The 249,069-nt window shown below is 43.0% G+C and overlaps 5 protein-coding genes across 9 annotated transcripts; 2 read left to right on the top strand and 3 right to left on the bottom strand.

Annotated features, from left to right (window-relative positions):
* Positions 1 to 6,151: 6,151 nt before the first annotated feature.
* On the bottom strand, positions 6,152 to 24,625 carry LOC120061093 (transmembrane protein 269-like). Of its 3 annotated transcripts, none has more exons than XM_039010628.1 (7): positions 24,440 to 24,625; positions 21,484 to 21,544; positions 18,684 to 18,831; positions 14,969 to 15,066; positions 12,348 to 12,491; positions 11,986 to 12,186; positions 6,152 to 6,538 (listed from the first exon to the last, which is right to left on the bottom strand). In XM_039010628.1, exons 2-7 carry the CDS (start codon positions 21,506 to 21,508, stop codon positions 6,429 to 6,431), a joined length of 726 nt encoding a protein of 241 aa, XP_038866556.1. In that variant the 5' UTR covers positions 21,509 to 21,544; positions 24,440 to 24,625; the 3' UTR covers positions 6,152 to 6,428. The 3 variants fall into 3 exon arrangements, with proteins under 3 accessions (XP_038866556.1, XP_038866558.1, XP_038866557.1); XM_039010630.1 differs by having other exon boundaries at positions 19,180 to 21,544; positions 24,440 to 24,623; XM_039010629.1 differs by having other exon boundaries at positions 18,684 to 20,491; positions 24,440 to 24,623.
* Positions 24,626 to 34,848: 10,223 nt separating this feature from the next.
* LOC120061201 (basement membrane-specific heparan sulfate proteoglycan core protein-like) lies at positions 34,849 to 147,207 on the bottom strand. The gene is made up of 80 exons (XM_039010823.1): positions 147,190 to 147,207; positions 146,506 to 146,638; positions 144,076 to 144,141; positions 125,812 to 125,921; positions 124,433 to 124,491; positions 123,728 to 123,900; positions 123,245 to 123,277; positions 122,245 to 122,370; positions 121,808 to 122,011; positions 121,424 to 121,543; positions 121,150 to 121,281; positions 120,476 to 120,620; positions 118,951 to 119,102; positions 117,904 to 118,044; positions 112,978 to 113,141; positions 112,306 to 112,485; positions 111,468 to 111,664; positions 111,064 to 111,211; positions 110,640 to 110,767; positions 109,260 to 109,346; positions 109,077 to 109,141; positions 108,689 to 108,750; positions 108,254 to 108,394; positions 107,562 to 107,735; positions 106,453 to 106,626; positions 105,972 to 106,090; positions 105,686 to 105,797; positions 105,315 to 105,428; positions 104,967 to 105,094; positions 103,425 to 103,511; positions 101,285 to 102,394; positions 97,145 to 97,215; positions 96,932 to 96,999; positions 96,598 to 96,738; positions 96,118 to 96,309; positions 92,315 to 92,407; positions 92,048 to 92,137; positions 91,673 to 91,903; positions 91,353 to 91,466; positions 90,972 to 91,099; positions 90,631 to 90,717; positions 90,337 to 90,395; positions 89,961 to 90,128; positions 88,786 to 88,896; positions 88,455 to 88,555; positions 82,402 to 82,586; positions 80,547 to 80,553; positions 76,687 to 76,801; positions 75,813 to 76,019; positions 67,189 to 67,337; positions 64,720 to 64,855; positions 64,381 to 64,479; positions 63,360 to 63,503; positions 61,760 to 61,894; positions 61,397 to 61,578; positions 60,906 to 61,101; positions 60,457 to 60,636; positions 58,334 to 58,594; positions 57,988 to 58,150; positions 57,032 to 57,129; positions 56,199 to 56,465; positions 55,948 to 56,060; positions 55,677 to 55,824; positions 53,762 to 53,878; positions 52,425 to 52,509; positions 52,078 to 52,222; positions 51,788 to 51,890; positions 51,475 to 51,584; positions 51,188 to 51,395; positions 50,800 to 51,021; positions 49,882 to 50,126; positions 49,445 to 49,616; positions 45,897 to 46,019; positions 43,423 to 43,479; positions 42,317 to 42,392; positions 42,085 to 42,169; positions 39,292 to 39,362; positions 39,003 to 39,086; positions 37,568 to 37,671; positions 34,849 to 37,348 (listed from the first exon to the last, which is right to left on the bottom strand). Exons 1-80 carry the CDS (start codon positions 147,205 to 147,207, stop codon positions 37,176 to 37,178), a joined length of 11,421 nt encoding a protein of 3,806 aa, XP_038866751.1. The 3' UTR covers positions 34,849 to 37,175.
* Positions 147,208 to 194,433: 47,226 nt separating this feature from the next.
* Positions 194,434 to 200,279, bottom strand: LOC120060666 (caspase-9-like). 3 transcript variants are annotated; one of them, XM_039010057.1, is made up of 11 exons: positions 200,198 to 200,279; positions 198,566 to 198,731; positions 198,171 to 198,375; positions 197,941 to 198,066; positions 197,795 to 197,856; positions 197,349 to 197,525; positions 197,162 to 197,251; positions 196,920 to 197,067; positions 195,304 to 195,495; positions 195,070 to 195,179; positions 194,434 to 194,918 (listed from the first exon to the last, which is right to left on the bottom strand). In XM_039010057.1, the coding sequence occupies exons 2-11, from the start codon at positions 198,695 to 198,697 to the stop codon at positions 194,793 to 194,795; spliced, it is 1,368 nt and encodes a 455-aa protein (XP_038865985.1). In that variant the 5' UTR covers positions 198,698 to 198,731; positions 200,198 to 200,279; the 3' UTR covers positions 194,434 to 194,792. The 3 variants fall into 3 exon arrangements, with proteins under 3 accessions (XP_038865985.1, XP_038865986.1, XP_038865987.1); XM_039010058.1 differs by having other exon boundaries at positions 198,566 to 198,793; positions 200,198 to 200,244; XM_039010059.1 differs by lacking the exon at positions 197,941 to 198,066.
* A 98-nt stretch (positions 200,280 to 200,377) lies between these two features.
* Positions 200,378 to 206,743, top strand: LOC120061092 (dnaJ homolog subfamily C member 16-like). Its single transcript, XM_039010627.1, has 15 exons — positions 200,378 to 200,517; positions 200,830 to 201,018; positions 201,149 to 201,215; positions 201,340 to 201,664; positions 201,881 to 202,065; positions 202,157 to 202,261; positions 202,627 to 202,785; positions 203,073 to 203,203; positions 203,329 to 203,512; positions 203,782 to 203,964; positions 204,177 to 204,253; positions 204,351 to 204,431; positions 204,508 to 204,597; positions 204,769 to 204,939; positions 205,147 to 206,743. Exons 2-15 carry the CDS (start codon positions 200,840 to 200,842, stop codon positions 205,595 to 205,597), a joined length of 2,388 nt encoding a protein of 795 aa, XP_038866555.1. The 5' UTR covers positions 200,378 to 200,517; positions 200,830 to 200,839; the 3' UTR covers positions 205,598 to 206,743.
* Positions 206,744 to 226,419: 19,676 nt separating this feature from the next.
* LOC120061185 (trypsin-like) lies at positions 226,420 to 235,710 on the top strand. Its single transcript, XM_039010790.1, has 5 exons — positions 226,420 to 226,435; positions 228,390 to 228,549; positions 231,947 to 232,088; positions 234,995 to 235,261; positions 235,540 to 235,710. Exons 1-5 carry the CDS (start codon positions 226,420 to 226,422, stop codon positions 235,708 to 235,710), a joined length of 756 nt encoding a protein of 251 aa, XP_038866718.1.
* The last annotated feature ends 13,359 nt before the right edge of the window (positions 235,711 to 249,069 follow it).

Raw genomic sequence — 249,069 nt, 5'->3', positions numbered from 1 at the left:
ACGCGCTATGCACTCCAGCACTCGGTGGCATCTTATGACGGTGCCACGTTGAAAGTCTATGCATAGTCACATTAATTACTCAACCTACATGTATATATTACCTTAATACCGGTGCCCCCGCACATTGACTCTGTATCGGTACCCATTGTATATAGTCTAGCTATTGTTATTTACTACTGCTCTTTAATTATTTGTTATTCTTATCTCTAACTTTTTGGGGGTATTTTCTTAACTGCATTGTTGGTTAAGGGCTTGTAAGTAAGCATTTCACTGTAAGGTCTACACCTGTTGTATTTGGCTCATGTGATAAATCAAATTTGATTTGATTTGAGCTCTTCAGTAAGGCCAGGAGAATGAATGGCTGTGTGTTCGATTGTATAGCCCTGTCAGCAATGGATGTGGCTGAAATAGCCAAATCCACTAATTTGAAGGGGTGTCCACATACGTTTGTATATATAGTGTAGAAGGGCATAGTACAGAACATTATAAGATCAACCTCAAGAAACAACTTTTTAAGTTGAAATTAAAATGCATGCTGTCACAAATGCTTAGCACTCTACTGCATTGCATCCAGCAGGTCAGAGTGTGTCCCCATTAGCCCAGTTGGTCCATGGGAGATCCCAGAAGACTGTTCTCTGGGGGGGCTGGAGTTCTAGCAGACGGGCCACTATGGACCCATCTGCAGAAGCACACTCTGGAGAGGACATATCTACTGCTGTGGTGGTCAAGACACTCAGGGGTATGCGCTTGTACTGTACAGCGCTATCAGAGGCTGTGTGTGCGTGGAAAATAGTTGCATCTGTTTGGAGAGTTTGCCCCAAGAAAGTTTGAGGTATGGAATAGCTTTGTGAGTACCTCGCAGGTAAAAACAATCCATTTTGGAATTGTCCTCTTAGAGGGAATTTCTCATCCCACTGCATTAAATAGAAAAACAAGTTAAGTGGATATCCAATCTCTTACGTGCAGTATACTGTGTCTCCTTTCAAGTGGCTTAAATCAGCCTGAGGCAAAAGAGTTTGTGGACGGGATCCTTTTCCATGGGACAGTGTGTAAACACCTCCACCTGGCCCAGATGCTGTGGTGCCAGTACCAGCCACTACCCATGTACCTGGTTCTGTAGTCCTGGCAACCTCCCGCATTACCTATGGACCTTGAGGAATTGCCGGGACTTCAAGTTCAACTTAGCTGTAACAAATACATTGGATATCGTACTCAGCAGTGCTCTTACTAATCAACTATGTTGAATATTTCTATTCCCAATATTATGTAAATTCATTATTACATTTTTCAGATATATTTAATTAAAAGGTTCACAGAGAAATAATTGGTCAATTTCATTTCAGACATTTGATTCCGGTCATGCACTGACTTAAATAAGATGAAATGCATTTCCCTGCTCTCCAGAGGGATTCGGAGTCCTTGGATCCACTCCAGCACTTTTCAGAGAGATCAGTGTTTTCGGTGGCAAAGAAGATGGCAGCAGGCCAAAATGACAACTGATGTCCCTCTCAAATGGCAGGTTCCAGAGAGGATGATGAAGCATCCAATCAGACAGAAGTGATGTGTGAGCGTTGGGACTTAATCTGTGTTTGGGAATCTGCCCCCGTAGCCTAGAATATACATAGATGCTTATTTTATTAATGTTCTGGCAAAATATTTCTACATGCCTTTGTTGCTTTTTGTAATATCAACATGCTTGATAGCTGTTTTTCTCTCACCCTCAGATGGTATTTTGGAATCTATATGTCTATATGAATTGATCACATTGGGTAACTGTTACTTTGCACATATCTGATTTAAGTCATTTTGCAAATGTACTTCACCAATAAGTTAACAAAATTTAGGGTGACCAGTTTTAGAGGAGAACCCCTGTAAACCTGTCCATCCCTGGCCAAAAACAGTGTATAACAATAAACAGTGTATAATATTCTCATTAAACGAAAATAATGTATATTCAATCACTCCACAGCCGAGTAAAGCCTGTTATTAGCTGTGTAACGCCTCCATGTTGTGGCCACCTATTTAATATCATTGGGCTCTCTCATTCTGTGCTATTCAGATCTCTCAGGTATGACCTGATGAAGTTCTGCTGGATGTGGAGCTTCAAAGACCGGCCTGTGTTCTCAGCCATAAAGCTTCTGGAGTCCTACACATACCTGGCTGACACTAGACATCTACATCCCAGAGGGCATAGACATCTTTGACTACACCAAGAGGGCAGGTGTGCTCCTCTAAATATCTAGCCTAAAGCATCACATTCATGAAGAGGCTAAAAGCAAGCAGGGGCAGACTGGCAAATGCCAGATGGCTGGTCCATTTTTAGCTCAGTGAGCCTGTTAACTTTTTTTTGTTCAAAATTATCATTATCTAGCAATTAGCTAGAAATTGGCCAGTGAGGGGGGCCTCGAAAATAAATGGCCTGGTGTGTTAAACGCCAGGGCCTAATTTCTGGTCCCAGTCTGCCCCTGAAAGCAAGGATTTGGTCCTTTACAAAGCATGGCTGTAGTTGATTCTAGGTTCATGTGTACTGTACTGTGGTATCAACATCCAGAGAGAGATTTTATTAAACAGAGATGAAATGTTATAAATGATTTAACATAAGGGTGTGTAAGTATTGTATGGCGAATGCAACCTATAGCCTTATTGTAAGATTGCACAAATGTTGTAGAACCACACTGGGGATTTTTGGATGAGTGAGACTTTCAGCACAAAATGGATGTCAGGAAGAAAAATCTTCTACTAATGTTATTGTCACGTCACAATCCCTCCCCTCACATGTTTGGTCCATCAGTAGGGAATTATTTTTGAAATTGTACAGATATAATAAGCGTTCTTGATGTCATGAAACCAGGCAAGTCATTATAAATCACCACTTTTTATTGTCAAAGGTACAGAATAAAAAATACAGATCTTCATAAGACGTTTACTGGTTTATAATTGGGTGAGTATCACTCTTGTGCATTGAACTGTAGTAATGAGGCATGTATTGTGGTCATACAGTTGAAGTCACTGATCATGCTACGTACAATTGGCCTTTAAGTGTACTTCACTCCCTCTACGCTGTTGATTTTGTTCATAAAATTGCTTGTCATTGACCATGATGTTAACAAACCAGCAGTTTGGACCACGTGGAGGTGACATTTATAGTTGTACTGTAGAGTTGCTGTTGTCAGTCTCAAGACATTTCAAAACAAACTCGTCACATTGTCTCCATCACTCACACACATCTAAAATCCTAAAGAGAGGCACAAACCGCCATTTTCATAACACACCCAGTCATGCGGAAATGGAATAAGTCCTTGCTCGACCGACTGGATCAAGAACAGGAATATCTAGATAACATTTGTCATGACTCACGCTTAAAAGTAACCGCAAAACTTTTTCACACTACTGAGCTGAGCCGAACCAAGCCGAGATGAGCTGTGCAGGACTAGTGACACATAAACCATAGTTACTGGAACAGTGCTGGAAAGGACAGCAGGAATGAAAATGATCCAAGCCAGCACAGTTCGGGCCGGCACTAGTGTTATGAAAAAAAAAAAAAAAAAAAAAAAAATACATTCATCAATATACCTTGGGTAAAAAGCAATTTTTTTGGTACTACTGAAAGTGCAAAGCCTCCTAAAACAGAAGCAGAGGTGCACAAATACCAAATAAAAAGCTACGTTCACAGGAGATTAAATGGAACCACTCGTGTAAATCAAATGGAAAGATGTCAAACTCTTACTTAGAATAAAATCTGCTCATGTGTTTTGAGTTAAACACGAGAACCAGTTATCTTATATGAATGCTCAATATTGTATTCACCATGGCTAGCCCATGACATATTTTTAAAATAGTACTGTAATTCTAGTGATTCAAATATCTGGTGGGAACGTAAGCACTAATACATTTTGCCTCCAATGAAATGAAACTAGATCCCTCGTCGCAATGGTAGGAGGATCATTTCCCCCCAAATTTAGATTAAAGAATGCAGTTTGATGCTCAAAAACAAACTTGGTTTTTGAAGTTAAAATAAAAAGCAATATTTAACAATCCCATATGCACACACAATGTATTATGTACAATCACTGTGGTAGAGTTAAGTAGAACAGAAGATATGAACCAGAGTCTGTCTACCATCATTTAAAAAACAAACTGGGTGGTTTGAGCTCTAAATGCTGAAAGCCATGGTATATCAGACCTTATACAACAGGTGGGTCTAATACTGGACGCTGATTGTTTAAAACCGCATTCCAGCCTGTGTCTATTCCACAAGTTACCACCTGCTAAATCTGACATTAAAATGCCTATTTACTCTGTTCCAGTGGTGTTAAGTACTTAAGTAGTACTTTAAAGTATTTTTACTTAAGTTGTTTTTTGGGGGCATCTGTACTTTACTATTGGACAACTTTTACTTTACTGCATTTCTAAATAAAATAAATGTATGGAGTGAAAAGTCCATTTCCCTGACACTCAAAAGTACTCATTATATTTTGAATGCTTAGCAGGACTGGAAAATGGTCAAATTCACACACTTATCAAGAGAACATCCCTACTGCCTCTGATCTGGCAGACACACTAAACACATATGTTTCGTTTGTAAATTATGTCTGAGTGTTAGAGTGTGCACCTGGCTATCCGTAAAATAAAAATAAATGTATGAGCAATTTGATATGATTTATACTTTAGATACTCAAGTATATTTAAACACAAATACTTTTACTCAGGTAGTATTTTACTTGGTGCTCTTTCACTTGAGTCATTTTCTACGAAAGGTATCTTTACTTTTACTCAAGTATGAAAATTGGGTACTTTTTCCACCACTGACTGCTCTGTTCCATCTGACTGCGCAATCCACCGTCTCATCAGCCCAGACAGGGAAGTTAAAAACTTGATCTCCACTACAAAAAGCATCTAGACATTCTCACATTTCTTTTAGACTAACATTTAGTTTTCAACAGCGGAGATTTGTATAAACCTTGCTGTCTGTCTCCGAAATTTGCAACATTGTTTCAATATTCAAATTAGATCTCCAGCTGTCCCATAGTAATGAACGTGTCGGGATGAGACAGGCAGTCAGCTTTTCTCAGCCAGTCGAAATGAATTAGAATAATTTTTATGGATATATGAAGAAATATCAATAGAAAACAGGTCAAACGAAACAAAGTGCAGCTAGTTTGCAGTCTTTCCAGATCGAGTTTGAAGTGATTGTGTTAGCTGTGTTGTTGGCTAGCTCATCGGAGCACATTTTCTATGCCAGGTGAAATCGTTCATCATTAGCTCATTGTTTTGTATGCAACCAAATGAAGCTAGTTTGTTGTTATTCTGGCTGCACTGTTTGACGTGACTAAGTTAGCCGTAGTTGGCTAGCAAGAAAGGGATAAGAACGTTGCCAGCCAGTATGCCAATCAAACATTTAGAACGAACGACTGGGTCGCGTCTCTGGCAACCGAACCGATAGAACGAACGACCAGCCGGCTTGGGTAGCAACACTAGATTTGTGTCAGGACTATATCTTGTGGAAGGGTTAAATGGTATGAATACATTCATCAAAATATATTTTATGAAAATCTGTAAATCATTATTTGAATATGTTGGTAACCCGTTGTATAAAATTGATAATGCCGTCGAAGCTGGTGTTTGGAGGATATATTGGCATGGTTTGCCGGCCCCACGACTTCGTCTCGGGTCTAACGCCCATGCCAATATATCCTCCAAACACCGGCTTCTCGGGCATTATCACTTAAGTATTCCACGGGTATGACAAAATTACTTTTTACTCTTCTAATTACATTGGTAACCAGTTTATAATAGCAATAAGGCACCTTGCGGGTTTGTGGTATATGGCCAATATACCATGGCTAATGGCTGTATCCAGGCACTCTGTGTTGCATCGTGCATAAGAACAGATCTTAGCAATGGTATATTGGCCATATACCACACCTCCTCTGGCCTTATTGCTTGATTATACAATGGACTTCTTTTGTATCTGCAATATGATGAAAATAAAATATTTTGAATTAAATATGTATTACAAATTGGGAGCATGCAATAAGTTTGAATCTACCATGTTTACAGTAAGTCTCAAATGACTATTAATTACTGAAAATACTTCATAATAGTTGGAGTAATCTCAAGCACAATTATGCACACAGTACACACAAGACAGTACAGTACAATTCTGCCATTGTATTGTAAAAACATAACTAGACATTCAAACACTGTATTAATCAAAAACAAAATGGCTAAGGTACATTACATTATCCATCAAGTGGTCATGATGAAAAAGGCAGTTAAATCTTACAAAAACATTAAAACGTCCTCTTACGTCCTTTTTCGATCCGCTGTGGATAGCTAGCAGCAGCAGTCTGGGAGCTTTAGTTAACCCCGCCGGACGGCCTGTTGACAAGCCATGTGTGAGTTTGGAGCAAGGCCTTTAACTCCTACTACACTTTGCAACTCCAAAGAGATGTTGGGAACAAAATGTAGGAGACAGACCACAACAGGTAGTACACACATGCCGGAGAGAAAGAGGAACAGAACACCATGACAACTCCTGCAAAACAAAACAGGAAAAACAAATGAGATGAGTAGTCTACCTAATGAATAGCCTACCTTTTCTCATGGCTGGATTATTGTGATCTGAAACAATTTTAGAAAGCTTTAATTTCGATTTAAATGGAAATGCCACCACTTTTCAACATCATATTCATTATCTCCAGCACCAAACCAGTGTCTACATATGTGAAAGCAGAGTTTCTACAGCATTGAGCTGTGGTTAAAAAGATAGTCCTAAAAAAATGCTCCTTTGCAACTTCACAGAACAGAAGGATTACATTTTTAAATACAAATAAATAACGGGATTTTTAAAACCTGCAACGAGTGTCTAGCCAGAGGGAAGGTATTTTCTTGCTCCCCAAGTCATAGTGGGTTAGAGTTATAGCGTTTGAAAATCAGTGCTTTAAAAACTTTTGATGTCATTGGGTAGTCCTTTTTTTACTTATTTTTCCCCCCACATATGTAGACATTGGTATTGTGCAGAAGATGTTGAAAATGGGTGGAATTTCCCTTTAAGTAAGAACTTATTCTGAATGGAGGATTCGTATTACTGCTTACATGTTTAAAGTACCTGCGGCCTCATTTATCAAAGGTGCGTGAGCATAAAAAGCCAACTTTGCTTACGCAAGTTTACCCAAAAAGGTTGGTATTTAGAAATGTTGAACTCGATGTGAAAGTGTGCAAATCTTTGTATTGCAAGCAAATCTAGATATTTTTGGGGAGATGGAAGTGTTTGCACAGGAATTATAATAATGGTAGGCTAATAAAAACATTAAAAATTACGCCTAATGACAAAATGGATGCATTTGCCGTTGATAAGAAGATCGTATAGCAGCATGTCGCCTAATACATTTATTTGACTTTTATTATGCCTATATAGGCCTAAATCACAATCATATTGCAGGCCATGTTGCTCCTTTTCTGACATAACTGGTCTATTCCCTCTAAACAATATTACGTTACCATTTATCCATCGCTCATTCAATAGCCAACCATGCTCGAAAGTAAATAGACCAGTAACCTACGTAAGTATGTGTAGTTAGTATTGCTGTGCAATAGGAACTCAACATAATAGCGTATACCAAGGCAGGATATAGAAACACAATCATGTATTGACAAACAAAATATTGAACAAGAATATTTTGCATAGACGTGTGGGCGGGCGGTAGGCAGCATTTACTTTTAAATTCTTCAATTGACAAATCAATCTTGCAGAACGCACGGACAGTATTTGGCACTCGCTGTAGGTGGCATGCATTTTTTATGGTGAAAAAGTTACTGCAAAAGATTAAAACATTCTACCCACATCTCTACAGAAATGTGATCTAATTTGCTATTACGATTTCTTTAAGAAACAGACATCGCCAAGTACCAACATCTCCAAATCATACAGCAAATGAGGGCGTTTTTGTTTCCATAAAAAGGTGAATGGAGGGTGTTTTGCAGGCGGGGTTGTAACGCTCGTTCACGAGCACAAATATAGTATGGCTCTGATTTATCAATGAAGTCATGCGTATATATTACACGCGACACTTTGATAAATCCCAATCATTTGTGGTGCACGCAAATCCTAGAATCTCCACAAATGTCATAATTTAGTAAGAAATGTACGCACGGTTGATGAGGCCCCTGGGGCCTCATTTATAACCATTGTGTAAATTTCATACTAAATATCTGCGTGTGCCATTTCTGAAAAGAATATGCATGTCAACAAATAGATTTATAAACTTGGTGCAAGCCATAAAATGCATTTTTCCTGTGTTTACCTGTCGTAAAACTGTGCATACGTGGACGAGCATCAAACTCCGCCCAGAAAACACCCTCCACCTTTTATGGTGTATCATTTGATACTATTGGAATTATGTCACAACAGTTTGTAAATGAACAATAGCATATTTGATCACTTTGCTGTAGAGGTGTGGGCAGAATATTTTGCAGTAACTTTTTAAAATTAAACATGCATGCTGCCTATAGAGATGGGCAGTATTTCTGTTACATGTATTTGAAATACGTATTTTAATTACTTCTGAGTATTTTGTATTACACTGGGCTGCCTATACCAAATGCCTGTCCGCACATTCTGTTTGATTTATTGTATATTTGGAAACAATTTAGAAGTAGTAGTTATGTTAGAAATAGACTACAATGGCAAATTCACATAGAGAAACATAACCTATTTACATAGGCCCAATTAAATGAGAGATGCGCATAGTCATTTGTTTTATGGCTACTTCAGAAATATGAACCCATCATTGCTAGAAAAGGTGAGGAATTTATTCTGCAATGGTCATGAAAATTAAATAATAGTAAATGGATTCCTAAATCAAATTATTTTGAGATTTAAAAAAAAATATTTTTGCTCTTCTCACTAACTGCAAATGACTGCATCTTGTGATTATGAATAAGCGTCATAATATCCCCCATTTGCAAAAAAAATACTTAGTTCTACTTGCAGTACAATACTACAACCACTAGAAGATATGCGTACACATGGTCTAAAGACATTCTCACATCAAGGTCACTTTTTAGAAGTGGGAAAACTGGCGCACGCACATTTTGGGGTATATATTTTTTTATATACTCACGTTTATAAATGAGGCCCCTGGTATCAACGTTCCAATAGATTTCACAGGACCAAACATCCATTTTTTGAAGAATTGTTTAAACATCTCTAAAATGTGCTATATTAACTATCCCAGAAAAGTTTTTTTGTTTTACAGAGTGGCTGTGTGGACTAAATTCTCTGGATGCCACTTCCCAATAGGTAAACAACCGGACCGTCTGCACATGTGCGGGATTCTCTACTTTGCACAGATTATTTGTTTTTATGTAGCCATTGCTCCCTCTGCTCCGCTTCCCTTCCTCCTGTTCTCACTCACCCACACATGATTGGATGTCTTTGTCTGGTGTAGAAACTTCACCAAATTGTTGTAACCATAAACAATCATTGTCTGTTGTAACTATAAACAACAATTTAATTTACCGCCCACACACATTGTGCAGCAGACTGATCACTTGAATTGACTGCCTGTTGTTATTAACCAGGTTTCCAACAAACCTTTTTATGCAAATAAAGTGCATGTCGATAAAAAAAACATGACAGGACTGATGGAAAGAAAAAACGTTTTGGTAAACTTTCCAATTGTCGATAAAACAAAATAGGCTAGACAAGGTGGGATCTTACTGTGTCGGTAAAATTAATTATGCTGAAATAACTTCCCAGAACCCGAGGTAGTAGGAACATATCGCCACAGCTTCTAAACATCACCGTTCATGCTAATAGCTAGCCAGCGTAATGTGCTAGCCATCCTGTAACGTGATGTACACTGTACAAATAGAAAAAGTAAAGATGCCATCAGAGGCAGAATGATGTACAGTATGTCGTTGTGCAGAACACTATCCCAGTAAAAAGTAAAAACACAATATTTTTTTATACCAATGGCACTGACGCAGAACGCTATGACTACTATAGAGAACTGGAGGAGATTGTTGGACCCATCTCTGTGGGAGCTGGCTTGCCACTGGCAGTTTTTGAAGTGTCAAACTCTTCTTACAAAACCAGCTGTGACATGGCAGGAATAGGCAGTGTATTTCCATATTGCACAAGCTAACCGAGTTCTGATTCAGAGGGTTCTCTTTGTTGCACACAAAAACAATACTGGCTCCTGGATGCAGCACACTTAGGCGAAGGTTCTAAGGGTTGCGCTAGATGGTGATGGGCAGAGATCTTCCGCTCCTGCCATAGGCTTCCAGTCAAGTCTCTTTCTGAGGCGCTCTGAAAGCAGACAATTCATCAGAGGCTGGCGGGCGAGATGGCGTCTGTGGGAGCACAGACAGCTCCATTGAGGCCATCTCCATTTTGAAGTAGTCCATTTTCTTTTTCTAATACTTCTATGAGTTGGTAAACAAACTGAAAGGGTGCATATGGCCACCTGGAAATGTGTTGGCGATTTACTGCCACCTCAAGTTATGGAATGTTTGCTCACAAGTATAATTCACTGTCTGATCTCTCCTGATGACCTGAATGGAATTATGTGATCCTTCCTTAACCCATAGGAAGTCCCACCCAATTGACTACTTTAAGAGGGTGGAAGCCCTCAATGGCAATGTTCATGCAAAAATGTGTTATGTCCATGTAATGTTCTCTATTGAATTGCCTGATGTCACGGCCTAGCGTCAACATCCTTGCCGGACACAACGTAGTAGCTAGCTAACGAGAAGGAGGTCACAGAGGTTATTTTTAATCAGTGCATTTCGCAAGTGGCTAGTTTGCATCCTCTGCCTTCACTAAAACCACTGCAAAGGTTTTGCCTGACAACTTTTCTCAAATCGCGACATTATGAGATGTCTTTCTACAAGCTACAAAAAGTGTTTGATTTTTCAGGCTTGGCCCTCCTACCCAAACTCAGGATTTGTTGGAAGAGTTGTCGGTCTGAAGAAAAACCTCCCCAGAATTTTTGTTGTTGTTGAAATGTCCAAGAGAATCCAACATGTGCTGTTGCTCTAGGTCTGGGATTTCCGAGACTACTAGCTAACAGGGAAGAACTAGAACCTACAACGCAAACATGGCTGCTAGCCTCCCATGCAGGCTACTTTCTGTCCCAACACCAAAAACGGAATAATATAAAATACAAATGTTTTTATCAAACTAAAACTGAATAAAAACTAGTAAATCAAGTCGGAAAATTATCAAACTTAAATGAATACATTTAAAAAACAAAAAACAGATGTTTCCATCAAAAATCTAATATAGAAACAGAAAACTATAATAACCTTGGAATGGAGAACAGTGCTCATTTAATAAAGTTAGATCAAAGCTGAATCAATATCTGCAAGATCACATAATGATTCATTAGTATTCTACATAACTGAATATAATAGCATAGTAAGACAAAAACGACAAAAGAAACGTGAAGAGGGAAGGTGAGCAGAAGCTACGTAAAAACACAAACTAAAGGTAAAGTAACAAAGTGCAGAACGTGATACAGTTGTTCTGGGGAAGAGGCTTCCAGGGGTTGGCAGGACAGGGCCGGTGATTTGAACGTGCAGCCTCAGCTTTTTGGTTTTTACTTGAATTCTAATTTTCAAGAGCTAATTCAATACCTCTCTACTACCTATTCTACTGGTGCAGTTTGTTAACCCTGGTCCTGGGGACCCAAAGGGGTGAACCATTCGGTTTTTGCCCGTAGCACTACACTAGCCTCGTATAACCAGCCTGATCCTGCGAGTTTATATAAATGATCCGTGCAGCAAATTATTTATGCATGCTTGCGAGATCAGGCTGGTTGTACGAGGCTAGCACTACACATATGATTCCACTAATTAACTCATCATCAACCCTTTGATTAATTGAATCAGTTGTGTAGTGCTAGGGCAAAAACTAAATAGTGCACTCCTTTGTGTCCCCTGGACCAAAATAAAGAAACACCGCATCTAGTGTATTACCTCCAGCGTAGACCACCTTCTTCCAGGCCTGTGACTCCAGGACCCTGTCGTGAGGGTAGAAGCCCTGGTTGACCATGAAGAGGATCATGGCCACAGCAGTGACACGCAGGATCACCATGTTACCTCCGGTCAGTAGGGAGAGACAGGCCAGGATGGCAGAAGAGTAGATACATGGCAGGCCACGGTACATGAAGGGGATGCCTGGAGATGAAAAACCACAGAAAGAGAAACAAGACCTAAATGAAGACTGAATCTGACATTATTCAGTCTTTATTCAGCCTAGACTGTACTTTGAATGATAAATACATGAAGACTGAAATTGATCATGCCATCATTTCACGTTTTCTTTCTGCGTCACTTACCGCTGGAGAAGAAGCAGAGGCGGACAAACACAGACAGGACATAGCACATGCACAGGATGTTGTCCATTAAGGCATGTGTCCTCAGGAGCAATGATGTTGCAATCCCAAAGGTTGTGAAATCTGCAAAATCATCCAGTTTAGCACCTGAACCAGAGAGAAAGACAGGAAGTGACTAGTTATACATTTGTCTCATGACTTGTCTCACATGACAGATTAATGTCTACATGCTACTGCTGTGAGGTTAGTTCACTGCTAACATAAGACAAAACAAGTTAATCTAATCTTGTTTATGTCTACTTCTCCCTTTCCTGTGTGCGCGTTTGTGTAAAAAGGGTCCATCTGTAGTGGAAATGTCGGTGTCAGCATATAAGACCTGCCACTTTCCTTTGTAAACAACATTCCCAAATGCCACAGTCTGTTTGTCCCCCCAGAGCAGGGAGCATGTTGTCACCGAGCGACGAGCAGGAGGTGATTCTGACCCCAGCTCCAATGAACGAGATGGAATTTCACAGCACAGGGGTCCACAATTTCAGCAATTTCAGATATGTTGAGGGCCCAAAGCATTGGGATAAAACAGACAATTGGAGCATGAGCCCCCCGAATCAGACTGCTTAGTCGGAAAGGGAAAGTTCAATTGACACAAAAACGGGGGCACAACAACACCCACCTGCAAAGTCATGCAGAAAAACACTGATGGAACACAAAGCCCCTGAAATATCCGGGTGACGATGCATTGTTGTGCACCTGCTGGGAGCTATTTCAGGCAGCCGTGGGATCCATAGCAGTGTAGACGTGACTATCTGCACACAGGAGGTCGTTATGTATAAAGCCACCTATGTGCCTTTTTATTACGTCATATCCCATTGTGATCACTTGAGAATATGCTATGTCGTATACAATAGGAGTTTGCTTAACTTTTTTATTGAATCATTAGCTAGGCTATTTCCTAATAATACGCAACAGTCTACGGCAGACAGAATTCAACAAAGACATGGAACCAGTGCAATGCAGAGAAGATAATTTACTGAACTACATACAGAGATAGAAGCCGATCAGCACAGCTAAACGACAGCAAGTACACTTACTGCAACGAGATTCGTTTTTTTCTTTGGTTTGCTGTCACTTAAGTTCCCTTTGGATTCGCCCTTACATTCAAGAATGTTTTTAATGGCGTCTTTGTAACCAAACTTTGGACCAAACTTGTTGCAGTATGCAACCTACTGTCCCATAGGAGAACCCTTTTTGGTTCCAGGTAAAAAACTATTTGGGGTTCCATGTAGAACCCTCTGATTAAACCCAACAGTTTAACATGGAACCAAAAGGGTTCTTCTAAGGGTTCTCCTATGGGGACTGGATAGCACCTTTTTTGTTTATGCTGATTGGGTTCTACCTCTAAAATATGCATATACAGTGCATTTGGAAAGTATTCAGACCCCTTGACATTTGTTACGTTACAGCCTTATTCAAAGTAAACCTTAGTCCCAGTCTGAGGTCCTGAGTGCTCTGGAGCGAAGATCTCTGTACTTTGCAACGTTCATCTTTCCCTCAATCCTGACTAGTCTCCCAGTCTCTGCCGCTGAAAAACATCCCCTCAGCATGATGCTGCCGCCGCCATGCTTCACCGTAGGGATGGTGCCAGGTTTCCTCCAGACGTGACGCTTGGCATTCAGGCCAAATAGTTCAATCTCCACAGAGGAACTCTGGAGCTCTGTCAGAGTGACCATCGGGTTTCTTGGTCACATCCCTGACTAAGGCCCTTCTCCCCCGATTGCTAAGTTTGGCAGGGCAGCCAGTTCTAGGAAGAATCTTGGTGGTTCCAAACTTCTTCCATTTAAGAATGAGGAAGGCCACTGTGTTCTTGGGGACCTTCAATGCTGCAGAATTTTTTTGGTACCCTTCCCCAGATCTGTGCCTCGACACAATCCTGTCTCGGAGCTCTACGGACAATTCCTTTGAGCTCATGGCTTGGTTTTTGCTCTGACATGCACTTTCAACTGTGGGACATTATATAGACAGGTGTGTGCCTTTCCAAATTATGTCCATTCAATAGAATTTACCACAGGTGGACTCAAATCAAGTTGTAGAAACATCTCAAGGATGATCAATAGAAACAGGATGCACCTGAGCTCAATTTGGAGTCTCAGAAATGGTCTAAATACTTGTAAGGTTTGTTTTTATTTTTTAATAAATTTGCAAAAATGTTTAAAAACCTGTTTTTGCTTTATGGGGTATTGTGTGCATATTGATGAGGGACAAATGTATTCAATTCATTTTAGAATAAGGCTGTAACTTAACAAAATGTGGGGGCAAAAAAATCAAGGGGTCTGAATACTTTCCAAATGCACTGTAGGTCAGTAAATGATCTTCAGAATTATGCATGGCTCCTTTTATTTGTCTTTTAAGGTCGTAACCGTTGCCCATTATGCCATTTGATCCATCAGCTATAATGACCAGCGCCAGTAGTAGATGGCTGGGTTGTGTGCATCACTAGCCTGATCCTGTTTGTGGTGTCTTACCCTCTCATAGTCCTTGTCATAACTACATGTTTCAGGCTAGTGAATCATCAGTGTCTCAGTTGAAGTTTAGCCCCGGCTAGAGGTAATGGACACCACTCCACTCACCTAGTGGAGAGCATGCATCCAGTCGCCTGGCAACTGCCCCATCTGCCAAATCCAGCAGGTAGCCAATCAGGACCAGCCAGCAGGCTGCATGTTGGTGGCTGCAAAAGGAGGGTCAAATGTTGGGTTGCAGTTTTACAATATAGAAATGACAATACGAAGACATTACATGATACAAATGTAAATACACAGTAACCTATGGATTACTTGTTTATTACCACTGTACTTAAGGCAAAGTCACACCAAGGGCTGCTTTTTATTTTTGGATTAACTTGTGGCTTTTACAGAGTAAGAAAAACACACAAATATCATACAAGAAAACAAGGCAAAAAAACTATAAACGCAGGGGAATAAAGAGCATAACTTAGATACAAAACAAGATTAACAGACAAAACAATTTTTTAAAAACTACATTTTTGACAGCATCACTTTTGATTTAAACAACACTTTCTATACATGTTTGTCCATGGAAGAAGTGGTCATTAAGTGACTTTTCCCCCTGAATGCTAAAACACAGGAGATAAAGGTGCTCAAAGTTGACCCATTTTGCATACCACCAATACCATGACACATCCATGTCTTCATCACTGGAAAAGATAAATGTTTGAGTTTCATATAATTTCAAAGCTTACAGTGGTCAAACTATTTTATTATTTATTTCTCACATTTTTTTGCTAATTTATGTTAGACATTTTTTTTCTTTCTATTACAATATAAAAACATCCAGATTTTTTTTATTTTTTTATTTTTTTAAGTTTGACAACCTTGTTTGTAAGCTATTAAATTATATCTCAGTGTATATTTTCAATTTCCTACAATGACCAAATATGTATTGAAGGTTTTGTTCAAGTCAAACGGGGTGCTGTCAAATTCAAATGGATTTATGCAGATCATAGACATACAAGCACCAGACTACACAATAACAGAGGTCAAGTATGTAAAAAGAGTAAAAAAAGCCAACAAAGTGCATTCGGAAAGTATTCAGGCCCCTTGACTTTTCCCACATTTTGTTACGTTACATCCTTATTCTAAAATGGATAAAATATTTTTTGCACCTCGTAAATCTACACACAATACCCCATAATGACAAAGCGAAAACAGGTTTTAGAATTTGCTAATTTATTTAAAAAAAAAATAGAAATACCTTACTTAACTATTCAGACCCTTAGCTATGAGACTCGATATTCAGATCAGGTGCATTCCATTTCCATTGATCATCCTTGAGGTGTTTCTACAACTTGATTAGAGTCCACCTGTGGTAAATTCAATTGTTTGGACATGATTTGGAAAGACACACACCTGTCTATATAATGTCCCACAGTTGAAAGTGCATGTCAGAGCAAAAACCAAGCCATGAGCTCAAAGGAATTGTCCGTAGAGCTCCGAGACAGGATTGTGTCGAGGCACAGATCTGGGGAAGGGTACCAAAACATTTCTGCAGCATTGAAGGTCCCCAAGAACACAGTGGCCTCCATTATTCTTAAATGGAAGAAGTTTGGAACCACCAATACTCTCCCTAGTGCTGGCCGCCCTGCCAAACTTAGCAATCGGGGGAGAAGGGCCTTAGTCAGGGAGGTGACCAAGAACCCGATGGTCACTCTGACAGAGCTCCAGAGTTCCTCTGTGGAGATTGAACTATTTGGCCTGAATGCCAAGCGTCACGTCTGGAGGAAACCTGGCACCATCCCTACGGTGAAGCATGGCGGCGGCAGCATCATGCTGTGGGGATGTTTTTCAGCGGCAGGGACTGGGAGACTAGTCAGAATCGAGGGAAAGATGACCGTTGCAAAGTACAGAGATCTTCGCTCCAGAGCACTCAAGACCTGGCTGCCTGGCCAAACTAAGCAATCGGGGGAGAAGGGCCTTGGTCAGGGAGGTGACCAAGAACCCAATGGTCACTCTGACAGAGCCCCAGAGTTCCTCTTTGGAGATGGGAGAACCTTCCAGAAGGATAACCATATCTGCAGCACTGCACCAATCAGGCCTTTATGGTAGGTAGAGTGTCCAGGCAGAAGCCATTCCTTGGTAAAAGTCCCATGACAGCCCGCTTGGAGTTCGCCAAAAGGTACCTAAAGGACTCTCAGACCATGAGAAACAAGATTCTCTGGTCTGATGAAACCAAGATTGAACTAGTCGGTCTGAATGCCAAGCGTCACGTCTGGAGGAAACCTGGCACTATCGCTACGGTGAAGCATTGCGGTGGCAGCATCATGCTGTGGGGATGTTTTTCAGCGGCAGGGACTGAGAGACTAGTCAGGATCGAGGGAAAGATGAACGAAGCAAAGTACAGAGAGATCTTCACTCCAGAGTGCTCATGACCCCAGACTGGGGCAAAGGTTTACCTTCCAACAGGACAACGACCCTAAGCACACTTCGGTACAAGTCTCTGAATGTTCTTGAGTAGCCCAGCCAGAGCCCGGAATTGAAGCCGATTGAACATCTCGAGAGACCTGAAAATAGCTGTGCAGCAACACTCCCCATCCAACCTAACAGGGCTTGAGAGGATCTGCAGAGAAGAACGTGAAAAACTCCCCAAATACAGCTGTGCCAAGCTTGTAGAGTCATACCCAAAAAGACTCGAGACTTATCGCTGCCAAAGGTGCTTCAACAAAGTAGTGAGTAAAGGGTCTGAATACTTATGTAAATGTGATCGTTTTTTATTTGTAATACTTAAGCAACATTTTCAAAAAAAATGTTTTTGCTTTGTCATTATGGGGTATTGTGTGTAGATTGAGGGGAAAATGTATTTAATCCATTTTAGAATAAGGCTCTAACGTAACAACATTTTGAAACAGTCAAGGGGCTTGAATACTTCCCGAATGCACTGTAGAGTAGGAGAACTTTCAAGTAACGGAATTGCACCAGGCCAGGCAGTCCTGAAATTAAATGTGGGCTTTGTTTTGGCCAAGTTAGTTCAAAAAAGGGTCCCACATCTTAAAGAATTGTTAAGGCTTATTTTTCAATGCTGTAGAGAAAGCCTCATTGGGAATTCATTCAATGATCCTTTGTTCCCATTGACTTCTTGAGGGAGCCTTATTAGATGGCCACAGCAGAAGAATACATTTGTAGTTAAGTGTTAAATCCTCATCTCTTGTTCCCAGTATACAATACTTTTCACCCAGCTGGAGAGAGCATTCAAATAAACTTTATCAATCTCCTGTAGAACCTCTGACCACATTTTTCTATGGAAGGCCAATTCCAGAAACAATGAATGAAAACCTTCCGTACCCTGAAACTATTACAAAGACTAGACCAATTAGGGTTAATTCTATACCTAGACACAGGAGTGACATGCAGTCGACGTAGGATCTTAAAATTGCCTTTAGGGCAGCTTTGTTGACAGAAAATGTCGTAAACGGTATCTTCTACCTACTGACGGCTTTTCATGCCATATACACTTCAGAAACAGTATATTATTTAACACCACCAATGCTTTAAGGGTGGTGTTTGATGTGTGCTGCATGTTTTAGAGCCGACGGTCAGACGACCTGACCTTGATAAGCTGCTTGTGTTCATCCGTCTTCCCTCAACAGCTCAGCCTTTTTTTTTTTGGCAGGACATGCGCTTGTGTCAACCGTCAACAGGACATTCAAAAAAGAAAAGCCTCACAGATATAACAAAGATGTATGCTATAATAACATAACACTGCCACTGTCTATGCTAGCTATAGTATGGTTTTGTCAAAGAAAATCAGATACTGTATGCTGTGTTCACTCACCCGTTCAGGCTGCAGAGAATAGAGGCCATGCCCATGAGCATGTTGGCCATAGACAGAGCATTGGCTGCATTTTTGCGTACAAACTCCTTGAGCTGGACACCCGTGGCCTGCTCGCTTAGAAATAGCTTATTGGTGCGCTGGAAGAAACCTGAGAACAGTGAGGACAGTGATTGCTATTAGCTGGTGGTCTATGTTAGATTCACTTAGCTGCTCTTAAGAGGATTGTAGCTAAAACACTACAGATATGATAGTACCATATCATATCTGATGGCCATATCTAAACTGCTGTACAGTATGTAAATCCTGTTTAAACGGATATGTCAAACAAACCAAACACGCAAAAGATAATCATTCCTTTAACCAACATTTTCTTTGCAAATTATCAGCTTTAACGTGTTTGGCTTGCTACTTGTGGCCCCTCAATACCAGGACAGAATCAGAAGCTGTACCAAGATATGAAAAAAGATGAATGCAAATGAAAGGGAAAAAGTCAAACCTCATGCACCCAACCTACTGTACAGCATCCAACCTACAGTAGTACTAGTAACCAGCAGATTTCAAGTATAGGCGAGAACCTAAATAAAATTCACAAGTGGTTTAGGTTGTGCTTCAAAAAAAATATATAGTTGTTACACAGTATTAAATAATGTATTTGTTATCAAAGAATGAACATTTGCAAAGAAACTTCATTTTTTATATACAAATTGTACATTATTTACAAACCTATGCAAGATTGATTCATGTAGCTAATAAAAAGTAGTAGCACTTACCAAGAAGTATGTAAGTTTATTGGAGACCCACCATTCGATAGACTAATCCACTTTTCAGAATAGGGGCTGGCACAGTATGTACAGTAACCATCATTTGGTAGTGTTAATATTCTCATAGTCATTGCCACACGGAATACTTATTCAGCAAATATATAGTGCATGTATAGCTGAGACAGGCTGGTGGGGAGAGAGTAAGTGACTGTCCACACATGGTACTATACTATAGTAAGGGACTGTCCACAAATAGTATAAGAGATAATGAGTCTACTGGGCTGTTGATTAATTAGGCTAGTTGACTGGCAAAACAGTGACCTGGAACAATGACAAAGGACATGACAGCAATGTTCACATGGATGGGTAGCTTTTAAAAAGGGTCAATAGCAGTTTGCTTGTTCTGGTTTTTTTTCATAGCTTGTATTTTGTGGAAATTTCATAGTAATTACATAATTTCCTTATACATTTGTTATGTGAAAGCCAAGTATTGTTATATCAAAGTTCCTATCAGTGTAATACAGTGTAATTCCACCATTACGGTTATTAAAGTAATCGAAGAGTGTAAGGGCAATTTAATTTGACTTTCATTGAATTAATGATGCCAGAATCTTGAAGCATTAAAAGGCATCATAGATAGGTTATCTTACTTAAAAAGCTGGAAGGTCCAGTGACGCTAGATACTTCACTATGGCCAGGGTTGTTTTTTGTCCTTGCAATGCTGAGGGTTTTCAAAGAAGGCAAACAAAGGGATCTTTGTTCTTGAGTGTCTGTGGCTTCGCTATGGAGTTTGGATTTCACACAGAAGTTAATAAGCCGAGGTGATAAAAGTAGCCAAGAGAGTATTCTCTGCCGACAAAGACCCATATACCTCTACATAAAATAAACATATAAAAAGTTACCATAGAAACCCTTTTTAAAACTAAAATAGTCTAACAAACTAACGTCTGTACGTGAAAAAGGGTTAAAGTCATGTTCCTACTATTCTGTTTTGCACACAGAACTTCGTGTGATTCCAAAGCCAGTCGAGTTCAAGAGACTCTTCATCTGAAAGAAAACAGTGTATGAGACATAGCACAAGCCAACAACAACTTTTAAGAAGTTCACTTGACAAGCATGCTTCTCATTTCTGATTTACATTTTACATTACTTGGCTTTCGACAACCTAACCAGAAAACCCCAAATAGTACACTATGGCGAATCAATAAGCAGATACATTTACAGTATCTGCCACTAATCTTTGTCTGTTTGCCTAGAATGTCAACAAATATTTAAAAAAATATTGAAATATTGACCCAGTTAGCGACTCTTCCGGAAAAATAAAAAAATGTGCCAGCTTGTGTTTCATAACTCAATGGAAAGGATTCGCCAGGTCTGATTCCTAATCCGGCCAGTCAATACTGTCTCACCACTGATAAATTCCACCAAGTATCAAGCCAGAGCCAGATACATTCACACTTTTAAGTTTATATATTTCTGGGCTTATATTCACAGTGTCTCAGAGTAGAAGTGCTGATCTAGGATCAGTTTAGCCTTTTAGATCATAAGCAATAAGACAGGGGGGACCTACTCTGAGACGCTCTGTGAATACAGGCCCAGGATGTCTACCTATTAAGACGAGGGGGGGCAAATTTCACAACTGGGAAATTATGGAATATGTACATTTAAAAAAACGTCATGCTCCCACTAACTGAGAAATAATTTTCTATTACAAAAATGATGAAAAATCATTTCAAAAACAAGATATTATCGTAGCATTATATTCTACCTAATCACATACAACCTGCATTAACATTTGATTATAGATTTAATTCTGATGAGTAACTATGTATCATCCACTCTATAATTTAATAGTTGACAACTTGCTATATAACTCTAAGCTAGTATAAGTACAAGAAAAAAAACGGATCTAAGTTGTGAAAAAAATAAACCGACACCGGTTTTGCATGATTCTTACCAGGCCTCGGCTCTAGTGTTGACAGAGAATCACAACCATGTCATGCACATTTGTCCAGGGGCATCCAGCAATAAGCACTTACCAGAGGATGGAGTCAGCAGAATCATGATTCTCTCTGCGTCAGTCTGCCCACAGCACAGCAGCTGGAAAACAGTCTACATTTAGAGAATGTTACCCAGAAACAGATTAAACCTAGTTCTGGACTGAAAAGCATACTTCACGAAAAGCTTAAAATAGAATTTTCAGTCCACAACTAGACTTGTATCCAGGTAACTGGCCCATCCACTTGCCTTTTGCATGAGTTGGATTGATATTAAAAGTTGTTCTATTGGCAGGGCATGATGAAGAGCAGTTGGGCAAATTGAGAATGCTCTGAGGTTGCCCCATTGGGCAGGATACATTTTTTAAACTGCAAGAATTCCAGTAGCCTAAAACTATTTCTGGTTCCGGCCCATTGTTTAATTGAAAGATGGACAATCAGTATATTCAAATAATGTCACCTCAAAACATAACACTCAATTGTTATTTTTCTTTAATAGCATAATAGCAAATCATCATGCGTTTCAAACCAATATTATACTGCCTTATTCCTTGACTCAACATACAAGTTAGGTTACATACTGAAGGAAGGCCATCATCCAGTATATACTGTGTCCAGGAATGCCTTACTGACTGAACGTCAATGACTTTATTTTCATTAGGCCATCTATCAGTCTTAATGTCATTATCAACTTCATAACAAGTAACATAAAAATGACTGCTACAATAGCTAATGGCACACATAAATCATGTCTTATTTAGAGCTTGAGGTTTTAAACCATGTCTATTTGTCAATTATGGTATGCTACAAAACAATTAGGACTACTGGTTTAATCCTCTGCAGTTGATAATTGACCGAGCAATCTTCTAATCATTCTCGGAATGGACTCCGATAGGCATAAATGAACACTGTATGCCTGCAGTACCTCAATCACCCATCAATATCTTGGAAGTCATGTAGCACACTATAACAGCATTATCTAGTCTAGTCAAATACACTCGTATATAAGATTGAAAATGACAAAGGAACATCTATTTCAAAAGCAATAATTCTAGTTCATTAACTACATGATAAATGTACTACAAAATCCTACACACTTAAAAGTACTGGATTATTTAGCTACAATGCCATGGATTACAAGGCAGTCAGTGCTGCTCACCTATGCTATTGGTTGACCCTATTGGTTGAGCCAGTGGGTGTGCGCCATAGAGATGGATAGAGGTCTCATCTTTGTCTCAATGCATTATGGTGTCTGACAGCCTCAATGTCGCTGCCCATGCCATCTCCATTTGTGGCTGTGGATCCAACTTTTTCAGGATATTTAATTTTAGTTGAGTTTTGGCCACGTGAGAGAAATGTGGTGGTGTATTTGTCTTACAGTAGCCTAACTTTATACTATGCTATTATATTTTGTGTAAAATGAAAATGTTGTGGTTGAAGTGTTTCCATGACCCATTTAGGCAAATTGCGCATTAATAAAATTGGCAACAGCTTGTATGCCCTCCCAACCTATCTGTTTCATGTCTCAGATAGCCCACATGGATAGAATGCAATAATTTACAAATTTTTGACATTCTAATAATACTCATGTGTCAATGTATCGCCAGTCCGTGCCATGGTGAAACTTGCCAGCCAACCAGAAAAGCAAGGTGAAGCAATGCACACATTGTTGAAAGTCAGGACAATCCTTGTCCTGCAAATAAACTTTATTTTTATAGTTGAAAAATGTAGTTTGCAAGCAGAAGACATTTAGAATTAAATGTCGAGTGGAGCTTTCTTGTGACATCACGTGCCTCTTGTAACTTCTAAATTATTCGGCAACCCTCATGTATTAGAAAAACAGTTTCCATCATTTGTCGCAATAAAAAAATGTTCACAAAATAAATCCACTCGAACGGATAAAAATATTTATCTTTAGAAAATGTATCCTACTGTCGCGGGAGACCCATGGGGCGGCGCACAATTGGACCAGCGTAGTCCGGGTTAGGGGAGGGTTTGGCCGGCAGGAATGTCCTTCTCCCATCACGCACTAGCGACTCCTGTGGCAGACCGGTCGCAGTGCACGCTGACACGGTCGCCAGGTGCACAGTGTTTCTGCCGGCTGGCTTCCGGGTTAAGTGGGCATTGTGTCAAGAAGCGAAGGTTGAGAGCCGTGGTTGGGTTGTGTTTCGGAGGACGCACGGCTCTCGACCTTCGCCTCTCCTGAGTCCGTACGGGAGTTGCAGGGATGAGACAAGACTAACTACCAATTGGATACCATGAAATTGGGGAGAAAACGGGATAAAACAATGTTTATAAAAATAATTTATCCTATATCCATTACAATTATTTTTTTGGGCAACATTGCTTTTGTCTAATAATCATGAGTAGATGTAAACCTGTCTACTGGCTGATAGCTCCCAACCCATAAAATTGCTGAAGCCCTCAATGGCAATGTCCATGCTAAAATGTGTTATATTCAAGTTGAGACCTCTACCTATCTCTATTGTGTGCGCCCACTACGCAGTTTCTTCAGTACAATAGCCACGCGCAACTACATAAATTCCTTACTAACCTTACAAAAAAGATTGCAGTCAGAGTGCAGTATGGTGCAAATACTGCGTCCTACATACGTTTTTTTTTTTTTACTGCAGTAATTTTGCAGTATAACTGCAATTACTGCGTCCAAAATATCACCGTCGACTGCAGTTACTGCACATTTACTACAGTTTCAAAACTAAAATCTTTTTCGTAAGGGTTGCCCCTAAAATGTGTAAACTCGGGCGTTAAACGCATCATTCTCACAGTATAATAATTTGCTAAATACAAAAACAAAATGGTTGCTGCAATTTATTTTATACAAAGTGCGTCACACATTTAGGGGACAAAATCTACAATCCATTGCCTTTCTAAATAGAATTGACTGAAATGCTTATAATAATTATATATATAAGTCAACAATAGATTTTCTGCGCACTAAGTAAACTGATTTGAGGATAGTTTAAACTGTCTGACTTACCTGGAAGGACCTAAAGATGATGCTGAAATAGTGCAAATGATTGACACGGCTTCAATGGAACTAAGCAATCGTATTAAATGAATCTCTTCTGTAATAATTACTTCTTCATGTGTACAAAGTGGTTGTTTATTGCATCCCAATAACGTTTCAGTGGTTCACCTGTAAAAAGCATCTCAGTCTGCTTCTCTGCGCGCCTGCTTTTAAAGTCCAACAGAAGAATCCGCTAGAATATTCCACCGGATGTGACGCACAAGAAACAGTCTATCGTTTGTCTGGCTACTGTACTGTACAAAATTATATTACGAGAATATCATAATTTCACTGATGAATGTAGGTATAACACAAGTGTAGTTGGTCATCTATTTTGTAAATGAACATTAACATATGTGACGCACTCTATCATAATCAGTCGGAAGTCGCTATGGCTAATTTCCATATGGTGGTTGTCAACATTTTGATTTTTCGCTGTTTGTTTGGTTTCATCTGGTTTTAACAAAACAATGTCTTTGCTTTCATAATCTGTATGTCTTAATGTCTAATTCAGAGTATAAATATATATATATTTTATCTTATTAAGGCAGAATGTAACATAGCAACGGACCACTTTTCCCATCGGTTCGGTGGACGCTAGTTTGCGCAGTGTTGCCATTTTAGCGACTCCGTCGCTATATTTAGCAAGTATTTAGACCCCTCTAGCGACACATTTTCAAAAAAGCGACTAGCGACAAATCTAGCGACTTTTTCTGGTGTTAATGGAGACTTTTGGAGACTCTGACGTGAAAGCACGTATCGTTCTTACTCGCATTTTAAATAAGGAGATGTGCATAAAGATAAGCATCCTGTGTTTATGGATCCTTTTCCCTTAATGTATTTTTCAGGTCAGCCAGACCAATCTTTTCAAAGACATTCTCTAGTTCAGTAAAATAAGGAGTCTATTGCTTCACTACTTGTTTAGTTTTCACTTCTTGTTACCTGGTAAATAACCAACAGCCATTGATAACCACAAGGAGAATAAGGTGAGGAAACAGTCCATGTCAGCCAGGCCCATCTTTTAATGAAAAAACATTTATTTAAATCTCTAGTTGAGTAAAATAATTTATGTTCTGATGAGAAGATAATCCAGAAAATTACAGTAAACACCGCCACACTCAGACAGATAACCGCAATGTTCTATTCTCAGTCTCCAATATAATCGCATAGTTTACATCTCCGTGTAAAAAGGCGTCCCATGGTCTACCTCGTCAACGAGCTCAATGTATTGCAAACACTGGTGGTAAGAAGATGATCCCAATAATTGAGGTATCCTAGTAAACGATGCATCCCTCTGGTATATTCTATTGCGAACTGTCTCGGACTCCTGATTGTTTCACTGTTATCTACTACAATATATTTTACTTATAAAGTCAAAGACGAAATTAATTGCAAACCACTGGTCTCAAATATATTAGCATACCTAGGCTACACAGGACCCATTGTAAAATGAGAGGCTCTTCCTCATTTTAAAACGTGCTCAAGTCCAACATGCCTTAGCTCTGCCGACTGGGGCGTGGTTTACGGAGCGCTCTCTGAAATATGCCTTCGTATCGGCGTATTCCACCGGATCGAGTTATCTCACCATAGCGGCACTATCGTATCTGCACTATCAACACCTACACCGAAATCGCTATTTGTTGTGAATCAAGTTGCAATGGGCTATTTTAATGGGATGATTTTCCTTTGTGCCCAATCAAAAATACTGTAGCATATCATCGGCGGTAAAACAAACACTTTTACCTCCGGCTACACTGTCTCTCGCTCTTCAGATCTGTCAAAACCCCATCATATAATGTTAGTCAGTCACACATTGTCCCTACTTTACTGCTTACACTTTCGATAGCTTAGCTTTCTACTGCATCAATGGATTCCCATGAGAGATAAATAGTAACGTTGTGCTAGGAGCTGGTCTTCTTCGGTGGGATTTATTGGCGGTTGGTATCCAACGTTATGGTGCATTACCGCAACCTACTGTACTGGAGTGTGGGCCAGAGACGGATAAACTAAATCCTACCTGCCTGCCCCGTAATAATAACATTTGAGACTATATCTAATGACGTTCTACTCAATATACTCTTTAAAATAATTTTCTGTATCCCCTTCTCCCTCATACTAGATCTCAGACTCTCGTTTTCTCTGATACTGCCCACACTTAGCAATACATGCTCCACGATCAATAATCACACCTTCCTGTTGGATTCTTTCCTATCACATTTAAGGTCTACACTGCACATGAATCAGAGCAAATAACTACTCTGTCTGGCTTGACTTCCTCCACCCACTGCTTCTAAGCAGAGCACTGGGTCCATAGGTCCCCTACCCTTCCTGAACCCACTCTGATGTGGCGATACTAGCCCCCTGCTCTCCAGGAAGTAAGTTAGACTCTCCGTAATCATACGTTCCATAATCTTACATACATGTGATAAAACTATTGGCCGATAGCTTGTTGGCCTCGTTGGGTCCTTCCCTGGCTTCCGGATTGGTACCACTACGGCCTACTTCCAACTGCCTGGTAGTTTCCCCTCCTCTCACACTCTGTTGTACAACACCAATACCTTATCCAGTGCCTCATCACTAAGATGGGCCAACATAACATAGCACACCTCATCTTTCCCAGGTGAAGTTAACCCAGCCTTACCTATTGCTCTTTTCACCTCTGCCATGGTAAATGGTGCATTCAACGCATTATTTACATCCTCCCTTCCATCCAGCACTCCAGGATGCTCCCCTCTCATTCTCTCTCTTCCTCTGCCCTTCCTCTGACAAATTTGCCGAGATATGTACTTGGGGGCCTCCCGGGTGGTGCAGTGGTCTAAGGCACTGCATCGCAGTGCTAGCTGTAACACCAGAGATTCTGGGTTCCAGCCCAGGCTCTGTCGCAGCCGGTCGCGACCGGGAGGCCCATGGGGCGGTGCACAATTGGCCCAGCCTCGTCCAGGTTAGGGAGGGTTTGGGCGGCAGGGATATCCTTGTCTCATCGCGCACTAGCGACTCCTGTGGCGGGCGCAGTGCACGCTGACCAGGTTGCTAGGTGTATGGTGTTTCCTCCGACACATTGGTGCGGCTGGCTTCCGGGTTGGATGTGCATTGTGTCAAGAAGCAGTGCGGTTGTGTTTCGGAGGATGCATGGCTCACGACCTTTGTCTCTCCCGAGTACGTACGGGAGTTGCAGCGATGAGACAAGACAGTAACTACTATCAATTGGATACTTCGAAATTGGGTAAAAAAAAACTATGTACTTGGACAAACACTTTGGCCATTATCTCTGCCTTCTCATCTGTTACAGCCACATCTTTCCCACTCGTCAACACTGGAAAATCCCACTCCCTTCTGACCCCACTCATCCCCTACACTTCTCCCACTGGTGTCGCCCTTCCAATGGTGTCACAGAACCGACGCCAACATTACCTCTTTTCCTGGTGGATAGTTCTCCTCACCGGGGCCTGGGCCTGCTTATACTGAATCAGATGTTGGAAGTTATGCGTCCTTGTCAGTACTCTAAATGCCCTGTTCCTGCTCCTCACCATTTCCCCAGACTCCTCCGTCCACCATGGAACTGCTTTCCTCCTCTATGAACTCTTAGGTATAGCCTCAGTAGCTGCCCCCACTAACGCTGTTCTCACCCAGTTATTCATACTATCCACATCCCCTCTCATATCCACCCGAGCCATTTCCTGCTTTGCCCTTCCAAAAGCCCACCTTTCTACTCCATCCATTGATACCTTCTCCTCCCTCCGGCCTACTGTGCATACTATGGGGTAATGATCACTCCTTACTGTCGACTCCTCCCATACCTCCCACTCACAGATTCCTGCCATCGCACTAGATACCAGAGTGAGGTCCAAGGCAGATTCTTTCCCTGTGGCTACATCAATCCTGGTCCCTCGGCCATCATTCAGGCACACCAGATCTTTCATTTGTAGTTCACTACCACTATCACCCCTGCTCTCAACCACACCTCCACCACCACATATTCCTGTTCAATACCTTTGCCTAGCATCATGTAGGGAAGTCCTTGCTTTATGAAGGTGGCACATCCCCCCCACACATTTCTGTCCCTGCGAACCACTACATATCCCTATATGATAAATTCCACAGTCGGTTTGAGCCATGTTTCCTGCGCACAAATCACATCAGGCTTAGCTAGCATATCTACACTGAACTGCTTGAACTCCTGCCCATTAGCCAACAGGCTTCGACCATTCCACTGTAGTACTACCACCATAACTAAGATCCAGTAATACATGACTCCACCCTCGGCTGATTGAGGTAATCTCAAACCTCTTCCCATGTCAACCCTGTCATACTCAGACGTCTCCCAGCAGCTTTCACTATTAGCTGAATCCTCTCTGTTTTAGACTCTACTTTAGCTGTGCTATTGATAGCCCTTGCTATGAACGTCACCAGCTTTCTCTTATCTATGCATACCATATCGCCTACCACCTGCCCCGTAATCCCCGGTTAAGATGCTCCTAACCCTCTCTCCCTTGAACCTGTAACTCCCTGGACCTGGACCACCCTCACTGCCTCAGCATGACACCCTTCTCTCCACTCTCACTTGTTGCACCTCCACTGTCTGCTTCATAGCCTCACACCCACTATATGCCACACTATGAACACCCCCACAGCTGCAGCACTTTGGTTGTACACCATCCCCACACTTCCCATTCGCATGCTCCTCTCCACATCTTACACCTCTCTTTTTCTCTTTACAGGCTGTTGCCACATGCCCAAACCTCTGGCAGTTATAACATCTTAAAGGCTTCGGTACATAAGTCCTCACATAATAACTCATATATCCTATGGTTACTTTATTTGTCAGTACACGGTCCTTGAAGTGTAACAGGACAGACAGGCTATCTACCCTAACTCCACCCCTTGTTGCTTCCAATCTTTGAACATCCACTAGAACACCTCTCAAATTGTTGCTTATCTCTTTACTGCTGACACTCACAGGCCCTCCTGTTATCACCCCTTTAATCCACTGCTTCCCTGCTTGATCAGTCCAGCTGCTCCACACCACCGTACACTTAACTATTTGCTTCACTCTGAGAGCTTTTCCCCTCTTTGCCATGTCTTTACAGAACACCAACAAGCTCCCATCTCTTAACACTTTAGCATTGACAACTTCCCCAATCAACTCTTTTATCACAGCAGTCAACCTTATCGGACTCATCGCCCCAACTTCCCCTTCCTCCCTAAACTTCAGAATCATTTTATGCTGCTCCTCACCTCCATGCTCCCCTCGCGACTTATCTTGCCCTTCCTCTGCACTTTCTACCTCCAGCGTTGGAAAGTATGTTGCTCTTCTCAAACTTCATTTTCTGCCTCCTCTCTGCCTCCATAGACCTCTTGCTCCCCTTCAAATCTCTACTCCCTTTCTCTCCAGCTATCGTTGTCTCACCTACTCCCTCCTTTATTTGTACCACAATGCTCCATACTCGCTTCACTTTCGACCTCCATCACTATCTCCTATCATCTCTGACCTAATCACAGCACATCTGTTCCGAACTGCCGCCACACCAAGTAAAGTTAGCTTGTTTGTTTATAGCCACAGCTTTCAGCCTCTCCCTCACTTCTCTCCAAGCTCAGGGTCAGATCCTTCAAGTCGTAGGAGCTGGTTCAGACGATCGGTCAACTTATTGGCGACTACTTTTTGACACCTGCAAGCATGGCGCTTGCAACGTCAGGGTTGTGGGTTTGATTCCCACAGGGAATCAGTATGAAAAATGTCTGCACTCACTACTGTATATCGCTCTGGACAAGAGCGTCTGTCAAAAGTAAATGATGAGGCTCAAGTAGGCTGACTAGCAAATTAAAGCAGAGTGTGAGTGAATGTGTGGCATGTGAGAGGGAAGTGGGGGACATGTAGCCCATGCAACCTAGCTAGTAACCCGTAAATTAAAAAAACAAGAAAATCGTTCTGTCTGGTTTGCTTAATATAAGGAACTTGAAATTATTTATACTTTTACTTTCAATACTTAAGTATATTTTAGTGAGTACATTTACTTTTGATACTTAAGTACATTTAAATCCAAATAATTGTAGACTTTTACTCAAGTCTTATTTTACTGGGTGACTTTCACTTTTAAGGTATCTTTATTTTTACTGAAGTATGACAACTGGGTACTTTTTCCACCACTGTGTGTATGTGCACATGTATGCATGTACACATGCGCCAAAAACAAATGCACACCACATGTAGTCCTCGCACATATCATGGCTTGAACATGTGCAGTGTGAGTGTTTCTGTCATATGTAGTGTACAAAACATTAAGAACACCTTCCTAATATTGAGTTGCATTGCATTCAACCTGTGAATGGCACACACACAATCCATTCCTCAATTGTGTCAAGGCTTAAAAATCCTTCTTTAACCTGTCTTTCCCTTCATCTACACTGATTGAAGTGGATTTATTAACAAGTGACATCAGTAAGGGATCATAGCTTTCACCTGTATTCACCTGGTCAGTCTATGCCATGGAAAGAGCAGTTCTTAATGTTTTGTACACTCAGTGTATATTTCCACACTTCGAGGTTGGAATATTGTGAAAATTATGATAATGCCCTTTTAGTGTAAAAGCTGTTTGAAAAGACAGCCTGAAATGTCGACCTGTTTTGGTGGGATGGAGTTAGTTAATGGACCAATAAGAGAGTTTGAAACCTCTCTGCCAATAACAGCACATTTTCAGTTTCCCCCTCCCCACTCAGACCAATTCCAGACAGTCCTAGGAAAATATTTGCTTGAGAAAGTGCTCTTTGCTAAGAAGCTATTTATTTTTGAAAATTTTAATTGATCACAATAAGATACTTAACTGTTAGCCAGAAATGATTTGATATTGAGATAAATGGCTATATTGGACCTTTAATGCATGTCTGTGGGTGTGACTGTATCTGTACAGGTTTGCTACAAAATAGACTCTAACTTTCTTTTGAATTGTAGCTGCACATTGTGCAACAAATAGAACATTAACTGTAAGTGAATATACTCAGGTGTGAATAGAGTGGGTACAGATTAAGACACAATAGTACCAGTAAAAATATATATTGGATACTGGCCAATACTGACTATTAACATCTGAAATCAGGTCATAGGGATACAATACTCCTCAGTGTAGTTTATTATCGTGTTGGGTATCGAGTGAAGATTGACGATGTCATAAAATACTAGATGCAAAAGATATGGTACCTGCTATTACCGGTAAAGTTTCCAATCAGTCCTATGAATAAACATTATTGAAAGACACGGTCGATCAACACCAGTGACTCGGTGTATACTTAAGAGTTTTTGATTGCAGTTAAATTATATTTATTACTCACAATACGACTGCCCAGTTACTACACAGATTCCAAGGTTGATGAATGGTAAAAAGTAAAATAGTCCCAAAGAAACTTTTTATTTTGTTGTTGTCTATATGGCGTCTTCCTATTCCTATCAGGCGGCACACCTGTCCTAACTGTTGTTCCTGACGCCATCTTTACTAATATGCCACTCTACAGGCAAACCCACAATAGGCCACTAGGTGTCAAAACAATAAGGGAGTTTCAATTACCATAATGTCTATACAATTTCAATACATTTCGATTAAAATAACAAATCAATCAAATATCTTTAAATACATTTTTGTTCCACATCCAAAATGGCTCTAACACTACTATTTGACTTAATGCAAGAACTTCTATTCTGTATGAAATATTTTTACATGTTTGTCTTTGGCTTCTGTTTCATGGGAAACCTATATTTGTTGGGATAATTCCCCATCCATGCTTGCAATGTAACATTAATGTAATGCAGGTGAGCAAAGCAGAAAATAAATTAAATAAAATAGCATTTTCAAATGCTATCATTGTGACTTATTACAGTATATAAACATTTAGCCTGCCTTGTCTAATCTGATACTCATCATATACATTAAGAGATTATGCCTTTGATGATATCCATGTCAGAAACCTGATTTTGGTGTAACTTCCATGGGAAACATTGGACTTTGTCAATAGGCCTGGTAATAGAGAAATCATCCTCACTTTCTCAGGTCTCTCCTGTGTAAAGGGCTGACCAATACAGATGAAAAGCAAATAAAAAGGCAATTTAATTGTTTATAAATTTTTTATTTAACCAGGCAAGTCAGTTAAGAACAAATTCTTATTTATAATGACGGCCTACTCCGGCCAAAACCGGACGACGCTGGGCCAATTGTGCGCCACCCTATGGGACTCCCAATCACAGCCAGATGTGATACAGCCTGGATCTAAGGGTAACGATCGTATAATTTCCAGAATGTCCTAGGACTGGAGCACACGATAACTATAAGTGAATTATTAAAGAGGAATATATGGGAAATAAACAACCGCAAATACTGTATGGCTGCAACTGTCTACAGCTTCAAAATAAGTATATAACAACAATAATATGACTGAGAAAAAAATACAACTACTTAAAAAAAACGACTGGCAAAAGAACACAACTAGGTAAAACAATTATATGACTGGCAAAAGAATACAACTCACAAGATTATAAATAGCACATGAATGTTGTTTTAATAAAGAAACACTTGGGAAGGGGGAGAGTCCTTCCTTCCAACACTGGAAATGGTACAGTCAGAAACACGAGCATTATCACCCAATGGACAATAACATTGTGTAGTACACTTCCATTCACTAGAATGTTGTGACACTCTTCTTCAACATTTGCCTTTAATCTAAAAATGAAACAGACAATGTTAACCATTTCAAAAATGGTTAAATAATATCTTCAATGATGAAAGCGCCCATATTTACTTCATAAATAATCAGTACATCATTCATACCCAGGTATATTTTATGATTAAGACCACACATATAGGGCTTTCAATGTATTCATGATTTGTGATTTGTATGACAGTTTCTCATCTGTGTTTATTCTGTGTTTTGGCCACAACTCCGGCTATTAACACACTAACAGTCCCAATGAGTAATGGTACCTCATTCAAAGAGTGTAACATACAATAGCTGAGCCTGATCCTCAATTTCGTAATCTAATCTGATAGCCCATTCCAGAGCCATACTGTATATACAGTTAAAGTCAGAAGTTTACATACACCTTAGCCAAATACATTTAAACTCAGTTTTTCACAATTCCTGACATTTAATCCTAGTAAAATTTCCCTGTCTTAAGTCAGTTAGGATCACCACTTTATTTTAAGAATGTGAAATGTCAGAATAATACTAGAGAATGATTCATTTCAGCTTTTATTTCTTTCATCACATTCCCAGTGGGTAGAATACATACACTGTACATACACTCAATTAGTATTTGGTAGCATTGCCTTTAAATTGTTTTAGGGTAGCCTTCAAATGTTTTGGGTAGCCTTCGACAAGCTTCCCACAATAAATTGGGTGAATTTTGGCCCATTCCTCCTGACAGAGCTCGTGTAAATGAGTCAGGTTTGAAGGCCTCCTTGCTCGCACACGCTTTTTCAGTTCTGCCCACAAATGTTCTATATGATTGAGGTCAGGGCTTTGTGACGGCCACTCCAATACCTTGACTTTGTTGTCCTTAAGCTGTTTTGCCACAACTTTGGAAGTATGCTTGGGGTCATTGTCCATTTGGAAGACTCATTTGCGACCAAGCTTAAACTTCCTGACTGATGTCTTGAGATGTTGCTTCAATATATCCACATAAATTTTCTTCATGATGCCATCTATTTTGTGAAGTGCAAAGCACCCCCACAACATGATGCTACCACCCCCGTGCTTCACGGTTGGGATGGTGTTCTTCGGCTTGCAAGCTTCCCCCTTTTTCCTCCAAACACAAGAATGGTCATTATGGCCAAAAAGTTCTATTTTTGTTTCATCAGAGGACATTTCTCCAAAAAGTGCGATCTTTGTCCCCATGTGCAGTTGCAAACCGTAGTCTGGCTTTTTTATGGCGGTTTTGGAGCAGTGGCTTCTTCCTTGCTGAGCGGCCTTTCAGGTTATGTCGATATAGGACTCGTTTTACTGTGGATATAGATAATTTTGTAACCGCTTCCTCCAGCATCCTCACAAGGTTGATTTTTTTCTGAGGTCTTGGCTGATTTATTTAGATTTTCCTATGATGTCAAGCAAAGAGGCACTGAGTTTGAAGGTAGGCCTTGAAATACAGCCACAGGTACACCTCCAATTGACTCAAATTATGTGAATTAGCCTATCAGAAGCTTCTAAAGCCATGACATCATTTTCTGGAATTTTCCAAGCTGTTTAAAGGCACAGTCAACTCAGTGTATGTAAACTTCTGACCCACTGGAATTGTGATACAGTGAATTATAAGTGAAATAATCTATCTGTAAACAATTGTTGGAAAAATGTATTGTGTCACGCACAAAGTAGATGTCCTAACTGACTTGGCAAAACTATAGTTAGTTAACAAGAAATTTGCGGAGTGGTTGAAAAACTAGTTTTAATGACTCCAACCTAAGTGTATGTAAACTTCCGACTTCAACTGTAGATGTAGAGATACACAAAGTACACATCCATTTAGCTCTAGAACAAACCAGTTGACAACCCCTTCTCAGGCTGATGTTACTGTTGGTTACCACAGTTGTTGCACAGACACTCCACTGAGACTGTATGGACTGAGGGGTCATGGTGGGAACGCCAGTGGGGCAAGACACTCATGGAGGAAAGGTATTAAAACCAAACATGAAGGGAACAGGGGGATGTGGGGAGGCAATACACAATAACCCAAGAAAATTATGCCAAGCTTTTCTGATTGCTCTACAACAGCAGAATCAAGCCTGAAATGAAGATAAAACATTTTAAAAGAAAGAAACAAATATAAATAAAAATGAAGCAACTTTAAGTTAACTGATGGTGCTCATTTTCAGAATATTAATCAACATAATCTTAAGATTACAAAAAGTGAAAAGTTTGTGAACCTCGTGATGTGAATTTTGATGCCATATTTGTCATGAGGTAAACCAGTGTGGGCGAGCATGCTCATTGGAGCTACATAGGTCACAGCTAGCGAGCACCCCACCAGGGAGGTTTCAACTGCTTTCTCCTAAAGTAATCTACTCTGACTGCTGTGTGTCTGTTAGTCTCCCTCCAATATGTCTACCCCAATAAAAATTATTTTGGCATGAATGTGCTTCCATACAGTGTTAGGTACAACAGCTAAAAAAATGATGCAGCTGTTAAGAGTTCAATATCAGACTTGTTAGTTCTATAAGACCGTAACTAAGGCTAGTTGCTACTGAACCTGAAACTGACTGAGGAACATCTTGAGGCAGTTCTGCGGTGACCCTCCTGAGGATTTAGATGGCGAGACTCACATTTAGTACACACACATACAGTAACAGTACACAGTTCACACACGCTTTCAGTACACATATACAGTTCATACACAAACATCTTATAGGGGTTTAAAGAGAGGGTGGGGGTTGAGAGGCAACACATACTGAACTTTTAAGTACACATGTAGCCACTCACACACACCCAGACTAAACTGATATTTTACCTGACTGGCAGATAGTTGCCACATGACTGACTGCAGAAGTAAAATGACAAAATGTCTTAGAATTCTCAGAACCACTCATAATAAAAAAACGTCAAAATACAAATCGCCATTCATTCTTTAAAACACCTTGATGTCTTTTGAGATCTACTCAATCAAATAGGACGTTGGAGGAGACACTTAAACGATGAAGATTTCAGCTAATACTAAAATAAACCTCAGATCTCATGCATATCTGGAGAACAACACAACCTCCCCAACCTCAGGAGAGGTGAAAGAAAATAGGCACGTGTAGCATGTGTTTTCCACTGATATTCTTTCAAATGTAGAAATGATGAAACAGATGTACTACATTATTATAAGGAGACAGACAAATAACCACTAGTGGGCTGTATTTCCATGTCTAAATTAATAGCACCAAGTAAAAAAAAAAAAAAAAGGTTTTACAGACACAAAAAAAGGCAACCATGCTAGGTGTGGGAAGGCAAGTGATTTCAGAAACAGATCAGAAACGATTTGGCAGAATAGAAAAGCACCAGTACTGTCTGTTTTTAAATCCTGTCTTCCCTGAGATGTGTCTTGATGCTGCTTTGTGCCGTGACCTCCGTGACCCCTTTCCCAATAGTGTAACAAGTCTGTAAGCATGCTCACCGCTAAATTTCCCCTACAGAAGTGAAGAAAGAAGGCTTTAATGTCTGCAAGTATTAACAAAACTAGGCCCTATAAAAAAGCCCTGGACACACAGTATTAGAACCCAAAATCAACTCTAGGACAAAGAGCAGTTATGGTTAGTTCGCATGTTGCCCCCACAAATATATAATATATATTTATATGTATATAAATAAAAATTCAGTGCTGTAAAAACATCTCCAACTCCATAGGATCTGATCCCTTGTAGAAGGCCTATGGCATTTTACTCTTTCTCATGACTAAAAGCTACTGCTGGGAGTATGAAAACTGTACTGGATCTCCTGTGTCCTTCATTGAGAATACAACACTAAGGAAGTGAAGACTTGTTAGTATTTGTTCACTTTTTTTTGGTTCAATGCACAGAGAGCAAAATATAATTTTGTTGTGTAGCTTTGTTTTGGGTAGCAGCAAAGCACCATGTTTTTTTTCAAACTGACTGTATGTATGTATGTGGGTAAATCTCTCTGTGAGTCTGATTGTATCTTGTCTCCATAGTCTCTGGGTGTGTGTGTGTGTGTGTGGGTGGGGGCTGCTATAGGTCTATGAGGAGCAACGCCCAACGTTGATGCCATTCTCTGCGGCGGCCTGCAGCTCGATGGGTCTGGCTGGCTGATCTCCCGGCCGGGCGTTCATCAGAGACAGGTTCCTCACACAGCCTGTGAGCCCCGAGGAGAACTTCCCTCCCGTCATCGCAGATATATCTGGGGCTCCCCCTGTAACAGACACATGAGCACACACACACACACAGCCTCAGTGCATGTCCTTAGAGAAGACATAATATCACCTCTTTTAGTCAGTCATTTCCCTATAGATTTTGGACACTGTACTTTTGTTCACATTCCCAACAGGATATTTAAGGTACTGTATTTCTCTACTCTTTGGAGACTTTGAAATATAATACTTGAGATTTTACCAACAGGAGGGAGACGTACCCAGGTATACGTTGCCTTTGGTGTTCACCATGATGCTTTTGCCTTGTGATTGTCCTCGTTGAATGGCTGCTCCGTCTATCTGAATATATCCCTGTTTACCAGTTCTGATCACACACACAGAAGAAAACTTCCCTTACTCGTATGATCAAAACACTTTGTCACAAAGCACATTGAGAAAATACACCCCTACCAAAAATCTATTAAAAATAGATCCATCAATGACATTAGAAATACATTTTTAAAGACACTGTGGAACAAGAGGTGAAAAATGAAAGGTAAAAAAAAGACATATTTGCAGGCAAAAATACTTGATTTTGCTGAAGCAATTCAGATTTTGCATGGCAACATTTGTCATGAAAATGTGCTGACGAGGGAAAACGTTTGTTGACGTCTGGCTTGATTGAACCATATTATGCGGTAAATGTGTGGTGATTGGTTGAAATTGTGAGTGTAACAGTATAACTTTAGTACGTCCCCTCGCCCCGACCTCGGGCGCGAACCAGGGACACTCTGCACACATCAACAACGGTCGCCCACGAAGCATCGTTACCCATCGCTCCAGAACAACGGTCGCCCACGAAGCATCGTTACCCATCGCTCCACAAAGGCCGCGGCCCTTGCAGAGCAAGGGGCAACTCTACTTCTAGGTTTCAGAGCAAGTGACGTAACTGATTGAAACGCTATTAGCGCGTACCCGCTAACTAGCTAGCCATTTCACATCTGTTACACTCACCCCCCTTTCAACCTCCTCCTTTTCCGCAGCAACCAGTGATCCGGGTCAACAGCATCAATGTAACAGTATAACTTTATACCGTCCCCTCGCCCCGACACGGGCGCGAACCAGGGACCTTCTGCACACATCAACAACGGTCGCCCACGAAGCATCGTTACCCATCGCTCCACAAAGGCCGTGGCCCTTGCAGAGCAAGGGGCAACTCTACTTCTAGGTTTCAGAGCAAGTGACGTAACTGATTGAAACGCTATTAGCGCGTACCCGCTAACTAGCGGCCCCGTGTGGCTCAGTTGGTAGAGCATGGCGCTTGCAACGCCAGGGTTGTGGGTTCGTTTCCCACGGGGGGCCAGTACAAAAAAAAAAGTATGAATGTATGTACTTGTAAGTCGCTCTGGATAAGAGCGTCTGCTAAATGACTTAAATGTAAATGTAAATGTAGCTAGCCATTTCACATCCGTTACACGAGCCCTCTTTTTTTCTACTGTGGGGATTGCTCAGATTAATTTGACAATATTGCGATGATTTCACTGTTTTAAGCGGAAATAGTGCGGTGATTGGTGAAATATGCAAGCAATCGTATAATATTCAGAGAATTGTTGATTTATCCCAAAATATTGCGATCGCAGAATGGCGGAATCCCGGAGGTACTGATAATAGGAGGTGTAACAGAACATGAGTAGAAGGTCACGTATGGTACATTACCTCACAGCAGTGACCTTGTGCCATCTGCCATCATTGATGGGCTCTCTGGACTGTATCTGAGACTCTCCACTGCCCAGCTGGTAGCTGTGGACAGACAGGGAACATGCAACAGTAGCATTACTACTACAGTAGGACTACATACAGGAGACTGAGAAGCTATGTGCTTATTTAGGACTGGTGCCAACAACACTTTACCAATCAGTTATATACGAACCGTAAGCATGGCATATTCCTTAGGAAACCACAATAATCAAAAAGAAAAACAGTCATGACAATGATGCTTTCTTACCTGAAAACTAAGTGTCCATTTTGCAGACCAAGACTTATAAAGTCCTTGCCCTTGCCTTGATCTCCAAGTTCCTGGAAATAAAGTTGTTTAGGTGACACATTAAAGGGAAGTTATGACAGTATAATGATATATTAAAACCATAATGATTTTTTTTTTATTTACTGAGTCAACAGATTCTCTGTTATTAAGACTTGTGGAGTTGCCTGTATTGTATAAGATACATACAAATACACTGCTCAAAAAAATAAAGGGAACACTAAAATAACACATCCTAGATCTGAATGAATGAAATATTCCTATTAAATACTTTTTTCTTTACATAGTTGAATGTGCTGACAACAAAATCACACATCAAATTTATCAACCCATGGAGGTCTGGATTTGGAGTCACACTCAAAATTAAAGTGGAAAACCACACTACAGGCTGATCCAACTTTGATGTAATGTCCTTAAAACAAGTCAAAATGAGGCTCAGTAGTGTGTGTGGCCTCCACGTGCCTGTATGACCTCCCTACAACGCCTGGGCATGCTCCTGATGAGGTGGCGGATGGTCTCCTGAGGGATCTCCTCCCAGACCTGGACTAAAGCATCCGCCAACTCCTGGACAGTCTGTGGTGCAACGTGGCGTTGGTGGATGGAGCGAGACATGATGTCCCCGATGTGCTCAATTGGATTCAGGTCTGGGGAACGGGCGGGCCAGTCCATAGCATCAATGCCCTCCTCTTGCAGGAACTGCTGACACACTCCAGCCACATGAGGTCTAGCATTGTCTTGCATTAGGAGGAACCCAGGGCCAACCGCACCAGCATATGGTCTCACAAGGGGTCTGAGGATCTCATCTCGGTACATAATGGCAGTCAGGCTACCTCTGGCGAGCACATGGAGGGCTGTGCGGCCCCCCAAAAAAATGCCACCCCACACCATGACTGACCCACCGCCAAACCGGTCATGCTGGAGGATGTTGCAGGCAGCAGAACGTTCTCCACGGCGTCTCCAGACTCTGTCACGTCTGTCACATGTGCTCATGTGCTCAGTGTGAACCTGCTTTCATCTGTGAAGAGCACAGGGCGCCAGTGGCAAATTTGCCAATCTTGGTGTTCTCTGGCAAATGCCAAACGTCCTGCACGGTGTTGGGCTGTAAGCACAACCCCCACCTGTGGTCGTCGGGCCCTCATACCACCCTCATGGAGTCTGTTTCTGACCGTTTGAGCAGACACATGCACATTTGTGGCCTGCTGGAGGTCATTTTGCAGGGCTCTGGCAGTGCTCCTCCTTGCACAAAGGCGGAGGTAGCGGTCCTGCTGCTGGGTTGTTGCCCTCCTACGGCCTCCTCCACGTCTCCTGATGTACTGGCCTGTCTCCTGGTAGCGCCTCCATGCTCTGGACACTACGCTGACAGACACAGAAAACCTTCTTGCCACAGCTTGCATTGATGTGCCATCCTGGATGAGCTGCACTACCTGAATCACTTGTGTGGGTTGTAGACTCCGTCTCATGCTACCACTAGAGTGAAAGCACCGCCAGCATTCAAAAGTGACCAAAACATCAGCCAGGAAGCATAGGAACTGAGAAGTGGTCTGTGGTCACCACCTGCAGAACCACTCCTTTATTGGGGGTGTCTTGCTAATTGCCTATAATTTCCACCTGTTGTCTATTCCATTTGCACAACAGCATGTGAAATTTATTGTCAATCAGTGTTGCTTCCTAAGTGGACAGTTTGATTTCACAGAAGTGCGATTGACTTGGAGTTACATTGTGTTGTTTAAGTGTTCCCTTTATTTTTTTGAGCAGTGTATATTTTTTATACCCATTCAAACTTTGATCACAAACCTGAATCAAGCTCCTTTTGGTAGTACAGTACAAACTAAGTTACATGCAACATAACAATATGCATTGAAGCTGCCACAGCCATGGTGCATATGATAGTACATTGTTAAAGATTGATTGAATTGATAACTAAAAGTAGTAGGCTGCTCCAGCCAGAGACAAGAGCCAAGTAGCCTTATCCAGATTGTTGTACATTTCAAAACATGTAGTCCATAGTAGTGTAAGACTGTCAAATTCTCTCACAATCTGTATACATGAAGTACATCACAGGAGGCTGCTGAGTGGGAGGACGGCTCATAATAATGGCTGGAATTAAGTGAATGATCTCAAACACACGGAAACCTTGTGTTTGATTATCATGCCATTTATTCCATTCCAGACATTACTTTGAGCCCGTCCTCCCCAATTAAGGTGCCACCAACCTCCTGTGAAGTACATATCCTGAAATATACCATATTTACCAGGTGTTTTGGTGAGGTGGATACCTTTTTACTAGCATGCATCTTGCGGAAATGGCTAGTGCCATTAAAGGGCTCCTGGGGAAGATGGGAGTGGGGTCGGGTGAGAGAGGCCAAGCGTCAACCAGGCGACATGCAGTGCAGCCAAACAAAACAGTGCTGTCAAACCATGCCTGGACCTGGAACTGTGACATGGCTCGCTCAGAGCCAACATGCCAAACCGACAGCCAGTCTGTAAGTTGCATCAATCTCAATGAAATGAGTAAGGAGTGAGCAGTGAGAGCCAACATTATTAATAACCAAACCGAAAAGAGCAGTTGAATGTCAGCGAACCTATTTGAGTCTTAGAAAAGCTATATATACACATCCAATGCATTATCATTAATGTGAGTGTAAAAGGTTGGTCATTTTGTGAAGGTGGGTTATTGGTAAATATGTGATTAGATAGTAAGGATGATAAGGAGTGCTGCGTAGTGGGGTGGGGTACGGTGGCAAGGTTAGGACATACCACTCCCTGCCACAGGATCAGGCCCTCTTTGGAGGAGGTGTTGACCTTGAGCTCCATCTCGATGGTCTCTGGAGCGTCAGGGCCACTGCAACACACACACACACACAGAGCGAGATTTTAAACTACAAAGACCACGTCAATGCCTCACTACAATAGTGACAATTTTAGAGAAGGAAACTGATACAGCTTAAATAAAGTTGCTTCCTTCCCCACTTGGGAAACTCTGTCTCACCTTCTGGGGAAGATAGTCTTGGGAAGAGCAAGGTAACCGTTGTCATAGAATTGAGCTGCATACTCAATGGGGGCATCTATAAAAACAGAGTTGAAAACACAACATAGGTGGCAGCAGGCTGAATAGAACCATCCAACTGACTCAGTTAGAAACTACAGTAGTTACACAAGAGTGAAGAAAGACATGGAAAGAGGGGAAAAGACAAAGAGCATCTTCTTATTGTTTGACTTTAGGAACAATATCTGAAATAGCTCTATTTTGACATGTATTCCTTGCAGTACTGTATTTTAGACCAATGTTGCAGATTGAAGATTCTGTATTGACAGACACACTGTACAAAACTCCAGTCAGATGACATTCTCCATAGTACATGTCATTCCTTACACACACACACACACGAGTCAAAAGATACAGGCATCTCAGTGCAGTGGGGACCAAGACGATGGAATACTCCATGTTATCATCTTCAGGCGTTTCAACACACCCCTCAATACTTTCATCCAAATAAGTGGTTAGTAACTGACAACAAACATCCTTGTTCCAATATGTAGAAAATGCATTTCACAGTCTGTTTCCACCGACAGCAGTAGTGGAGTTGTTTCTGTTGTTTTGGACAGGCAGTTCAGAAGACGGAACAGAGGTTCGTGTTGCAGTGAGTGGTTGGTTATTATGTCATAGACTCGACAGGACGCGTGTTTAGGAGAGGAAAAAAGGGGAATTCTACATTTAAAACCTATAAAGGTATCTCAAACAAGACAAAGAAAAAGTGTCACTGGGCCAAAAGCTGCTGAGACACAACTGCAAGATGACGTAATATCCATCTGCATGCTACAGTACACTTAACCTTTAACATGGAATTCCCCTCTCCCAACATGTCACAGATAGGACCCCCAGCCACCAGTTGAGTACAGTACAGACATGTGTAGTGTTGGTTTGGTAGTACAGTACACGTGTTGTGTAAGTGACTTGTTTCTCTGATTTGCTGAGTGTGTTAGGCTGGCGGCGGGGGCCCACTGGGGCTCTTGAGGGCCCTCAGGTTGGTCGGTGGGGCCCCTGACGGTTAGTCACGGTTATGTCAGGCAGAACTGAAGGGAGGGATACTGTACCATTCCCCCCGCTACCCTCCAAATTCCACAGGGCCTCGGCGAAGCTGGAGACCTGGCCTGTGTGTGTGGGATATAACCATGAGAGGCCTGGGGTAAGACACATGTGGCTCAGACACCCAACACTTCAGAGCTCGGCTGGATCCTATAGACTAACTGTCTGATGTTATGGTATGGAGGTTCGAGTGTGGAGAATCATCTTCATATGGGACCATTCCTTAGACGAGGGGTCTGGTTGAGGTCTAGCTAATGCAACGTCCTATGGGACAGAGATAGTTACCAGTAGACATACAGTGCCTTGCAAAAGTATTCATCCCCCTTGGTGTTTCCTATTCTGTTGCATTACAACCTGTAATTTAAATAGATTTTTATTTGGATTTCATATAATGGACATACGCAAAACACTCCAAATTGGTGAAGTGAAAAAAATAACTTGTTTCCAAAATGTCTAAAGAATAAAAAACGGAAAAGAGGTGTGCATTCACCCCTTTTGCTATGAAGCCCCTAAATAAGATCTGGTGCAACCAATTACCTTCAGAAGTCACGTAATTAGTTAAATAAAGTCCACCTATGTGCAGTCTAATTGTCACATGATCTCAGTATATATACACACACACACACACACACACACACACACACACACACACACACACACACACACACACCTGTTCTGAAAGGCCCCAGAGCCTGCAACACCACTAAGCAAGGGGCACCACCAAGAAAGCGGCACCATGAAAACCAAGGAGCTCTCCAAATAGGTCAGGAACAAAGTTGGAGTACAGAGCAGGGTTAGGTTATATTAAAAAAAAATCTGAAACTTTGAACATCCCACGGAGCACCATTAAATCCATTATTTAAAAATTGAAAGAATATGGCACCACAACAAAACTGCCAAGAGAGGGCCGCCCACCAAAACACAGACCAGGCAAGGAGGGCATTAATCAGAGAGGCAACAAAGAGACCAAAGATAACCCTGAAGGAGCTGCAAAGCTCCACAGCGGAGATTGGAGTATCTGTCCACTTTAAGCCGTACACTCCACAGAGCTGGGCTTTACGGAAGAGCGGCCAGAAAAAAAACATTGCTTAAAGAAAAAAATCATCAAACACATTTAGTGTTCACCAAAAGGCATGTGGGAGAATCCCCAAACATATGGAAGAAGGTATTCTGGTCAGATGAGACAAAAATTTAGCTTTTTGGCCATCAAGGAAAACGCTATGTCTGGCGCAAACCCAACACCTCTCATCACCTTGAGAACACCATCCCCACAGTGAAGCATGGTGGTGGCAGCATCATGCTGTGGGGATGTTTTTCCATCGGCAGGGACTGGGAAACTGGTCAGAATTGAAGGAATGATGGATGTCGCTAAATACAGGGAAATTCTTGAGGGAAACCTGTTTCAGTCTTCCAGAGATTTGAGACTGGGACGGAGGTTCATCTTCCAGCAGGACAATGACCCTAAGTATACTGCTAATGCAACACTCAAGTGGTTTAAGGGGAAACATTTAAATGCCTTGGAATGGCCTAGTCAAAGCCCAGACTTCAATCCAATTGAGAATCTGTGGTATGACTTAAAGATTGCTGTACACCAGCAAAACCCATTAAACTTGAAGGAGCTAGAGTAGTTTTGCCTTGAAGAATGGGAAAAAATCCCAGTGGCTAGATGTAGAGACATACCCCAAGCGAGGTGCAGCTGTAATTGCTGCAAAAGGTGGCTCTACAAAGTATTCACCTTGGGGGGAGGGGTTATCCGTTTTGCATCATTTTGCATCTTCAAAGTGGTAGGCATGTTGTGTAAATCAAATAATACAAATCCCCCCCCCCCCCCAAACAATGTATTTTAATTCCAGGTTGTAAGGCAACAAAATGCCAAGGGTGGTGAATACTTTCACAAGCCACTGTAACAATCTCGCTCAACATGATAAGGGTGTATTCTAAAGCTAACATGTGGTGCTGTGAAGAGATTTGATGGTATCTCCAGAGATTTCTTTATCTCCTAGCTAATAAAGACACAGCACTGCAAACAAAATCATCATTCACAATTATACCATTCATCAGCTTTTATGGTAAAAGGGCAATTCTTGGAATTAATTGGTAGAAAACTAAAATACAATATATTAAAGTGTTTTAATAAGGTTGATAATAATTCATTATCCAGATACTTTATCCAGAATTATTCCATTTGTTCTGCTGGTCTCACTCATTCTCTATGATAACAAAGTTACATCTCAAAGGACTAAAAGATCATATAATAGATGTCATTTAGCAGACGCTTTTATCCAAAGCGACTTACAGTCATGCGTACATTTTTTATGTATGGGTGGTCCTGGGAATTGAACCCACTATGCTGACGTTGCCACTGCCAGCGCCATACTCTACCAACTGAGCTTCAAAGACCAAGACCCCTACAGAGGACCAAGATATAGTGGAATGGTTGTGTTGTGTCCAGTGTATAGGAAAATAAGAGAGCAGTACGTACTCTGTCCACAGATGGGGCCATTGAAGCCTAAGGGACACACACAGTGGCCATTCACACAGCTGCCTCCATTCTGGCACTGGTCACTGCTCTGGCAGGTATCCCTCACCACCTCACAGCGCTCACCTGGAGAGGACACAGGGTCAGGGGTTAGAAGGGTCAAAGTGGCATCAGGAGGACAGATACACCTTATTTGCTAAATAGTTAACCAATAGCTTCCCGGACTGACCCATCTTTGCACAAACTCATCACATACGCTGCTGCTACTCTTTATTATATATCCTGTTGCCTAGTCACTTTATCCCTACCTATATGTACAGTACCAGTCAAAAGTTTGGACACCTACTCATTACAGGGTTTCTTTATTTTTACTATTTTCTACATTGTAGAAGAGTGAAGATTTAAAACTAAACTCAGCAAAAAAAGAAACGTCCCCTTTTCAGGACCCCGTCTTTCAAAGATAATTCGTAAAAATCCAAATAACTTCACAGATCTTCATTGTAAAGGGTTTAAACACTGTTTCCCATGCTTTTTCAATGAACCATAAACAATTAATGAACATGCACCTGTGGAACGGCTGTTAAGACACTAACAGCTTACAGACGATAGGCAATTAAGGTCACAGTTATGAAAACTTAGGACACTAAAGAGCCTGTTCTACTGACTCTGAAAAACACCAAAAGAAAGGGTCCCTGCTCATCTGCGTGAACGTGCCTTAGGCATGCTGCAAGGAGGCATGAGAACTGCAGATGTAGCCAGGGCAATAAATTGCAATGTCCGTACTGTGAGACGCCTAAGACAGCGCTACAGGGAGACAGAACGGACAGCTGATCATCCTCGCAGTGGCAGACCACGTGTAACATCACCTGCACAGGATCGGTACATCCGAACATCACACCTGCGGGACAGGTACAGGATGGCAACAACAACTGCCCGAGTTACACCAGGAACGCACAATCCCTCCATCAGTGCTCCGACTGTCCGCAATAGGCTGAGAGAGGCTGGACTGAGGGCTTGTAGGCCTGTTGTAAGGCAGGTCCTCACCAGACATCACCAGCAACAACATCGCCTATGGGCACAAATCCACCGTCGCTGGACCAGACAGGACTGGCAAAAAGTGCTCTTCAATGACGAGTCGTGGTTTTGTCTCACCAGGGGTGATGGTCAGATACGCGTTTATCATAGAAGGAATGAGCATTACACCGAGGCCTGTACTCTGGAGCGGGATTGATTTGTAGATGAAGGGTCTGTCATGGTCTGGGGCGGTGTGTCACAGCATCATCGGACTGAGCTTGTCGTCATTGCAGGCAATGTCAACGCTGTGCCTTACAGGGAAGACATCCTCCTCCCTCATGTGGTACCCTTCCTGCAGGCTCATCCTGACATGACCCTCCAGCATGACAATGCCACCGGCCATACTGCTCATTCTGTGTGTGATTTCCTGCAAGACAGGAATGTCAGTGTTCTGCCATGGCCAGCGAAGAGTCCGGTTCTCAATCCCATTGAGCATGCATGGGACCTGTTGGATCAGAGGGTGAAGGCTAGGGCCATTCAACCCCGAGAAATGTCCGGGAACTTGCAGGTGCCTTGGTGGAAGAGTGGGGTAACATCTCACAGCAAGAACTGGCAAATCTGGTGCAGTCCATGAGGAGGAGATGCACTGAAGTACTTAATGCAACTGGTGGCCACATCAGATACTGACTGTTACTTTTGATTTTGACCCCCCCTTTGTTCAGGGACACATTATTCCATTTCTATTAGTCACATGTCTGTGGAACTTGTTCAGTTTATGTCAGTTGTTGAATCTTATGTTCATACAAATATTTACACATGTTAAGTTTGCTGAAAATATAAGCAGTTGACAGTGAGAGGACGTTTCTTTTTTTGCTGAGTTTATGAAATAGCACATATGGAATCATGTAGTAACCACAAAAGTGTTAAACAAATAAAAATATATATTATATTTGAGATTCTTCAAAGTAGACACCCTTTTCCTTGATTTGACTGGTACTGTATATACAAAAGTATGTGGACACCCCTTGAAATTAGTGGAGATTTATTTTGCTGACAGGTGTATTAAATCGAACACACAGACATGCAATCTCCATAGACAAACATTGGCAGTAGAATAGCCCGTACTGAAAAGCTCAGTGACTTTCAATTTGGCACTGTCATAGGATGCCACCTTTCCAAGTCATTCTGTCAAATTTCTGCCCTGCTGGAGCTACCCGGTCAACTGTAAGTGCTGTTATCGTCAAGCGGAAACATCTAGGAGCAACATCGGCTCAGCCGCGAAGTGGTAGAACACACAAGCTCACAGAAGGGGAATGCTGAGTGCTGAAGAGTGTAAAAATCACCTTTCCTCGTGGCAACATTCACTGCCGAGTTCCAAACTGCCTCTGGAAGCAACGTCAGCACACAAACTGTTCGCCGGGAGCTTCTTGAATTGGGGTTCCATGGTCGAGCAGCCACACACAAGCCTAAGATCACCATGTACAATGCCAAGCTTTGGCTGGAGTGGTGTAAAGCTCACTAACATTGGACTCTGGAGCAGTGGAAACGCGTTCCCTGGAGTGCTGAATCACGTTTCACCATCTGGCAATTCGATGGACAATCTGAGTTTGGCGGATGCCAGGAGAATGCTACCTGCCCCAATGCATAGTGCCAACTGTAAAGTTTGGTGGAGGAGGTATAATGGCCTGGGGCTGGCTGTTTTTCATGGTTCAAGCTAGGCCCCTTAGTTCCAGTGAAGGGAAATCTTAACGCAACAGCATACAGACATTCTAGACAATTCCAACTTTGTGGCAACAGTTTGGGGAAGGCCATTTCCTGTTTCAGCATGACAATGCCCCTGTGCACAAAGCGAGGTCCATACAGAAATGATTTGTCGAGGTTGGCGTGGAAGAACTTGACTGGCCTGCACAGAGCCCTGACATCAACCCCATCTAACATCTTTGGGATGAATTGGAATGCCGACTGCGAGCCAGGCCTAATCGCCCAACATCAGTGTCCGACCTCACTACTGCTCTTGTGGCTGAATGAAAGCAAGTCCCTGCAGCAATGTTTCAACATCTAGTGGAAATCCTTCCCATAAAAGTGTAGGCTGTTATAGCAGCAAAGGGTGGACCAACTCCATATTAATGCACATAATTTTGGAATGAGACGCACAACAAGCAGGTGTCCACATACTTTTGGTCTTGTAGTGTATCTACCTTAATTACCTCATATTCCTTCATATCAACTAGGTACTGGTACCCCGTGTATATAACCAAGTTATCGCTGTATTTATTTCTTGTGTTATTATTCTATTATATATATAATTTTTTATGTATCTCTGCATTGTTTGGAGGGCCCGTAAGTAGGCATTTTACTGCTAGTCTACCCATGTTGTTTACAAAGCATGTGACAAATACAATTGATTTGGTAAATATTATTATCAGAATAGGATAGGGTTATTGAATACCAATTCTTAAATCAATGTATGGCATATAGCTCGATCCAAACTGAAATCCCATAGATTGTACGTCATTTAACATTTACAATGGACTCACCCTCGAAGCCATCCTTGCAGAGACACTGGTATTCATACTCAGCACTGTGCATGCATCTCGCCCCGTTCAGACAGGGGTTGCGGTCACAGGGACTGTTGTCCTTACACTGGACGATGGCCATGCTCTCTGTGAAGCTGTAGGACAGGTCCACCTTCTTACCATTGATGGACACCTGGACAAGGGACAAGGGACAATACATGGTAGAGGTTAAAGGTCATGTCAAGTCAAATTGTCAGGGAAAATACATTTTGTTTTCCCCCTCTATTGTACACGGATATTCTGTGACTGTTCTGTGACTGGATATCCGACGTGACATTGGAGGCACTAAGGTGATTATAAACATGACATTAGCGATTATGAATGGTAATAAAGGGAATCATGAATCGCCATGTGTCTCTCTCACTGTGTGTGTGTGTGTGTTGAGGTGTTGAGCTCACCTCTCCTACGCATCCATTAAACATGTCACTGATGTTAAGGGCCTTGGGTACGATCTCAATATTGGGGACTCCTCCCAGGTACATGGGGGTGTGGATGTTCAGGCCCTGGGCCTTGCCTGGCGACGACCTCCTGACCTCCCGGCCACCGTCAACCGTCAGAGAGCCATCCTTGTCGAGGCGCCCGGCTTCCACGCGGTGCCACTGGCCAAGGGTGACCGGCTCAGGACTGCGCAGTACGGCTTGGCCTGGAAACAAAGACAGTAGTAGCATGGTTTCCACCATGTCTGAGCGCGTCAGTGCTTTCTAGTGCCTTGATAGTTTCCTTTCCACTGTTTTGTGGGTGCCTGAGAGCTGCTTACTGTGAAAACTAGGCCAATGAAACAGCGGAGATACTTAAACCAGAGACAACAGATTCCCTGATCATATCGGTCAACAGAGTTTCAGTGTTTGGAGCCTCGATCTATAAGTTAAGATTCAAGAATCTATGGCACAGCCATAAAAAGCTGTTAGCTTGAAAACGAAAAGATAACAGTCGGAGAGGATACACCAGGATGAGTAGCTATCACAGTACACACGTAACATAGCAGTATTCTATATATATATACATTTTATTATAAACTGGGTAGTTCCAGTCCTGAATGCTGATTGGCTGGAAGCATTGGTATATCAGACCGTATACCATGGGTATGACAGAACATTTATTTTTACTGCTCTACTTACGTTGGTAGCCAGTTGATAATAGCAATAAGGCAACTAGGGGGTTTGTGGTATATTGCCAATATACCACAGCTAAGGGCTGTATCCAGGCACTCTTCGTTGCGTCGTGCATAAGAACAATCCTTAGCTGTGGTATATTGGCCATATACCACACCCCCTCGGGCCTTATTGCTTAATTATAATGTGTCTTTATGCTCTCACCAGTTCCCAGTTCATAGCAGAATTGCACGTATCCGTCTACCATCTCCAGGGAGACAAAGTCCTCCGTCTTCATCTTCTTGCCCATGCTGAAGAACATCAGGCCGTCCATTTCCATGGGTTTGAACTCCATCTCGATGCGCAGGTCATTGTGGATGTTGGTCAGAGGAGGGTACGCAATGTACGATTCCAAACCATCAAACAGGGGAGTAGTTACCAATTCACCTAGAGGAAACAAACATCAACAAGATGTTGAGATATTACGTGACCAAAATGCCTAAAAACAAACAGGATAGAGAGAATATCTATTATATCTAGTAAGGTGTGATTATGCCTCAATTGCAATACAGGAAAGTGGGCAATGCACAGAAAAAAAAATGGTTTCCCTTACCGTCCATGCACTTGTTTCCAGACTTGCCCAGGTGGCATCGACAGTCATAGCCCAGGGTGTTCTGACGGTTGATGCAGGTGGCGTCCGGTCCACAAGCCTCTGGGTGGCAGTGCAGGGAGGAGTGGTGCTGGCAGTTACTCCCCGTGTATCCTCTGGGACAGCTACACTTGTACAGACTGGCCTTAGAGTCTTGGCACATCCCTCCATTCTGAAACACAACACAATCAATGAATGAACGCATCAATGTATTTTTCAAGCGGGGTCTGAGGACGTGGTTGTCAGCTGACCTGACAGGGGTGGTCAGTGCAGACGGGACAGTTGGACACGCCTGTGGAGCTGCGCTCCAGATCCTTGAAGATAATCTCATCACCTTGGATGACCAGCTTACGGATGCACCCTGGATAGAACCAAGAACAAGAACCGATGGGAACATTCCAAAACAGTGATCAGCAAAGTCTTGTTTACTGTTAAGAAATAACCAGTTACCAAACAAACACATAACTGCATGTTATAAATGTGTATCTACTGTTCCCTGAAGTATGGGACATTTGTGTTGTACCAGGTGTTCTGGTTGAAAGTGAACAAAGAGCGATCTCTTACCGACAAAGCCGGTCTTGAGGCCAGCTGTCTTGGCCAGGAGGGTGTAGTTGGGGTAACCACCCACATACAACTCCTCGTTCAGATCCAGCCCCTGGAACTTTCCCTGTGATACAAGACAGGAAACAGTGTTCAAGGATTCATCTCCTTGATACTGTATGTACTTTGTAGGAACTCAACAGTCTTTAACTGACTATGTGAAACTACATGGGAGCGTCTGTTGGATATTGTCTTTGTATGAATGACATTGTTGAACAGTCTCGGGCTCTAAAAAAATTAGAGTGTGACACTACCTGTGAGCTCCCATTGACGGGGGCCTCCCTGTCCACTATGATGGAGCCCTGGGTTTGGTTGCGGTAGAGCTCTATGGTATGGAACTCTCCCAGTTTGATGGGGGTGGGGTAGCGGATGGTGGCCATGCCAGAACCCACGTCAAACCTGTCAGGAGAAAACAGTTCAGGTTAGCGTTATCGCTATCATTGTCGTTTTTGCCATCATTATTGTGATTGCCATTATCATCAGCTAATTTTAACAGAGACTAATGACAGTTCAAGTTACCATTCATCAATAGCTTGTTTATTCTTACACATTGAGCTCATATAGTGTTCATAGTGCGCCAGAATGACAGCCAGGTGCTCACCTGAACTCAGGCCTGCCTCCCACCAGCCCCAGAGAGATAAAATCTGCTCCCATGGTCCTCTTCTGTCCATTGTAGATGATCATACCTGGTGGACCAGTGGATGTACAGTTAGCTTGGTACAAACCAGTCAGAGCCAGTCAGAGAAAAACAGTTCCCCTGGCACCAAGAGGGGAGCTGAGGTCACTCAGAGGGCCAAGGGCCAAGCTTGAGACAGTCAAAGCCAGGTTCTAGTATCTGCTGCCCTGGGGCATCGCTCTGCTCTGTATCAAACTTGTCCGTCTTTCTGGTTTGATCCATCTCTGCCTTCACACGGGCTGCATGCCAGCGACACATGCTCTGCTAAACTCTGCCCAACCAGCACTGCAACCATCATCAGCAAGGTCAAAGCAGTCTAAAACCATGCCTCCTCCTCATAAACGTATCCGTAACATCTACCTTTCAGAGCCATAGAGGTTATAGCAGAGAGATTTCTTAAATGCGGCACAATTGTTTTTTGGGGGGGATAGTTTACTCTGTACAGCTTCCATGAGCTTGTATGGAAGTTGTTATCAGAGTATGTGTGTCACCTATTGAAGCACCCCACCTCGCTGGTGGTACTGTACTCTTTACTAGCTTCAGAATTGCGAAGCCACATACAGACCTGTCCAATCTTCAATATGAGGCCTAATCACTGTATAGGCTAATAAGACATTCATTTTGCAATAATAAAGCTTGTCTTTAGAAGCAGCAGGGCAGTCTTGTAGGTAGAAGCTGATGCATAGAGATGAAATGGATTGTAATGATGGCCTCATACTGTCCTCATCAATAGGCCAAAAACGAATGGAATGACGAGCGGGGGGGCTGCCAATACAACCATCATGCCTGAATGATTCATGCCTGACCATTCTTCAATAGGCTTCTATCTCACAGCCATCAGCTGTGCTCTACATTAGGATGCATTATGGTAAGGTAAAAGGTCAACATCACTGGTGGCTTTTCTGGCTTTTCAGCCCAAAAAGCATCACCTGCATCAGTCCTGAGTGTGTGAGTGTGTGAGCTCAACCACTGTGACTCACCCGCATAGAGGATGAGACCTAAACACCGCATGGGTGAGAAGAGAGGGAGTGTGTGGAGTGACAGAAGAAGAGGGGGGTGAAATCGTGTGAAAAAACATGACACACGGCAAAAAAACTAAAACAAGGAAAGAGAACGTACTCAACGACACAAAGACATAACAGATGCAGTCAGGATCACTGTAGTCAGTGAAACTATCTTCAAAGCAAAAGTTGCAAATCCACTGGTGCAGAGAAAGCTATTTTTCAGTACATAAGTCTGACTGTAATTGACTACAGCCTCACCATCAGGATTGTCTGGCCTGAAGCTAATCTTGATGCTGAAGGACTTGTAGGCGTTCTTGATGGTGGGCAGAGTGAGATAGGACAGGGGCTCCTGGGTGAAATAGGGCATCACTCGATCTGTAGAGATAAAGTATGGAGAATCGTAGAGTTAGATACTGGCAATATCGAAAGTTCCCCTCCGATTGAGCTTACTGCCTATGAACTAGAGATAGGGGACGGGGAACCATGGAGTTGGATACTGGCAATAATGCTACAGTTGAAGTCGGAAGTTTACATACACTTAGGTTTGAGTCATTAAAACTCGTTTTTCAACCCCTCCACAAATTTCTTGTTAACAAACTATAGTTTTGCCAAGTCGGTTAGGACATCTACTTTGTGCATGACACAAGTAATTTATCCAACAATTGTTTACAGACAGATTATTTCACTGTATCACAATTCCAGTGGGTCAGAAGTTTACATACACTGAGTTGACTGTGCCTTTAAACAGCTTGGAAAATTCCAGAAAATTATGTCATGGCTTTAGAAGCTTCTGATAGGCTAATTGACATAATTTGAGTCAATTGGAGGTGTACCTGTGGATGTATTTCAAGGCCTACCTTCAAACTCAGTGCCTCTTTGCTTGACATCATGGGAAAATCTAAATAAATCAGCCAAGACCTCAGATTTTTTTTTCTAGACATCCACAAGTCTGGTTCATCCTTGGGAGCAATTTCCAAATGCCTGAAGGTACCACGTTCATCTGTACAAACAATAGTATAGAAGTATAAACACCATGGGACCACGCAGCCGTCATACCGCTCAGGAAGGAGACGCGTTCTGTCTCCTAGAGATGAACGTACTTTGGTGCAAAAGTGCAAATCAATCCCAGAACAACAGCAAAGGACCTTGTGAAGATGCTGGAGGAAACAGGTACAAAAGTATCTATCCACAGTAAAACAAATCCTATATCGACATAACCTGAAAGGCCGCTCAGCAAGGAAGAAGGCATTGCTCAAAAACCGCCATAAAAAAGCCAGACTACGATTTGCAACTGCACATGGGGACAAAGATCGTACTTTTTGGAGAAATGTCCTTTGGTCTGATGAAACAAAAACAGAACTGTTTGACCATAATGACCATCGTTATGTTTGGAGGAAAAAGGGGGATGCTTGCAAGCCGAAGAACACCATCCCAACCGTGAAGCACAGGGGTGGTAGCATCATGTTGTGGGGGTGCTTTGCTGCAGGAGGGACTGATGCACTTCACAAAATAGATGGCATCATGAGGCAGGAAAATTATGTGGATATATTGAAGCAACATCTCAAGACATCAGTCAGGAAGTTAAAGCTTGGTCGCAAATGAGTCTTCCAAATGGACAATGACCCCATGCATACTTCCAAAGTTGTGGCAAAATGGCTTAAGGACAACAAAGTCAAGGTATTGGAGTGGCCATCACAAAGCCCTGACCTCAATCCTATAGAAAATGTGTGGGCAGAACTGAAAAAGCGTGTGCGAGCATGGAGGCCTTCAAACCTGACTCAGTTACACCAGCTCTGTCAGGAGGAATGGGCCAAAATTCACCCAACTTATTGTGGGAAGCTTGTGGAAGGCTACCCGAAACATTTCACCCAAGTTAAACAATTTAAAGGCAATGCTACCAAATACTAATTGAGTGAATGTAAACTTCTGACCCACTGGGAATGTGATGAAAGAAATAAAAGCTGAAATGAATCATTCTCTCTACTATTTTTCTGACATTTCACATTCTTAAAATAGTGGTGATCCTACCTGAACTGAGACAGGTAATTTTAACTAGGATTAAATGTCAGGAATTGTGAACAACTGAGTTTAAAGGTACTTGGCTAAGGTGTACGTAAACTTCCGACCTCAACTGTATATTGCCTCCCAAAGTGTGTTTCTACAGCTGACTGACCATGGACTTTGAGGGTGGTTAAGGCCTCCACTTTGCCCTGCTTGTTGGAGGCAGTGCACACGTATGTGCCAGAATCCTCGTGGGTCACTTCGGGAACCGTCAAGGTGTTGACTACCTGTCTACACTTAGGAGGGAGTTCCCCATCCAGCTAGAGAGAGAAGGACACAGAACATGTTACAAAGGGTCAAATCAGGATCCTGTTCACCAGGCACAAAGCAGATGAAATTGGTCAGAAACAGATAGGCACTATCTTTACTAGTTTGTTGGCTACCTTGGACCATTTGATGGCAGGCACCGGGTAACCTGATGCCACACAGGGCAGGACAGCATCTGATCCTACTGTCACTTCATTCAGCTCTGGTAGAGCTGCGATCTGGGGTAGGGCTTTACAAACAAACATCCACCAATACATGATCAGAGGGGACAAGGGCTATAGGAGTATGTATGTGTGTTGTGTGTGCGTCCTTGTGTCCGTGCGTGTTTGCAGACGTACAGGCGCAGTACACTTCTCTTTCTACTCACACTGGACATGTAGGACCACCTGAGACTGCACAGAGCCCACGTTGTTGGTGGCAGTACAGCGGTACTGTCCAGCGTCAGCATCGGACACCTGCTCGATCTTCAGCATGCCTCCCTTCACCATGATGTGTGCCGGCAGGGGCCCTCCCACCCTGCTCCAGCGCACCGTGGGCTGGGGGTCGCCGATTGCCTGGCACTCAAACTCCACGGAGTTACCCACCATTACTGTTTGCACCGCGGTCCGCACGTTGATCATCACCTTGGGCAGGGCTGTAGACGGGAGAGGGTTAATACCAACATTAAATTAATGCTGGAATGGATACATTTAGGGGGTGTCAAACTCATTTTGCTCCGCAGGCTGCATTCAGTCTTCACCAAGGTCCAGAGCACTGCACCTAAAATGTTATATATTTCCATGCCGTCAAAACTAGCAAAGAATAGTCCTCTAGCTATCGCTTTTAAAATGTTCCATGCTCCCTGACTGTCTAACATTCATTTCATTGACTGTTAGCAGCTGGACAGATAGAAGATAGTATAAATGTAGGTCCATTTCCACTTCTACACAGTTTCGGTTTGGTTTTAGCCATTTCAATGACAATTGAGATCGTTTCCCCGCCCCCAAAATAAATAAAAATTCACTCACTTGCGGGCCAAATTGAATGAGGTCGTGTGCCGGATCTGGTTTGCGGGCAATATGTTTTATGCCCCTGATTTAGAACAGAATTATAATAGATTGCATAGAGCTGCTATACAAAATTCTCCACTGTTATAACTCAGGGTTGTGTGTCAAAACTCGTGTCAGTGTATCTCAGTGATTTTGTGGATGTTGGACCGACCTTGGATGGTGAGCTTGGCAGAGTCCTGGGCCTGGCCGTGAACACTGGTGGCTCTGCAGATGTAGATGCCCTCGTTGCGCTGCTCCAGGTTCTCAATCCTACATAAAAACACACAAATGTGTCAGCGTAAGACAGATGACGAAAATGCACTTACTGATTTCACCAAGTGGGACATGATCCTGGATCATCATCTGGTTGATCCGTGATTCCTGTACGCTGGGAGTCAGGAAGCAAATTCAGGGAGTGTATTTAATTAATAAATTAACATAGACCAAAACAAGAAACACGGGTAGCGTACAGACATGAACACTGGAACAGAAACAATAACGCCTAGGAAAAGAACCAAAGGGAGCGACATATATAGGGAAGGTAATCAGGCAGGTGATGGAGTCCAGGTGAGTCTGATGATGCGCTGGTGCGCGTAACGATGGTGACAGGTGTGCGTAATAATGAGCAGCCTGGTGACCTTGAGAGCCGGAGAGGGAGTATACACGACAGATCATCATTTAGTTGTGTTGATCCTGGATCATCTTTAAGTTGTGTTGATCCTGGATCATCTTTAAGTTGTGTTGATCCTGGATCATCTTTAAGTTGTGTTGATCCTGGATCATCTTTAAGTTGTGTTGATCCAGGATCATCTTTAAGTTGTGTTGATCCTGGATCATCTTTAAGTTGTGTTTATCCAGGATCATCTTTAAGTTGTGTTGATCCTGGATCATCTTTAAGTTGTGTTGATCCAGGATCATCTTTAAGTTGTGTTGATCCTGGATCATCTTTAAGTTGTGTTGATCCAGGATAATCTTTAAGTTGTGTTGATCCTGGATCATCTTTAAGTTGTGTTGATCCTGGATCATCTTTAAGTTAGGTTAATTCTGGACCCTCATTTATTTGTGTTGATCATTATAGGTATTTTGACTGCCTGCTGTGAGGTGTCTCTCCTGGTGGGGGTGACTCACCTCAGCACCCCATCTTTGATGTGATGGTTGGGGGGCAGGGCTCCTCCCTCCTTCAGCCACTCCATGGTGGTCCCCAGGCCTCCTGCAGCAGAGCAGGTAAACTCTACAGCACTACCCCGGGCCTTTACCTCCACCTGAGGAGACACACGCACTGCCAGGGGGGCTACACACACATCCAAACATCCACACACCCACACAAACACATTCTGTTTTGAGTTCTCAGTCGCATGGCTTTTAGGTATGCTTCTCATGAAAGGATTTCCCATTGCAAAGTAATTGAGCTGTCGGTCTCAATTTGGTTTGCAAAATAAGAACAGACAAAGTTGTAACTGAGCACAGTACTTACACCTGACAGTGACTTTGGCATGTGCTTCGCTGGTGCCCACTTTGTTGGTGGCAACACACTTGTAGGTGCCAGCGTCCTCGGGTATGGCTAGGTTAATCTGGAGGTCTCCTCCTTGGACGTCGGCCCTGGTGGACAGGCTGCCGTTCAGCTTGGTCCACTGGAAGAGCAGGGGGGGAGTACCATGGGCCAGGCACTGCAGCCGTATCACCTCGCCCACACGCACTGCCACGTCGTCGGGCAGGGAGGTGGCATAGGGAGGTGCTGCGTCCCCGAGACACGGAGGGTTAGAGAGTAGAGACAGGGACTGGTATTGAGACGTTAGGATGATTTGAACATGACCTGACCTGTTCACCGGACGTGCTACCTTGTCCCGGACCTGCTGTTTTCGACTCTCTCTCTACCGCACGTGCTGTCTCGACCTCTGAATGCTCGGCTATGAAAAGCCAACTGACATTTACTCCTGAGGTACTGACCTGTTGCACCCTTGACAACCAATGTGATTATTATTTGACCCTGCTGGTCATCTATGGGCGTTTGAACCTCTGACCTTAAATGGCCATGTACTCGTATAATCTCCGCCCGGCACAGCCAGATGAGGACTGGCCACTTCTCAGAGCCTGGTTCTTCTCTAGGTTTCTTCCTAGGTTCCTGCCTTTCTAGGAAGTTTTTCCTAGCCACCGTGCTTCTACATCTGCATTGCTTGCTGTTTGGGGTTTTAGGCTGGGTTTCTGTAGAGTACTTTGTGACATCTGCTGATGTAAAAAGGGCTTTATAAATACATTTTATTGATTGGACAATGCTACTCATGAGCGAAGCAAGGAACGGACACTGAAGACCAACATTCAGTCACAATGGCAAAGCTATGTTTCATATACACTAGTGGACCAGTTCCTTATTATCTATTTTGTGTATCGATCTTCCAGTTTACTCGTGTTCATATCTATACATACACTACCGTTCAAAAGTTTGGGGTCACTTAGAAATGTCCTTGTTTTGAAAGAAAAGCACATTTTTTTGTCCTTTAAAATAACATCAAATTGATCAGAAATACAGTGCAGACATTGTTAACGTTGTAAATGACTATTGTAGTTGTACCCGCAAAACACCAGTCTCAACGTCAACAGTGAAGAGGCGATTCCGGGATGCTGGCCTTCTAGGCAGAGTTGCAAAGAAAAAGCCATATCTTAGACTGGCCAATAAAAAGAAAAGATAAAGATGGGCAAAAGAACACAGACACTGGACAGAGGAACTCTGCCTAGAAGGCCAGCATCCCGGAATCGCCTCTTCACTGTTGACGTTGAGACTGTTGTTTTGCGGATGCTATTTAATGAAGCTGCCAGTTGAGGACTTGTGAGGCATCTGTTTCTCAAAATAAACACTCTAATGTACTTGTCCTCTTGCTCAGTTGTGCACCGGGGCCTCCACTCCTCTTTCTATTCTGGTTAGAGCCAGTTTGCACTGTTCTGTGAAGGGAGTAGTAACAGCGTTGTACGAGATCTTCAGTTTCTTGGCAATTTCTCGCATGGAATAGCCTTCATTTCTCAGAACAAGAATAGACTGACGAGTTTCAGAAGAAAGTTATTTGTATCTGGCCATTTTGAGCCTGTAATCAAACCCACAAATGCTGATGCTCCAGATATTCAACTAGTCTAAAGGACAGTTTTATTGCTTCCTTAAATCAGGACAACAGTTTTCAGCTATGCTAACATAATTGCAAAAGGGTTTTCTAATGATCAATTAGCCTTTTAAAATGATAAACTTGGATTAGCTAACACAACGTGCCATTGGACCACAGGAGTGATGGTTGCTGATAATGGGCCTCTGTACGCCTATGTAGATATTCCATTAAACATCAGCCGTTTCCAGCTACAATAGTAATTTACAACATTAACAATGTCTACACTGTATTTTTGATCAATTTGATGTTATTTTAATGGACAACAAATGGACATTAAACAAGGACGTTTCTAAGTGACCCCAGACTTTTGAAAAGTTGTATAAGTGTATCCATATTTATCTTCATAGTGTTTATGTACAGACTGGGAACTTGCTTTCAATGATGAAACCAATCTATCGCTCATGATTAGCTGGCCAGACCAGCGTGCACAGATTTTGAGACTCACTCTCCACGTCCAGCATGATGGTGACTTCGGTGGTGCCCATGTTGTTGGTGGCGTTGCAGATGTACTCTCCAGAGTCTGCCCGGCCAACACTGGGCAGGATCAGCGTGTTGTCCACTACCTTATGTCTCCAGGGAAGAGGGGCACGCAGCTTAGACCACGTGATCTTAGGGACAGGGAAGCCTGAAGAGTTGATTTTGAAAACACAATGAATATCAGCGTGTGAAAAGGACTTGTACAGTCAATTATTTGTCTTGCCAATTCTATGCTCTTAGCAAAGATGAGGTGACTATAACATCCATTTCCTCTCAGCTCTCATTTGCATAATATCATTTTACTTAAAAGTATTCTCTGCACAAACAAGTATCAGTACAAACAATACAACAAGTACTCTCTTCTCAGTTCTCTTTGCTATAGTACTCATTTGTGTAATTTAAAGGTGGATTAGTTACCGCGAGCGTCGCATCTCAGTGTGGTGCTCTGTCCCTCCACCACCACCATGAGGGGATCGGGCACAGAGGCACGGGGCGTGACGGGCACCTGGCCAGCCCCCTCCACGATCACCTCCACCCTGGTCTCTGTGGTGCCCTCGTCGTTGCGGGCTGTGCACACGTAGGTACCACTGTCCTCTGGACGGGCCACTAGGACCTGCGGAAGAGGAACAGCATTACCGGGTCTGCCCAGCGTAGAATAGATAGCACACCCTGTCATTTAGTTTAGCGCGAAAATGAATGACATCCAAATACTAGGGCAGGTTACCCAGACACAGATTAAGCCTAGTCTTACACCAAGAAGCCCTTTGAATTGAGAACCTAGGATTAAACTTAATCTGGGTTTAGGAAAACAGCCTTTAATCTTCCATGTACAGCACAAAAGCTCAGTAACAATGACTTGGAGGTTTCATAGGAAGTTGAGGATCAGGAACACAAATGCAGTACACTACCTGCATGACGGCGTTGGACTCCATGGGCACAGGGCTGCTAAGCATGGTGTTGCGGGCGCTGTCCAGTCTGTGCCATGTGACAGATGGACGTGGCTCCCCGGAAGCCTGGCACTCCAGGTTAATGGGTTCACCCATCCTGACTTGCACGGGCCCCTGAGGGGTGACGGTCGCTACAGGAGACTCTGGAAGGAAGGATGACATCATCAGGACGAACAACCATTTGGTCACTCTGTTGCCACGGCAATTACTAAGGGGGTCGTAACAGAGGGCAGATGCTCACAGTGAACCACATCAGAAACATCAACACCATATGTGTGTGTGTGTGTGTGTGTGTGTGTGTGTGTGTGTCTGTGTGTGCCATACCTCTGATGATCAGAGAGACGATACTCTGGGTGATTCCAAACAGGTTGGTAGCCACACAGTTGTAGGTGCCCTGGTTGCTAGGGCGGGCGTCAGCGATGGTGATGACACTGCCGTAATGGCCAACCTTCACATTGTCTACAGAATTAAAGGTTTCATGTGGAATCTTTTAGTCTGTCAAGTACATCTCTGACAAGCAGCAACTTTGTGTGTTTGATTAAAAACATAGCTAAATATGAAGGAAATGTAACTGGATACAGACTATATTATAGTACTATATATTACTGTAGATATTGCAGGTAGTTTGCTTGTGTGGATAATGACATGATTCTGACATCTGAAATGAATATTACTAAAATACATTAAAGTACCACTTAAGTAGTTTTTTGGGGTATCGGTACTTTACTTTACTATTTATAAGTTTGACAACTTTTACTTCACTACATTCCTAAAGAAAATAATGTACTTTTTACTCCATGCATTTTCCCTGACACCCAAAAGTATTCGTTATACAGTATTTTGAATGCTTAGCCGGACAGGAAAATTGTCCAATACATCCCTGGTCATCCCTACTGCCTCTGATCTTACGGACTCACTAAAGGGAAAGAGGGATACCTAGTCGGTTGTACAACTGAATGCATTCAACTGAAATGTGTCTTCCGCATTTAACCCAACCCCTCTGAATTAGAGAGGTGCGGGGAGCTGCCATAATCGACATCCACGTCTTCGGCGCCGGGGAACAGTGGGTTAACTGCCTTGCTCAAGGGCAGAACAACAGATTTTTACCTTGTAAAAAGCTCAGGGATTCGATCCAGCAACCTTTCGGGTTACTGGCCCAATTCTCTAACCACTAGGTTACATGCTTCGTTTGTAAATTATGTCCGAAGGTTGTAGTGTGCCCCTTGCTATTAAAAAAACATGAAAATTGGGCAGTCTGGTTTGCTTAATATGAGCAATTTTGATACTTAAGTATATTTTTGCAATTTCATTTACTTTTGATACTTAAGTATATTTAAAACCAAATACGTTTAGACTTTTACTCAAGTAGTATTTTACTGGGTGACTTTCACTTTTACTTGAATCCTTTTCTACTAAGGTATCTTTACTTTTACCCAAGTATGAAAATTGGGTACTTTTTCCACCACTGACTAAATGCCTTTCTGCAAAAGTCGTATGGAATTGGAGCCTCCCGAGTGGCGCAGCAGTCTAAGTGTCACTAAAGACCCAGGTTCGATCCCAGGCTGTGTTGCAGCCGGCTGCGACCGGGAGACCCATGAGGCGGCACAGGGGAGGGTTTGGCCGGCCGGGATGTCCTTGTCTCATCACGCTCTAGTGACTCCTTGTGGCAGGCCGGGCGCACGCACGCTGACTTCGGTCGCCAGCTGTACAACAGTACGGTGTTTCCTCCACACATTGGTGCGGCTGGCTTCTGGGTTAAGCGAGCAGTGTCAAGAAGCAGTGTGGCTTGGCAGGGTCGTGTTTCGGAGGACGCGCGGCTCTCGACCTTCGCCTCTCCTGAGTCCGTACGGTAGTCGCAGCGATTGGACAAGACTAACCACCAAAAGGGGTAAAAGTTTTTTTTAAATAATGGGAGGGGCCTCACCAGGAAGGGGCTGGTTGTTGGACAGTTTCCACTCCAGCCGTATGGGCTCTGCTCCACCGTAGACTCTGCACTTGAAGCTGGCTGACTCTCCCTGTCGCAACGATGCACTGTGGGGCTCAATGGAGATGATGGGGGTCTGCAGACCTGCTCCAGGAAACAAACACCATTACAACAGGACAACATTTCCTCTACTCACTCCAGTTCACTTTGGTTCTAATCCTACAACATTTACCAGACGGTGTACTGTAAGTACCAGATCATGATACTATAGGTCTAGAGCCTCCACGGGAAGCAAATACAGAACATGAGAAACTAGAAACCCAGGAAAGTTTGAACCAGGATGAGATCAGTGTGGAATAGAAAAACATACTCTCTGAGGTCACTTTAGGGAGGGTTGGGAAAACAAACAACTGGAAAAGTACCACCGTACCTGACAAAAGGCCACAAAATAAAGTTCTCTGGAAAAACAGAAGTTCCTACTGTATATGCCTCTGGCTGCATCACCGTCATCCCTGGTGATATTAGTGGGGAGGATAGTTTCATTGTTAAGTCAGTGTACTGTCACAGAGAGAATGGCTTAGCGACTTACGAGAGGAGGTGGCAGTGACTGAGACAGAGACTGAGGCCTGACGGACAGGAGTACCAGGCCCTCCCTCCACAAGACAGATATACTTCCCAGAGTCATCGGGACCGGCAGAGAGGATACGCAGCTTGGTGCCCAGAACCTATATATATATATATATATATATATATATATATATACACACACACACACACACACACACACACACACACACACACACACACACACACACACACACACACACACACACACACACACACACACACACACACACAGTACATATGAGTGACTATTCAGCTGAAATAAACAGAACAAATCTTCATGACATTAACAATTGGCTTTTACTAGCTGTGCGTGTGTGTGTGTGTATTCCAACCTGGTGATTGGCGGACAGGCGTCCACTTTCCCTCCTCCAGGTGACAGCAGGTGGGGGGTTACCAGGGACAAAACAGTTGAGGTCCAGGCTCTGTCCCTCCTGGACGTCAGCTATGGAGGGCTGGATGGTGATGACTGACGAGATGGTGTCTCCTCCTATTGCTACACAGCAACAAACACAGGATACAGACATTTACTAAAGTTATATTACTGTCAACACACAGCAGTACTCCTCTGGGGTACGTTGACCTGGGTCGTGTTCAGTCGTGCGAAAATGTTTTGAAACAGAATGAATCAGTACTATCTGAACTTGTCCACTAAAATACAGCAGTTTTTATATATTGTTGCACAGCATTTTAAAATGTGTACCCTACTGAAAACAATCCAAGTGCGACCTCTCACCTCTATTGACGGTGACCTCGATGCGAGCCTCTGAGGATCCGATGGAGTTGGTGCCCACACACAAGTAGGTGCCAGAGTCAGACGACTTGATGTTAGGGATTAGCAGGGTGCCAATGTCTGTGCGCTCCATACTGGCCTAGAGAGGACACGGCAACGAGCAAGAAGAGGGATGAAGACTATGTCACAATGGCCTTAGACACAAAGGACTACTGTGGTATGAAGTACATGACAATGATAATGTCTCTACCCAAATCCAATAGACGAACACCATACAGACACAGTAGATGACTTACCTCTGGAGAAACACCTACTCTATAAACATTGGATTTCACAGACCACAAATGGTGCAAACAACAGACATACTTGACATGATTTTTAATCAACGAGGCAATACCAACAAAATCACATAGCAGGTGGATCTTCAGCATATATATATATATATATATACACCCATTGTTATATGGTTGTGATTTGTAACATTGTTTGTGTTATGATAATCATTAAAAAGGCTTTTCAGGTATTGCTGTGCTTTGCACGAAAGAAAACAAAAATCAAACCAGTTGGTTGGTTGTTGAGAACAGCAATGTTTAGTTTCATCAACATTACTATGATGATTTTACAGTAAAAAATGTTGAATTGACAACAAATAATGATCACTATTGAAATAGTTACCAATGACATACAGTAGATGTCTTTGACACTAGTTAGTAGTAGACTACAGTAGGTATAGTAGTATGTTTTGTAGTCCATAGTAGTATGTTTTTGGATACTTTTGTACACTTAAAATAATCGTTGTTGAAATGATTCAGTACAATGTTGACAGGAATGGGAAACTGTTAGGGAATTAAGATACATGACATAGGGCTTTGAGCCAATGGTTTCATCACAGGCAATACAAATCTTCTCTATCCATGTATGAAATCACTGGAAATGCATTACAGATGTTTACTAATACTTACAACATCATCAACCCTATGCCTTCATTTCTAAATGAATCCCAATGTTCAACAACCAAACACAATGGTAAGACAGCGTGATCCTCTTTTCTAATGGGGAAATAATCAGCCTGTGTATGGTGATGTGATGTGATGAAATTGAGTCCCTAAGCAACTACTTTACACTTAACTATAATTGACAGTGGGGTGGACCTTGTCAATATTTAAAACCTTATAAAACATCAGCGTATAAAATGGACCAGTGTTATGGCTGAGAATACACAGCAGTACACCTAAAGAGAATTTAAAGGGGTGTGTCTAGAGAAAATTTAAAGGGGTGTTTCTAGATGGAGAATTTAATGGGGTGTGTCTAGGTAGAGAATTTAAAGGGGTGTGTCTAGGTAGAGAATTTAAAGGGGTGTGTCAGGGCTGGGATGGGTGGATTACAGTATCTGGGAGGTGGTGGTGGTGTAGCATCCATCCGTGGACAAAGCTGCTTAGCTCCGGCCTAGTCGACCGTGAGGGCCAGGCTAAAGTGAGCAGAAGCCGTGGCGGGCCCGGTTCAATGTGTGTCTGAACCCATTCACAAGTTTTCAAAGCAATCCATTTGCGAGAGCACACAGAATTTCTGCGTGGCCGCACGGCAGAGCCCGAGTCCCCCTGGGAAAAGCTGACACAACGCTGAAGCTCTCTGAGGCAGAACAAAGCCCAGGGCCTCGGGTAGCAGAAGAGACACAAGGTACGGAGGGACTAACGCAAAGCCGGGGGGGGGGGGACCAGGACCTGGCACGAGGAAGAAATGTCCCAAATACCTAGCTATGCCCTGGGGCCTGGGCGTGTACATAGAGCAATACTAATAATAATGTGAACAGAATGGAGGGGATCAATGGTTTGTTAAGGACAAACAAATGTCAGGGATGATATGATCATGTGGACAAATTTGAAAATGGAGGACGATGGATGGATGTAACACTTATAAGACAAAAACAACAACTAAACCATGCCATAAGTATCATGGATGCTTTGTGAGAAGCTATTTGCTTGTAGTGAATTAATGGTGGTTACAGTGTGTGATGATGAATCAAAGAAACGTTTGATCATGCTTTTAGTAGACAGTGTGTTGAAGCAAGGTCAGTAGAGAACAACAGGTGGGAAGTAAGAGATGAGACAGACAGACATAGAGACAGAGGACAGATGGACAGACCTGCAGCTCCTCAATACGTCTCTGTAACACATCGAGACTGTTGCTTTTAAACTGTTGGAAACCGTGAGAAGGAATGGCCTGAGCAAAACGTCAAGAAAAAAGGGTGGGAATAAAAAAAGGGAAGAAGGAAACACAAGAAGGAAAAAACAATAACGATATGTCAAAATACTATACACCAGAATTCACTTTTTCACCAACACAACCCACGGTGAGATACCAGCACCAGATATTATATACAATACATAATAGTTACTCTTCAGATCAGGATATATCCCAACCACATCCTGAGTCCCAGGCAGAAAGTATCAGGTAGAAAGGACCTGTGTTTACCTGCGGGGGGAGTTGTCCTTCCTGTTTCTTCCAGGTGAGTCCGGGGCTGGGCCTGCCTCCAGCCCTGCAGTACAGCCTCAGAGTCTCACCCTCATAGATGTCCACCCTCTGGGGGCTCACCTGCACGTGGGGTAGGCTGGCACCTGAAGCTTTCAAGCACACAGGAAGGAAACAGGAGATGACCAAATGAGTACCCAACAAGACTGGTAGACAATGGGCCGGATTCAGAGTATTCTCAAGTAACAATACCACCCTATGAACCTGTGTCATTGGCCTGCTGTTGATGTTGAGACCCACTGTGTACGTAGGGCAGGGGTTCCTAAACTTTTTTGCTTCCTGACCCAATTGAGGTGTGTTTTGAGTAAAAAGTAAAAAGTAGATTCATCATCTCTTCTTCAAAACATTCTACTGAATATAGATTTGAGTATGGTCTTTAGTGACCAATTTTAAGAAATTTACTGTATAATTATGAAATTAGTTGTGCAGGGTTTTTTCTGAATCAAAATGGGGCTTAGATGGTGAGCGTGAGATATGGCGCAGAAATGGCTGAATTCTGTCTGGGTCCTGGGCAAGAACATTTGAGGCGCTCATCTTGGCAGCGGAGAGACAATTGGGCAGTTTTAAAGCTAATTTCATGCAAATCTACACGTTTTGCCATGGAGCTGAAAGAACATTTTGCAATTTTAAAGCCAATTTCCTGCAGTTCTATACATTTTGCCATGGAGCTAGGAGAGAATTTTTCAGTTTTAAGCTAATTTCCTGCAATTCTACACATTCTGGCATGACTAATGCTGTGTTGTTATGCTCAAACATTATAACAAAATCAATGGGGGCCCGATTGTCTAGCTTTATTTTGGTGACTGTAAATTCTCAAAGATTGTAGGCTATTATTAAAAAATATATACAGTGCCTGTCAAAAGTTTGGACACCGACTCATTCAAGGGTTTTTCTTTATTTACTATTTTCTACATTGTAGAATAATAGAGAAGACATCAAATCTATGAAATAACACATAGTAGTAACCCAATTTTTTTTAAACAAATCAAAATATATTTTAGATTATTCAAAGTAGCCACCCCTTGCCTTGATGACAGCTTTGCACACTCTTGGCAATCTCTCAACCAGCTTCACCTGGAATGCTTTTCCAACAGTCTTGAAGGAGTTTCCACATATGCTGAGCACTTGTTGGCTACTTTTCCTTCACTCTGCGGTCCAACTCATCCCAAACCCTCTCAATTGGGTTCAGGTCAATGGCGCCGAAGGAGTCAATGGCGCCGAAGGAGATGGCTGCCGTTTTACGATCCCGTAACCAATTGTGCTATTGTGTATGTTTTTTCCGCGCAGATCCTACCAACGGTTTCACCGAGTCGTGGCTGAATGACGACATGAATAACATACAGCGGGTGGGTTTTAAGCTTTTTCGGCAGGATAGAACATCGGCCTCTGGTAATACAAGGTGTGGCGGTCTATGTATATTTGTAAACAACAGCTGTTGCACGAAATCTAAGGAAGTCTCAAGGTTTTGCTTGCCTGAGGTAGAGTCTCTCATAAGCTGTAGACCACACTATTAACCGAGAGAGTTTTCATTTGTATTTTTCATAGTTGTCTACATACCACCACAAACCGATGCTGGCACTAAGACCGCACTCAATGAGCTGTATACGGCCATAAGTAAACAGGACTTTAATGAGGACTTTATTGCAGGAAAACTCAAATCCGTTTTACCAAATTTCTACTAGCATGTTAAATGTGCAACCAGAGGGAAAACAACTCTAGACCACCTTTACTCCACACACAGAGATGCGTACAAAGCTCTCCCTCGCCCTCCATTTGGCAAATCTGACCCAAATTCTATCCTCCTGATTCCAGCTTACAAACAAAACCTAAAGCAGGAAGCACCAGTGACTCTCAGGGGTGCGTGCTCAGTCCCCGCAGGCCCTGTTCAGCCAATCAAATTCAATCAATCAAATGTATTTATAAAGCCCTTCTTACATCAGCTGATGTCACAAAGTGCTGTACAGAAACCCAGCCTAAAACCCCAAACAGCAAGCAATACCGGTGTAGAAGCATGACTACATGGCCAGGCACGACTCCAACACCATCATTACGTTTGCCAATGACACAACAGTGGTCGGCCTGATCACCGACAACGACGAGACAGCCTATACGGAGGAGGTCAGAGACCTGGCCATGTGGTGCAAGGACATAAACCTCTCCCTCAACGTGATCAAGAGAAAGGAGATGATTGTGGACTACAGGAAAAAGAGAACCCAACATGCCCCCAATCTCATCAACAGGGCCGTAGTGGAGCAGGTTGAGAGCTTCAAGTTCCTTGGTGTCCACATCACCAACAAACTAACATGGTCCAAGCACACCAAGACAGTCTTAAAGAGGGCACGACAAAACCTATTCCCCCTCAGGAGACTCAAAGAATTTGGCATAGGTCCTCAAATCCTCAAAAGGTTCTACAGCTGCTCCATCAAGAGCATCCTGACTAGTTGCATCACTGCCTGGTATGGCAACTGTTCGGCCTCTGACCGCAAGGCACAACAGAGGGTAGTGCGTACGGCCCAATACATCACTGGGGCCAAGCTACCTCTATACCAGGCTGTGTCAGACATAGGCCCTAAAAATTGTAAAAGGCCACTCTATAATGGGCATTGTGTTGTGTGACAAAACTACACAAGCCATAAGACTCCTGAACATCTAATCAAATGGCTCGCCCAGACTATTTGCATTGGCCCCCCCTCTTTTACGCTGCTACTCTATTTTTATTATCTATGCATAGTCACTTTAATAACTCTACGTACATGTACATACTCAACTACATGTACATATTACTTGGCTAAACGGTGCCCCCTGCTCATTGACTCTGTACCGGTACCCCCTGTTTTTAGCCTCACTATTGTTATTTTACTGCTGCTTTTAAAGGTTTATTATTATTTTTCTATCTATTTATCATCTCTCTTTTTTTTTTTTTTTACAGTTTTATATATTTTGTTTATATTTTATTTTTGTGTTTTTTTACATTACAATTCAAAAGTTTAGCGTCACATAGAAATGTCCTTGTTTTCCATGAAAACATACATGAAATGAGTTGCAAAATGAATAGGAAATATAGTCAAGACATTGACAAGGTTATAATTAAAGATTTTTAATTGAAATAATAATTGTGTCCTTCAAACTTTTCTTTCGTCAAAGAATCCTCCATTTGCAACAATTACAGCCTTACAGACCTTCGGCATTCTAGTTGTCAATTTGTTGAGGTAATCTGAAGAGATTTCACCCCACGCTTCCTGAAGTACCTCCCACAAGTTGGATTGGCATGATGGGCACTTCTTAAGTACCATACAGTCAAGCTGCTCCCACAACAGCTCAATAGGGTTTAGATCCGGTGACTGTGCTGGCCACATCATGACAGAATAACAGAATAAGACAGAATAACAGCTGACTGCTTCTTCCCTAAATAGTTCTTGCATAGTTTGAAGTTATGCTTTGGGTCTTTGTCCTGTTGTAGGAGGAAATAGGCTCCAATTAAGCGCCGTCCACAGGATATGGCATGGCGTTGCAAAATGGAGTGATAGCCTTCCTTCTTCAAGATCCCTTTTACCATGTACAAATCTCCCACTTTACCACCACCAAAGCAACCCCAGACTATCACATTGCCTCCACAATGCTTGACAGATGGTGTCAAGCACTCCTCCAGCGTCTTTTAATATTTTCAGCGTCTTACGAATGTTCTTCTTTGCGATCCGAACACCTCAAACTTAGATTAGTCTGTCCATAACACTTTTTCCCAATCTTCCTCTGTCCAGTGTCTGTGTTATTTTGCCCATCTTTATCTTTCATTTTTATTGGCCAGTCTGAGATATGGCTTTTTCCTTGCAACCCGGAGTCGCCTCTTCACTGTTGACGTTGAGACTGGTGTTTTGCAGGTACTATTTAATGAAGCTGCCAGTTGAGGACTTGTGAGGCGTCTGTTTCTCAAACTAGACACTCTAATGTACTTGTCCTCTTGCTCAGTTGTGCACCGGGGCCTCCACTCCTCTTTATATTCTGGTTAGAGCCAGTTTGCACTGTTCTGTGAAGGGAGTAGTACAGTCGTGGCCAAAAGTTTGAGAATGACACAAATATTAATTTCCCGAAAAAGTTTTCTGCTTCAGTGTCTTTAGATATTTTTGTCAGATGTTACTATGGAATACTGAAGTATAATTACAAGCATTTCATAAGTGTCAAAGGCTTTTATTGACAATTACATGAAGTTGATGCAAAGAGTCAATATTTGCAGTGTTGACCCTTCTTTGTCAAGACCTCTGCAATCCGCCCTGGCATGCTGTCAATTAACTTCTGGGCCATATCCTGACTAATGGCAGCCCATTCTTGCATAATCAATGCTTGGAGTTTGTCAGAATTTGTGGGTCTGGGGAGTTTCCTGGCCATGGACCCAAAATATCGATGTTTTGTTCCCGAGCCACTTAGATATCACTTTTGCCTTATGGCAAGGTGCTCCATCATGCTGGAAAAGGCATTGTTCGTCACCAAACTGTTCCTGGATGGCTGGGAGAAGTTGCTCTCGGAGGATGTGTTGGTACCATTCTTTATTCATGGCTGTGTTCTTAGGCAAAATTGTGAGTGAGCCCACTCCCTTGGCTGAGAAGCAACCCCACACATGAATGGTCTCGGGATGCTTTACTGTTGGCATGACACAGGACTGATGGTAGCGCTCACCTTGTCTTCTCCGGACAAGCTTTTTTCCGGATGCCCCAAACAATCGGAAAGGGGATTCATTAGAGAAAATGACTTTACCCCAGTCCCCAGCAGTCCAATCCCTGTACCTTTTGCAGAATATCATTCTGTCCCTGATCTTTTTTCTGGAGAGAAGTGGCTTCTTTGCTGCCCTTCTTGACACCAGGCCATTCTCCAAAAGTCTTCGCCTCACTGTGTGTGCAGATGCACTCACACCTGCCTGCTGCCATTCCTGAGCAAGCTCTGTACTGGTGGTGTCCCGATCCCGCAGCTGAATCAACTTTAGGAGACGGTCCTGGCGCTTGCTGGACTTTCTTGGGCGCCCTGAAGCCTTCTTCACAACAATTGAACCGCTCTCCTTGAAGTTCTTGATGATCCGATAAATGGTTGATTTAGGTGCAATCTTACTGGCAGCAATATCCTTGCCTGTGAAGCCCTTTTTGTGCAAAGCAATGATGACGGCACGTGTTTCCTTGCAGATAACCATGGCTGACAGAGGAAGAGCAATGATTCCAAGCACCACCCTCCTTTTGAAGCTTCCAGTCTGTTATTCGAACTCAATCAGCATGACAGAGTGATCTCCAGCCTTGTCCTCGTCAACACTCACACCTGTGTTAACGAGAGAATCACTGACATGATGTCAACTGGTCCTTTTGTGGCAGGGCTGAAATGCAGTGGAAATGTTTTTGGGGGATTCAGTTCATTTGCATGGCAAAGAGGGACTTTGCAATTAATTGCAATTAATCTGATCACTCTTCATAACATTCTGGAGTATTTGCAAATTGCCATCATACAAACTGAGGCAGCAGACTTTGTGAAAATTAATATTTGTGTCATTCTCAAAACTTTTGGCCTCGACTGTACACAGCGTTGTAAGAGATCTTCAGTTTCTTGACAATTTCTCGCATGGAATAGCCTTCATTTGTAAGAACAAGAATAGACTGACGAGTTTCAGAAGAAAGGTCTTTGTTTCTGGCCATTTTTAGCCTGTAATTGAACCCACAAATGCTGAAGCTCCAGATACTCAACTAGTCTAAAGAAGGCCCGTTTTATTGCTTCTTTAAATCAGCACAACAGTTTACAGCTGTGCTATCATAATCGCAAAAGGGTTTTCTAATGATCAATTAGCCTTTTAAAATGATAAACTTGGATTAGCTAACACAACGTGCCATTGGAACACAGGAGTGATGGTTGCTGATAATGGGCTCCTGTACGCCTACGTAGATATTCTATTAAAAATCAGCAGTTTCCAGCTACAATAGTCATTTACAACATTAACAATGTCTACACTGTATTTCTGATCAATTTGATGTTATTTTAATGGACCAAAAATGAGCTTTTCTTTCAAAAACAAGGACATTTCTAAGTGACCCCAAACTTTTGAAGTTTATATATTTAGGTATTTTTTCTTAAAAATGCATTGTGGTTAAGAGCTTGTAATTAAGCATTTCACTGTTTGGTCTACACCTGTTGTATTCGGAGCATGTGACAAACACAATTTGATTTGATTTAAGGTCGGGTGATTGTGGAGGCCAGGGCATCTGATGCAGCACTCCATCACTCTCCTTCTTGGTCAAATAGCCCTTACACAGCCTTGAGGTTTGCTGGGTCATTATCCTGTTAAAATATGAATTATAGTCCCACTAAGCGGAAACCAGATGGGATGGCGTATCGCTGCAGAATGCTGTGGTAGCCATGCTGGATAAGTGTGCCTTGAATTCTAAATAAATCACCACTACACCATCACAGCTCCTCTTCCATGCTTCCCGGTGGGAACCACATATGCGGAGATCATCTGTTCACCTACTCTGCGTCTCACAAAAACACGGCGGTTGGAACCATAAATCCAAAATGGACTCCAGACCAAATGACAGATTTCCACCAATCTAATGTCCATTGCTCGTGTTTCTTGGCCCAAGCAAGTCTCTTCTTATTGGTGTCCTTTAGTAGTGGTTTCTTTGCAGCAATTCGACAATGAAGGCCTGATTCACGCTGTGTCCTCTGAACAGTTGATGTTGATAACTCTAATGAACTTATCCTCTGCAGCAGAGGTAACTCTGGGTCTTCCTTTCCTGTGGTGGTCCTCATGAGAGCCAGTTTCATCATAGCACTTGATGGTTTTTGCGACTGCACTTGAAGAAACTTTCAAAGTTCTTGACATTTTCCGTATTGAATGCCCATCATGTCTTAAAGTAATGATAGACTGTCGTTTGTCTTTGCTTATTTGATCTGTTCTTGCCATAATACGGACTTGGTCTTTCACCAAATAGGGCTATCTTCTGTATACCACCCCTACCTTGTCACAACACAATTGATTGGCTCAAACACATTAAGAAGGAAAGAAATTCCACAAATTAACTTTTAACAAGCCACTCCTGTTAATGGAAGTGTGCCTTGTTAAACTTTTAACAAGGCATTCAAGGTGACTATCTCATGAAGCTGGTTGAGAGAATGCCAAGAGTGTGCAAAGTTGTCATCAAGGCAAAGGGTGGCCACTTGGATGAATCTCAAATACAAAACATATTTTGATTAACACTTTTTTGGTTACTACATGATTCCATATGTGTTATTTTCGATGTCTTCCCCATTATTCTACCATGTAGAATATAGTAAAAATAAAGAAAAACCTTGGAATGAGTAGGTGTCCAAACTTTTGACTGGTATTGTATATTCTACACACTTTCTATTTGTCAAGTTTAAACTAGTTAAGTATAAACTAAGCGCTTTTCCATCCCCAAAAAGTATATATATTTTTATATATATACTGAACAAAAATATAAATGCAACATGTAAAGTGTTGGTCCCATGTTTCATGAGCTGAAATAAAAGATCCCAGAAATGTTTCATTACGCACAAAAACATATTTTTCTAAATGTGTTTACTAATTTGTTTACATCACTGTTAGTGAGCATTACTCCTTTCCAAGATAATCCATTCACCTGACAGGTGTGGCATATCAAGAATCTGATTAAACAGCATGATCATTACACAGGTGCACCTTGTGCTGTGGACAATAAAAGGCCACTCTATAATGTGCAGTTTTGTCACACAACACAATGCCACAGATGTCTTAAGTTTTGAGGGAGTGTGCAATTGGCATGTTGTCTGCAGGAATGTCAACCAGAGCTGTTGCCAGAGAATTGAATGTTCATTTCTCTACCATAAGCTGCCTGCAACCAGCCTCACAACCGCAGACCATATGTAACCACCCCAGCCTAGGACCTCCACAACCGGCATCTTCAGCTGCGGGATGGTCTGAGATAAGCCACCCGGACAGCTGATGAAACTGTGGGTTTGCACAGCATATGTGGGAACAATTTTTTTGCACAAACGTCAGAAATTGTCCCAGGGAAACTCATCTACATGCTCGTTGTCCTCATCACGTCTTGGCCTGACTGCAGTTGGGGTGTCGTAACCTACTTCAGTGGGCAAATGCTCACCTTCGATTGTCACTGGCACGCTGGAGAAGTGTGCCCTTCAAGGATGAATCAGATGGTAGACAGGGTGTATGGCATGCGTGTACGACAGCGTGTTCCAGTTCCCGCCATTATTCAGCAACTTTGCACAGCCATTTAAGACGAGTGGGACAACATTCAACAGGCCACAATCAACAGCCTGATCAACTCTATGTGAAGGAGATGTGTCGCACTGCATGAGGCAAATAGTGGTCAGACCAGATACTGACTGGTTTTCTGATCCACGCCCCTACTTTAAAAAATATTTTTTATCTGTATTCCCAGTCGTGAAAGCCATAGATTTGGGCCTAATGAATTTATTTCAACTGACTGATTTCCTTATATAAACTCGAACTCAGTAAAATCTTTGAAATTGTTGCATGTTGCGTTTTATATTTTATATTTTGGCATCCCGCGACCCACCTGGACCCCTGCTGTGACCCACAAGTGGGTCCCGACCCACAGTTTGGGAACCACTGACGTGGAGGACAGCCCGTGATGTGTGTTCTCCGTGGGTGTTGAGGGCCTTGCAGACGTACTCCCCCCCATTCTCCCTCTCCACAGCAGGGATGGTCAGGACCCCTCCACGGACCACAGCATTGGGACTCATCCTATTACCGGGACCTCCACCTAGAAACACATAGATTTCATGTACCCCTTTCATCAGTAATGACATTATACAGTGTGAATAAACATTAAGAACACCTTCCTAATATTGAGTTGTGCCCCACCCCCCCCAGAACAGCGTTCTACAGGGATGCTGGTCCATGTTGACTCCAATGCTTCCCACAGTTGTGTCAAGTTGGCCGGATGTGTTTTGGGTGTTGGATCCTTATTGATACACACAGGAAACTGTTGAGAGTGAAAAACCCAGCAGTGTTGCAGTTCTTGTGCCTGGGCCAGTGCCTTTGAACAAGGTGCTACTACCATACCTCGTACAAAGGCACTTAAATATTTTGTCTTGCCCATCCATCATCTGAACGGCACACACACACAATCCATGTCTCAATTCTCTCAAGGTTTAAAAATCTTTCTTGAAACTGTCTCCTTCCCTTCATCTATTCTACTCTGATTGATGTGGATTTAACACATGACATCGATAAGGGATCATAGATTTCACCTGGTCAGTCTATACCACTAGCAGGTGTTCTTAATGTTTCATATCCTCAGTGTATACTTCCAAAACTTCAAGACTAAGCCAGCATAAACTGTATTGATAAAGAACAAGACAATACAGTTCGTGCTGGCTTAGTTAATGCTATATGTTTTCCACTGGCTATAGCCAGGCCTTCCTTACCTATCCATTCGATGGCAGGGGTAGGGTTGCCAGTCACAGTACAGTGGAACTCAGCATGGCCTCCTTGCTGGATGGTCAGGACAGAGGGAGTGACAGTAGCCACTGGCTGGGCCCCCTCGCGAGCTACAATAAGACAGAGAACAGTTCAGCATGACACAGAAATAGACAACCCGCAAAATACGGGACATTAGTGTTCACAAAGGGCAGGAAGGGGATTTTCTGTAGGAAGGAGCATTGTTTACAGTCAACACTTTACAGCTACTGCATGAGATGAGAAATTATGTCACACTTGATCAACAAACACTTACCTCATCCTTTTGTATAATAAATGGTAGCAATAAAGAATATATTCATGGCTACCAGACTGGAACTTGACAACATGAAGTGACTTTAGTTCAGAGTGCTTTTTTGGCTGTAGTGAATTTCAGTGAGGCTGGGTCCTGACTCATTCAGGCCAAGACTGTGTCTGTGTGCAAATGCTTATGATGGAAGGCAGAGAGAGGGTGGCGGGACGAAGCCGAGTACGTGGTCTACGCCCGTGCCCCTTGGCAGCCAGGGCCTCTGTGCAGCCGATGCAGATGAGAGGTGGCAGGCTGGCCTTGGCAGGGCACACGGTTCTCTGGGCACAGCTCTCTGTGCCATCTTGACTGGACACTGAGCCCCAGCCACATTCAATCCCATCTGATCCCAGGGCGTCAGAGCAAAATAAATCCCCCTTTCAGCAGCCAGGGAGGACCATCAGGCTATTTAAGCTCTGAGATAAGCCCTGGTCTGGGACTTACTGATCTGACAGAAACAGACACTAAAAGGCCAATATTTCATCATGTTTATTTTCTAAGAGGATGGGCACTGACTGTGGTGAGCCTCAACAATGAGACATGGAAATACTGGTGAACAAAGTATACAATGATATATAATAAAGTTACAGTGCGATGATTGAATCTTAGGGCTTGACTTTGATGAAGACGTACTGTATACAGTTGAGTGACCTGCGTGTGAACTTTGCAAAGTTCTCTAGTCTATTCTACAGATTCCTAAAAGCTTTTTCCAAACCTGCCGTTTCCTTACAATATCACTTCTGTAAATGGGTGGTGAAGTGACAACAGGCCATGTGTATTCTATCTCATTGAAACATTCACTGTGACCGTTGAAGGAGGATGTCTGTAGTTAGCTTCCAGAGGGAGATGAGGTGAACATTGAAGATGATGAGAGGAATTCTCCACCCTCCAGTGAGCTAACAGCCATGATGGTGGATATGATGCGGTGTATTAGGCACAGCATGATGTTTGAAGCACATTATGAAAGCTATTCCAGACCAGTGTGTGTCCCTGTGTGGGACTGGCAAGCAGACTGCAGATAGGGTGAGTGTGGGTGGGGTCTCCTCTGTGTTGAGTGTTGATTGGAAGACAACAAGCTAAGTGCATCTACATAGAATGGGGAAATAAGAACATTCTAGAATCTTATTGAGTATGTAACGTTCCCTCTAAATACTTCAGATACTTGAGGTTATAAGGTAAAGATACAGATCTGATCTCGGTCAGATGAAGGTACTAAAATGTGCAACACTTGTCATATACTAGCGTTGCGTTAAAAATGTGAGTGTGAATTATTGTGCAAATGGAAAATTTGAGGGGACCTGAGATTAAGTGCATGAGGAACTTTGTGGGTGGACTCAACTTTTGAGAGGAGCTTCCCACATAAATGACCATGCACCTGCACCTATGAACCCATACCATAGGAGCCAGACAAGGCCTAGTAATGCTAATGTACAATCTATTATGTACTGTAATAACTAAAGTATATGATGTCAAGAGTATTATCAACGTATGTTATCATAAAGATAATATATATGTAAAGATATATGTTATCAGGAATATTGTCTGTTCAAAGGCTAAGCTTCGACTTGCATTTCGGCATTTCAATTAAGACCTTTGAAGATGCATGCTTCCCTATGATAGTCCAGTTAACTGTATAACCATGTAACCGTATAACCTTATGTGAAGTGTAAACTGTATGTAATCCCTGTGGTTGATTGTACATGGGCATTACCAGACCACCATTTCCATGCTGAGGACGGTAGATGAATGCATGCGTGACCGAGAGAGTGAGAAGCCCTCCAGGGGTGAGGTGGGGTGGAGGTGGAGAGGTGTGGCCATGCCATGCCCACTTACGCTTTCCATGTCCTTCCAACATTTCATAGGTCGTGTAAAACGTCTGAGTCTGTGAGGCCTCTGGAAATGGGGGGAGGGAGGAGGAAGGGACAGGACAGGCAAACTGACAGGTGAGTCTCCAGGTCAACGGTGGAACACTGGCATTGGAATCATCATCCAATGCTCCTCCCACTGAGCCTGTGGCCCAATTATTCCCCAGAATACTGTGGTCCATCCAAGTACTGCCTGGTATTTCTTGTGCCAGTGATTTTCCAAAAAGCACAAGACACAACAATACAACAGTAGAATGACCGGCAAGGAACATAACAGAACTTGAATGCAATAGGCACCAAATCCCCATCATGCATTTTAAGTATTCAAACAGGTTCTCCAATTCAGATTGATAACTGAATGAGGAACAACTAGGTATTGAGGACACTTGCCCCTTTCTTCAAAGAAAAATTAGAATTTAAGGATTGTCCATTTAGACACATGCAAAAACGAATCTGATTCAGCCAGTACTACACATACAGACCAAGGAGTAAGGTAGCTTTTTCATGAAGATCAGAGATGGTGCTATTGCATTCATAGTTGTATGTATTCACAATCAACACACACTTACCTTTCAATGAATTTAGGTGAGTAATTGTATGCTTTCTGAGAGATTTCTGAGGTTCTGTGAATGTTGGGTAGGATATAAACCATATCACCTTGGAGATTGTGTTATTGCATTCATATTACATACAGGATAGGGGAAAGGGGGATACCTAGTCAGTTGCACAACTGAATGCATTCAACCGAAATGTGTCTTCCTCTATGCTATATAAAACATATTGCTGCTATGAACTATGGTCATTTGCTGGTGTAACAGTGAATATGTCTACTCAGAGAGATTCAAAATCAACTAGGTACAGATATACTTCACAAACACATGGGACAAGAACACAACAATAAGGTATGGCAGAACACAAGACAACAAGCATACAGATAGTAGAGAGCCACATTTACGAAACATGCATGTTAGTAGTCATACAATAAGTCATATCTGGTGCCTTGTACACTGAGGGTGGTAATATCTTCTGATCCATTGAAGTCTCACTCTGCATGACCCAGTGTCATATCTTCAGTCTATTATCATTACTTTAATCAACTTGATATTTTTCAAACATTTTCACAGTTAAGATTTTAAAAAACACATTGTGATATTTGTATATTACATCAGTATCCGTTAGGTATTACAAATACATTTAAATCAGTACATAGTTTACTGTACAGTAAAATATCTTTGAAACGGCACCTTTGGTTATCCTGACAGATTCTGTCTATCGGCACACCAGCAAGATTTGAATTGGCATATTTCAGCCACCGAATCTATCTATTTTTCTCATAGTAAGATACTGTGTAAATATATATATATTTTTTTATTAATTTATGTTTTTGACAAGACACATTTGAAACATAAAAAAATTAATGCACTGACAAACCATTTGTACAAACTTTTTATCTGTTGTCAAAATAAATGTAAACTGTGTTTTATCATGCAAGTAAATGCATGAATACAGCGTAAAATCAAGTACTAACCAATCATCTTTCCCTATCTATGTATCTTGCTGTTTATGTAACATTTCTCAAATTTGATTGTACAGTCAAAATATACTATGCTTGGATAACATATTGGTATAAAAAAAATCTATTATCATTTTTTTTTACTGTGCCCCTGATTTATAAATGTTGAATAAAATGTTAAACCGCAACACAAATTAAAGGCAACAAGTGTGACATACGCAAGTGAGTAAGTTGATTTGTGACAGCATTGAAATCAAACTAGTCTCAATAATCTCTCAAAAGTCAAATCTTGAACACATTTTCTTGGAGCCACATTTACACATACTGGATAGTATGATGCAAAACAAGAAGCCTTACTTACTATTGACAATGCAATGCCTTGGACCCTCTTAATAAACAGATCCATATAACAGATAATGAAAGCAGCGATAGATAGATATACTACTAACCTAAAGTTCAACCACAGGTTCTTTACCTGCTGCAAGGTTGATAGCACCATTTTCCACATTAACATTCATCAAAACAATCAGGAAGGTAACAAAGGATCAGATTTTTATACAGTGTGTGGTTGTTCTGTCCCTGTATGATCATCACGTCACACTCGAGGGAGGCTTGAGATTGGGATCGTGATGGGGCTTCTATACAGTACTGTATGTCACCGGGGTGATTGACTGAAGTCCTCTTTGAATGTCAGTCCCAGTCAGAGTCACTAAGCACCCATCTTGTCATCCATATACCTCATCAACCACTACAGCTCAAGGAGAAACCACCACCTTCCCAGCCAGGGTTGCAGAGTTCAGGAAAGACACCGAATAACCAACACCCTGCTAGTAAGAAAATTGAAGTGGCACAAACTAGTGTACAAGTGGCTAAAAAGTTACCAAACCACCACCACCGAACCCACAGTGAAGACAGCAACAGCTAAAGATCAGAAAGAAGATGTCACCGATGGCAACAGAGACCAAAGGATTGATAAGTCATCACTGAGTATTAAATCAAGAAGCAACTTGAAAATGAATCAAATATGCCACTGGACAAGACAACCTTCTTTGGTATATCCATTGGGGGTGGTAAGACTACAATTCATAGTAACTAAAACTACTTGAAACTCTTGAGTGGGCAATATCTTTGGACTTTGGTAGCATTGAGGTCTACTGTGTGCTATGATGTCTTAGACAAACCACACACATATTGTATCTTAAACTGATGGACCTTTTGATTATTTTATCATTAGTATATCCACAAGCGGTATATTGCTCATGGACCAGTGATGGGTTCTGACTTCTAAACTTGAAATATTGTTAATCATCAGGTATCCTAGGGAAAGGAGAAATGGCCACAGTCTGGTTTCTAACGTTAATGGTTATCTGTAGGAGGAATGTATATGGTTGAGGTCACTGATAAGGGTGGAGAGCTGTGAGGTCAGGTCACATTCAGGGAGAAGGAACAGTTTATTACCCACATCACTTAACTTTATGACTAACAATACAAATGTAATGTTTATAGGGAAGGAGGGGACTTCACCCAAATTGGGGTATATATACTTGTGCTGGTGGGAACATGTTTTTTCTCTGTTCAGCTGTCTGACCCTTTGATTGATTCAACTTAGTTTAAGCTTTACTAATTGTCCGTGAGTTTTTAGAACCTAACACCAGTAAAGATTGTACACATAGTAAGAAGGTCGGGCCATTATTAGAAAGACAGAGACAGGTAGCATAGAGAGAGATTGGAAGGGTTTAAAGTGAGAGGTTATCTGAGTTTAGGAAGTGGGGGGCTGGGAGCGGGAGTGACAGGGGTTATGCTGTTTGCCAGAAGCTGCAGACAGATAAACACATTCAACACAGTGCATGATATAAGGGAGACAGAGGCAAAGCAAAAGGAAGGCGGGTCATGCACCATTCAAGGAGGGCTAAGGGGAGGAACTCAAAGAAATAGAGCTTGTAGGGTGGTGGTATAGAGGCTGATGGCTAACAGCATGATGGAGCCTGTCTGGGATCACGAACCTGGCACGTAGAGGACGGCAGTGCCCTCGTCCATGGCAAACATGTTGGAGCCTGTACACACGTAGATGCCAGCGTCCTCAGTCTGGACGTTCTGGATGGTCAGGATGCCGTTGAAGTCCATGGCTCTGTTGGGCAGCTTGCCGTTACCCCGCCGAGTCCACACCAGGGTGTAGGCTGGAGACTGGGAGGGGAGGGGACAGTTGGGTACAAGATGTGAAGTAAACACAAATAAGAGAGAAAGAAATGCAACAGGGTGGCCAGTAAGAGGGTGACAATTGTGCTTAATGTGTCTAACCAAGATGGCATAGCAGTCGGACGTGTGTTTGTCTTGTCCCATCCTGTCCCGTGTATATATTGTTTTCTTCGTATATACAGTTGAAGTCGGAAGTTTACATACACCGTTGCCAAATACATTTAAACTCAGATTTTTTTAATTTATTTTTTTACAATTCCTGACATTTAATCCTAGTTAGAATTCCCTGTCTTTGGTCAGTTAGGATCACCACTTTATTTTAAGAATGTGAAATGTCAGAAAAATAGTAGAGAGAATGATTCATTTCAGCTTTTAATTCTTTCATCACATTCCCAGTGGGTCAGAAGTTTACATACACTCAATTAGTATTTGGTACCATTGCCTTTAAATAGTGTAACTTGGGTCAAATGTTTCGGGTAGCCTTCCATAAGCTTCCCACAATAAATTGAGTGAATTTTGGCCCATTCCTCCTGACAGAGCTGGTGTAACTGAGTCAGGTTTGTACGCCTCCTTGCTCGCACACGCTTTTTCAGTTCTGCCCACAGATTTTCTATAGGATTGAGGTCAGGGCTTTGTGATGGCCACTCCAATACCTTGACTTTGTTGTCCTTAAGCCATTTTGCCACAACTTTGGAAGTATGCTTGTGGTCATTGTCCATTTGGAAGACCCATTTGCGACAAAGCTTTAACTCCCTGACTGATGTCTTGAGATGTTGCTTCAATATATCCACATATTTTTCCTACCTCATGATGCCATCTATTTTGTGAAGTGCACCAGTCCCTCCTGCAGCAAAGCACCCCCACAACATGATGCTGCCACCCCCGTGCTTCACGGTTGAGATGGTGTTCTTCGGCTTGCAAGCATCCCCCTTTTTCCTCCAAACATAACGATGGCCATTATGGCCAAACAGTTCTGTTTTTGTTTCATCAGACCAAAGGACATTTCTCCAAAAAGTACGATCTTTGTCCCTTTGTGCAGTTGCAAACCGTGGTCTGCCTTTTTTATGATGGTTTTGGAGCAGTGGCTTCTTCCTTGCTGAGCGACCTTTCAGGTTATGTCGATATAGGACTCTTTTTACTGTGGATATAAACTCAGCACAAAAAGAAACGTCCCTTTTTCAGGACCCCGTCTTTCAAAGATAATTCGTAAAAACCCAAATGACTTCACAGATCTTCATCGTAAAGGGTTTAAAAACAGTTTCCCATGCTTGTTCAATGAACCATAAACAATTAATGAATATGCACCTGTGGAACGGTCATTAAGACACTAACAGCTTACAGACGGTAGGCAATTAAGGTCACAGTTATGAAAACTTAGGACACTAAAGAGTCCGTTCTACTGACTCTGAAAAACACCAAAAGAAAGATGCCCAGGGTCCCTGCTCATCTGCGTGAACGTGACTTAGGCATGCTGCAAGGAGGCATGGGGACTGCAGATGTGGCCAGGGCAATAAATTGCAATGTCCGTACTGTGAGACGCCTAAGACAGCGTTACAGGGAGACAGGATGGACAGCTGATCGTCCTCGCAGTGGCAGACCACGTGTAACAACACCTGCACAGGATTGGTCCATCTGAACATCACACCTGCGGGACAGGTACAGGATAGCAACAACAACTGCCCGAGTTACACCAGGAACGCACAATCCCTCCATCAGTGCTCAGACTGTCCGCAATAGGCTGAGAGACACTGGACTGAGGGCTTGTAGGCCTGTTATAAGGCAGGTCCTCACCAGACATCACCAGCAAGAACGTCGCCTATGGGCACAAGCCCACCCTCGCTGGACCAGACAGGACTGGCAAAAAGTGCTCTTCACTGACGAGTCACGGTTTTGTCTCATCAGGGGTGATGGTCGGATTTGCGTTTATCGTCGAAGGAATGAGTGTTACACCGAGGCCTGTAGTCTGGAGCGGGATCGATTTGGAGGTGGAGGGTCCGTCATGATCTGGGACAGTGTGTCACAGCATCATCGGACTGAGCTTGTTGTCATTGCAGGCAATCTCAACGCTGTGCGTTACAGGGAAGACATCCTCCTCCCTCATGTGGTACCCTTCCTGCAGGCTCATCCTGACATGACCCTCCAGCATGACATTGCCACCAGCCATACTGCTCGTTCTGTGCGTGATTTCCTGCAAGACAGGAATGTCAGTGTTCTGCCATGGCCAGCGAAGAGTCCGGATCTCAATCCCATTGAGCACGTCTGGGAAATCTACGATAATTGATCATTTCAATAAAAAAAATTATACGGCTGGCCATGCTTTCCACCTGGCTACCCCTACCCAAATCAACCGGGAACCTCACTTTCTAAAATTATCCGCCGAAATTGTTGCAACCCCTATTACTAGCCTGTTCAAACTCTCTTTCGTATCGTCTGAGATCCCCAAAGATTGGAAAGCTGTCGCGGTCATTCCCCTCTTCAAAGGGGAGACACTCTAGACCCAAACTGTTATAGACCTATATCCATCCTGCCCTGCCTTTCTAAAATCTTTGAAAGCCAAGTTAACAAACAGATCACCGACCATTTCGAATCCCACCGTACCTTCTCCACTATGCAATCTTGTTTCCGAGCTGGTCATGGGTGCACCTAAGCTACGCTCAAGGTCCTAAACGATATCATAACCACCATCGATAAAAGACAGTACTGTGCAGCCGTCAGCATCGACCTGGCCAAGGCTTTCGACTCTGTCAATCACCACATTCTTATCGGCAGACTCAATAGCCTTGGCTTCTCAAATGACTGCCTCGCCTGGTTCACCAACTACTTCTCCAAACGAGCTTCAATGCCATACAACACTCATTCCGTGGCCTCCAACTGCTTTTAAATGCTAGTAAAACTAAATGCATGCTCTTCAACCAATTGCTGCCTGCACCCGCGAGTTTTTAGAACCTAACACCAGTAATGCACCCGCCCGGCTAGCATCACTACTCTGGACGGTTCTGACTTAGAATATGTGGACAACTACAAATACCTAGGTGTCTGGTTAGACTGTAAACTCTCCTTCCAGACTCACATTAAGCATCTCCAATCCAAAATTAAATCTAGAATCGGCATCCTATTTCGCAGCAAAGCCTCCTTCACTCACGCTGAAAAACATACCCTTGTAAAACTGACTATCCTAACGATCCTCAACTTCGGCGATGTCATTTACAAAATAGTTTCCAGCACTACTCAGGAAACTAGATGCAGTCTATCACAATGCCATCTGTTTTGTCACCAAAGCCCCATATACTACCCACCACTGCGACCTGTATGCTCTCGTTGGCTGGCCCTCACTACATATTCGTCGCCAAACCCACTGGCTCTAGGTCATCTATAAGTCTTTGCTAGGTAAAGCCCTGCCTTATCTCAGCTCACTGGTCACCATAGCAACACCCACCCGTAGCATGCGCTCCAGCAGATATATTTATCTTGCTCTTTTGCACCCCAGTGTCTCTACTTGCACATCCTCATCTGCACATCTATCACTCCAGTGTTAATGCAAAATTGTAATTATTTAGCCTCTATGGCCTATTTATTGCCTTACCTCCCTACTCTTCTACATTTGCACACACTCTACATACATTTTTCTATTGTGTTATTGACTGTACGTTTGTTTATGTGTAACTCTGTGTTGTTTTTGTCGCACTGCTTTGCTTTATCTTGGCCAGGTCGCAGTTGTAAATGAGAACTTGTTCTCAACTGGCCTACCTGGTTAAATAAAGGTGAAATAAAATAAAAATAGTTTAATAATAAGGTATATGGTAAACAAAGGTGTTGTCAATTATAACCTGTTTCAGGAAGCTAGGTGGTATTTCTCAACATCACTACTTCACAGGAGAGACAATTTAACGTCTTTTTGGAAGAATTGCCTCCTGGAACATGAACTTTCATGTGCCTTAATAACAAACGTGTATTCCATCTTTAAATACGAATCAAATTGTTAAATTACGACCCTAGTTGGTTAAGCCACAGAAAAAGGTAAGAACCTTCCTGCTAGCTATGATTAGCTGAGATAATGGATGGGCTGGACATGCCGGGAGATGAGTTTGTATTGGTCTGCCATGTAGCAGGCTTCTGTCTATAACATGAGCTGCACAGTATGTGTTGATAGTCCTTTCTACCGCTGCGTTTTTGAAAGATATAACGTTAGCCACCGAGAACTACAAACGTTTTGCTACTTTTCTTAACAACATTGATGCCCTGAATTTAGCAGGTGCTATCGACAGATCAGTTGAAAAAGTTGTGATAGGCTACTTTCTGCACACGCCACAGTCAGTGTGAACCGGAGTGACTTGACACAGCATTCGCCAAATAAGATGTAGCTACAAACAAAATGGAGCCGTGAAGTGTTCCTGCATGTATACAGGTAAGAGTCTAGCTACATTTTCAGATATTATTTTGTTTCTAATTTTGTCAGAAAGTCGTTTTCATTGCAAGTTAAAACGTACTGTTCGCTAGCTAGCGAACGTTAGGTTGTTGGCTCGCTAGCTAACTTTACGTGCATGATCTGGTCCCGTGTGGCTCAGTTGGTAGAGCATGGCGCTTGCAACGCCAGGGTTGTGGGTTCAATTCCCACGGGGGGACCAGGGTTCAATTCCCACGGGGGGACCAGGATGAATATGTATGAACTTTCCAATTTGTAAGTCGCTCTGGATAAGAGCGTCTGCTAAATGACTTAAATGTAAATGTAATGATCTGTGTAGTAATATTATAAGAATCAAAAAAGCATTGCTAGTTATAGCCTAATGTTAACTAGTTAACACTGAACCTAGCTGGTTAGCTTTAGGTACCTGCAGATTCAAACTACAGCTATGACAATGTTTGTATTGGTAGTAGTATGAGTTGAGATTATGCCAGTTCATTGTTAAACTAGCTAGCTAACTACATGTCTAAACAAAAGACTCCACCTCAGACGGATTATTACATGACCCATCAAATTAGCCAGATGTGTCTGTCTGAGGGTGATTACGGCCATCTATTGTATTTTATGAACATGTGTACATGTCTAGACAATAGTGACCATCCACTTAGCTAGATGTAGCTGAGGGGTGGTTATAGCATTTCTTTCACACGACCCATCAATTTAGACAAGTGTGTCGGGTAAGCGTAATCTAATAATCATTCAATATTTTTATCTGGACACTTTCGGTTTTTGATATTGCAAATAACCATTTCACTGTACAGTTTACACCTTCTGTATCCTGTGCATGTGACAAATAAACTTGATATAGTGTGTGTTTAACAGAGATGGTAATGTGAAGAACAACATGACATGCACCAAAGTCAGATTAGGATATAGGCCAAAGGACTAGACAAAGTATTTTTATCTGGAGGTTTTCCTTATTGTAGGCTACTAGTTTTACCACTTTTAGTCTTGAAATGGGTCTATCATTAAAGAGATGAGTGGGCTAAGGCTTAAGAGAATGATGCTGAATGGGTGTAGAAAAACATTGGTTCTCCAGTATGTGTACCAAACAATTCAAGGGCCATTTTCTCAAAAGTGGGGTTACAAGTTTATCAACTTTCAAAGCAGATTTACTTTCCCATTGTTCCTCAACTGCAGTGTATGATATACCATTATGTAGCTTTGAGTCTCTACTTTTATCCACTGTAAAAAACACAATTTCAAATTGTGCTACATAGGACAAAATCCAGGTGGTGGGTCACAATTGTGGTGGCTTTAGGATAAGGTTTTAAAGGTTCTCTACCATTTTCTTTGATGGGCAAATCATTTAAGCACAATGCCAACCATCAAAGATATATTAAAATAAGCCGAATTGATTGTATTAATGTCTCCATGTCGGTAGCTAGTCTTACCTGGCTCTTGGCTGTGCAGATGAAGCTGACTGTTGTTCCAACTGTGACACTCCGTGCTTTGGGCTCCTCGATGGTCACTTGAATGGGTTTGGATGAGACAGCTGGAGAAAGACATGCACAGAAACCATTCAGTAAACACTCAAAAGTCCCAAGTTACAATTTCTTGAATTTTTTTACTGTCTCAACTTCAACCATATTTTGTTCAAGTTCGTTTTAACTATTCAACAACTGTCTGTAAGATCAGTGAAAAAAAATCACAAAAATATTCAAAATGCTATATTTTAATGAACGCAGTTAAACGTTGAATGATTTAACAATTAGAAATGCGTACTTGTGACGACGATCTCAGCGCGGCTCCTGTTGGTGTTGCGTTGGTCTCTGCAGGTACAGACATACACGCCTGTGTCACTGGGCTGAACACTGGGGATATGCAGCTCCTCTCCTGAGAGAATAGGTAGGAATATGGAATGAGATTAAATTACCAAGGGGAATGGACTAGTATGGACTAGTACCAAGGGGAATGGACTAGACTAGTACGTAGAAAACCCTTACAGTTTCCCATGAGTCGCATCCAGCGATTTTGGATCTTTTACTGTTGAAAAGCGCTATCCAAAGTATAAATACAGTAAAGTACACACACTACAGGGTACAAAAATATGTTTTGAGCAAAAATATATATTTTTACAAAACTGAAAACTTCAAGGAGTTGTTCTGCTGGGAATCTGTGACGTCATCACCTCCCCCCTTGCTTGAGGAACAATAGAGGAGCAATAGAGAACAAAAGAGGAAAGCCCCCCCCCCCCCCCCCCCTACACATGTGCCAAGTCGTGACTTACCTGGACCACCTACTGAGATGTGCCTTTTGTTAAGTAAATCAGGTGTTAAATGAGGTGAAAAGGAGACTGGAATGCCACTTGAAAGGAGAAGACTAGAGGTACACGGTGGATGGACTTTCTATTGTTCTTAGGTCACTCTCCCCCCACTTCACACCAAGTTGCCAGGGAACTCAGTCACCTGACAGGGTCAGTCAATCACAGGCCCTATCTGGTGGGGTAACAAACCCCCACTACCATCTGTACCTCAGTCTTTCTCTGCAACTCCAGGAGTGAATAACAAGTTGACCAACCGCCTGGCTGTAGCAACCCACAGAAGACTGACCGCTGGGCCTCACCCCATGGACACTTCCCTCTCTGGACATTCCCTACTGTGTAGTGCATTTATGACCACACAACCACTTCTACTAGTCCCATCTTGCTACATTGGTGTGTGTGCATCTTAAGTGTGTGCAAAAAAAGTGTGTTCTGTACATCTGTCTCCTACTGGTCATTACTACACCTTCTAACAGAGGCGCACGGACGATTGTATCTATATTCACCAATATTGGTCTTTAGTGAGGAGTGTATACTGTGCCGCTATATACAACAACAGTAATGTTGAGCGGGGCTCTTATACTAGGCCACATCATACTCCCTATTACCCAGAACTGGTCTGTCTAGTATACTATACCTTGTCTTTGTCTGACGGCGCTGTTGGTCACGGGGCGTCCGTCCTCCCTGGACCAGTAGTAGTAGTGGGGTGGAGGGCCGGTCACTTGGCACCGCAGGGTCACTGGGCTGCCCTGGGCCACCAAAACCCTCTCAGGGTACACTTTCACCACCAGGGAGGCTGCCGCTGCTGGGTCAGAGGTTAAGGGTCAAAGGTTAGGGCACAAGGATCAATCACAGAGACACTCTTGGTGGTTACAGTCTGGTAGGAAGAAAAAGTAGATTGATTTTGAGTTCCTTTTCAGTTGGTTCACTCAATACAACATGTGTCCAAGTTTACTGGAAGTTTTGGGTCTACTTTACACACATCTCTGTGTAGATTCCTTGTATTCCCTTACTATTGAATGGACGACACTTAATCCTGTCTTGTGGATTTCCAACGTATCCAGTTGCACAGCTGTAGGGGATAGAAGAAAGACATTCATATAGAGTCAACATGACAACAGACAAGACAGTGGTAGAATGCCAAAGGACACTGAAAAGCCAGTCTGAATAGAGTAGCCTGGCACTAGCTCAGTTTGTGTTGTATAGCCATTGGCATTACAATGACCACAGGACACTGACAAGACAGAACAAACAGATCTGGGACCAGGCTAGAATAGAGAGTTAAAGAGAGAGTTGTGTCAGCTTACCGCTCACAGTACTGGCCAGTGTATCCAGGCTGGCAAGCAGTACACTGATAACCACCGTTACCAAGGCTCTCACAGGTGGGGGAGAACCTGGCAAACACACACAGATAAGCAAGTACAGTAAACTCCAGTAATAACTAACCCAGTGGGATCTGTTCCAAGTTGGGATGTAGGGCAAAGTTTAAAAGACAGATATGAATGACTGAGAACTACATCTTGTTCCAATGGAGGACCATTTTGATACTGTTTATAGTTGTTACAGAAGCAAAGCTACGACCCCTTTTTTTCCCATCAGACCGAGACTGTGTTCTGTGTTCTAATCCTGTTAGCGGCCTACTACTCACTGGTTGTCAGGGTCGGTGTGAGGGCAGGCACAGGGCTGGCAGTCCTCTGGGGTTCCAGCGGTGGGATCACCATAGAAACCTGGGGCACACTGCTCACACAGCTCTCCCTGGGTGTTGTGCAGACAGATCTGGAGACGCGGGAAGATGACAAACACTCACTTGTTATTCAATGTACTTATTTCAAATCTACTGCTATTTTGGACCTGAGGCCATGTGGGTGGTGAATCTAGGATTCATTGTGATCTCAGAGGCTAAAATGATCCTACGTTAGCATTCCTGGTTTTAAATTAACGAGATTAACCTGGATAAATGAAGGTTAAATAAATTAAATGAGAAATGAATCAAAACAACTGCCTTAAAGAGATTCTCTGGGCTGCATACCGTGCAGATGCCAGTCTCGGGGTGGCAGGAGTCAGAGTGCCCGTTGCACTCACACAGCTCACAGTGGCCCAGGTACAGGCCACCTCCGGTACGAGTGTAGCCAGGGGCACAGTCCTGGTAGAGAGAGAGTTACAACTGTCATCACACATCACACCGTGGGCTTGACACTCTAAGGGCGGGTTTCCCGGACACAGAGCCTGGTCCTCCTTCGAGCATGCTTTCTCCAGGAGGCAAAAAAAAGAAGTCTGCTGAGTGTAAGTTTTAGTTTAATTAGTCAACATTGCCACTTGTGGCAGAGAGAGAGAGAGAGCTCCTCTTACCTGACAGGAGAGTCCCTGGTAGGCGGGCGGGCAGCGGCACTGCTCCACCTCCAGAGCCTGAGCCAGGCCGCTGTAGTTGGGCACGGCCACCTCCATGCTGACCTCGGAGATGCTGGACGACCTCATCTCTGTGTAGTAGGAGGCCCGCACCAGGATGTCATCCAGGTCAGCCAGCACCATCATCAGGTGCTCCCTAGTGGCAGGCATACCGTCTGGGCGACGCCAGTTCTCCTACAGGGGAGGGAGATGGGAGTTAATACTATTGTATCACCAGGATGCTAGTGTGACCTGTGTCAATGAGGAACGGATGGTAAAGGTAGCAATCAAATCGCCATTTGGGGACTATAAAGATCACAGCTACTGTAGAACACTGACCTCTCTGAAGACGAGCTCAAACTGGCGGGACTCTCTTGTCCCCTTTCCCCTCTGCCACAGCTGGCGAGCAACCAGGGTGATGTCATTTCCCTGTGGGCAACAATGACAAGGGCAACCCATGGCAGGTGAGTGTACAACGAATTGATGCGACAGCAGTACATGGAAGAGAATGACGTTCATAACTTGTGGGGTCCTGAGTGTGCTATGGAATGGATGCAACAACAGTAAATGAGATTGAACGCAATTTTAACTTTGGTGCATACTGACAATAATCTGAACATCAGCGTCTTCAATGGCTGTTCCTCTCTGGCCGGCTACAAAGGAGATGGTATACTTCAGCTTCCCACCATACGAGTTCACCTATTGTAGAGGTGGAGATAAATACATTTAGGCGTCTTAGTACATGTTTGGAACCTAGGCCTCAACTATTAGAAATGTGTCTTTCTGTAAGAGCAAAAAACGTGAAGTGATCATAGAACACATGATGTATTCCATTTCTTTAAGACATTCATCTTCTCCAATAAAAACTGAGTCATGCTTGACCTCCCACCACTTGGAGAAGTGTCTTAGTTAAACAGTGATTATGAATCAATAAACAAGTGCTGTAAACTACACAGGGTTGTCTGGTGGTGCCGCCCCTCCCTTCATTTCCCTTCCAAATCTCTGATAGTTCAGGTGGAAGAATGGTGGGGTGGTTCTGTGGCTAAACGGTTAACCAGAGGCTAAACACCCAGTCAGGGTGCAGGAGGGCTGGGCATGGCTCGTACTGTTACCTTATCCCCTATGAACTGCTCTGGGAGCTGCCAGTAGAGCGTGACATCCGGGTGCAAGCTGAAACCTTTGTAGAACAAAGCGTACTGGGGCAGAGGAAGGAGAGCATGAGAGAGCAAGCCAGAGACAGAGCTCAAAAGATACGCAAGGAGAGAGAGAGAGAGAGGCATCGCAAGCACAGTAGAGAGGAGAGCAGAGAAAGGGTTTACATTTTGGTCCTCTACTAGTTAACTACTACTATTAACTAACTATGCGTTAACGGGCAACTAAAACAACAGCTTCCAGTGTGTATAATGTGAAAATCACAGCTTGTAAATGTGACTGTGCGACAGGTGTATATGATTAGACCCTTGTACAGTATAATTATAGATTACAAATCCAGTGCTACTCTTTAAGTGAAGAACTACAGAGTACGACTTTAACAGTAATTGTGTACTGTGCTTTAAAGAGGAAAATGCCACCCTGCTTAGTCATGGAATTTATGCACATACTGCCCTTTTCAGCTATATCTTCTCTTTCTTGTTCTTTTGAAAAAGACCCAGGCGGTGAACACTTTGACAATACTAATGAAAACTGTACAGGATAACCCTGTGAAATATTCACTCTCATGATTCGTGAATAGATGACTTTATGATCAACCTGATCGGTTGTTGATTAACCTTCCTGGCTACAGTACACTGTATGTTATCACATGGAGGGAGGCAGTTTCCTCTGCCTGTGTTTGTCAAGAGCAGGGACATGCAGTCAGTCAGTCTGGTTGTCTGTCTGTCCGTCATTCAGCCAGCCAATCAGTCAGTCTGTCCATCCGTCCGTCCGTCCGTCAGCCAGCCTGTCATCATGTCTACCTGGCTGGAGGCCCCTGCAGGCCCGGGGCCACTGGGAGCACTAGGAGGACCCACTATGTTCTTGGTCCCCCGCTGTTGAGTCTGTCAACAGGACCAGGCCCAAAAAGAGAGTAAACCAGTCAGTAACAACCACAATAACAACTATGGATGAGCTTAAAAGTTTAAGGCTTGAGTGTTTCTCAGAGGGGTTATTTTAGATGTACCTGCTGTCGAGGAGAGTGACCTGGGGAGGCTGGCTGAGGACTAGTAGGCCGTACCAGGGAGGAGATACCAGAGAGGGAGGAAGGGGGAGAGGGGGGCCTCAGGGGGGTACGAGACCCCGCCCGATACGAGGCGCTGGGGACCTTCCTCTCAGAGGAAGAGGAGGGAGGGAAGGGAGGAGAGCCGGCTGGAAAGTTGGAGAGGATTGCCCAGATCTCATCATCCAGCTTCTTCACTTGTTCCTGGGGGAGAGGATGGGGAGGGTGGTGGGGGGGCTCATGAGGGTTTCCCCAAAGGAGACCGCCCACCATGCAAGGTAAGAGACACACCAAGCACTGGGGTCTGGGGGTGTTGGTAGGGAGACATGCTGTGTCATGCTCTTAACCAGGTCTACAACCCTGTGGTGTGTACACAACTTCACTCACTGGGGCCATTCAACTTTCTAGTTTCTACAATCCTAAAACAGGGAAGTCTTGACGCAAAACATCCAAATCATCCAAACACGTCTGCTATTAGACACAACATGGCTCTCTTCAAATTCCAGAGCGCCTCACAATCCCATTCAGGTCTGTTTGTAATACACACACGTGCCTTTTTACGACATGCATCTGGTAAATGTACTGTCAACATGTTTCAGTTGCTTTCATGCTGATGTCTTCCATGCTACAGTAAATATCCAATCACATACTGTCTAAGGGTGGTGGGATTATCTTTCAAGGATGTCATGGCAATTGACATCCCAAAAGGCAATCCATATCAGGGGAAGGGGGGGTCATACTGTGTGAGGGAGATGGTTGGGTTGTATTGTTGTCATTAGATGTGTTGTATGGACATAGCAGTGGGTGGCTAGGCTACAGTAGGAATACCTGGCTAGCTCTTTTGGACCTGGAGGTGCCATTACCCTTCGAAGACTTCATTATGTCCCAAACGGACGCATCCTTCCTCAGTTGCTCCTCTGTCCAGGCGGAGTCTCTCTAGTGTTGTGAATAAAGCAAGGCTCCCGTGATCACTTTCTAATTTCCCATGTAGGAGCCAGCGGAAGACTTTAGAACTAATGGAAGACTTTAAGAACTTAACTACTGTTTATGGCTATCAAAGTTGAACCTGTGCAAAACTCCTTCTGACTCATTCACTTCAGTACACTACATCTGAGTCATCCACCACGTGAATGGTTCATTAAACAGAGTGACGTCTAAGTAACCAATATGTGTAGAGTGTAACCTACTATGGCATGTGAACCTGAAATATTACTAATATTACAGAAATGTGTGTAAATAGAGCAATTACTGTATGTTGATTGCTGCTGCAATGGAGCTAAAACTAGGAACAATTTGAGACCATTGGAAATGCAGGAAATCCATGCATCTCAAAACACACAAACCTACACTCAAGAAAATAAGGGTATGTATGAAACATTTATCTAAACACAAATCAATCAGTACGATCAAATGACAAATCACACCAATCCTTTGTTTGAATTACAGGCAAACATTTTAGTCATCAATTCTTCACAATAAGTTGAATTTTGATTTTTATGTTTAAACTTCGTCGTTGGTGAGGGGCTGGTAAGTAAGCATGTCACTGTAAGGTGAATCCCTGTTGTATTCAGCGCATGCGACTAATACAATTTGATTTGATACTGTATGACTGGTCAATCCACAATCATCAACACACGACAAGCACCGCTCTGGTTTACCTGGTGCGCTCGTCTCATACGAGCAAGGAAAGCTTCCTTCTATAGAGTGGACAGGCAAACCAAGAGTTAAAAAAACTCAATTACACTCGAATGATGCATAAAGAACCAACATCTTCTCAAGACAAATAATGAAATGCATCCATGTGATGCTTTCTAAAAGTAGATGCATCAACAAACTGTACAGTACTGACTTCTATCTCAGAGACTGCTATGGCCAATGCTTTCTGATGAGGTTCTACCCCCTGTAATACATGGTAAATTCATGGAGCATACAACCAAACTATGTCTCGACAATTTCCCACTATGAGATTGGCCCTCAAACTTAGTGTTTTCTACGATAACTCATGTAGCAAACCCTTTCACAACAAAGACCAGCACAGACATTCAGGCAGAAATTGAGAGAGCATTTAAGCACTGTTAGGAGCAGGAATGCTAGAGGATTCAGAATGAGAAGAAGCCACTTCGCACCATATAGCGAGAGAGTGGGAGTAAACGTTGAGACAGCGTTTGTATCGTCTCTGATGGCCACAGTGGACAGATCCTCATCTGGGACTCACCTTATCCCCTTGGAAAGCCCCGGGCAGCTGCCAATAGTGGGGCTCCTGGCCCAGGTAGTCAAAGTTGCTGTAGGAGAGCTGGGTGCCGTCAGTGGACACCTCCACGGTGAATCCGGTGGAGATACGGTTGGTGCGCTGACGGTTGACCAAAGCAAAGCCCTGGAAGTTGCCTGGGGCAAAGACGGATGACACCTGCAGGACACACATAAAGGGATGATCAACCAATCACACTCAGAGAGACAGGAAAACCGTTTATTCAGTTCAGTAGAACTTTATTGGCAATTGCAATTGCAGCACTTTCAGGAAAGCTGTAAGTATATGTTTGTGTGTTGACTTGCCTATTCCTTAAATTGGCAGTTGTCACGTCTAACTCAAACAAATATGAGACCAGCGCCAGGCTACTCTCAAAGTGCTCTCTTCATATATTTACTCATATATTATTTTCAGGAAGTCATTTCCTTGTTCTTGTTGCCTGGGTACCTGGTCTCTGTAGTGGGAGGAGCTGGAGCACTGCTGAGTGACTCCCATGCAGAAGCAGGACAGGCAGCCATCTTTGTTGTCTGTGTTGAGGTGGAAGGTTCCCTGCTTACAGTTGGAGCAAGCAGGGCCCTCAACGTTCATCTGGAACACAATGATATAATGTGAGAGGTGAACCTACACATAAATAGAACATAGACTTGAATGGGAATGCCATTCAAGTAATTATATTTATATGGGACAAACCTAGAGAGATAACAAGTGGATAAGGATATAGGAGGGTGTCAATGCGGCTGGCGGTTTTATGAAAAACATAGAGAAGCCTTGGTTTGCTTACCTTGCAGCGACACACACCATTTCCATTGCATCCTTCACTTCCTCTCTGATCACAGTCGTAACAGTTACCTGTAAACATGCCATAGCTGAGCTTTTCACTCAGTGTGCCTTCATTCCAGCAAATACTATAATGTACACAGCTGCAATCTGTTAGCACGGTTAACACTGCCCCTGAGGGGATTGAGTTATATTTAATTGAATAATCTATACCTACCATTGAGATCATTGTTGCCAACAATACACTTTTGTCCAAGCTGGGGGTTGCCTGTGTACCCAGCAGCACATCTGAAATGGAGAACAGCCAACATTTACACTTTAAAACAAACATTTCCAGTCAAAGAGGATACACACAGGGAAGGACCAATGGGGGCAGGAAACTGGGCGAGCTGTGTGAAGAGATAGATACGTGATGAGGCTTGTCCTCGCAGCACACTCTTGGCCCAGAGTAGACACATGAAAATACACTGCTAGTGAAATACTATGCATGATGTATACATGCTACATTATTGGCCAACAGCAACAATTTATTCATTGTGGATTTCCATTGTCCATGCACTAGGCATTCCCCAGGTCCCCTGCATTATGAGGGGTTTATTTTTAAACACCACTCACAATCACATAGTGGCACATACAGCTTTGATACACCACTTGAAAATCCCCTGACTTTTGAGTTTCCCAGATGCAAAAAGAGGCTACAAGACGTGTATGTATTGCCGATGTTGGAGATAGACAAAGCACAGCCAATGCTACAACTCTCAACATGGGTCAAATGTTGAAACCATCTCTCTTCTCATAGGTTGCTAGAAGATGAACTGAGAAAGGTTGCATTAAAGTTCATTTTCCATTTTAAAATAATGTGTCACCAAAGTAAATCTTGATAAAGACAGCAGAGCAGAGAGAATGAACAGGAGAATTGAAGTCTAAGTGCAGAAAGAGGCATCATATCACAGGATATAACACTGAGAAACTAAGAAGAAGCAAGCTGAGGCACTATGTCCATCCACCAAAGCTCTGTCCAGCTAAAGAGCCCAATAAGCCAGGCCACCCTAGGGGAGAGCTACCCTAGCTGCTCCAGTTCTTACCTTGTCACTGGAAGCTCCACGGTTGAACAGCCAACAAACGCACAGCTTCAATGGGACTTTGGAAAAACCTGTCCAGTCTAACTTTACAGTAAGAAGCTAAAACGTTTTTTGGGAAACTATCTGACCAATGCATGATGAAGCAAAATCTGGGATATTATTGAGGTAAAGAAATGGGTTGACATTTTACATGTTTCATGTTGCTATTCGGGTTATGCACAGTAAGCAAAAAATAAATAATTTGAAGTACAATCACAAGGCAGCAAGGGCAGAATGAATGCTATAAATACATAATACACCACAATCACATTTACATACACAATCATATCGATAGTCATCCAATCGTAATAGCAGATGGAATTAAAACATAGATTTACACCTGAACATAGGGACGGCGGAAAGCTTGGGCAAACTCACTTCAAATACTTAACTGGCAGTACTGTATAGTATACATCAGTGGAGGCTGGTGGGAGGAGCTATAGGAGGATGGGCTCATTGTAATGGCTGGAATGGAATTCATGGAACAGAGTCAAAAATGTGGTTTCCATATGTTTAATGTGTTTGATACCGTTCCATTTATTCCATTCCAGCCATTACACTGAGCCCATCCTCTTATAGCTGCTCCCACCAGCCTCCACTAGTATACACATACAGTGCATTCGGAAAGTATTCAGACCCCTTCACTTTTTCCACATTCTGATACCTTACAGCCTTATTCTAAAATAGATTACATAGATTTTTGTCCTCATCAACCTACACACAATACCCCATAATGATGAAGTGAAAACTGGTTTTTAGAAATTTTAGCAAATGTATAAAAAAATACAAATAGAAACACCTTATTTGCATAAGTATTCAGAACCTTTGCTATGAGACTCGAAATTGAGATCAGGTGCATCCTGTTTCCATTGATCATCCTTGAGATGTTTCTACAACTTGATTGGAGTCCACCTGTAGTACATTCAATTGATTGGACATGATTTGGAAAGGCACACACATGTCTATATAATGTCCCACAGTTGACAGTGTATGTCAGAGTAAAAACCAAGCCATAAGGTCAAAGGAATTGTCCATAGAGCTCTGACACAGGACGGTGTCGAGGCACAGATCTGGGGAAGGGTACCAAAACATTTCTGCAGCATTGAAGGGCCCCAAGAACACAGAGGCCTACATCATTCTTAAATTAAAGTAGTTTGGAACCACCAAGACTCTTCCTAGAACATGTACATGTACCTCAGGGCAAAGGTTTACCTTCCAACAAGACAACGACCCTAAGCACACAGCCAAAAAAACGCAGGAGTGGCTTCGGGACATGTCTCTGAATGTCCTTGAGTGGCCTAGCCAGAGCCCGGACTTGAAGCCGATCGAACATCTCTGGAGAGACCTGAAAATAGCTGTACAGCGACGCTCCCAATCCAACCTGACAGAGCTTGAGAGAATCTGCAGAGAAGAATGGGAGAAACTCCCCAAATAGAGGTGTGCCAAGCTTGTACCGTCATACCCAAGAAGACTTGAGGCTGTAATCACTGCCAAAGATGCTTCAACAAAATACTGAGTAAAGGGTCTGAATACTTATGTAAATGTGATATTTCAGTTTTGTAAAACCTGTTTTTGCTTTGTCATTATGGGATATTGTGTGTAGATTGATGAGGGGGAAAAAAATTGAATCCATTTTAGAATAAGGCTGTAACATAACAAAATGTGGAAAAAGTCAAAGGGGTCAGAATACTTTCCGAATGCACTGTACTTGCATGATTGTGCTAAACCAATTTTACATGTACAATTTGTCCGTATAATAGGGGTAATTTATAAAGTCTGCTGTGAAAGTTGAAATGTAATACTCTCTAAATACTGTATGTGTACATCTTGAGGTAGTCTGACCCACTGGGCGCAAGGAAAATAGCACCAAACAACTCCTGTAAATACACAACTTTGAATATGGTAACTGTATATTATTTCATGATGCAGCTTTAAACACAATAACAATGTTGCCTCTACATGAAGAAGTTACTCTCAACTCACGCAGTCCTTTATAAAAAAAAAAGAAAAGAATTTGACTTATTCCATAGATACAAATACATAATAAAAATAAGCATAAATATCAGGACCACAAACAGGTTCTTTTAGATAAATGTTGAAATTTGTTCAAGTTTAAAAATATATATAAATGTACCTAATAATCAGGGATAATTTTGATTGGAATGGCCAGCCTTCCTAGAACAATGTGAAAAGAACCATCGGAACCACCTTGCTTCTGTTTCTTGTTCTTTTGGGATGATTTTTGATCATTCCTTTGAATTAGTTTGAGCAGGTCCAGAACATTGGACTGGGGCTGGGCTTTCTTCTTCTGTGGGCGTCTCTTGGAACTAGTAGTTTTGACTTTACTCTTCGTTGTTAACCTGGAACGCTTTGAAGAAGAGGCCATTTTGGTGGGTGCCAACGTGGTGGTGAGTACTTTCTTGGAGTAACTTGTTTTAGCTTTTGACACTTCCTGGACTTTGTGGGACGGTGGTGCCAACTGGTATGAGTCTGGAGCAATGGTTTCCAAATTAGGTCTAGAGTTACCATTGTTTGAGTCGGATGGTTTCTTGACAACTGTTTCTTTGATTTTAACATTGGGTTGAACCTTTGAATGAGGTGCAAATGATCGAGAGGCACTGTCTTTTCTATCATTGCTCCTAGCACGAGAAGCATCCTTTTCCTTTTTAGCAGCTTCATTACGTGACTTGGACACCTGTGTTGGAGGCTTGCGTTTATGGGATGGTGGTGCCAGCTGATATTTAGTGTTAGCCAAGTCTTCTTCAGCTTCCCTTGGTTTTGATTGACGTGTCTGTGTTGAGCGCTTATTAGCTGTCACATGAAGCTTCTTGGCCATCGTAGTCTTTGTTTCAGGCTTTGTTGTACTACGTGGTCTAGTGCTAGGCTTTGTTGTACTACGTGCTCTAGAGCTAGTCCTGGGTTTACTTATGGTAGTATTTTGTCTTGGGCTGGACTTTGAATTGACATTACTTTTGGTGGATCTAGTTTGTTTGACTGTTTTGGTGGTGGACTTATGGGCCATTGTGGCTTTCTTAGCAGGGAGATGGGGCGTGGGTAAGCTTTTGGGGACTGTGGCTCTAGTTTGTGACCTGGTGGTTGTGGATTGAGTCCCGACAGTGGATCTCAGTGTTGTCAAGGTTGTTAATTGAGAAGTCCTGAAGGAGTGTCGAATTGTGATAACCCTTGGCACTAAGGCTGTGGACACTGGTGGCAGAGCCATCGCCTCCTTAGCAGACCGTGCTCTGTGTCTGACGCGTTTCACCTTGTTCATCTCCTGAGCCAGGGCAGTAAACCCATCTATCACAATCTCCAGACGACCCTCCAGCCTTCTCAGACGAGTTTCCATGTCTGTGTAGCTACTCTCCAGTTCTCCCACCCTCTCCTTCTTCTCCAGGGCAGACTGTGACTGCAGCGTCTCCAGCTGGGTGCTGAGTTTGCTCTGCTGGCCCCTCATGGCCTGGATGCCCTCCTTGATGTCCAGGGTGTTGCTCTCCAGCATGCTGAGGCGCTGGTTGAAGCGGTTCATGTGGAGCCTCATTAGGAACTGGAAGCTGTGCTCTCTAACCTCAGGGCTGGGCGTGTTCAGCGATGGAACCCTTGGTGCAGTCCTATTCAGGTGGACTCGGACCATGTCAGCTATGGGGGTGGTTGTGGTTGCGTGAGTAGGAGTCGTAGGGTGAGTGGCTGGGCGAGTGGGAGTGGGTGGGCGAGTGGTAGGGCGAGTAGGGATGGTAGGGTGAGTGGGTTGGGTACGGTGGCTGGTAGTGGACAGTAGGCTCCATGTGGGGGTGTATGGTCTTTGGCTATAATCTGTGTCCTCCTCTTTTTCCTCATCTGGGTGTTGGCTGTATTCAGTGTCCTCCTCCTCATCATCTGGCTGCGGACTATAGTCTGTCTCCTCATGCTCCTGCTCCTCGTCTGGCTGTGGACTGTAGTCTATCTCCTCCTCCTCCTCGTCTGGCTGTGGACTGTAGTCTATCTCCTCCTCCTGCTCCTCGTCTGGCTGTGGGCTGTAGTTTATCTCCTTCTCCTGCTCCTCGTCTGGCTGTGGGCTGTAGTTTATCTCCCCCTCCTTCTCCTCGTCTGGCTGTGGACTGTAGTTTATCTCCTCCTCCTTCTCCTCGTCTGGCTGTGGGCTGTAGTTTATCTCCTCCTCCTTCTCCTCGTCTGGCTGTGGGCTGTAGTTTATCTCCTCCTCCTTCTCCTCATCTGGCTGTGGGCTGTAGTTTATCTCCTCCTCCTTCTCCTCGTCTGGCTGTGGGCTGTAGTTTATCGCCTCCTCCTTCTCTTCGTCTGGCTGTGGACTGTAGTTTATCTCCTCCTCCTTCTCCTCGTCTGGCTGTGGGCTGTAGCGTGTGTCCTCCTCCTCCTCCTGATCATAATCCTCCTCCCTCTCCTCCTCGTCTCCACTGCCCTCTGGCACCACATGTTTCCTCAGGCTAAAGTTGAACACTGCCTCACCACACCCCGGCGGGAGGAAACCCTCATAGTCCTCTTGCAGGTACGGGTCCACACAACTGTCTTGTTTTCTTAATGATCAAAACATTAAAATGAGACATAGGGCAGGGTCAACTTATCAAAACATACCAAATATTTGTCTACCCAGTCACCTCATCGTCATCTTTGCACATCGAGTAGCAAAGATTCGTCAAACAGACATGACATTAGAAAATAGATTTATGCCTTGTAGAGAGAATAATGTCAACGTGGCCCAGGCATAAACACTGGCAGTATTAGCCCACAGCTTCTAAACCTTTTAACAAGCAGCTAAAGCAGGAGACTCAGAGAAAGTTCTGGCAAAGCAATCAAGCTAAGGCAAAGGAGAGAAAGCAAAAACCATGTGACATAAGGTTTCCTCAGGACACAACTACAAGTCCAAACACGTTTCACCACTTACTGGCTTTTACGACAAGAAAAGTAATAACACAACTCATTACTACACGTGTAATCCCATGGAACACCAGACACATTTTTAAAACAAAAATGCCCATTGATAAACACAATGTCCGTTTGCCAAGCGCATTAATACAACACAGATATGGACCTCTCAAATAGCATAAAGAGCACTGCTACTGCGGAGACCAAACCCAACCCAGAGAAACCTTTACTAACTAACTGGAATGGGTGGCGTTGGTTTGAGATTTGCTTCTCACATACCACTCCACTAACACTCACATATCAATCATGACTGGTTGGAAAGAGGGATGCAATCGGACAGACATGCTACTATACCCGTTTTATAAAGGAAACAAGTGGGTGCCAGACTAGTCACCTCTGCTTTCCGTGCTTTGGCCAGCCCAGCATCCCCAGACCACTGACCAGTAAACAGCTGACCGTAAGGCTGGAAGGGTTAGGTGGAGATGGAGCGTGTCTTACCTTTCGCAGCGCCGGCCGGTGAAGCCAGGGGGACAGTTATCACATGTAGGCTGACCGTCCGCATCCTTGTAGCAAGACAGAGAATACCTGCAGGAAAGGAAAATACTTTTATCAGTCTTGTAAACCAGTATACAACCCTACTCCGTATTCTAAATATCAAGGTTATAGCTGACACAACAGTGGAACTGCATGACCAGTCAACGACAGATCAAATGTTTTTACAAAGAGCAGGTTGACCACAGAATGAAATATGATCTCTATGAGGTTGACCCATCAGGTGAATGGACACATGTTTATAAGTAGATTAAAGATGTTTTTTAAGACGATAAGTCTGGAGCTTGTTCCAGAGACATTGATCCATCTAAAGGTGTAGTTCTGTTCTGAAGAGCAGGGGTTCCCAAACGTTTTCACTCAGGGCCCCCCTTCTAGCATTGGGGAACATCCTGCGAATAATCCTGAGAATTTTGCAGGTTTAAATCTTATTTCCTACAACTCTACACATTTTGTCATGAGGTCCAAAGAAAATGTTGCAGTTTTAAAGCACATTTTCTTGCAATTCTATACATTCTGCCATGTCTAATGTGTATTCATGTGATATTTGAGTGACCAAAAAATTACAACAATATCTATGTGCTAGAAAAGCTAATCCTTCCATTCCGACCCCTTGCACCTCACAGTTTGGGAACCACTACTGTAGAGCATTGCTTCTCAACTGGTTTTGCCTTGGGACACAAATTAAACCCGGTTGTCTCAGTCGCGACCCAATATTAACATTGCCATTTTTTGTTGTTGTTGTTGTATTTTACCCTCTTTTTCTCCCCAATTTCGATCTTGTCTCATCGCTGCAACTCCCCAATGGGCTCGGGAAGTGAAGGTCGAGTCATGCGTCCCCTGAAACATGACCCGCCAAACCGTGCTTCTTAACACCCGGCCGCTTAACCCGGAAGCCAGCCGCACCAATGTGTCGGAGGAAACACCGTTCAACTGACAACCAAGGTCAGTCTTTAGGCACCTGCCAGCCACAAGGAGTCGCTAGAGAGCAATGAGCCAAGTAAAGTCCCCCCAGGCGGGCGATGCTGGGCCAATTGTGCGTCGCCCTATGGGACTCCCGATCACGGCCGGTTGTGATACAGCCCGGGATCGAACCGAAGTCTGTAGTGACGCCTGTAGCACTGCGATGCGCTGCCTTAGACCGCTGTGCCATTCTAGAAGCCCGAAAACTATTTTTAATACTAGATTTTGAAAGATTCTTGATGAATAATACTAATATACAAGGTCACTAGTTTGAGACCACAAAATCAGCAAAATCCTCAGAATAGAGCTGCCAATAAAATTGTACAGAGATTAAATTATTTAATGAGTTTCTACCACTTTCAAGCTGGTTTTAGTAATCTAGTTTAAGTTCAGGCTGGAGTACTTTTTCATTGAAATAAATACTCAGAGACAATCGACCCATTCAAATGCTACTGTGACCCAAATTTAGGTTGCGACCAACCAGTTGAGAATCGCTGCTGTAGAGTACACGAGAAGGACTGAACTCACTGGTTGCTGGCGGAAGTGCCAGGGCAGGGGCAGGACTGACAAGCCTGAGGTCCGTCCGTCACAGGGTTGCCGTAGAAACCTGGCAAACAGCGCTCACACCTTGGGCCGGCCGTGTTGTGAAGACATTGCTAAAAAAGGGAGACACATGAGAGGGAAGAGAGAGAGTGGTGGATCCATCCATGGAATAGTGAAATCCTATTATGAGCCCATGTGTGTTCTGAACCTGTTTCCACATGTTGAGATTCGCCAAGAAACCATTAGCGCATTCCATAGCAGACTTCAAAGCCAAGTGCAGCTGTAGCACTGTCCTACTGGCATACATTACAACCGGAGGGTGGAGCGACTTACCAAGCACAAGCCTGTCTCCAGGTCACAGCCGCTGGCGTGGCCGTTACAGTCGCACCTCTCACAGGTACCCAGGTAGAGCCCAGAGCCTGTACGGGTGTAGCCCATGTCACACTCCTGTAAAGAAACAGATGTAAAGACATGGGAAAACAACAAGGGCCATGGAGTGAAAACAACGCAGGCAGCACAGTTGACTGTCTTGCCGTTCCATTACAGCGCTAAGAATCCCACTCTGTGCTTCTTTCCAAGACGTCTACAGGACCATGGAACAAAGTGAGCACACTGGAACTTTACAACTAGAAGAGGTAACAGAGGAGGAACTATAAGATCGGGATGTACAGTACATAGATTTTTGTGGTATGCGTGTGCTGTACCTGACACGATGGACCGTTGTAACCCTGGGGACAGGCACACTCCTCCACTTCCAGGGCCCGTTCGTTGCCTGTGGAATGTGGCACTGCAATGTCCATCCTGATGTCTGAGAGACTGAACAACAGACAACAACACAGGTGAGGCAACAACAACAACCATAACAACATCAGCCACGTGGGTGTTTACAGTAGCGCCTACTGAGAGCTGTTTCCTAAATGATTCTTTAGAATCCTCATCATGTGGAATCATTCGGAGTGAATCTCTACAGGGCACCTGGTTCGGTTTTACCTGGTCTCAACCATGTTGTCAGCGTAGGTGGCTCTGATCATGAAGACTGTAGTATCAGCCAAGGCCATGAGGAGGTGTTCACGTGTACAGGGCTGTCCATCAGCACGCCTCCATGCAGACTGGTAGGGAGGAAACACAGGGAGAGAGAAACGACGCTCTGTGCAACACAGCCATGGCAAACTCAGGACTGGAGTTGGGATTATAGACAAAATTAGGTAATGGTAATCTAATTAGGTAATTTAAACAAGATCATCAACAAAGACAACATGTTGATGTTAAGATTACAAACTGTTTAGAATCAGTCAAAAAACAAACACTCGAGCACCTGAGTGTGCGCACACACACACACACACACACACACACACACACACACACACACACACACACACACACACACACACACACACACACACACACACACACACACACACACACACACACACACACACACACACACACACACACACACACGGTGACCCACCTCTCTGAAGGTGACAGTGACAGTGACGGGGGGGAGGGGCTTAATCTGGGAGAAGTGTTCCAGGAAGATGCCGTTGCCTTGGAGAACCACATCTGGCTGTCTGTCAATCACCAGGGAGCGTTGCCGGGGCTCGTAGCGCACGGTGTAGCGCAGCTCCCCGCCGTAGGCTGTCACCTGGCAACAACATGTCAGAAAGAGACGTTCAAGATTCTAGAACAACCATTCTCTTAACTCTACTGGACAGTGGAAAGGAATTTCACTCCATGAGACTAGCCAGGTCACGGGTCAGGCTAGCCAGGTCACGGGTCACATGATGACAAGTGCATGACCATGAACTCCAACCAGAAGTAGAGAGCTTCTCTTCGTTTAGGTACGTAAAGCCTCTATAGTTTCCACATGTTGAGAGAGCATGTGGACGGTGACATCTAGCATGACCACATTTAAATCACACCTTGCTTCCAGAGGGAAGACTACTCAGTAAAAATAAACGTGGATGACAGTTTCTCCTGTCCCTATAGTCTACTCTCAGGGTAAGAGGAGAAATACATGCAAGTGTAAAAAAAAGAGTCAAAGCCTCCAACCACTCATCTCTCCCCTTGTCTCTCATCTCCCTGTCTTCCCTCTCCCCCCTCCCCGTCTTCCTTCTCTTCCCTCTCTCCCCCGTCTCCCCTTGTCTCTCATCTCCCTGTCTTCCCTCTCCCCCCTCCCCGTCTTCCTTCTATTCCCTCTCTCCCCCGTCTCCTCTTGTCTCCACTCTCCCCTTGTCTCCACTCTCTCCCCTTGTCTCCACTCTCTCCCCTTGTCTCCACTCTCTCCCCTTGTCTCCACTCTCTCCCCTTGTCTCCCCTTGTCTCCACTCTCTCCCCTTGTCTCTCATCTCCCTGTCTTCCCTCTCCCCCTCCCCGTCTTCCTTCTATTCCCTCTCTCCCCCGTCTCCTCTTGTCTCCACTCTCTCCCCTTGTCTCCACTCTCTACTCTTGTCTCCACTCTCTCCCCTTGTCTCCACGCTCTCCCCTTGTCTCCACTCTCTCCCCTTGTCTCCACTCTCTCCCCTTGTCTCCACTCTCTCCCCTTGTCTCCCCTTGTCTCCCCTCTCTCCCCTCTCTCACCTTGTCTCCTCTGAAGCTGTCTGGTAGGACCCAGTAGTAGATGTCGTTGGGGATGTCAGAGAAGGAGCGATACACCACCTCCGAGGAGCCTCTCTGAGCAATGCCGTCTGTGATGGTTCTGGTATTGGCTCCGTTGGAGAGGGAGAAGAGCTGACCATTCACACCGCCACGGACCTGGGGGACGCAAACACACAAACACACTTTAGACCCATAACACCTCTCCTCAAAGTACAAGCTAAAAGGGTGCGGGTACATTAAGACAGGCTCAATGCACTGCTGTGGTTTGGGATGTGCTTGTACATTCCTTGTATTTCCTGACCACTAAAGTGTCTGCACTACTTCTCCCATGAGCTGTAGAGCATGCTTCTTCAACTCACAGTACTAACACACTTGATTCAGCAAATCGTCAAACACCATGAATAGCTGATTATATCAAAGTGCGCTGGTCCTTCACACCCAGTATATCTCCAGGACCAGAGCTGGAAACTCCCGGCTTGCAGTAGAAAACTGTTTGTCTGTTGGCTGACTGTTAGGAGTCAGTATAGTATGGTTACTCCCATGCCCAGGTATGCTAAGGCCAGTGCGTGTACATTCGTTTTTATTTTCAGATCCCTAAATGTGCCCCCCGTCCACTAACCCCCATGCCTTATAGAAGTTGTGTGTGTGAGTGCTAGTAAGGCCAGGCTACTGACCTGGTCTCGGCTCCACGTGGAGCTGACACACTGCTTGGTGACGCCCATACAGAAGCACTGCAGACAGCCCTCTGGGTTGTCCTCCGTCAGGTGGAAGGAGCCGCTCTTACACTCGTCACACTGCGACCCCACCACGTTGGACTGCAACACACAGAAAACATCAGCCACGCACATCTGCCATGTAACCCTGGCTGTCCAACCGGCTCATCATTCACTGTCTGTAATCATGAAGGATGATTGTACAACAGCAGCAAAGCTAAACGGGCTCAAGTTTATGACTGTCTCTATGAACTGACAATGGTGTTCAAGTGTTGGTGATTGAGAGTCTAATCTTCTACTACAGCATATCAAAACTAATACATCTAATATAAAGCCCCATTCAAACTATGGCCATGAAAATGAAGTGCAGTAGGCCATAGCAACGTAGTGTGTTACCTTGCAGGCGCATGGTCTGCTGTTGGAATTCACTGTTCCTCGAATATCACACTTTGAGTTTGCTGAAGGAGGGAGGGAGAGAGAGAGGGAGTGGAGATGGATCAACACCTGGGGGTGCTCCACCAACTCTAACCCCTTCACAATCACTCGACATACCAGGCCAATGACCACACCTTCTCAGCAGGTATGATTGATGTTAATAATTACACTGGGTCAAGACCAAGGCTCTTACAGGTAAAGTAGGACATAAAGCATGGCATGCACTATAAAGCAGAGTCATGATTTATATGTACAAATGTCTCTGGGTAAAACCGTCCAGGTGAATAACTTTCCTAACACATTCAAGCCTAAAAATGTACGTTCCACCCCCTCCCAAAAAACAAGAAACACTCACGGGTTGTAAAACATTTGCCATTGGGCTGCAGTGGGTTACCCTGGTACCCAGATGCACACCTATGGGGAAAAAACAAACACTTTCATAAACATCTTTTAGAACTATTCCATATATAGTAAAGCTAGCATTTCTTTAAAGACAGTGCAGAGGTAAAAGGGGAAAATGTCACTTCCTTACTTTTCACAGCGACGGCCGGTGTAGCCTGGCGTGCAGGCGTCGCACGTGGCCTGGGAGTCATGGTCCAGGAAACAGGTGTCGGAAAACCTGAGGAGTCACAAACAAACGTCACAGGATTTGTACATTAATATTTACAGCTGCCGGTTAATGGGTAGCGAGAGCGGTCACAAGTTGACAACACCAGCAATGAATGAATAAGCTAGCCCAGTGCTCTTCTGGACTGCTCAGTGAATCTACCCAACATGGATGTAAACCTGCTGTGTGAAAAAGCTCTTTTCATCTCTCTATCTCTCTCCCATGGTGTGTTTGTGTGTGTGTCTGTGTGAGTATGTGTCACACAGACCCACACAGGGAAGCTACTCTGAAAATATAGCTAACCAAGCTATCAATTACTTCCCACTGGAAGAAGTTAAGCTACGCTAAAGCTCCCCTTAAGAAAAGTATAGTTTACTGAACTAAAGATACTTTGAAAAAGTAGTTCACTACATCCCAAAATGATCATATGCAAATCTGAAACATTAGACTGCAAATCACCTGTCACGTTCCTGACCTGTTTTCCCTTGTTTTTGTATTTGTTTAGTATGGTCAGGGCGTGAGTTGGGGTGGGCATTCTATGTTATGTGTTTCTATGTTGGGTTCTTTTCAATTAGCCTGATATGGTTCTCAATCAGGGGCAGGTGTTTTACGTTTCCTCTGATTGAGAACCATATTAAGGTAGGCTGTTCACACCGTTTGTTTGTGGGTGATTGTTCCTGTGTCAGTGTTTGTACCACATGGTTTCGTTTAGTTTAGTTTAGTTTCGTTTAGTTTAGTTTCGTTTCGTTTGTTCCGTCCGTCCTGTTCGTGCGTTCATGTGTTTTGGTTCTCAAGTTCAGGTCTGTTCACGTCGTTTGTTATTTTGTAGTTTGTTCAAGTGTTTTTTCGTCTTCGTTTAAATAAACGTGATTATGTCTTCATACCTCGCTGCATATTGGTCCGATCCTTGCTCCTCCTCAGACGAGGAGGAGAACGAACGTTACATCACCAGAACAGATCACTATGGGGTCATATGTTAACAGAATGTAGAAACGTGCCTATTAAACACACAAACTATGTTTCAAGTGAGAATTAGGCAGGTCTGATGCCGAAAACGATAGGAAGTTATTGTCTACTTTTTGCAAAAAAAGTAGTGTGTAGTTCCAGTAGTTAGCTACACCGCAGCATGGCAAAAAAAGTTATTAACTACTGAAAATACTACCTAGATTTGAATTTAGTTCAACTACCACCAAACTACTGGAAAAGGTAGTTAAATTACTATTCGAACTACATGTAGTTCACTACTCCCCAACTCCCGTGTACTGTATGTGTGAGTGTGTGTGTGACCTCATGGTGACCCCTCACCTGCGGGATGTCTCAGTGTATGGGCAGGGACAGGGCTTGCAGTCATCGGCGCGACCTCGCCTGGGGTCACCGAAGTAGCCTGGTCTGCACTTGTCACACTGAGGACCTTCAGTGTTGTGCTGGCAGCTCTGATGGAGGGAGAGGAACGTAGTTCAGTTACTACCTCTATATTATGGACACTTGTCCACAGGTCATTGAACAAATAATGTGCAGCAAATGACTGGTACTTTTGCAAACAGCTACTACAGTCAGGTTAACAATTCAACCACTGACTGTGAGAGCCACCAACTCAATGCGTTTACTAGACATTCGCAACAGATTCAATTTACAGCTGAAAGACAGAGCTCGAATACAACTTCAAAGCTTTGTCATTCACAGCCAGGCTTTAGTATAATGATAACGTTGTGTTTTGAGGAGTCCTCACCAGACATTGTCCACTGATGGGGTCGCAGGCGCTGGCGTGTCCGTTACAGTTACATCCAGCACAGGATCCCAGGAAGTTCCCTCCAGAAACACGCTCAAAGCCAGTGGAGCACTGTTCACAGGACAGTCCTGAGTAGCCAGGGGGACACCTGGGAGGAACACACACCATGGAAGCCATTACAACTGTCCACAGAAACTATCCTACAATTCAAACACAATACAATACAATGCTATGCTAATTTACCATATACCTACAGTTGCAGGCACTAAAAGGTTCTAAGCACTCCTCCTCTTTTTTTGTCACGGTTTAAGTCACTTTTTAGTGTCCGTGACTCTATGGAGCGATAACAAACAACATCTAATTCAAATCTTAACCTCGGCTGAAGTCAGTCTATAGGATCTCACCTGCACTCCTCCACATCTTTGGCATTGTCATGGACGTTGTACTCCACAGTGGTGGTGTCCATGACGATGTCGCTGAGCGCAACGCTCACCATGTGGTTGTCGTAGACGGTGCGGATGCTAATGCTCTCCAGGCTGGCCAGCGTCATCATCAGGTCCTCACGGGACACCTGGCGACCCGACGAGTGCTGCCAGTTGTCCTACAAGAACACACACAAACCATCGGAGGTCAGACAGTGATCATGATCACACATGGCCCAGAAGGCTACATTTAAAACAATGGTCATTAACTGCACATGGAAGGCTTAGACAGCAACATGTCAGCCAGTATAGGATCATAGATAAGATGTAGACAAATGATCTTAAACCACTGATCCTATACTGCTGGGATCATCAATTAGATTCAGCAGATTTTTTTCTACAAATAATTTGTCGACTGCAATTTGACCGCAAGAAAGCCCTAATAGATCATATTTGACTAAAACATAATAATTTCAAACCTTGCTTACATTCGTATATGATCACATACTGTATATCTCTATTATGTGTGGGAATACCTTGGAACAGATTTCCAAAATTCAAATCACTTGCAGCTGATTTGCTGGTATTTATACAGTCTTTTATATCTAACAATAAAAAACAAACGTGTGTTTGAGGGAGGGTACAAATAAAAACACCCTTGGGCTAAATTTGGCCCGTGGGCCGCCAGTTGGGGAACCCTGCTATACTGTACAAATAAGGACTAGAGACAGTTACATTGTTTTGTTCATAAAGAGCTTGACAAAGTGTATATGAACCAAACTAAGCTAAAAGTGGCGTGGTTGTTGGCAGATGGACCCACCTCAGTAAACTTTATCTCCTTCTGGTTGACCTCTCTGGAGGGGGTGGGGTTGCCCCTGCGGTAGACCAGTCTCTGACCGTTCCCGGTCAGGACCACGTCTGGTTTCTCCTCAGGCTCAGTCTCACCACGGGCCAGCGTGTAACGCACCTTGTACTTCAGGGACCCTCCATAGGAGTCAATCTAAATAAACAGACATACCGCCGCTGTATTCATTTCATAGTTATATAAGCCAGACAAAGCTCTGACGAAGGCTGTGACGCTGAAACATAAGCCTTTAGTAAGAGTAACACAAGCAGTGTGGGGGAGCGTCTTCCTTTGAATATAACTTAAACATTTCTGACACACTTTCTGTGTGCTGACACTTTCAGATGAGCATTTCATTTATAATTCATATAGTAGTTATCTTGCTGTTGTAAGATCATTTCAACATGATGTCAAGGTGAGTCATTGGAGAGACAAGGGTTGTGTTCTCCTGCTCAGAGGTTACTGATGCATGCCAAACCTTACCAACGCCTGGATAGGTATTTTGCATATCAGCTAACCACATCCTATGGTATAGCAGTATGGTGCCTGACGTGGCATGCAACCATTGGTTGATGCATGTAATGTCTGAACAGGGGAACACGGCCAAAGTAGTGCAAAGCAGGAATTGATGTAGTGATGATGCCGCACCTTGTTTCCCAGGAACTGGCGTGGCAGCGTCCAAAATGAATCCAGGATGAGGAAGCGCCGTGATAGGTCGACTAGCTGGAACTCCTCTTCCTCTGGGTTGATGAGAAGCTGAGTGGAGGAGAGAGGAGGGGTGCCCGGCCGAGAGGGGTAAGTCACGTTCACTCCTGGAGTTAGGGAGGGAGGCAGGGAAAATGAAATAAGAGAGAGTTTTCTCGTACCAGTTATGACATTCATGCTTTGCATGTATAAACAAAAGTTGTCATGCTTAAAACCTCTTATATGTAAAGTCCCCATATTTGGGGACCCTATTAGATTTGTTTTATTCAATTCAGTCTGGTATGAGAACGGTAGCCTGCAAAAGCAGGGTGTCTGCGGAAAGCTTGGTTTTCTTGGTTATTGATCAGTGCCTTAAAATCTTTGGTGTGACTTACTATCATATATGGGCATACGAATGTATAAGGGCAGGCCGAAGCGATGACCTCATTTCAAGACGCCTGCTACCTACATTCCGGTTAGCGTTGTGAAGCATAAACTAAATAAATACAGAATACGTCTATACACACTGAAAGCCGGGATGTCTTATTTGTCTGCCTGTGACCTACCGTTATTGATCTCCAGCCCAGAGAGTCAAAATGTTTATTTTACACGTTTTCACCAAACAGCAAACATCTTACAAGGTAAGCTTCCATTTGATCTTTGTTTGAGCTATAGCTACATGGGGGGTATGAAATTAATCCTTAGGTTGATAGGAATAATGTTATCTGATGATGTGTGACTTAATGGCAACATTGGATGTCCACCGAGTGACTATATCTTGGCGCATGAAAAATATGATGTTGCCTGCTTACGAGCCGAAGGCATCCATTACACAGGCGATTGGCTACTACACCACCTTGGCAGTCTTGTAGCCAATGAGATAAGCTTTCCAGGGATATGCAGTTGACCTGGGTGAGACAAAGCAAGGCCGAGAACCTTTAATGCGTACTATTGAACACTTTTTGTATTTGGCGCATGTGACAAAGTTTGATTTGAACTATTGCTACCTGGCTCAGAGATGAGTTGCACAGAGCACGCTACATTACATTGTAAACAGATTTCATTGCTTTAATTTCCTCGCTTTAGCATAAAAGATGGCTTCTCAAGGGAGGACAAAAAAGGAAAAAACAAAGAATGTTGAACAGGAAGCTAAAAAGAAGGCAGCTATGAATAAGTATACCGACATAGAAGCTTTGAATATAATACTGGTCGGACTCGGATCAGCGGAGCGATTTGGACAACGAGGATTTCGACTCGGCTGACGAAGATTGCCTTCTAGAAGGATTGGATCCACTTTAAGATCTGTAAGTAAATTATTTTCATGACTTTAAATAGCTAATCTACTATATGTACTTCATTTTTTATAAGTTGTCTGCTTTTTATGGTTTGAATTTAGTTTACATAGGCCTATGTAACAAGTAATTTCAATGTTAGACAACAACTACTTTGGAATTATAAACTCAGCAAATAAAGAAACATCTCTTTTTTAGGACCCTGTCTTTCAAAGACAATTCGTAAAAATCCAAACAGATCTTCATTATAAAGGGTTTAAACACTGTTTCCCATGCTTGTTCAATGAACCATAAACAATTAATGAACATGCACCTGTGGATTGGTCGTTAAGACACTAACAGCTTACAGACGGTAGAAAAACAAGGTCACAGTTATGAAAACTTAGGACACTAAAGAGGCCTTTCTACTGACTCTGAAAAACACCAAAAGAAAGATGCCCAGGGTCCCTGCTCATCTGCGTGAACGTGACTTAGGCATGCTGCAAGGAGGCATGAGGACTGCAGATGTGGCCAGGGAAATAAATTGCAATGTCCGTACTGTGAGACGCCTAAGACAGCGCTACAGGGAGACAGGATAAACAGCTGATGGCAGAGAGGGACTGCTTTAAAGACTATCACGACATGCACATGCTACGGTGAAAGTGAAATCGAAATAGCTACACCTGGGATGTAAAACGAACATGAATGCTGTTTGTAAATAGTTCAGCTTATTTATATTTTTGCACCTTTTTTAGTGAAGGACATGTGTATAACCAAGTTTGTGTTTGATAAGACCTTTAAAAAAAAAATTGTGTACATGCTGCTTTTATATTGTTTTTGTTAAGTTAATTTGTATGTGGGACCAACACATTGGATATGCCAAGGCTAAATGTTCAGGCAGTTAGGAGAGGTTGACAAAACACTTGGATATCCCTTGCATGTCCCCCGACACCACCACAATGTTTGAGAGAGGTTGGTGTTGTAGAGATTTAGTTTTATAGTGAGCAATAACTTTTAGGCACATCCAGTGTACAAAAACAGTGAAATTACCACATTCGGACACTTTGGAGAGGTTGAAAGGACACTTGAATGTACCCTGGATTATGGTTGCACATTTTGGGGAATATTCAGAGGTGGAAATGTACCATGGGAATATATGGGAATTAATAAGAATATATGGGAATTAACGGAAATATATCCAAATTAATTAATTCATTTTAATGTTGATGTTTTTTGCATTGGATATATTTACCATATCATATGGAGACAGAAACATAAACCTTTTACCTTAAATAGACATAATTGCACATTTTAAAATCCTTCCAATAGAAAAAATAAAATAAAAATTGTTACAAATTGAACTTTAATTAAATTAGTTGACTCTTCACATGGGATGATTTCACTGAACAACAAAAGGGAATATTGAATAATCCCCAATGATCCATTGCATCTCCCAAAAACGTTTGGGAGATGTACATCTGTAACATACATCTGTAAAATTATAGTCTAGAAACTAAAGCTTTGGTTGTCTTCCTCTCAGGCTTCCATGTCTTCTCCCTGGACCTCCTAAATATCCACCTCTTGAACATCAGACTCTCAGGCCTCATCTTCACTGTCACTTTTCAACCTTGTTGAGGATGGCCCGTTGTCAGGCTCAAAAAGACAAACATTTGCCCAGGTGGCCACCAATTTTTAAACCCTTGTATTGGTCAGCCTGTTGCGTGTGTTCCCAAACAACGACCAGTTGCGCTCTGAGGCGGCTGATGTTGGTGGGATTTGGAGGATGATGGAGGCAACAGGGGAAAGAGCCTCAGATCCACAAAGTCCCTTCCATCAGGTGTCTGATGAGATATGTTGGCACGACTGCCATATTGCATCTCCATCCCAAAGCCCTTACTTGAAAGTGTACTTCGCCAGACTGCCAAGAACCTTGCCGTCATCCAGGTAAAGGTGGCGAGACACGGTAGTGATGACACCATAGGCCTGATTGATCTCTGCACCAGACAGGATGTTTTTGCCAGCTTACTTGGGGTCCAACATGTATGCTGCGGTGTGTATGGGCTTCAGGCAGAAGTCTTCATGTTTTTGATGTATTTCAGAACTGCAGTTTCCTCCGCTTGGAGCAACAGTGAAGTGGGCAGGGCAGTACGGATTTCTTCTCTTACATCTGCAAGCAGAGGCTGAACATCAGACAGGATGGCATTGTCTCCCTCAATCTGTGCAATGACTACTCCTATAGGTTTCAGTAGTTTCAGGCTGCCTACCACTCTCTCCCAAAATGCATCATCCAGGAGGATCCTCTTGAAGGGGCTGTCCATATCGGCAGACTGATATGGCCATTTATATGAGAGACTCAAATCAAATCAAATTTTATTTGACTCCTTCCCCTCCATTTCCCCTCCACTTCCCCTCCATTTTACTCCTTCCCCTCCATGAGACTGTCAAACATGATGACAACACCACCCCAACAGGTGTTGCTGGGCAGCTTCAATGTGGTGCTCTTATTCTTCTCACTTTGCTTGGTGAGTTAGATTGCTGCTATAGCTTGATGACCCTTCACATACCTAACCATTTCCTTGGCTCTCTTGTAGAGTGTATCCATTGTTTTCAGTGCCATGATGTCCTTGAGGAGCAGATTCAATGCATGAGCAGCACAGCCAATGGGTGTGATGTGAGGGTAGGGTCCCCCACATGTGAGGGTCCTCCACTTTAGACCAAGCAGCCTTCATGTTTGCAGCATCGTCTTTCACCAGTGCAAATACCTTCTGTGGTCCAAGGTCATTGATGACTGCCTTCAGCTCATCTGCAATGTAGAGAGACCGGTGTGTTTGCTGTCCCTTGTGTCTGTGCTCTTGTAGAATACAGGTTGAGGGGTGGAGATGATGTAGTTAATTATTCCTTGCCCACGAACATTCGACCAGCCATCAGAGATGATTGCAATACAGTCTGCTTTCTAACACCAACACAATGTTTGAGTGAGGTTGATATGGTAGAGATTGTGCTTTTATACTGAACAAATAGCATTTAGGGATTGCAGAGATGTAATAGCAATAGAATGATCTAATTTACAGGCATATGCCACTTTGGAGAGGTTTATGGACACGTGACCACACCTGACACCACTTACTAAAACATCTGCCCATTTCTAGTTGTTAGGTCTATCAATCCCCTTTTTGTTTCTTCTGATATTGATCACATGTTATGGAAGCCATCTGATGTGTGTTTCCAGCTCTAGTCATCAATAATTCACTTATAGCTTGTCAATGAAAGATGACTTCAAAAACAAAAAAAACGGTGTGTGCTTGATCTTGTGTATTCTGAACTATGTAACCCCTATCTATCTTCAGATCATTTCCTCATAATCTCCCAGATGTCATCTCCCAGACGTTTTTGCATGTCAGAATCATGTAATTACACATGAATAGCAGTTACTTTTGGGTATGTCTATTTAGGCGGAAATCTACATTTTGCCATTATGTTTAAGAGGTTAAAGACCTTTTTTATGTTCAGTAAAATCAATTACAAATGTCTTGACTTTTTCACAAAATGTTTAGTTAAGGACAAATTACATCAATCATGACGTGTATGACAGGCATTAGTATTTGGTGAAGTCCAGTACCTTTGAAGTCGTCCTCGTCAGTGAAGCGCAGATTGATCTGGTTTCGATAGCGTCCAGTGTTCCCACAGTTCTTGGTGATGCCGAAGCAGAAGCAGGAGATACAACGTCCCTCCACACTGAAGTGACCGTTGGGACAGTTTCCTGGTGACGATGAGAGAGGATGACAAAACTGAACGAAAGGACAGCACGGTGCAAATAGAAGACATTAAACAGACATAGAACAGGCAAATAGATGCAGACAGACATAACATTTTAGGCATTTCATACACTCACAAAGCCATTATTTTATTATTGAAATAATTCATTATATGGTCTTTATACAGTCTTGTGGTGGCTCATTCCAGGGAAGAGTAGTTCACAATACCTGATTCCCACTACAGAGCCAACACAAACCATACCCTGCTGGCTCTGATCTTTCCTTCTCACATTGTCCTTTCCAGCATGGTCCCAGCAGCTATCCTTTCCAGCATGGTTCCAGCAGCTATGGTGGATGTTCTTTCCAGCATGATCCCAGCAGCTATCCTTTCCAGCATGGTTCCAGCAGCTATGGTGGATGTTCTTTCCAGCATGGTCCCAGCAGCTATCCTTTCCAGCATGGTTCCAGCAGCTATCCTTTCCAGCATGGTTCCAGCAGCTATCCTTTCCAGCATGGTTCCAGCAGCTATCCTTTCCAGCATGGTTCCAGCAGCTATGGTGGATGTTCTTTCCAGCATGGTCCCAGCAGCTATCCTTTCCAGCATGGTTCCAGCAGCTATCCTTTCCAGCATGGTTCCAGCAGCTATCCTTTCCAGCATGGTTCCAGCAGCTATCCTTTCCAGCATGGTTCCAGCAGCTATGGTGGATGTTCTTTACAGCATGGTTCCAGCAGCTATCCTTTCCAGCATGGTTCCAGCAGCTATCCTTTCCAGCATGGTTCCAGCAGCTATGGTGGATGTTCTTTACAGCATGGTCCCAGCAGCTTTGATGGAACCATGCATAACAAGGCCAGATCAGCTAGGCATGGCTTAGCTTGGCCCTATAGTGTGATTCAGGCAATAGAGTACATACCTGGTTTCTGTGTGAGGCTGAGCACCCCGTCAGGGATACCAAACACAAGGCCCTTGGCGTTGATGGCCTCACAGGTGTACGCCCCCTGGTCCGCCTCCTTTACGTCACGGATGGTCAGGCTGCCACGCCCATTCTCACTGGTCATTGAGATCCTGGGAAGACCGATACATATACATTGCTTACATTACACTGATGCTTCAACCACATCAAATACCGCAGCCTGTGTTCGACTCTCCTCTAACCAAACAGTGATGATTCACTTTTCAAAGTTAACACCGGAGTGTCTAAAGAGCGTTCAGAGGACAAGGAATATTATGACTCTAAATCGCTTTCCTGAACTGACATATTACTATAGGAAGTGCCATACAGCATACTCTCTGCAACTTTAGGCTTTCAGTATGGTATTTAATAGTAATTGAGTTCTGTAAGAGTCTGTAAGAGTTTATTTTGACAGATAATATAGCACTTTACTGTATAAAACAGCCATTCAATGGATGTACAGTAAGCTCTCTGTTATTGGACATGATTGGCCACAAAGCAATATATATATTTTTTTAATTTTACCCCCTTTTCTCCCCAATTTTTGTGGTATCCAACTACTAGTAATTACTATCTTGTCTCATCGCTACAACTCCCGTACGGGCTCAGGAGAGACGAAGGTCGAAAGCCATGCGTCCTCCGAAACACAACCCAACCCCTTGGTTAGCGCGCACTGCGCCCGGCCCGCCACAGGAGTCGCTGGTGCGCAATGAGACAAGGATATCCCTACCGGCCAAACCCTCCCTAACCCGGACGACGCTAGGCCAATTGTGTGTCGCCCCACGGACCTCCCGGTCGCGGCCGGCTGCGACAGAGCCTGGGCGCGAACCCAGAGTCTCTGGTGGCGCAGCTAGCGCTGCGATGCAGTGCCCTAGACCACTGCGCCACCCGGGAGGCCCTGAATAACTCAATACTTAATGACAGAAGTGTTTGAAAGATGAGTCTTCTTTGAATCAAATCAAACATTACTTGTCTGTAGATATATGACCCTGCTTAATCAGCAATGCATGAAATGCTGCATTTTGTGGGCTAACGAGATTGGATAGAGGACAAATCCTCAGTAATTTCAAAATCGTTATGGTCTGTTTCAAATCAATTATACGCAAGACTCATTTCACACAATCCCACAAATTAATCCCAGCTTTCTTTCCAGAGCTATCACTGCACAGATCAACCCTCTCTTCCATAATGGCATCAGACAGACAGAGTTTGAAGAGAAGCCACTTGTATCTCGCAACAGAGGGGTTCAGAACTCCACATGAAATACTTATATGATGCATATCAACTTTAATATCATCTTCTAGAGTCGAATGTTTGCCAACACTCACACACACATTTTCAAACACAACTTAACATCCCATCGATTCAGGCTGGGGTCATTCAGAACGGGGACATTGGCCTAAATGTCTAACTAAGTTTGTGATAAGAGCTGTTATGGGGTGAACCAGACAAGGTTGGAAGGAGTAGGAGGACTGTACCAACTCACCTGCCACTGATGGGGATATGGCCCCAGTTGAGCCTCCAGGTGATGATGGGGGTGGGAACACCAACTGCCACACAGTTGAAAGTCACCGTCTCCCCCCGCTCCGCCTCAAAAGATTCCTCCGGGGGACTGGTCACTGTGGGAGGAGCTTAAAGGGAAAGTTATGAGAAAACAATATGAGCATCTATAAAGCCAAGTATGCATGCACTGTGTGACACATGATGGCGCACACACATTTCAAAACTGGTCCCCACTACCCAAACCCAATTTAAAAGGGCAGTGGTTTATTTGTGGACTCAATCTCTTTGGTGAGGCACAAACATGATGGAAAGTCCGGAAAAAATGAAACTGTTTGCCATGGATGGACAATTCTGCACTGTCTCTGTCACCACAGTGTGAATGGAGTCACTTCAGTGGTCACGGTATAAAGAAACCTACGGGGTGACTACACAGGTGAGAGGGAGAGGGATGCACAGAGAAAATTGGGTTGGAGAGAGAAAGAGAAGAGCAAAGAGAAAGAGAGAGAAAAGGGGGGGGGGTGAGGTTTTGAGGGAGAGAGAGTGAATGAGAAAGAGGAGAGAGACAGAGAGCTAGAGCAAGATTGTCAGAAAGAGACAGGACAGAGAAAGACGGACAGGGACAAAGACAGAGAGACGGTATGATGGTCAGGAACTTACTGCAGCCGTACTCATCCGAGCGGTCAGGGCAGTCAGGCTCCTCATCACACTGGTAGCTAGATGGGATGCAGGTACGGTCACTGAGGCACACAAACTGCTCTGGGGCACACGTGTCACCTGGACCTCTGGTGGCTGGAACACAAGAAGAGATAGAAAATGACTTCATCTTCATTCATGTAAACAAAGAAACTCACAATTGAAAGTGCTTTTTAGTCTAGGACTAGAAAAACGGTCCTTTAGTGTTCAATCAATAAACGTTGGATGTGGAACTCACGGCAGTTGGTCTCGTCTGAGTTGTCCTCGCAGTCGTTGTCGCCATCACAGCGCCACAGCTTGAGAGCACAGCGGCCGTTCTTACACTTGAACTCATTGGGTTCACAGGGAGAGGGAGTGCCTGGAGCCAGACAGAGGGGCGTGATCAGAGGAGCACTTCAATCAGACACATTGATCAGGTGTGTTGACATGAAGCAGATGCAAAGCTTTGTGACTGACGATCGTGTGTGTGTGTGTGTGTGTGTGTGTGTGAAAGGATGATGAAAGGGAGAGATAGAAAAGGGCACACAGAAGACTATTGCCCTCCTCTCTCGCCCTCCTTCTGTGTGCCTCCCTGTGCGTATACTGCACTGTTGAAGTCTTCGTGTGTGTCCCTGATTCTCACCACATCTGAACTCGTCGCTGCCGTCAGAGCAGTCCCTCTCTCCATCACACAGGTAGTCTCTGGGGACACATTCCCCGTTCTGACAGGTGGCCTGGTCCACTTTGCAGGGCCCTAAGGGGTCAGGGGGGCCAAGGGGGCGTGTGGACTTCTTGATGGGGGTGGTGGTGGGAGGGGTGGGGGTCACTGGTCCAGGCTGAATCTTATCTGATCAGATCAAAAAGAGTTTATAAATACGGTTCATACAGCCATAACCAGAGTTACCCTGAGATATGGCTGTAGACGCCATGGTGTTAGAAGCCATGTCAGGGCAATATCCAGATATGACGCTCTTCTTAGGATACAACAAACTTCAGACCTTTTGCCACTACTCCACTCCAACACACCAATGCCATTTCCACTACACCACACTCCACCACACCAATGCCATTTCCACTCACCACAATCCAGCTCATCACTCATGTCATTGCAATCAGGTCTGTTGTCACACAGGTACTCCAGAAGGATACAACCCCCATCCTGACACGTGTGCTCATCCTTCATGCAGGGCAGAGGGTTGGGGACCACTGAGAGAGACGGGGAGGGGGGTGGGGTTCAAGGGTCAGACATGCACAGCTAAAAGGCCACCACACAACACAACGCTTGCTGTTCAAAAGTCTGGTTTAATACAGGGAGACCTTCCACGGTGGAGGCTGGCGTCACTTAAAATCGGAAGATGGGCTCATTGTAATGGCTGGAATGGTATCACAGACGCCATGTGTATGATACCGTTCCATTCCAGTCATTACTATGAACCGTCCTTCTTTCTCCAGCCTCCACTGACCCTCCTGGGTCACTACAGGTCATGCTCGGGCCTGGGGCTTCTCAAAGGTCTAACAGCTTACTGTACTGTGCCGTAGGTGGGACATGGCCTTGTTCGATAGGCAATTGAGATCCTTATGAAGAAACTCTTGACGATTTACACACTACAGAAGCTCTGAAGTTTTTTTTTTTTTTTAGCAAAAAGACATATCTGTAACTAAACTCATGCCATGCAAAAATCTTCGCAGTCCTCTTGGGCAATCCAAAACCAAAACGTTGTCAGACATCTACTCTAGGTGCACACATGCATAACATTCCTGTGTGAACTCTCACAGATCTCCAGAGAGCTAGTCGTCATCTCCATGCTCCTCATCCAGAAATAGCTACAGAACAGTCATATCGTTTCTACAGCAGCTCTGGCAGTCTCCGTGCAGCAGGCATGGTACCACACCTGGGTTCAAATACTATTTGACGTCTTTCAAATACTTACCTGCCTGGAGTGACACATGGGCGGGGTTTTCTCTTTTGCTAGTTTTCTATTGGTTCCATTGAGCCATGCATGCTCAATCAAACCCATCTAAAGTATTTCAAATGATTTCCAATAGCTTTGAACCCAGGTCGGCATGGTACAGTACAAACCTGGGACAGCCATGGGGTTCACAAGGGGCAGAGCTAGAAACCAGAGAGACAAGTTAAGGACACTACTTGGGGTTCACCTAGCCCTCCTTTTTCTTTATTTTCATATTGTATTGTTTTATTGACAGAAATAGGCCAGAATGAAGGGGAGACTTATAGAGGAGAAGTCAAAATAGTGAAGAAGAACGGTGAAAAGAGGGCACCACCTAGCCCTTTTTAGCTTGATGCCTTGGGCTGGCTAGCCTAGCTTACTTGAAAGATTGTAATGAGATATGATCAATGTCTGAATTAAATCAAGAATACTATAGCTATGAGACCAGGCCTATTTAAAAAAAATCACTTGTACAGCATTTATAGTAGGAAGATGTCAGTTACAACTTCCTAAAATGGATGCCATACATTTGACAACTTCCTTACATGGAAGCCGTACCGTACACTGGACAGCCCTGATAATGCGGAGTAAACATTATCCCCTGTGGTTCTTACCTTCTCCCAGGTGTCTGAACTGGAAGCCCTGGACAGAGGTGATGTAGGAGGCGATGGTTCCCTCCTTCACCACTCCATACAACACGTTGCGGATCTGATTTTCGTTGTTGTTGTAGTCAGAGCCCACGTCAAGCTCTACAAACACATCCACTCCATTCTGCCTGGGCATCTTCCTAAACAGACCAGGACAGAACAGAGGGGGTTGTTAGAGACGGACGTGATGACAATAACGATTTGGGGCGGCAGGTAGCTTAGCGGTTTAGAGCATTGGGCCAGTAACCGAAAGGTTGCTGGTTCGAATCCCCATGCAGACTAGGTGAAAAATCAGCCGACATTCCTTTGAGCAAGGCACTTAACCCTAATCGCTCCTGTAAGTCGCTCTGAATAAGAGCGTCTGTTAAATGACTAAAATTTATATTTTACAGTACAGTGCTCACGTTTGAATTTATGTTTGGCCCGGGACATATCATGATTTTCTCATGCTAAGAACATTGATTTGTTACACGCAGCTTGGAGACTGTGTTTGCTGAATCAACCAGAGGAGAGACTAAGATGAAGCCTCAGCATTAGCTCTGGGAACCAAGTCTTCAGATCTCAGACAAGGCTACTCGTCACGCGATCATGAATCCCTGAACCACCTTTGTTACACCCAGGCTTAAGTAAGTAAAGTAAGTCCCAGCAGCTGGAGGTGAACAGTGATCTTACTTGATGAGGACCACATTTACAGTCTGGATGCCTGAGATCTTGTTGTACTCTGACTCCAACTGTGGAAGAGAGAAAATAATACTTAGATGGGTACAAACGAGCATTTAAATGTTTTAACAAGTTTAAAAACGTTCCTAACAAGTGCTCTTACATACATTGATGTACAGTAGTATATTGTGCAATAAAGTATATTGACTAAAATGATCTACAGTATTTGACCTGCTGACAGACATGACTTGGCAGTGGAATGCAAGATGTGAGAATCCTGCTCTGGCCTGTGTAAACGATACAGCCCCTGTGGGGAGGGAGGGATGGGCATACAGTGTAGAGAATCTATTTGGCTCTGAGATAGGTCTACTGTGCACTATATCTGGAATAGGCCTACCATGTACAGTACACAGTATATGGTTCTAGAATAGGCCTACCGTGTACAGTACACAGTATATGGTTTTAGAATAGGCCTACCGTGTACAGTACACAGTATATGGTTCTAGAATAGGTCTTCCATGTACAGTACATGGTTCTAGAATAGGCCTACCGTGTACAGTACACAGTATATGGTTTTAGAATAGGCCTACCGTGTACAGTACACAGTATATGATTCTAGAATAGGCCTAACGTGTACAGTACACAGTATATGGTTCTAGAATAGGTCTACCGTGTACAGTACACAGTATATGGTTCTAGAATAGGCCTACCATGTACAGTACACAGTATATGGTTCTAGAATAGGCCTACCGTGTACAGTACACAGTGTATGGTTCAAGAATAGGCCTACCGTGTACAGTATATGGTTCTAGAATAGGCCTACCGTGTACAGTACACAGTGTATGGTTCTAGAATAGGCCTACCGTGTACAGTATCTGGTTCTAGAATAGGCCTACTGTGTACAGTACACAGTATACGGTTCTAGAATAGGCTACTGTGTACAGTATATGGTTCTAGAATAGGCCTACCGTGTACAGTATATGGTTCTAGAATAGGTCTACCGTGTACAGTACACAGTGTATGGTTCTAGAATAGGCCTACTGTGTACAGCATATGGTTCTAGAATAGGAATACCGTGTACAGTACACAGTATATGTTTCTAGAATAGGCTACCGTGTACAGTACACAGTATATGTTTCTAGAATAGGCTACCGTGTACAGTACACAGTATATGTTTCTAGAATAGGCTACCGTGTACAGTACACAGTATATGTTTCTATAATAGGCCTACCGTGTACAGTACACAGTATATGGTTCTAGAATAGGATTACCGTGTACAGTACACAGTATATGTTTCTAGAATAGGCCTACCATGTACAGTACACAGTATATGTTTCTAGAATAGGCCTACCGTGTACAGTACACAGTATATGTTTCTAGAATAGGCCTACCGTGTCCACCACCGCATCCGAAATCTCCTGGAAAGACAGTGAGTAGATGTCCTCCATGTCAGGCCTGTACACAATGGAGTCTGTGAAGTTCACCAGAGCTCTGTAGTACGCTAGAACAGAGAGACAACGGTTAGTTTAACCACATGATGACATACAGGAACCACAGCGTACATAAAGGCCAACATAATGTACACAAGGCCAAATTTGTATGGGATTTTCCTTTGGTGGTGTTGCCTTGTTCAAAAGGAATTGAGATTAATTTAGAGTTATGCTTGGCTACTGTTTGGGAACAATTTGCCTCTGGCAGGCCTTGGATCAATGTTTGGAGAAAGAAACTCGAGAAACATAACTGTGGCTAAATTCAGAGCCATGTACAAATGATGGGGTATAGTTCCATATTGTGGTCTGTAGTAAAACTAACAACTGCACCGCATTTACATTCGAACGAGAGGCACAGCAGGCATAAACATGCACAAGTATGCCCACACCAACACTCACACACACAAACACACTCTCTGTCTATAACACAAAACGTGCACGTCAGACACACACTTACGTCAACACTTGTCATACAAATACACACACATCCACACGTGTGGACAATCACACACAAGTACAAGCACACTGTCAGCAAAGGTGGGACACTCACTACCTTGCGAGCTACACTTTTACTCACAGTGAAAAGGTGACATCACAGTTGGAGTTAGATACTGAATGAGAAGGGAGCCCCCAGCCCAGCTACAGCCCTAACCCAGGCAGCAGCACTACTATACCAACGGCTGGGGTGAAAAAAGCTCCAGTGAGTGATTCTCAACATTCCCTCCCATCCATGAAGTCAAACACATCAGAGAGGCTGGGGCTCTACTGCCTATGGAGAACAGAGGCTAGGTAAGCTATCCTGACCTGGCGCTATGCGTTAAGCAGTTCATACTCAAGTAGGTCATACTATAGATACTGCACTATCCATAGTGGTGGTCTATTGTCGATTTATGCAACTTATAAAGTGTCACCTTCTGTAGACATACTGTAGGCTACTGTCACTGCTTTTCTACTTGGTCTCCTAGCAACTAAAGAAACAACAACTAATGGTTCGTCTTATTATTACATGGTCTATTATAGGGTCTATTTTATTGCAGATCTATTTACTTTCCAAGACGCACATCTTCTCCCATACCACTCACAAATACACCTCCTTGAAATAGCCAGCTTCTGTTCAGCTTGGTCTCTGCCTGGCCTGGTCCAGGTTGGGGGAAGGAAGTCAATATTTGGGTTCTTTTTTACAGTCAGTTGCTACTTGCCATGGCTCTACTGACGAGTCGTGTTTTCTGTGGGTATACCCTGGACTGGGGCCTCAAGTCAACAGAACACACACGCATGCACACATCTTCCCTCCTGTCTTTCTCCCCCCCCCCCCTCTCCCTTCCTCTCTGCGGTTGAAGTAATTACATACTGCTAGACGACGTGTTGCTGTGTTCCTTATGACAATGACAGCGTGCGTTCATCATGCTTTAGGAACCCTGCTGTTTAATTAAAAGTTGGAATAAGAGTACCTCACACACATGCATGCACATGCGCATACACACACACACTGTCCCATACATCCATTGCGCTGAGGACCTAAGGGGTCTGATAGTGATTGTGCCAGTGACAGGGCAGACTGGCCGGCAGCAGTGTTATTATGGTTGGTGGTGAGAATCTGCCTTTCAAAGCAGATCTTAGTTTCCTCGAATTACAACAGAACATTGGCACAAGCTGGCCTGGTTCCTCCATGACACCTGCCACTTCTTGTTGCAGAGTGAACTTCAAAGATTTGGTATAAAAACCCACACAGTGGGCCTCTCGAGTGGCGCAGCGGTCTAAGGCACTGCATTGCAGTGCTAGCTGCGTTACTACAGATCCTGGTTCGATACCGGGCTGTGTCACAGCCGGCCGCGTCCTGGAGACCCACGAGGCGACACACAATCAGCCCAGCGTCGTCCGGGTTAAGGGAGGGTTTGGCCGGTCGGGATGTCCTTGTCCCATCGCGCTCTAGGGACTCCTTGTGGCGGCCGGGCACATGCATGCTGACACGGTCGCCAGCTGTACAGTGTTTCCTCCGACACATTGGTGCAGCTGGCTTCCGGGTTAAGTGGGCATCGTGTCGAGAAGCAGTGCGGCTTGGCGGGGTTGTGTTTCGGAGGACGCATGGCTCTCGACCTTCACCTCTCCCGAGTCCGTACGGGAGTTGCAGCGATGGGACAAGACTGTAACTACCAATTGGATATGACGAAATTGGGGAGCAAAAGGTTTTAAAAAATAAAATAAAAAATAAACCCACAGAGTGAGCTGACTATGTAGTGTAGAACTGTATAGCCTGGCATGGACATGGTCGACTGTTCCATACAGTCAGGAGGGCCTAAAAGGATATATTGTATGGTTTGAAAACAGTACCAGAAGACAAGCAACATCAAAAGGGCTGACCAAAGGGCCTCATTTGACCCACAGATAATCTAATCACTTCACTTGGCACTTGCCCTGTAGCGAACAGACACATACACACACACACACACCCAGTAACAGACATTAGCCCTGTCTCCTCTGAGCTCGCCGCTCTGATGACACGTCACGGCCTGGTGAGCACACTCAGTGCCCATGAGTTTTTGATTACAGCATTGGGCTGTGCCCTTAACGCTAATGAGGGCTCCCTGGCCTGCTCTCTCTATGTCCTCTCCCTCTCTTGCTCTTTTCCTCCTTCCATCCCTCTCTCTGACGAGCATTCTGCCGAATGCCACTTACTTTTTCCATCGGGGACATCCCCCGTCAAGCACCACCAAGGGTGATGAAACTGCCTGCCGAGAGTGAGAGAGCGCGGGGGAGAAAAAAACGAGCCTGGAAAAATAGCATTCCAAACTCTTAATTCATAAACGTATTTAGTTATTAAAGCTGTGCAGCAGAAATGTGGCGGTTTTGTGAGGCGGGCCGGCCCCCCCTCTGAAACACACAGAGGCCTGTAGCAAAAGACAAAGAGCTGATTGAGCGCGCGCCCCAGGCTGGCCTTTAAAGCCCAGACGCTTTCAGCCTGACCTTCAACCCCCTTCTCTCCATTCAGCGCCTATGGCAGGGGAGTGGAGGAGAGAGAGGGGGAGAAAGAAAGAGAGGGCGTAAGAGAATGAAAGAGAGAGAGAGAGAGAGAGAGAGAGAAGAGAGCGTGAGGGTTAAAACGAACGAGAGATAAATAGAGAAAGAACATTTTGAGAAAGAGTGTGTGGGAGAACGAGACCATAAGCCTACAAGAACAAGGCCCAAGTCGTATTACCACGCATCCCACGGGGAATCGGCTAAGTACGAGGGTCTCTCTCTGTCCCCTCCCCCACCCCCCACTGCTGGTGGTCAGCCAAATAGCCCTTTTCTACAGAATAGACAGCTTCAGAGCTCAAGGGAATGACTTCTGGCCCCAATATTACTGGAACTCCTTTGTGCTCTCTCCCCAAGCACACAATGTGAATGGCAAAAAACCCTTCAAGAAACAGCAGAACACTTCACTACTATATTGACTGTTTGATTTTCCACTTTATGTTCACTGTAGTGACATGTTTGTACAGCACTGACGAATGTATAAGTCTGAAACATATGCGTTTTTATGTTTGATTTCTCGCACCTTGCACTGTCATCCTTTGCATTGTTTTGAGCATGGAGTAAGTAAGTATATTATCTTTTGCATCTCTGCCTCCTTGAGTTCTTCCTTTTTATGGTTTGAGTGCGAGTACCTTTTGAACTCTATATTTCTTCTTCTACGCACCGGCCACCTTTCTTTTTAGCCTGAGTGTAAACACTCATATTGGCTTTCCACTATACATACAAAAATCCTACTGGCTGGCAGTGATCCTTTCACAAAATCTGTTTGCATCATTGGGGTGGACCAATCCATTATCCAGTTCAGTCATGCCTAGTGTTGGAACTAAACTACCACCCTGAAAATGAAATAAGGGAATATTGGAAGTCACTGTAGTGTGAAATATGTAACATGATTTTCAAGACTAAATGACATACGGCGACTCATCAAAAGAGAAATGAAAACCTATTTTAACCTAGATGTTTTTAGCTGGAAATGCTGGTGTCAATGTGAGTTAGTGAAAGCTATGACAAGATGCAACAACCCCATCATTCTCCATTGGCAACAGAAAACATTGCAGCCTGCCTGAAATGGAGAAAAAAAACTTCAGACTGGACTCAGGAATGGTGTCTTGGGGTGAATGTGGAAATGAGAGTGTTTAGCTGAACAGAGCAGATGATGATAAGATTCGTCAAGGTATTTGAATAGAGGGAGAATGGAAATAGTAACAGTAGACATAGAGATCAGGTAGAGCATTGGACTTACTGAAGTCTGCCTGGTCTGGGGTTAGAATTTCCCCAATAAATGGAGGTTCCACCAGCAGTGCTATGGTAAGGGGAGTAGGGTGGGGGGTGGAGAGTGGAGGGCAGACGGGATTGGTGTGGGGTCAAAGATAGGGGGCTCCCGAGTGGCGCAGCGGTCTAAGGCACTGCATCTCAGTGCAAGAGGCATTACTATAGTCCCTGGTTCGAATCCAGGCTGTATCACATCCGGCCGTGATTGGGAGTCCCATAGGGCGGCTCACAATTGGCCCAGCGTCGTCCGGGTTTGGCCGGGGTAGACCGTCATTGTAAATAAGAATTTGTTCTTAACTGACTTGCCTAGTTAAAAAAAGGTTAAATAATTCTTATTCTTAAAAAAAAATAGGGGTCAAAAGAGAAAAGAAGAACAAATCAGGACGAATCAGGAAAAAGGACAGAGTTACTCGAGGCAGGTGAGGGGAGTGTGAGGGGAAAGGAAAAAATGGAACGTGTTAATTAGAAAGAACAGAATATTTCTCAAGAGAGTTCTCTCAACAGAAACAGTTGCACAACTCAGAAAAAGTCCCTGGGCTATTCAGACTGAATGAATTGTGAGGAGGCCCGAGCTTTGTGGAAATTGAAAATCGGGATGTGTGAACAGTGTGAAAATACCTCGTAGGGCACAAGGACAAGTCTGTGATAACCAATGACTGTTTCCTGTGAGATGAAGAATCCTGATGTGTACTGTATATCGAATGAAACTGCAATGTATTAAATATAGTTGCAGTCTATCAGTAGATCTGTTACATTCCACTGTCTTTAACGTCCCGTCACATAGACATATGTGAACCAGATGTTAAACGAGACACACATTTAATGAATATCAGAACACACGACAGAGCTATAATGCATGAGTTGTACACTATATCTAGTATAGCAGCAGTGTATCTGCAATGTGATATTCCTCTGACATCAATGCCACTTGTCACAGAGAACTTACAATGTTAATAATGATAAATGTAAAAATGCTAAACAGTTGTCTATAATCTACAGTGCATCTGTAATGACCCATGCATTCAATACTAATGTCCATTCACAGAGCAACGTACTTCAAATGTAGGAATGATAAATGACAAATACTGTACAGTCCTCCATATATGTAGTATCTACAGAGTATAGCAGCAGTGTATCTGATCACACTGCAATGAGTGTTAAAGATACTATCTGCAATGCTCCTTTGACATGCGTGTCCATTCACACACTCATTCCAGTGTGAGCTTGATGATAAATGACCAACGCACTGAATGGAAAAACCAATGACAAAGCTCCGTTGCATGACAGAGTCCAGGGAAGGAGGTCAGAGGTTATCTCTTAGGGAATTATGTCAATATATCACTGGAGCTGAATGGAAATCCTTCAGACTGGACACACTTCCCTCCACTCTCTGCATTTGCATGTGCGTCACAAAATGACACCTTATTCCCTATATAGTGCACTACTTTTGACCACAGGGCTCTCGTCAAAAGTAGTACACTATTTATATTGGAAAGCAGCTTGCTTCTCTGATGGTTGGATCCACTCTGTAAAAAAAGGGGTTTCGGACTCGGAGCGTCAACTAGGAGTTGGCACTTCCTGTTGTTCCCATTAGGATGGAAAAGGCTGGGAGACTGGACTGATTTCTCACTAAAAACCAGTGCAATATATTACACTGGAAAAGACATCAATGGGACTATTTTCTGATGACTCAATCATTCTTCCATTGCTTTGGTTAGACCAGGGGACATGCTCTGAAAGTCATTGAGCAAGAGTTTGAGAAGAAATTCTCATTGTGTAAACATTTCTACTAGGTCATTTAAGCAATAAGGCCCTATGGGGTGTGGTACATGGTCAATATACCACGGCTAAGGGCTGTTCTTACGCAGGACGCAACGCGGAGTGCCTGGATACAGCCCTTGGTTGTGGTATATTGGCCACATACCAGAAACCCCTGAGGTGCCTTATTGCTATTAGAAACTGGTTACCAATGTAATTTGAGCAGTACAAATAAATGTTTTGTCATACCCGTGGTATACAGTCTGATCTATCACGGCTGTCGACCAATCAGCATTCAGGGCTCGAACCATCCAGTTTATAATAAACATTATATCACTGTAGACTGTTATGCAAAGAAATATATAATAATAATAATAATACAAATCTCATTTACATTTATGTCAGTGCAATAATATGCATTATGCAATGCTAACTCTTACAGTGAGATCCTAGCTGCAGGAACTCTTAAAAAGGCTCCAGTCCAGAGTCTGTTGCAAGTCCCCTGTCATAAACTTGAACTGCTGGTGAAGCCTATAATAATCAAGTAGGTATGCTGGATCCAGCAGTGCCCGGATCCAGCCGTGCCCCTGCTGCGCACAAAGAAACACACACAGGCCTTCACTGAAACAATATCACTGAATAGACTAGAGAGAATGTATGATGCATGCCCCTCCCTTGCTTGGAGAGCAAGTTCATACGATTTAATGAAGGGATCGATGTAAGGTGACGCTCTAAGAACAGAAGTCAAGTCACTACAGGAAAGATGGCTTCAACCAGCTCTGCTTCACAGTAACATTCTCCAGAAACAGTATATAAGTTCCTATATGTTCCTGTCAAATACATAGAACAATGGCAGTGCGGTGCGTGTCAAAAGGTGGTGGCGGCACCATCCCTAAAGGCTAAAGGGTTTGTGGGTATTCCAGTTCATGGTGACACGACCTAATTAGTGTTAATGAAGCATCTGCACAACTTCAAAGAGCTACTGGAAATGTTGTGATCCTTGTCACAGTCAAATTGCTGCCATGAGAGAAAACAAAGAGCAGAGAGCAGAGCGGTAGTGGCTAAACTCTCCTGTTAAGTCCCGGGCTACTGTTGGCCGTCGACGACTCCGTACGGTAAACACTGTTTCAGTGACTATCTGAGTCTTTCCTAGATCAAAGAGTTGTGGGTAGTGTTGTTTCCCATTCTTTTGGTCATTTCAGCGAGTATTGTGAATTTGCTTTTTCAAACTACCGGAAGAAAAGCTGTAAACCGTTTAGCAAATCCCAGTAGAAGGATTATTACTATGCTAATGGACAGTTGGTTACTCCCATAACGTAGAGCAGGAAACCATGTGTAACTGTAATACACTATGATAACAAACTCTGCACTGGAGGGAACTTGAGACTACTGAATAATCAGCTAGATAAGTGAACCACCATTATATCTATTCACATATTTTCATTGGGATGTTCCGTAATATTTATATCCAAGTACATCTGAATATTTACTCTCTTTGTATTATCAAGTAGCCAAATCGACTTACTGGCCTGACGAGCAAACATGCAGGATTTGGTTTTCGGGCTAGAGATTAGTTGATATCCAACTGACATCTGTGATATCCCCCCACTGACATCCTGTCAGTAATGTAGGTCAATTAGACAGATGTATTTGTTACCATCTGCTACTAGTAATAAGTTGAGAATTGTATCTGAAACCGTAACAAATATGCCCTCTGTGTAACTAAATCTCTTGAAGAAGTGTTTGCTAAAAAGGAGAGGAAAAGTCCACTTTTCGAAGGCAACATGAACTGTTATTGGCACAACCGACTGTAGCAGCATCAAGGGCCCAGAGCTGGAGTGGATGAGCAAGCCTCTTCCCATGCCCCCTTTCATCATGACGGAACATCACCCACCACCCAATTAAATGAACTGCTTCTATTGTTACACAAATATACAGCATGTTAATTATTCAAATGTAGTTCTTAAATGTAGCCTTTTTTTGAATAAGAAAGAGTACATACAAATACCAGTACCTGGTTCCTCTTTCATATTGAAATCAAGAAGGGAAAAAATGAAGGAAAATAAGCCAGTTTAATATTGTGCAATGTCACATTCCTATTTTGACTAAGGTGGGGGCAATTTGTATTGTAGATTTTTTTATTGTAGAAATACAAATAAAAGTGGTTTTGGAACGATTCTAAGGGTGATTATTATGTTGCATAAACATGTTTAGTGCTTTCCTCCAGAATTATGGCCTAGATTGCTGCTTCTCAGGGGATAGAGTGCTGCTACTCAGGGGATAGATTGCTGCTACTCAGGGGATAGATTGCTGCTACTCAGGGGATAGATTGCTGCTTCTCAGGGGATAGATTGCTGCTACTCAGGGGATAGATTGCTGCTTCTCAGGGGATAGATTGCTGCTTCTCAGGGGATAGATTGCTGCTTCTCAGGGGATAGATTGCTGCTTCTCAGGGGATAGATTGCTGCTTCTCAGGGGATAGATTGCTGCTTCTCAGGGGATAGATTGCTGCTACTCAGGGGATAGATTGCTGCTACTCAGGGGATAGATTGCTGCTACTCAGGGGATAGATTGCTGCTTCTCCGGGGATAGATTGCTGCTACTCAGGGGATAGATTGCTGCTTCTCAGGGGATAGATTGCTGCTACTCAGGGGATAGATTGCTGCTTCTCAGGGGATAGATTGCTGCTTCTCAGGGGATAGATTGCTGCTTCTCAGGGGATAGATTGCTGCTTCTCAGGGGATAGATTGCTGCTACTCAGGGGATAGATTGCTGCTTCTCAGGGGATAGATTGCTGCTACTCAGGGGATAGATTGCTGCTTCTCAGGGGATAGATTGCTGCTTCTCAGGGGATAGATTGCTGCTTCTCAGGGGATAGATTGCTGCTACTCAGGGGATAGATTGCTGCTACTCAGGGGATAGATTGCTGCTTCTCAGGGGATAGATTGCTGCTTCTCAGGGGATAGATTGCTGCTTCTCAGGGGATAGATTGCTGCTACTCAGGGGATAGATTGCTGCTACTCAGGGGATAGAGTGCTGCTACTCAGGGGATGGATTGCTGCTACTCAGGGTGCTAACATTTTGGCCCTGCATGCCCAATCAGTAATTTGGCCATGATTACTACAAGGTTTAGATAGCTGGCTAGACCTAGCAATCTATAGCATTTTAGCCGACACGGGCTAATTGAGTGAGTGTCAGTGACTGACATAAGAGGAAAACTGCTGATACCAAATTTAGAAGTTTCACATTGTGTATTGTACTAGCCTATCTAAATGTAAGTTGTGACCCTGTCTGACCTCCTAAAATCTAAGTGTTTATGTTGCTTATGCCTAGAGACCTGCTACTGCTTGTCAGTCTGGAAGACAGGCAGGCTTTCTTGAGCCTACTGCCTGAGATTCAGAGAAACAGCCCTTCTCTAATTCTGTAGCCTACTAGAAACCATATATTTTAGAATTATAAAAATGCCAAAGTTGGCTTTCAACTCTTAAAATTGAGCCCAATATAACCGTTATCAATTATCACTCATTTTGAGAAATAGAAACTTTCTCCATTTGGAAAACATTTAGAAAGATAACATTCTTATTCGTGTGTATGAATTTACCATGTTCAATTTGACTGCCCTATTTTATTTGTTCTAAGCTAGCACAGAGATGTGAGGGTTTGTTCAGGAGAAAGAAGAGAAGAGTGCTGGCAGAGCCACAGTCACCAGTTAGAACTCATAACAGATTATTATCAGGAGCCGCAAATTAGGTTGTCAAGAGCAGCAATTAAGGGCTGCACCATTATTTATACTTGAATCTGAAGAAAAATGTAATGAACTGCTTTAATTGTGACCGACAATCCAGGTTAATTTTCTCCTGAAGATAATGTAAGAATTTGTTAAAAAAGAAAATTAAAACAATGTTTTAGGTCACACAGTTTGGGAACCATTGAGTAAAACCATTCATACTGACACTGAATAATAATCAAAGACAATGCCCTGGCACTGTGAACAAATAAACAATCAAGGATTAAGGGATGACATTGAAATGCTTATATCACAGACAGTGTTCTAAAATACTACAGTTTTTTATTTTTCTTATCCTCTCATGAGTAGTCCTCCTATCGCACACCATCCCTTCCTCCCTTAGCAAGTTCTGCTCAGCTTTCTGCCCCCTGTTCACGTCAGTGACGCAGGTGTGTCTGAGGGTGACCAGTGACCCCCTCCGAGAAGGCCAGAGCAGAACAACAACAAAGAACACATCAAAATAACTGCAGCTGCCGCCTCTTGTCCTTCTGCCCCGCGTCGGTGTGACTATCTGAGAGCCCAAGCTGTCTGACAAACAACGCCACTGACTGACACACACATTACACACATCACACTGTACTATGAAACAAAGATAAATTAGATAAATAATGATAGTAAAAAGCTTTGATTTTGGAATGAGATGTTCGATGAGCAGGTGTCCACATACTTTTGGTCATGTAGTGTATGTGGTAGTAGAGTAGTGGCCTAAGGGCACACACTTAATATGTTGCGAAATCTCTTGTGAAATGTAATGTCATGTTTTTATTGTGTATATACAGGGAGGGCATTGTGAGAATCTTCCCATGACCCCAAAGTTAAAACAAACTTCCTGGGAGCCTTTTGAACAAAATTGGTGCCTTTGACCCATCTTAAACAAGTGTTGTCACTCTGCTGGAAATAACTTACATAATTAATCCCCTTTAATTGATATTTTATGTTTGAATTGTTTTAAAATAAATTTGCGTAAGAATACATGACACAGTGTATATACATTTCCACCTACTGTTTGCATATGGGATTTCAAACATCACAAAAAACAATAAATAACCAAGCAGTCTCGAGGTCAACGTAGTCTGTGATAAAATGCCTTTAAACCAAGGGAAGACTGAGTCAGACTGGAGATAGTTCATTTTGAAGCCTCTGGTTTAAAATGAGCATTGGGAAGAACTCTCTAACTAACCTCTGTTTCTATGGTTTCTAAACAATGTGCTCTGGCTGCTGTAGGAATGTCTGCTAGGAAGAGGGGGCATGTGAACCAGTGGAATACCGAGAGATGAAAGACAGGCTGGAAGATGTCTCCCATAGAACTGTATCGAGATATGCTGCAGAGGTCAAGAGAAGAGGTTGAGAGGGACCATGCTGAAGTGAAATTCGGGAACCTTCAGTGGACCAAAAGACAATAGACAAGAGGTTGAAAATAACGTCCCCCTTCAACAACCGTTAAAGACTCTGGATTTCTTTCTCACACAGCTTCAAATGCCAGTTCAACCGGTTCAAATGTTAGGTCCCTGAGAGACTAGGAAAGGGAAAATCTTCAACACAGCAAACACAACAGGATGTGCATCATAATGGGTTCAGAAGTGGCACCTCTACTTCCATCACTCTACACTATGTAAGGGGGGAGGAAGGAGAGGCGAGGGCCTACATGCCACAATGACAACCCACTGGACAGGGAGAGCCGGCACCAACGTGTTGACCAGACAAATCCAACTCAGGAAACCAGTAATGTTCCTTCCCAACTGCTGTCATATAATAATCTAAAAATGGAACGGTGAGCACAGCACACTGGCTGCCCCGGCCTTCACTGCTGCCAGACAAGGCATATTTTTTATTCTGAAACAGAACATTCTGTCTGAGTAATGGATACAGTTTTTAGTCATGGATATTTACTAACAACAAGTCCAAATTGTAACACTAACTGACCTGAAGAGTGAAAGTTAAAATAGACATTTTGACTGCCAGAAATAGCAAGCTCTTCGTGATAGCAGTCGAAAAAAGACTTCAAGACTTCAGTGTAGGAAAAGCATGTCGATACAGTAGGACATGCGTGTGAGACTCAAGTAAGACTGGATGGTTTATCAGCCGATTATTTTGCGGAAAACCCCAGAAATCCCATATCTTCTCAATTATATTTTCAGACTTTTCCACTTCCTTTTGTATTTGAATAACCTTTTGTGTAGTGTGTAATGTATATCTGCCAAATGGGATTTGACCCTGAGGCCACTAACCCAAGCTTCCCAGCAGGATTTGGCTGAGAACTACAAACCCGCCCCAAGTAGTGTCTGGTGTGTTCACATCTATAATCATCAATGGGTCAACAAACCACTCATATGCTCCAATTTGACTGTTGGCGGCTTAGAGACTTTAAATCTACTACTGTGAGTGTGATCTGCTAATGCTGTGAGCAGCCCGTAACTCACCTGCTTAGTCATGGCTAACTCTGGATGCTTCAATAAAGGAGGTGTACAGTTTAAGGACTTTTGGACTCCTTGCCTATACATATCCAGCTTGAGCCATTCGGTGAGGAAACTCTTACAACTTTTTTAAAAACAGCCATTTCACATCTGAAAACTGTTTTCCTAGACTTCGAGCTTGGCTTAGTTGGATGCGAACCATTCATATTATGCTTGTGTTAAAAGGATAGTTCACCCAACAACTTTCGTCATTCCTATTTTTTGATAAAGCACACTTTTCTTTTAACCCCAATGTCAACCTTTGACATCGCATTGTTGTTTTTAGCTGTATAGATGATGTATTTTGGATGTTCTCAGTGTATTTTCAACGCTTTCAGACAATGTGATTAATCACTTCTTTTTTTTTTTAAGTGCACTAAGATAACAAAAAGTTAATTTGAGTTAACTGATTAACTCTGACAGCCCTAATTCGGTGTTTAACAAATCATCAGTTTCGTCTATAAAAAAAACACCATTGTGTGGATACTGTAGATATCATGTACACTGAGTATACCAAACATTAGGAACACCTTCCTAATATTGAATGTGTCCCCCTTGGGCTGTTGCGGTCATGAAAGGTCATTTTTATGGTGAAAATTATCTTCCTCAAACTTGAAACTCAAATGCTGCGTATGTATGCCAGTTAGGCTCTACACCTGTTGTAAAGCGGATTAATGTGCTTCATTTTAAGTCATTTGGCCACTTTAGTGATACAAAACTTATCAAAACATATAAGCCTATGGCCTAGACTACATGAGATGTGCGACTATGATTTGGTTAATTTTCATGCCAGCCAGTTAGGCTCTACACCTGTTGTAAAGTGTCACGTTCCTGACCTGTTTTCCATTGTTTTTGTATGTGTTTAGTTGGTCAGGGCGTGAGTTGGGGTGGGCATTCTATGTTATGTGTTTCTATGTTGGGTTAAATGTGTTGCCTGATATGGTTCTCAATTAGAGGCAGGTGTTTGACGTTTCCTCTGATTGAGAACCATATTAAGGTAGGCTGTTCTCACTGTTTGTTTGTGGGTGATTGTCGCTGTGTCTGTGTTTTGTTGCACCACACGGTACTGTCTCGTTCGTTCATTCATTCGTTTTCCCTGTTCGTGCGTTCTTCGTTTTATGTAGTTCTCATGTTCAGGTCTGTTTAACGTCGTTTGTTGTTTTATAGTTTATTCAAGTGTATTTCGTGTCAGTGTTCGTCTTGCCAATTAAATTCATTATGTATTCATCACCCGCTGCGCCTTGGTCCACTCATTGTCCTCAAGACGAACGTTACAGAATCACCCACCAACGAAGGATCAAGCAGCGGGTTAACGGGCAGCAGCAACAGCGCAAGAAGGAGGAATGGACATGGGAGGAAGTTTTGGACGGCAAGGGTTGCTACACATGGGAGGAGATCCTGGCTGGAAGAGATTGCCTCCCATGGGAACAGCTGGAGGCAGTTAGGAGAGCAGAGGCAACCGGAGAGAAGAACCGGCGTTATGAGGGTACGCGGCTAGCACGGAAGCCTGTGAGTCAAGCCCAAAAATTTCTTGGGAAGGGGCTACAAGGGAGGGTGGCAAAGTCAGGTAGGAGACCTGCGCCAACTCCCCGAGCTTACCGTGGAGAGCGAGAGTACGGGCAGACACCGTGTTATGCGGTAAAGCGCACGGTGTCTCCTGTACGTGTGCTTAGCCCGGTGCGGGTTATTCCACCTCCCCGCACTGGCAGGGCTAGATTGAGTATTGAGCCGGATGTCATGAAGCCGGCCCAACGCATCTGGCCACCAGTGCGTCTCCTCGGGCCGGCATACATGGCACCAGCCTTACGCATGGTGTCCCCGGTTCGCCTACATAGCCCAGTGCGGGTTATTCCACCTCCCCGCACTGGTCGGGCTACGGGGAGCATACAACCAGGTAAGGTTGGGCAGGCTCAGTGCTCAAGGGAGCCAGTACGCCTGCATGGTCCGGTATATCCGGCGCCACCTCCCCGCCCCAGCCCAGTACCACCAGTGCTTACACCACGCACCAGGCTTCCTGTGCGTCTCCAGAGCCCTGTTCCTCCTCCACGCACTAGCCCTGTGGTGCGTGTCTCCAGCCCAGTACCTCCAGTTCCGGTACCACGCACCAAGCCTCCTGTGCGCCTCCAGAGTCCTGTGCGTCCTGTTGCTGCTCCCCGAACTAGCCTGAAGGTGCGTGTCCTTAGCCCGGTACCTCCAGTTCCGGCACCACGCACCAGGCCTACAGTGCGCCTCAGCCGGCCAGAGTCTGCTGTCTGCCCAACGGCGCCTGAACTGTCCGTCTGCCAAGCGCCGCATGAACTGCCCGTCTGTACTGAGCCTTCAAAGCTGCCCGTCTGTACTGAGCCTTCAAAGCCGCCCGTCTGTACTGAGCCTGCAAAGCCGCCCGTCTGCCATGAGCCTTCAGAGCCGTCCGCCAGACAGGAGCCGCTAGAGCCGTCCGCCATACAGGAGCCGCTAGAGCCGTCCGCCAGACAGGAGCAGCCAGAGCCTTCCGCCAGACAGGAGCAGCCAGAGCCTTCCGCCAGCCATGAGCAGCCAGAGCCGCCAGCCAGCCATGAGCAGCCAGAGCCGCCAGCCAGCCATGAGCAGCCAGAGCCGCCAGCCAGCCATGAGCAGCCAGAGCCGCCAGCCAGCCATGAGCAGCCAGAGCCGCCAGCCAGCCATGAGCAGCCAGAGCCGCCAGCCAGCCATGAGCAGCCAGAGCCGCCAGCCAGCCATGAGCAGCCAGAGCCGCCAGCCAGCCATGAGCAGCCAGAGCCGCCAGCCAGCCATGAGCAGCCAGAGCCAGCCAGCCAGGATCCGCCAGAGCCAGCCAGCCAGGATCCGCCAGAGCCAGCCAGCCAGGATCCGCCAGAGCCAGCCAGCCAGGATCCGCCAGCCAGCCCGGTGCTGCCCCTCAGTCCGGAGCTGCCCCTCAGTCCGGAGCTGCCCCTCAGTCCGGAGCTGCCCCTCATTCCGGTGTTGCCCCTCAGTCCGGTGCTGCCCCTTAATCCTGTGGGGTTAATTTGGAGGGTGGCCATTGGGAGGAGGCTACGGAAGCGGGGATTGACTATGGTGGGGTGGGGACCACGTCCGGAGCCGGAGCCGCCACCGTGGACAGATGCCCACCCAGACCCTCCCCTAGACTTTGGTTGTGTGCCCGGAGTTCGCACCTTGAGGGGGGGGTTCTGTCACGTTCCTGACCTGTTTTCCATTGTTTTTGTATGTGTTTAGTTGGTCAGGGCGTGAGTTGGGGTGGGCATTCTATGTTATGTTTTTCTATGTTGGGTTAAATGTGTTGCCTGATATGGTTCTCAATTAGAGGCAGGTGTTTGACGTTTCCTCTGATTGAGAACCATATTAAGGTAGGCTGTTCTCACTGTTTGTTTGTGGGTGACTGTCGCTGTGTCTGTGTTTTGTTGCACCACACGGTACTGTCTCGTTCGTTCATTCGTTTTCCCTGTTCGTGCGTTCTTCGTTTTATGTAGTTCTCATGTTCAGGTCTGTTTAACGTCGTTTGTTGTTTTATAGTTTATTCAAGTGTATTTCGTGTCAGTGTTCGTCTTGCCAATTAAATTCATTATGTATTCATCACCCGCTGCGCCTTGGTCCACTCATTGTCCTCAAGACGAACGTTACATAAAGCAGATTAATGTGCGTAATTTTAAGTTATTTGGCCACTGTGCGACTATGATTTGGTTAATTTTCATGCCAGCCAGGTAGGCTATACTCCTGTTGTAAAGAGAAGCAATGTGCTTAACATTTGGAAAGTTGAGAAATAAATATAAACTCAGCAAAAAAACGGTCATTAAGACACTAACAGCTTACAGATGGTAGGCAATTAAGGTCACAGTTATGAAAACTTAGGACACTAAAGAGGCCTTTCTACTGACTCTGAAAAACACCAAAAGAATGATGCCCAGGGTCCCTGCTCATCTGCGTGAACGTGCCTTAGGCATGCTGCAAGGAGACATGAGGACTGCAGATGTGGCCAGGGAAATAAATTGCAATGTCCGTACTGTGAGACGCCTAAGACAGTGCTACAGGGAAACAGGACGGACAGCTGACCGGCAACAACGTCGCCTATGGGCACAAACCCACCGTCGCTGGACCAGACAGGACTGGCAAAAAGTGCTCTTCACTGATGAGTCGCGGTTTTGTCTCACCAGGGTGATGGTCGGATTCGCGTTCATCGTCGAAGGAATGAGCGCTACACCGAGGCCTGTACTCTGGAGCGGGATCGATTTGGAGGTGGAGGGTCCGTCATGGTCTGGGGCGGTGTGTCACAGCATCATCGGACTGAGCTTGTTGTCATTGCAGGCAATCTCAACGCTGTGCGTTACAGGGAAGACATCCTCCTCCCTCATGTGATACCCTTCCTGTAGGCTCATCCTGACATGACCCTCTAGCATGACAATGCCACCAGCCATACTGCTCGTTCTGTGCGGGATTTCCTGCAAGACAGGAATGTCAGTGTTCTGCCATGGCCAGCGAAGAGCCCGGATCTCAATCCCATTGAGCACGTCTGAGACCTGTTGGATCGGAGGGTGAGGACTAGGGCCATTCCCCCCAGAAATGTCCGGGAACTTGCAGGTGCCTTGGTGGAAGAGTGGGGTAACATCTCACAGCAAGAACTGGCAAATCTGGTGCAGTCCATGAGGAGGAGATGCACTGCCGTAATTAATGCAGCTGGTGGCCACACCAGATACCGGCTGTTACTTTTGATTTTGACCCCCCCTTTGTTCAGGGACACATTATTCCATTTCTGTTAGTCACATGTCTGTGGAACTTGTTTAGTTTATGTCAGTTGTTGAATCTTATGTTCATACAAATATTTACTCATGTTAAGTTTGCTGAAAATAAACGCAGTTGACAGTGAGATGACGTTTCTTTTTTTGCTGAGTTTAGTAGGCCTAGCCTATAGAAAGCTGATGGAGCCCCTTATTTTTAATAAGAGGCCATAACTGATTTCTCACGCAATTGCATAGCCTATAGAAATGTTGCGCAACATGAGCTCATGGGCTCTCATGAAGTGTTTGATTAGATTTTCGATTACATTTGCATTAATGTCAGAGTGATTTGAGGGAGAATAGAGTGCTGAGTACCAGGCAGTTAGCAAGTTTGGTAGGCTACTAACGACCATCAGCAGCATCAGAGCTAGGAGAAGCCTAATTACCATGACTAAACGGTCACATGGAATTTGACTGCCGTCATGACTCGTGACTGCCGGTGTGGCAGTAATACGATTTCTATAACAGCCCTAGTCCCCCCCACCCCCTTTGCCCTCAGAACAGCCTCAATTTGTCCAGGAATAGACTCTGCAAGGTGTCAAAAGCGTTCCAAAGGGATGCTGGCCCATTTGGACTCCAATGCTTCCCACAGTTGTCAAGTTGGCTGCATATCCTTTGCATTGTGGACCATTCTTGATACACACGCGAAACTGAGCGGAACAAAAGAACAGCGGCATTGCAGTTCTTGACACAAACCGGTGAGCTTGGCACCTACTACCATACCTAGTCCAAAGGCAAATGTTTTGACTTGCCCATTCACCCTCTGAATGGCACACATACACAATCCATGTCTCAGTTGTCTCAAGGCTTAAAAATCATTCTTTAACCTGTCTCGTCTTCTTCATCTATACTGATTGAAGTGGATGTACAAGTGACATCAATAAGGGATCATAGCTTTCACCTGGATTCACCTGGTCAGTCTATGTCATGGAAAGAGCAGGTGATCCTAATGTTTTGTATATCTTTATGGGACAGGTGGCCATTTAAATGAGGCAACCCTGGTGGGGATTTGTGTGTTTGTTTATTAGGATCTATTTTAGCCCACCATGTGGCTTATCTTCCAAGAGTGCAGGGGGTGTTATGCTCAGGGCTGAGGGCTCAGGGTTCTTACTTGTGCTGATCTCAGTCACCACTGTGGGTTCTGGCGTGCTTCCATCCTCCTCTCCACTGGGCAGATCTACGGGGAAGATAAAAGAGGTGTGGTCAGAATGTTAGCATAGCTCAAGGCCCAGGGAGAACCAGGGACAACTCATTCATTTACTCAACAGGTGGAACATACATGTATACATCTGAAGTGCAGCAGGGTCAAATCAAATTGTATTTGTCACATGCTTTTGGTAAACAACCGGTGTTTACTAACAGTGAAATACTTAATTATGGGCCCTGCCCAACAACGCAGGGAGAAAAAAATAAATAGAAAAATAATAACACAAGGAATAAATACACAATGAGTAACGATAACTTGGCTATATACACGGGGTACCAGTACCGAGCTGATATGCAGGGGTACAAGTTAATTGAGTTAGGTATGTACATATAGGCAGGGATAAAGTGACTATGTAAGAAGATAGATAATAAACAGTAGCAGTTGTGATGAGTAGTTAGTGCAAAAAGGGTCAATGCAGATAGTCCGGGTAGCTGATGGTTAACAATTTAACAAACTATTTACAGTCTTAAGGCTTGAGGTTAGAAGCTGTTTAGGGTCCTGGTTCCAGACTTGTTGCATCGGTACCGCTGCCGTGCTGTAGCAGAGAGAACAGTGTATGACTTGGGTGGCTGGAGTCTTTTACAATTTTTAGGGCCTTCCTCTGATAGCGCCTGGTATAGAGGTCCTGGATGGCAGGGGGCTCAGTACCAGTGATGTACTGGGCCATACGCACTACCCTTTGTAGCGCCTTGCGATCGGATACCAAGCAGTTGCCATACCGAGCGGTGATGAAGCCAGTCAAGATGCTCTCAATGGTGCAGCTGTAAAACTTTTTTTCTTTTTTTTCTTCTTAATTTTATCCCATTTTCTCCACAATTTTCGTGGTATCCAATCGCTAGTAATTACTATCTTGTCTCATCGCTACAACTCCCGTACGGGCTCGGGAGAGACGAAGGTCGAAAGCCATGCGTCCTCCGAAGCACAACCCAACCAAGCCGCACTGCTTCTTCACACAGCGCGCCTCCAACCCGGAAGCCAGCCGCACCAATGTGTCGGAGGAAACACCGTGTACCTGGCCCCCTTGGTTAGCGCGCACTGCGCCCGGCCCGCCACAGGAGTCGCTGGAGCGCGATGAGACAAGGATATCCCTACCGGCCAAACCCTCCCTAACCCGGACGACGCTATGCCAATTGTGCGTCGCCCCACGGACCTCCCGGTCGCGGCCGGCTGCGACAGAGCCTGGGCGCGAACCCAGAGACTCTGGTGGCGCAGCTAGCACTGCGATGCAGTGCTCTAGACCACTGCGCCACCCGGGAGGCCCCTAACTTTTTGAGTATCTGAGGGCCCATTGCAAATCTTTTCAGCCTTCTGAGGGGAAAGAGGTGTTGGTGTGTGTGGACAATGATAATTCCTTAGTGACATGGACACAGAGGAACTTGAAGCTCTCGACCAGCTCCACTACAGCCCCGTCGATACGGATGAGTGCGTGCTTGGCCTTCCTTTTGTCTTTCTGACGTTGAGGGAGTGCTTTTTGTCCTGGCATGACAATTCCAGATCACTGACCTCCTCCATATAGGCTGTTTCGTCGTCGTCGGTGATCAGGCCAACCGCCGTCGTGTCGTCAGCAAACTTAATTATGGTGTTGGAGTCATGCGTGGCCATCGTGTGTGAACAGGGAGTACAGGAGGGGTCTAAGCATGGACCCCGAGGGGCCCATGTTGAGGGTCTGCGTGGCGGATGTGTTGTTGCCTACCCTCACCACCTGGGGGCGCCCTGTCCGGAAGTCCGGGATCCAAGTTGCAGAGGGAGGTGTTCAGTCCCAAGGTACTGAGCTTAGTGATGAGCTTGGAGGGCACTATAGTGTTAAACGCTGAGCTATAGTCAATGAACAGCATTCTTACGCAGGTGTTCCTCTAGTCCAGGTGGGAGAGGGAAATAGAGATTGCATCATCTGTGGATCTGTTGGGGCGGTATGCCAATTGGAGCTGGTCCAGGGTGTCTGGGATGATGGTGTCGATGTGAGCCATGACCAGCCTTTCAAAGCATTGCATGACTAAAGATGTGAGTGCTACTGGGCGATAGTTATTTAGACAGGTTACTTTGGTCTTCTTGGGCATAGAGACTGTGGTGGTCTGCTTGAAACATGTAGGTATTACAGACCCCTGTGCACCCAGGGGATTATGGTGGAGATAATAGTTACAGTAAACAGTTAGGTTCACTATGGATGGGACCACTGTTAACATTGTTTGCAGTTTTGTAAGGAATTGTTCAGGGGTAGTATGAAGTTCTGTACAGTATAGTATTGTAATCATGATCTTAAAATATCATAAATAAAAGTTTGTCTATCAAAAGAAAGCTGGTTTGCGATCCAGCTGTGTTGACCCTAGACCCCACCTCCTGATGCTTCATCGGCAGCGAAGTCCTCGTCATCGTCCAGGAAGCGCTGAGATCTTTGGACAACAGTCCTCGATGAATCCAGGTCCTCGGGCAGCGGCACTTCTCCCCACACCTTGGAGCTCTGAGCCACCTGCAGACAGAAAACACACACACAACACTACTTAAGAGATTTATAGGGGTTGAAGTCTCATGTCTCCAGATAGGGTGCCATTTGGGAAGCAACCCAGGTTCTATCTCCTATTTGGTGCACTATAACACATAGGACTGTGGTCAAAAGTAGCACTATATAGGGAATAGGGTGCTATTTGGGATGTAAGGTCAGGTTAGTTAGGTTACACCCAGCAGGACCATTATACAGGGCCTGGGAGTGGAAGGAAAAACAAAACCTGAGATGGTGTGAGGCTGGGAGCTTCACACAGGAAATAGGTGCATTATGGTATGTTTATTTTAACATTCATTATCTAGGTCAGGGATGGGCAACTGGCAGTCCTGTAGACCCGTGGCTCAACCCCTCCCAAAAAATAACTGTAGCGAGTTAGAATAGTAGTGCAATTTCAAAATTTGGTTGTGCATCAGGAGTTTTCTCTTGTTAGCCCATGTCAGCGATTTTTATTACATTTTTTAGATTGGTAAGTTAGTCTAGCCAGCTGTCTAAACTTGTAGTAATCATGGTCGAATTACCGACAGGGGGGCACCCATTGTCACGCTCAGATATATTAAAAACGGATGAGCAAAAAAGACCATATAACATAATACAAATACAGAGCAATTTATGCAAAGAAATGTAGCGAATTATATTCATTTAAAAATTGGCATCCTGCAATAAATAAAATCTAGCTAAATTAAAATCTCCATTAACATTCTACTTTAAAAAAAGTTTAATTAACTATTGTGGCCTTCCATGGCTCCCTGTTTCACTGGAATATAAAAATGACGAAACAAGCATGTACAATCCCTTTCATCCATCATCAGGGGGAAAGGCAAAAGACTCAAATGAAAGACAAATGGTGGTTTACTTTCATAAACCAGGCAATTGGTACAACAAAAATATCACCACTATTAAGAAGTTTAAAACCACTGGAATAGTGGTAAACTTGACTGGCAAAGGATGCAAGTGTATCTTGTCCCCAATGCAAAGTGAGTCCAAGGGCCACAGTTGGCAGAACTTGGTCACATCTTGGGGGTCACAGTGTCCATATCTACAATTAAAATGCCACCTCCATGCCAATAGGCTATTTGTAAGGGCTGCCATATAAAAAAAGCCTTTGAGAGCAAACCAATGTAAACGCCTGGAGTTTGCTAAACTGCATTGGCACTTGGATTGGAACCGAGTGCTATGGTCAGATGAGACTAAAATAGAGCTATTTGGCGACACACACACCAGTGGTGGGTTCGGCATTGAAAGGATGATGCAAATGCAGAAAAGAACCTCATTCCTACTGTAAAATATAGTGGTGGATCTTTGATGTTATCAGGTGGTTTTGCTTCCACTGGTCATATTGGGGCCCTTGTTAAGGTCAATGGTAGAATGAACTCTACCAAGTCCCAGGCCATTTTTGCCAAAAAACTGGTTACCTCTGCCAGGAGGCTGAAACTTGCCGACAAGTGGATCTTCCAGCAAGACAATGACCCCAAGTACACAGAAATGGTTAAGTGACTACAAAAACCAACATTTTGCAATTGCCATCGGTCTCCAGACTTGAACCCTGTTGATTGACGAGGGCTGTCCATAAGCAGACTGAAGGACATCAAGGATCTGGATAGATTCTGTATGGAGGAATGGTCTAATGATCCCTCCAAAAGGTGTTGTCCAATCTCATTAAAAACATTGTAGAAAAAGCCTAAGTGTCATTATCCTCACAAGGGGAGGGTGCACAAAGTATGTAAACAGGGGTGTCAATAATTTTGACACCTATCTTTTTTAGTACTCTGTAGGTAGAGGTGTGCCACATGCACTGTAGTGCAAAACCAAGAGTCAGACAAGGAAATGCAGTTCTCAAATGGGGATTTATTAACTCAAAAGGCTTAACATGTAGCTTTGGGAATCTTCATGTCCCAAAATAAAGTTCTCACTCAAACATGGCAACCGCTACAAAACAAACACTGGCCATTTAATTCAATAACTAAAGTAAACTTAAATACTGGGGAAGACCGTATTTTACCCCAGGGTATAGAGTGATTCAAACCTTAATCATATTGGGGTTCAGTTCTTCTAGCTGGTCCAACAATTGCAACAGAGCTTCAGTATATCCTCCTCACAGCTCTCTACCATGTGAATGCCCCTGCATGGCCTATGTGCTGCTGCAGCCCTAATTGCAGCAAGGTGTGCAGCTGCAGTCTTAAGCCTCTGTGGAGAGCTGCCACACCTTGTAACGAGTCATTTAGCCACCAGATGGGGCCAAAAGTAGGCCTTTCCCACCCTTACACTCTTCAAGTGCTCACAATTGGTTAAGCAAAATCTTATTCTCTGAACAATTGTATTAGTATGAATTAATATAATTTTCAATTTTTTTGGAGCATAACATTTTGCTCATGTGTATTATTTATTTTATACAGTATTTTTATGCTCATTAAGTCTGCCAATAATTTTGAAGGTGACTGTGTCTTGAAACCAATGGCTAGTTGAGGTTGATATCAGGTTAGATGACACAAATCGGTTAAAATATGTTTTAAACTCCATCCACCCAGGACAGGCAGGCAGGAGTGCTTTATGGTGGGCCCTCAGCAGAGGATCAGGAAGCACTTTGTCATGGAAAAATTGTCACCTCTTGGGCTAGTAAAAACATCCTCACAGTGGAGTAGAAATCACTGAAAGGGGGGTGATCAGAAGGTGATCCTTGATTAAGTGTGTGAAGAGATTGTTAAATGCAATTGGAGAAGAGGGGAAAAGTATAAGAATTTGATAATAGTTCAATAGTGGGGGAGGGAAAGGGGGAAAGTTGTACAACTGAAATGTGTCTGAGTCAGAGAGGTTCGGGGGGCTGCCTTAATCAACAGCCACATCTTCGGTGCCCGGAGAACAGTGGGTTAACTGCCTTGCTCAAGGGCAGAACAGCAGATTTTACCTTGTCAGCTCAGGGATTCGATCCAGCAAACTTTCGGTTACTGGCCCAACGCTCTAACCATTAGGCTACCTGCCGCCCTTAGTCTATCTCTGTGGAAGGACATTACTGACGCAAAGAACCCATACAAATCTAACTGAAGACATTAAACATTTAAACAGATAATCTGATACCTGATCATCTTGATAATGTCTTAATGATACTGCCCAAGGTCTCCAGACTACTCCCTCAGTTCCAAAACATGAGCTAAAAGAACAGAGCCCTAATCTCTCTCCCTGGGTCAGTACCATCCCCACCAGTCCAAAACCTGAGCTATAGGTTTACCTACTTCCCTGGCAGCATGCCACCCTTGGCATTTCCAGTCAGTATGGCATGCCACTTCCCATTTTCATCCGCCTTCATCATGGCAGAGTTTCCCATTTAAATGACTCTGGCTAATAAATAACTTTATCTTTCCCCCAAATCCTCTCTCCCCTGACTGAACACCCTACAACAACAATCCCGGGCCTTTATCAAAAGGAAACCGCTGACTGGACCAATTCTTTTCACTGGAGCCAACAAGCCAACCGTTGGTGTGATCATCTCCTGCTTCCCGGTCCCACTCCCTTGGGATGGATGGGGTTCTCTCTCTCTCTCTGTCTGTCTGTCTCCCTATATCTTGCTCTTTCACTCTCTCCCTCTCTCTCACTTATTCTCTCTCTCTTTCTGGATGGGCGATACATTGCCCCCGCAAAAATCCTCATAGATTAGACCAAAGCCATTTTTGGCAAACTTCATCAACTGATATGTTCCTCATTAAACAATGCAGTGTCAGTTATCACTTTCACTAACAGTCAAACATAGGGCTGTGAAGGTCATGGGATTTTGGATGACGTTTTTTTGTTATTATCGTTTGGATAGCAACATTTTCTGACTGCATGTGTTGCTGTTGTAGGAAGGGGTTGGGGGGGTTACCTAGGCAACCAAAGATTGTTTGCAACAACACCTTGCTGAAACAAGGAGCAACAAAGTTTCATCACCTTGTAAAGAGTCCATGTTACCGTGGAAATGGACTCAAACACATGCTTCATCTTTTTGAATGCCCTGTAGTGCCGTCTTCAGTCAGCTGTTCATTCCACAAAGAATTCTAAAACGTCCTAGTTTTGCCCCCTCTCGTCTCTCCATATATCGGTTGTTAGATGTAAACTAGGCATACTTTTACTTTGCTGCTTTTGGGTAAAGTTTGTTGACTTGAATATGAAGTTGATAAAATATATACATTACCAGTCAAAAGTTTGGACACAACGACTCATTCAAGGGTTGATCTTTATTTTTACTATTTTCTACATTGTAGAATAATAGTGAAGACATCAAAACTATGAAATAACACATATGGAATCATGTTGTAACCAAAAAAGTGTTAAACAAAATCTAAATATATTTTATATTTGAGATTCTTCAAAGTAGCCACCCTTTGCCTTGATGACAGCTTTGCGCTCTCTTGGCATTCGCTCAACCAGCTTCATGAGGTAGTCACCTGGAATGTATTCCAATTAACAGGTGTGCCTTGTTAATTTGTGGAATTTCTTTCCTTCTTAATGCATTTGAGCCAATCAGTTATGTGTGACAAGGTAGGGGTGGTATACAGAAGATAGCCCTATTTGGTAAAAGACCAAGTCCATATTATGCCAAGAACAGCTCAAATAAGCAAAGAGAAACAACAGTCCATCATTACGTTAAGACATGAAGGTCAGTCAACACGGAACATTTCAAGAACTTTGAAAGTTTCTTCAAGTGCAGTCGCAAAAACCATCAAGCGCTATGATGAAACTGGCTCTCATGAGGACCGCCACAGGAAAGGAAGAACCAGAGTCTTGCATGAATCAGGCCTTTATGGTCGAATTGCTGCAAAGTAACCACTACTAAAGGACACCAATAATAAGAAGAGACTTGCTTGGGCCAAGAAACACGAGCAATGGACATTATACCGGTTGAAATCTGTCCTTTGGTCTGATGAGTAAAAAGTGTCCAATCGCTGTGTCTTTGTGAGACACAGAGTAGGTGAACGTATTATATGCGCATTTGTGGTTCCCACCGTGAAGCATGGAGGAGGAGGTGTGATGTTGTTTTGCTGGTGACACGGTCAGTGATTTATTTAGAATTCAAGGCACACTTAACCAGCAATGTAGAAAATAGTAATAAATAATGAAAAACTCTTGAATGAGTAGGTGTGTCCAAACTTTTGACTGGCACTGTATATACAGTATAAAACATTTATTTTATTATAATTGTATTATATTCAATGTATTATTAGTTTATTTATTATTTATCTATTTATTAAGAAGGTTATTTTATTTTATCATCGGTTACATGATTATACAATTACCGTGCCAGCCCTAGCCAAATGTTTTATATTTTTCCAGAACAGGAAAAAGATCAAAACTAGTGTGACCTTTGTGTCCCTCTAAGAGTTGCGACATGTCCACTGTGTTGTGGTTATCATTCCCTACAGATAATTTAAGACCCTGCGCCCTGCTCTGCAATTTTCCAGCACCCAACCCAACCTTGTCAGTGTAAAGGAGCTACACACACACACACACCCAGGCAAAGTGGGGAGGGGGTGGGAAAAAAACACATTCCACCCATTGTTGGAATCCCACTGTTTACTTTTGAATTAGGCTTTTCACAATGACAACTGTTTGCCTTGCTAGAATGTAAAAGGAGGTACAGACAAAAAGGGACAGGCACACATTCTATGGGGTATCAAAGGACAGGTGAGTCCACATGGTGAAGCCTCAAAACAAGTTAACCCCTCTAAGTTTGCCCAGCTGTTGTTTACAGTGCAAGAGGAGATGAATACCAACATTTTGTCTCCGTGAACAATCAATGACCAGCAGCAGGGGCAGAACGATCAGGAGGAACAGGGGGAGTTGGGACAATGCCTCCAAGATCCCATCATAGCGTAGAGCACTATCAGCTATCCTGCATGTCTTGAGAGTCAAACATCTGCTGTCATCATAGCGAGACACAGAGCCAGACGGATGTGTGCCCATGAGATGGTGTAAATAACCTTGTTTTTACACACACATACACAAATCCAGCATTCCCATCCCCACCATGACCCTGTAACAGCCAACAGCCAACGCCTGTCAAGAGAGAACAGCATGAGAAGAATGTTCCAGGGGTTTAACTTCACCACCTAAACCAGACATCTTCCAGATACAGATACAGCAAGGTCTAACTTATCACTGAAACTAGTTCCTGTAACTTTGGTTTTACTTCATTACAAATTTCTTACAATATCATTTTCCAGCATTACACATCTTATAAAAAAGTTCCTCTTCATGCCAGTATTTCCAAATTGTGCTAAAAGGTTGCATTTCTAGCCTCTTCTGAGAATGCTGATCAAAGCAAGAGCTCAGACAGACTCCATATCTCTGCAGAGTCCAGATGGTGGTGGGTGTATGATAGCAGCAACACAGGGAACAACATAACATTCAGAAAACCCCTTCATGTTATTTCCTTCACGGCTTTAAACAGGAACAAAACTCTAAACTGTTCAGCTAGCAGCATTAAGTGGACGAAAGCATGACACGGGTAGGCTCTTCCCTGCCTGCCTGCACACACATGCACACACACTGTAAAGCTTTCTGGCTGCTGCCCTGTGTAGAGTCCCACCTAGCACAGCACTTCATGGCACCAGGGACATATGCTTTATCTCTCTGACCCCAGCTTCGGGACTATATGTAGAGAAGAGTAGAGACACACACACACACACACACACACACACACACACACACACACACACACACACACACACACACACACACACACACACACACACACACACACACACACACACACACACACACACACACACACACAGCATCAAACGTATGCACACAGGCACATGGACAAGCAAACAGACAGACACAGACACGCTGAGGAGCTTTTTGTCCTGTCTATCACCCTCTTAGAGACAGCCTGATAGCTTTTTACATTTGGACGAGTGATGACAGGCATCAGGGAAAGAGGGAGAAAGTCAGTCCCTGAGAAACAGTTATTCACACCTATTACACTGACTGAGAAACACTGTTATTCCACACCTATTACACTGACTGAGAAACACTGTTATTTCACACCTATTACACTGACTGAGAAACACTGTTATTCCACACCTATTACACTGACTGAGAAACACTGTTATTCCACACCTATTACACTGACTGAGAAACAGTTATTCCACACCTATTACACTGACTGAGAAACACTGTTATTCCACACCTATTACACCGACTGAGAAACACAGTTATTCCACACCTATTACACTGACTGAGAAACACTGTTATTCCACACCTATTACACTGACTGAGAAACACAGTTATTCCACACCTATTACACTGACCGAGAAACACTGTTATTCCACACCTATTACACTGACTGAGAAACACTGTTATTCATACCTATTACACTGATTGAGAAACACTGTTATTCCACACCTATTACACTGACCGAGAAACACTGTTATTCCACACCTATTACACTGACTGAGAAACACAGTTATTCCACACCTATTACACTGACCGAGAAACACTGTTATTCCACACCTATTACACTGACTGAGAAACACTGTTATTCATACCTATTACACTGATTGAGAAACACTGTTATTCCACACCTATTACACTGATTGAGAAACACTGTTATTCCACACCTATTACACTGACCGAGAAACACTGTTATTCATACCTATTGCACTGACTGAGAAACACTGTTATTCCACACCTATTACACTGACTGAGGCAGATAGGAGCAGCACAGGAGACAGACAGAGACAGAGAGACGTCCACTGGTGATGTTTGACAATGATATAAAATAATATATAAAAATAAATAAAGAGAGTCGCACACTCTCTGTATATATACAGTTGAAGTCAGAAGTTTACATACACTTAGGTTGGAGTCATTAAAACTCATTTTTCAACCACTCCACAAATTTCTTGTGAACACGCTATAGTTTTGGCAAGTCAGTTAGGACATCTACTTTGTGCATGACACAATACATTTTCCCAACAATTGTTTACAGACAGATTATTTCACTAATAATTCACTGTATCACAATTCCAGTGGGTCAGAAGTTTACATACACTAAGTTGACTGTACCTTTAAACAGCTTGGAAAATTCCAGAAAATTATGTCATGGCTTTAGAAGCTTCTGATAGGCTAATTGACATCATTTGAGTCAATTGGAGGTATTATCTGTGGATGTATTTCAAGGCCTACCTTCAAACTCAGTGCCTCTTTGCTAGACATCATGGGAAAATCAAAAGAAAACAGCCAAGACCTCAGAAAAACAATTGTTGACCTCCACAAGTGTGGTTCATCCTTGGGAGCAATTTCCAAACGCCTGATGGTACCACGTTCATCTGTACAAACAATAGTACGCAAGTATAAACACCATGGGACCATGCAGCCGTCATACCGCTCAGGAAGGAGACACGTTCTGTCTCCTAGAGATGAACGTACTTTGGTGTGAAAAGTGCAAATCAATCCCAGAACAACAGCAAAGGACCTTGTGAAGATGCTGGAGGAAATAGGTACAAAAGTATCTATATCCACAGTAAAACCAGTCCTATATCGACATAACCTGAAAGGCCGCTCAGCAAGGAAGAAGCCACTGCTCCAAAACCGCCATAAAAAAGACAAACTACGGTTTGCAACTGCACATGGGGACAAAGATCATCGTTTTTGGAGAAATGTCCTCTGGTCTGATGAAACAAAAATATAACTGTTCGGCAATAATGACCATCGTTATGTTTGGAGGAAAAAGGGGGATGCTTGCAAGCCGAAGAACACCATCCCAACCGTGAAGCACGGGGGTGGCAGCATCAAGTTGTGGGGGTGCTTTGGTGCAGGAGGGACTGGTGCACTTCACAAAATATATGTCATCATGAGGATGGAAAAGTATGTGGATATATTGAAGCAACATCTCAAGACATCAGTCAGGAAGTTAAAGCTTAGTCACAAATGGATCTTCCAAATGGACAATGACCCCAATCATACTTCCAAAGTTGTGGCAAAATGGCTTAAGGACAACAAAGTCAAGGTATTGGAGTGGCCATCACAAAGCCCTGACCTCAATCCTATAGAAAATGTGTGGGCAGACCTGAAAAAGCGTGTGCGAGCAAGGAGGCCTACAAACCTGACTCAGTTACACCAGCTCTGTCAGGAGGAATGGGCCAAAATTCACCCAACTTATTGTGGGAAGCTTGTCGAAGGCTACCCAAAACATTTGAAGGCTACCCAAAACAATTGAAGGCTACCCAAAACAATTTAAAGGCATTGCTACCAAATACTAATTGAGTGTATGTAAACGTTCTACCCACTGGGAATGTGATGAAAGAAATAAAAGTTGAAATGAATCATTCTCTAGTATTATTCTGACATTTCACATTCTTAAAATAAAGTGGTGATCCTAACTGACCTAGAACAGGGAATTTTTACCTGGATTAAATGTCAGGAATTGTGAAAAACTGAGTTTAAATGTATTTGGCTAAGGTGTATGTAAACTTCCGACTTCAACTGTATAAACTGCCAGTGATTTATTGGGTAAAACACCAATGGGATGAAGGCACAGTGATACTGAAACATTGGTGTTTTACCCAATAAATTACTGGAAGCTTATATAGAGTGTGCGACTCTCTTTGTTTTGATAGCGTCCAGTTTATTCTCCGTTAGTCAGTGCTTTAGCTCCATGTTTTTATTGACAATGGGAGTATGACAACATGATGACTCCGTGCCTGAGTGTGTGTGTCTGTGTAAATGCATGTGAATTTCCTGTGTACGCTTAGCCCCTTGAAACAAGTGGTGGGTGGATTGACAAACTGCCAATTGTACCACTAAACCTCAGGCTGAGACCCTCTTGGATAAAGAGGACGATGAGAGAAGCCCCTCTGCTCTCTACAGAACTCTACACAGGGTCCAATACAAAGTGATGATGGGACAGGACGGAAGCATACGCGTCTCTTTCAACAGACAACAACTCTCTGAGAACTAGCTACAGTATTATCTATTTTCAATGTTCCATACAGACATTGACACAAACAGGGTCACAATATTTCTAAATGGAAAGAGGGATAGGGAGAGAGAATTTGTGTGAGTAAATGAGTGTGACCGCATGGTGAGCTCTCACCGGCGGGATGTTTTAGTGTATGGGCAGTGTGTGTGTGTTTGTGTGTGTGAGATAAAATGAACAGAAATATTATAAATATTACATTCTGACTGCATTACTCAGAATGACTGCAATCTTCCCCCAGGTCATTCATTTGCTCCTACATACAGGATGCCATGCATGCTAACAGCCCCCCCCCCCCAATTCTACACATTTTGCCATAGGGCGGAGAGGAGTTTAGCAATTCTATAAGAAATGTCATGCAATTGTACTGATTTTGCCAAAACTTAAGCCATCTAAATGATAACTTAGTGAGAGTGACTGACAAAATGATATCTTAGTGACTGACAAAATGATATCTTAGTGACTGACAAAATGATATCTTAGTGACTGACAAAATGATATCTTAGTGACTGACAAAATGATATCTTAGTGACTGACAAAATTATATCTTAGTGACTGACAAATGATATCTTAGTGACTGACAAAATGATATCTTAGTGACTGACAAAATGATATCTTAGTGACTGACATAACAAGAGAAAAACTGCTGATGCACAACCACATTTTGAAATTGCACCTTGTGTATTCTACTATTCTCATTAGGTTGAGTTCCCCCCCAAATAATTTTTACTTCTGCCTGGAGCCGGCCCTGCATGCTACGATAAGTCACCACTCCCACCGGCATTCCAGGGTGTACCAGGCCCAGTATTTCTCTCTAGACACCCTTGACTAACTTCTTGGAAGTGTCCAGAGTCAGGCCCAGATTAGCTGTTCGTCATGTTGGAGACAGCCTATAATCTCCTAGCAGTGTGAGGAGGTACTTTGTAGCCTATGTAGAGCTGGGTGATATGTAGAAAAATCCATATTGAGATAAATTGCCTGAATTGATAACAATAATGCGCACCACAGTTTTTTTAATGATCCTTTAAACTACTACTAGTAGTTTGATGTTGTAGCCATCAATTGTCCCATTAACAATCACCCATATTGCAAACCTATTTCATTTCCAACTTCACATTTCTGTAGTATAGGCTACTTAGCGTAATGAACTATATCCACAATGTGCCTGCGATAAGTGATTGGTATGGTTGGAGTCGACCATTTTTGGTTTATCGACCCAGCTCAAAGCCAATGTACAGCCCCTAGTTTGAAGTCCACCACGTGTTTCACATTACATCTACTTAACAAGTCATTGCGGGTAGCGCCTGCTGCCTCTGACCTTCAATGTACAATCTTGTATTTTTCATCTTTGCTGCATATATTGACTGTATGCCTGAATAACATGAAATAGGTTGATAAAATGGGAAGTGTTCCAAAAAATGACCAAGGAAAACAAAACAAGAACACAGTTGTAATTGAAATGGTAACTATTGAGAGTACGAAAAGCTCATACTGTAAACAATCTGCATGTCATTTAGCATTCATGCTAGGTGTGTGCAACCCTTTATTGTTCTTTAACCACGGCTGATTGAGATAAAACAAGAGAAAACTATGGCCCTATATTGTGCCAGTTTCCCTGTAGTTTTTCCACACAAGGCCCTGGGAGGAACACTGTTAAAACGACTTCTGCCTCAGCCTTCCAAGCAGAGACTTCAGCCTTGCAAGGGCAGCGCTCCGCTCCATAGTGTCACACACACACACACACACACACACACACACACACACACACACACACACACACACACACACACACACACACACACACACACACACACACACACACACACACACACACACACACACACACACACACACCTCTTTATTTACCCCAAGCTATTGTTCAGGAAGGCATGTAAAATGAAGCGGCTGGCTTGTATGGACTTGCAAGGTGAGACTGCTGCAGCAGCAGAGCTACACAAGTGAGGAGAGAAAGGAGATGTCCAAACCACAATTAGAGGGAGGGTGTGAGATAAGAAATGAAGAAGTGTTTGGCTGCTCCGTGTCTTGCTGGGCTGGGGAGATGCTTTTCTCTTTTTCCCCAGGGACAAAAGGAACAGTGGAGTAAGCCAAAGGAGTGGAAAGAATAACACACATGTACACACATGTACAAAGAGACAGACAAATTCAAACAAAAACATTTTGTAGATGAACCATACATACAGAGAGCCTAGTATGGAATACTTTTAAAAACAGAGAAACTCTATCTGGGAAGTGAGGCTCTGTGAAATTAAAGATGCTGGACTGGCAAGCAAGCTTTTGCAATTATTCCTGTGACAAATGTAGCCTAAAATACGTATTGGTTAACTGGCATCTCTACAATTTGAAGCACATCTCACCTTCCTTTACTGTATATGAAAATACTAACAGCCATGCTGCAATATCGTAATTGACTCAGAGTGGTGTTTTTGGAGCCTAAGGACCTACTCTGTTACAAGTGGCTGGTGACACAGAGACCAGAGGTGGGGCTTTTAAACCAGAGAACCCTGTCAGACACCACCCTAAATAAAACATCTAAAACCAGGAGAACCATTTTCAACCTTGATGATAGCAGAATCATGAGACACTGAGTACATATTATTAACATATTATGTATAGTGAAAAAGGCATTGGAAAGACCCAAGCTGATATGTATTTTCCTCCCATGATGTTCCTTGTCTATGAGGAGATGAGTTGGCCTATGGAAGAGGTTTGTAACAGGAACTAGGCAATGGAGGAACCTGGAACTATACTGAACAAAAAGATAAAAGCAACCAGCAATAATTTCAGCGATTTTACTGAGTTACAGTCCATATAAGGAAATCAGTCAATTTAAATAAATTCATTAAGCCCTAATCTTTGGATTTCACATGACTGGGCAGGGGCGCAGCCATGGGTGGGCTTGGTTGGGCATAGGCCCGCCCACTCGGGAGACCAGGCCCAGCCAATCAGAATTAGTTTTTACCCACAAAAGGGCTTTATTACAGACAGAAATACTCCTCAGTTTACGTGGTTAGACGTGGTCTGCAGTTGTGAGGCTGGTTGGACGTACTGCCAAATTCACTAAAATGACATTGGAGGCGGTTTATGGTAGAGAAATTAACATTAAATTCTCTGGCAACAGCTCTGGTGGACATTCCTGCAGTCAGCATGCCAATTAAACGATCCCTCAACACTTGAGACATCTGCATTGTGTTGTGTGAAAAAAACAGCATATTTTATAGTGGACTTTTATTGTCCCCAGCACAAGGTGCACCTGTGTAATGGTCATACTCTTTTTTCAGCTTCTTGATATCCCACACCTGTCAGGTAGATGGATTATCTTGGCAAATGAGAAATGCTCACTAACAGGGATGTAAACAAATTTGTGCACAAAATTTGAGAGAAATAAGCTTTTGGGCATATGGAACATTTCTGGGATTTTTTATTTCAGCTCATGAAACATAGGACCAACACTTTACATGTTGCGTTTATATTTTTGTTCAGTATAGTTGACAGGACAGAGATACAGTAACAGAAAATATAGGCCAGGGGTAGGCAACTAGATTCTGGAACACAATTATAATCATTGTACTGTACACTGCAAATTGACCGCAACTAAGGCCCAAGTTTCTTTTTGCTAACGTCCTGGTGATTTTAGTATTTTTTGACCAAAAACTAAAATCCTAAAAACTCTGGGGGGCACCAAAAAAATCACAGGCCGCCTGTTGCCGACCCCTGGAATATGCTAATCCATGTGTCAAACACAAGGCTCGTGGGCCGAATTCAGCCCTTGACACATTTCTATCCGGTCCAAGCAATGTTTTGGGTTGTGAATTCATTTTGGCCTGCTTCCATAAACCCCGCCGAGCATTGCACTACAAGTCACAGCAAGCACTGCCAACGTTCTGCACGCCAAACGGCAGTGCATTGCCACACACACCCCCCTCGTCCCAGACCCATACACACAACCACACACGAGCCAGCCAGTGCTCTGTATTATATAATCACTGACCCAATCTTCTACCAGACCAAAACCTGCAACAAAACACCATGCAAAGGAGAAACATGTAGGTCTATTACAGCAACATTTAAGCAGGAGACTTTGCTGGCTACTCAACTACAAGACATTTTGAGTGCAACATACAGCAATGCTGCATTCAACCGCACCGGTGATCCATGCAGTGCAAAACAAAGAACAACATGTTTTAAGTTGAAATGTTACAACAACCTAGCTACGTTTTGTTATTTGGAGTTATGAAATACTTTTTGATTAGGGTTGCAGCATATTATGCATGTCGGCAAGCATACCAGCAAAGGCTGGACAAACATTATTGATCTCTTCTTTTGTTTTAATATGATAAAAATCCAATATGAAGCTATGTCCTACGTACATAAGTGGACATTACAAAGGGCCATATAAAAAAACAAAAAAACAATGGCCAGTTTGAGCCATTTCTAATGGACGTTTTTTGGTAACAGGCTACGTTTGGCCCACTTACATCTTGTGTTTTTTCAATATGGCCCTCATGCTGATTGAGTTTGACACCCCGGAGCTAATCACCCTGAATGGAAAAACATCTAAAGTATATGTTACAAAGGTAGGCAGATATTCCATCTAGTAACAGTAGATTGTAACTGTCACGCCTGCTCCCGCTCTTCCCTCGAGCGCCAGGCTACCCTGCTTTACGCACTCCTGCCACCATCAGTACGCACACCTGCCTTCCCTCGTCACGCGCGTCAGCGATATTGGACTCACGTGGACTCAATCACCCGTTTAATACCTCCCCTATATTTGTCAGTTCCCCAGCTCTGTTCCTCCGCTGCTGCATTGATTGTCGTTTATCTTTGTGTTTCCCAGTTCTGACGCTGTTCCTGTCCTGTTGCATGTCCGTTCCTAATTAAATGTCAACTCCCCGTACCTGCTACTCTTCTGCAGCGTCGTTCCTTACAGTAACTGTAGTCTCTGGGTGTGTAGATTGAGTGGGATGGAGCACATTCCAAGACAACTTTCCTTCCTTGACTGTGAGTGTGAGAGAGGGCCCCCCAGATCGCACCTTCAGATCCCACACCCCCTCCCTTCAATTATCACCACAGTAGGGGTACCAACAGGGTGCCTATCTCCAAAGACTACCAAGGCCTCTCCTCAGTCTAAACCCCCACTGTCAATGACTGAGGTGGCTGAGACAACACTTCACAACTGTCAAAGCAACCTAGTGAGACAGATTGACACACTTATCAGTCCACTGTTAAGATCAGGATTTAGACTTATTCTGGATATTATTCACAGATAATGGCCACCATAATGTTATGCGTTACTGCTTCAGCCTACTATCAAAAAATAACCCACTGACGTTGCCAACCTGAGCTGACCCCAAAACTCAAAAATTTAATCACCTTGACTTAAAAAAACATAAACACGTAAAAGCATTTTTATGCGTCTAAAAATAGAGCTCCATTTCCGGTAAGGAGCTTTAGAGAGTGACCCAGCAGGCCTCCAGGAGATAGCGGCAGCAGGCCTCCAAGAGACAGCGGCAGCATCCCAAAGAGCACCCTATTCCCTACATTTTGTACCTCTTTTGAACAGAACCCTATGGGCCCTGGTCAAAAGTAGTCCGCTGCATAGGGAATAGGGTGCCATTTGGGATGCGGCCTGATCCCCCCTGACCGTGTCCAGTTCCCTCGGACGACAGCTGGGACAGCGAGGTGCTGAATGAGGTGGTAGTCTGGCAGCTCACAGGGGAAGAGCAGCTAGGGTTATTTATAACGGTATGGATGGGCCCCTAGCCCCAGGAACGCCACACTGTGTCATTTAAGAAGCCCCCATAATGTTTCCTTCCCCTGGATAACTCCTGACTGCCAGGCTCTGTCAGCCTACCAAGGGAAGGGATCAATAACTTCGTAATGTAAAAGGACCGACTCACTGATTGACGCTTGGCTAGGCTTCAAGTACCTAGTGCTGAATACTAGTGAAAAGGCCAAATATATTTTATTCAGGGATCATTCTATAATCAGACAAAGTGTAGGATGTATCTTACAATTTGTGTTCATGGTTGTCAACAATAATAAGCAGCAAAGTTAAAAACACTTTCATTCAAATATTCATGGAGTATTTAAGCCAAGTAAGTCAAGCTCTGATATAGACAGCTCATCTGATTTCAAGCTCTGCAGGCCAGGAGGAGTTATGAAGGAAGTAGCGGCAGCTGTTTGATGACTCTGATAAAGCTCTGGTTTCTCACACCAGTAGCAGCACCAGCAGCAGTGGCAGCTTTACATTTAACCTCCACTCTGGCTCTCATTTTCGCCTCAGGAGCAGCTAGTCTGACACTACCTGTTGCCTCAGCCAAGCTAGCTCACATTGTGCCACGGACCACCAGGTCAAAAGGAATTAAATGAGTTAACTCACAGCCTTCTGAGTCTTGCAATAGGAAATGTCTCATTCTCATAGAAAAAAAATTCATTGCAAAGCAGGAAGAGCAAAGAAATGTCAAGAAAACACTGCAAAGTCAAATTACATATTTTAGTGCAAATCAGAACATTCTCAAAAATGACCTTGTTTACAAAGTTTTGTGAGAGATTGGGAGGTAAAAGACAAGTCTAAAACTAGAAGATATCAGTCCTACATCAACTTTTTCTTTGCTAAACTGGTCAGTGTAAACGCTTAGGGAAAGAACATCCTCACGGCCAGGGGTAATTTCGCGTTGCAAAGCCACTTCCAGCCAGTTCCCAACTTCACAAGGTAATGCTATTTGGGAAGGCTATCTCATAATTAACTGGGAATTGGCAGGGCACCACCGTGGTGAAGCTTTTGGAATGTAGAGCGAGCAGTGAGCAACGACAACATGCCGATGCCGAGCATCTCAGACCACAAGTTCAACCTCTTTGTTTGGTAACCTGATACGCTCCTTTTCAGCGAGGATCACAACAAAAACCTCCTTCTAACAGGACAGGCCACAGAGCTTTGTGGGGGGCCCCATCTGCAATTCAAAGAAGCAGTGCTCTTTCTATTTGAGACCTTGCAGTAGAGATTTCAACAGACTGACAAACATGGTTAATAGTAATCTTCTGTTGAGGGATATACAGTAGGCATTATCATTAGATAAACAGTACATAAGATGACGAGAGTAATGTCCAGATGTTTTATGGAGCAAAGTTGAGCATGACACAGAAGAGGTTATAAAGACTCATGTTGACAATATCATCAAAGGCCTGTGGGATGGAGAGAGGGGAGAAGAAGGAGAAGTATTCAAAGGTTATCCACTCCTTTCAAAAGCCTGCTCCATCCTCTACTCTGGAAATTACCTAACAGCTGTTTTATTTAGCCTGTGCTCTGTGGGAAAGGCAACACTGGGATGAGAGGAGACAAGACGACTTGGGAGGGAAATAAGATCTGGCTCGACACACACACCACAACGCAATATATCCTTGGGCATGAGGTCAACTTCCATTACAAACCCCAGGAACAACAGTACGGAGAGACTTCACAAATGGATGTCTTGTAACTTCTAAATTACTACCACAAGTCAAAGAAGTCTGCATTTTCAGAAAACCTTCCCTGTTTATGAGAATGAACATGTCCTAGCCATGTGCTCATCAATAATTACAGTCTATCGAAAGTTCCCAGAGGGGATTTCTGACAGAAAAGTCTGGACATCTCTGATGGATGAGGTCTCAGTGGATGATCATCTGATACCTTGGAGTTGGTTAAGGTTTACATTACATTCTGATGATAGGGCCTCTTTGGCATCAGGTCTACGGTACACATGGTTGTCATTCCCTGTACGTGTCTGTCACTTTGATTAGTTCCCTTCACTGTTGATTTGCAGTGCTGGTGTTATTTATTTAAATATCAGTCCAGTAATTGTATCAGAGGGCTAGAGGATGAGTCACTGAACCACCGTCATGTTCTATATGACAATATGAGTTACCACCATGGGATACTACAAAAACCCTGCAGGTAAGAAAGTAAGCAACCCATTCCTTGGAGAGGGACGTGACTGTCTGTAGACCGCAGCGCAAACTTTGACTTTGGTTGAATGAGTCACGCATAGAAGAAGAAGTCTCAAAAGACTTTGGTAAACCTTTGGAAAAGCCATCAAGAAGTGGTGCCACATACAACAGGCTAGGGGAAAGAGCAGTTATCTCATCCAGTGACAAAACCGTCACACAACACACAGATCTGATTGAAACTGACTGGAGCTATTCTGAATGCAATGCAGTCTCCTTTGTCGAGATGATTATTCTCTTATTAAATCAACACAGGACAAAAATGATTTCAGGGTAGGACCTACCCTTCACATACTGTAGCCTAAGGTAACAACAGTCATGACTCATGACAAACAATGAGTGATAAATGTCTGCAGCTGTTTCCACATTACAATGTGTGTTTTGGCAGGAACATCATAAGTCAACTCCACATCAGCGAACTAAGGTAACGGCACCAGTTAATTAATCATGTCACCAGGCAGCAAAAGTGTTTCATACAGACCAACCAGCATGTTACACAATCCATTTTCCATTCAAATCTGAATTCAAGTAGTATGCACTTTCATTACCTTCTAATCAATTAGGTAAAAAAGCTGTGTTCCAAAATGCCTACCTGTGTTCTATCTAGAGCGTATAGCGAGTACGGATGCGATTCCAAACATAATAACTCGAAAAGGCAAGTATGTACTAAGTTTACTGGAACTTCTATAAGCGTACTTGGGAGATCTGGAAAACAAAGCATGCATGGGAGCATACTTTTTGTTCCCTTCGCCGGGGAGGCTATCCCATAATACCTTGCGAAGCTAACTTCCTTCTCGTCACTTTCCCCTACCCTCTTGTGTTGCATATCAATAAAATGTTTTGAATAATGAAATGACCAATTAAAAGTAAATCGGTGACAACTTGATCAAGGCTATGTATACGCAAAACTGTTAACAAAACCATTGCACATTCACAAAGGTAGCTGTGGTTCTCAGCAACTTGAACCAGCACTGACATTTTAGCAGTGAGGTTCATTTCTCCCCCTTGGCCTTATGTTTCTGCTCTGTTCTCCACAGATTGAAGCACATCCCACCCCATCACCCAGACAGTTTTAAAGATCTTGGGAGCCTCCCGTCCAACAGAAAAATCCCCCTATCCCAGGAGCTTATTCAGCAGTGTGCAACATCACTATGTTTGATGTAGATCCACATATGTTATTCTCTATCATGCAGAATGGTCAGCTCATTTTAACATATAAAGCTCATTCTAAAATACAGATGTGGGTGATTTCTGCCCCAGTGTTCCACATGTGTGCCCATTTTTATTCCTGCCAGCACAAATTCCATGTTCAACTATTCATGGTCTACAATTTAGACCACAATTAGTTGAAGGAGGTGCTAGTGAAACAAAAACCTATAAAGTCCTGTCCTATATATAAAAATACCTGTGGCTGTCATGACAAAATGTGTCCTTATGTACTGAACAAGCTTTTGAACGTTCATCTCCTTAATGTCCCTCACACCTGGCCTTGCTGCTGTTCCAGTTTCAACTGTTCTGCCTGCGGTTATGGAACCCCTACCTGTCCCAGACCTGCTGTTTTCAACTCTTAATGATCGGCTATGAAAAGCCAACTGACATTTATTCCTGATTATTATTTGACCATGCTTGTCATTTATGAACATTTTGAACATCTTGGCCATGTTCTGTTATAATCTCCACCCGGCACAGCCAGAAGAGGACTGGCCACCCCTCATAGCCTGGTTCCTCTCTAGGTTTCTTCCTAGGTTTTGGCCTTTCTAGGGAGTTTTTCCTAGCCACCGTGCTTCTACACCTGCATTGCTTGCTGTTTGGGGTTTTAGGCTGGGTTTCTGTACAGCACTTCGAGATATTAGCTGATGTACGAAGGGCTATTTAAAATAAACTTTTTATTCTATTCAACTGAGCCATTTACTTTATGTTCGTATTATCTTGTATTATTTGTTATTGTTGTTGTATTGTCGAGAAGGAACCTGCAAGTAAGCATTTCGTTGGAGCATGTGTATACTATACATACCATTAATAAAACTTGAAACTTGACTTTGGTACAATGTGCTATGTTCCAAGGATTCATGAACAGATACAGGAAAACCAATAAAAGGGTTAATAGTTATAAAAAAGGACAAATGTTGAGATCTCCCCACTGTTCTGGTGTTGAGGATTGGGCATCTAGGGGTTGCAGTTCATCTGTCTAATCCCCTGCAAGGAGAGAGAAAGGCATTAACAAACATTGACGTACGATAAAGGAGAACGTGTCCAATTTAATGATATGCATGCATATCCAACAGGAATATGTTTAACATTTAATGAATACACCATTGTAATATTACAATGGTGTATTCATTAAATGTTATATATATTCCTGTTTGAGATGCATGCATATAATTAAATTGGACACGTTCTCCTTTATCATATGTCATTATTTGTTTGTATCCAATGTATTTAGCTTACATTAGGATGAAGTAGCCTTCTAATCTAGTTGTACTGCATCATATTGCCTATCAATATTAGTTATCAATCCATGAGGTGAACATAGAAGCAAGCTATGTTGAACATCCGTGTCATTTAATAATATGCGTGGGTGTTCTAGTTGTACGAATTTATCACAACGCAAGCCTATAAATTGGAAATAAAACACCAGCAGTCCTAATGCAACGCAATAATAGCTTCACAATGAAACATCACTATTCTGGCTATTTATCAATCTTAAACAGTAAGCAAAATAGCTTACTTCGCTATTTCAAATATGTTTAGCTTCAGCCTCTGTACAATACATAACAGCTCACCTGTCCTACGTCCACAACGCTGTAGCAGCAGACCAAGCAATTTGTGAAAGGAGGATCCCACATAAAATGATTCCGTCAGACTAAGGCCACTCCTGTGTGTACTTGTGTGCATAATTGACTGGCAAAGTGAACACAATAAAAGCTTTATTACACATCAGTGTATTCTGTAAAAGTCGGCCTCCTTGTTGCAACTACAGCTTCGCTATATAGTATTCCAGTGTATGAGGCTATGATGCTGTGTAACCTGAGTCCAAGTTTATTCAAAGATGCTTTGGTTAAAGCCTCTCTACAGCCTATTTTTGCAAAAGCGTTTCCCATTTCCCAGAACCAAAGACATTGTCATCTTTACATAGCAGCCTGCCGTAGGCTACAGCACACAGCTGCTCTGAAATCCTCAAACCTTGCCATTTGAGGTTTTCCACACTAAAGAAGCATGCTTTACAAAAACTCCAGTTGCAAAAGAGTGGGACACAAAGCCAGCCAACGGTTGCACTTCGGGACACCCATTCCCATACTGTTCACACACAAGTGGACTCCAGGAATATTTAAATAGGTCATGCTTTCTCTTCGCTGTTCATTAGAGCATGCATAGGCATTGGGTACATTAATAAGAATTCAGAAGGCTGTATTAAAACATGAATCATTTCTAAAAATAAAAAAACGGAATAAAAAAATGGCAAGAGAACTTTTGAACAAGTCTTTAGTGTCATGACGCACATCCACCCATGCTAGCCGTGGGACCCTAAGCTTGGGGCTAACAAGAACTTTCCAGGGTTTGGTATTTCCATGTTTTACTATTTAAGGAAGTGATTTACTTTCCTCGATCCGATTTGTGATCATTTGAGAATAATGGTGGCAAATCTTCTTTATTTATATTTTATTTAACCAGGAAGGCCCTTGAGATGCGCCCAAAAACACCACCAGTAGTCTCTTTAAAACCATGAACCAACGTAAAGCAGGAAAAATGTGAACATTCCTGAGGCCAATTATATGGGTTCAGCATGTGAGAAGGGATCAGGTGCACACTTTGTCTGCATGAAATGCTTTGTCTCTGATTGGCTCTCCTCGGCTCTATTCTCTGGTTTAAATCCTTGGATTTAGACTACCCCTGTCACCCACTGACAAAGGATCAAGGATCTGGCCACTCGTGGACCGACGGACCACAGGATTATCTCTTCTAGAGGCTGGGTCAGAGATGAGAGGAGAAGGGTCTGTCTGGATGAGAATCCTGGGGATATGAAGGTTGGATTTCACCCTTTGACGGGGGCAGTTAGGGAAGACGGTCTTCTACAGGTCTGACTCTACTCAAAAAGGACCATACAGGTCATTATATTCTATCAAACCTTGACATTCCAGGCTAGAGTCCTGAGTTGAGCATAACTTGAACTTTTGCATAAATATATTGAAGCCAATAGGAGATTTACATAAACATACACTACCGTTCAAAAGTTTGGGGTCACTTAGAAATGTCCTTGTTTTTGAAAGAAAAGCTCATTTTTGGTCCATTAAAATAACATCAAATTGATCAGAAATACAGTGTAGACATTGTTAATGTTGTAAATGACTATTGTAGCTGGAAACGGCTGAGTTTTAATGGAATGTCTACGTAGGCGTACAGAGGCCCATTATCAGCAACCATCACTCCTGTGTTCCAATGGCACGTTGTGTTAGCTAATCCAAGTTTATCATTTTAAAAGGCTACTTGATCATTAGAAAACCCTTTTTCAATTATGTTAGCACAGCTGAAAACTGTTCTGATTAAATAAGCAATAAAACTGGCCTTCTTTAGACTAGTTGAGTATCTGGAGACTCAGCATTTGTGGCTTTGATTACAGGCTCAAAATGGCCAGAAACAAAGACCTTTCTTCTGAAACTCGTCAGTCTATTCTTGTTCTGAGAAATGAAGGCTATTCCATGCGAGAAATTGCCAAGAAACTGAAGATCTCGTACAATGCTGTGTACTACTCCCTTCACAGAACAGCGCAAACTGGCTCTAACTAGAATAGAAAGAGGAGTGGGGGGCCCCGGTGCACAACTGAGCAAGAGGACAAGTACATTAGAGTGTCTAGTTTGAGAAACAGAGGCCTCACAAGTCCTCAACTGGCAGCTTCATTAAATAGTACCTGCAAAACACCAGTCTCAACGTCAACAGTGAAGAGGCGACTCCGGGATGCTGGCCTTCTAGGCAGAGTTGCAAAGAAAAAGCCATATCTCAGACTGGCCAATAAAAATGTAATATTAAGATGGACAAAAGAACACATACACTGGACAGAGGAACTCTGCCTAGAAGGCCAGCATCCCGGAGTCGCCTCTTCACTGTTGACGTTGAGACTGGTGTTTTGTGGGTACTATTTGAAATGGGTCCTCCTCCATATCATAACACATGATCATAGCACCTTTTGCATGTCTATAAAGTATAGTACTGTACACACAAGGATATGATGGACACCTCTTCCTGAGTCACTAAAAGACACATTCCTCTTGTGGGACTTAAGAGCAATAACATGACTAAAAGTAGAGTACACTTTAGAGTAGAGTACACTCTACATAGTGGACTACTTTTGACCAGAACCCATAGGGCTCTGATCAAAAGTAGTGCACTATATTGGTAATAGGGTGTCATGTGGGACTCAGACAGACAGTGGATAAGCAGGCTGTGCTGTCTGTGAGACTGAGAGTGCAGGATGGAGATATGGTTATGAATGAGAGCTAGGGGGAAAGCTGTTAGACTGCAGATTAGACTGGGGACAGCAGGCCAGCCAAGGTCAACGTGGGATGTCTACTATGCCATATATTATTTTATTTGGCAGCAGTCCGATTTAATATCTGACTTATTACTATGCCAGCTATATACCCCTTGCTAAAACATATAACTACTGCATTGAATTTACAGTTTTCATATCAATATTAATTTGAGAGTGTTTTTTTATTCATTAAAAGGCCATTTTTGTGAAGATGCCAGTCTTCTGACAGAATATCTCCATTCTCTCCCGGCTCTTCCTCCCTGCTTATCAGATATAGTCCTAGTCTCTCAGACAAAGGCCTTACAGACAAAGGCCTTCCTAGTCTCTCAGACACACAACACAAACACCAAGATAACACATCAGGCTATTGACTGTATAACCACATTACTTGAGACAATTGAGACATGGATTGTGTATGTGTGCCAATCAGAGGGATAATGTGTAATAGGAAAAATGGAAGTGCCTTTGAACGGGGTATGGTAGTAGGTAGGTGTGTGCCGAGTAGTCGGACAAAATACGTATCGTAACAGATATCGGCAATTTTATGGATACGATTATGATACAAGTATTTTGTTTTTATTATCTGCTGCTCTGATTGGATAGAGTGAAGCAGTATTTCTCCTTCCACTCGCTTCATAATTTCACCGGATCACTTTCTCGCATGTTTTCGGTCTGATCATTTAGATTGCTGCTGCCTGCTACTATAATACATCACATGAAGAGGACAATTGCTATCAAGCTATCAATGTGCATAATATCGTACAAGTTGGGAAAGGTTAGGTGAAAAAAATGAAACGCTAATTCGCTTTCTGACTGAGTGACAGCAAACTTGGATGCCCGCTGCAATTGAGGACACACATACACACCATTAATATGGAGTTGGTCACCCTTTTGCTGCTATAACAGCCTACACTCTTCTGGGAAGGCTTTCCACTAGATGTTGAAACATTTCTGCAGGGGCTTGCTTCCATTCAGCCACAAGAGCATTGATGAGGTCGGGCAATGATGTTGAGCAATTAGGCCTGGCTCGCAGTCAGCATTCCAATTCATCCCAAAGGTGTTCAATGGGGTTGAGGTCAGGGCTCTGTGCAGGACAGTCAAGTTCTTCCACACCGATCTCGACAAACCATTTCTGCATGGACCTCGCTTAGTGCACAGGGGCATTGACATGCTTAAACAAGAAAGGGCCTTTCCCAAACTGTTGCCACAAAATTGGAAGCACAGAATCATCTACAATGTCATTGTATGCTGTAGCGTTAAGATTTCCATTCACTGGAACTAAGAGGCCTAGCCCATACCATGAAAAACAGCCCCAGACAATTATTCCTCCTCCACTAAACTTTACAGTTGGCACTATGCATTAGGGCAGGAAGCATTCATCTAAAACTCAAAGATTAGGCCTATTCAAATCCAGGTAGGTTTAAGCCGCTTTCCTCCTATTCAGAAGCTGCAGATGCAACCTAGTCTGACAGAAGGTGGCAGAAGCGGAAACCTCCCAAAATATTTAAGTATAATTGTGTGTGAAACTAATGAGCAATAATCCCACCATTAAGAAACTCGAACCACAAACCACACTTAACGGGTTCATCGCTACAGATGTGCAATAAAGCTGATATTCTAGCCAAGAGAGGGATCTGCTGTAAAACGAGCCTCTGAAAGTCTGCTTCTGTGCTCTGACCAGAAAGTTGGGTCAATTTAACAGGAAACCACATCCCATGTCTTGACCGCTATCCCCCAATGTTGGCACATAGTCAACGTTGATCGTAATTATGTACCTAGTGTGGTGTACCTAACAGTTTTCTCTCCTTGGATATTTTCTTCCAATCTAAAAAAGGATTACAAGAGGATGAAACGTGTACATACAGTACTTACAGGGAGCATATAGGGGTAAACACAAAAAGCCTGGGTAGATTACTAATAACGTTAAGTCCCAGAGAAGTGTACCCTTACTGGAAACAGTGAACAACATTATGGGATTTATGTGGATTACACAGCAGACCAACAGGCTGCCATCTCACTGCCAAGAAATAAACAGACTCTGAACATCTCTTCAGTCCTCCACCATTTGACAGAAACATTTCACAGCACCTATGCTTTTCATTCAAACACTTGGTATAATTTAAAAGGTGCGTTGCAGACTTTGCGCACCAACACCAAGTGCTTCTTCGCCCCTACCTAGACATCTGTTTGCCAGAGGTTTATGCAACAATACAAGAACGCAGGGGGCCCATTGCTGGGCCCATTCATTGAGAGCAGATGTGAAGCCTCCATTTCCTACTATAATACGATATAATTACAGGAATGGGAGGATCTGGGTGTCCGTGAAAAAATCTCCCGAGCTCTGGATTGCAATCAGTCAGACTATTCAGGTAGACCAGAAAGCAGTGAAACTAACTACAGACAGACACATCTGTCTGTTCTTATGTGACTCACAGGCATTATTATCATCCAGACAAGCCCTCATCATGAGCCAGTTCGTGATCTTTCTTAAAGGAAAATGACTCAAAAGAGTAATCTTTCAGCCTAGACTTTCACAATACTATTTTAATAAAAAGTGTCACTTTTTTATATTTTCCCTGTAATTTCTCTAGCAAGCATTTCCTCACAACCCAAATATATGAGCAAACATTCTCTTGACATGATTCTAGCAGGGTTGGGGATTGGACCAGGAGGGGCAGCAGGAGAGGAGAGAGAACAGAGCTGACTGGTTTTAAGAGACATCACACCCTGATCTGGGCTGATCAGACTATGAAAACTCTGAGCCTGCCCTCCCCCTGTCTGTCTCATCTGGCCTTAAAAAAACAAATATGCATGAAAAAACAGCTTTGCCCCGCATTATTCTGTTATGTCTGTAAATCTCCCCTTTGTGCAATCCTTTACATTAGTTCTGCACAAGGGAACCCTAACCCCTGCCTGGTGAAATAACAGCGCTGTGCCCACAGTGGGCAAGGCTTGTGTCTGTGCCAGGCAATCTGACTGCAGTCTCGCCTCTGCTAAATTGTTACCACCTTTCCACCCCTTGTGCCCAACGACAGGGCCAGAAAGGGCAGACAAGGCCAGAATAGAGGCCCAGCGGGAGTAGTTCTGGTGGGGATTGGGAAAGTCTGGGGCCCCTCACCCCCCCGGTACAACTGGAACAACCCCCTCCAGAGGCCCTCCAGCAAGTTGACATAAATCACAAACTCTCACAGTTAAGGGAAGAACCATTTAATTACCCATTTAAAGGCAATAATTGCTTGACTTGGCTAGAGGTGCTGTTAGCTGGGTGAATTCGAACTGTGAAGCCTCTAAAGGTCTACAGTAGATGGTTGTGGGGAATTTTAGAATTGATAAAAAAGAGCTGACTGGACACATAGATTACATTGAACTGAAACATTAGACTCAGACATGAAACATTAAACAAGTATTTCTAGAAATCCATGTGTTAACTATATTTTCTAATAAACAAACAAAGGAATCTAAGACACAAGACTCAAAACTGTAGTAACAACAATGACATCATAGGTGTTAATTATGAATAAAAAGCATGTGTTAGAATGAGTTGCAGCTGTTGTGCCCACAAGCCCATGGTTCTCATTGTGTTTACCATCAACTGTGTTCACTTCGAGAGAGAAAGGCAAGCAGGCCCACCGCCCACGTGCTTCCAATAAACTTCTGGTGGGACTCACTGCCATCAAAAGATCATTGTTACTAACCTGCTAAGGTACAACTGAATCTTGTAATGAGTAAAGCACAACTTTAGCGTTTTAGCCTGTTTTAGCCTGTTGTGTCACTCGTGATAAAAAAACTTCTGAAAGCTGTGTAAATTTAACCTACAGATCTGTTATCTTAATTGGACCACTCTGTTGTCGCAGAGAATTTTCCTGCGCAGGAGACAATGCAAATTGTAGTGTATCCAAGGTTTAAAAAGGCTTCTAAAAGTTTGTAATTTCCACTTTAACATTTCAGACATTTCAGATTTCCCTAATGGAAAATGTATCAACCCCTACAACATTTTCCACTCATTATAATCTACATAGTAATTCACATTTCATGTTGCTGCAGGATTATTTTCCTGATGTGAAAATTAACCTTAACCATCTGTTGATTCATGCTGGGACTAGGCTGGGTAGTTTCACCCAAACACACTCTGCCTGCCTATAGATAATCTATCTTAAAGTGATACTTTGGGGTTTTGGCAATGAGGCCCTTTATCTACTTCCCCAGAGTCAGATGAACGCGCAATGACTGGAAGTCTATGGTATGTGCTAGCATGTTAGCAGAAACCATAGACTTCCAGTCCAGTGGAGGCTGCTGAAGGGAGAAAGGCTCATAATAATGGCCGGAACAGAGCAAATGGAATGGCATCAAACACCTGGAAACCAAGTGTTTGATGTATTTGATACTATTCCACTGATTCCTCTCCAGTCATTACCACGAGCCCGTCCTCACCAATTAAGGTGCCACCAACCTCCTGTGTTCCATGCATACAGCATTGTCTGGCAAAACTACCTCGAATTTTCCTTCATACTGGACACAGAGACATAAAAATGGTATCCACAATGGTATCCATTCGTCTGACTCGGGGAAGTAGATCAAGAGCCTCATTGCCAAAATCCCGAAGTATCCCTTTAAGATAGATTATCTATAGGCAGGCAGAGTGTGTTTGAAAATAACATATAACCCCTTTAGTCTGCAAGCCACGGAAATTCCCCTCATGACTGGTAGTCAGTACTGGGTAAACCGTTCCTAAATATATAGCCAATTGTGCCCAACTTCTGTGCACACGATAGAATGTTCCAAAAACGTAATGTTAGTTGGGGCTTATGTTGGGGATTATTTTCATTAGCTGTGTTTGCCTATAATATTTTCATGAACATAAAGAAAAACGTAGGTGTGAAATAATTCAGTCCAATGACTTGACAGTCTCTAACGGACACATTTGACATTAGGGAAAGTCAGTCGTACAACTGAATGCCTTCAACTGAAATATGTCTTCCGCATTTAACCCAACCCCTCTGACTCAGAGAGGTGCGAGGGGGCTGCCTTAATCCACATCCACGTCTTCGGTGTTAACGGCGTTAACTGCCTTGCTCAGGGGCAGAACATCCGATTTACCTTGTCAGCTCAGGGATTCAATCCAGCAACCTTTCGGTTACTGGCCCAACGCTCTAACCACCAGGCTACCTGCCGCTGCATAGTGAGTAGAACATGTCTAACAAGCCTGGTGCAATGGTCATGATTCTGATCTAATACATTTTTGTAATTCTTTTTTAAATTTTTATTTCACCTATATTTAACTAGGCAAGAGGAAGAGGAAGCACTCGGCCACACACAGGATCCACATTACATCCTTACCCACAACTTCCTCCAGTAGCCTGTGGGAGACACACTCCATCCAGTCTGAATAACAATAACAGCCCACCTTACAAGGAAAACTTGACTTTGGCCTGAACCTCTGAGACGTTACTAGTTAGTAGGCACATATGTTTTCCAAGTGGACGAGGAAATAAAATGTTATTGGTCACATACACATATTTAGCAGACACAAATCTCAAATTAAAAGGCTGGAATTAAGAAATTCATAAATATTAGGATGAGCAATGTCGGAGTGGCAATGACTGGAATACAGCAGGATACAGTGTATACATATGACATTAGAAAAACAGTATGTAAACATTATTAAAGTGACCAGTGATTCCATTATAAAGGTGACCAGTGATTCCATGTCTATGTACATAGGGCAGCATCCTCTAAGGTGCTGGGTTGAGTAACCGCGTGGTAGCCGGCTAGTCACAGTGACAAAGTTCAGTGCAGGGTACTGGATGGAGGCTGGCTATTGATGGCTATGTATCAGTCGGATGGCCTTGAGATAGAAGCTCTTTTTCAGTCTTTCGGTCCCAGCTTTGATGCACCTGCACTGTATCTTTTTTGGCCTTCCAGTGACATTGGGTGCTGTAGGTGTCCTGGAGGGCAGGCAGTGTGCCCCTAGGGATGCGTTGGAGAGGCCGCACCACCCTCTGGGGTGCCCAGCAGTTGCGGGCAGTGCAGTTGCTGTACCAGGCGGTGATTCAGCCCGACAGGATGCTTTCAATGGTGCATCTGTAAAAGTTTGTGAGGGTATTAGGGACCAAGCTGAATTTCTTCAGCCTCCTGCGGTTGAAGAGGCGCTGTTGCGCCTTCTTCACCACACTGTCTGTGTGGGTGGACCATTTCAGATTGTCAGTGATGTGTACACCAAGGAATTGGAAGCTTTTCACCTTCTTGACTGCGGTCCCGACGATGTGGATTGGGGCGTGCTCCCTCTGCTGTCTCCTGAAGAACATGATCAGCTCCTTTGTTTTGTTGACGTTGAGGGAGAGGTTATTTTTCTGGCACCATTCCGCAAGGGCCCTCACCTCCTCCCTGTAGGCTGTCTCGTCATTGTCTGTAATCAGGACTACTACTATTGTGTAGTCTGCAAACTTGATGATTGAGTTGGAGGCGTGCGTGGCCACGCAGTCATGGGTGAACAAGGAGTACAGGAGGGGGCTAAGCACGCACCCTTGAAGGCTGAGCTGCATTAAATGCAGACAAAATTTTACTATATCTAGACAAAGAATCTCAATCGCTCCAAATGCATTGAAGATCATAGATAAATTCAGCTTCATCTCAAGTTATAAAATTAATCTAACCAGATCAGCCCTACTGCCTCTCAAGACCCCCATGGAGGACTCCATCTCTACTTATGGAATCACAATCGTTTCCCATTTTAAATACTTGGGATTAGATATATTTCCTTCTTTAGATAAAACCATTGCCAGAAACTTTAACAGAACTCTAAAATCATTTCAATCCGACCTCAGTAGATGGAATAAAAACCCAATATCTATTGTCAAAATGAATATATTGCCACTGCCGAATTTCTGTAGTTCAGTTCATTTTATGGCAAGGTAAACGATCCCGGATAAAATGTATACTTTTACAAAGAGGGAAAGATGTAGGAGGACTATCCGTACCAAACTTTAAATTGTATTTCGAGGCTTTATCATTTCGTCCCATCCTAAATTAGCTTAGACATGATTATTCTGCCCCCTGGCTGAGTATAGAGAGAAATATGGTGTCTCCTATTGCCCTGGATGAGGTGGACTTTACTGATATATCCCTTAAACAATGTAAACTACGCTTTGGTCCTATTATTGCTCACACAATTTATATTTGGTGCAAAATTGAAAGACAATGTAACTGGAAATCAAAATGGCATACCCATACTCACATATTTCACAATAATGCATTGTGATCTGGAGGGAGGCCTTTTGGATCCCCCTAATGGTCTAAATGTGGAATCCGGACTCTTACCAATATCATGGACAGTAATGGTTTGAGAACATTCCAACATTTGAAAGATACATACACATTACCAGGCAACTCCTTCTTTCTGTATTTACAATTTAGATCAGCTATGCTGGCCTATGGAGTCCGTTGTGAAACACAACTACCTAAACATCCAATGATGTGATTTATAAATATACTGAACAAAAATATAAACACAACATGCAACAATTTCATTGATTTTACTGAGTTACAGTTCATATGAAGAAATCAGTCAGTTGAAATTAATTCATAAGGCACTTATCTATGGATTTCACATGACTGGGAATACAGATGTGCATCTGTTGCTCACAGATACCTTAAAACAAATGGGCCTCACAATGGGCCTCACGATCTCGTCACTGTACTTTTGTGCATTCAAATGCAGTTGTGTTCGTTGTCCATAGCTTATGCCTGCACATACCATAACCCCACCATGGGGCACTTCGTTCACAACTGTTGACAGCAAACCGCTCGCCCACGCGATGCCATATAAGTGGTTTGCGGTTGTGACGACGTTGGAGGCGGCTTATGGTAGAGAAATGAACATTCAATTCACTTGCAACAGCTCTGGTGGACATTCCTGCAGTCAGCATGCCAATTGCGCACTCCTTCAAAACTTGAGACATCTGTGGCATAGTGTTGTGCGACAAAACTGCACATTTTAGAGTGGCCATTATTGTCCCCCACCACAAGGTGCACCTGTGTGCATGCTGTTTAATCAGCTTCTTGATATGCCACACATGTCACAGGGATGGATTGTCTTGGCAAAGAAGAAATGCTCACGAACAGGGATGTAATTCAATTTGTGCACAAAATTTGATAGAAATGCGCTTCTTGTGCATATGGAACATTTCTGGGATCTTTTACTTCAGCTCATGAAACATGGGACCAACACTTTACATGTTGCATTCATATTTTTGTTCAGTGTAAAATATCTGGGCTTACTAAAGGACAACTTTTGGAAAGGTCATATTCTGAGCTAGTCATTACAAAAGTATGGTCCACAGATCTAACAAAGAAAAGAACAAAAAAAGACTACCAGTAGAGGGTAACACAAAGGTGGGGCATCGGGATTCATTCTATAAGTTGTTTTTCTAATGATGGAGATATAGTTCCTTACAATTGTTGCATTACTAAAGAACATTTGCTATGAAGAGCATTCCTGGTATAATGTGGGCAGCCTCATTTTGAAGTACAGTAGCCTTGAAAAAAATATCCTTTTAATTTAAGTATATTGACACAAGAAGTATGAGTAGACCTCTCATATTGAATCACTACAAAATAATATCCAGCTGATTGCCATCAGCAGCAGTACTCTCTCAGTCTTAACTGATGCACAATGTCTCTCTCATTCATTTACTCCACACTTCTTCAACTCTGGCCAACAGATGCAGGCCAAATTCTAGTCAGATACTCTGGAATTCACGCTCACTGATATTCTCTTTTCATTACATTAGCTAACACAGTGAGTGGTTATCATTTGGTTCCAATTGAGGGTTTTTCCATGACAAGATCATTTGGCTAATGCCTACGGAACCTGCTGAATGAACGCCAGGCTAACAAACCTGTATGGAAAATATTACCTGACTGGACGCGGTTGAAGCTGTGATGGAAATCAAAATATCACATGCGGCCCTTCAGAGGGATCTATTAACAGTAAAGAATGTAGTTTTGGCGAGGTTTGGCACTATGGGGTCCGAGGTAATTAATTAATTTCCAGGTTAAGACTTACATGGTCCCACTATGCAGCTTTGACTGTGACCAAACAGTATATCAAAATCTCTCAACAGTGTTTGCCTCATGTTTCCACAGATCACAGCAACTGAGTTTCAACTTTCCTTCTGAGAACGAGATTGAATACTTGGAATGACGGTGCGGTTGGTTTGTGCATGTTCACTCTACATAAGGGGATTATGGGAAAGCGGGGAGCACTATAAACCGTGTTTTGAGTCCACAGATAAGGACGCCTGAGAGGAAAAACAGGCATGATTGAAGATCTTGTGGATTTTCTAATCCAAACACACTTCAGAGAGCAGATAGTTCCAGGGAAGAGAAGAAAAACAACACATAGGGTTACTGCTGTGGCTATGTAGCCTAGGCCCTATAGGACAGGACAGACAGGACATGGTCTGACTGCAATGCGCCCCGCATGGCACAGGAAAGCCTGAATAAACTTTTACTCCGAGGAAGTGGGGCTCGACTTGTCCTGCAGATAAATCCAGGTGTCATTTCCCCCAACAGGACGCTGTGTCAGCACCAGGGTGGCCCCGTTCTGTTCTGTAGACAATCACAAACAACTAACCACCACACCAAACAATAGTCTGTTAGTTGAAGGGAAAAAAACGAAATCCTAAATCCCAACCCTCTGTCGCCTGTTGCTCTAAAGATACCTCATGAGACCAATCACTTAGCCAGATTTCCTCCCTGGTTTCTCAGGATGCACCAGAGAGTGCTGTGAGTAGCAAGGCTCAAGCCACGCCCACCTGGTAATACACATCTCTTTGCCATATTTTGGCTGTATTTGAGAAGTGGATAATCTATTTGTCATCTAATTGCCTCTTTACCAATTGCTTTCAAAATAGAAACTGACAATATTCACACGATTACCTGTGCAAACCACCTTTTCTCCTGGACTTTACTATCGGGAAAACGTATGAAACAATGTCTCAAAAGGACAGGGGTATCGTTGGAAATCGTTGACATGGGACAAAACTATTTTGACCCATGTGTTTATCAAAGTTTATATATCGACGGGGATTAAACACACTGACATGGCAACTAGCACTGACAAACGCACAGACAAGCAAAAACGGTCTACTTACAGTATGTGTTCCCCTTGGTTGGATAGAAAATTGTTGATGTTTGATTAGACTATAAAGCAAGGGCCTCCCGAGTGGCGCAGCGGTCTAAGGCACTGCGTTGCGGTGTCACTACAACCTGGGGTTCAATCCCGGGAGTCCCATATGGCGCTGCACAATTAGCCCCTTTTACTCCCCAATTTCGTGATAACAATCTTGTCTCATCGAGTCATGCATCCTCCGAAACATGACCTGCCACGCTTCGCTTCTTAACACCCGCTCTTAATCTTGAAGCCAGCTGCACCAATGTGTCGGAGGAAACACCGTTCAACTGACAACTGAAGTCAGCTTGCAGGCGCAACAAGGAGTCTCTAGAGCGTGATGAGCCAAGTAAAGCCCCCCCCGGCCAAACCCTCCCCTAACCCGGACGACGTTGGGCCAATTGTTTGCCGCCTATGGGACCCGGTTGTGACACAGCCTGGGATCGAAAAATAAAATGGGGTTGAGGGACAAAAGAGTTTGGTAACCCCTAGCTTAACCAAAACCCTACTCCCACTACAGAGGCTGGTGGGGGAAGCTATAGGAGGACGGGCTCATTGTAATGGCTGGAATGGAACGGTATCAAACACATGGAAACCACATGTTTTACTCTGTGCCATGTTTGACTCAATTTCAGCAATTACAATGAGCCTGTCCTCCTATAGCACCTCCCACCAGCCTCCTCTACCCCACTAGTACCTCAACACAAGGCATATACATAGAAAGCAAAGGTGAATTTACATATAACACAAGGTTTATTCTGTAGAGTCTAGGGGGAAGAGAGAGAGAGAGAGAGAGAGAGAGAGAGAGAGAGAGAGAGAGAGAGAGAGAGAGAAAGAGAGTGGTTGAATTGTCCATTCTCATAGGAAGGCTGTTGACATGCTAACTCCGGGCAGACTCCTGCTGGCCTCTTTATCTCCTAGCTGCTCTCTCCAGTCTAATGGGCTGTGTAGGCTGAGAGAGAGGCTGAGAGGGGTGCAGAGCAGAGGCCCTGGGTGCTGACTACCAGGCTACAGGGCTACAGGGCTACACAGAGGCAAACTGAGACATACACTGCTCAAAAAAATAAAGGGAACACTTAAACAACACAATGTAACTCCAAGTCAATCACACTTCTGTGAAATCAAACTGTCCACTTAGGAAGCAACACTGATTGACAATAAATTTCACATGCTGTTGTGCAAATGGAATAGACAAAAGGTGGAAATTATAGGCAATTAGCAAGACACCCCCAAAAAAGGAGTGATTCTGCAGGTGGTGACCACAGACCACTTCTCAGTTCCCTAGCTTCCTGGCTGATGTTTTGGTCACTTTTGAATGCTGGCGGTGCTCTCACTCTAGTGGTAGCATGAGACGGAGTCTACAACCCACACAAGTGGCTCAGGTAGTGCAGTTCATCCAGGATGGCACATCAATGCGAGCTGTGGCAAAAAGGTTTGCTGTGTCTGTCAGCGTAGTGTCCAGAGCATGGAGGCGCTACCAGGAGACAGGCCAGTACATCAGGAGACGTGGAGGAGGCCGTAGGAGGGCAACAACCCAGCAGCAGGACCGCTACCTCCGCCTTTGTGCAAGGAGGTGCACTGCCAGCGCCCTGCAAAATGACCTCCAGCAGGCCACAAATGTGCATGTGTCTGCTCAAACGGTCAGAAACAGACTCCATAAGGGTGGTATGAGGGCCCGACGTCCACAGGTGGGGGTTGTGCTTACAGCCCAACACCGTGCAGGACGTTTGGCATTTACCAGAGAACACCAAGATTGGCAAATTCGCCACTGGCGCCCTGTGCTCTTCACAGATGAAAGCAGGTTCACACTGAGCACATGAGCACATGTGACAGACGTGACAGAGTCTGGAGACGCCGTGGAGAACGTTCTGCTGCCTGCAACATCCTCCAGCATGACCGGTTTGGCGATGGGTCAGTCATGGTGTGGGGTGGCATTTCTTTGTGGGGCCGCACAGCCCTCCATGTGCTCGCCAGAGGTAGCCTGACTGCCATTAGGTACCGAGATGAGATCCTCAGACCCCTTGTGAGACCATATGCTGACACATGCACATTTGTGGCCTGCTGGAGGTCATTTTGCAGGGCTCTGGCAGTGCACCTCCTTGCACAAAGGCGGAGGTAGCGGTCCTGCTGCTGGGTTGTTGCCCTCCTACGGCCTCCTCCACGTCTCCTGATGTACTGGCCTGTCTCCTGGTAGCGCCTCCATGCTCTGGACACTACGCTGACAGACACAGCAAACCTTTTTGCCACAGCTCGCATTGATGTGCCATCCTGGATGAACTGCACTACCTGAGCCACTTGTGTGGGTTGTAGACTCCGTCTCATGCTACCACTAGAGTGAGAGCACCGCCAGCATTCAAAAGTGACCAAAACATCAGCCAGGAAGCATAGGAACTGAGAAGTGGTCTGTGGTCACCACCTGCAGAATCACTCCTTTTTTGGGGGTGTCTTGCTAATTGCCTATAATTTCCACCTTTTGTCTATTCCATTTGCACAACAGCATGTGAAATTTATTGTCAATCAGTGTTGCTTCCTAAGTGGACAGTTTGATTTCACAGAAGTGTGATTGACTTGGAGTTACATTGTGTTGTTTAAGTGTATTTATTTATTTTTTTGAGCAGTGTATTTTGGCAGGGGCTTCGAACGATACCTGTTTGCCAACAGTGCATTAGCACTGTACATTACAGTTACTGTGTCCTGGATGCGTCCATTAGGTCAACTGTACTGGGTCAGGCGCAAGCTCTATTTGGATTTTGCATCCAAATACTTGTATCCAGCAGACTTTTGAATAAAGTATCACTTTTTACAGGTAGGATAAAATAACAAAGTTGTCACTCACAGTATCAACAGAGGCCCACGAACCCAGTAAAAAAATAAAAAAACATAACCAGAAGTTACAAGTCTTTTCCCCCTCTTAATTATCTTCCTTTTGCAGTGAGGCAAAATGACCCAAGGGCAGTGAAATACCCTTTGCCCAGTTTCCTCAATAAACATCAATGATTTAATAACACCCAGGGAGAATGTGCATTTTACTGGAGTTAAGAGAAAAAAAAGCATTGATAAAACAGAGCTTTTCTTCTCGGGACAGGCAGGGGCTTGTCTGACATTGAAGGAAAGGATGGCATGGGCCTTTTAGTCTCTGTTCAGTGGTTTGGGAATCACCAAATAAGGAAGCAGATTTGTAATCAACAAACCACAGGATGGCAGGGTCACTAGGAGTTAAAAAAGGGTTAGGTTAAAAAAGAACAGTACTTTCTTAATAATATACTTTTGACAACAAAATATAGGATTCAAGCACATCATTTATTTAGCCAAAGAAGCCTTGGTAAATAGGTTAACTAACCCGCTTCAATGTTGCAGAGCAGAGAAGTCTACAACCAAGGAGTAGGAGCCATACATAACAATGCATTAACTCCTCTGGACAATAAGGAGGGCATTCAAATGGCTTAACGTTAATCAAGGGGAAAAGACAATGAGGGAGATTCTAAAGAACACAGACGACGATAAAGAGCATTCAAAGGGAGAAAATGTCATACAGTTAACTTAGCATTTCAATGAATCTCCAATAAGTGCAGGCCAAGAGACAGGCAGCCGGGAGAGAAAGTCTACCAGCAAAATATGAAGTATTTTTCCCAAATGGCACCTTATTTCCTATGTAGTGGGAAACATAGGGCTCTGGTCAAAAGCAGTGCACTATAGGGAATAGGGTGCCATTTGGGACACAGGGGAATAGTTTCCCTCGCTGAGGCCTCTGGCCAGTGGGTGACCTTGTCATGAACTCAACTGGCTCTCTGACTGACATACATAGTTCCATAAAAGAGGTATGAGGAAGAATCCACCCAGACTAAAGCTTATTCACTCAAGCTGGATCCCCCACTAAACAGTTACTGGCATCAGGTATATTAGACTTCACATTGGACTGTTTATGTCTGGAAGGACTTCTTAGAGGCCATTCCCATTGGTCACACCAGGTAATTTTAACGTGGAAATGTGGGTAATATTTGGTTGAGATGATTGATCAATGAGATTTCAACCTTTATTCACCCACTTGAAAGAGTTGAATTCCCAATGGGTCATCACTACACTTTCAACCACCTAAAAGCACAATCAAATTCCAATGGAAAAACAACGTCAAATGTTTTGATTAGTTGTCATCTAAATGTGTTATCTCTGCACTTTCAACCATTTAAAAGCACAACAAAGTTCAAATGGAAATACAATTTCAGATATTTTGTATTTTTCAACAATTTAATGCAGGGGTGTCAAACTCATTCCATGGAGAGCCTGGTGTCTGCTGGTTTTAGTTTTTCCCTTTCAATTAAGACCTAGACAACCAGGTGAGGGGAGTTCCTTACTAATTAGTGACCTTAATTCATCAATCAAGTACAGGGAAGGAGCCAAAACCCACAGACACTCGGCCCACCATGATTTAATGATTTAATGTGTTCTCACATCTAATAGCAGAACCAAATGACCTGGATTGCAGTTGAGATTACATTAAAAGTACGTAATGCAAGTGATCAATGATGTTCAAGATTCTGCGCAGATTATTACAGCAGTTGTGAAGATCTCCGCAGACCTGCGACCTTTGCATGCTATTTTGAACATGCACGATTTCCATGATTACATAAGACATTAGTTACAGTAGGCTAACCCCAAAATGTGGCCATGGAATGTTGAATAAATACTGTTACATTAGTTTGTTAGATAGCCTTAACTTTAGGCTATGTACTGTACTACAAAAATCTGATTTAATTTTGTTTGGTTGACAACACAACCAAATATCAACATTTAAAGGATATCGATTTGTTGGATAGTTCCATCTGAGCCACTGGCTTAATACTATTCTTTAACTTTTTGGGGGGTTTAGTTGGAGACGTGAATTCAACATATAATTTGTTAATTTATCAAACAAGTTCATAGGCTATTTACTGTATTGAAAAAGTGATATTGAGTTGTGTTTGGTTGTCAACAAATTCCAGTTTGTCTACAAATTAATAATTTATATGTTGGATTTAGATCTCCATCTCTATTAAGAATCAAAGAAAAAGAATTGGACTAAAAAAATGTAAACTTTATTTAACGTGCATTTAAAGTTTGATTTGATTATGTCTTATTCTTTATCAAGCTGGAATTAAAGCCAGACTAAGTCAGTGGCACAGATGGAACTATCCAAGCAGAAGATACATCTCCTTCAAATGCTGATATTTGGTTGCATTTACAACCAAACACAATTCAACATGCAGTTTGTTGAATTCATGTCTCCAGCTCAACCAAAAATCTAAGTTAAAGAATAGGACTAAATCTAATCTAATCAAATTTGCAATGCACTTTAAATAACGTCTGATTTGATTTAGTCCTATTCTTTAACTTTGATGTTTAGTTGAGCTTGAGATGTGAATCCAACATATTAATGATTAACTTGAAGATTCAATTTGAAATCAACCAAAGCTTGAAACCCTAGGCCTATTTGTATTACCTATTTTTAGTTGAACCCTGGGTTGAATTGAAACCCAGCAGCTGTTGATGACTTTGCAAATACTATATAGGCCTAAATAGTATCATTGACGATACTATTTAATTTGCTCTTTTAAACCTACCCTTTAGAATGACTTCAATAGCAACAGTGAATATATTTAGTTATAAAGAGGTCTCTGAATAATCATTCTCACAATAGCACATTGGTAGTAGTCAGTGACAAATATAAAAGCTGGGCTTTGTTAAAACCCTGGACGGGACACCAAATGAATAGCTATAGATCAACTCTCCAGTAGGAGGTGCTGCCCAGCCTTGTTTATTTTCATATAGTGGATATAACGTTGAAGATCTGATATTTCAAATGTACAAAAATTCAACATATTTCATACAAGGTTTGTCTATGTTGAAATTGTCTACAATGATGACAAAATCATGTGGTTGAAATTTCACCCTTAATCCAATGTATTTTCCACATAAATTCCATGTCACATAACACTGACAAATTACGTTGAAACAACGTTGATTCAACCATTTTGTGCCCAGTGGGTTGACACCATGGACATTTATATTTTAGGATAAGTGTAGCCCTTGTCCTACACTTAAAACATAGCTCATGGGTCAGCCAAGATCTAGCATAACTTCACGAGGGATGAAGAGAGGAACATTTCTGGCCAGAATGTCACAGCAACATACTGAAGTTTGTCATAATAGTTTTGGGTGATGTGTGTTCCAAAAAAGAGGCTAGCAAAGATCTAGGGGAGAGAAAATAGGAAGGGAGGAAGAAAGAAGGGGAAAGGGTCTCAGGGTCTCCTGTTGCATCAGGCAAGGTGGCACTAGGAGAGGAGCAGGCTATGCTGCTTCTGCTCATGTCAGCACATGCTCAGTCCTGCTGTACCAGCTGAGGTGCAGCTGTGTTTGGAGTCTGCCCTTCTGCCTGACATGGATGCGACACACATGAAAGCGAAGCACACGCTCCCCATAACAACCACAACCACAAAGCACACTGCATTAGAGAAGAAATATAAGAGGTTTGTTTGTAGAGCGGAGTGACAAAACAAAGCATTTTCTGCTTTATTAACTGTGAGTTCCAAATACTCTGCACACAAACACTATTTTCATGCTCTCCGACGAATAAGTAAGAATTATGGGAGAATGAATACATTGACATGTATGTGTGTGCATGTGTGTGCGTGTGTGCGTGTGTGTGTGCATGTGTGTGCGTGCATGTGCACCTAAATATGTTTGAGGAGGCCAGGGCAAGCCAGCCACTTCAGGATAGCATTGTCCTCAGAGACAAGATGGCCTCCTTTGCCTCCTGGGGGGAGAAGTAAGTCAACAATGCAATGTTTGTCAAGCCAAGTCTTCACCCAATTAGCTCAAATTCTTGAGGCCCAACTTTCTAAACTGCTGTTTGCACTGCAGTGCACCAGGGACCCTGGGTGGGGGCCTTATTGTGTGAATCTTGACTGCTGTGCAGTGAACAACAGGTAGCTAGTCAATAGAAAACGTATTATTGCTAATCAGTTTCGGGTGTCTCTATTTTTGATTGAATATAGAAAACTGGGTGGGCAGGCACAAATATAAAAAACTGTAAATCACTGAACCGTTGATATTCACTCACTGAAATACTGTATGTGGTCATTTTGGCTTTGGATCCCTGCAAATAAATCTCAACACACAGACAGATCTGGGGTGACAAAGCAGCAGCACACAGTAACAGACTAAATCGCTTACTTAATATACCACATGGCCTGACACAAAGCATGGCCTGACACCCTGGACTGTATCACTAGCTATATCAAGATGTTGCATAAGAGTTAGAAGGGGATAGTTTTACAGGATTAAAAAAGAACAAGTTTATGACAATGGGCACACAGGCTGTATATGGGCTCAGAAATCCAGGGCAACCTCCCCCTCACACACAACGACCAATGAAGTCAGGGGACACCAATGAAGTCAGGGGATACTTGTGGCTGTGGTATTCTATACCGGGAGGGAGGGCTCACAGAGCCAAAATAGTCAGCAGTGCTCACGGTTCTGATGTCAGACAACCAGAAAACAACCAAACTCCAAACTGCTCGTATTATCATGAGAAGGACAGGGTGTCAGGATCATAGAGATATACCATGTTCTATATCTATGGTCAGGACAGGCAGAGAACAAGATTAGAAACCCTGGCCCTGATTCGACTACCCTGGACAGATGCTGGTGGCTTCATCAGTGTGTTAACAATAAAACCCTTTCACTTAAATGATCCCCAACATAAGATATTGATGGTTAATGGCAGGATGAGAGCAGTTGATTGAGTTGTTCCACTGTTAGGAGCCATTTTATTGACTTTTATTGACATTAACCAGGTTTCCATCCAACCTTTTTATGCGAGTTAAGTACATGTCGGATATTTTTTTTTTAATGACACTGCCTGATGGAAACAGAACATTTGTCGGTAAACTTTCCAAATGTCGACAAAACAAAATATGCTATGCGGGATCTTTTTGTCTGTAAAATTAAATATGCGAGAACTGTCGGTAGAAACGCTTTTATGCTCAAATATTTATATAATAACCATTACATCGAAGTAAACTAGCAGTCACACGATGACATGTTGTGTGACCCTTCCACTACGACTCGTCGGGAAACCATGCAGTTTATTAGGCTACAGATGAAATAAATTATGATGAACTTCACAGGGTTGTGAAAGTGAAAGTTGATGATCTTGAGGATCCTTTACAGAAAATATCAAGGGTCTTATTCTGGTGACATGATCATTGATGCTTGGCTTTAATACCTGCACTGTATCTGCGAGAAGTTGACTAGAGCGCACGTGCCAATACCATTGTGGGCACACTCGCTATATAACGCAAACATTTTTTTTGTGAGAAACCATCAGTAGAGTTGAAAATGCAATGGAAACCCATTTAACTTGTTTTTTTTAATTTGGTACATGGGAATTTAATATATTATGACATCAAGCACAGCCTTTAATCTGCAACAAGTCAATTTGATGGGAACACATCTCTAGTGGGAAAATGCGCATATTGTTTTTATGCAGATTTTAGAATATTCACATGAAAATCTGGAACCAATTTGATGGAAACCTAGCTATTGATTGTTTGAGTTGATCGCTAGAACTGACCCTCACATTCCAAACGAGTGAAGGGGGCCCTATACTAACATCAGTATATGTGCTTAATTGAATCAAGTGTCAAGCCTGTCACAGTGCAGAGTCAAAACGCTAGAAACAGACACTGCTCCTTGTCCCAGATAATTCAATTATGCTGCTATTGTCATCGAGGTTACTTGTAGAACTATGGAAGCCATCTGCCATTACCAACAAACAGTTGAGTCAACATGTATCAGATTACTGCCAAATGGAAACCCAAAAAGAAGTTGATCTTTGATAGCGATTTATGATATGCTTGAAAATGCACCCGAAACAGAAAAACCACAACAACAGAAAACAGAAAAACCACAACAACAACACTTTCCATTATCGTCATGTAAACCACAGGAATTACAGGGGGCTTAACTTTTGATCAAATTAAAAACATAGTAGTAGCAGACAGACAGGCAGACAGACGTGACAGATTTTTCTGTTAGAGAGCAAATAGGTGAGAAACAAGACATGATCTCGGGTATAGTCTTATTCTTATAGTGTTTGATAAAGTGCCATATCCTACAATTCACATCACTTGAATGCAGGGCCAGGCTACATCTTATACATTATCCTTATGACCCAAGGACTGTGAAGCTCTGTCTGAAGAGATATTCACAGACCATTTTGAATGAATTGAAAACATTATGTCACTAGCACAAGGACTGTATCAAGTTGAAAAGTAGACTGATTAATATTTATACAAGAACAAGTGGCATGATCAAAGTATATTGACACAATGAAGATATGTTATAGACACCAGTATTTTCCCCAAGAAAAAAAGCTGTTACCATTGATTTTATTGCAGTCACTAATAAGCAACCAATTCTAGATGCTGACCAGTTTCTTTCACTACCATTCCATCATTGTTTTATGTAGCCCTAGGTTACGTTTATTGTCTGCAGCTACCACCTATAACTTAATAAACGTAATAATCAGTTCCTTCTGGGTACCAAGTGAGTTAAATTATCTACCATTGCATCATTTTGCAAATAATGGAATTGTGGTCAAATATTGCCAATTTTCCTGAAGTGTTTCAAGTGAAGTGAGTGGGATTCAGACATAAGTTTGAGAAAGTTTAAAGCATGTAGACGCCAGACAGACTATGAATAGACTGTTTCTATGGATAGAATTAGATCAGATCTATTCCACTTGAGATTCTATTTTGTCACATTACTTTTAACAGCATCTTTATGAAAAGTATAATTAGTGTGTGGGGAATTATATATGTTCAACTATGGTATATGTAACAACACTTGAACTGAAACACTCAAGAAACAAATAGCCAATACGTTTCTTATTTTTTAATAACGTTTTGAAAAGAATTAACTGCGTTTCTTTTCTTTGGGAAATAAATAAGGTTGCTGTGCGTGCAACGGTGTGAGCACTAGAGCAGATGATCTACAAAAGCTTGTTCACCAGAAATAAATGAAACTTCAAAATAAAAGTATGCAAAAAATAACTTACATTCACCAGATGACAGGTAAATATCAACGAGACGATAAGTCCAGAGACCTTGTGGATCCGCGTGCCCATGTTCCACCAACCCAGCACAGGCTGCAAATGCTGGGGAAAGGAAAATCAAGGTCTTTCACTTCTGGCCACTGAAGTAATATAAAGGTGCACCTCTACACTTTCTACGTCCCACACGCGGCGGGACTTCATCAACAGAAAATGATCCCTTTGTGCGTCTTGTTATGTAAACAGAACAAAAATATTTATCAAAAGTGCCGTGAAATAGATAGATCGGTTTGCGTCACTTCGGACCCACTGTCGTTTGCACTCAAAACTTCGACTTGTAATGCGAGCGCAAGTCAGTGAGTCACTGGGAAGTCTGACGCTATTGAGACACACGAGCCACTTCCCTGCATAAAAGGCGGAATGGAATTCAGGGAGTGCTGCTGATAGGCAGTCTTAATCACTCCGTGAGGAGACGCCACATAGAACATATTTAGCGTTACAGTTTTAAAACAACCACATTGGTTCAAAATGTGTTTTAGGCTACAAAGTTAAAAGAACAAATTGAATTGGATCATAAATTGGATTTAATGTATAGATTAATACTTATGCATAATTACGTTAAATGACTCACCAATTTGAAATCCACTCGGATGCAAATGTTGTACTTTTTCCTAATCACTTGACTGGTCACAGAATGATGCCCTCTTGGCATGTATTTTAGATCTACTCTCATGCCCGCCAAAGACGTGTGGTTCGCTTTTGTCATGCATAACCACCATCCAAACCAAAAGTGGTTTGGGGGAAGAGCTGTTTTGATACTACACGATGTGGATCACTTTACCTTAAAGCATGAACTATTCCAGGTGAAATTACTGTAGCCTGTAGGCCTATGTGGAAAGTTTGCACCAGTGGTTTAGGCCTACCTTGATGCTGGTGAAGTCTGCACATCGGCGCCCTCTGTTGATCTCAAATCAGTTGCCCTTGAATCAATTGCCCTTGTGGCCCATCATGAAGGCTTGATGACGTTTCTCCACTGCATAATTTATGTGATTAACAGTACATTTACAAACATACTATTCTTCATGAAATCAATACACAAAACCATAATTAAGCAAGTACTTTTCTAAAATGATAATAGTGTAAGCCTGGAGTAACAATTTAACAATAACTGAAAAAATGGTGTTACTGGACACCATTGCAAACAAAAAGAGACTTGCTCTAACAGTTTGAGCCTACAGATGAACTATTAAGCCTACTAACCTTTAGGCCTGAAGCAAGTAGGCCAGGTCTGGCTATTTTCAACCCCATGCTGCATCCCATGAACACTTACAATGAGAGCATTTACTGACAGTGGATTTATGTTTGTGTTCATTCATATCCATAATTGGTACAAAGAACGCCTCCATCTCAAGAGATCACACCGAGCAGCTGCTGTCAATTAAGAGTTTAACCCTGGAATTTCAGCTGCAGCTTGTTCCACTATGTTTCCACTCCTTCTCAAAGGCTGCAACAACACTGATTAACAGAATAGATATGTGTAGTTACATAGGCATGCATGGTACAGTGTAATACGATGTAACTACACTATAATTGCATTATACCTGCATGTAATGCATATGCATTAGCCAGTGTAATGTGGAACCAACGTTACATTGAATTCAGGTGCCAAAGTTGCATTGCACGCCACCGTTATATGAACACAAAAATACATACTGTAAATTGTGATCGGCTCCAGGGTTAGAGCAGGCTCCTCTGCTCTTCCTTGGCTTTTCACCTGCCCCAGTTCCTAGGACGATGAAAGCGGTGTGCAGGATGAGAGACTACAGGCATGCGAGGCACACTGGACTCACTCCAATTTTCCTACTGCTCCAACAGATCCACAGAACATGCCATTTCCATCGCTATTCACATGGCATGACATATGGACAAGAGTAATGCCTACAGTATCAGTCAAAAGTTTGGACACACCTACTAATTCAAGGGTTTTTCTTATCTTTAATATTTCTACATTGTACAATAATAGTGAAGACATCAAAACTATGAAATAACACATATGGAATCATGTAGTAACCAAAACAAAAGTGATAAACAAATCAAATATATTTTATATTTGAGATTCTTCAAAGTAGCCACCCTTTGCCTTAAGTTCTCAGCGTCCACAACCACAAGGCCCTCCAGCGGGTGGTGAAGACTCCCACCCATCCAGGACATCTACTCAAAACGGTGCCTGAGGACAGCATCATCAAGGACCCCTCAAACCCCAGCCACGAGCTGTTCACTCCCTTACCGTCGGGCAGACGGTATCGGAGCATGAGGACTGATACCAATAGGCTCAGAGACAGTTTCTACCTACTAGCCATCAGATTGCTGAACACTTGAACTGGACTGACCACCTGCTCTGATTCTCCATACCTTAGCACACATGCACTCACTCACACAGGCTTGCTGCTACCAGACGTGTATTTACTATAGCTAATAATGCACAATTTAAGCACCCCAATGCACGTGTACATATTGGACCACACATTGTGCCTTCCTGTATTATACTTATGCTAAAGTGTTTATTATATTCTACTGCCTTTGACTTTATGTTTGTGATCTTATCTTTTATTATTTCTTGTTGTTGTTGCATTGTCAAGAAGGAACCTGTAAGTAAGCATTTTATTGTACAGTGTATACCATGTGTATCCTGTACATACGACTAATAACACTTGAAAGGACTGTTCCTGGATACTACCAAGGTGTGGTGGTCTTTTCTGGCACTTTTACAGTCGCCGAAGCGTCACCCAAGTGGGTGATACACTTTGGGGACTTGACGATCCAGCCTACCTAGAGATGAGCTGAACATCGTAGACGTTATGAAGAGCTCTTGTGTCCTGACTGACATTTCTCCTGTCTGTAGGCCTACTATCTATGCCCCCCCACATCAAGCAACTGCTTCTCCATACTGCCTCGATGTCTTATCATCTTAAACTGTGGAAGCCAAACACCCAATAATCTGCCATCTGTTTTTGTGTTTGTTTTTTAAAGAGACTATGAGATTGTTTGTATTGAAAAGCGCTATATAAACTAAATATATTATTATTCTCTTGGATTCAAGAATCACAAAGGATTATTTGTGTTGCAGGACTCTGAATCCACAATGGTGTGATTTGGAAAATAAATGAAAATCATCCACCATTACAGATTGATTTTTATGTATTGTGGACCACAGTTCGGGAAACACCGTTTCACGTCATAGAGTCAGATGTTGAGGATTTGGTCTGTATATGGTATGTACACAGACCAAATCCTCAACATCTGACTCACAGACTCCATCTATTGGACACTTACCATTATATCCTTCAACTTCTACTGTGTGAAGTATTCAAATGTAATAGAGACATAAGCAGTACTATATTTATATCTAGGTGTGAATTCTTTCCCCAAGAAGCTCTCTCCTCTAGTGCAGCCAAATGTGCATGGCTTCCAGCCAAGATACTCCAATGATAGATTCTAGCGTTTGCATTAGATTCGGGCAATGGACAACTGAGCTAAAAATGACAATTGACTAAGGCTACAGACATAGTGAGCCATTCAACTCTACAGTATCTCATTAAATTGAATGAATGCAACGATAACCTTAAAATAAAAAAAACTGTGTAGAAAGACAACCAGAACAGAGCATTACACAATTACATTTGGACATCACAACATTCAGCTATAGTACATTAATACCCATTCACTGAACACCCATTCACCTAAAACTAAATCCCTCAAGATGAAAACAACATATTATAAACAATAGATGTTCTGACTAAAAGTAAACGTCGTCAAATCAAATCAAATGTATTTATAAAGCCCTTTTTACATCAGCAGAAAGTGGTTATACAGAAACCCAGCCTAAAACCCCAAACAGCAAGAAATGCAGAAGCACGGTGGCTAGGAAAAACTTCCTAGATAGGCAGGAACATAGAAAGAAACCTAGAGAGGAACCAGCCTCTGCGGGGTAGGCCAGTCCTCTTCTAGCTGTGCCGGGTGGAGATTATAAGAGTACATGGCCATTAAGGCCAAATCGTTGTTCAAATGTTCATAGATGACCAGCAGGGTCAACTAATAATCACAGTGGTTATAGAGGGTGCAGTACCGATTCATATTTTGCAGAGCGCTTCAAGGAAAACCATTGGTTTTTACTGATTACAATGTTTTTGATTGTCACAAAGATGTTGCAATCTTGTAAGAGCAAACATTGAGTGTAAAAACAAGAAAAGAAAGAACATTTTAAAAGAACAAACATACAATTCCAATCTTGGTCCTTTTGTTCACATATCCAAATAAACATTGATAGAGGATCTTTTTTTTAATGGCACATGAAGAGACAAATATTTCCTGAGAGTGTCGTCATGCCTGGATTGGTCTCTGGCAGGGCAGGACTTGAAAGTAGAGAAGTTTGCGTAGAAAGTTAAAGGAACCAGGCATCTGTTTGTAGAGGCCTTTGGCTGAGTTTTGTGAAACTTCATTGTTTACCTGACCACAAACAAAAACATTGATAGCTTCATAAGAGAATATCCTTACTGCCGTTCAAAATAAAAATACAGCTTTATAATACAAATTTTTTTAAACAAAAAATTAACTGTATTGCCATTTTTTTAAACAATATTAAAAACAACAAACTCACCATCATTAACATGGTGACCAGGTCATTAGCGGCAGCATTGTCTTCTAAGACGTTATCCAGTGTTTCTACATACCAGGAGCCAGCTTGTGTATCTCTCCAGGAGACGTAACCTGTTCAAGTCACACAGACAAACAGCCATCAGGGCGACAGGCATACTAATGACACTTTCTTGCGATTGATCACCACAAATAAGTATTGTATTTGAGAGCAACACCCCCCCACCCCCACACACACCTGGGAAGGTGGAGTAGGACACCAGTATGTCACTAGGTGTGGGCAGTGTGGCCCTAGCGTCTGGCTCATCAGACGGAGTGCTCAGAGAGTCACTGCTGGAGGACATGGGCATGGCGTCCGTCTGGTCATCTGTTCCTCCAATACAAGGCCTATCCTCGTCAGGAGTCACCTCAAAGCCTGTGTCTCTCTCACCTGCCAGACCACAATGCATAGAACATTATACAAGCTATTTAAATGTATTATCTTTATTAGAGATATAGATCATGAACGTAATAGACATAGTAACATCCCATCTACAGTACCAGTCAAAAGTTGACAGAGCTACTCCTTCCAGAGTTTCTTTATTTTTACTATTTTCTACATTGTACAATAATAGTGAAGACATCAAAACTATGAAATACCACATATGGAATCATGTAGTAACCAACAACAAAAAAAGTGTTAAACAAATCAAAATATATTTTACATTTGAGGTCCTTCAAATAGCCACCCTTTCCCTTGATGACAGCTTTACACTCTTGGCAATCTCTCAACCAGCTTCATGAGGTAGTCACCTGGAATGCATTTCAATTAACAGGTGTGTGTGTTTAAAGTTAATTTGTGGAATTTCTTTCCTTCTTAATGCCTTTGAGCCAATCAGTTTGAGCCAACAGAAAATAGCCCTATTTGGTAAAAGACCAAGTCCATATTATGGCAAGAACAGCTCAAATAAGCAAAGAGAAATGGCATGAAGGTCAGTCAATCCAGGAAAATTTCAAGAACTTTCAATGTTTCTTCAAGTGCAGTCCCAAAACCATCAAGCACTATGATGAGACTGGCTCTCATGAGGACCGCCACAGGAAAGGAAGACCCAGAGTTACCTCTGCGGTGAGGAACACCTCATGAGGATAAGTTTATAAGGTCTTTGTGAGACGCAGAGTAGGTGAACGGATGATCTCTGCATGTGTGGTTTGCACCTTTAAGCATGGAAGAGGTGGTGTGGGGGTGATTTGCTGGTGACACTGTCAGTGTAAGGGCTATTTGACCAAGAAGGAGAGTGATTGAGTGCTGCGTCAGATGACCTGGCCTCCACAATCACCCGACCTCAACCCAACTGAGATGGTTTGGGATGAGTTGGACTGCAGATTGAAGGAAAAGAAGCCAACAAGTGCTCAGCATATGTGGGAACTCCTTCAAGACTGTTGGAAAAGAATTTCAGGTGAAATGGTTGAGAGAATGTCAAAATGTCAACAGTGTGCAAAGCTCTCATCAAGGCAAAGGGTGGCTACTTTGAAGAATCTCAAATATAAAATATAGTACAATAGGATTTCATTCAAGGGTTTTTCTTTATTAAAATAGTACAAATAAAGAAAAACCCTTGAATGAGCAGGCATGTCCAAACTTTTGACTGGTACTGTACATATTAGTATCCTAGCCTGGACTCCAGCAGTTCTAGGTTTCTCGAACGTGAATCCGGGGTGGTGACTGGCAGAGAGAGATTTCCTCCACTGTTGGAGATGTAACCCAGTGTACAGACTAGTATTACAACACATTTATAACACTATTGTTACAGTGCTGCATAAGCAGTACTAAGTGATCACTAAGCATAAGAAACGCCTACAGCGAAGTTGTCTTACCTCCCCCACAGGCCTGGATGAAGAAGAGCTTGGGCTTGCCCTGTAGGGATGGGCAGTTCTGACCATTGAGGTAGTTTGTGATGAGCTGAACTGGGACATTGGGCCCATCCACTCCATGCACTGCACCAGGGAAGCGATTGTGACTTACCTAAAAAAATATGCAATGAAATAACATTATTCATCTCCTGAAAGACAAACCTTTCTACTTTCTATGCATTTGTAAAAGGATATGAGTCTCTTACCTCCGTCCCATGTGATAACATGATCACCACACAACAATCATATTGTGAATGATCCTTCTTGGACAAAGCTGATAGCTCCTGCCTTATTTGCTGAAATATAGTTATTACTGTAAGCATTAGATCATTAGGCCAGTATCTAAGTTAATCATGAATAGATATAAAGGAGAGTAGCTGAGGAAATCCTCACATTCTGTTTCAGGTTTCTCTTGACAAGGACAATAAAGTTAAGGGATTGAAATCTTCTCTCCAGTTTGTCGCAGTCTATGTTGGACCCTGTGCGGTTATTCAGCTCTGACTGAGGCTCAAAATCGACATTGTTTATGATCAGGCAGTGTCCACAGGGGCTGGCATCCATCTTATAACTCTGAGAGAACATGAAAGAAAAGCATGCATTGATTCCACAGTATATCCAAACTATAAAATTAGGGAACTGGTTAGACTCAAATTTAGACTTGTTATAATCTTGACGAGGCAAGATACAGTATGTGGATTTATATAGCATAATATGTGAAGTTAAATTCAACAGAAGTGAGACACAACAACTCCGCTGGAGAGTACTGTTGATAACCACAATGGGGAACGGATGCTACATTTGGCCTATAGTACATAGAGCCAAAAGGCAAGATAACTTACCTGAATACTGTCACGTCTAACTCTTCCTGTTGCCCTGGGTTTTCCAAACTCCCTTTCAGGGGCTGTAATAAACATCACCACTTTTATACTTGAATATTCAGAGACATATGTCAAAGTACTTACAGAAAAATTTTATGATCACATACATAAACTGGGAGTGGTAGGCGTAGGCAAAGGCCTAACTGGTTGACTTGGATAGACAGGGGTAATAGGCAAAGGCCTAACTGGTTGACTTGGATAGACAGGGGTTACCACAGTGTCCATATCAGAGTCTGTCAAAATAGAGCAAAATCCAAAGCAAATATGAACATTTCAGTAGTATGGACCGACATTGCAATGAATCACAGATTATATTTAACCACATAGGCATACTTACAAACTGGCAAAGGCCTAACAACTGGCCGGACATGGACAGGCAGAGGTAGAGGCTGGCTCTGTGGTTCCCCCGCCAACAGGACATCTGGCAGGCTATGCTGCCCTTTCTCACGAAGGCATTCTATTAAAGCTGGGAAGGCCCGACTCCCTCGAGTCTCCAGGTCTCGAACCAACTGTCTGGCTTGGTCTCTTCTGGTTCCTGATCTCTGAAATTGAGGAACAAGGCATGGGCTTGTGAGAACTGAAAGCAGCATATGATACTTGGTTAGAATTCCAGACTTCGCTGTGTGCAAAAGCATGGGAATGAGGATAGCCTAATCATGATGATGTCTATCATGAATCGGGATTCTTGCAAGACAGACAATAATTGTCAAGAAGAATAGCGTCACACCTTACCTTTATCTCGTCGATCATGTCTTGAGTAAAGATTCCTTTTGACAGAAGTCCATCATACATATCTGATGGGTTCAGGTCTCTCACGAGATTGACCCTATTGCGTTGGAGAATCCTTTTGTGTCTCTCCTCCATTCTGTAGGCTTATATGAGGCATGAAACAGGAACTCTGCAATGATTATGTGGCAGAGAAGAGAAATGACCAAACCAGTGCCACTGCCATAAGTGTTCCTAAAAATGTATTTACATAGTAGTTACAAAGACAATCCCAGTACTACGAAATATTAATGAGCAATACAAACAGCAAACAGGCAGAGAAGACAAATATCACTTTATTGTCCAATTGTACACAAGGTTAAAAGGAAATTCGACTTCCGCGTTATCCCAACCGTTCCGAAAGACACACAAACATAAGTTGGAGAGGTTAGAGCAGAGGGTAGCCATACTGTGGGGCCCGTGGATCAGTTGTGGGGTTTAACGGCCTTGCTTAAGGGCACAATGGCAGGAGATGGGATCTAGGATGTCTATAATGCGGGTGCAAACTCACTTCTCACTTATTTATTCCCCGGCAGACCCAGGATTCGAACTGGCTGCTTCGCGAAAAATTGTGAAAATGTACCTGCCTAAGACATTCATAGTCGCTAACTACCTTTATCGCCTATTGACGATAGTATCTTCTAGCCAAAGTCGTTTTGTTAAGAGCCCCAACGCTCGTTCTGAATGTTAAAATGCATCGCTTGCAGGATGGTTTTGGAAACATAAGAAAAGCATCTTTAAATAAAAAAAATTAAATAACTAAAAATTAAAGAAGAAAAAAAAAGAAAAAAAAAAGCTTTCTAGGGTTAGGGTTCCCACATGGCCAAATTTCCATGTTACAGCGCTTGTTCATGGAAAACAGACGGAAGACAGAGGCATACCTGTGCAAATAGCTATCGAGTCTCCAAACACCTATGTGTAAATGGAAGACGTTCACTACAATGTTGTCACTGAAAAATACTGTGTTAAAACCAGTTTATACAGTGTGAGTGTGCTAGTAAGTTTATATTTTGCATTTGTGAAATGTTATATTTTGATGCGATTTGAAAGTAGAGGGTTTTATGTTTCTAGAACAAGTACCACAATTGAGAATCGATTCATGTTTAGATGGGAGTATTTGGCTGTTTTGGTTGTCAGAGCCAAATCGCCTCTAAACTGAACATGTAAGGTCCTTGGACTAAGGAATAACGTTAGGTCCTTTAGTCCATTATTGGACTAGTATTATACCTGCCTTTCCATAACCATCTAAATATGGTATTATGGACATAGAAATATAATTAATTCAAATGTTATGATTATAGACACATTAATGGGTCCAACACATACTTTGAGCAAAATTTTAGCAGTTTTTTCTCAATTAAACTCGTTAGAAAAGTCCATTTAAACGTTCTGTACCATTCGCAAACAGGCTAGCTAGCTACATAATGAAACGACATTGACCAGGGCTAAAGTAATGTTACACGGACGTCTTGAACTGAGTTTCAAAATACAGTATATGTATACATATTTAACTGTATACATGTAGTATACAGTTGTAAATTAGAATACAAATAACACACTGAATATAATGACAAACAGTGGTGATACATATATATTTACCTGCTCCGTGTCATCTCCTCACAGACTGAAATCTCCCTTTCTATTTCACTACCGACTTCCTTGTTTACATCACACATCTTCGTAATTGATGGATTGTAATAGACTCCAATTCCCACAATGCTTTTCGGTGTATCTGATCCCTCCTTCACACTGGATGCAGTCCCAGTAGGTTATCATTTACGGAGGAGAGATAACGTTAGAGAGCTCGGATGATGCTTCAAATCACACATTTTCCATGCTTTTCATTCGCAGAAAAGCAGTGACAGATACATTTTAGATGAATGTGACAGAAGAACAGTTGATCCAACCAGATTCTTGAGGTGCGTGTATGTTTTTCAACAAGCTAGCCTGGATAGCTAGCGAGCTCTCTATTATAAATTGATTGCATAGCAATGTGGTGATTCAAGTCAATGGCAATGTAATGCATGTGTTCTGTTTTAAATCTTCACATGTGGCAATTATAATGCCATTGCCTGCTAAATGCTGTGTTTAGATGGTTATTTTTGTCTGTGTATATTTTCCCTTTGGCATTCAAATCTTCCTTTTACCGATACAGACTCATGCTTAACCTTAGCTAGACATCCCATCAGGCAGATATGTTCTATCTGACTGTCTTTGTTGGTGCTTTCCAGACAAAAACACATGGCAAGAAGAACAAGGATGTTTTTGACATTTCCTGGTATAGTGGTTGTCTGTCTGCATCTTCTGGGTGGCTCAATGGAGACAGCCAATGAAGTAGACCCATACAAGATTCTTGGAGTGACCAAAAGTGCAAGTCAAGCTGAAATCAAGAAAGTGTACAAGCGCCTAGTTAGGGAATGGTAAGAACATCTTTAACTGACCCCTTCTCTTCTGGGTGTCAGGACTCAGTGGATATATTTAGCATTAAGATGATTGACCCTGTTTACAAAAATACATGGCCAGTGATGCATGGTCCTTTATTTCTGTAAGGCATCCGGACAAAAACAAAAATGAAGGCGCTGAAGATATGTTCATCAAGATTACCAAATCTTATGAGGTAAGAGAGTATCCAATATTTGCCAACATTAAAACCTCAGCAGTTTACTGTAAATGCATTATTCAGAAGGGAAGGCTCCACCCTCTGGTAACCATATGCATCTGCTTTCTACCCAAACTCTAAGATATTATCCAATGAGGAGAAGAGAACCAACTATGACCGGTATGGCCAGACTGATGACACCCAGCCGTATGGTCATGGTCACTATGGTCACCGCCACGACCACTTCTACTTCGACGAGTCCTTCTTCCACTTCCCATTCAACAATAAGGGCAACCGGGAGTTTGCCGACAGCAAGTACGCTCTGCACTTCAACCAGTATGTGAATGACGTGGTGCCTGACAGCTATAAGAGACCGTACCTGATCAAAATCACATCCGACTGGTGTTTCAGCTGTATCCACATTGAACCGGTCTGGAAAGAGGTTGTGTTGGAGCTGGAAGCCTTGGGTAGGAAAATTATGAAATGCATTACACAAATGAAAATGACTCAGCGCCTTCACCTTCCACATGACAGTGTGTTACATTTACATTACATGCTAGTCATTTAGCAGACACTCTTATCCCGAGCGAAATACAATCAGTGCATTCAACTAAAGTAGGTAAAATAACCATACGGAGTCTGGGGTTTGGCTGATTGTGTTCAACTGGTGTGTTATGTCTTAGGTGTGGGGATTGGTGTGGTGGACGTTGGTTATGAGAGACGTCTGGCCAATCACCTCGGTGCTCACCGCACCCCATCCATACTGGGGGTCATCAACGGGAAAGTGACCTTCTTCCACTACGCTGTGGTGAAGGAGCACCTGAGGCAGTTTGTGGAGGACCTGCTCCCTCAGAGACTGGTTGAGAAGGTAAAATTACATGTTTTTGGCAGATTTGTTTTTCTGACTCACCATTGTTGGCATCTCAGCAATTATGTTTACAAAAAATAAACTGTTTCAGGTTACAGACAGAAACGACTTTCAATTCCTGAACAGCTGGCATGAGCAGAACAAGCCGCACGTTCTTCTGTTTGACCAAGTGCCTGTAGTTCCACTCTTGTACAAGGTAAGCCATTGTCTAGATCAGGCCTGGGCAATTCCAGTCCTCAGGGTCCTGATTGGTGTCACACTTCTCCCCCATCCTTAGCAAACATCTGATTTAAACTAATTGCCTTTTTAACTGAAGATCATGATTAGTTGATTATTGGAGTCAGGTGTGTTAGCTGGGGCTGGGGCAAAAGTTTGACACCAATCAGGCCCCCGAGGACAGGAGTTGCCCTGGTCTAGATTAGTCAGTCTGGCATCAGTTTTAACCACCACTGAGAGCGCTGTTCTGACTAACTATTATTTACTTCCTTCCGGAGCATAGACCATTGACAACAGCTTTCTAATACTTGCTTACAGTTGAGTTTTTGCTCTTATATTTTTTAGCTGACTGCTTTCGCCTATAAGGATTATGTTCAGTTTGGATACGTGGACCAGGGCCTGTCAGAGACTGCGAACCTACTGAAGCAGTTCAACATCAACACCTACGCCCCCACCATGCTGGTCTTTAAGGAGAGTACAGACAAGCCTGCAGACATTATACAGGTAGATACTAGATGGTTTACTAGACTCGACTACTGTGGATCCTCTTACTTTTCCACCAGACAGTTTGATTGAATAATTAAATAGCATTTGAATACCTGAGAAGTATCTGAGGTATTACTGACATATTATCTGTATTACTGACATATTATCTGTATTACTGACATATTATCTGTATTACTGACATATCATTGATTATATTTAGAGATGCTGTGTTTGTTGTTAATTAAGCTGATTAGAGACATGGCATTTCATGTCATTGATACCTATGTGTCGTTGTTCTCCTCTAGGCTAAAGGGATGAAAAAACAAATCGTCGATGAATTTATAACAAACAACAAGTTTCTCCTCGTCCCTCGACTGGTGAACCAGAAACTGTTTGATGAACTTTGCCCTGTGAAGCAGTTCCACCGACGCAGGAAGTAAGCTTATGCTTTTTATTTCCTTTTTGGCTGAAGTCTATTTCTATTTTTAAACATATCGTTTATGAACAGCCAGTTTACATGATTTCACTTTTGCATCATATTCCCAAACATCTGTCTTTTAGGTACTGTGTTCTACTGATCACTGGTGATGAGGAGTCCTATACCATAGGAAACCAGGCCTTCCTCACATTTGCCTCTACCAACACTCTGGAGGTGGTGAGGTTTGCCTACGTCTACCAAAGACTGCAACAATCACTGTGTGATATTCTGCTGAAGACTAAGGACAGCACACCTCCACCACCACAGGTAAGTGTATGCTAACATAGCTGTAGTGGAGACTGTAGAGTGCCATATTAAATATGAACTTTGTTAATGTGATCTCCTTGGATGCATCTTAAGAGCCATATGGACTGCAATTCAGTTTTTGAGAGCTTATGGTAGAAGTGTCTGTATAATGAGCTACAGCCACTCATCCTCTCTTTCTGTTATAATGTATCACAAGGTAAAATCACCTTTCCCCAATACTATAAGCTCATGTGGATGTGTGTGTCTGCCTGGGTGTGCTTGCTCGGCAGGTGTTCATCTTGGAGCGTCGTAACCCAGCAGGGAAGGTCCTGTACAAGGAGGTGGCGGGTGGTTGGAATGGTACTGATGAGGATAAACAACGTCTGTTGGATGAGCTGGAGAGGCTGCAGAAAGACCCCACCATCCTCAACTACGACGCCATGCTGCCGGAGCTCAACAATGAGTTTGCCTCTGTAAATTGAGTTCCACAGTATTATCCTCATTAGAAAGGCTGGCCTACTTAAGTCTCGGCAGAGCAAGGGTAATGATGTAGTAATTAGTACTGTGTCCAGAGATAAGGTATTTGATCAAATGTTCTTTTATGGCATTCCAAATCTGCAATGGTTTTTAATATAATGGATAATACAGTATAATTATAGGCAGTAAATGTATATATATTTTCCAGATGTTTCTTATTCGATGGATCTATACAGCATATGATTACATTTCTGAAATCCTTGATGATATTCTTCATAATAATTGGTAAGTTATCTTTTATTCAAAATTGTAGGTATGTATTTGGGAGCGGACAACATAAGGAGAAAAGGACATAATCAATGTCTGTAATCTGTTTCTGCAGGCGTGAGATGATGCCCCTCCTGTCGTTGATATTCTCTGCCTTATTCATCTTGTTTGGCACTGTGGTGGTTCAGGCCTTCAGGTAAAATGGAGGAACAGTGTGATTCTGCTATTCTACTACATGTTTAGGCTTACCGTTCTGCTTTGTGGGATTTCAGTGACTCTAGTGAAGATGGCAAATCCAAACCAAAGGCAAAAGAAGGAACTAAGGCAGAAAATGGGTCACCGGGTAGCAGCAGCACCTCAAGGCAAGACAGCATTTTTAATTTTAAGCTATATTGAAAATATTCAAGCTGTGACTAAAATATGATGTTTTGGTTGAACTATCTGACATATTTTAGGGATTATATTTCTCCTTTCGCTTTCAATAAATGAAAAGGAGTGATTCAGTGGTTCTGCTTTTTATTTAAATTTTATAGTCGCCCACCGAAGAAGAACTTTGTGGAGGTGACGGAGCTGACAGACATCACATACACCAGTAACCTGGTGAAGCTGAGACCAGGCCATATGAACGTGGTACTGGTGCTCACTGATGCCACCAAGAACGTCTTACTCAGCAAGTTTGCCAAAGAAGTCTACTCTTTCACCGGGTGAGGGCAGGATATGATCCCACATGGTCTGGTGCTTGAGGTGAAATAGACATACATTGAATGATGTATTTTATATGCTTATAACATGAATATGTATAGGCGAGTGGTATGGTGAACACAACTGCCGTTTTTATATTCACATTATAAATGCTTATACATGTTTAAAAGGTTACCAACATATCATGTCTTCTCCTCTTGCCACTACAGGAGCCTGACTCTGCACTTTTCCTTCCTGAACGTGGACAAGCACAGTGCATGGATGGAAACACTGTTGGAGTTTGCCCAGGACGCCATGCAGATAGACACCGAAGAGGATGACTGTGCCCGCCACAAGATAGACTACACAGGCTATGTGCTGGCACTCAACGGCCATAAGAAGTACCTCTGCCTCTTCAAGCCTGTCTACACCGGGGAGGAAGGTGGGTCCTCTGAGGAGGAAGGGCCCGGGGGAGCTACTGGGGGAGGAAAGAGGTCCGGGTCCAGGGACGACCACCCACCACGCAGGTCTACGCCCAGGTCCCGCTCCACCGCCACACTGCAGATCCACCACAAACTGGACCGCCTGGGGCTGTGGATGGAGAGGCTTATGGAGGGAACTCTGCCCCGGTACTACATTCCTGGCTGGCCGGGCCTGGACAAGATCACAGGCCCCAAATAGAAATCGTGTCAATTACTGTACGTTGTGAAAAAATATCCCCAAAAAGATATGCTTGGAAGTCTGAGATGCATTGCATGCACACATCCCAAGTCAGGATACAGGCCTAAATGGACACATACCTAAGCTATCTGTGTTTAAAAGCCAAGACGACACCGAGGTATCCTCATGGCTGTGTTCAGGGGGAGGAGGCTACTGTATGTTTTGAGTGATTGCACTAGGACATGGTTTGAAAAAATTACTTTCAATAGTGAGGTTGGCTTGGCTCATTGCGACAACTGTATTACATGTATCTGCCATCATGTTCTGCTGGAGTTCTGCTGCCTTTTTTGCACTTGAAATATTTATTTGTTACGGAAGCACTTCTTAAAGTAGGTTCAGTTAAAGAGGGAGGGTACAGAATATAGTGGATCTCAAAGCAACAACCATTGAACAATTCCTAGATTGCTTTCCCTTTCGGATCCCTTCCTCTGCATGCTGTCATTAGAACTAAGTAGCTAACTAATATCTACTGCTGTTACAACCTCTAGATGAGCTAACTGAATCACTGTGGTCATAAGTAGACTCATGCCTTTTTGTAACCGTCATCCATTATTATTCAAATATCTAATATATCAGATTGTGCTTTAATATTAGCTTCACTGTCCCAATGGTGATTGGTCAGTACTGTGAATAGAGATGCATGTCTCTACTAGATCTATTTTCTTCACCATTTTGACCTCACTCTAAAAAATATGTTTTATTCTTGTGCAATATATACTGTAACTACAATGCCTTCCATTTATCCTTGGCTGCTAATATTTCATGTTCATTCTTATTCATGTAGAAATAGGCTATTTAAAAAAAGTCTATAACGTTATACTTTAGGCTTTTGTTACATGACCAAGCTTTTTGCATTAGTCTATTTCCCTTTATTTTTTACGTGAAAGAAAAGAGAAACCCGCACACTGCTCTTGCTAGTATCACTGTTCTTTATTAGGCTTTACGTATCGTCCTCTTGGCCTTGGTCAGAGCTTTTTTAGTTTTACAACAGAACTTGGCCAGTGGCTTCATGTAGCAATGATCTAGTATACAGTGGCTTGTGAAAATATTCACCCCCCTTGGCATTTTTCCTATTTTCTTGCCTTACAACCTGGAATTAAAATAGATTTTTTGGGGGGCTTTGTATCATTTGATTTACATGCCTACCACTTTGAAGATGCAAAATATATTTTATTGTGAAACAAACAAGAAATAAGAAAAGAAAAAAAACTTGAGCATGCATAACTATTCACCCCCCAAAGTCAATACTTTGTAGAGGCACCTTTTGCAGCAATTACAGCTGCAAGTTTTTTGGGGTATGTCTCTATAAGCTTGGCACATCTAGCCACTGGGATTTTTGCCCATTCTTCAAGGCAAAACTGCTCCAGCTCCTTCAAGTTGGATTGGTTCCGCTGGTGTACAGCAATCTTTATTAAGTCACAACAAATTCTCAATTGGATTGAGCTCTGGGCTTTGACTAGGCCATTCCAAGGCATTTAAATGTTTCCCCTTAAACCACTCTGGTGTTGCTTTAGCAGTATACTTAGGGTCATTGTCCTGCTGGAAGGTGAACCTCCGTCCTAGTCTCAAATTTCTGGAAGACTGAAACAGGTTTCCCTCAAGAATTTCCCTGTATTTAGCGCCATCCATCATTCCTTCAATTCTGACCAGTTTCCCAGTCCCTGCCGATGGAAAAACATCCCCACAGCATGATGCTGCCACCACCATGCTTCACTGTGGGGATGGTGTTCTCAAGGTGATGAGAGGTGTTGGGTTTGCGCCAGACATAGCGTTTTCCTTGATGGCCAAAAAGCTACATTTTTGTCTCATCTTACCAGAGTACCTTCTTCCATATGTTTGGGGAGTCTCCCACATGCCTTTTGGCGAACACTAAATGTGTTTGATTATTTTTTTCTTTAAGCAATGCTTTTTTCTGGCTACTCTTCCGTAAAGCCCAGCTCTGTGGAGTGTACGGCTTAAAGTGGTCCTATGGACAGATATTCCAATCTCCGTTGTGGAGCTTTGCAGCTCCTTCAGGGTTATCTTTGGTCTCTTTGTTGCCTCTCTGATTAATGCCCTCCTTGTCTGGTCCGTGAGTTTGGTGGGCGGGCCTCTTTTGGCAGGTTTGTTGTGGTGCCATATTCTTTCCATTTTTTAATAATGGATTTAATGGTGTTCAGTGGGTTGTTCAAAGTTTCTGATATTTTTTTTATAACCCAACCCTGATCTGTACTTCTCCACTACTTTGTCCCTGACCTGTTTGGAGAGCTCATTGGTCTTCATGGTGCCACTTGCTTGGTGGTGTTGCAGACTCTGGGGCCTTTCAGAACAGGTGACAGATCATGTGACAGATCATGTGCCACTTAGATTGCACACAGGTGGACTTTATTTAACTAATTATGTGACTTCTGAAGGTAATTGGTTGCACCAGATCTTATTTAGGGGCTTCATCGCAAAGGGGGTGAATACATATGCAATCACCACTTTTCCGTTTATTTATTTAAAAAAATATATATTTTTGAAACAAGCCTTTTTTTCTTTTTTTTTACTTCACCAATTTGGACTATTTTGTGTATGTCCATTACATGAAATCCAATTTAAAATACATTTTAATTACAGGTAGTAATGCAACAAAATAGGAAAAACGCCAAGGGGGATGAATACTTTTGCAAAGCACTGTGTGTTGGAGAATGGACAACATTTCATGCGACATTATCTGATCTATTTTGAAATAAAAAACTGAACTTGATTGTGCTTAACCCAAATTAATTTACAAACAAACTAATATTGTTGTCATGGCAATAGTTTAGTTGGATTTGGAAATGCTGTACATGTTCTACCACATCTGTACATATATTAACATACTGTAATAAATCAAATATTTGTTTTTACATGGATTTATTATAATGTGGTCATATCAATACTGTTGTTTGTTAAATTTTAAACATGTTTTTGTTACAGAATTACTATAGTACAATGTTGACTAAATAAATTAATCATGTTTCACATGTCTCAAAGGTTCTGCTACAGTGCATATCCTCTTGCTGTGTGTAATAAATGCTTTACGTTCATATGTTGCCAAGACAAATTATATTTAATTTGTATTTCTCAGCTTTATCAGTATCCTTGTTTGGCATGATATGGTCACACCGAGTGATTATTTTACCTTTGATTGTATTGTTGTTTGTACCTCAGGCGGCTGAAGAAATTCAGCTTGGCCCCCCCAAGCCACGGACTAACTCTGCTTCTGTCCAACAGATGGAGACAGCACAGGTGCGTCAGAGCTAGACGCCTAAGTGTTGTTGCCCATTAGTTTACTCCAATTAGGGGAGATGTGGTAGGGTAAGGGGAAAATAATAATGGAAAATATATTTAAAAAATAATATATTTAAAATAATATTTATACAAAATATATGGGGGATTACATATTATGCAGACAATTACATTGATAGAAGCCACAATCTATTTGCAATATTAAAGCTGATTCACCTCGTTATAAAGTAAACCACTGGACACTTTCTGTTTCACACTATTTAAATACTGTATTCCCGTGACAGCTCATTCTAATATTTATACTACTGTACATTGTTACACCCTGATCTGTTTCACCTGTCTTTGTGATTGTCTCTACCCCCCTCAAGCCGTCGCCCATCTTCTCCATTATTCCCAGTGTATTTTTACCTGTGTTCTCTGTATGTTGCCAGTTCGTTTTGTTTCTTGAAAGCTACCAGCGTTTGTTTGCCTGCCCCTGTACTAGAAATAAACTTGTTTCTTCGACACTGTCTGCATCTGGGTTATACCTGAAACCTGATAGTACGAACTGGCCATGACTGACCCAGCAGACTTGGACCAACTCCGCAACGCCCTCTCCTCCCAAGGAGCCACCATTGGAAGGCACAAGGAGTTGCTTCGTGGACTTATGGAAGGGTTCCAGACCTTGGCCGAACGCCATGACTGAGCGTTTAACACATTGCTGGAGCAATTCCGTGGGTTGTCTGTTAGGCAGCCTACCACAATGGTGATCTCCCAGCCTACCCCAGTGTCCCGAGAACCCCGCTTACCTATTCCGGAGTGCTACGCTGGAGATTCCGGAACCTGCTGGGCTTTTCTCTCCCAGTGCTCCCTCATTTACGAGCTGCAGCCTTCTTCTTTCCCCTCGGATGGCTCGATGATAGCGTACATCATAACGCTGATGTCCGGGAGGGCACTCGCCTGGACCACTGCGGTGGGAGCAACAATCCGCCGTCTGCCTCAGGCTGGAGGAGTTCGTGGAGGAGGTTTGGAAGGTGTTTGATTCTCCGTTGTCCGGTAGAAAGGCTTCTCTTTCTGGAGAAGGACAAAACCCTTCGCTCGTGCATCGACTACCGGGGTCTCCACGACATCACGGTGAAGAACCGCTATCTGCTACCTCTCAACTCCTCGGCCTTCGAGCCGCTTCAGGGGGCCACTGTGTTCTCCAAGCCGGACCTACGGAACATCTACCACCTGGTGCGGATATGGGAAGGGGACGAGTGGAAAACTGCCTTCAACACAGCCAGTGTTCACTACGAGTATCTGGTCATGCCATTTGGCCTTACCAATGCTGTGTTCCAGGCTCTGGTTAATGATGTTCTCCTCGACATGTTGAACCGGTTCGTCTTCGTCTACCTCGATGACATCCTCGTCTTCTCCCGCTCCATCCAAGAACACGTGCTCCATGTCCGACAGGTTCGCCAACACCTCCTGGAAAACCAGCTTTTTGTAAAAGCAGAGAAGTGTGAATTCCATCGCTCCACCATCCCCTTTCTGGGTTACATCATCGCTGTAGGGAGTGTACAGATGGATCACGGGAAAGTGAGAGCGTGGTGGATTTTCCCCAGCCTACATCCAGAGTACAGCTGCAACGTTTCCTGGGATTCGCCAACTTTTATCGACGCTTTATCTGGGGCTACAGCACCCTGTCTTCCCCCCTGTCTGCACTCACCTCTCCCAAGGTTCCGTTCACGTGCTCCCCAGCTGCTGACCGGGCGTTTCGGGATCTCAAACACCGCTTCACCACAGCTCCCATCTTGGTTCATCCTGACCCGTCCCGCCAGTTCGTGGTAGAGGCCGATGCTTCGGATTCTGGAGTGGGGGCTGCTCTCTCCCAGCGGTCTGCCCTGGACCTCAAGTTACATCCCTGTGCCTTCTTCTCCCACCGCCTCAACGCCATGGAGAGGAACTACAATGTGGGAAATCGTGAGTTCACGTGGTGAAGATGGCATTGGAGGAGTGAAGGCACTGGCTGGAGGGGGTGGAACATCCTTTCATTGTGTGGACCGACCACAAGAACCTGGAACATCTCTGCTCTGCCAAGCACCTCAATTCCAGGCAAGCTAGGTCAGCCCTACTGTTCACCCGGTTCTACTTCTCCCTTCCATACCGACCAATTACAAGAATGTCAAGCCGGATGCGCTGTGACGCCGCTATAGTCCCACGGCTACTACCCAGTCCAACGGCCAGTCGGAGTGAGCCAACCAGGACCTAGAAACTACTCTGCGCTGCCTGGTCTCCGCAAACCCCACCACCTGGAGCCAGCAGCTTGTGTGGGTCAAATACGCCAGCAACACCCTTCCCTGTTCTTCCACGGGCCTATCACCCTTTGAGTGTTCCCTGGGGTATCAGACCCGCTCTTCCCTGAACAAGAAGAAGAGGTCGGCATACCTTCGTCCCAGATGTTTGTCCGCCGCTGTCATCGTACCTGGAGGAGAGCCCGAACGGCCCTCCTCAAGACCACCTCCAGGTATCGATGACAAGCGGATTGTCACCAGACCCCGGCTCCCCTGTATCGTTTCGGGCAGAAGGTATGACTGTCCACCCGGGATCTGTCTGTCCGGGTGGAATCCCGCAAACTCTCCCCCCGGTTTATCGTCCCTTTTCCCATCTCCAAGGTCATTAGCCCCTTTGCTGTTTGTCTTCTGTTGCCCCGTACCCTCTGTATACATCCCACCTTCCATGTGTCAAGAGGGAAACCCATGTCTCACAGCCCGTTGTCTCCTGTTTCCATCTTCCCCATTATCCCCAGTGTATTTATACCTGTGTTCTCTATTTGTCTGTTGCCAGTTCGTTTTCTTTCATGAAACCTACCAGCGTTTGTTCCCCTGCTCTTGTCTGTTCTTGCTCCTGTTTTCTAGTCCTTCTCGGTTTTGACCGTTCTGCCTGCCCTGACCCTGAGCCTGCTTGCCGTTCTATACCTTTCCCCACCTCACTGGATTACTGACCCTGTCTGCCCTGACCCTGAGACTGCCCCTGTACTAAAAATAAACGTTTGTTTCTTCGCCACTATCTGCATCTGGGTCATACTTGAAACCTGATATACATTGTTTTTTAATTACACTGTGAGTGTTGCCAAAATGACTTATGTTTTGGAATGTTTTTGTTCTGCACAGGCCTCTTTCTTTTCACCCTGTTAATTAGGTTGGTAGTGTAACTACAATTCTGTTTTTCAATGCTGTTTTCTCCTATCACAGCCATTAAACTGTATATGTTTTAAGGTCACTATTTGCCTCATGGTGAAATCCCTGAGCTGGTTTCTTCCTCTCCAGCAACTGAGTTAGGAAGGACGACTGTATCTTTGTAGTGACTGGGTGTATTGATTTTCCATCCAAAGTTTTTAACTAATAACTTCATCATGCTCAAAGCAATATTCAATGTGTGCTTTTTATTTTATGTTTACCCATCTATGTCACATTGTATAAATGATTGGAGACAGGCGCAGGGATATGTAATAGGGGTTTTTAATACTCCACCCAAAAATACAACATGCCATGAAAGACACGGGGACGAAGCCCAAAACAAACACGTATGCAAAAACACAGGGATGTAACCCAAACAAAAGAGTGAACTTAAACCTCTAATAAATACATGGGATGAGACCCGTAATAACAATACATGGGACGAGACCCGTAATAATAAGTGCACAACAATACACGGGACGTGACTCGTAATAACGAATACACAATACACTCAGCACGAAAGCCGAATCCACAAAGCACAGCTACTCACAAGACCAACGGACATGGGAACAATAACTGACAAAACAATGGTGAACAGAGGGCACATATATACAATTACTAATCAGGGGGAGTGGGAACCAGGTGTGCATAATGAAACAGTTCAGTGACACCTAGAGGCCGGTGACGTAGGCCTCCGGAGCTGGTGCACGGAATGAGCAGCAGTACCGGGGGAATCCGTGACATTCTAACAATAGGTGCCCTTCTTTGCGAGGCATTGTAAAACCTCACTTTTCTTTGTGGTTGAATCTGTGTTTGAAATTCACTGCTCGACTGAGGGACCTTACAGATAATTGTATGTGTGGTATAGAGATGAGGTAGTTGTTCAAAAATCATTTTAAAACACTATTATTGCACACAGAGTGAGTTCATGCAACCTATTATGTGACTTGTTAAGTACATTTTTACTCCTGAACTTATTTAGGCTTCCCATAACAAAGGGGTTGAATACTTATTGACTCAAGACATCTCAGCTATGAATTTTTTATTAATTTGTAAAAATGACTAAAAACAGAATTCCACTATGACATTATGGGGCATTGTGTGGAGGGCAATGATTAAAAAAAATCTCAATTGAATCAATTTTAAAGTCAGACAAATGTGGAAGAGGTCAAGGGGTGTGAATACTTTCTGAAGGACCTGTATTTTTAACTATTGTTAATGTTTGTGTCGCCCTAGGTGAGAAAGACCACTGCACACAAAAGTGTGTACCTGTCCTCGGCTCCACTCGTAGGCTTCAGGTGAGTAGCGTGTTCCACACAGCTCTATCTGGACAACCCTCTTGCAGTCCAGCAGGCCCTTCTCCTCACAACGTCTGAAGGGGGCCCCGGGCCAATCTTGGGCATCCACATGGATGAGACCCACAGGGCCGTGTCTGACAAACACAGGACACAAATGTACTGTTTCACAGAAATAGATTCAGCCTAGTCCTGCATTAAAAAAATTGTGCTCATCAGAGATTCTCCATTGAAAGCGTTTTTTAGTCCAGGACTAGGCTTAATCTTTGTCCGGGAAACCGGCCCTGAAAGTATTCTAGTTGTTCTGGCATATGAAAAATGCAAGCTTACTAGTACAATACTTATTTCTCAGCAACTGCTTGGAGAATACGGTATGCTATGGTGTGATCACCACCTGTTTAAAATAAGTAGCCTATACAGTTAAACGTTACAACAAATGGATCTTGAGTGCTTCGTGTCAAAACATTATAACAGTAACCTTTGTCCTGCAACTGTCAGGAAGGTTCATTCGACATTAGCCTAAATGTGTGACGAGGAGAAGGACGAAGCAGGTGTTGTTTTGAGGCACATCTGAAAGGTAAACTGAACACTGCTGAACTGCAGTTAGTAGGCCTTTGCTATAATGTCCAAAATCATTTCCCTCACATCTCAGATTGCATAGTGCAGAAGGGGGGGCTCCTCCTCACCAATAGTAAGGTGGATAAAGCCCGTGGACAGGATTGTACGGTAGGCCTCATACACGTTGACGTCCCCAATATCAGCCACCATCAGAGACTCATAGGGGACTGCCCAGGTGCCACTTTTGTAGGCCCTCAACATGGCAGACCCTGCTCTGATCTGACGATGGCTAAATCTGTAAAGGACCATGCATTGTCCTACTTTTATATAACATTGATTGTAACAAGCACAATTTGTTAGACACAAGTGAGAAAGTCACAGATGCATAAATATCATACCCCCCCCCCAAAAAAATGCTAACATCCCCTGTTATTGTAATTGTGAGAGGTTAGCATGTCTTGGGGGTATGATATGTGTGTAACTCTCACTCATCATTATTCACGATTCATTCAGAATTATCCGTAACCATGGTAGCATCCACATTTAATGTGAAAGTGTTTAGAAACATATTCTATTCTTATTTACAATAAAAGTGACTCCAAAATGGCACAATATATTATGTACCATTAATTTCTATTGGGTACAAAATAATCTGAAACCAGCAAAACAAACACCAAATGCATCCAACAAGTTGTAGAGTCACAAGCTTGATGTAGTCATTGCGCGCTATGAATATGGGATCAAATACTGAACTTTTTACTTCTTTAATACACAAGTGAATTTGTCCCAATCCCCTAAAATGGGGGGACTATGTACAAAAAGTGCTGTAATTTCAAAACGATATGCATGAAAATACCCTCAAATTAAAGCTGACAGTCTTTAACCTTACAGTTATTGTATCATTTCAAAACCAATGTGCTGGAGTACAGAGCCAAAACAACCAAAAATGTGTCACTGTCCCAATACTTTTGGAGCGCACTGTATTTGTTTCCTGAAAGCTCTACACACATGGGTGGAAATGGGGAGAGAAACTATTTTGACATTATTATTATTATTTTCCTTTTAAGGTGAATTCAATGATTTTATATTGGTGGGTTCCCACAACTTCACAGAGTGACTTTTCTATTCCATTTCCACCACAATCGGAGGTCTTCCAGGTCCACGTTCGACATGAAGCACCTCTGTACTGTAGCTCTGCCTCTTCCAAGCTCCCACTGGGCCTGCAGCCTCTCAGGAGCACCATGGCAGACTGGCACAGCAGCCAATCAGCTAACGTCTTCATACCAGCGCTGTCCTGATTGGCCAGGGCCCGCCTTCCCCAGAGGCTGAGATGCAGCATGTTGGCAGCCACTCTGGCACTGGGGCACTGCAGAGAAACAACAATATGAGCATAATATGAGTCTTGGATTCAGGGTATATCTCTGATACCTCTGATAATGTAACGGCTTTGCATACTAAGCACCAAACCCTTATTTACTGAACGGAATACTGAATTCATCTTTAATACACCCTTCAATGAAGTAAAGGTTTGAAAATCCTAGTTAGACTCCTGCCTTATTGGGGTTCTTTCGCATGAGCAGCCTGACCACTATTTAAAAAAAAAAATCTTCATTTATCTAGGCAAGTCAGTTAAGAACAAATTCTTATTTACAATGACAGCCTACCAGGGAACAGTGGGTTAACTGACTTGTTTAGGGGCAGAACAACAGATTTTTACCTTGTCAGCTCAGGGATTTGATCTAGCAACCTTTCGGTTACTGACCCAATGCTCTAACCACTAGGCTACCTGCCGCCCCAAGCTGCATGTCAGCACACACACACTGGCAGGTAGGGCAGGGAGCTGCTTCTCCTGGAAACTCCTGCTAGCCAGGCCCCCTGCTCAATAGAACAGGTTGGCCTGGCCAAATATCTCATAGGAAATGGCACTGACAGCCCTGGCATCTGCCTTCCTGTAATTGGCTTGGAACTGCAGTGGCCACCTTTGGAGAGAGCAAAGATGAAAAGATGTTCAGCAACTCCTGGTAAAACAATCGAAGTTTGCTTCAAAAATGGATAGATAAAAAGGGTTTATAGAAGGTATGGCTGAACCCATTTAGTCGACTGGTCGATTGTTTGGTCGATAGGCTGTTGGTCGACTGAAATGTTTTTAGTCGAGCAGTCGCAAATATACAGTATGTTTTTGTTTTTTGATGGCACACGGACACCTGTCTGATTCACGCCTGTCTCAGTGGACTAATCCATTGCGGAGGCCACGGGGATGGCACACCAGTATCACCAGTAGTACATTTACCGTTCTAATCTACAATGTCTGTTTGGGTACTAGAGTTTCTGTTAATGGATTCAATATATTATTATTACAGTATTTTACCATTCTCATTGTCAGAGTGGACACTGTGTTTGCGGACTTTACAACCTAGGCTACGCTTGTGAGGAATGCCTTTTGGTTTATTTAATTCCATTTACGAGTTTGTTTGTAGCGCTCCTGTCAATGTTGAGTAAGGAAGTGCACCTGATTGTGCATAGAATTAGGCCTAGGCTAACTGGCCTTCACGCAAATGTAGGCCTATAAATGTGCCCATTTGGGGATTTGATTGAGAAATATGAAGTCATTTTGTCTTCACCTCAAACAGCAGGTAAACAAAGTCTGGTTTTACATATATTGAGAATGACAACAGTTCCTCAACGTTTCTCTTTCGATAACACCTCGCGTGAAAGAGGAGGGGGTATGTCATGCTCTGATCCGGTGGAAACGTCATAAAATAGGCCTACCTGATTACTTCTTATGATTTGCACAAATAGTTTATAGCTGTGTCTGCCTGGAGCTCACTGGCACAGGAAACTCGGAGGGCCAAGAATATTTTATACAATGTTGCAAGTTTGCTAGTGCCAGCTTCAGGCCGGACCAAGTTGATAGTTGATACAATGTTTCACGGTCCTTGCAGACATGCCATGCGTAGCCATTGTGATTTATACGATATTAATATTATAAAATGTTTGTATTTTACCCCCTTTTCTCTCCACAATTTCGATCTTGTCTCATCGGTGCAACTCCCTAATGCGCTCGGTAGGCAAAGGTCGAGTCATGCGTCCTCCGAAACATGACCTGCCAAACCACGCCTCTTAACACCCGTCCTCTTAACACAGAAGCCACCCGCACCAATGTGTCGGAGGAAACACCGTACAACGGGCAACCAAAGTCAGCTTTTAGGCACCCAGCCTGCCACAAGGAGTCGCTAGAACGCGATGGAACAAGGACATCCCGGCCGGCCAAACCCTCCCCTAACCCGGACGACGCTGGGCCAATTGTGCGCCGCCTCACCGGTCTCTTGGTCACGCCCGGCTGTTACACAGCCTGGGATCGAACCCAGTTATGTAGTGACGCCTTAAGCACTACGATGCAGTGCCTTAGACCGCTGCACCACTAGGGCGGTCCCTCTGGCTCCCTTTTGAGTCATTTGTTTGTCTTAATTATTTGATCACAGTGTGCTTAAAGCATAAGACAAGCTCAATAGCCTACATATAGTTGATTTTAATAAAACACATAGGGTGTGTCTATATAAGGAAAAATGCACCTTTTAAAATTTCAACCAATCGATTGGTCAAAAGAACAGATGTATCTAGGTCGACCAAGATTTTTTTTAGTCGGGCACATCCCTAATAGAAGGGCTTGTTGTTTTGAATGTTCAGGTTGTGTTATTGTATTTCTCTGAGGATGATTACCTTAGGTGCCATCAGGCAGGAGTTGCCATATTTGTTCACCCATATAGAGTTGAAGGGCAGCTGTAGACTGGAGTCTTTCTGATCCAAGCAGCAGCCAAAGTCAGTGATAACCAGCTGGGGGTAGCCATCTGCACAATAAAGATATTAAATAACAATATGATTACTCAATGTTGGTTGAAATGAAGAAGAGGTCCAGCAGCTGCAGCACCATCAGAGAGCCCTCTCTCCTGCTGGGCACGTTCACCTCCAGGTACTGACGCAGGGTGTATGGGTAACTATGGAAACAGGGGGAGGAGAGGTTAGATCAGTATACTCTGGGGTGGGTGAATATAGAGTTGGACGAATCTGGACATAATACATAATGGGCCGGTTTCCCGGACACAGATTAAGCCTAATCCTGGACTAAAAAAACAAATGCTTTTTAGTCCAAAAGTTGGCTTCATCTGGGGCTGGGAAACAGACCCTAAGACATTGAGATAACAGACCCCAAGACATTGAGATAAATGGAGGAGAATGATCCTTAATTTTTCATGACCAGGAGGTGAGTACGGTTAGAATTAGAATAGAATTGTCCAAAACCCGTTCGAGCTAAGATGAATCCACCCAAATATGCTATTGTGTACACTGTACACTGTTATTCATCACTCTCCCATAATTGTAGTCAGTACTCACCGTTTCCAGCAGTGGGCAGCAGACACACACCTACTTGGGCCGGATGAGTGTGGCTCCACTCCACTCCATGAGTGTGGCTCAACTCTTGGATACCACAACAATGGTATCCAAGAGTTAATCTGACGCCGGAGAAGTAGATAAAGGGCTTCATTTCCAAAATCCTGAAGTATCCCTTTAAAAATACTTCTTTAAAACCTCTACAGGATCGGTGTGCACCCCAAGTGACGGTTGAGCTAACATAGGATAATGTGATTAGCATGAGGTTGTAAGTAATAAAAAAAAATCCCAGGACATAGACATATTTGATATGGGCAGAAAGCTTAAATTCTTGTTAATCTAACTGCATTGTCCAATTTACAGTAGCTGTTACAGTGAAATAATACCATGCTATTGTTTGAGAGTGCACAATTATGAACTTGAAAATGTATTAATAAACCAATTAGGCACATTTGGGCAGTCTTGGTACAACATGTACAAACATCATTGGATCAGTCATTGGATCAGTCTAAAACTTTGCACATGCACTGCTGCCATCTTGTGGCCAACAACTAAATTGCGCCTGGGCTGGATAATACATTATGGCCTTTCTCTTGCATTTCAAAGATGATGGTACAAAAAAAAAATATGCATGTTTTTTCTTTGTATTATCTTTTACCAGACCTAATGTGTTATATTATCCTACATTAATTTACACCTACATTAATTTGCACCATTGAGAGCATCCTGACCGGTTGCATTACCGCCTGCAATGGCAACTGATCGGAAGGCGCAGAGGCCAAGCTTCCTGACATCCTGGACCTATATACTAGGCGGTGTCAGAGGAAGTCCCAAACATTTATCAAAGACTCCAGTCACCCAATTCATAGACTGTTCTCTCTGCTACCGCACGGCAAGCGGTACCAGAGCGCAAAGTCTAGGACCAAAAGGCTCCTTAACACCTTTTACCCCAAGCCATAAGACTGCTGAACAATTAAACTAATCAAATGGCTACCCGAAGTATTTACATTTTTACACTGCTGCTACTTGCTGTTTATTATCTATGCATAGTCACAAATTACCTTGATTAACCTGTACCCCGCACATTGACTCGGTACCGGTATCCCCTGTATATAGCCTGGTTATTGTTATGTAGATTTCTTGTGTTACCTATTGATTGATTAGATTTTTTAAACTTTTTTTAATTTAGTAAATATTTTATTAACTCTATTTCTTGAACTGCATTGTTGGTTAAGGGCTTGTAAGTAATATTTCACGGTAAGGTCTACACCTGTTGTATTTTGCACATGTGACAAATACAATTTGATTTGATTTCACTGTACTGTTTTACACCTGCTGTATGTTGTGCATGTGACAACAAAACGTTGAAACTAACAATGTTAGTCTGATCATGTAAGTTGTTGTGTTGTACACTGTTCAATGGAAATGGACTACAGTGACTTCAAAGGTCATAAGAACCTTTTCTAAAAGACCTGACACCCTTGTTGATGATGATAAGATGGCAAATACAAAGGTTATTCAGGGCTGGACACAGCTCTTTTTGCATTAGATTTGTTTGCAGACTGCACACAAACAGGCACACTCACGCATACAGAAGTATTTACCTTTCAGAGTACTATATTTGCTATTTGTACTCTGCTCAAAAAAATGGAGTTGATCAGGCTGTTGATTGTGGCCTGTGGAACATTGTCCCACTCCTCTTCAATGGCTGTGCGAAGTTGCTGGAAGTTGGAAACTGGAAAACGCTGTCATACACGTCGACCCAGAGCATCCCAAACATGCTCAATGGGTGACATGTCTGGTGAGTATCCAGGCCATGGAAGAACTGGGACATTTTTATGTGGTCTGCATGTGGTCTGCGGTTGTGAAGCCGGTTGGACGTACTGCCAAATTCTCTTAAACAACGTTGGAGGTGGCTTATGGTAGAGAAATTAACATTACATTCTCTGGCAACAGCTCTGGTGGACATTCCTGCAGTCAGCATGCCAATTGCACGCTCCCTCTAAACTTGAGACAGCCGTACATTTTAGAATGGCATGTTATTGTCCCCAGCACAAGGTGCACCTCTGTAATGATCATGCTGTTTAATCAGCTTCTTGATATGCCATACCTGTCAAGCAGATGGTTATCTTGACAAATGAGAAATGCTCACTCACAGAGATGTAAACAAATTTGTGCACAACATTTGAGAGAAATAAGCTTTTTGTTTGTATAGAACATTTCTGGGATCTTTTATTTCAGCTCATGAAACATTGGACCAACACTTTACATGTTATATTTTTGTTCAGTTTATATTGGCACCCTTGACAGATGGAATGGCTCATAGGAGCAGGAGCCTACAGTATATCCTATTTCTGAAGCGTGAGGCAGCTGGATGTACAAGTACACCACCTGGACAGGACGCTAGTCTATCGCAGGGCAAAGATAACTGCCCACAAATGCTTATTGTAGCCATCAATGTGCTTGCTGCACTTTTCTACTGGAAGCTTGGCCCTCTGTTGAGCTGCAAACTGCTCCAATTCTGCAAAGTTTAAGGGGTGACTTCAACCAACTGCTGCTTTCAATGTGATTCCGACCTGCACTCAACGCTAGCCACTACAGAACATACAGTCTCGCCATTTCTTCTTGGACCATTCCTGGGTGTTTTTAATGTGTTTGGGGTCATTGTCCTGCTGAAAGATGCATACTCTTCCACGGAGACCCAGTTGTTGGACACTAGGTTGAACATTGGAGTCCAAAACACCTTGATTTCATGATGCCTTGCACACGTTTAAGGCCCCAGGTACCAGAGGCAGCAACCCCACAGCATCATTGAACCTCCCACATGTTTGATCCAAGGGTGTTCTTTTCTTTGAATGTTTCATTTGGAACCAAATAAAACATTCAAAGAATTGTAAACCTAAGTTTCAGAAAGGAAAATAGTTAGTGCAATGTTGAAAATCCAATAAAATGGCATGGGAGACCAAAATAGGATTTCAATGTCAACTGATTTTTGAAGAAACGGGAAATTATTGAATGTATATCTTTGTCCACTATAGCTACAGTGTCATTGTGATAACCGTTTACATTGTTGTCTGATCCCATCTCTGATTCTTTACTCCACACCTTGATAGGAAAATTCCCAACAGACAGAAACAGTTTTGTAGGTCAATTCTAAGCCAACTCTTTTGTTACTCACAAATACAGGACTGAGGAGTTGTACTGTGAATATACTTGTTACAAACCAGGCCTGAGTTCCTGAATGAACAAGCCTATTGACACAAATTGACAAAACAACATCTGACAGCTCCCTATAGCGCTCATTACTGCTGTGACAGTAACACAGATGAACCTCTCCATCCCTATACAGTATGTTATTAAACCACTCGCTATCAGACACTCTTCTGCTTGATGGCTGTGACCAAGAACCAGTGGTGGAAAAAGTATTAAATTGTCATACTTGAGTAAAAGTAAATATATCTTAATAGAAAATGTCTCAAGTAAAAGTAAAAGTTGCCCAGTAAAGTACTACTTGAGTAAAAGTCTACAATTATCTTGTTTTAAATGTATTTAAGTATGGTGGTGGGAAAAAAAGTAAATGCTATACATCAAATTTCTTATATTAAGCACACAAGATGGCACAATCATATTTTATTTTTTCGGACATGGCATTTGTGTGTAGTGAGTCCATCAGATCGGATTCAGTAGTGATGATGACAACGCATTATATTAATAGGTGCGTGAATTGGATCATAATTCTGTCTTGCCTGAGCATTCTAAATGTAACGAGTACTTTTTGGTGTCAGGGAAAATGTATGGGGTAAAAAGTACATATTTTCTTTAGGAATATAGTGGAGTAAAAGTAAAAGTTGTCAAAATATAAATAGTAAGGTAAAGTACATACCCCCAAAATTGACTTAGTACTTTAAAGTATTTTTACTTAAGTACTTTACACCACTACCAAGGACTGTGATTTACTAATGGCTGTTGAGGTGGTCCAAGGGCAGACAGTGGCTCATGACTCTGCTTTATATATGGGCCTTTGTAGCACCCTGTTCCAATTATGCTCTTACGGTAAATTGGGTTTATTGAGGTCATGCTCATCTTTTCCTGAAAGGAAAAGTAGAGCGTGTCACATTACTGTGTATATCACACTGTTTGCAGTTCAACAGCATACGTTTGCAATATTTTCCACATATTCAGAAATGAAATAATAGACATTTTGAAGAAAGCATTATACAGTACATTATGCTCAAGGATGTTCTTTCCTGATTGCCACTGTGTTAGTGATATCACGTTATTAGATAGATACGTTGTGTGAAATGATATACAGTCATGATTCTGTATATATTTTTCCAGAAGGATATGTTACAGTATAAAGGATATATAGAATACTGTATGCACATGTTAGGGTTTAATCAACTTTCTAAGATTTCATATAATTTGTCCCAATGTAGATCAAGATAAACACAAAACCTTTCTGGATTAGAAAGAAGGAAGAAGGAATTAACAGAGTATTTACGTTTGACCTTTTTAGATTCCGGAACTGGAATTTAGTGAGCGCGTGGTCCACTGATATCTATCTGCTACAAAAACTTAAATAACAGACACCTGAGCTGGACTGTAAGGTAAATTCATCTCGATATCAAATGTTGTTACAGGTAAGGGGTCAAAACAGTGAGGTCACCGTCATACGGACAGGTAGGATTTGGGTAAATTCCACTGAAATTCCAGTTAATTTTCTTTACAAAAAGGAAAATTGGAATTTTAGTTTTACTTCTTGAATTGACAGAATTAATATGGTATTGACCCCAATTATCCATGACCCCAGGGATATGAAGATGGGGTAATGCCCTTGCACCGTGGAAAAACAGCTTTGGTCAGCACCCAGAGAATGAGCAGCAGAGAGGTGGGAGGGAGGGAGGGGGTTGCTTGCTGTGTCAGACAGTGTCAGATGCAAATTAGCTGGCTGAGGGCCATTAGCTGGCTGAGGGCCATTAGCTGGCTGAGGTCAGGAGGTCCACCTAGGGGAAGGTGGCACTGGTGAGAGAGATAGTGAGAGGGAGACAAATAGAGAGAAATACATAGAGAGAGGGTGCGTAAAATGGCACTGATGAGCCCTGTCAATGCTCTGTGCTCCATTTTTAATGATGCCCTAGCCAAGCCTGTTGGGAAGATGTACTGGGCCAAGCCTGAGGCAGTACACTGCTGCGGCTCAGTCAAACGGTAGTCAATCACTCCAGACAGTAGAGATCAATAAGAAAAGGCACAATAATGATGAAGAGCTGAGAAACCTCACTCTTCACTCTCTTTTTCATTAAGACATGAAGTCGACCCATTTCTCATACACATTGGTGGTAAAGCCCATTTTACATACACATTGGTGGTACAGCCCATTTCTCATACACATTATTAGTGCTTTGGCCGTAAAACGCTCACCAGGGGTGATCTTATGGTAAGACAGTGTATTGCATTTAGGCCCCAATTCAATCAGTTGCAGGTTGAGACAAAACCCATAGCAGGTTGTTGCATTCATTCAGAATATTTACACCTACACCAGTGTGTTGAACATTTTACAAAAACACATTTACTTGAAGAACAGCGCAGATGCAAAGTTTGGTAACAGAATGACGGCACAGACAGCACAAACCGTAATTTTGTTACCAAACTTTGCAGCTGTGCTGTTCTTCAAGTGAATGGATTTTTGTAAAATGTTCAGTGGAAATTGTTAAAATTAGTCTTTGTGCATAGAATTGTATGTTTTTTTTAAACTTTGCAATCATTGGTTTTATGTTTGGCATGTATTTTAAAGTGAAAAATCTAAGTCTCAGCATCACTCTGTTTCCGTGGAAATTGCCCTTTTGTCCCTGGGAAACTAGAGAAAAACATCTCCCCATCCCAGCAGCAATCAGCAGCCTCACATTTCTTCCTTTCTAATCATTAGAAAGACTGAAAAGGTCACAGTACAGGTTACGCCAGGGGGTGTAGGCTTTACGCTGCTGCTGCTTCAGTTACAGTGCATTCGGAAAGTATTCAGACCCCTCAACTTTTTCCACATTTTGTTACATTACAGCCTTATTCGAAAATGTATGCAATTCAATGTGTTCCTCATCAATCTACACACAATACCCCATAATCACAAAGTGAAAACAGGTTTTTAAAATGTTTGCAAATGTATTACAAATAAAAAACAGAAATACCTTATAAGTATTCAGACCCTTTGCTATGAGACGAAATTGTGCTCCAATTTCCATTGATCATCCTTGAGATGTTTCTCCAACTTGATTGGAGTCCACCTGTGGTAAATTCAATTGATTGGACATGATTTGGAAAGGCACACACCTGTCTCTATAAGGTCCCACAGTTGACAGGGCATGTCAGAGCAAAAACCAAACCGTTGAGGTTGAAGGAATTATCCGTAGAGCTCCGAGACAGGATTGTGTGGAGGCACAGATCTGGGGAAGGGTACCAAAACATTACGGCAGCATTGAAGGTCCCTAAGAACACAGTGGCATCCATCATTCCTAGAGCTGGCCGCCTGGCCAAACTGAGCAATCGGGGGAGAAGGGCCTTGATTAGGGAGGTGACCAAGAACCTGATGGTCACTCCAGTCCAGTGACAGAGCTCCAGTTCCTCTGTGGAGATGGGAGAACCTTCCAGAAGGACAACCATGTCTTCAGCACTCCACCAATTAGGCTTTTATGGTAGAGTGGCCAGATTGAAGACACTCCTCAGTAAAAGGCACATGACAGCCCGCTTGGAGTTTGCCAAAAGTAAGATTCTCTGGCCTGATAAAACCAAGTTTGAACTCTTTGGCCTGAATGCCAAGTGTCACGTCTGGAGGAAACCAGGCACCATCCCTATGGTGAAGCATGGTGGTGGCAGCATCATGCTGTGGGGATGTTTTTCAGCAGCAGGTACCGGGAGACTAGTCAGGTTCGAGGGAAAGATGAACAGAGCAAAGTACAGAGAGATCCTTGATGAAAACCTGCTCCAGAGCACTCAGGACCTCAGACTAGGGCGAAGGTTCACCTTCCAACAGGACATCGACCCTAAGCACACAGCCAAGACAACGCAGGAGTGGCTTCAGTCTCTGAAGGTCCTTGTGTCGCCCAGCCAGAGTCCAGTCTTGAACCGGATCGAACATTTCTGGAGAGACCTGACAATAGCTGTGTAGTGAAGCTCCACATCCAACCTGACAGAGATTGAGAGGATCTGCAGAGAAGAATGGTAGAATCTCCCCAAATACAGGTGTGCCAAGCTTGTAGCGTCATACCCAAGAAGTCTCGAATCTGTAATCGCTGTCAAAGGTACTTCAACAAAGTACTAAGTAAAGGGTCTGAATACTTATGTAAATGTGATATTTACGTTTGAATTTTTTTATAAATGTGCAAACATTTCTATAAACCTGTTTTTGCTTTCATTATGGGATATTGTGTGTATGTTGATAAAAAAATGATTTAATTCATTTTAGAATAAGGCTGTAAATGTAACAAAATGTGGAAAAAGTCAAAGGGTCTGAATACTTTCAGGATGCACTGTATATATTGTTTCAGGACGACAGAGTGGCCATGGAAACGGACATCGGAACTAAGAAACCTGAGAATACTGTTGAGTTCCTAGATCCCTTCACCTTAAGATTGGATTAGTGTAGCACAGGTCAAGGTGAACGTCTCTGTCTGGTCTGGCCTCTCCTTTGTTTCAGCATGGACCTGCCTTCAGTTTTACTATGTATACTTCTGGAACTCCTTGCTGTGAGCTGTAAGCAAATGTTTCATTTTCTATTTTCTGGTTAATTTACTGTTGTAGTACGTGGCTGTGCTTGGATGACTAGTCCATTGAATGCTGATTTTATGATTGAATGTGAAAAGACGAAGGTAAAAAATGTAGAAAGGATAATAGTAGAATTTGCTCATTGTGGTCATTATATCGTAAGCTTTAACAGTTTTTCTATGTTCTGTATTTATTTTTTCTGATGTCATATACCCCTTGGGACTATCTTTTTGCCAATTATTTGTCACTGTCATTATTATCTAGAGATGATTATTGCTACAGTTGATTTGTTTGTAATTAGGAATCCTAATTTAGAAATGAAATCACTTTGACAGTTATGGCTGAGGTCCAAAGTGGGAAGAGTCATTTATCGAAAATGTCAGGCTCACTCTCATCTGAAAAGGCAAGTTATGATGTCTGACTTATTTGTCTGACCAAACAATTATTGACAAGCTACATTTTCACCCAAACACTCATGAGGTGATTTTCTTCTCGTACTATTTTTAGCTTCTTTAACAGATGCTCAATAATGAATTTTTACTCTAGCAACTGTTTTCACATATCAATTACAGGAAAGAGGCAATGTATGTATCCAAGTTCAAAAGTGCATTTCAGTTATACCTTTGGATTGAAAAACTATGGAAGCAATGCATGTTTATTAAGCCAGTTAAAATCAAGGTAGATTCAGATTAGTGTCTTCAAACACATGCTCTCTGTGCCTTATAGTTCTTGTTCATTATGTGTTAGTTCCCTAGGTCTTAGTTCCATAGACTTACGTATATCATTAACGTGCTAGTTCTCATACTGTGTTCTCATCCTGTGGTAGACAGGACATAGTCATCATCCATTTCAAGCACATACTGTACCAGAATAAGGGTGCAGTCTATGCAGCTTGGCATTTACTGAGATGACTCCTGTACTGGAGGCAGCTCTGCGGAGTGTTCACTTGCTGGCAGAGCCACAAAGTCATAAAATCAGATTTTAAACCTAACCTTAACACTAACATTAACTACACTGCTATCCCTAATGCCTAACCCTAACCTTAAATGATGACCAAAAAGCACATTTTTGTTTCCATGAATTTTGACAATATAGCCAATTCTGACTTTGCAGCTCGCCCATTACATTTATATTTGACGTTTTAATAATTTATTAGACGCTCTTCTCCAGAGTATTCATCTTAAGATAGCTAGATGGGACAACCACATACCATGTAGCGGAAACCGCTCAGTTCTGCCTCCAGGGCAAGACTCATGACAATGAACGTTAAACAGTGCAGTCTATTCCGTGCTAGGTCATATTGTATAGGGTTACCTTTCCTGCTGCTTCTTACACGGAACTGTCTAATTATAGCATGGGACAGGATCAATATCCAGGAACCTAATGGAGCATTGGCTTTCATGCCATAGAGAGATCTCAGTTCCTGTCTGGTCTCTACTCACTGGACACAGACGTCATTTCAACTTCTAGTTTTGATTTACATTTGGTTGAGTTGTCAACTAATGTGAATTGAACATAACATCAACAAAACATGTCACCATGTCATTGGATTTAGGTTGAAACTCCCTTACGTTGAAGACTTTTGCAAATCCAATCAGTTTCCCACATTGATTCAACGTCATCACATTGATTTCTTTAGTTGAAATGACGTGGAAACAATGTTGTTTGAACCAGTTTTTTGCCCAGTGGGTGGTGCTCAAACCTGGGTTTTCTGTGTGTTAACTTTATTAAATACATACTGTACCTAGACTGTGTCCTAGACAATTTTCCCTTCTAGGACAATACAAAAAGACAAAAAGGTGGCAATTATGATGCAGATAAACTTTAGTTAATGTAGTACATGGACCTTAGTTCCTTCTGGAAAAATAAAGTTTATTGTATCCTATCCTATTCTATCTTATTCTCTCCTATACATGATGAGTAAACAGACAACAGTAAAATGAGGGATGTTACTCTGAAACAGTCTTCGCAAGATGCTTTATATGTATAGATATTCACAGAAACAGCACAAGCAAAACAAAGCATGTCATGGAAAATAAGATCCAATCCAGGTCAAATTCAATATTGTCCCCCAAAGCATGTTACCAACATGAGAGGCTACACTCTATAATGGCCACAGTGAAACGTGATTGATATTGACTCTGATTCTGTGCACGCCTGAGATTGGATTTTATTGATCTGTACAGCATCTGTGCCATAAAACCCTATGATGTTGTCTTTATGAGGTGTGTGCTGCCACAGTAACTGTTACAACTGTATGTGATTGTGTTATGTACTATATACTTATGTTTTTTTTTTATATCACAGGCCAGGAGCTGATACAAGGGCGTATAGTGGGAGGATATGCCCCTGCACCCCATTCCATCAAATACCTTGTATCAATACAGTCAACTAGAGGACAACACTTTTGTGGAGGATCCTTGATAAATAAATACTGGGTGCTCACAGCAGCACATTGTACTATAGGGTAAGTTAATTTTCATGTCCTTGTTTTGTCATTATTTGACCTCCCCCTCCTTTCTGTAATAGTAAGCTTTACACATGCGTACAGTATGTATGTTGCAAACCTGAAATAACCGGACAAAATTAACCAGGTCAGATATGATATAGATATATTATACAGCATTACTCACTCTGTAACTTAGTATTGATGGGAAATGATGTAGCTACGGTGGCCTCAAAAGTACAGTATACAGGAACTGGGAAACAATATAATAGACTTATTGACACAGGGCAGCTCGACTTGACATCCATAAGAGTGTGTTTGTGGGTGTGTGTAAGTCAAGTCCGTTAGCAGGTCCATGGAGAGGTATCAGATTGTCCCAGCTGAAACGTATCAAGGCTGAGAGCAAGTGCCTGAAAGCGATACGGGCACCAAGCTCACAATGAGAGGTTTTGTGCCGTGATTCTGTGGCACAGCAATCTGACTCAAGCATCCCAGGGCCCAGAGGCTAATCGACGTACTTACATATTGTACTGTACTGACACCAAAACACAGAAGCTTTTGTTCGGGAAAGTGAATTTACACATGAACCCAAAAGGCAAGATTTATGTCTGTACATTATTATGAATATTATATTTTTTAAAGAATGGAATCCAGGACAGATATTGTGATGCAAGCTATTATGGCTGAGTGACCTTTGTGACACTTTTTGGGGGTAATACGTTACTGTGGGTGTTGTTATGCATGCATTCATTAAGCCTTTATAACAGCTATATAACACATTTTAATATTTGTCATAAGCTGTCATAAGTACTTTTAAATAGTTATGAGTCACAGTATGAGATGTTATGAAACCGGTTATAATAGTTGTTAAAAATGACCGTTCGTCCTGTTGTCATATGCTCTGTCAACTGCTAATAAAAACTGCTATTACATAGTCTGCATGACTCTTATGTAGCATGACAACTCATGCTACATAAGAGTCAAGATACCAGATTTTGTAACAGGGTGTTATGTAATTTACCAACCAGTATTACATTGAACGTAATGATGGGCGTCATAACCATGTCATATGGTGTGCACGGACAAGTACAGTTACATTCATTTTGAGATGTTATAAAACAGTTATAAGTGGGCTTATACACACAGGATGAGTTAAGAATATCACAAACCTTGACCATTCAAAGGATCTCCAAGAGAAAAGTGCAAATGGGAGCACAGATGTACTTAATACCAACAGCTTGCCAAAAAAACATAAAAATGTTGAAACGAAATGGATAACAAAACCAACTTTGCATGGGACACAACAGGATTTGTGACAGCTGTGAAAAAGGAATATGTGCAAGCTACAGTAACAATGACTGCTATATTATGAAAAAATGGCTTGTTAATCAGGTAATTGACTAGTTGGTTTATGTTGCAATAGAGAGAAATAATAATGGTGTCTTTTTGTAGGCACTAACGGAGGCTAACTCCGCTATGGCTCGTTGGGAAAAGATTATGGGGATTCTTTTTTTTTGTAGGGTTTTGGATAAATGCTGAAAATAAGGTCTGTGGTAAACTAACTGTCAGAAAAATGGAACTACAACTAGCTAAAGCTAAATCTAATTATTTTCAACGTATATCCCAAAACCCCATTATTTTCTCTAATAATTTCCCCCACGGGAATGGCTAATGAACCAGAGGTAGAAAATGCTAACTCATTTAGTTTTTTTAGGACTACAAGCTTGTGAGCTTTATTGCTGTCACGCCCTGACCTTAGAGATCCTTTTTATGTCTCTATTTTGGTTGGTCAGGGCGTGAGTTTGGGTGGGCATTCTATGTCTGGCATTCTATGTTTGTATGTCTATGTTTTCTATTTCTATTGTGTTTGGCCTGGTATGGTTCCCAATCAGAGGCAGTTGTCAATCGTTGTCTCTGATTGAGAGCCATACTTAGGTAGCCTGTTTTCCCACTTTGGTTGTGGGTGGTTGTTTCCTGTTTAGTGTTGCTGCACCTTTCAGGACTGTTTCGTTTCATTCACTGTCTTTGTTGTTTTTGATTACTTCAGTGTTCAGTTTATTTATATTAATAAAGATGGACAATTACCACGCTGCATATTGGTCCGATCTTGACTACTCCTCATCCGAAGGGGATGACGATCGTTACAATTGCAGCATTTTGCTGACCCACTGACGGCTAACGTTAGCTATCTAGCAATCTGCTAGCGCTAGCTAGCTAACTTTACTAGCTACAGGTGGAGTTTAAAAACTCTGTAGCACATTGCACATTAACATTCTCTTTCACTTTAAACACATTTACCTTTTCATGTTAATACACGTTATTTAACTCAAGCAAACTAACATTATTGTTATCCATGTTATTTGCTGTAGCTAGTGCCAATATCTCTTCTCCATCTCATTTCCCACCTTTCTTCTGATTTCAGCAATATGATTCGCTGGCACGAGAGCTCTCAATAACATTTCATTGGATCCCCAAACTGTCCATGAAATTTCAGCTATATGCTGACACAAAGCAGATCCAATGAAAAGTCATTAAGAGCCCTTCTGTCAGATAATCATATCGCTGAAATCGGAAGAAGGGTCAAAAGAAGAGTTCCTCCTTATTTGAATTGAATGAGTTAGCCACCATGCTAGAGTGGTTAATGCCTAGGAATGCTAGATGTTGCGTATCACGTTCAGCCAATCACACTGCAGCAGTCTGTTGTTTACCCCTGGCTGAATACGGAGCGCAACATCAGGAAGTAACATTAGCTACTCCAGCATGGTGATGGAAAATGGTGTTTCAAAAAGAAAGTATGCATATTTTCATAATTTTCTTCCCGCCTTCTCGCCATTAAATTTAGTTAAGGAGGAAATTGACGCCTTTGCAGCCTGAATGGACATGAACAGTAATTTTTAACACCCATTATAACCGGTTTTATAACATCTCATACTGTGACTCATAAAATTGCACCCATAAGAAGTTATAAGGATAATTTAGTTGCTAATGGCAGCCTGCAATTCCAAGGTTGGCCTTACATTTTAGTTACCAAATGAGAGGGGCAGCACTGAGCTAGACTGCAACGTTACTTCCTGGAGTAGCTCAAATTGTGCATATTACGTCTCCATGAGACACAATCCATTTGGCTTCAATGCGCTATTGAGTCTTCACATGGGATTTATGGTGTCACGTGATTGATGGCTTTGTCCATTCATATATATAGTCATTGGCAAAGTGTTACCCTAGTTTGTTTTTAACTATGTTGGTTGAGCTACAGTTATGCTCTGGTGATGACACTGAGGGGAATGAAAAATAATTAGACTGCTGAACAGTCATTTCCTCCAGTTTGTCAACACATACAATAAGGCCTACTGTGTGTATCCATGGTTGGCTCTGCATTAACTTGGAAGTAATACAAATATGTCTCTTTCGTTTACAGGGTGGAACAAATTATGATAGTAGCAGGAGACTATTCAGTAAGCATGTATGAAGGGACCGAACAGTTCTTCATACCCCAGCTCTTAATACCCCACCCCCAGTACAACAAGATTACGAACAACGCAGATATTATGCTTATCAAGGTAAAAGAGAGGAAGAAATACTAGTAATATCTGTAGTATCTAGGTAGGCTATGTAGTATATTATACCAATTGTACCACCCTTTGCCTTGATGACAGCTTTGCACACGCTTGGCATTCTCTCAACCAGCTTCACTTGGAATGCTTTTCCAACTGTCTTGAAGGAGTTCCCACATATGCTGATCACTTGTTGGCTGCTTTTCCTTCACTCTGCGGTTCAACTCATCCCAAGCCATCTCAATTGGGTTGAGGTCGGGTGATTGTGGAGGCCAGGTCATCTGATGCAGCACTCCATCACTCTCCTTCTTGGTCAAATAGCCCTTACACAGCCTGGAGGTGTGTTGGGTCATTGTCCTGTTGAAAGACAAATATTCCCACTAAGCACATACCAGATGGGATGGCGTATCATTGCAGAATGCTGTGGTAGCCTTGCTGGTTAAGTGTGCCTTGAATTCTAAATAATTCATTAACAGTGTCACCAGCAAACCCGGTGAGCAGGCATAGCCCGGTGCGGTACATAGCAGCGCCTCGTATCGGCCGGGCTAGAGTGGGCATCGAGCCAGGTGCCATGAAGCCGGCTCAACGCATCTGGTCTCCAGTGCGTCTCCTCGGGCCGGGGTACATGGCACCAGCCCTACGCATGGTGTCCCCGGTTGGCCAGCACAGCCCAGTGCGGCCTATTCCACCTCGCCGCACTGGCTTGGCTACGGGGAGCATTCAGCCAGGTAGGGTTGGGCAGGCTTGGTGCTCGAGACCTGTAGTGCGCCTTCACGGTCCGGTCTATCCGGTGCCACCTCCACGCACCAGCCCTCCGGTGGCAGCCCCCCGCACCAGGCTGTCTCTCCGTCTCCGCACTACAGGTGCTCCCGCCTGCTCAGCGCTGTCAGAGTCTCCCTCCAGTCCAGCGTCGCCTGAGTCTCCCTCCTGTCCAGCGCCGCCTGAGTCTCCCTCCTGTCCAGCGCCGCCTGAGTCTCCCTCCTGTCCAGCGCCGCCTGAGTCTCCCTCCTGTCCAGCGCCGCCTGAGTCTCCCTCCTGTCCAGCGCCGCCTGAGTCTCCCTCCTGTCCAGTGCCGCCTGAGCCGTCCGTCTGTCCAGCGCCGCCTGAGCCGTCCATCTGTCCAGCGCCGCCTGAGCCGTCCGTCTGTCCAGCGCCGCCTGAGCCGTCCGTCTGTCCTGCGCCGCCTGGGCCGTCCGTCTGTCCAGCGCCGCCAGAGCCGCCCGTCTGTCCTGAGCCGCCAGAGCCGCCCGTCTGTCCTGAGCCGCCAGAGCCGCCCGTCTGTCCTGAGCCGCCAGAGCCGCCCGTCTGTCCTGAGCCGCCAGAGCCGCCCATCTGTCCTGAGCCGCCAGAGCCGCCCGTCAGTCAGGAGCCGCCAGAGCCGCCCGTCAGTCAGGAGCCGCCAGAGCCGCCCGCCAGTCAGGAGCCGCCAGAGCCACCCGCCAGTCAGGAGCCTCCAGAGCTGCCCGCCAGTCAGGAGCCTCCAGAACCGCCCGCCAGTCAGGAGCCGCCAGAGCCGCCCGCCAGTCAGGAGCCGCCAGAGCCGCCCGCCAGTCAGGAGCCGCCAGAGCCGCCCGCCAGTCAGGAGCCGCCAGAGCCGCCCGCCAGTCAGGAGCCGCCAGAGCCGCCCGCCAGTCAGGAGCTGCCTTTCAGTCCGGAGCTGCCTTTCAGTCCAGAGCTGCCTTTCAGTCCGGAGCTGCCTTTCAGTCCGGAGCTGCCCTTCAGTCCGGAGCTGCCCCTCAGTCCAGAGCTGCCCCACAGTCCTGAGCTGCCCCTCAGTCCTGAGCTGCTCCTCAGTCCGGAGCTGCCCCTCAGTCCTGAGCTGCCCCTCAGTCCTGAGCTACCCCTCAGTCCGGAGCTGCCCCTCAGTCCGGAGCTGCCCCTCAGTCCGGAGCTGCCCCTCAGTCCAGAGGCGCTCCTCAGTCCAGTGGGGCCCTTTAGTAGGGTTGCCAGTCCTAGGTCGGCGGCGAGGGTCGCCGCTCTAAAGACGCTACTGAAGCGGACTAAGACTATGGTGGAGTGGGGTCCACGTCCCGCGCCAGAGCCGCCACCGCGGACAGATGCCCACCCAGAACCTCCCCTATAGGTTCAGGTTTTGCGGCCGAACTGTCTGCCACAGTTCCTTGTCTGTTAAACAGTTCCTCTTTTTCTATGCACAATTCTAGTCTTATGATTCAAATACATCTCACTCCATTATCCAGTGACAGGGTGGAATACTGTTAGTTATTGCCTTAACATTAATTTGAAAGTATAAATAATTTAGTCATTATCTTACCATTACCTTAAATATATGAATCTCCATAACATAAGGTAATGATGGACTGTCGTTTCTCTTTGCTTATTTGAGCTGTTCTTGGCATAATATGGATTTGGTCTTTAACCAAATAGGGCTATCTTCTGTATTCCACCCATACCTTGTCACAACACAACTGATTGGCTCAAATGCATTAGGAAGGAAAGAAATTCCACAAATTAACTTTTAACAAGGCACACCTTGTTAATTTAAATGTATTCCAGGTCACTACCTCATGAAACTGGTTGAGAGAATGCCAAGAGTGTGCAAAGCTGCCATCAAGACAAAGGGTGGCTATTTTGAAGAATCTAAAATCTAAAATATATTTTGATTTGTTTAACACTTTTTTGGTTACTACATGATTCCATATGTGTTATTTCATAGTTTTGATGTCTTCACTATTATTCTACAACGTAGAAAATAGTAAAAACAAAGAAAAACCCTTGAATGAGTAGGTGTGTCCAAACTTTTGACTGGTACTGTACTTTTTCACTCAAGGCTTAGTTAAATGTCATCATTAGGTGTTTTATTACTCTTTGAAGGCCTTGGTAAAAGACAGAAAGTTTTTTCTTCAAACCTAACCTGATCCACATTTCCTGTGTCTGTCTCCATCTCTTTTCAGCTGAAAGCTCCAGTGTACTTGAATAGCTATGTGTCCATCGCTCCGCTGCCCCGCCAGAGTGCCTCGGTGGCAGAGGGGCAGTTGTGCAGGGTGTCAGGCTGGGGGTTCACCAGCTCTAGTGGGGGACAGATACCCTCCTCCCTGCGCACCGTCAAACTTCCCATCGTCTCCACAGCCAAATGCAACAGCAGTGAGTCTTTCAATGGGAACATCACATCCAACATGATCTGTGCAGGCTACAGCGCTGGCAGAAAGGACGCGTGTAAGGTAGGACCCATGCTATAGTTACTAGGATAGGGTTTACGATTTCTAATGCTATGGGTCGGATTATACCTAATACTAGACTAAAAAGCATGTTTAATACATATTTTCCGCATGGCTATTAGTCGAGGGAGTAGGTTTAAGCTTGGTCCGTCAAACATGCCTTGAATCTTTAGGATATCTAGAAAAATCGAATTCGGCATCCAAATATTGATTGCCATTGCACACGGTATAGATGATTTTGTGTCTCTAAACTCCAGGCTTTTGTCTGTCTGTTGTTTCAGGGAGATTCTGGGGGCCCACTGGTGTGTGAAGGTCGGATCTATGGTGTGGTTTCCTGGGGGATGGGCTGTGCCGATGCCAAGTACCCAGGAGTCTACACTGCTGTGTCAAAGTATCGCAGGTGGATAGACCGGACCACATTCAGCTACTACGGACGCTGCAGCAAGTATTAGAATCAAGTGTTTCTGTCTGAAACACTACCCTTATCTTGAACTTGAAACATTTCAGAGAGCTTGATGTGAAACATGGGGATAAAAAGTCTCCCAGTTTCATGTAGTTTGTCATTACTTTTATTTGTGTATATTAATTAGATTTATAAAAAATAGATAGAAACATAGATAATGGACCATTCCCAACATGTTCTTGCAGTACTGTATGTTGCCCCTAGCAATGCTATTCCACAAAGCAACATGAAGAACTGATCAAATATAAATAATGTCAACAATAAAACATTTATTTAACAAGAGATGTAATGCCAAGTTAACATGGTTTAGTTTATATGAAGACCAGTGTTATCAACCAGACACTAATGCATAAAGCATAAACTTGAATCAAGCAACTTCAAGTCTGAGTGGTGAGTGCATGTATATTTAGACTACATAGAATAGTTAAATAATTGTGAAATTGTAAGTGTGTTGTAAAAAAATGAAGTGAACTGTATGTTTTCCTTGTTTTATATAATACATCACTACCAATTCAAGGTGGACTGGTTTTATTTTCACAATTTGTATTACAAGTGCGTCATCCAGATTTAATTGAGGAATCAAATTCTGGACAGTCATATTTACAACAAAAAAATGTGGAGTAGAAATGTTATCAACTTCCAAAGTTGCCGAACAAATATCCCAGCTGTACCCATAATTGTATTTATTTAACTCTTATTTTACCAGGTAAGTTGACTGAGAACACATTCTCATTTAGCAACAAACTGGGGAATAGTTACAGGGGAGAGGAATGAGCCAATTAGAATCTGGGGATGATTAGGTGGCCATGATGATATGAGGGCCAGATTGGAAATGTAGCCAGGACACCAGAGTTAACACCGCTACTCTTGTCTGCTCATTGGTGACGTTCATCATCAAATCTGGTTGTATGCTGATGATGCTTTGATATTCATCTCTAGCCCTGAGACTTCTTGTTAATACTATTGAATTACTCAGTGAATTCTCAGGCTACAAAATTAATTTAACTAAATCAGAGGCTATGCCACTTGGTTGTCTTCCCTCTGTACCTATTACCTCTCCCCCCTTTCCTTTTAAATGGTCCCCCTCAGGTTTTACATATCTGGGTATATTTGTAACTCCTAAATTCCAGCAAATGTACAAAGCCAATTTTGTTCCCCTGTTTGATACAATAAGACAGGATCTGGAGCGCTGGAACTCTCTTCCGATTTCATGGTTGGATAGAAAATCCCGCTTGTAAATGAACATTTGACCTGGACTACTTTACCCAATCCAAATGATCCTAGTCTTACTTTCCAATAAGGTAATATACTATTTAAGTGGCTGGTTAAGTCCCTTCATATGGAGTAAACACAAGCCAAGACTTGACAATATTGCAGCTGCCAGGTTCTATGGGTGGCTTGGATCTTCCCAATATTAGGTTTATCAGTGGTGTGCCCACTTATGTTTGATTTCTGACTGGATCACAAATAATGGCTCCTCTATTTGGTTAGATATTGAGACTTCTTTTTCAAAATACCCCCTGCAGGATATTTTATTTTTCAGAAGGTTAAAGCCTGTAAAAGATCACTGCAATAATCGCATTACACTTAACACACTCAAAGCATGAAGGTCAGTTCAATGTTTTTTGGGAAGGTCCAAACTAACCTCTGCTCTTACCCCAATTCTTAACAACCCAGATTTTCTACCAGGATTGCTGGATGCTGGCTTTAACATTTTGCTTAATAAGGGCATAGGCAGACTAAATGTTTTATTCGCTGATAAGATTTTAATTTCATTTGAGCAGATGGTTGAGAAATATTGACTTCCAAAGCAGGACTTTTTCCACTTTCTACAAGCAAGACATTATAATTTGAAGAGCACCACTTTAATTGGCAACCCTGATGCGTCTGTCATTGAAATAATGCTTTTTTTCTCACAAAGGGAAATGTCTGTAAGTTTATTTTATGATGCTTTGAGGTCCTTTTCTACTGTGGACGCACAGAGGGTCAAGCGAGTGTGGGAGAAATAATTGTCTGTTACTACTGACGAGGAGATGTGGGAGGACATTTGGAGATACATGTATGCAAAAACAATATCTATATGTAGTTGTACTAGAGCAATCCAAGTAAGAATAATACACAGATTGCATATATCCCCAAATCGCAAAACATCCTTTTACAGTAGATTCATGACAAGGTCCCTTCTATTAAGGATTGGCATAAGATACTATTTCAATGGGTGCCTTTGGAATATCTGACATGTACATTCAATTCTAAAACAGATCAGTTCTACAAAGTGTGGGAACCTTATTTAAATGCCCTAGAACCTAATTTATCAGCTATTATGCTACATTGATTTTCTTAGAAGGGTGGTTGTTTACTTGTCGCTGGACTACACTGTACGTTCCATGTGTTGGACCTGATTCCTTTATTTAAACTGAGCTTTTGTGTTTACTTTCTGTCTGTATGTTCATTTAATATATACATATTTTCGTTGTTATTCTTGTTTTATCTTTGTTACTGTATCTCTTAATATGGGAGAAAATTGTAATATTCTAATACAAATACTGTTACAAAAAAAGAAAACACCCCTACTCTTATGATAATTGCCATGGGATCTTTAAGGACCACAGAGAGTCAGGACACCCGTTTAACATCCCATCTGAAAGACAGCACCTTACATAGGGGAATGTCCCAAATCACTGCCCTGGGGCATTGGGATATTGTTTTTAGACCAGAGGAAAGAATGCCTCCTACTGGCCCTCCTCTTCCAGCGGCATCAAGTCTCCCACCCAGAGACCGACCAGGCCCAACCCTGCTTAGCTTCACAGGCAAGCCAGCAGTGGGACACAGGGTGATATATTCAGTAATACACTGGGAGTGGGTTAATTACAGAAATAAAATTCAGTGAAACATAGCTACCCAGCTTGTTAGGGATGTGCATCAATCTTCATTACTTGTTTTCTGAGATACAACAGCGTCCTTATGTAGCTAACCATGTGATTCAAAATTAAGTCGGCAGTTGCTCAACAGCACGACTGCACTAATGTCTGTCTCAAACATTTGTACAGTAACCCTCATCTATACTTCATCCGGATATCACGGCCACTCTGTTTGCTTAAGGTCACCATCTTTAATAATATGGTTGTAGATGGTGCTCTTTGCTTGATGAATTACCTCAAGACTGGCGTAGAATCCTAATGAAATATGCATAGAGTCAGGCTTGGCTCTGCAATTTCTTCTAATGTAATGACTAAGACTTTGATAGATTCCCTCACCCTGCCTGGCGGAAGTGTAAATACTAAACAAAACAGCTGTGATTCCAGGAAGGACCCGCCTCCCTCTCCTTGAGACTGCCTTAACACCTTGGAGAATATGTACCGAATCGAGCGACTCCTGATAGCGCTAGGCGTATCACAACAGAATGAATAGTTGATAGCCTGCTTAATGGGCCTCTCTGGTTTCACTGCTGTTGGCCAGGCGTCATATAATATGATTGACATGTTTCTTGGCCTTTTTAAAACTTTGCAAGTGGTTACATAAAGAGTGGTTACTATTTTGCCACTGCCATTTTTAGAATGGGTCTACAGGGTATATCGAACGTATCGTCTGACATTTGACCATTTTAGTTTGCCATATATACATTAACCTCAAATAAATGTGGAAATGTTTTTGTTGTGTTTGTTCGTTGAATAAAGAGTATTGTAGGCTATCGATTCTGGCACAGACAAACAAGCAATCCCAGGGGAAAGGGCTTCGTGACTGCGAAGACAAAGCTTGTTATATAGTTTGGGGAATGAAAATGGACTTCCATAAACTAGGCCAGGCAGCAATATCCATATTTCCATAACTGATGTGTTGGATGATTTCTTTTTACATTACATCCTATGGGAGAGATTTGTGACATACACTATATATACAAAAGTATGCGGAAACCCCTTCAAATTAGTGGATTCGGCTATTTCAGCCACACCTCACACCCACAGCCATGCAATCTTCATAGACAAACATTGGCAGTAGAAAGGCCTTACTGAAGAGCTCAGTGACTTTCAATGTGGCATTGTTATGGGTTGCCACCTTTCCAACAAGTCAGTTCGTCAAATTTCTGCCATGCTAGAGCTTACCCGGTCAACTGTAAGTGCTGTTATTGTGAAGTGGAAACGTCTAGGAACACCAACGGCTCAACCCGAGAAGTGGTAGGCCACACAAGCTCACAGAACGGGACAACTGAATGCTGAAGTGCGTAGTGCGTAAAATTGTCTGTCCTTTGTTGCAACACTAACTATCGAGTTCCAAACTGCCTCTGGAAGCAACGTCAGCACAAAAACTGTTTGTCGGGGCTTCATGAAATGGGTTTCCATGGCCCAGCAGCCGCACACAAGCCTAAGATCACTTTGCGCAATGTCAAGAGTGGTGTAAAGCTCAGCAGTGGAAATGCGTTCTCTTGATTGATGAACCCCGCTTCACCATCTGGTAGTCAGACGGTCAAATCTGGGTTCGAGAGATGCCAGGAGAACGCATAGTGCCAACTGTAAAGTTTGGTGGAGAGCCTCCCGAGTGGCGCAGCGGTCTAAGGCACTGAATTGCAATGCTTGAGGCTTCACTACAGCCCCGGGTTCGATCCCAGGCTGTGTCACTTCCGGCCGTGACCGGGAGACCGATGAGGCGGTGCACAATTGGCCCATCGTCAACCTGGTTAGGGGAGGGTTTGGCTGGCCGGGATGTCCTTGTCCCATTGCGCTCTAGTGACTCCTTATGGTAGGCTGGGTGCCTGCAAGCTGATTCCAGTTGGCAGTTGTTCTGTGTTTCTTCCAACACATTGGTGTGGCTGGCTTACGGGTTAAACAAGCAGTGCGGCTTGGCAGGGTCGTGTTTCAGAGGACGCATGGCTCTTGACCTTTGACTCTCCTGAGTCTGTAGCGATAGGTTGCAGCGATAGGACAAGACTGTAACTACCAATTGGGGAGAAAAAGGAGTGAAAGTACAAACAACATCAAAAAAGTCTCAAGGATGAATAATGGTCTGGGGCTGTTATTCATGATTCATGCTCCTTAGTTCCAGAAAAATCTTGTCGAGATTGGTGTGGAACAACTTACGCAGAGTCCTGACCTCAACCCATCGAACATCTTTGGGATGATTTGGAAAGCCGACCCGAGCCAGGCCTAATCGCCCAACATCACTGCCTGACCAAATGCTATTGTGGCTGAATGGAAGCAAGTCTCTGCAGCAATGTTCCAAAATCTATTGGAGGGCCTTCCCAGAAGAGTGGAGGTTGTTAAAGCAGCAAAGCGAAGACAAACTCCATATTCATGCCCATTATTTTGGAATCAGATGTTAGACGAGCACACACTTTTGGTACTGTATATATATTATTATATCCAGTACCAGTCAAAAGTTTGGACACACCTACTCATATCAGGGTTTTTCTTAATTTTTTACTAATTTCAACATTGTAGAATAATAGTGAAGACATCAAAACTATGAAATAACATATATGGAATCATGTAGTAACCCAAAAAACGGTTAAACAAATCAAAATAAATGTTATATTTGAGAATCTTCAAAGTAGCCACCCTTTGCCTTGATGACAGCTTTGCACACTCTTGGCATTCGGCTTCATGAGGAATGCTTTTCCAACAGTCTTGAAGGAGTTCCCACATATGCTGAGCACTTGTTGACTGCTTTTCCTTCACTCTGCGGTCCAACTCATCCCAAACCATCTCTCTTCTCCCCTGTAACTATTCTCCAGGTCGTTGCTGTAAATGAGAACGTGTTCTCAGTCAACTTACCTGGTAAAATAACGGATAAATAAAATAAATAAAAGCTTCACCTGGAATGCTTTTCCAACAGTCTTGAAGGAGTTCTCACATATGCTGAGCACGTGTTGGCTGCATTTCCTTCACTCATCGGTCCAACTCATCCAAAACCATCTCAATTGGCTTGAGGTCTGGTGATTGTGGAGGGCAGGTCATCTGATGCAGCACTCCATCACTCTCTTTCTTGGTCAAATAACCCAAGCAACTCTATTCTTATTATTTGTGTCCTTTAGTCGTGTTTTTTTGCAGCAATTCAACAATGAAGGCCTGATTCATGCAGTCTCCTCTGAACAGTTGATGTTGAGATGTGTCTGTTACTTGAACTCTGTGAGGTGCAATCTGAGGTGCAGTTAATTGCTGATTTCTTTGGCTGGTAACTCTAATGAACTTATCCTCTGCAGCAGAGGTTACTCTGGGTATTCCTTTCCTGTGGCGGTCCTCATGAGAGCCAGTTTCATCATTGCGGTTGATGGTTTTTGCAACTGCACTTAAAGAAACTTTCAAAGTTCTTGAAATTTTCCGTATTGACTGACCTTCATGTCTTAATGTGTAATGTTTAACACTTTTTTGGTTACTACATGATTCCATATGTGTTATTTCATAGTTTTGATGTCTTCACTATTATTCTACAATGTAGAAAATAGTAAAAATAAAGAAAAACCCTTGAATGAGTACGCGTGTCTAAACATTTGACTGGAACTATATATGTATATATATATATATATATCCTCATATCCATGGTCTTAGATTTTTAGAAAGCAGTATGTTATTCAATTGTTTTATCTTATCTTTAACTCTGCATTGTTGCTTTGAATAAGTAAGCATTCCACTGTTCGTCTACACCGATGTCTACGAAGCATGCAATAAATAAAATGTTGTTTGATTTAAAGCAGCATAGCCTAATTGATGACCGCAGTAGATGCCACTGAGCACCACAACAGATGACACTTTTATCTGCTACTCACAGGTGTCCAGAGAGGTTAAATTCAAAGGATAATTGAATCCGTCATGACGTTACCATTAATGGATAACAAACGTTTTAACTGATTAAATTATCCTCTACAGTTCAGACTGTCATTAATACAGAAACATACCACTCAGAGTCAATTCTCCTGCCAAGATACAAACAGAGACAAAGCGATCCATTAGCTAATGTAGAAACATAAGTCATAGCTCCTGTATGGTTGAAAAGAACAGAACAAATTCCTCCAGTTAATAGTTGTCCTATCTCATAATTGGTCTGACAGACAGTCTCAAGCGTTTTACAGCCAGTCAGCACTGAAACCAATTACCACTCAAATGGGGCCCATGTATTCTTCCCCCTGATTGAGAGAGAAATCGAATCGACTCAAAATCAAAGTCAAATCGTATGCTTGGTAAACAACAGGTGTAGACTTAGAGTGAAATGATCTTCCCTTCCCAACAATGCAGAGAGAAAAAACATATCAATAATAGAAAAATAGAAAAATAATAGTAGAGGAATAAATACACAATGGGTAGCCTAGCGATGACTTGGCTATACATGGGGTACCAGTACCGAGTTGATATGCAGGGGTACCAGTACCGAGTTTATATGCAGGGGTACCAGTACCGAGTTTATATGCAGGGGTATGAGGTAGCGTAGGCTAGTGGTTAGAGTGTTGGACTAGTAACCGAAAGATTGCAAGATTGAATCCCTGAGCTGACAAGGTACAAATCTGTCGTTCTGCCCATGAACAAGGCAGTTAATCCACTGTTCCTAGGCTGTCATTGAAAATAAGAATTTGTTCTTAACTGACTTGCCTAGTTAAATAAATAAATAAATAAATTGAGGTAGAAGTCGGAAGTTTATATACATGTTAGCCAAATCCATTTAAAAACTCAGTTTTTCACAATTCCTGACATTTAATCCAGGTAAAAATACCCTGTTTTAGGTCAGTTAGGATCACAACTTTATTTTAAGAATGTGAAATGTCAGAAAAATAGTAGAGAGAATGATTTGTTTCAGATTTCATCACATCCCCAGTGGGTCAGAAGTTTACATACACTCAATTAGTATTTGGTAGCATTGCCTTTAAATTGTTTAACTTGGGTCAAACGTTTCGGGTAGCCTTCCACAAGCTACCCACAATAAATTGGGTGATTTTTGGTCCATTCCTCCTGACAGAGCTGGTATAACTGAGTCAGGTTTGTAGACATCCTTGCTCGCACACGCTTTTTCAGCTCTGCCCACAAATTTTCTATAGGATTGAGGTCAGGGCTTTGTGATGGCCACTCCAATACCTTGACTTTGTTGTCCTTAAGCCATTTTGCCACAACTTTGGAAGTATGCTTGGGGTCATTGTCCATTTGGAAGACCCATTTGCGACCAAGCTTTAACTTCCTGACTGATGTCTTGAGATGTTGCTTCAATATATCCACAGAATTTTCCTGCCTCATGATGCCATCTATTTTGTGAAGTGCACCAGTCCCTCCTGCAGCAAAGCACCCCCACAACATGATGCTGCCACCCCTGTGCTTCACGGTTGGGATGGTGTTCTTCGTCTTGCAAGCATCCCCCTTTTTCCTCCAAACATAACGATGGTCATTATGGCCATACAGTTCTATTTTTGTTTCATCAGACCAGAGTACATTTCTCCAAAAAGTACGATATTTGTCCCCATGTGCAGTTGCAAACCGTAGTCTGGCTTTTTTATGGCGGTTTTGGAGCAGTGGCTTCTTCCTTGCTGAGCGGCCTTTCAGGTTATGTCGATATAGGACTGGTTTTACTGTGGATATAGATACTTTTGTACCTATTTCCTCCAGCATCTTCACAAGGTCCTTTGCTGTTGTTTTGGGATCGATTTGCACTTTTCGCACCAAAGTACATTCATCTCTAGGAGACAGAAAGCATCTCCTTCCTGAGCGGTATGACGGCTGCATGGTCCCATGGTGTTTATACATGTGTACTATTGTTTGTACAGATGAACGTGGTAACTTCAGGCATTTGGAAATTGCTCCCAAGGATGAACCAGACTTGTGGAGGTCTACAATTTTTTTTCTGAGGTCCTGGCTGATTTCTTTTGATTTTCTCATGATGTCTAGCAAAGAGGCACTGAGTTTGAAGGTAGGCCTTGGAATACATCCACAGGTACACCTCCAATTGACTCAAATGATGTGAATTAGCCTATCAGAAGCTTCTAAAGCCATGACATAATTTTATGGAATTTTCCAAGCTGTTTAAAGGCACAGTCAACTTAGTGTATGTAAACTTCTAACCCACTGGAATTGTGATACAGTGAATTATAAGTGAAATAATCTGTCTGTAAACAATTGTTGGAAAAATTATTTGTGTCATACACAAAGTAGATGTCCTAACCGACTTGCCAAAACTATAGTTTGTCCACAAGAAATTTGTGGAGTGGTTGAAAAACGAGTTTTAGTGACTCCAACCTAAGTGTATGTAAACTTCTGACTTCAACTGTATGTACATACAGGTAGGGATAAAGTGACTAGGCAAGAGGATAGATAATAGACAACTGGAGAAAGCTACAGTCGCACAAATGTGGCTAAATTGAGACGAATAGCTCAAACGCAGAGTACTGTCAGTTTTGGCAGTGTGCACCTGGGAGAGCGCAGATGTACATTAAAACCCGGTGACATTTATAAGGCCTGTAAAACACTGCTAGAAGACAAGGAGAGGGGAAATGATGTGTCCTTTCCAGGGGCAGGGAGGGACAAGGATTTGTCAGATGATGAAACACATTCCCTCCTCTCTGTAATTGAGCCTAGACATAATAAATGTGCCACATCCTCACCTTCCCATCTGAGATGGACTAGTACTGTGAAGGGAGGGAACATCATATTGTCATTGCATTATATTGTACATTGATTTGGAATTTGAGTGAAGGAACATAACTGTCCTATGTTGATCCTGGATTGTCGTTTAGCTGTGTTGATACCGAATCATCACTAAGATGGCAACAGCATATTGTAAATGCATGTATACCGCAGTGGTGGCTGGTGATGGGAGCTCGGCTCATATTAATGGCTGGAATGGAGTAGATTGAATAGAATGAAACACTTGGAAACTAAATGTGTTTCATTCCATTTATTTACTCCCTTCCAGCCATTACTATGAGCCGGCCTCCCCTCAGGAGCTCCACCGGTTGTATGCTGTGAGTGTTGATGTATTTCATACCTGTATAGATGTTTGTTGTAAATTATAATCTCTTAATTTCTTATACAATCTCCTCTTCTGGAAAACCAGGACATCTGCTTAGCTACAATACAGCTAATTGACCCCTCATTAAGCCACAGAATTGTAGGCAACCAATCGTAGCCCTCCAATGGATAGCAACTGTTGTCAAATCCAACACCTCGGACAAGCTCACATTTGAAACACATGAAATCCATTGAGGGCATTACAAAAACTGAGAGTTTTAATCCAAAACCAAATTGTTTAAATGGCTAAATAATTCTACAGTGCACCAGGGGTACTTGCTACTGTGATTCCTGAAATGCAAAGCCTGTTGATGAAGTATTTTTCGAATCTGAAATGATACTTTTGTTACATTGTTTGCTAGCTCAGCTGGTTAGCTAGCTCTCAGTCTTATTGACCACCCAATGTTGCTAACGCTAACTTGGTTTTTCGAAATGTATGTTAGCTAGCTAAGTTAGCCATTTTATGAATACAACTCTTCAATGCTGTCGACATCAGGATACGATTCAACTGCACTAGTTTGCCCCAAAAGTGGTTAGTGACTTTGGCTGCCTGCTGACAGTGTATTCAGAGCCATCTAGTGGCTAGCCATAATACAACCTTCATTTTAACAGGTTCCTGTGAAGCAATTGTAATGACGGTTTCAAGTTTTTAATGTCACGTGCACAAGTACAGTGAAATGCCTTTCTTGCAAGCGCTAAACCTAACAATGACGTAATCAGTATCAATGTAGTACTAAAAATAATACAAGATAGAACAAAAACACACAAGACATAAAAACAAGAAATAAGAAGGTTACATTTCGTGAAAATAAAGTAAAAATGAACACCAAAAGAATCACAAAATAGAAAAGTTGTGTTGGAGCTCGAAAACGTACGGTGCCATCTCGTTGTAGTCAGTCCACCACAACATACCCGAGACTCTCCTGATTAACAGGGAAGGGTGCAATTGCGGCCTGCAATTCGGGGCGTTCTTGCATGTGGGCATTGCTGCATCTGCAGGAACCACTCTTTATACTTCAATTGGTACATTTTTAAGTTCGCCCGGGGGTTGCTCGAAGGGAGACGTTCATGCAGGAACCAAATGGGTTGCTCAAGGGGGGGTGTTAATGCAGGAACCAATGGGATGCTCGGGGGAAGGTTAAGATCATTGCGAGGGGATTTCGCCAGTGGTTAGAAGGGCAAATTGGGCTTCTCAGGAAAATGTTGTCCGAGGTTGCAACAGTAAGAACTAAGGGAGGCTTAAAGGAAATTAATTCTATACGATTGTAGATGGGTTCAGACTGGATGTAAAGTAAAATGTTCAGTTGTGCCTGCTGAGGGAAATAATGAGCATGAATACAGTGAGGGGGAGAAAGACGAAGGGGTAATTAGGCCCTACTCCACAATGTCTGTTTTCCTGAAGCGGCCAGAGTGCAGTGTTTCATTATCCAAAATTACCATAGTTCATGCAGATGAGGCACAGACAGTAGACACAACGTGGTGTATCATCTCCTCTCTATGCTTCTCTCTCTCCCTTTCTCGCTCTCTCTGACAGGGTGAAGATCAGGAAATGATTGAGGTGATTCAGATGAGCTAATGAGTCAGTCTACTGAAATCACTCATCCTCCAGTTCCATACTTTCAGACTGCATCATAACACTTCTTTACATTAAGCTGCTCTCATACCTGTGCCAAATGCTGCTACTATTGTTATACTATTGTGCTACACAGGTATAAGAACATGTTACCCATATATCTTTATTTTATAGAGACTGTAAGCAACAATGGGACAATACGCTTTCAGGCACATTGGCCGTTCCTTTCATTTTCCGCCTCTTGTCTTGTCCTTTTTAGTGGATTAGGGAGAAACTGGAGCATTTATTCATGGCTCCTACAGTAACTTAACTTAGAGCTGCTGCCATGAAAGTGATGGGCGGCTTTGTTCTCCGGCGGAGAAATTGCTCATAACAGCCCTTCTTGATGCACATCTGATTGGAGCCTAACTAACACACACTGACACACTCCCCACCCCCACAACCAACAGCAACACGCCCTGCTGAAAACTCATGTCACAAATGTTTTACAGCAACTTTGTTCTCACCTCCAGCCTTGAACGCTTCAATACACATCTGATGTTGCAGGCGTATACGCATTTGCTAATACCTGCTGTAATGCGTAACGTTTGCTTTTTGTGTCATGTGTTGGTCTCATCTCGTCTGGAATAGAGTGCAGTGACTAATTAGGAGTGTTGATGCTCATTTACAACTTGATTATGAATATGAATGCGTGCCACTTGAATCTCACAGTGTGATGGGCGACAGTCAGATGGATGATGGGAGATAGGGGGAGAGAGTGAGGAGAGAGAGAACTGAAAAATAGAGCATCTTCAATGAGAGACAGTGAGAAAGAGAGCGAGAGAGTGAGTGAGTGTGTGAGAGAGAGAGAGAGAGAGAGAGAGAGAGAGAGAGAGAGAGGAAAAGCGAGAGTGATTAACACTAAAAACAAGCCCACATGATGGTGTTAACTAGTGATGACAGGCGTGTCATGTTGAATGTGGATAGCTGTCATTTCAATACCTCAATTAACACGCCTCAACAGTCTCCTGTCTACGTAAATTGAGATTTGGGGAATGTGTGCGATCCAGTCATGTGTGATGCATGATGACGGTGGACTGGGGCAACATCATGACCCTAAAAATACAGTTAATTAGTGTAAAGACTATTAATGAAGCTTTTGATATGATGACTTCAGCGTCGATGTCACGGCATTGCCTGAAGTACTGAGAAGATCATGGGTCTTCTGTTATAACAGCAGCAAGCAAGTTCTAGGGCACCAATTCTGGCTTTGAAAATGGTAAAGGATTTGAAATGAATGATTTTCAACAGTGAACATATTGTGGTAAACAAACTGACCTAAAATGTTCCTACATCACCCATGTGATGTGACTGGTGGAGCTGAAATTGTGTGAGGATAGAAAGACACTTGCATGATAATTGTTTTTGAAGTTAGTCTTTCTCCCTTCTCTGTTTAACATTAATGTCGTCACTCAAAATAGACCGCAATCACTCTTCCAGGGAGGAATAATGAAAAAAGAAAAGAACTGAATAACTCTAAAGCAGTCACGAATAGGGGAGTGTGAGAGGTTTTGACACCGGCTGGTGAGTGTGCGGTGAATTGGCTCTGAACTTCCTGTTTGAAGATGAGTCACTCAGACAGAATCTTAAATAGACAGGGCAAACAGCCTGAATGTTCGATGCAGGCAGCACCCAAAGGAAATCAACTTTAAACGCTCTTTAAGTCCCAATGGATTAAAGCCTGGTGAGATAATACAAACGTGTGTTCCTCTTGCCCTGGCTTGGATCACACTCAAAGTATGAACTTTGCATTCTAACT

The sequence above is a fragment of the Salvelinus namaycush genome, chromosome 16, assembly GCF_016432855.1.
Source record: "Salvelinus namaycush isolate Seneca chromosome 16, SaNama_1.0, whole genome shotgun sequence".
NCBI classification, from domain to species: Eukaryota; Metazoa; Chordata; class Actinopteri; order Salmoniformes; family Salmonidae; genus Salvelinus; species Salvelinus namaycush.
This window is presented reverse-complemented; position numbering and strand designations above follow the sequence as displayed.

Coding starts and splice junctions, on each gene's coding strand:
- LOC120061093 (XM_039010628.1), bottom strand. CDS start 21,508: ATGATTCTGCTGACTCCATCCTCTG. Junction 18,832..21,483: donor TCTGCTGACTCCATCCTCTG/GTAAGTGCTTAT, acceptor CACTGTTCTCAG/GTTTCTTCCAGCGCACCAAT. Junction 6,539..11,985: donor GAAGGTGGTCTACGCTGGAG/GTAATACACTAG, acceptor TTTGTTTTGCAG/GAGTTGTCATGGTGTTCTGT.
- LOC120061201 (XM_039010823.1), bottom strand. Junction 123,901..124,432: donor GTAAATGTGGTCCTCATCAA/GTAAGATCACTG, acceptor TGGTCTGTTTAG/GAAGATGCCCAGGCAGAATG. Junction 122,371..123,244: donor GAACCCCATGGCTGTCCCAG/GTTTGTACTGTA, acceptor CGTCTCTCTCAG/TGGTCCCCAACCCTCTGCCC.
- LOC120060666 (XM_039010057.1), bottom strand. CDS start 198,697: ATGGAGGAGAGACACAAAAGGATTCTCCAACGCAATAGGGTCAATCTC. Junction 197,857..197,940: donor GCCTACCACTCCCAGTTTAT/GTATGTGATCAT, acceptor TGTTTATTACAG/CCCCTGAAAGGGAGTTTGGA. Junction 195,496..196,919: donor CATCCAGGCCTGTGGGGGAG/GTAAGACAACTT, acceptor GTGGTCTGGCAG/GTGAGAGAGACACAGGCTTT.
- LOC120061092 (XM_039010627.1), top strand. CDS start 200,840: ATGGCAAGAAGAACAAGGATGTTTTTGACATTTCCTGGTATAGTGGTT. Junction 202,262..202,626: donor TAGTTCCACTCTTGTACAAG/GTAAGCCATTGT, acceptor TATATTTTTTAG/CTGACTGCTTTCGCCTATAA. Junction 203,204..203,328: donor CAGTTCCACCGACGCAGGAA/GTAAGCTTATGC, acceptor TCTGTCTTTTAG/GTACTGTGTTCTACTGATCA.
- LOC120061185 (XM_039010790.1), top strand. Junction 232,089..234,994: donor CAGATATTATGCTTATCAAG/GTAAAAGAGAGG, acceptor ATCTCTTTTCAG/CTGAAAGCTCCAGTGTACTT. Junction 235,262..235,539: donor GCAGAAAGGACGCGTGTAAG/GTAGGACCCATG, acceptor CTGTTGTTTCAG/GGAGATTCTGGGGGCCCACT.